Raw genomic sequence first — 288,358 nt, 5'->3', positions numbered from 1 at the left:
ACAGCATCATTCAGCATTTGATTAATGATCTCAACATATGGAGTAAAAAGCCTCAACGCAGATGACTGTGCTGCTACAAAGGTCACATGCTGGTCTCTCAACCAGAAATATCCAATGGTTGCAGGAAAGCTGCTTTTATAGAGTTCCTGAAAGTATAGGTTCCTGAGATACGTATTTGTGGGTGATGAGTCATGATTGCTATTCAATTGAATTCTGCTGTATTTTAGAAAATATAAGTAAGATTAGGGCTAGTTTTTTCTTTTTCTTTACTGAAGCAGATATTTTCTTAGAATAGGCTTATTTTTGACAGCAAACTTCTGTAAATTTGAACAGAACAAATAACATTGAATAAATAAAGTTGGAACATGTTCCACTTGATAATTTTAAAAATAAAATAATCTGCCAGACAATATATGAATATAACATACACTATCTAATGCCGTCAACATGTAGGTTAAACAACTGTCAAAACAAAACTATTCATGCAAGATTGTTTGCTTTCGCCCCAACTGCGAAAAAACCCCCCCGAATAAAGCTAAATAAAGGTTTCATCCCAGTAAGTCGTGAGTATTCCTATACCCTGTTTATATTAAAGGGGCAGAGCTCTAGAATTCTGAAGAGAACAACTGCCTCATAATGTGACCGTTTGAACACTCTTTGCGAAGAGATACTGTCAGTATTTTCTATTTATCGTCAACCGAAATGTTACTATGACAACACAGCATGAAATCCTTAACCCCATTAATTAGCTATCCGTAAATCTCTTATTTATTGCTGCTACTTTAATTGCTGTTAAATGAAGCCCTCTTTTCATGCCCTACCCTGAAGGAAATCACAAAGTGACTTTTTCTACTATTAAACATATTTTCTACCCATGAAAAAATTTAACTATTAAAACTTCAAATTAAAAATGTTTTTCATATTGGTTTAAAATTTAATATATAGCAATAAATCAAACTATTTGACTTACATTTCTAGGTGAAATTGAACGCTACTCGAAAAAAAATGTCATGCTCTTGATTGGGCCTGCTTCTTTTCAGTGGTATTCATATGCGTTCAAATTATGAATACTATCTTTCCGATGTGACTTTCCTAACGCACCCTGGACAACATCTAAATAAAAAATTTTAAGTTGAGAAATAACTTGCTAAAATAGGCCTACTGATGGAGTGCAAATTAGTGATATACTTTATAAGCTATGCTATACTTTATAACACAGAAAGCAAAAAGAGCGCCGGATTAGGTAAATGCCTACAATACACTGTATGAAATTAAATTTACAAACATCTTTTTTTCATGACAAAGCAGCTCACTGAGCTTACAGCTTGTGATTGACTGTACTGCAGGTAAAGATAACTTTTATTAATGAATGTATCAAAACCTATAGCTAAATGTACTGTAACATGAACATTATTTTTAACTTGTGCTTTGTAAATATCGTGGTACATGAATAGAGGAAACATTAAGTACTTTAATATATTCCATTCTCTTCCATTTTTTCAAGGTAATGTTAAGAAACTTAATCTAGCTGTTGAGTAAGTCATGTTCACTATATGTGAACAAAGGTTATCTAAGGTGTACAGTCAACAATTAAAAACCAATGAGGTCGCTGAGATTAGTGACACCTGACTTCTTATTTCTACTGATGACATGGCCTCATGGCAGTAACAAGGATTCTTCAGATCAGATAACCTAGTACACACACAAGAGGTGTACTCTACACTTTGATGATCAGTCTACCTCTACCGTTTCTCAGGTATGAGTCTCTTTGAAGTTCTGCAGATGAAAGTTTGAAGACAGGAGGAGCTTTTTGTTGTCTTACCTCTGGATAAATGGGAGGCAGAATGTACAAAGGCAATGTTTGTGGAGACCCAAAGTCATAAGATCTGTATTCGTAGGGAATAATATAAATGTCTCATCCTAGGTAACTTTCAAGGATTGTGCATATCAAAGCCAGCTCTTTACATCAAAGCCACTCCTTTGACATGTCTTACTAAACACTGCAGATTTGTGTGTTTTAATGTTCTGTGCTAGCGCAGATAAAATAATACGATTGATGTCACGTCACAGACACTCTTAGAAGATGTCCCCAATTTTCAAGGTAGGAAGAAAAATCATTGCACTCTGCAAATTGAAGATGTTCATTATTTGCCTAAGGATGATTTATGGAATGGTTTGCTTATTCAGCCTATGAAAAGTATAATAATAATTATTATTATAACATTCTGTATGGTATGACATAGCCTTTAAGACTGAAATTGTGACTTAGTTGTCTTAGTAGCGATTGAGGTTTTTAACAACATTGAGTTACTACATAAACTATAACAACAACAAAACTAATAATAGTAATAATAAAATAATTTAATTGCATTGTGGTATATACTGTATAGTGTACACACACTTTTTGTGTTTTTAATGTCTATTTTAATAGTTTGTACTGCACAGTGATCAACAACTGTTGTACTCATACTTATAAATACTTTTTTGACTTAATAAAAATGTATAATTATTATAAAAAAATAATGTATATATATATATATATATATATATATATATATATATATATATATATATATATATATATATATATACTGTATGTGTGTGTGTGTGTGTGTGTGTGTAACCCTGGACCACAAAACCATTGAGAAATTGAGATTTATACATAAGTTGAAAGCTGAATAAAAATGCTTTCCATTGATGTATGGTTTAACCGGAATCTGAGGGTGCAAAACAATTAAAATACTGAGAAAAGTTCTTAGCAATGCATATTACTGAGCAAAAATTAAGTATTAATATATTTAAGGTAGGAAATTTACAAAATATCTTCATGGAACATGATCTTTACTTAAAAGGATAGTTCACCCAAAAATAAAAATTATGTCATTAATAACTCACCCTCGTGCCGTTCTAAACCAGTAAGACCTCCATTTATCTTGGGAACACAGTTTAAGATATTTTAGATTTAGTCCGAGAGCTCTCTGTCCCTCCATTGAAACTGTGTGTATGGTATACTGTCGATGTCCAGAAAGGTATGTAAAACATCATCAAAGTAATCCATGTGACATCAGAGGGTCAGTATTTTGAAGCAACGAAAATACATTTTGGTCCAAAAATAGCAAAAATTACGACTTTATTCAGCATTGTCTTCTCTTCCGTGTCTGTTGTGAGAGAGTTCAAAACAAAGCAGTTTTTAGTGATGTGTTCTTTTTGAACGAATCTTTTAGGTGAACGAATCGTTCTCGTTCACGCAATCCACTGACTCATATTTCTCGTTCACTGAAGTTACTCCCTCCACATCAGTGCGGCGCTATAAGCAGTGCAGGCGCAGCTCAGTAAACCGGGAAACTGAACCATTTCATCCTGTCAAAGCATTACTCAACCTCGAGCCAATAGCCTTCGAGTATGAGATGTGACAGAGCATGTGATTTTTTGAATGTAGTGAACGAATACGCCATTCACTGAATGAGTTTCATACGAGTCTGAACGAGATCTAGAGATAGCGTTTGTGAATGAAGTGACTGAACTTATACACATGTCGTTCGCGAACGAGTTGAATGAACTGACACATATCGTTTGTGAATGAAATGACTGAACTGATACCCATGTCAATCGAGAATGAGTTGAATGAACTGACACGTGTCATTCATGAATGAAATGAACTGGTACATAGCTTATCTCGTTCGTGAACTAAATGAGTGAGAGTAAACTAGGTTAGTCTGCCATTTAGCATTTCAATCTTGCAAAATGCAAATCGCAGTTATAGGTACTGTGCACATACACTTGTTTTGATATTTAGCATACAGAACTCCACGTTTAATACCCGATTTATGAATGTTAATATATAATATCCAAACTGTCTGACCAAACATTTAAAATACTAATTAGTCAAGAAAACCTTGTGCTTTGTTCATCTGAACAACTTAATCATAATTTCCATCACTAGCAGTAGTGGTGGGCGATACTGCAAAATTTGGCATCGATCCGATACCAAATACATATAGGGTCAGTATCGCCGATACTGATACCAATACGATACTTTTTACAAAAAAAAAAAAAAAAAAAAAAATTGTCTAGGGGAGTGCAGTAGGTGTATGTCATTATTTCTGAGGTGGATTAATGATCAATTATTTAGGCAAGATTTTTTATTAATGTATTGAAGTCCACAAAATTATTAGTTATTAGGCAATGTAGAATGAATTCTTTACAGCCTTTAAAAAAAAAATAATAATAAAAAAATATCTCCCTTTTTTCTGGTTTTAAAAGCAAATGAAATAAAGTACACGCAATTATTACTGAAGAACAAACAAAGAACAAATATACCTGTGCAATTACATTCCCTGAGCCCCCCTTCTGGACTTCAATGTGCTATCAGCTACGCTCACTCTGTTCGCTGCTCCTGGGCGCGTTGTGTCAGTGAGTCACGTGACGACACAACAACGACTCACAGCAGAGCAGTAGAAGGGGGAGGAGTAACAAAGTGGGCCAGGATGTGAAAGCAGCGTTTGTTCAGGATTGTAGAGGTAGAAGACATGAGCAAAGTATAATGAACGTTGATGAGAGATATTTACATATTTACAAGATTACAATTGTATCGATCCGATACCAATACCAGTATTGGCATTGATACTATCGATATTTAGATCGACCCGCCCACCCCTAACTAGCAGGACTGGTTCGGCCAAGATGGCGACTGTGTAACATCCATGTGCTGAAGCTCTGCACTTATTTTATAGTTGACACATGTAGAAGGGAACATAATAATACTTTATTTGCTGATCTAAATCCATATTTTTTCGTTCTTTCGTCTTTCTAACTTTTTTCTAACTTTTAACAAGCATGATGGAAGAAGATAAGCCTGTTCGAGGTACCATGCATTCTTACGCGAAAAAAAAAAAAAAAATCTCTGGATGCCGCCTTCAAGGTGAAAAATCCTGTTACCTGAAACTCCTAAGCCGCCTTCCAAAAAATTCAAAAATGGTCAAGAGAGTGGAGTCGGACAATCAGATGGTCTCCAATTTACACCTGACGGAAGTTTTAGAGCGAGTAGAAAAAATGCATTTGGAATTTCTGAATCGCATGCAGTCCCTCGAGGTAACAGCTTATTACAGAGCAGGGTGGAATCACTCGAAAAGGAGAACTTTGTTCTACGTGAGAAATGCGACGAACTGGATGCTTACAAAAGGAGGTGGAACCTACGAATGACCGGTATTCAGGAGCAGCGAGGAGAAGATGTTCGGAAGATTCTAATCGACTTATTCTGTAAAGTTTCTGCTGGGATAGCAGACCAGCTCATCTACACGCTTGATGTGGCCCACAGACTGGGTCCTCGATCTGAGGGAGCACACTCGAGCCGCCGCATCATTGTACAGTTTCTTTCACGGAACGTTCAAGATCAAATCTGTGGGGATGCCAGAACCACTGCCGTCCTTATAGATTGGAAAATCTGGATGTTTGAAGACTTGACACAAAGCACCAAAGACGCCAGGAACAACCTTTGGCCTCTTGTCGAACGAGCGAGAAAGGAAGGGAAGAGAGCAGGCTTCAGAGGGCAGTTTGCATATGTGGACGGTAAAAGGATTTCTGCCAAAGATCAGTTAGGCTGAATGATGCTGTGGTGTCCTCGTCGAAGAACCAATGCAGCAGATTACTTTCTTGATACCCACGGTTAAGCACGAACTGCTCCAGGTTTTTTTTTTTTTTTCTTTTCCTACTGGATGGACAGACTGTGTAGTATTCAGCTAATTTGAGTCTGGAGCTAGAAAATGTAAAGGTACCATTACCTTTAAAATCTTTATGTGCTGGATCTTCAGTTTATATTTTTATTTTGGGTTTTAATCGTTTAGAACATTTTTCATAAAATATGGAATATTTACTTTTGAAACCATCCTTAGCTGTCAATAAGAATGAGCGCTCGTTTTTAACACACTTTAAAGTCATTATGACTGAATGATCGAAAGTGAGAAAAATCATGCCCTTATACTCATTATAATATGTCGCAGAGTCAGATTTATTGCTTTTTTTGTCTTATTCTAGTGAAGTTTCTTCTGTTCTAATTGATATCTTGTTCTATACCTAGTTCTTTAGGTTTTATATTCTTGTTTATTTGTCTTTGTCTTTGTTTTCTTTAAATGCCAGGGGTTTAAAAATAATGTTAAAAGGAAGGCCTTATTTTTGATTTCTAAGAGGCACAGAGTAGATTTCAGTTTTTTTTTCCAGGAAAGTCACTCTACAGCTAAAGACTCCAAATTCTGGAGGTCACAGTGGGGCAATGAAATATGGTTATCACACGGGTCAGAATATTCTGCTGGAGTAGGGATTATGAAGTATAATTTTAATGGTCGTATTCTGGAAACTAGTATTGATCCTTCAGGTCACTTCCTGCTAATAGTAGTAGTTATTAATCAGTTCATAGTAATTATTATCAACATCTATGGATACAACTCTGTTGGGGAAAACTGCACTTTCTTAAACACGCTAGATCATAAACTTATATCTGCATTAGGAAAATATCCTACTGCCTTTCTGATTTTAGGTGGTGACTTTAACATAAAAATGAATAACATTCTAGATAAACACCCTCCAAGGAAAGCAGCTTCTCCTAACTCAAATCTTATTGCGTTTATGGATACATTTGATTTAGTTGACATATGGAGAGAAATGTACCCGGATGTAATACAGTACACCTGGTGTAACAAAGACCGCTCGAGACAGTCTAGAATCGATTATTGGTTGATATCTAAAACAATAATATCTCTTAATATTAGTAACACTCCACTGACTGACCATACTGCCATTTATATTTAAATTAATTTATCACAAAATACTACAATTAATACTTCTAAACCGTCACTTTGGAAACTTAACAATTAGTTAAGTTAATCTAATTTTAATCCAAAGTTTATTGGGAAAGAGCTGAATTAGAAAAAGTCTTATGAACTGAATTGGGAGCTTCTAAAATATGAATTAGGTAAATTCTTATGAAAAGTTTGAAGTAATATAGCAAAACAAAACAGATCAATTGAAGATGAAGTTCTTTCACAGCTTTCTTCCTTATCAGTTGGGGAACAATTGACAGTGACTCAAAACACTGAATACTCTAATCTACAGAATAAATTAGATGACCTGTACAGATCCAAAGCTAAGGGAGCATATGTTAGATCCAGGAAAAAATGGCTGGAAGAAGGAGAAGAGAACTCAGCCTATTTCTTTAGGTTGGAAAGATCCAATGCTATGAATGTCTCTATGGATCGTCTTCAAACAAATGATAGAGTTCTTGATAAGCCTAAAGAAATAGCTACTTATTGTTCCAAATTCTAAAGTAACTTCTTGTAATGAATTCCACTTCTTAATCATCAGCAAGAAGGAGGCGGGAACCAGCGCACAATCAAAACATCATTTTTATAATTCAAAATAAACATAAAACAGCGCACCAGCCCCTCACGGAAGACTGATGCGCATAAATAAAAAGCAAAACATAAAATAAGGCCCAGGCCTGGTCCTCTCTCGTCCTTCACGGTCGTCGTTCCAGTTTTATATCCTTCCATCTCCAATGTGGGACTCGAAACAGGCGGTGGGTCGCAGGTGTAGTTCATCTCCAATCACTACACCTGGCCTCACTCCTCGTTCCCACGCCTCTCGGCCCCGCCTCACTCGTCACACTTATATTCATGAAGATATTGTAATAATTCAGCCAAATTGTTTTTTGATTCTGTCAATCAAAATAAAGTTATTTCGTCAGAAGATAAAGAAGCTTGTGACGCTGATATATCTCAATCAGAAATTGAACAGGCAATTAAGAGTTTAAAAAATAATAAAAGTCCAGGCAGTGATGGTCTAACCGCTGAGCTATATAAGATGTTTGTTAAAAATGTATCTCCTTTCTTATTAAAAGTATTTGAAGAAAGTCTTGAATTGGAAGCACTTCCACCAACCATGACACTAGGAGTTATCACCCTGATACCCAAACCCAACAAAGATAAAGAGTGTCTAGAAAATTGGAGGCCTATCACCCTCTTAAATAATGATTATAAAGTTTTTGCTTCAGTTTTAGAAAGAAGAATTAAAGACGTCCTTAACCCTATTATTGATGAATCGCAATCAGGTTTTATGGAGAAACGTCATGTTAAAAATAACATATGATTAATTTTAGATCTTCTAGATTATGAGAATCTCATTCCTAATAACAGTTTTATGCTTTTCTTAGACTTCTACAAAGCCTTTGATTCGCTTGAGCACAAATTCATATTTCGAGCTCTTGACAATTTTGGGTTTGGAGATCATTTCTGTAAAGTCATCAGGACATTACACAGAAATAATAATAGTGTTATTAAGTTAAAATTTGTTATTAAGTTAAAAAACCTCACCAAGATTCAGTTTGTCACGTGGAGTAAGACAAGGCTGTCCTATATCTCCATATTTATTCTTACTTGACCCTCTGTTTTTAGCTCTACATATATCTGCTAATAATTTGCAAGGTATCACAATTGACGATAGACAAATTATTATTAGCCAGCTGGCTGACGACACTACTTTATTTCTGAATGACATCTCCCAGATCCTTTTAGCTTTAAGTTTGATCGAGTCCTTTTCCAGAGCTTCAGGTCTCTGCTTAAATATCAACAAGTGTGAGTTAATGTCAAACAAACGCTGTGATCTTCCCTCTATTTGTAACATTCCTGTGAAAGATCAAGGTACATACTTAGGAATTTGAATTAATAAAGACCAAAAAACAAGATGCAAAATAAATTTTGACCCTTTAATAGTGAAAACCCAAAGAAAACTCAACTCGTGGCTGCAGAGAGATGTGTCAACAAGAGGAAGAATTTTATTCTCTAAAGCCGAAGGATTGTCTCGACTGACTTATGCTGCTCTTTCCTTGGAGGTTGATAAAGGAACATTGAAAAAAATTGATAGCATGTTAAACAATTTTGTTTGGAAAAATAAAACTCACTATATTATGAAATCTGTAATAATGAACCAAATTAAACAAGGGGTACTGGATTTTGTAGATTTTACCTTAAATAATACTTTTAAAAATAATTGGCTGAAGAATTTCCTTAAAAATCCCTGCTCACTTTGGAATATTATACCTTATTATATTTTCTCTAAAGTTGGTGGCCTGAATTTCCTTTTACTTTGTAATTATAATATTTTTAAATCCCTGTCAAACTTTCTAATTTCCATAAGCAGATGCTCTTGGCCTGGTCCTTAATATACAAACACAACTTTTCTCCGCAGAGATAGTATTTATGGAACAATAAAGATATTCTTTACAAGACTAAATCACTTTTCTTTGACAGCTGGTTTGAAAACAATCTTCTTTTAGTTGGACAGCTTTTTAATTCACAAGGCAGACTTTACAACTACTCAGATTTCTTACAGAAATATAATATCCCTGATGAATATGCTGTTGTTTTCAATGCCATTCCCTCTGGTGTGTCTTTTCTGTTGCAAGGTATTACATTTCCATGGCCATGTACTTACACTCTAAATTTAACTGACACAATGATCGGAAATGTTTGCTTTTCTGCAGATCAACAAAAAAAAAAAAAAAAAAACTATAAAATTAGAGCTCTCTTTCAGAGAGAGATAATAACGATTCCTTACATAATACCTTATTGGTATAGAATATACCTTGGGTGAAAGTATGGACCTTGCCTCATAGATATCTTCTTACCAACAAAGTAAAATAAATAATTTTAAGTTAATTCACAAATGTTACCCAACTAAAGCCTTTCTTAGGAAATATAAGTTAGACATTGACGTGAGTTGCTGTTTTTGTCATTCTTCTGAAGAAGACTTAATTCATTTATTTTGGCAATGCTCCAACACTAAAAATTTTTCGTCAGACTTTTTGCCGTTTATTCGGTGTTATTTTGTAAGTGACTTCTCTTTTTGTTTTCATGATGCTTTCTTTGGATTATTTGACTATTCAAAAGAGAATACTGGAAAATATTACATAATTTATGTTTCCTGTTAGCTAAATTTCACATTCATAAACAAAAGTTTACTGGCTCTAAACCTCTTTTTTCTTTACTCAAATTGGACTTAGACAAGTATATGGAAACTATCCAAAGTTCTATTAATTTGAAAGCTATGAAAACAGTCTCTTTTTATTCGTTCTTTGTGTCTTCTTGAGATGTAATTTTATTACCTCGTTTTTCTTGTTGTTACCCTGGCATAACAAACAAATCTGTATAATCTTTTTTATTTTTATTTTTTTTTTTTTTAAGTGTACTGTATTAATGTTTGTATTGCTTAATAAAAATTATAATAATAATAATAATAATAAAACAATTCCACCACTAGCAGTTTGTCATATCCTGTTCGCGAATGAAATCGAAATCGAAACCAAATCGAACTAAATCGTTTTAAACGGTTCGCGTCTCCAATACGCATTAATCCACAAATGACTTAAGCTGTTAACTTTTTTTTAATATGGCTAACACTCCCTCTGAGTTAAAACAAACCAATATCCCGGAGTAATTCATTTACTCAAACAGTACACTGACTGAACTGCTGTGAAGAGAGAACTGAAGATGAACACCGAGCCGAGCCAGATAATGAACGAAACACTGACTCGTTCACGATTCGAGAACCGAGGAGCTGATGATACTGCGCATGTGTGATTCAGTGTGAAGCAAATCGACTCACAGAGCGTCTGGAACCGAACTGATTCTTTTGGTGATTGATTCTGAACTGATTCTGTGCTAATGTTAGGAGCCCAGGTAAACCGAAAGCTTGAATCAAGGACATCAATCGAAGCAGCATTAGAGAAGGAACAGAAGAAACTTTGCTGCTTCAACATGAAGGCATCAGTGTTTTTTGTGTTTGCTGTGGTTTGTTGGTTCGCAGCACAGGCAGAGGAGTCACCAAAGATGCTAATCCTCAAAAAAGTTATGAATGAACTCGACAGGATCAGCAATGGAATGGTAAGTTGACTTCCGAAGATCTATGGATGGCACATTATTTTTTACACATTTTAAGTGAAACTTACCACTGCTTTTTCTTTCTTTTTTATTTTTATATATAAATAAATAAAGAACATAAACATAGCTTTGAAGTCACCGACCATCTATGATTTAGAGGTAAGAAATAATATTTCTTCTCTTGTTGTCCATTACATTCAGTATCCTATCTGGATGCCTTCACAACTAGGCTTGTTTCACAGCGGTTTCTGCATGACTCTGCCTGTTTCTGTTATTTACAGCCCACCTTATACAGAACAAGTTTAAGTTCAACACAACTGATTTTCAAACAAAAGTGATTTGCAAAAAAAAAAAAAAAAAAAAAAAACGTTGGTTGATTCCATACAAATTATCTCTGTTTCACTGAATCCATCAACCAATACAGAACGAATTTTAGTCATGCTTTTCTTGGCAAACACCCTCTAGTTTTGTAATTGCTCCCTTTTTTTAGATTAAAAGTAATTTTGTGCAAGTCGGTCAAGAGAAAGTATGCTTCATTTAGGAGAAATATGATGTGTAATATGAACACAGCTGACCAGGGAGGGAGAGTAGAGCTGCTGAACTGATTTGGCCTTTTCACAGTTATTATTATAATATTTGCATTTTTTGCATAATGGCTTCCCAGCAAACATGCCCCTTTGGGGCCCGCGTGGGCCCACCGCGGGCAAAAAATCTTGCCTGTGTGGGCAGCCCACTGTGGGCCTCAATACCGGTGTGAAATGTGGGGCACATGTGGGCCCCACATTGCGGGGCCCGTGTGGGGCCCGAGTGGGACAGCCCAAAAGTTTGGGTTGAGTATGGGCTGGCCCACACAAATCTGAGTGGGCCCTCAATAGGACCAATTGTGTGCCCATAACATGACCACAGGTATGTACACAGTGTGGGCTGGGTGTGGCGACAGTGTGGGCACAGTGGGGAGAGCGTGGGGACAGTGTGGGCTGGGTGTGGGCACAGTGGGAAGAGCAAGAGGACAGCGTGGGCTGGGTGTGGTCACAGTGGGGAGAGTTTGGGTACAGTGTGGGCACAGTGGGGAGAGTGTGGGGACAGTGTGGGCTGGGTGTGGGCACAGCGGGGAGAGCGTGGGGACAGTGTGGGCACAGTGGGGAAAGTGTGGGGACAGTGTGGGCTGGGTGTGGGCACAGTGGGGAGAGCGCATGGACAGTGTGGAGGGAGGGAAATGTGGACATAAACCTATGTAGGGCCATCTTAACAAATAAAACTTTGTACCTGCAGAATGCTGCAGTATTACTATTAAATCACATTCAGAATAATTATAAGATGAAAGGAGAAGTAATATATTAAAGAGTCATACATTTCAAATACTTTGATTTATTCATGGCCATGTAATAAATGCAGAAAAAACACTGTTCAGAAGTTTATGATAGGTAAGATTTGTAAATGTTTTTGAAACAAGTCTCTTATGCTCACCAAAACAACATTTATTTGATAAAAAAATACAGTTAAAGCAGTAACATTAATAAATATTAGAATTGTAAATAACGGTAAAAAAAATACTGTTTTACTATGATTTTTAATTTTCAGCAGCAATTACTCCAGTCTTCTGTGTTATACAATCCAAAATAAATTATTCAAATATTCAGTTTTTGTGCTCAAACTTTTTTTTTTTTTTTTTGCATCTCAAAAACAGTCCTGCTGCTTCATTTTTGGAAACAGTGATATATTTTTTTTCAGGTTAGTTTGAATAGAGGTTTTAAAAGAGCAGCACTTTCCAACAATGTAAAAATGTTTACTGTTGCATTTTATTAGTTTAATGCGCCCTTGCTGAATACAAGTAATATCTTAAAAAAAAAAAAGAAAAAAAAAACTTTCTGATCCCAAACTATTGAAAACTAGAATATATTAAATAGATTTATAAAACAGAATAATGACCAATTATAACTTCATTAGAACATTAAGTAGATATTATAGATAATTATAGATAAATCAATCCTCTAAGCGGCACCAGTAGAGCTCTGCCTGATTTCTGATTTTATGCTTTTTCCACCGTCCCAAGTCTCTTATGTTACAAAGCCACTTTAATAGAAGTCTCCATTTTAGATGATGTAACCTGGCTGTTTTTTATTACAGCATCTACCTGAGAAAGAAAACAACAATTAATGTAAATATGTGATTATCTAGATTAATCTCACTGTGATCTTGAAATTAATCTAGATGAATCTAGATTAAAATGGCTCATTCGAATTCTGCCGAAAGCATTCAGAATATGTGTGTTACCCAAATAAAATTGACAAACAATAAGTCTTTGAGAAGGGGTTTATCAAGCTAGGTGGTGCATTAGAAAAGGGGCTCATCTGCTGTTTCCAAAATGCATCACAAAGTGCTTGAAAAAGCTGTAAACAAATTCCACATTGCCTGTTTCACACATAAACTTGTACCAGTGGGCAATGTAAAGATAAAATATACAGTCAAACCTACATTTATTCAGACACCTTCAACATTTCTCACATCATTACAGTTTTGCTATATATATCAAAAATTATATCTGGTGTCTGAATACTTTTTGGTTTGTCTGTTAAAACTACAAAGTAATTCAGTCAAGAGCAGTGAGTGATTTTCATTTTCTTGGATTAACATTACAGCAGCCAGTAGCTAAATTAGGCGCGGTCTCTTTAAGAGACGATGAACGCATCCAATATAATACACATCCCATTTTTTTCCTCAACTATTTACTTTCACTTAAGAAATAACTGACAGTTTTATCGAGCATAATTTCCAAGGTGGATATTTTGACATATTTTGTATGTATTTGTCGGCACAAGAGCAAAAAGAAGCAGATTCGGTGTTCAAGCGTTTTGAGAAGCCTTTCTCTGCGTGAGCCCTGAACACCGGAACACCGCGAGTACTGAATTGGGCTCTTTCACATCTTTTTGTTTGTTCAAACTGCGATTTGTATTTGTTCGTTCAGGTGCAGGAGGGACTTCGAGGAGAACTTCGCAGGAGAGAGCTCGGTTCAGTGTTGCTGTCCGTGATACGCGGCTCTCGCTCTCGTGCGCACCGAACACAGTGCGCGAGTGACCAGCTGCTCTGTTCAGCTTTTTTCTTGTTTTTGGATGCTTTAATTTTTAAATCGACAAGCGGTAAGGCTTAAAAACACGTGAAAAAGATAAGCTTTCGTGACGATGCGCAGCAGTGGCCCGTCAACTGTCCTGAGCATCTTTTAAAGCTGGCCTCAGCCAGTCGGTTATATAAATTATCAAGGCGAAAGTCTTCATAGTTTGCTTAGTATAGACCCAGCTCCCAACTTAGAGAAAATATTAACGACGATATTTTTTTTATCGTCCGATAAGAGTCGGTAACGCAGCACGTTAACGACAATAACGGCCCACCACTAATATAAACCTAAACAAAGTCAAAGTTTCCTCCTCGGGAAGTCTCCCAGGGCATTTATAGTTTTTAATTTTTTTTGTGGAACATTTTTTAATGTTAATAATTTTTTACTTTTTTAACTTTTTTCCCCCCAGACCTGTTGCTTTCTGCGTTTCCACCGCGGTGTAAAGTACCGGGAAGATTAGGCAAATAGATTGCGCGCGTTTCTCAATACAAGGTACGCTGATTTTGGACGTGCATCCTCGGTAGTGCGGACTTTGTGCATTCGATTCGGGAGTGTGATGTCCGCGTTCATTAATCCGGTAATTCTGTAAACAGCAGCGTACTTGATAACTTCAGTCAGCTCGCTTTGGCTACTGCAATTTTCCTCTTTGTATATTTACAATAAAATGAAATAGGATATCAAATACCACTGCCTCCTTTCGTTTTCATTTAAACGTAATAACAGCTGCAGAAATGTACTTAGTTCAGGGATATATATATATATATATATATATATATATATATATATATATATATATATATATATATATATATATATATATATACACACAGCCATTACAATGAAACGAAATATTATATACATTTGCCTTTTGAATTGAATACAGACCAAAGAAAACCTGTTAGATTTACCAAAAACAAATTATATTTTATGTTTAACCACTAAAGAGACATCAGAGCCAGCGGCACACATCAGAAGGTCTAGCCGAGGTGAGGCTGCTCTCGGCAGATAGATGATCACTGAGCTCCCACTGGTCGCGTGGAGCTCACCGTCTACGAGATCGGCGAAACACATTTTTAAATAGGCGCTGTCTTTATAAATAAACCACAGATTTGAGTTTTAAACAACTACATTCTCGTCTGAAATACTTTTAAAATTACATTTCATAACACAATAACAGTAATATTTTGAAAATTATCAGAATAAATGGTGGTTGAACCCAAACAATGATGGGTGAATTCAACCAATCAGCATGTTTAGCGCCCAAGTCCCGCCCCAGAAAGTTCCGGAACTTCGAAAAAGTGCCACCTCGCCAGCAGGGACTTTCTGAGGGACATTTTTTTTACCCGGAACTTTATTTAGTTCCTGGTTCCTGAGGTGGAAACACACCGAGTGCCAGGCCAAAGTCCCTAGTTCCTGGGTAAAGTTCCTGCGGTTGAAACGTGACAAGAGAGTGATAAAGTGTGAATGACTAAATGAGACAACGGTGTTCGCTGGGTTTGAGACTTGACCCAAGAGGAGTCACAGATGAAAATAGCTTATTATTGTAATACAGTAAGTAATACAGGTATAAGTAAATGACAGACCTTTCATTTTTGGAAAAATTAGCGCTTTACAAATTAACTAATGTCTTTAACTTGATGCATGAATATGCAGCTTTAAATAAATTAAAGTGTACTTACATGACAAAAGATGCAGTGACCTGTTCCTAGTGACTCTTTATCTGCATCTGACACAAACTAAATGGAGAAAAAGAGGAAACATCAATGAATATCAGTGAAATATTGCATATATCAATACAAATTAAAAAGTATTTTTATTTTGACACCATTGAGAAGAGATGCAGGATGACTGCTAGGTTGATCACTTACAACAGTGATGTCATGGAGAAACAGCATCCTGCAGAGTTTATCTCCAGTCTGTCCACACACCTGTCTGAAGTGTGTGGTGATCCTGAAGACGATCAGCTTCTTCAGCAGTACATGATTGAGACTGTAGCTTAATTCTGCAATCAGGACTATATGGCAATCAATACTCAAAAGAGAGAACTAAAAATTGTCAATGGATTAAAACTAAAGTAAAAAAAAAAAAAAATATATATATATATATATATATATATATATATATATATATATATATATATATATATATATATATATATATATATATATATATGGTTTAATATCTGAGAATGGAAAAGGGAGAAAAAAGAAGTTATCACTTAAATATTTCATAGGTATGTATGAATAAATGTACATACAAATTAACTATACAGTCAAGAGAAAACATAATTACACGAATAAGTTACCTTAATATTTTCTAGGCTAAATTGTTATATTCACTGTAAATTTTCATAATTGATTGCTAAACTATTGATGTCTGATTACATCTGACAGTGTCATCATCTTTATGGATACATAGAATAAACTACGCTACTCTCTCTCTCTGTAATCACGCCAGCTCTTGTGTGAGACGCGCAACTCTTCCTAAATAAATTTAGAATCTATTATTTTTAAGTAACATTAACATGACAGAAAAATGAGTGTATCTTTGTAATAATCTTTAAGCAAATGTATATTGTTTGCGAAGCGGTCTCGTAACGTAACGTTACCTGTCAGCATGGAGTTTACAGAAATCTATCAGTTATGAACAGCCATATATTAACCTATTAGCCAGCACCCCCCATTATGGGACTCACAGCTGAAAGTGCTCTACCAAACTTATAATTGTAACAGTTTCCTACTTCAGTGTGTTACAAACATAATTTTGGTGTCTTTAGAAAGAAGACCCTTTGGACTTTTTATCAACCAGATTTGATAATGCTCAAAAATATTAAAAGTTATAGACACTGAAGTGCCTTGATTTTTTTTTTTTTTTTTTTTTTTTTACCACAGTTAAATATTTTTTTTATTTGATATAAAAATACATGAAATGAGTCCTGGAGCAATCTAGAAAAGTAATGGGTTGAAAGCCACATGTCTTATGAGTTTCTATTTCAAATCTGAATAAAATAAAAAATGAAAAATGAGACTCCTGCAAATATATATATATATATATATATATATATATATATATATATATATATATATATATATATATATATATATATATATATTTTTTTTTTTTTTTTTTTTTTTTTTTTACATATTTTCACTGGCTACAAATTGCTGCTCACATAAAATTCAAGGCATTGATGTTTGCATTAGGGCTGTCACTTTTAGTTCGAAAATTGATTGCACAATCGATCGGACCAACCAGAAAAAGTTTCGAAAATGAAAATAGGGAATCGATTTTAACCAAATATGTACACTATTAATTTTAAAAGAATGAAACAATTAAAAAATATAGATGTAATAAAACTCACAAACAAGCAGAAAAAGAAAATAAAGAATTCCTAAAGTGCAGTATGCCTTGCGAAAACTAGACAGAAAATACCAACAATTTTGCGCGCCTATAAGACCCAGTGATGTCGAAAGCGACCTCTTATGCTGCGTTCACACCAAACGCAAATAGAGCATCTGACGCGAATGATTTCAGTGTTAAGTCAATGTAAAAACGCGGTCGGAGCGCATCTTCTCAACAGCTGGACATATAGTGAATAAAAAACGCTCTGCTCTGGACCCCGAAAATGTTGATCAACTTTTTTTCCTGTCCAATAAATTTGTAATGGCTGCCTAGTGCCGCCTAGCCTAAGTGTCGGTTATGTTCAATAAAAAAAAAAACACACATTGCCTTTTTCTCAAGTCCATTTAAAGTTTCATTTTTTGAACAGTTGTTTGAAATGGATTGAATCATTATTTAAAATAATCTTGGAGATTTTTGCAATGCCTAAATCATAAATGCAGCCGGGTTGAAGCCTGCAGTGATGTTTTTCTTTTGTTATGGCAGCCGTTCCCTCTGCACATAAATTTTTTTGAGAATGTTGCACTCCTGTTGCTGTTTGTTATTCTGCATGAAACTTCATGCCAATAAATAAGAAATATTGCTGACTTGTGCGTTTCCAGTGCTCTCTTTACGTCCCTCCATTATTTTACGTTGAAAGGGTAAACGTTTTTTTTTTAGACATGGAAAATAAATTTTACAATCGATTCAATGAACACTTATGTCTTAAAAATCGAAAATGATTTTTTCACAAAAGTGACAGCCCTAGTTTGCATACCAAACCAACACTGGCTCTGCACCCCTTTACCTAAATTCATTGCTTCAGACTTATGTGCCCTCTAGAAGCTTGCGTGAACGTCGCTTGATTGTTCATCCCAAAGAAGCACAAAGTCTTTTACAGACTTTTAAATTAAAAGTTCCCTCCTGGTGAAATGACCTCCCCAACTCAATCCGAGCAGCTGAATCCTTAGCCATCTTCAAGAATCGGCTTAAAACCCATCTCTTCCATCTTTATTTGACCCTCTAACTTTAACACTCACTATTCTAATTCTATTCTTTAAAAAAAGTGCCCCATTTAGACTTATTAATTTACTTTTTTCTCAAAATAAATAAATAACACTAACTGTTCTATTCTTCTTGCATTCTATCCATTTACTTTTTATTCAATATACAATTAACAAAGCAAAAAGGCCTCTAACCCTAGCTTGCTCTATTCTACCTGTTTTCTTTTTATTATATAATAAAAAAAAAAAAAAACTTGTTACGTGTACTGTGTTAAAGCTATCTGATACTTGTTATAGCACTTATATATCATTGCTGTTTTGTTAGATTTGATTGCTTCCATTGTCCTCATTTGTGAGTCGCTTTGGATAAAAGTGTCTGCTAAACAACTAAATGGAAATGGAAATGAATACAAACACATGCATGTATATATTGAATAAAAATATGTAATGTTAATATATTAAATATATTTATATATAAAATATAAGAATGTAAATATAAAAACGTATATACACATGTAAATATATAGGCCTACAGTAAAAAAATGTATAAATATATACTGTATGTGTGTGCATTTATATATACATATTTAAAATACACACTACACATACATATATTATGTAAACAAAAATGTATATAAATGAATATATATATATATATATATATATATATATATATATATATATATAGTTAATGGCTATTAGTGCTGTCAAACAATTAATCGCTATTAATTGCATCCAAACTAAATGCTTTAGTTTACATAATATTTTCGCATTTCTTATGTATATAAATACAAACATTTATTTATATATTTAATATAAAAACATAGTTTTTTTTTCCTAAATGCATGCATGTGTGTATATTTATATATATATATAATAAATATACACTTAACACACATATATTATAAAAAAAAAAAAAAAAACAGTGTGCCCACAGAAAATCCCCATAGGGCCCCAAATGACCAAACTGCTATGGGCTCTGAATGAACTAAACCACAGGTGGCCCCAAGCGGGGTTCGCGTGGGCAAGCCCACTGTGGGCTTGCCCACAGAAAACCATCATGGGGGCCCAAAATGGCAAACCCGCTTGGGCTAACCCACATGGGGCCCACGTGGGTTTAGTATGGGTTTGTTCTGCCCACACTGTCCCACAGAAACCCCCCAGTGGGCCCCATGTCACACACACACACACATTTGTTTGTGTGAAAAGTGGGGACATCTACCTGTGTCATACCAATGTCATTATACAGAGTTGTGTCCTGATATGTCACAAAAAGTGGGGACATCCCATAATCAACACATGGCTTGGCCACACGAAACCAGCTTGGGGCCACTTGTGAGTTAGCCCATGCGGGGCCCACAGCAGTTTTGCCCACACTAATTAGTAACAGAAAAAGGCAGTTTCAAGTTTTTCTGCATGCAAAGAAAGAGTTTCCTCAGTTTCTGTGAAAACTGCATGAGCAGAAGGGAAATTTAGAGACGAGATGTATAGATTACTGCATACTGTACACACATGCACACACACACGTTTGTTTTTATAAAAAGTGGGGACATCCCATAGCCGTAATGGTTTTTATACTGTACAAACTGTATATTCTATGGCCCTACACCAACCCTACACCTAAACCTTACCTCACCCTCACAGGAAACTTTGTGCATTTTTTCTTTCTCAAAAAAACCTCATTCGGTATTATTTATAAGCATTTTGATGAGATGGAATGAGATGGAATGTTCGGATATAACAAAGAATTGTTACTGTTTCTGGATGTTCTCTGAACATTCCAATGTTTTCTTAACATCAGCAAAACATTTTAGAGCCTGTTGTTTGTTGGGTTCATTTTAAATTCTTTGTTTTGTTTCTTTACACAGGACTGCTGCATTAAATCTGCTCTGAACTGTTTTCGGTCCAAAGTGCTTTACCTGTCAGTCCCTGATGGCAGACTAAAGATGTCACAGAAGATCATCTCAAAGGATCTTCACAGAATTGTAAGTGTGTGTTTATGATGTTTCTGGGCATAGTGGATTGCATGTCAATGCATGCATGATTTTAAATACACATACACCTCAGAAATAAGAAATGCTCACTTGTTTGTTTATTTTAACAGATGAACCGTCTGTCCAATTGCAAACCCAAAGAGCTAGAGGTGAGAAACACAAAGTAGCAAAAATAACCGCTGGAAATGTATTTTGTATAAGTTGTAATAATTGAATGCTATTGCTTACAGCTCTGACCTGTGCAATGTTCTGTTTCAGAAAGCTCAGTGCAAACCATGTGATTCGTTCAAGGAGGTTGACAGCCAAATATTTGTGCGTAATTTAAAAACTCTTCTGCTAAAGATATACAGTACAGAATGATCCCGAAATATCCCTCAATTTCATTGCATTCATATATATATATATATATATATATATATATATATATATATATATATATATATATATATATATATATATATATATATATACATTGATTGATCGTATACTAAATAAAAGTTTGTGATTACATGTTATGTGTGCACTTTGTATATTTATATGCATATATAAATACACACACATATGTATATATTTATATATCAGCTACAATAGCTCATCTGTGTGATCGGACCAGACATTCTAGCCTTTGCTTCTCACCTCCATCAATGAGAATTTCATGCCCATGACCCTGATGCCAGTTCACAAGTTGCACCAATTCTACAAGTACTGACCACTGTTTACCGGGACTTGCCATTTTGTAGATGCTTTGACCAAGTTGTCAAAGTCACTCGTACCTTTTGCTTGCTCATTTTTCTTATTTCCAGCACATGAAATTGAATAACTGACTGTTCACTCGCTGCCTAATACTGTATATCCCATTCTTTGATGGGTGTAACCAAGGTGCCATCAGTGATATTCATTTTATCTCTTTGTGGTTTTAATGTTGTGGCCGAACAGTTTGTACATCAATGAGGTGAAAAGGCTATAGATATTGCACGCTTGCCACGCCAACTAGTTCGTCAGCTGTTTGCAATGTCTGAAAGGAAATGTTTTGAGGGGAGGTGGTATTATTCCAAAGTACAATAATACCAATTTAATAAAGCACATCCAGAAACACCATGCTAAGGAGCACGCTGAATTCCTGCAGCTCAACAAAACAAAAGGAGCCCAGCAACTAACTTTACAGGATGCATTTCAACAATGAGAAAAGTTTCCGATGGAAAGCTTGAAAGCATCGGCATTTACACAGAAAGTTGTGGAATTCATTGTTTTAGGTGCTCAACCAATGTCAGTTGTTGAAGATGAGGGCTTCCGTTGCTTACTGGAACACTTAGAGCTTTCAAGTAAACCCCCTACGTTGTCACAACATAACTCATGACTGACAGATAGGAAACTGATATTTGAACCAGTGTAAATTATTTTTGAACAATGAATTCATGCAACTGAGAATTTATTTTACATGTTTGTCTTTAATTAATCAGGACAGTTTCTATCTAAATGATTGTACATTTAGTCAGAAAAACGTTTTGAGTTAATTATGTTTGTAATCAGCTTGGTTATGAATGTTGAAATGAACTCAGATGAACTGAATGAACAATGCAAGTCAGGTCAATCTGAATGAAATTCAGTCAGTGTTCTGTCACGAGAAACTTGATGTGTCAACTTATATTTAATTACCAGTTGTGGACTTTGGGGAATGGTTTCTTAGTATTCACTTGGCAGTTTCTACAGTTAGAATGAAGATCTCTGTGGTTTGGTGAACATGCCTGTTGCATGAAGAGTGGAAAACAGATCAAGCTATAGCACTAAAAAGCAGCCTGTCTTTTTTTAATGACAGCATGAAAAAAGAAACCCTCCTTGAGGGTTAAAGTCACTGAGTTTCAGTGGTAACAAATTATAGGATTTCGGTAAGCTTTATCATTTAAAAAAGGATAAAAGTTTCAGCTTTGGCAAACCACCAAATGTAACAGACCTCCCACTGGGTTTTCTTCTAGGATGACTTGCACATGAGTCACATGTAAAGAGAATATATATATATATATATATATAAATGTTGTGTAATTAAAATGCAATTAAGATGCTCTAAATTAATTATTTACATTTTAAGTCCAATATAACTATTAAAATAATAGCAAATAATTGTGTAAATAACTGTAATAATTGCTTGTCTGTGCAAAACCGCCATGATTCTCGGCTGTTGTTTGTATTTGCTAGGTAAAATCCTAGGGCTGGTTGCCAGGTTATTGCCAGACTGATGATAAGGTGTTCTGGGTGGTTACCAGGGTATTACTAGGCAGCTGCAAGCATGTCCTGTGTGGTTATTAGGAAGCTGTTACTTACTACCCCAAGGCAGAGGAACCCACCCTCAAGTCTCTATGATATTAGTCCATAAATATTTTCTATGGACTAAATGAAATTCTGAGCCTTAGCAAGCATCACTAATACATGATATATTTTTTCTTGGATTATTTGATCTCTTATCAGACACCCGCTGATGTGCATCATAGAGATATCACTCTAGATTTCATCTCTTTGAAAAAGATAAAACATTGGACATTTTTTCCACATTTGTTTGTGCTTGATTTGTCTTGTCTTGTACTCTGATTATCAGCTCTGATCAAACTCCTCTCATGTCAGAACACATCATGTATTACAGGAGATAGTATCAACAAAACCATGTTTAAATTAGTATTTCCCTGGTTGCTGAAAATATCTGTAGAAATAGATGGGTTGCTGGTATTTTCATAATGCCCATCGAAAAATGTACAGTTCTTTTCCCTCAGCTCTCTGAATATTAATTTGTAAGTGGCTCCATATAAAGAAATTAGTGTGAGCCATCCTTTCATTTCATGACCCGAGGCTTACAATTATGTCTTTATTTTTATATCCAAATTATAGAGACAATTATTCGTGGCATAAAAATTCACCAAATCCACAGACATTCTTGGCTTCCCTGAAGAATTAATTTCACATGTTGAGGCAAACATTCTCTTCTGGAGTATAGCTAGCCAGTATACATTCTTGCAGGCTGTAAAGTAATGAAAATGACTTGGAAACCATATTAAAACGCTGAGATTCAGATCCAACTCTCTCTGTCTGTTACTGAGGCTATAAAGAATCCAATTTGCTGAAGGTCTTATAGAGAGCACGGCACAATGGGGTATCTATGTGTTCATTCATATCTATCAGCTGTCACTGCATCGGCCTCGCTCTGTCAAAACCAGACAAAACTGCAAAACACCCTGCTGTGCAGTATAATCCTCTGCAAATAAACACAAAACACAAACGTCTGTAATTTTCTGTGCTTAATGTCAAAGTGGCTATTTGTAATTTTATGATTTAAAAACGCTTCCTCTTATCTCTGTTTAATATTCATAAGGCCTGGTTCACACCGTGGTAAACAATGCTGAAAGAAACATCAGGATACCTATAACAGCATGCTCGTGTCACTCTGACAGTGTTTCTGCTGTGCTGCGAGTAATTATATTGAATATTTCTTTTAACAGCTACTATAAATTCTTAAATGGTTATTGTAAGTGTCCCTTCGAGAATTATTTCAAACTCGATCATGGTGGAATCAAATTTGCATGAGGAGAAATAACATATTTACTTCAAAATTTTTATTGAGCTATATGGAACTGATTTCCAATCCCCAAATGCAGTTTTAAACTGCTTAAATCATCTGGATTCTTTCACTTTGTGTGGAACCAAGTACCCCAGATGTCTTATTTCAAACAGTGAGTGGTTTGCTCCAGTGTTTTTTGCCTATATTGTGTTGATAAATAGGATTTTACTGTGTTTTCACATAGTTAAACATGTAGATGTCCATAAACAGAACTGTATATTCTGCTTTATGTCTGTGAAATACAAATTACTTTTGAAATAATTTTGATCACAAAGTCTTTGCACATTTTACAGCTTTCTCTATAAGTGCTCTCTTGCACAATGCACTTTGTCAAAGAAAAAAAAAACTGATTGATGAGCTCAAAGTGACTTTGAGCTCATCAATCAGTTTTTTTCTTCTTCAGTCATTTCAGATTCAAGTTATAGTTACAGTTAACCCCCCCCCAAAAAATATTTGCTGTTAATTTACTAACCCTCCCTTAAACAGGTGGTGTCTTTCTAAGTGGGTGGTTCTTGGCCAGGATCATCTGATATGGACCCTTCTGCATGCTCCACGTCAGAAGTCTGGCTACGTGGAATAAAATTCTGTTAATGACGTTAGGGGTGCAGAATTACCTCCTACATCCACATCATAAATGACTAGCATTTTGTGCCATCAATTTTCCAAAGTTCCAAGCTATCCATCAAACTGAATCGTGCTTTATGATCTGTTTGCGACTCACTTGTTTAGGAAATAAAGAATAGAATTGGCAGTCTGTCACACCAACCTGCAGTGGCAGCAGCTGAAGTTTTTTAAGCCGTTAATGATGTCGGCTCATCAGTCTTTGAGGAGTTGGAAGCGCTGATCCAATTGACTGATTGTAATAGGCCCTGACTAATTGTGGCCAACACAGTCATGGCGGCACAATTTATATTCCCACACGTCAGAATAGAGCTCACTCCTACAAAATACTCTGTGACCACAAATGGGCCGTGATCAAACAACCTTGCCCACATTTGGCCCTAATAGGAGTCCTTAACTGTGCCTGAATCTGGGACAATAACTTTAAATAGTTTATTTGGTCTTCTGGAAAGGACTGACGCATTGAAGCTAGAACATCCTGTCAGACTGACACTGATGAAAGGAAAGAGAAAGAAAGAATAAAGACAGTGAGAATGGGAGAGAAGATTTCTCATTCACATTTACCCAGTTTTTGCGCTTCAGAAGAATATTTAAGTGTATGGAAGATCAAAGAGACACCAAGAACTCGCCGTACCCAAGCATGTCCGAGACTAGCTCATAACAATGGAAATACTGGGGAAACTAATGCATCACAAAGGATGGAAAGATGCTTAAATAAACAAGAAGACAGAACAAAGACATTTTCTAACTCTCAAAAGTGAAATTGACTGACATTTTATTCATGAGCTACCACTGCATATATATATATATATATATATATATATATATATATATATATATATATATATATATATATATATATATATATATATATATATATATATATATATATATATATATAAAACCTGTCTTAACCAGATTTTTCATGTTCAACAGATTTACCTTTTCAAGACATTTATTCTAAAAATGACACTTGGAAGGATTGTAGTTTTAACATGGATTGTAGTTTTACTGTATTTTATTATTTTTTGAAACAAATTATTAGGAAAAATATCAGCTTCATGTCATTGACCAATATCACTAATAGTTTATTATAGTAGTCAAGTCACCTTTATTTTTATAGTGCTTTAAACAATACAGATAGTGTCAAAGCACTTTACAGTATTAAACAGAACTCCATCAATGACAGAATGGAGAAAAAACAGGGAGAAACCAGGGCCAGTGGGGGGTTGGGGGGGGGGGGTGCAGTTCTCCTCTGGCATAGATGCCATTCTTCTAACAATGTAGCATGAAAGTAGGAAGGAAGTGTTCCCGGTTCCAGTTGCCCTAATCAATGCAGCCTAAAAATCCTTTAATGAATTTGAATATTAGAAATGTGTTAGTGTGTTATGTGTAAGCCAGGTTAAAGAGATGGGTCTTTAATCTAGATTTAAACTGACAGAGTTTGTCTGCCTCCCGAACAATGTTAGGTAAGTTATTCCAAAGTTTGGCCTTCAGTGTGAAGGCGTGGCCTAATGGTTAGAGAGTTTGACTCGCAATCGAAGGATTTTTCCAGTGCCTTTCTTTCCGGAAGTGCATGACAAGCTCACCAAGTCGTGGATGGCACCTTTTACTGCCAGAAACCGGCCAGTGGTCTCCTCCTCCCTCACCACCCTCGAGGGCGGTGCAGCGAAGGGGTATTCAGGAATCCCGTCAGTGGAGCGGGCGGTAGCGATGCAAATTGTGTCCTAAGTCCGCCGCCTCCTGGCGTGGAGACCCGGTGCTCCCTTCCCGGGCCTGTAGGCACTCGTCTGGTCTGACCGGCAGTGCCTATGTGGCTTGCGGGGAAGCTGCTTCCACCTTACACGCTATGGCGTTACTGCAGGTGCACCAGGCTAAGACACTGAAAGACCTGGACGAGGGTGGTCACGATCCAGCGCTTCTGGGAGAGCTCCGAACCGCCACTGACCTTGGGCTTCGAGCGACGAAGGTCACCGCGAGTTTGCTGGGTCTTGCGATGTCCACATTAGTGGTCCAGGAGCGCCATCTGTGGCTGGGTCTGGCAGACATGAGGGACACCGACAAGGTCCGGTTTCTCAATGCCCCTGTGTCCCAGACCAGCCTCTCGGCTTCCCAGAAGCAGACTGAGGCGTTCCGACACATCCTGCCCCGGCGGATAGCTGTTGCTATCTCCACCCACCCGCCGGCTGCAGTGCCCCAGCCTGCTCGTCGCCGAGGGCAGCCCCCTGCATCCACCCCCGTCGCATCTGCAGCAGCCTCCAAGTGGTGCCGTGGAGCTGGGCGCAGGCAGGCTGCCTCTCCTGTCCTGGCCCCCGTCAAACTTAGCGGTGAGCAGAAGAGCAAGAGGCCCTGGGACGGGTGATCCAGAGAGAGGTAGCTGCTTTCTCTGGGTCCCAGGAGGGCACGGAGAGTTGCGGACGGCCAAGCACCGGACCTCACTCATCCTCCTCCTTCGCCAGATGGCAGCAGCGGGTGGTTCGAGAGCGTCAACAAAGGCCCTACTCATGCACCCTCTGCCAACCCGTGGAACCAGGTGAGCCCTGCACCCCACACTCGCACCACACTCCGGCCTGCCCACAAGCTGCCCGAGTTGGGTCCCTGTGTTCCACCTCGCTGCCCCACTGCGGGTACGGCTGTAGTTCCGCCGGTCCCGCTTGTACGGTTCTTAGGCGCCTGGTCAGCACTATCCAGCCAGACTCACTGGCTTCTGCGAACCATCAGCCTCGGCTATGCGATTCAGATCGCCCGGCTTCCCCCCAAGCTCTGCGGTGTCCGCTTCACTACAGTGAAAGCGTCCGATGCCCCTGTCTTGCAAAAAGAGATCGCAGTCCTACTGGCGAAGGCCGCGATAGAGCCGGTCCCTCCAGCCGATATGAGGACGGGGCTTTACAGCCCGTACCTCATTGTACCCAAGAAAGGCGGTGGGTTACGACCGATCTTGGATCTGCGAGTTTTGAATCGGTCCCTCCATCGGCTACAGTTCAAAATGTTGACACAGAAACGCATTTTCAGGTGCGTCTGTCCCCAAGATTGGTTTGCAGCGATCAACCTGAAAGACGTGTACTTTCATGTGTCCATACTTCCGCGCCACAGACCTGTTCTGCGGTTTGCGTTCAAAGGACTAGCATATCAGTACAAGGTCCTGCCCTTCCGGCTGTCCCGGTCTCCCCGTGTCTTCACGGAAGTCACGGAGGCAGCTCTCGTTCCTCTCATAGAGCAGAGTGTTCGCATTCTCAACTACTTAGACGATTGGCTGATACTAGTCTCGAGATCAGTTGTGCGAGCACAGGGATGTGTTGCTCTGGAACCTGAGCCTGTTGGGCCTTCAGGTCAGCTGGGAAAAGAGCAAACTCTCGCTGTTGCAGAGGATCTCTTTTCTCAGTATGGAGTTGGATTCAGTTGAACAGACAGCACGCCTCACAGAGGAACGTGCGCGGTTGGTGCTAGCCTGCTTGAATACATTCAAGAGCAGGACAGCGGTCCCACTGAAACTCTTTCAGAGGCTCCTGGGGCATATGGCAGCCGTGGCGGCACTTACACAGCTCGGCCTATTACATATGAGACCGCTCCAGCACTGGCTTTATGGCCGAGTCCCAAGATGGGCGTGGAAGTGCGGCACTCACCGGTTCCAAGTTACACCGGCCTGTCGCCAAACCCTCACTCCGTGGTCAGATCTTGCATTCCTCTGGTCAGGGGTGCCCCTAGAGCAGATCTCCAGGCATGCTGTGGTTTACACAGATGCCTCCACCACCGCCTGGGGGGCCACGTACAATGGGCAAGCAGTCTCAGGGGTTTGGACAGGCCCACAGCTGCAGTGGCATATCAATTGCCTAGAGTTGTTAGCAACGCACCTTGCCTTGAACCATCTCAAAGGTCTCTTACGAGGCAAGCCTGTGCTGATCCGATTGGAGAACACTGCGACTGTTGCGTACATCAAGTGCTAAGGTGGTCTGCGCTCTCGTCGCATGTCGCATCTCACATCTCGCAACTTGTCCGCCACCTCCTCCTTTGGAGTCAGAAGGTTCTGAGGTCACTTTGTGCCGTTCACATTCCAGGCCTGCTCAGTCGTACAGCCGACGAGCTGTCTCGAGCAATGCTCCCGGGAGAATGGCGACTCCATCCCCTGACGGTCCAGCTGATTTGGAGGCGGTTCAGAGCCGCTCAGGTAGACCTGTTTGCAGCTCCAGAGACCTCTCACTGCCAGGTTTTCTACTCCCTGACCGAGGGAACTCTCGGCACGGATGCACTGGCGCGTCCAGACCTTTGGAAACTCCATGTTTGGTCCCTGGATGGGACGCGGAGGTTCTAGGTGACCTACCCCAAGAGGTAGTGAACACCATCACTTCGGCAAGAGCACCATCTACGAGACACGCCTATGCCTTGAAGTGGAACCTTGTTCGTTGAGTGGTGTTCTTCTCACCGAGAAGACCCCCAAAGATGCCCGATTGCGGTCGTGCTATCCTTTCTGCAGCAAGGGTTGGAGCGAAGGCTGTCTCGCTCCACCCTCAAAGTCCAGGTTGCCGCTATTGCTGCGTACCATGACCCTGTGAATGGGAAGTCTTTGGGTAAGCATGACCTCATCATCAGGTTCCTTAGAGGGGCTAGGAGGTTAAATCCATCCCGGCCCCCCGTGTACCCTCTTGGGACCTGTCTCTGGTGCTTAAATCACTACAGCAGGGCCCATTCGAGCCTTTGCATTCAGTTGAGCTAAAGTTTCTTTCATTGAAAACTCTGCTCCTGCTTGCACTGGCCTCCATCAAGAGGGTAGGGGACCTGCATGCATTTTCGGTCGACGATTCATGCCTGGATTTCGGGCCGGCCGACTCCCAGGTAATCCTGAGGCCCCGGCCTGGCTACGTGCCCAAGGTTCCCACTACACCCTTCAAAGGACCTCAGACCAACTCTTTGTCTGTTATGGAGGCCGGCAGAAGGGGAATGCCGTTTCTAAGGAGAGGATGGCCCACTGGATTGTGGATGCCATAACCCTGGCTTATCAGGCTCAGGATGTGCCCTGCCAGTTCAGGTTGCGAGCTCACTCAACTAGAAGTGTTGCATCCTCCTGGGCGCTGGCTCGTGGCGCCTCGCTGACAGACATTTGTAGAGCTGCGGGCTGGGCGACCCCTAACACGTTAGCTAGGTTCTATAGCCTTCTTGTAGAGCCGGTATCCTCCTGTGTTCTCACCTCAAACAGTTTGTGGCACTGAGAGGCCCCGGTTAGTGTCGGCTTGCTAAAACCTAAGCGGTACTCGTATGTGTATAGTCCACGGTATACCCTTAGACCCCGTGTTTCCCTGGCAGACTTCTGCCTTCCCAAGAGGGTTTTAATCACCTCAAATTTCTCCTTATACTCCTAAATGGATGCTATATGTGTATTTGCCTCCGAGACCTCCTTCGGGAAGGATGGGGCTTCCGCAGCGTCCCGGCTCCAAGCGGACCAGGTACGTTTTCCCAGTGTTATCCAATCTCACCCAGTGAGGTAGTGCTTAACAACTGGGAGTGGAGCTACTTGTTCTGAGCCCCGGCCTACACCTAATAGGGGCGCAGGCGACTCGCACAGGGCACTGGAAGGGGCAGCACCCATGGCCCTTTGATAGGGATCCCATATTTGTCGGTCACCGAGGTGGCATCGAGAGTGACCGACTGAAAGGGAACGTCTCGGTTAAGTATGGTAACCCTCGTTCCCTGAAGGAGGTAATGGAGACGCCACGTCCCGTCGCCATGGTTGCTGTACCGCCGCAGGGCTGCCTGGTTCCCGGCTCGGCTCCTCAGCGAAAAATTGGTATGCATTGCACCTGCTGCCCTCTTATACTCACGCAGTGATCAGTGGCAGCTGGATTCAATAATTGCATGCCAATGTGCATTGGCTCGTTTAGTTTACACTCAAAGTAGACTGGTCTATCGAAGCGATATCCCATATTCGCCGGTCACCGACGTGGCGTCTCTGTTCCCTCCTTCAGGGAACGAGGGTTACCATACGTAACCGAGACGTTTCTCAATATAAGTGTGGGCAAGACTTTCCTCCAAGCTCTTGATGTCCACTAGTATTTCTACCACGTACGGTGTTGCCGGCTCACACACCTGGTCAGTCGTGCTCTCGAGTCCTAGCACCAGGGCGATGATTGGCCCTGTCAATTGAAATGGCACTGGCTATTTAATTACGTAAGGCTCAGGCTCTGTTAGGATTGTTAGGAGGCCATGATGTTCAGAGGCCAATGGGCGAATATAGCCAGGATGCCGAGGTCACACCTCTACTCTTTTCGTCTTGGGATTTTTACTGACCACAGAGAGTCAGGATCTCGGTTTAACGTGTCATCCGAAGGACGGTGCTTGTTGACAGTATAGTGTCTTCCAGAGGATGATCCTGCTGCTCCAGGCAATGAATGCAGCTAGAATGTGGGAAGGTCCATTCTGGGAGAAAGGAAGAACTAAACAAAAAAGAAAGAAAAAGGCTGGTACTCTTACTCACTTAGGTCCGCTATTCTGTCATGGTCTGGTGTGCAAAACAAAGAGTTGTTTTAACAATTCACAGGAGAGAATAAGCACAACCAAACACAAATTCAAAAGAATAAACATCGGACAAAGGAACATAGGGGAACACAGACTTAAGTTACAGAAACTTAATTGGGAGAGCTGAAAAAGTTGTGGAGCTAATTAATCAAAAACCATGGAAACAAACAAGGAGGAGAAAAGAAACAGAGAACGAAACCAAAGCAGATCATACATGGGATATTATGTCACAACTCAGAATAGGCACTGGTAAAGTGCTTCGGACTATGCATGTTCCTGCTGTGCCATTGATGCTGAATGATGACATTTTCGCTCTATTAACTTTCATATGCATGGGAATATGGGAGACTGGAAAATGCAAGCTCATGCAATGAGGTTTCACATTTTTTTTCATTTTTAACCTTTATTATTTGTTATACAGTATGATGATTTATAAAAATAAAAAAAAGACGCCAATAAGTCTGAAGAAATGGCTCATGCTCCAATTCTAGTGTGGCTTTAAGTTATTGCCTAAAAAGTTCTGCGGTCCATTGAACAATGCTGGCAGAAATCAAACAAATAGACTTATTATAGACCTAATTTACTGATCTGACTTAATGACATTACAATAATGGACCAACATTCATAAAATTGGTGACCCATTTAAATAACAGTGCAGCAGTCTGGAAACAACATCTGTTAGACCAAAACTCTGAACTTTTTAGTCAGAATTTCTGGACATCCGTAAATATTCTGGTCAATGTCAGACCATCCAAGAGTAATATTGATTATATCATGTAAAATAATATATATATATATATATATATATATATATATATATATATATATATATATATATATATATATGTATATGTATATATATATATATATAAAGGAATATTTAATATATGTGAGAGAAAAAATGCTCATATTTGCTAATACAAGCCTTTAAGGTGTTTAATTGCCACTTGTACCTGAACGCTTTTTTGTTGCAAGTGCAATGCTGTATCAGGTGTACTATACCAAGCAAGCCAAACATATGCAGCTGAAAATCCATTAGTTTATAAATCATGCACTGTGGCGAAGCTGTGTTGGGGTCATAATATAGATGCAAGGAACCACACAGACACACAAGTCTTTATAAATCAATAATCTGTCTTTTAAATCATAAAATGTGTGAAAGTTAAAGTTGGTGTTTTGCTGCCACTAGTATTTGTTTCAGCTAGAAAATGCAGTGAATTGTATGTATTGTTATGTTTTGAAGTTGCAAAAATAAAGTAGAGGAGCATTTTCAAAGGAGCACTGAGACATTGCAGTGCTTTGTACATTGTGTTTTTATTTTTACACACACACAGATATATATATATATATATATATATATATATATAATATATATATATATATATATATATATATATATATATATATATATATATATATATATATATATATATATATATATATATATTATAATTTCCAGGGCACTCGTAGGTTAGTAGAACATTAATGGGTAGTTTCTAGGGTGGTCTGGGTTATTGTTAAATGGTTGCTTCAAAAGAGCCCACCCACATACCTCTATTGTGGTCTGTCTCTGTGACAACTGGACCGTTATACCTTGTAAACACATTTTTTATAAAACTGATAAACACCTGCACATCCTGAATGAAGTTGTGTAGAGTTCGGCTAATCAGGATCACATGCAACCAGTGATCTCAGCAAGGTCATGGCATGTTTGCGTGTAATGTACATCAAGTCGTGTATGAACTGTCCATGCGTGTGCTGTTAAAGACAACATGGAGATAATGGCTCATGCTGTCATAACATGCTTCCTGTCATCCTTTTGCTCTTCCTGCTGTGATTTAGCACCATAATCAACACAGCATTTCAGTGTATCATGTTACTCTCATGTTTGTTGAAGGGGGTTCAAGGACCTTAAGATCTTTGAAATAAATCATGTTGAAATTTATCAGTGAGTTTCTTCATAAATATTACAGTGTTCCTTCTTCAACTATGGACACTGTGGATAAACTTGCTAAATTACACTTTTCATACTCATGAGTAAATTGTCTACTTATCATTTCTGACACTTAATACAAATGCTTTGTAAAGTATATACTTTTTAAATATTATTTATTTCATATCTATTTTCAAATAAATTGCCCGTGATATAAATGACATTTCAAACCTATTATAAAATTAAATAAAATGTATAATATATTTCAAATTCCTTAGATAAGCTAATACAAGACAGAATGCCTTTGAAAAGTAGAGAAAAGAAAAGAAAGAAAGAAAGAAAGAAAGAAAGAGAGAGAGAAAAAAATAATAATTCATGGGACATAAAAATGCAGCAGTTTCATAACAGCGGCTACATGATAGTCTTTTCTTAACTCCACTCAGCATAATGACATATTATTACTCTTAAACAGTACGTATGCTGCTCTGCTTCATACTTTATCCGGAAAGTAACTGAACAGGAATGTATTTCTTGAATGCAGACATGTGTTTTCCACTCTGTCGTGAAAAACATAATTGATGCGTTTGCATATGAAAAGTTGGACATGTTGTTTATTTATGAGAAGGGTAACACAACCCAAGGTCTAAACTCAGCATAACTCATTCTATCAGAATGTGCCCGGCGTTTTTTTACATAATTACTACCTTGGCAAAAACAAGTTCCTGAAATTTAATGAAATTTGACATGCCATCTCTAACTGCATTTCCTTCAGCTCACTTACATAATTCTTGGTTAAAAAGAGATGAACATTTCATACATTGTTAATATAAAAAAAGATAATAATAAAAAAAAAAATTACAGATTGTTTTATAATTTTTCAATTTTATTTTATTTTATTTTATTTTATTTTATTTTATTTTTTGGATGATTCTCCTTGTAATATCATTTATCCTTATTGGTCACTGACCCATTTATGGTCCTAATGAAAATTATTCATCTTAATGGTGTTCCTTGGCATTAAGAAATTTGATAGAATTGTTTTATTATTATTATTATTATTATTATTATTATTATTATTATTATTATTATTATTATTTTATAATTGGTAATGATGTCATGCTATATCATCAATATAGTCACACCTATGATTTCCATGATGTGTGTTTTAATTGAGGAGCCAGTAAGATGAAAATTCTAAGCTTCCTATCACTGTTTATAAGTCATGTACATTAGGTTTAAATCCATCCAAGGTTAAAAAACATTGTCATTTTGTTAAAATATAATTTTAAAATTACCTCAATTCTCAGAGATCCCCAAACGGTTCGCGCGAAGCTGTTCAAAAGATTCAGTTTCCTTAAACCCCACCTTTCGGTAGCATACTGTGTTCTGATTGGTCAACTAACATAGTCAGGTTTAATTGGTTGTTCCGCACACACCTCCACGGAAAACTATGCGTTAGCATCTGTTTGGGGTGAATTATGTTTTATTCCTCTCATCGCGAAGCAAACAGTAAAATAAAAAACTTGAACAGTCTCGCTGCTTTTTCTTCTGTGTGGGTGTATTCAAGCCGCGCACTTCAGTTTGAATCTGAATAGCGCTTTCAGCGCGGGGGCGTGGTCACATTGGATATAACGAATGGAGACATGAAAAACAGACATCGCGTTGTTTTCATATGGATTACTTTATCACAGAATATCTGTTTTCGGCAGCACTTGTTTAGTTTTAAAGTAGACATGTCAAGCTTTCTATAGATATCTCTCTCATGTCTCTTCGTATCTCTCTCATGTCTCTTCATGATGCTCTCACACCAAACAGAGCGTCTGTGTGGGGGGTGGGGCAGGTCAGAGTTCAGTTTCTCCCAACACGGTAGGCGGAGATTTTTATGCAAAGTGCTCCTAGTGACGTACATAGAGATGGGGAAAAGATTTGAAATCTACAACGACTCGTTTCAGCGATTCAGAGTCGACTCCTTACTTTAGAAGCCAATACCTTTATAAATCGTGTACTTTTTGGTTTAATTATTTGCACGTTGTTTACACAGATGGACAGCTACATCATACACTATAATACAGGTAATTTTTGATTTCCCATCTGTGTGGCTATTTAAAACTGGAATTGTTCAAATTTCACTTGATTACATTAAAGACGTCTTGGTTATGTATGTAACCCTCATTTGCCAGAGAGACCAATCCACTTTGATAGTAAATTAAATGAGCCAATGCACAATTACTGCATCCAGCTGCCACTGATCACTGCCTGAGTATAAGAGGCAGCAGGTGCACTGCATTGATTCATGTTTTTGCTGAGGAGCCAAGCCGGCAGCTCAGTGGTTGTACAGCATCTATGGCGACGGGATGTGAGGTCTCCGTTCCCTCCTTCAGGGAACAAAGGTTACATACGTAACCAGGACGTTCCCTTTCAGTCGGTCACTCTTAACATCAAGTCGGTGATGACTAATGAATTGGCATCCATACCAACACACCCCGCCCCCTCGATTGTCCTGTGTAGGCCTTCTGATCCTTCCTATAAGGCAGACGATAGGACCGGGCTCTACACAGAGAAGGCCGACTACAGCTGTTCCTTGCAACCCAACAGTAGGACTTGGAACACTGGGAAAGTGTGCCCTTCTATTTGGAAGAGGACACATAGTGGAGTCACCTCCTTCCAGAGGGGGTTAAGTGACATTTATTCATGTGAAGTGACCCCAAAGTGTCCTAATGCATGAACATGGAAGTTTCTGAGGTTGCTCATGACTGCATCATTTAGAGACAGCAGGACATGGTATTCCAGGGGAAACATGGCCTTTGTAACTGTACCATGGAAATACAAATATGGATCCCAACCAGGTCACTCATATGGGCATTAGCCTCACACCAGATTTCAGGAATTCATTGGCTGAAAGGCCTGACACCAGTTTCTCCGCCACATCTGGCTGCCGAAATGCTGGATGACTCGACCACCTTGCTGATGGCCCGCAGGAGCCACCGAGACAGACTGGGCAGCACCAACTAGGCTCCAAAAGACTGTGTCTTAGGAACAAACTTAGCCACTAATGTAACCACAGTGGAGCAGCATGGTGGAACACAGGGACTCGGCCCGAGGCCTGGGACAGCCTGGCCTTTGACGGCAGAGGGCGGAGTCTGGGTGTAAAGCCTTTAAAGTCTCTCTAGTCCAGAATGGCACTGGAGGGGAGCACTGAGAACCTGTGCGACCCCCACCAAGAAACAAGCCTCGAAGGATTGGGATGCAGTGGAGGATTCCACTTGAGCACAAAATTCTCGAAAAGCATAGCCGTCCTCTCTGGGTCTGGCTTGGACAACACTGCCACACCCAAAGGGGGCAGAGAGAGAGAGAGAGAGAGAGAGAGAACACTCCCTCACATTCAGTGATCGACATCCGGTCTCGAGGGGCTTGACTGTAGGAAAAGCCTCCTCCAACTTGTAGAGAGGCCATCATGCCCCTCTAGCTGGCTGCAGAGTGCTTGAGGAGTGACGACCTCCCTATGGGAAAGCCGTCATGCTGATCCTCAAATCACCTCTGACTCCACCGGACACAGCGCCGCACCAATTGCCAGGACCAACACTCGATCACAGCATAGGCAGAGGAACCCCGCCACGTTTGATGTAACAGAGTCTTTCATGCAACTCCGCGATGGTCATGTTCCTACAAAAATGACATCCACCATTCACGAAAGCTTGCTAAGAGTGCTCAACACCCAGACATGTAATACAGTGATTGTGAGTGTCCCGAGGTGCCAGAAAGCGACAGCACCCAGAAATGTACGGGTGATAAGACATCGTTAAAAAGACTTGATTTCCCGCGTTGCTCTTTTAGAGATCGCTCTAATGGTTCTGTTGCACACAGGGGAACTGGCCACTGCACACTCCAAATTTGGCTGTCTGCATGAAAGATTATGGGTTTTTTTCTCTCAGTGAGACCGTGACCACCGCTGCAACACAGTAACGCCCACACACGCAAACTCGAAAAGGAGAGCAGTAGTGATGCACCCCGGCTTGGCTCCAAAGTGAAAAGATGAATTAATGCGGTGCACCTGCTGCCTCTTATATTCATGCATTGTTCAGCGGCAGCTGGTTGCAATAATCACATGCCATTGTGCATTGGCTCTTTTAATTTACACTCGAAGTGGATTGGTATCTCTGGAGAGATCTCCAATTCATCGGTCATCACCGGCGCGACGTTGAGAGTGACCGACTGAAAGGGAACTATTAATTGAATTGGTTACAGATTTATGCATTAATTTAATTAACACAGATATCACAAAGCATAGATTCCATACAAATTAAAACAAAACATAAAGCAAAAAAAGTTTTGCAGGACACTGTATCTATATCTATATCTCTATCTATCTATCTATCTATCTATCTATCTATCTATCTATATATATATATATATATATATATATATATATATATATATATTAAATTGTTATAGTTTTATAAATGTAGTTGTTTAATTAGTTTTATGTAATTTATAGTTTAATTGTTTGATTATTAAAATTGAATTAAACTATTACAAAGAAAATCCCTTTTTTAATTGGGCACAGGGCCTGGGCGAATAATGAAGAAATATGGGATGGAGGTGACGTATTTATAAACAATCCAGAACCGTAATTACTGCGGTGGTGCTTTGGCACAAACATAGACGAGCACTTGTGCTGATTTTGGTCTGTGACATCTTTAGAATGCCCCTGGGTTTAGCAAAGGCTGCGGAAAGGGTTTTGGACCACATTCAGAGGTTTGGAGTGATTTGTAGGTTTGATGTTGGACCACATACTGAGATCAGCCATTAACTTTGAGGAAGAGTGTGTGTGTGTTTGGGCACACCAAATACAGTTGGTTACATTCTGAAATAAAACACATTTTGTGTAGATTTCTCATTCTGTCAACAGACGATGCATTTTCTGTATGCAAGAACCACAAACAAGAGGAAGTTTTAATTGGCTCTAACACACTTTTGTATTATTGAATAAAATATTTTTTTGTTCAGTGTGTGTCAATTCTGTACAGGAGCAACAATATCATTAAACTTAATTCATTCAAGTTGAAGTACCTTCATGTAAGAAATGTGTGAAAAAAGCATCAGATTAATTTTGTCACTTACACAACTTACACAGCTCAATATATTGTTTTCTGTTAGTGAGTAAACAAGATGATTTTCACATAATTTAGAAAGAAAAATTCTAGGCTACAAGCTCCAGTTCTCAAAAGTCCTAGGAACCAATGTTCTTTATGTGTTTTATTGCCTTATTCAAGTGTTTTAACATTTTTAGTTTTTCACTAACCATGCATATATATTTTTTTTTTTTCTCAAAAACACAATCATGTACATACTTGCTGCTCACATATTATTATAGCCCGGTTTGTGCTGATTACAGTGATATTAGACTTTAGCCATTTAGATGTGTATAAGCAACTGAAAAAAGCACAAATGTCAGGGCATGACAAAACTTCTCCAGGCCCCAAAAATACCATTAGACTCCTAAAGCAGTGTAGAAGAAAAATGGGAGGAAAACATTTAATTTGTGTCATTAAAAAAGTTACCTCTGGGAAGGTTTGGTGTTGGGTAGTTGTCAAAATGTACATGTTGTTAATTTATATTTAATATAAATGTCTACATGTGTATGTGTATGTATAATTTCACTGATTATTTATAAGTATTTATTATACAATTCAGATTTCAGGATGCATTTTCTAAGGCATTATTTCTTGTGTTAATGTTAATGACATAATGCCTTTGAAAATTAGGCAAAATAAAATGGGAAAGAAAGAAAGAAAGAAATAAAGAAAGAAAGAAAGAAAGAAAGAAAGAAAGAAAGAAAGAAAGAAAGAAAGAAAGAAAGAAAGAAAGAAAGTGGGACATAAAAATCATAACAGCGACTACATGATAGTCTTTTCTTAACTCCACTCAGCAAAATAGTTGTTAAGGCATTACTAGATTCTATGGAAGGATGCTAGGTAGTTACTTTATGACCAAAGAATAGCCACAAACAAGCTCAAAAATGTCAAAACTATTGAAACGTAAAAACGCAAACATTTAAAAGATGCTGATGAAGTTGACTAGACACACTTATATTTAGAAATAATAAAATATGCTTTCATAATCTCTTATTAATGATCTTCTCATAGTCGCACATGCTTTGTATCTCTGCATGTTTTTGCTTTTAATCAGAGTGTATGAGTGTCTGTGAGCCAGAAAGAGAGAAGAGAGAGTCATTGCTGTAGCTTGAACATATGGTGATGCTTATTGAATTTGAAGGCAGAGAAGTCTTAATTAGACAAATCAATGATCGTGCCTTACTTTCAAATTCATTTAGTGTTTTTTTTTTTTTTTTTTTTTTTTTTTTTATGAGCTCCATAATGTGATTGTACATAGAGGGTAAATGTACCTAAGCTCAGGAACCCAGTAAGCACACTTCCATTTTTGAGCTCAGATTATAAAAAGAAAAAAAAAATATATATTATCCTACTTGATGTCTTAACCAACTGATTTGTGTGGTACTTTAGACTGTCTGGCGGCCATTTTGAAAGCTGTGTAAAAACTTTCACCAAAAGAGGAGCCACTTAACTGTTATTTTTTCAGATATTTAAGCCTTTATGTTGGGTAAGTTTCACTACTTACTGTAAAATTAAGAGATGCATGTTCAGACTTTTACATATTATAACCAATAACGTTTATGTGGAAAATAATGACATTAGAGCCAAACGATTTAGCAACATAGCACAGATGCTACAGAACACAGTTAGTTAACTTGCTGTACTGTGATATATATATATATATATATATATATATATATATATATATATATATATATATATATATATATATATATATATCCAAGATGGCGGCGCGAACACATCGCGAGGCTCAGCGTCTCTCCAGTTTTTGCAATTTTGCAGTTTTATTCCTGCTCATCTCGGGTCTGTTCGTACTGAACAGCTTTGCTTTAACATCATACACCCGACAGGAGCTTTTGGATATCGGTGAGGACTTTACCAGCAGTTTTATCACCAATCTTCGACTCATCCCTGAGATCGCTAGAACACCCGAGGCTTCGCACTCTACCCGGCCGGGTGGAAGTGCTCGCAGGCGGCGTCGAGATCGTAAACAAAGGCGGGGGAAGCGCGGAGGTCTAAGAGCTAAGCTAAAGCTAACACCGCTCCGGCTCTCTTTACCCAGCATTTTCCTCGCTAATGTGCGGTCACTGGTGAACAAAATGGATGAGTTACGACTCCGCATCACCCACAGTAAGAGACTTCTGGACTGCAATGTCATGGTTTTCACAGAAACATGGCTACACAGCGACGTACCCAACAATGCTATTGAGCTAGCCGGACGCTACACGCTCCGGGCAGATAGAACGGCAGATGACTCCGGCAAGACAAGAGGTGGTGGATTGTGCATTTATGTCAACAAAGCTTGGTGAACGAACACTTACATTGTTGGGAGACACTGCTCAGCTAACCTAGAGTTTCTCATGGTTAAATGTAGACCTTTTTATCTGCCACGGGAGTTCACTTCCACCATAATAACCGCAGTCTATATTCCACCGGATGCTAATGCCAAGCTTGCTTTGAACGAACTTCATGCAGCCATTAGTAAACAACAGACTGCTCACCCTGAGGCTGCTTTTATTGTCACGGGTGATTTTAATCACTGCAAATTAAAAACAGTACTCCCCAAATTTCACCAGCATGTTTCCTGCCACACCAGAGGAGACAAAACTTTGGATCATGTTTATACAAACATTAATGGAGCTTACATTGCGAGCCCCCTCCCCCACCTCGGACAGTCTGATCACCTTTCTTTGTTTCTCACCCCTAAGTATTCACCCCTCATAAACCGTGTGAAGCCATCAGTGAGGACCATCAAAGTGTGGCCAACTGGAGCAGACTCTTTACTTCAAGACAGGTTTCAACACACTGACTGGAGTATGTTTGCTTCACAGGCCGCCTGTGGCTCTCACACAGACATTGATATCTACACCTCCTCTGTACTGGATCACATCAACTCCACCATTGACAGTGTAACAACAGAAAAACAGATAACAACATACCCTAATCAGAAGCCATGGATGAACAATGAGGTGCAACTTCTGCTGAAAGCCCGCAACACTGCCTTCAGGTCAGACGACGCTCAGGCCTACAGTAAATCCAGGGCTAACCTGAAAAGGGGCATCAAAAAGGCCAGGTACTGCTACAAGCTGAAGGTAGAGGAACACTTTTCCAACTCTTACCCCCGACGCATGTGGCAGGGCATCCAGATCATCAGTGACTACAAGTCTAGCAACTCCACTCCAACGGTCACGGACGTCTCCTTCCTTAATGAGCTAAATGACTTTTATGCTCGCTTCAACAGCGACAGCAAGGAGACGGCCACCAAAATCTCAGCCTCTTCAGACCACCAACCCCTTAAACTCACCTCCTCAGATGTCCACACTGCACTGAGCCGGATCAACGCACGCAAGGCTGCTGGCCCTGATGGCATTCCTGGACGTGTGCTTAGGGCATGTGCAGAGCAGCTTGCAGGGGTCTTCACAGACATTTTCAACCTGTCCCTCATCCAAGCAACTGTGCCTACATGTTTTAAGTCCACATCCATTGTGCCAGTACCGAAACACTCCTCCCCAACGTGCCTCAATGACTATCGCTCCGTAGCACTCACACCCATCATTATGAAGTGCTTCGAGCGACTGGTCCTAGCACACCTCAAAGACTGCCTCCCACCCACACTGGACCCACACCAATTTGCCTACCGCAGAAATATGAGCACAGAGGATGCACTCTGCACTCACACACCTTGACCATAACAACACGTATGTTAGGATGTTGTTTGTTGACTTCAGTTCAGCATTTAACACCGTCATTCCCTCCAAGCTGACCACAAAACTTGGAGACCTGGACATTAACACCTCCCTCTGCAACTGGATAATGGACTTTCTGACCAACAGGCCTCAGCATGTTCGGTCAGGCCACAACCACTCCACCACCATCACACTTAACACTAGCATACCACAGGGCTGTGTGCTGAGCCCATTCCTCTACTCCCTTTACACCCACGACTGCAAGCCTGTGCATGGATCCAACTCCATCATTAAGTTTGCAGATGACACCACGGTGATTGGCCTCATCAGTGACAACGATGAGACTGCCTACAGGGAAGAGATACAGCACCTGGCCACATGGTGCGCTGACAATAACCTGCTCCTTAACACCAATAAGACCAAGGAGCTCATTGTGGACTTCAGGAAGAAGAATGGAAGCACTCATGACCCCATCCACATTAACGGGCTGGCTGTTGAACGTGTCTCCAGCTTCAAGTTCCTGGGAACCACCATCTCGGAGGACCTGTCCTGGACTACATACACCACCAGCCTCGTCAAAAAGGCTCACCAGCGCCTTTTCTTCCTCAGGACACTGAAGAAGAACCAGCTGTCTTCAACCATCCTGGTGAATTTTTACCGGTGTGCGATCGAGAGCATCCTGACCAGTTGCATCACAGTCTGGTATGGGAACTGCTCAGTGGCTGACCGCAAGGCACTGCAGAGGGTGGTGAAAACTGCCCAACGAATCACAGGGACACCACTTCCTGCTCTTGAGGACATCCACAGGAAACGCTGTCTACGTCGAGCTCGCAGCATTCTCAAGGACTCCTCTCACCCTGACCACGAACTGTTTAACCTCCTCCCCTCCGGGAGGCGTTTCAGGAGCCTCCGGACAAGGACCACAAGATTCAGGAACAGCTTTTTCCCTAAAGCTGTCTCCTTGCTGATCTCTTCCCTCTGACACCCCTCAACACCCCCCACACCACACATAGACTCCTCCCCCTCTTCAACACTCTGATTTATTTATTTACTCACAACAAGCAAAAAGTAACTTGTTATTCCTTGCACTACAGCCTGTTCATCCAGGAACACTGTATAATCCATTTGCACATTGAAATATTTTTTCTATGCACTTTACTATCCATTGCAATACTGTAAATTATGTTCATAGTTCTGCCTATAGTGTACATACACTTTTACATAGCCCATCTGTATAGTATGTTCATAGTACACCTATCTGTATATCGTGCTTATAGTATTTAATATCTGTAAATTATGTCCATAATACTTACCTGTATAGTTTTTGTACATATTATAGACCTTTATTCTGTACTTACTGCTTATTGCACTTCTGGTTAGATGCTAACTGCATTTCGTTGCCTTGTACCTACATGTGCAGTGACAATAAAGTTGAATCTAATCTAATCTAATATATATATATATATATATATATATATATATATATATATATATATATATAGCTACAGTGTGACACCAATAAGAAAAAGTATAATTTCATAGATATTGTTAAAAATAGTTGTTCATATTAAAATATGTATGAACTTAAAATACATGACCTAGACTATATATTTAGCAACTATAGACTATATATTTGTCATTTTAATAAATATTACATTAAATTTATAAAAAAAAAAAAAAAAATGCTGTTCCAAGTAAGCTCATGTGTGCTCTCTTTAAGTTTTTCCACATTGAAATCTACGCAAATACTTCATAAACATAAATTTTAACAGATGCTTGTCACTTTAAGTTAATTGATTTAGTTGAATGAATAGATTCTATCAACTCAAATCTGCAGATTGAAATAAAATAAAAAAATATTGGTTTGTTTTATTAGATTTTTTAATATGTGTTGATTAGCTGTACGTGGACTACTATAGATTTTGAAATGTGCTTAAATGACACTTTATTATGAATATATAACTGACCAAAAAGAGTGCCTTGTTGTTTGATTTTAGTGCAGGTTTATTTTTATTTTTTTATTTTTTTTTGGTGTGTGATAGACATTATACCTTCAAAAAATATATATATATATTAACTATAAAATTGCCCTTAACATAAACAAGAACTTTTAATAAAACATAATGTGAGCTTAATAGGAACAGGGGTGTGCTTAAAGGGTACAAAAATATACCCATTAAGCCCAGACAGACTTTTTGAATTTAATGATGTATATCTTAATTGAAATTCTTTTGTCATTTAAAATAAAATGTAATATTTTTCTGTGAGAGAGTTTTTAATAAATAAATAATAATAATAATAATATATATATATATTTTTTTTTTTTTTTTTTTTTTTTTTTTTACTGAAACCAATATCTTGTGCACTAATAATGTCTCACGGTAGATTTTGGTGAGCTTAAAACCTGTTAACCTGCACCTGGATGCCGGAGTACTGAAAGCTCTTTATTTGCTTTGTTTGCTTTGCAATGTTTATGAATAGATTAAATGAAACGGGACAAAATTAATCTTGACAAACTATATATCATGATAAAGATTTACTGTAGAACGAGTCAGTCTATTGTTCGTTATCTGGCTCGGCTCGGTGTTCATCACAGTAGTTCAGTCATTGTACTGTTTGAGTAAATGAATTACTCCGGGATATTGGTTTGTTTGAACTCAGAGGGAGTGTCAGCCACATTACAAAAGTTAACAGCTTAAGTCATTTGTGGATTAATGCGTATTAGAGATGCGAACCGTTTAAAACGATTCAGTTCGATTTGGTGAACTGAATGATTCGTTCGCGAACCGGAAATCCAGCTGCTTTGATTTGAACTCTCTCACACACAGACACGGAAGAGAAGACAATGCTGAATAAAGTCGTCGTTTTTGCTATTTTTGGACCAAAATGTATTTTCGATGCTTCAAAAAATTCCAACGGACCCTCTGATGTCACATGGACTACTTTGATGATGTTTTTCTTACCTTTCTGGACATGGACAGTATACCGTACACACAGCTTCAATGGAGGGACTGAGAGCTCTCGGACTAAATCTAAAATATCTTAAACTGTGTTCTGAAGATAAAAGGAGGTCTTACATGTTTGGAACAGCATAAGGGTGAGTTATTAATGACATAATTTTCATTTTTGGGCGAACTAACCCTTTAAGCATCAGTTTGGATACCTAAAAATTCACAACTCCATTCTCTTCCCTTTCCACTCACACAAATCGCTCTCTCTGTGACGCTATCTCCACCGCTTTTCATGTGGAGGTCAAAGCAGTGAATGACGCTTGTGTTGAAAGGTGCATTGAAGCTCTGACGCGAATCACGGGGAAGGGCCTTAAGCGCTCTAAGAATAGATTTACAATTTTCCCTTCAATTTCAAAGCGTTTAGAACTTTGTTACTTTGAAATGAGAGTTATTTGAACTTAACAAGTTTCAGGTACCTTTCTGAAAATCTCATTAAATGTAATTTGGCTGTTAGAGTTAAGAGGAGCATTGAACAGACCTCCTATAGTCAAGAGAAACAACACGGCTCACCTGCACACCAATTAATGAAACATCAATTTATCTAATCTGAAATATGACCAAAGGGCTTCAAGGAGCTAATATTTTTAGTCTTAATATAATTAGATTAATTTAAAGCTAATATGTTAAAAGTAATTTGATATGCTGTGACACTGGAGAAATGGAATATTAATGGAACAAAAATTGGACTGTGTGTAAATCAGTCAAAATGATTAAAGGATTAGTTCACCCAAGAATGATTAACCTCACTGTATCATATTTGATACACTAATTTATAAGATCTCTGAATGATCAACATGATCAAAACTTTGCTGGAAATCCTCTTATACACAATCTACTACATGTCTTCTATCATATGGTTGGTAGTTTATTATATTAGCACGAAAACTGCCTTTTAGTATAATAAAAAAATTGTCAAAAAAAAAGTTTTCTTTTGATTTGAAATCTTTACCGATTTTTATAAAGCAAATATGACTAATGCATATTGTTAGTGATACATTATATTAAGATTAAACACTTTCTTGACTGAAGCATCTTACTTTTACTTAATTATCCATACTATTATTATTATTATTATTATTATTATTATTATAATATAAAATAAGTTATATTTATATTATATTTATGTAAGTAGCTTGTTATAAATATCATTGACAGAATTTCATTTTACTTTTTGGTCATATAAATATCAGCATCTGCACCAAATTGCATATTTTGGCTCAGTTAGGGCCTCTAAATAAAACTTTTTTCCTTCTCAAGTATATAATAGTAAGTCGGTACCAATGGCCTTGTATTTAAAATGTATTTATATAGTAATATTTAAGATTTAAATATATAGCCCCGTTTGAGAGGCCGTTAGAGAGGTGCGCACATGTTCAGATGCTGCTCACAGAGCGGGAAAGCATTGAACCAAGTTATTTTGACAATTTATAGGCCTTCAACGGTTAAATACAATTGTTTGTATCACAGTGCCCGTCTTTGCAAGTGTCCTTGTAAAAACAGTACTTTAGGTCTTAAGTGAAAGCAAACAGCTGAGCTGAGGAAACATTTGAGAAAACACATGTGTAACAGTATAGTATATTGGATCCGGGCAGATTTTAAAGTGACAGTAGCCTTTATTCCTGCTGTAATGTTGTTCCAATATCCTTTGGTGTTATTTATTTAAATGTAATTTTTATTTAAAGTCTGCATGCAATGAAAATTCACCCTATATGTTCTAAAATTAATGTGAAGGTTTTTCATTCACATGTTGCTGTTTTTTTACCTCACAGTTTTTCAAAGTGTCAAATCAGTTTTCATGTGAAATAATTAATTATTTTGTCATCTTAAAATCTGCATCTTTCTTACAATCAATTACAAACTCACATTCAGATCTGCCTCCATGCAGGGTCCCTGTCCAACATTTATTTATTTATTACTTTTTTAACTCAGATATACATTACATTAATACGAAAGAAAAGATCTGCCCCTTCTGTTTCATCCTGAATGTACTGTAACTGAACACAAAGGCATTATTTTAAAGGATATTCAAACGGCTCTTTCCATACAATGACAGCTGTAATGATGTCTCTTTTCTCACTTTTACCAAAGACAAAACATTTGGAATGACAAGTAAATGATTAAATAAATATTGATACATTTTTTTTTGGATACATTTTTAACAACATCCTTTAAAATGATGCGAGGTTATTCAAGGAGTTTCAGACATTTGCAGAGTGATCTTTTCTTCTATCAGCATCTTGTCTCAAAACATTAAGTGCAACTTAATCTGAAATCCAAACATATTTGTGGACTTGATCTTTACACTAATATGCCAAGTTCAGATTAATCCACTTTGACTCCCAGCAGTGCGAAACCGGGACTTTTATACAAATGTTTTCAAATCATTAACTGCTTAGCTGACCTGCTAAATGACTTTGACAGAGGGAGAGGCGGCTAATGTAAATGGCACAGTTTATTTACCCAGCAAACACACCACTTTACTGCAGCAGCTAATTATCAACAGCTAATGGTAAATGAGTTTGGGGTGTTTGTGTTAGCTTTCAAAGTCAACCTCACACTCACCCATGTTGATTAAGACCAAATGGATTGTGCTACATTCAGTTAATGTCTCCTCGGATGTTAATAGTTGTACTAGAAGAATTTGAGCCTGGAGGTAATGATGCTGTACTTGGAGATTCAATGCATATTTTAAGTCAGTATTTCTTTTGCTGGCAGAATGCATGTCCTACATGTTTGGGCTATGGTCATCATTTATAGACAATGCATGTTTAAAACAGGTGTGTTGTTAAGTTTTTAGTTTGATAGTGATTTGATTAATACAGGTTTTTGTGAAAACAAGATGAAAACAGGAGATTACTATATTTGCTAAATGTACATTTAATATTTTGATCCAAAACTGTATTTCAGCATCATTACTCCAGTCTTTAGTGTCACATGACCTTTTAGAAATTATTAAAATATGATGACTAGCTGCTCACAAAACATTTTTGATAACTATCAATGAAGAAAACATTGCTTCATATTTTATTTTTCGGAAAACATGATTGTTTACTTAACTTTTTTTTTTTTTTTTTTGGATGATTAGAAAGTTAAAAATAATATTTGAAATGAAGATTTTAACACCATAAATGTCTTTACTGTCACAATATTCATAATCAGGTTAATGTGACCTTGCTGAATAAGAGCATTCATTTCTGAACTTGAATCTGCTTTTATTAAATAATACCTTCTTTCTCATAGAGCTGTAGGGAATCTTGTTATTTTCACATTTGAATTGTTTCAAAGAGTTTCCGAATGTAAAAACAGCCAGCTCCTTGTGGAAAACCCAATACTGTTTACACACCATGTTCTGTTGATACTTAATGGTGTGTAAATGCTGTGTAGTCTTATCTCTGTCTGTGAACTGTCAGAATGCTCATTTATCTGCTATTGAGATGCAGTTGCAGGCAAATATTTAATTCTACTTTGACAATTTTCAGTACCATGGACAGCAGATATAACTAGTATATCTCAAAACCAAATGACATGCTTTCCACATACCAGTACATGTCTTTTAATAAGTAAATGATTCAGCAACATGTTACTAATTCACACTTATTGAGCCGTTCACATGAGAATCACCACACAGAATTACCGAAATCGATGGGCTTTTCAACTATTATTGATATATATTATTAGTTGTGATTAATTTTGTAAGCATAGTATATAATTAATTTGATTACCTTTTCAGTGACCGACTGCCTTAAGTCTTTATAATACAAAATAAACACTATTATTTCACTATTATGTCTCGTTTCAGACTTCCATTGCTGATTCTGCTGTGCTATCAAAGCATTAGAGCTCTATCTTTCCCTCAGGCTCTGGTATCTGTTCAAATGACATTGACACAATAATGCATAATCCAAACTGAGCAGCAGTTTAAAGCTGAAGGCTTTTTCAGTCTGCAATTATAGGATCTGTGACCTTTTCTACTGTTATTTAGACACAAACAAAGGCTGTGCATATCTGAAATAAAATAGTACCATTCCTATTAATTATGAGTGGGTTCAATATTTAGGTTGAAAAGCTTAACAGATCTGTGACAGTGAATGTGTGTGGTTATTAAACAGTAACATAACTTTCTGAGGATTATCTAAGATCATAAATGCAATTTACTTGTGCAATAATGTGCTATTCCTCTCGTTTCAATTTTTTTCTCTTCCACATGAAGGTATTTTGTAAATATAAAATGTGAGTGATATATGCAGGTGATGTCTCTTACAGCATCCATGACACATGGAATAAAATTGCCCTTGATCTTTGGAGATGAAAGAATACTGTGATGTACAATAAAAATGCTGTAACCTTCATACCTCAAACCTTCTTCACCAGTTCAGAATAAGAATTTGCTAAAACTAAGCTGCAAATTGACTCAATCTGAACTTGTGCTCTTCTTTCACATCACACAGATTAATACATCAGTACATGAACACTTACGTTTTCACTTCAAAGATACATTTTAGGTGTTCAGAATTTTTTTTTCTTCTAAATTTTGAATAAGAATTAAGAAAGAAAGGAACGTCCAGTAAATATCAAACTTTGTGGGGTATGTGTAGCACCTAGAGCTCTGTGTGTCGTTTTTGTAACCCATCAAAAATAAAAAAATAAAAATAAAATAATAAAATAACATAATGCCTAGTAAAACACGTGATTGCTTTGGGCAAAAATAATAAATAAATAAATAAATCCTTTACTAACACCTTTAAAAAAATGAGAATTATTCTGGCTCGGGGAGTTGAATGTGTTGAGGCAGTTCTTTCTTTTAATTCCTAATTTAATTATTTTAAACGCCACATCAGTGACTAACAAAAAGGATGTTGCTCACAGATCGGCTCCTCACCGAAAACCTGGAATACATTGCACCTGCTGCTTTCTTATACTCACACTGTGATCAGTGGCAGCTGGATGCAATAATTGGATGCCAATGTGCATTGGCTCATTTAGTTTACACTCGAATAAGATTGGTTTATCAAAGTGATATCCCATTTTCGTCGGTCACTGACATGGTGTCTCCATTCCCTCCTTCAGGGAACAAGTGTTACCATATGTAACCGAGACGTTTCTGTGTGAATTGAAAGTGATCTTGTTACTGTCTGTATGTATTTGTTTGTAAAATATCCATCAGTCGTTTTATCTCCTGTGCATGTCTGCACCATGACAACACTTTTATCACTTGCATATTTAGATTTATTACCATAATAATAGCCTAGTGCACTCTATTAGGTAAAATACTGCATTGCATTTGCAAATCCTCTCATTTCTGAATGTGTTTATGTCAGCCGTGTTACGAATATTTGCAGATGTGATTATTTGATAAATATTCAAAAGCCAAGAATGAATTGGCTACCAGCTGTGCTTGTCTAAGCCTATTTCAGATGATTTGTAAATTGTCTTTCTAAATGTCCATCATCTCCGGAGTCTGGTATTTCTGTGCAGTCATGCAGAAAACCTCTGTAAAAATGTTTGATTATCTGAACTTGTATGCATCGCATCTGCATTTGGTGATATTTGGTGAAGTGATCACTGAAAAGAACGTATCAGTGACCTCCACTCATTATCATTCTAAGGTGGAATTATATTACAGAGCTTGGTGAATCATTTAAAGTCTACATAATGTTTGTGCTGCCATTACCCAATAACATGTAAGACCTTAGTGATGTAGTACTGTTGCTACACAAAATCACATGTGCTAAATTAGTAGTCCATCTTACATTGCCACTACATGGTGTTGTGGTTAAAGCTCTGGGCTGGTTAGAGACAGATTGCAGGTTAGATGCCGGAGCTGACAACAATATTCTCTTGAGTAAGGCAATTTACCCCTGGTTGTTCCAGGAAGGTAACTTAACTTAACAGCCTGAGGCATGTTGCAGTAAATACAATGTATATACACTATAATGTGTAGCACGTGAATGCATAAAAAATTGTGAAGTGTATCATGAATAAAATAGGTTTTAAAGCAACCCGTTACAATGCGAGTGAGTCACTTGCAAATGAGACTAAATTTCATGCTCAATTTCAGTGTCATTAGCCATTAGCTAAGAAATTGTTCGATATAGGTTGAATTAGAGGTTAGCATTTTATTTTTATTTTTATTTTATTTTTTTACACGCCATTCTTTTGAGTGTTTGAAAAGTTTCACAATCTGTGTCTTTACAGTGCATTGAGTTGATATCTATTCATGTTGATATCAATGGATGCAAAGTGCTTTTGAGTCACCATAAACTCTAGTGTGTAGGCACAAAAAAAAGAAATAATGCAGCATGTAGCAAGATGGATAACCAGTCTTACATTCCATCTATAAACTGACATGCCTTCTCAACTTTTTTTGACTATATATATATATATATATATATATATATATATATATATATATATATATATATATATATATATGAAGAGTTCAGATGCAAAAGCCTCTAAATGCCGTCTGAAATTGTCTTATAAAATAAGCATTTTTATCAGGCCACTATATTTACGTTCAGTTATTTCACTTTAATTGCATAGAAAAGGGCCTATACATTGCAATTAGATTGAAATTACTGAACCTAAACATAGGAGCATGATAAAAATTCAAATTTAAGATGAAAATTTCAGATGGCATTTAGAGGGTTTTGCATCTGAACTATTCATATATATATATATATATATATATATATATATATATATATATATATATATATATATATATATATATACATACATACATACATATATCTTTTTCACAGACAAAGTGAAAGACATTTATTTTAAGCTCATACACAGGTTCCACCCTGAAAAGAAGTTTATACAAAGATTTAAATCTGACATTGATCCTACATGCACCTGTCCATCAAAAGCTCACTATCCAATCAAAGCAGATCACTAACCCCACCCCCATGAGAGGTTTGTGTCAAAACAGCAAACGAAAAACTGGGAAACATAAGCAAAATATGTGGCAATGAATTTAGAATCCAAATCCAAAATAGGGCGTGGCTTCCTCCCATAGGCCCATGACACATATGCACAATTTTTCCCCCAAACCACTTCAGTGCAAACTCTACGGTTATACCCACTTGGGCTGTAGCGGCGATGTTCTTTTATTGGTCCCTTTACAATCTGATATTTTTATTGGCTACTGAAGTGTTGTCAAAATTTGAATATCAATTCAAATTGTGGGAATACTCAGTAATGAACTATGATTTAAAAGTAACGAAGTAGATTATTTTGCTTAATTTGTACTCAAGTACAAGTAAAAGTACAGCTTTAAAAATATACTCAAAAAAGTACAAGTACCCGAAAAAACTACTTAATTACAGTAATGTGAGTAGTCGTAATTCGTTACTTCCCACCACTGCATAAAAGCATTGAGAGAAGCTTCTTGGATGGTTCAGAACCATTCTGGTATAAACCCAACACAAGCTTTGACTTCAGCGGCCGCGATCAGCTCTGGGGTCTGAGCCGTAACACACCACAGACTTGTGCAGAGTGGAGCACGAGTGAGCGCTATCATTCCTTCCTATTTACTACTAGTTTTAATGTGAATAAACATGACTTAACTTCTCATGCCTCGTGTAATTGCTCAATCAGTGTTTCAACCGCGGAAAGACATCAGTAAAACAGCGTGGAAAAATAATGTCACACGCATTTCATTTACCCCAGCAATAGTTTCTACAGCTTGTTAGTTCACCAGAGAAATGAAGTCTAGAGAGAAGCATTTAGCGAAATATTACACCATATACTCACTTTATTTAACTAAACCAGTTAGTCTTAATTATTTAATGTATGTTTAAATTAATCTGTTATGAAACATGCTATGACAGCCAGTGCGCAATTTAATATATTTAACAAATAGCCTACAAATGTTATTATTTATAATCTAATTTAAAAACTAAATTATGTGCAATTTAGATGTTTGCATAATTTTTTTTGTTTGTTTTTTTTTTTTTTTTATAGAGTGTTGATCATCTATTTAAAAATTGGTTTATGTTGTTAGGCCTAATTGTAACCTTATAATGTAAAAGGTCTCCCCATATTTTAAGCATGAGCTGAGGTAGATTTTTACCACTAAGAAAATTTAGAGTGGCCGCAATCAGTTTCAGTGGCCGTATCAGAGCCACACTGCAACGCAGACCTATGGAGTGTACATTTTCTAATCATTAAATGGTAGGTGAAGCCCCTTAAACAGGAGAGCTGCCACATATTAAGTTTTTCTTGGAGGTTATAGTTCATCGAAGAATGATCATATTACTTTTTACATATGCCATGTTACCTGTAAATGAAAAAAAATATATAATAATAATAATTTTTCCGGATATTTGGGCGTTTTTACAAAAAAAATATATATATATTAGTGAGGGAAGAAAAAAAAATAAAAAAAAAAAAAATAAAAAAAACTTCCATACTGTTTTGATTGTAACCCTATAAGATTGTAAGAGCTAATGCTGTGAATAAAACAATTTATCCAGAAATGAAATGTCTTGTAAATTACCATTTTGTTCCTAATCCATATTGCTTACAAAAACAGATTTTAGGCAGAATGATGCATCAGTCAATTCCTCTTCCATATAGTTCATTAAATGGTGAATCATAATGTTTTTATGTCTGTCATCTCATTTTCTGTGCTAAATATATGTATTTGTATTGTTAATTAAAGTATAGTAAAAAAAATAAATAAAAAAAAATCTAAAGCTTAAGTGATTACATTTGTATTTATTAGTAAGAATACAGAAAGTAAAATAAGTATTGAACATCTTACCACTTCTCTCAACAGTTGTTGATAACAACCCAAGTAATCGATGCATACAAATTAAACAAAACAAATAAGTTCATAAATTAAGTAATAAAATGGAAAGGCATAAGGAAAAACTATTGTATAAATAAAGTATGTATAACTCAACATTTTAACTGAGTTTAAAAGCTTAACAGTCTATCAAAGATGATTAATCCGTGAAATAATAGAAGATTACTAAATTACTATTTACTATTAATAGCTCTAATAATCATTAGTTTAATTTATTATCAAAATAATAGTTTATTGCAGTCCTGCAATACATTTGGCGAAACAACCCAAGGTAGATGTACTTACCCCGAAGTAGGGTTGCCAGGTCTGCAAAACAAAACCAACATAGTTGCTTATCAAATTTAATGCAATCACATTTTTCCCCTCTGATTTTCCACTATGATATGATTCAGTCCCATTTACCCAAGTCCCAGCATACATTAGGGCAAAATTATCATGGTCACTTTGTGTGACCATTTTGCACTGTTGTTGTAGTTGTTGTTTCTGTTGACAGCTTGACATTTTACTAGAATACTATACATTTATACAAGTTGGGGGGGGGGGGGAACTAACGGAAATAGCTTTTTTTTTTTTTTTTTTTTAGTGAAGGCTTGTCACTCTATCTTAAAGTGTTTAGACTTGTTTAGTAATGTTTATGTGATATTGGAACATCAAAGGAGAACAGCGTTTGCAGTCGTGGTCCTGTAACACAGCCTGATATTCCTCAGGGTGTCTTGCGACTTTGCAAAGCAAACGTCAGGCATAATGAGTCCCATGAGGTGGCTGCCAGTACCATTACAGATTCCCCACCATGATTAAAAACCTACAACAGACTTCAGTTGAAGGAATTCTGCGGCTTTCAAATGTAAACCAATCTGGATGCTAGAAATAAAGTGAAAGATGACGCATAAAACCAAGTCAAAATTGCTTTTCCTCATGGTTTAGATATCCAGGTTTTGTGCTTCCAATTTCATGTTGTGTGACATTGTGTATTTGGCCTCAATATACTGTATTAGTAGGACTCATTCACAGAATGTGGTTTGCATTTGTGTCGTTTGTGTGACTTTGTTTTAAGCATTCAACATTGCAGTAGTGTTTTTGACCAACTCAATTACAATGACCAAAATATTTAATATGACTCAATGTCACTCATTTTGTTCACATTTTGTAAATATTTCACACATTAAAAAAATTACTTAATTAATGACTTAGTAGTAAAACACAAACAAACAAACAAAAACACATAAAATATATAAAATTATGAATATTATGTCATATTTTTTATAGTGTTAAAAAGTACAAATAGTTATATTAATGATCAACATACTTATTATAAGGTAAGCAAGTAGCTTGCAATTATAAATAATTTACTGTTATTACAACAGTAAATGCATGTAATGCACAGTGTAACATGGGCACTTTAAAATAAAGTTGTAACATGTTGCATGCATTTACTATTATAAAAACTATAAATTATGCATAATTACATGCAAGTAAACCAATCGCTAATCTTAAACATACAGTAAGTACATATGGTTAATTAATATTACTCAGTACTTAAATGTGTAATTGCAGTGTAACTATTTATGTTGTACTCTATTTTAAATACAATGATTCTGTCATTGACTTTATTCAAACTCAAATGTCAGTTATTTGTTTCAAATAATATTGCCCATTGGTTCATTACTGAAATTTTTGAAAAAGGCTTAGCTGTTTATTAATTCACAGTATGAGAACATATTAATTTGTCACGATTAACCTATAAAGCACAAAAATGCTGTCTAGTTAGGTACCTATAGCGGTCATCTTCATCTTTGCGCTGATTTAACCTATAGCAGCCTTCATCTTTGATCTTATGAAATGTATAGACCTAAAGAAACAATATGAGAAATGCAATTCTTTTTCCAATTTCAACAACTTTAAATAAGTCAATTGTAAGTGAGGGTCTGGAAAGACCCTAATAAATGCAACGTGGTCAGACTTTCCCTTGCAAAAATAAATGTCAGACTTTCCATAGTAATATATGTCTGGAACATCATAAATCAAAGTAATCTTATGCAGTGGCGAGGCCACTTTGGGGGTAAATGCAAACCAGACTGGTCTCCAAAACAAAGGCACCTTGACTGGACCACTGCACAGTCCAGGGAGGACTTCATTTATATGAGCTAAAAATAGAAATGCCTTACTCCTAGTGACATCACAATATAATATTTCAGTACTTAATGGCAAGTATAAAGACTTTGAAAGAGGGTACGTATTTGACCATTCATCACAGAGCATGCATGAAAAAAAAAAAAAAAAAAATAATATATATATATATATATATATATATATATATATATATATATATATATATATATATATATATATATATATAGGTTACATTTGAAATAAGCCATGTGTCAATATCGTATTGAGAATTTCCCGACTCAGTACAGTATTGACACAGGGCTGTTTTCAGCCAACATTTCTACTTTGAATTATTCCCTTAATTGCACAAATGCAGTTTGTAAAATTTGCCTGTTTTCAGAAAAGACAAGCAATTCTGCATGCATACTGTACACAACCTGCATATGAACATCTATTCAAAAGCTTTAAAATTGTTATTAATGATGCCGATTTAACCTTGTGAGAACGGCATTGTTCCGCTTAGCCCTGTGTTTTTGTAAGATGGTTTAGTTAATGCTCCTGGAATTGTTGTGAGTCCCTTTTTAACAGTATAATTTTGAGTCATTTGTATTTCAACAGTTTTATTTTATTATTATTATTTTTTTTCCTTTATCTAAAGAACAAATTATTGCATTTAGCATGTTAAGAGCCCTATTTGAAAACTAATATTTGGGTACTTTTTATTGTTGTGATATTCTTTTCCTCTATCTGCTGCTGTGATGTTTGAAGGTGCCGGTTGATGTCAACACTACTTTTTCCCTCCTTTTTGAATCAGAGAAGGTTTCCTATGTGTTTTCTTTTAGAATCATGTAAAGGCTGCTCCGTCGTATCTTATTTAATCAAAACAGTTTAAAACAAGTGTTTCTATTGAAGTGATTCTAGTGATCTATTTCACAATACCTCTTTTATCTACATCTAACCTGCATCCGCTGCAGTAATAATGCATGTCTTTTAGGAAGATTCAGCCACAAAATGTTACACAAATACCACTAAAATTCTGCTCTGCTAATGTATTTCTATTGTTCAAAGTTTTGTTTGTCTATGACTTCTTTGACCAACATTGACATCTGCAAACCTGTTTAAATGACCTGATAGAGCAGCACATCTGTCCTGTGATCACACGTGTGATTAAAGCATGTTGGGGTATAATGACGTGACACAGCAAGTGTGATCTGTGATTTCAGATGAGTGCTGTGATGAATGACTGTAACCTTCAGTCAAAGACATAAGTTCGGCTCTCAGCTCACAGCTTTATCACTGGAGTAAACAGCCCCTGTAATTGGCTGGTAATATATGTAAGGGTCACCCCGATCAAATTACAGAGACGCAAGACATAAATATATTTATATCACATAGTAAATATTAGAATTTTATTATAATGACTACCTTTGTGATTCATCCCTTTAGTTTTTTCTACTAGAGAAGGAATTCTGTAATCTTCCAGAAACAGACTTTTGACTATCAGCATTGTCTGGTCGACTGAGCATTATTCAGTCCAACAAGTGGTCATTTTAAGTAATAGCTCACCCAAAAATGAAAAATCATGTAGTTACCCATATGTCAATGCAAACTCTTACAACTTTCTTCTGTTCCCCAAACACAGATCTATCTTTCCCATGCAATTTCGACATCATCTGTTAAATTGATCTTCAATCTATTGTAGAAAAAAAAAATATTTAAAAAATGAAATACATGTTTGCCTGTGCCCCATTTTATTCCCCCAAGCCATCCTGTTAAAACATATTTTCTTTTTCACATAAAAAAGTATCATTGCATTTTGAGACAACATTCAAACCCTTTCTGCAGCATGAATTGAGCTTTAGTCAGCCCCTATAGTAAGGTTAGGAAGTTTTGATTTTATTTTATATATGTATTTTTATTTATAAATTTTTTTATCAAATTAATACTTTTATTGAGCAAGGATGCAGCAAAAATGACAGTACATACATTTATAATATTGCAAATGATTTGTTCTTTTGAACTCTCTAAAAAGGTATCACAGATTCCAAAAAAATATGCAGAATAATAATCAGAAAAAAACATTCTGATGTGCTGAGCAAATGAGCATATCAGAATGTTTCTGAAGAATCATGTATCACTGAAGACTGGAGTAATGATGCTGAAAATTCAGCTGCGCATCACAGGAATAAATTACATTTTAAAAATACATTTTAAAAAGAGATTTTTTTTTTTACTTTAATAACTTTTTACTATATTTTAGTTTTTAAATAAATTCAAGTATGCAAACTAGATCAACAGGGTTAAAAAAATGATAACAAAAAATAAAAAGTTGCTAAATCCTCATAGAAGTTAAATCGAAAATATATTACACTTTATATTATACTTAGATTTTTTGATCAAGACTTTTGATGGTTAAGCAAGCGTCATTTTTTGTAGCCTTTTCATGGCAAGTGTCAAAAAACTTTACTGTAGGTTCTAAACTTCCTCTTGAACGTTTTACTCTGCCACTTTGCCAAACCAAACAATTAATCAATTTTGTTCCTATAAACAAAAGGCTGATTTTTTTCAATTACCTGGAGAGCAGCTGGGAGAGCTAATCAGACCAGGTGATGCATAATTCAGAGAGCTGACTCTCTCTGTCTCACACTGCAAAGATGATCTGTTGACAGGGGAACTAAAATTTACATGTCAAAGAATGTTTGTACAGGTTCTGCGTTGGCCTTCCGCCACATCCAGAGAGAGCTGTAGCTCACGTTTGAGAGGTAAGAAGCTCTGCTGCCGTGTTGCAAGTCTCATGGTGAATGTAAATGTGACAGTGCTAATTTCTGAAGAGAGTTTCAGATTATATTTAGTGACTCTCGTTTTGACAGCACAACCTTTAGATAAACAAAGTTGAAGGAATTATTCGTTTTCATCTTTAACTCAGACTTTGTCGATCCAAAACATTGGGACTTCTTCAGTACAATGCAAAAGGAGATATTCTGAAGAATGATCATGCCGCTTTTTTCCAAATTTCCTCAACAACATATAGAGAAAATCTTTATACAGTATGTTGATTACGATTAGGAAACAATAGCTGTAAATATCAAAGCTGGATTAGCCCTTGATTAGCTGATTAAGAACTAGACAGATTTTGACTTTGTAAATGATACATTTCAATATAGTCTACAAGAAACAGCTGGCATGATAGTTGTGATTGATATTTGCTCACTGCAAGCTGTTGTATTTTCCCTTTGACCTAACTATATCGCATTAACGACAGCAATCTCTTTTGTACAAACAAAACTAATGAAGCCGCAATGATCGACCAAGATGTCCTGCCTTGCTAAACCATCCGCCAGATAAGCTTTCTACATCTGACTTAATTAAATCAGATGAATGCCTTTCTGGGTGGAAACTTCAAATGTTTAAATTACACGAGTAAGTAAGCAAGATTAATTAATATGATAATCAAAAAGGTGAATGTGCCTCACTGTTTGGAGAAGTTTAGCAACTTCCCCGAAATTAAAGCAGATCTTGTGCATCTTTTTTTTCTTTTTTTTTTTTTTTTGCAACGATTGACTAATTAACTAAAGTAACGCAAGTATGGCAAATTAATTTTGCCTCCAGGACTGCAAAGGGCTTGGGGAGTATGTTTAATGTAAATGAGTAAAGAAGAACAGTAAATAGCACGTTACGCATTAACAATCATGTCGCATACCAGAAACAAAACTCCATCTCACAAAAACAAATAAGTTGCTTAAACTTTATATTTTCCTGGGTAGTTTCAAGAAACTACTCCGGCAACAGGAGGCCATCTGATATTTTTTCAGACAGGCAAACAGCAAACACACCCATTACAGAGATGTACGAGTTCAGTTCAAGAACTTTTGCAGCATTAAAAAAGAAGACAAGAAGTCTGAAAAAAAAACAAGAAGAAGAAGAAGAGGATTGCATTGAAATAGGGAGTCAATTATGTGCAGTTTGTTTGTTGTTTGCGTCCCCATATGAATGTTAATGAAAATGAATATTTAATGTGTCACTGTTGCACGAAAACAGTAATGGATCTTCTGATTAGCTGACTGGTAACTTATTTTTTATAGGTTTAAGTCAACACATTCATGCTTGGAGACTTTTGTCATGCATCATCAAAATGCATCAGTCATAAGTAGGATTTTAAACCTGAAAAAAAAAAAAATAAATAAATAAAGGTATTTGCGACAATTTATCTCACAATTCTGACTTATTTTTTCACACAACTGCGAAATTACATTATGAAATTCTGACTTTTTTTTTCTCAGATCTGTGTGATGCAAATGAAAATTTTATGAAATCAATTCAACAAATACATCAGTAAAATTTAGAGAAAGTTTGTTAATACACTTTTGAGTGATTCTGAGAATGGAACATTGATGAATCATGATAAAATTCAAACTGGCTCTAAACATTCACTGTCATAAACACTGTCTGTAAGTGATTAGAAGCTTCTGTCACCTCTCTACTACAGTCTTGGTCCATTCCTCGCATGAAAAAGATTCCAGATCACTGATAATCTTTGGTTTTCATATTGCCACTGCTTTCTTCAAATTCAACCAGATATTTGCAATGAAAATTAAGCCTGGAGACTGAACAGATCACTCAAGAACATTCCATGACTGATCCCTGAACCAAGCAGTAGTAGTAGTTTGGATGTGTACTTTGGGATGACTGTCCTGCAGGAAAGTCCATTGATCATCAGCTTCAGTCTTTGCAACAAAGGCATCACAATTCTTGTCAAAATGGCCTGAAACTTCAAAGAATCCATGATTTCCTTCATACAGTCGTGATTTCCACTTCCTGCTACAGTAAAGAAACCCCATAACAGGACTGATCCACCTCCAAGTTTGAGGATGGAGATGGTGTTCTTCTGCTTATGAGCTTTGCCTGTTTTGCAGCAGACATACCGCTGATCCATGGGTCCAAATTGTAGTTTGGTCACATCACTCCATAAAACATTCCTCAAGAGCTCCACAAGCTCCACAAGCTCCACAAGCTCCACAAAAATGTATTTTATCAAGTTCAAGTTGTCCTTTGTTCTTCTTGATCAAGAGTGGTATTCTACAAGATGTCTCAACATGAAGACCATACTTGTCTAGTGTTCTTCTTACACGCTGCATTGAAATGGCTTTCCTCCTTTCATCGGGTCATCTTACAAGTCTTTGGCTGTACATTGCAGGTTTTTCTCAGTTGCTCCGATTAAACATTTTATGATATTGTGCTTTTTCTTCAACACCCTCAAAGGTTTTCTGGTAAAACAGACTTTAAACTTAGGGAATAAGGCTGACAGCTGTGTTTCTAGGAACTAGGAACTAGGGTTTCTAGGAATATATCCTCTATTGTATTCTACAACAAAAACAATCAGAGCGCCTCGCTATCACTAGTTTCATTTTGATCTCCCGGGTCCGCTATTAGCTTTTAGCCAGTTAGCATCAGCAATCGTGGTTGCTGCTAACTGCGCTTACATTGCTAATACTCTATTCACACACATTACCACTGCTGTACTCACTGTTACTTGCTTTAATGGCGGATGAATGTCTCCACTCTGTGCAGCTCGGGCTCGAGGCCGTGGGGAAGCAGATTCGCGACCTGGAACAGAGGCAGGCCCAGCTGAGAGAGCGGAGAGCCGCGCTGGAATCATCCCGGGCTGACGCTCACAAGTCCGGGGTAAGTATACAGTGTGCTGTTAACAGTCCCACCACGTCTACTCCGTGTGTTTCTCTGCGCAGGCCCGGTGCACCCAGGACGCGATCTTCCCAGATGTCCTTCACTGCGACGCCGGGACACCACGGACCCTGGGTGCATCCACAGCGGAGGACGCGAGCCGGGTCCCGGGCTACGACTTCTCCCCCTCCTGCCTTCGAGATCTCCATCCAGAACCGCTTCGCTCCCCTCCGCGAGACAGGACGCGATGCTGTGATCATCGGAGACTCCATCGTCCGACACGTAAGTGCTACGTTAGCCGAAGTTAAAGTGCACACTCATTGTTTGCCTGGTGCTCGTGTTCTCGATGTTTCTGCGCAGATACCCGCGATCCTGAAGGACGGCGAGAGCCCCAGAGCGGTCGTGCTTCACGCCGGGGTTAACGACACCACGCTGCGGCAGACGGAGAAGCTGAAGAGGGACTTCAGGAGCCTGATCGAGACGGTTCACAGCACGACGCCCGTGGCGACGATCGTCGTGTCAGGACCACTGCCCACGTATCGACGAGGACACGAAAGGTTCAGTAGACTTTTTGCTTCAAATGAATGGTTGTTGTCAAGGTGTAAAGAACAGAAACTGCTATTTGTTAATAACTGGAATCTTTTCTGGGAGCGTCCTAGATTGTTTCGCGCTGATGGATTACACCCCAGCAGAATTGGAGCGGAGCTTCTCTCTGACAACATCTCCAGGACACTTCGCTCCATGTGACTAGTAAGACAATTCTCAAATAAGCATTATGATGAGTTTTGTTCCACCCGCTTAAATGATAAAAGTACTTGCGCTGTAAAAAACTATTAAGACTGTGTCTGTTCCCCGAATAGTGAGGTCAAAATATAAATATAAATATAATGTAGGATCTAGAAAAAAAAAAAAGAAAATCTTATCGTAATTAAACCAGAAAAATGTAAAGTAAATGAACAAAAACAATTTTTAAAGTTTGGGCTCATAAATATTAGATCTCTCACACCAAAAGCAGTTATTGTAAATGAAATGATCACAGATAATAGTTTGATTTACTCTGCTTGACTGAAACCTGGCTAAAACCAAATGATTATTTTGGTCTAAATGAGTCTACTCAACCAAACTACTGTTAAATGCATGAGCCCCGTCAGACTGGTCGTGGCGGGGGTGTTGCAACAATATATAGTGATATTCTCAATGTTACCCAGAAAACAGGATACAGGTTTAACTCTTTTGAAATACTTCTGCTAAATGTTACACTGTCAGACATGCAAAATAAATCTTATGTATCTCTTGCTCTGGCTACTGTGTATAGACCACCAGGGCCGTATACAGAATTCCTAAAATAATTTGCAGATTTCCTCCCAGACCTTCTAGTTACAGTTGATAAGGCGCTAATCATGGGAGATTTTAATATTCACGTTGATAATGCAAATGATACATTAGGACTTGCGTTTACTGACCTAATAAGCTCCTTTGGAGTCAAGCAAAATGTCACCGGGCCCACTCATCGTTTTAATCATACACTAGATTTAATTATATCGCATGGAATCGATCTTACCCCCTTTGCGTGCAAACATCGCTGACGGCCCCAGTTTATTATTGTTTCACTTTCACAGCACATTAAACATCACTGTCTTACTTCATCTGGACAAACTGTGCATCAATGGAAAGTTTAAAGACTCAAGCTTCGATATTTGACCAATATTTTGATAAAACATTGTTGCAGTGACAGATATTTAGTGATTTATGTCAGGAGTGCAAAATAATAAATCCGTATTATGCCACATTTTGAATAGAAATTCATCACTCACTCATATTCAGTCACGTCAAGAGCGGTTTATTTGTGTTCACATAGACTCACTGAACAGCGTCAATAAGGATTTTTAGACCAAAGATGCATATCTGCGGAGATATATGGATATATTTACTGATGTTTACTTCATATTTCTTCAGACAGAATCGTCATTTCTATTCATTTTCCACGGATTTACGCGATCAGATGATAAACAGCCTCTCCCAGCGATCCGTGTGTGCGTGCAGTAGTCACAGCTCGTGCGGTGTGTGACTCAGACTCTGATTGGGTCTTTCAAACGTCAATCTTAGAGTTTCATATCTGGACACCGCCCCATCGTGTCACATGCTTCCTGCACACTTCCTGGTAGTTATCTGGCCAAAACAACACTGAAACACCTCTGTACACACAAAATATCCGAATAATAAACCCGCGATTACGATAGTAAAGCTTGGTATGAGAATTTCTTGAGATCTGGGGCGTTTTTATAAAAAAAATCGAAAATGTACATCGGAAATGCTAACTTGTGCAGCGATGAAAAAGGCTACAAATAAAATATTTTTACAACAGTAAACGACCAAATTCCACCCCTGATCGCTAAAGGAAGTTATTATAAACACTCGATCGGGGTTTAAAGTGAGTTTTGAGTAAAAGTGTACTAATAATTTCATAATTGTCAGATGTAGCTTGATGCTAACGTTAGCACCAATGCTACTAATAGCAGGTGCTTTTCTTCTTCATAATGCATTTTTGTCTCAATAATTCACCTAAGGTCGTAAGAAAATGTTTTTTTGTATTTTTATAGTAAGACTTTTGATAAATAAGGGCTAAATGCAAAGAGAGACTGAAGTGAGATCGCTGCTTTGTTACTTTGTAAAGCCTGAAAAACCACAATCAAGGCTAATAAAGGTGGAATAAAAACAAAAGAATAATGATAAAAGAATAATGCGGATAATGTGTCATACCTGGCGGAGGTGTGAAAGAACCGTTTGGTGAGAACAATACAATCATGAAACGGGCAGTTTTCACAGCCAAACACACATATAAAACACACATCAGTGTTTACATGTGAGATCTTACAGAGATGACAAGGGCCATAAATCAATCTGATTAGCCTTCTCTAAAAACACACATGACATGGCCTTAGAAAATATTTAATAAAATTCACAGTTTTACAGATTCGATTATGAAATTTTTTATGAAGTCTTGGAAGACTTGTGGCCTTAGCTACACTGTGTTTTCAAACTCATTTCCTACATCAAAATTTTTTTAAATACATTTAAAACATATGTTTTTAATATTTTTATTTTTGTTTTTATGTTTGAGCTTATATATCTCTATTATCATAACAGTCTGAGTGATTCTGATTCCTGAACAGTAAACTTTAAAGTGTCAGTTTTGTGAACAAAGGTTGATTATGTATCTAGTCAGAAAGAATCATGAGCAGAAACCTTTTTATTTTGGGTATGTAATTTCGGTCTCCATGCCAAAAAGGGGGGTTACTAGTAAGGGGTTACTGCTATAGATATTGTACCTCAAAGTGATGATATTACAGACCATTTCCTTGTATCGTGCATGCTGCGTATAACTGATATTAACTATATGTCGCAGCGATACCGTCTGGGCAGAACTATTGTTCCAGCCACTAAAGAAAGATTCGCAAATAACCTGCCTGATCTATCTCAACTGCTATTTGTACCCAAAAATACACATGAATTAGACGAAATTACTGACAACATGGGCACTATTTTCTCTAATACATTAGAAGCTGTTGCCCCAATCAAATTGAAAAAAGTTAGAGAAAAACGTACTGTACCATGGTATAACAGTAATACTCACTCTCTCAAGAAAGTAACTTGTAGTCTTGAACGCAAATGGAGAAAAACTAACTTAGAAGTTTTTAGAATTGCATGGAAAAACAGTATGTCCACCTATAGACAGGCTCTAAAAACTGCTAGGGCAGAGCATATACACAAACTCATTGAAAATAAGCAAAACAATCCAAGGTTTTTATTTAGCACAGTGGCTAAGTTAACAAATTACCAGACCAAATTAAATAGTAATGACTTTATGAATTTCTTCACTGATAAAATAGATAACATTAGAAATACAATAGCGAATGTAGATTCTACAGCATCTAACACTTCATTTTCATCCATCGCACCCAAAGATAAACTGCAGTGCTTTACAACCATAGGACAGGAAGAGCTAAATAAACTTATCACTGTATCTAAACCAACAACATGTTTATTAGATCCTGTACCCACTAAATTACTGAAAGAGCTGTTACCTGTAGCCGAAGAACCGCTTCTCAATATCATAAACTCGTCGTTATCTTTAGGACACGTCCCAAAACCATTCAAGCTGGCGGTTATCAAGCCTCTTATTAAGAAACCAAAACTAGATCCTAGTGTACTGGCAAATTATAGGCCTATTTCAAATCTTCCATTTATGTCTAAAATTTTAGAAAAAGTTGTGTCTGCTCAATTGAGCACCTTCCTGCATAAAAATGATCTGTATGAAGTATTTCAGTCAGGTTTTAGGCCCCACCATAGCACATAAACTGCACTTGTTAAAATTACAAATGACCTGCTCCTTGCGTCAGATCAAGGCTGCATCTCATTTCTAGTCTTACTTGATCTTAGTGCTGCGTTCGACACCATAGATCATGACATACTCATAGATTGATTACAAAACTATACAGGTATTCAAGGGCAGGCTCTAAGATGGTTTAGATCCTACCTGTCCGATCGCTACTATTTTGTTTACTTAAATGGGGAGTCATCTCATTCATCATCAGTAAAATATGGAGTGCCCCAAGGATCTGTCCTAGGTCCCCTTCTATTTTCAATATACATGTTGCCCCTTGGTAATATTATTAGAAAATACGGAATTAGCTTCCACTGTTATGATGATGATACTCAGCTATATATCTCAACGAGACCAGATGAAACTTCCCAATTATCTAAGCTAACAGAGTGTGTTAAAAATGTAAAATATTGTATGACAAATCATTTTCTCCAATTAAATTCCGATAAGACAGAGATACTAATTATTGGACCAAAAAACACTACACAGAATCTTGTAGATTACAATCTGCAACTAGACGGATGTACTGTTACTTCCTCTACAGTCAGAAATCTGGGTGTTATATTAGACAGCAATTTGTCTTTTGAAAATCATATGTCCAATGTTACAAAAACTGCATTCTTCCATCTTAGAAACCAAGCTACGAAACATGTTATCTGTTTCTGATGCAGAAAAGCTAGTTCATGCATTCATGACCTCTAGACTGGACTATTGTAATGCACTTCTAGGTGGTTGTCCTGCTTCGTCAATAAACAAGCTACAGCTAGTCCAAAATGCAGCAGCTAGAGTCCTTACAAGGTCAAGAAAATATGATCATATAACCCCAATTTTACAGTCTCTGCACTGGCTACCTATTAAGTTCCGTATCAGTTACAAATTATCATTACTTACCTATAAGGCCCTAAATGGTTTAGCTCCAGCGTACCTAACTAGCCTTCTACCACGTTACAACCCATCACGCACCCTAAGGTCACAAAGCGCTGGACTTTTGGTTGTTCCTAGGATAGCAAAGTCCACTAAAGGAGGTAGAGCTTTCTCACATTTGGCTCCCAAACTCTGGAATAGCCTTCCTGATAATGTTCGGGGTTCAGACACACTCTCTCTGTTTAAATCTAGAATAAAAACACATCTCTTTCGCCAAGCATTCAAATAATGTATCTTTTTAATTGTGAGTGTAGTTGCATCTGATCAAAGGTGCATTTTTATTCATTAGCTTGGGTTAAACTAATTTTAATTTGTTGGATCAGCAGCTATGCTAATGATGTCTGTATTTTGTTTTTATGTTTCGCCAAGGGATTTACATCCCGTGGTCACTAGGATTTACACAAGCTCCAGTCTGGATCCAGAACACCTGAGAAGAGATGATGCTGACCCCTCAGAGGACCTCAGATGATGCTAACCCTGAATCAACAAACAGAACTAACAATTATTGCTAAATGTTTGACTGAATCATATAATAACTTAATAATATTGATAGTTCATCGTCTAGCTAACTACGTCTTGTATTATTATTATTATTTTTATTTTTATTCTAAAATCCTGTCAAATGTGCACAAACTACTAGCTACTACTAAATATTGTAGAAACATAATTTTCTGTAAAGTTGCTTTTTAACGATTTGTTTTGTAAAAAGTGCTATACAAATAAACTTGAATTGAATTGAATTGTATTGAACTTTCAATGTCTTGGAAATCTTTATATAGCCTTAGCCTTTCTAAAGTAATACAGTATTTATTCACTTTAGCTTTTGTGAGATCTCTGTTGACATTTTTGCTACTCAACTTCAGCACATGCATGGGCAAACTGTATGTGTAACAGCTCAAGCTAATACTGTTTTTACTGAGTTTCTAAAGGCTTAATTCTGTTTTGAGACTGTTTCATTCCCCACCATGCAAATAAGTGATTTAAAAAAAAAGCAATGTTGAATAGGGGTTGAATAATTATGAAATAGCAGTATTATTAAAAAATCTTATAACTCAAAAACATTACATTATATATTGGCAATATCACTTTTAATATGCCAGTGAACTGTTAAAGATGCAATTTTTATTTTATCCTGGATCTTCAGAAAGGCTTGTATTTGTAAAGTACTGCAGTCTCTGAGTGGTTGAGTAATTTTGATCACAACTGTATATTTTAGTGGTGTAACGGTACGTGTATTCGTACCGGACCGTTTCGGTACAGGGCTTTCGGTATGGTGCACGTGTGTACCGAATGACCAAATGCAATATTTTGTTTGGGGAACATAGGTACACTTTCGTGTTTCAAAACGAACATATTAAGTGGCGGAAGTCTCTGAGTTCAGGGCAAATCCCGCCCTGCAGCTAAATCTAAGTCCGGTGACACAATGGCTGCGTGGCGTGAGCGTGGCGTTTCTGCTGCGTGTCAGTTGCGTGATGGCTGCTTTGCGTTTTCTGTGTCTTTACACACCAGGATCGTGCCTGACGTGGCGCTGGCGCGCTGCTGCTACTGTAGGCGACATAGAGGGAGGCCGCCGACAGACCAGGATCTTGTCTTCATGACAACAATATCTAAACTTCATGTTGAGCATAAATATAAAGCCTACTGATAAAGAGCACCGTCAACAGTATTGAAGGCAAAATAGAATATGTTTGACAGGTGCAATATGCCAGTGTGTCACCGGCCTAAGGTTTTCAAAAGGCAACAGACGAGTGTGAACATCACTACAACTAGGGAAAAAAAAATATTGTAATTCAAACGCAGCTCCCGTTGGCATTTAAACAGACCTTTGCTCTTATATATATATATATATATATATATATATATATATATATATATATATATATATATATTGCCAGTTATAAAGTCAGAATTGTGAAACAAAAACTCGCAATTCTGAGAACAGTTTATATTCCAGTTTACATTCCACACCTTGTAATTGTGAAAAAAGTCACAATTCTGAGATAAGATCTCACAGTTACCTTTTTTATTTTTAATTCAGTAGCGGAAATGGGCTTCCATACATAGGAGATAAAATAAAATCTAAAATGAAACAAAAATCTATTTTGCTTGTTTTAATTAGTTTAGATATCCATATGGTGGCTTTTTTAGTGAATGTCAAAAGTTAGCTGTTCCATGGCTTGAGAATATTCAGAAAAGAACGGTTTGTTTGGACTCCTTTTGTGGTACTTTTATGGTTTTATATTGTTGTACAGTGCTTAGGGTTGGCTGTTGGGACTCAAAATGCACATTTAGTCTAATATATTAAAGTATATATTCAATTCAGTCATTCAAACACAAGATAATGTGAGGAAATCTAAAGCTGAAGCTTTGACAGACTCTTCAGAACTGAGTTGAAAATTACATTTTTTATATTTTGGTGGTCCAGGATAAAAGTGACTACAGCGACGTTTCTTTATAAGACTGCCCTGCAAACATAAATTCGAGTTTAGAGGATCTGAAATATACAGGGTGAAAGCTGTCTTCTGTTGTTGAGAGTTTCTGCAAAGCCTGACACATTTTTATCCAATAAGTCCCCAAAGAAAGCAAGTTTTGTCATTTAAGAAAGTTTATAGTGTTCTAAATCTACAGTTTTTCAGCATATCAGTAGAAAATGACTGAGTAAACAAAACAAAAACTCATTCAGATGTGTCTATAACCTTTAAAAGTTGTCTGAAATTGACTTCGTAGAGGCAAACTGGGATCTAAATGGAGACACACATTCCTCTGAGAATAAATAGGTTGCCCACATGCATAAAAAAGTCGCAGCTCGACGTGCCTCCCAGAAGAGCTGCTGATGAGCGCCAATATTAATGCTAATGGTTGATATTTTGTGATGATGGCACTCCATCAAAGTCGGTTCATACCGCAGACCTGAAGTGGTGCTTTAGTCTCATTTCCATGCTTCATTTATCAGTAATTAACATAATTCATGTGTGGACATTTAACCAGTCAATTATTTGCAGAATCACTTGGACATTTTCGTCAAGGGTCAGTTTATTTGAACATTTATTTATTTATTTTTGAATGTTTTTTCAGCATCCTAATCAAGCGAGTACATGATTGGAAAATGTTGCCTGCTTGCAGATATTTGAATAGCTAATTTGGTTTCATTCACATCTATTTCTTAATATCAGCATGAAATGCCATTCACAACCCATTTTACTGTGCCATATTAGCTATTCGGCTACTGGTTATCTAACCAATAGCCTACATTATAATATTAATGAAAAAGCCAAGCTGAGAACAGAGAAGGTTTGCCATATATTCCTAAACAAATCTTTTTGTTTCTCTCGTGTCACCTACAAATACTACAAATGTATAATGGATCAAAGACGCTGAACTGCAGTGGGGCACATTCTGCCTCTGTTTGTCTGCATGGTGATGAGATGGTAAGTTGCACAAACTAACTGCAGCTACACACAGTAGTCTCAGTTGTTCCATTTTCCGCCTGTCTGTAAATCTTGACATTTGAGCATATAAACTGGAAAAGAAAAAGGCCATCGCGGGTTATTGTCTACAGAGGTGTAATATAAATAACAGTGGATTTTTTAAACAGGATATTGTCAAAAGCAAATAGAAATGTCATTATGAAGTCATAGAAAGCAAAGCTTTATTGCTGTATTTTTGTTGTTTTATGGGTTTATGAGTTTTTGTGGCCAACTAATAGCGCTTTAGTAAAATTACAGGCACAGTTAATGTTGTTTTTCCCCACTGTAAGCAACAAAATGATAACTAGTGCAGTAATTGCAGGCTTAAGCTGTCCATCATGTTGGCAGTATCATAGCAATGGCAACAGATCTGTTTGAAAGCATGGAGCAGACAGCTTGTGTCCCACATGGTATGCAAATCGTTTTTGTCCATGACCAAAACGACTGTTATTACACTTGACCTTTACAGTAAATTGCTCTAGGGTTCTGTTTGGGAAAACCGTGGCTTACCATTGGCTGTGTCCTGCTCTGTTTATATGGCATGAGTGCCTCCTAAATTTGGGTGATGTCAAGGATGTGGTCTGACATCTGCAGCTTTTCTCAAAACTCATACCCACCACAGCGATAAAAGTTCACAGGTTCATAAAAAAAAAAAAAAAAAAAAAAGAAGAAAAAGTTAAAGTTAAATACATCATTTGAAACTGTTAAGGGTCTACACTCAGCGTCTGAATTCTCACTTGTTTGCATTCACTGGACTCTACTAACAGAAGTGATGTAGAGCAGGGGTGGATCTAGAAAATAGTTTTTAGGGAGGCATTGTGGTCTGTAAGGGGTTGCAAAACCAAAGCCAAGCCCCCATGCATAGTTTTTGGGGATTTATGGACTGACATACACAGTTGTGTTCACAAATATTTTATTACCATTAAGTAATCATGTATATTGTTTAAAATTTTAAATAATTAACAATGTTCCATTATCCATAATGACACCAAGTCAATACACTGGAACATAAAGCTTGGACTTCATATCTCCATCTCTCTGTCTGTCTTGGGCTGCATCTTCTCAAGATATATTGCTGGTGTCAAGGTCTGCTTGCATGGTTTTTCTTCAGGTTAGAGCTCCTTTTTTTCACCTATCATGATGAGCTTTCTGACTGGTTTTAAATCCCAGACTCTCAGTACTGATCTCAAAGCTTGTAGACATAGTGACATCATGAAGTTTTTTCTCTGGATATGTTTGTGGAAGTGAGACAGCAGGGTGATAATACATACAGTACTATGGCGTAATCACCTCAAGTATTATCATTACAGAAAACCAAGCTATTGAATAAGTTTAAATGCAAAAGTGTTTAGTTTTAATAATTGATGAGATAATATATGACATTTATACAGATAGGCTGTGTACATTTAATCAGCAAAAACATTTTATTAATTATATTTTTGTCGGTTTGTTGGTCTGACAATTGACAATACATTGATGACTTTGTTTCTTACATTGTTTACATGTGTATCTATTTTATTTTATCATTATTTTTGTTGGTTTGCTTCACTAAAAAAAAAAAAAAATTCTAAATAAAAAAAGCCCTGCCAAAAGTTGTTAATAACTGCAACGAAGTACAAAAGGTGAAAATCCCTGGGCTGTCAGACATATTTACAACTCTGTGCTTAGGAAAGCAATCAAATTATAGCTGATTAATCTCGTTCAAAACACATCCCAAACTCTAGCTTCAGGGTCCTTGCAGAGTCAGAGTCCCCTTAGCTAAGACAAACATAATAAAATGCTAATTTGTACCATGTGCTATTACCCTGCTCAATTCTAATAGGAACAAGTAGCATTTTAAACTTTATTATTATTATTATTATTATTATTATTATTATTATTATTATTATTATTTATGTTCAATGCACTACTGATGTTTTGTATTTGTCATTATCTATAGTAAAAAAAGTAATATATTTAAAATAAGTTTATTTCATACTAAGTATAGTTAGAATCTATTAACATACTGTATTTACTGACAGATATCTTGAGACTTTAAATACAAATTATAATTAAACTTTACTTGGAATACTATTGTGCACAATGCACTTTTTTAATATTAAGCCTAAAATGTATTTTAATGTAACTTTTGAAAGTGACATGACATGTGGCCAAGTATAGTGATCTGCATTTATCCCATCCAGTGTATACACACACACACACGCGAACACACACACACACACACACACACGCACACACACACACACACACACACACACACACACACACACACACACACAGAGAGCATTGGGCAGCCTTTTTTGCTGCAGTACCCGGGGAGCAGTTGGAGTTCAGTACCTTGCTCAAGGGCACCTCAGTGGTGGTATTGAAGGTGGAGAGAGCACTGTACATTCACTCCCCCCACCTACAATCCCTGCCGGTACGAAACTTAAACCAACAACCTTTCAGTTTCAATCCAACTCTCTAACCACTAGGTCATGACTTCCCTATTTATACATTTATAAGGATTGTAGGATCCTGCACAATTAAAGTTAAATACAAAAGAACAAAAAATCAGTTGTTCCCATTTAGCAGACTTTAAGTATACCAGTTTAGTATACTAAAAGTACAACTGCAGGAGATTTTATTAAGTACATAAATATGAAAATGTATTTGAAGTATACTTAGCATGAAATAAATGTTTTTCAAATACATTTAAGTATATTTATTTTTTTCACTAGGGATGCATATGACCGTAGTCCATGCTGCAGAACAACTAAACCTCAAAGGGGACAATAAAAGGCAAGTCTTTCAGCTTTAGGGTGAGGGTCCACTGCATTCCCCTTGGTCTTCATCACCCAGTCAGTCTTAAGGGAAAAGATTATCAGCGACAGGAGACACCCTTGCATGGCTCCTTTCTTGACTGTAAATTATGCAGATGTCCATGCAAAAGCTTTGGATAAAATTGATTATCTTCTGCTGCATACCATAGATTCTTAGGATTCTCCTCATTGTTGTCTTGTATACCATTTCATAAGCCTTTTTGAAGTCTATGAAGCAGATGTACAATGGTGACTGCCACTCTAGTGGCTGCTCAATGATAATATGTAGAGTTGATTTTTCGACTGTGTATGATCTTCCGGCTCAGAATCCTGCTTGCTCTCCCTTTCCTGTTTCACCCTGGTGAAGACCTTGCTGGGAAGGAACAGGTGCTGGATTCCTCTCCAGTTCTGACAGTCACTAACGTCTGCTATACCAGGAAGATTGTCCATGTATTCTGTATTCAATTCTGCTCCTCCTTCTCTTGTGCCTCTTGCAGGAAGTCCACCATGATGTCTGTTGCCAGGTGTTTTCCCATTGATTTTCCAGTCAGCTTTTTTTAAATATTTTTGTTTGGTACTGGAGCCCAGATTCACATGCAAGTCTTCAACTGGTTGGTTCCCAACGTCTAACCCATTCGGCAGAGTGCTGACATTTTGGTGAACGCTAGACAACAGTAAACTGAGATGGCATCCTTTCAACTTGGCATAGAACTTTTCATGTAATCAATTTGATCAACTAAATGAGAAGAACAAATGCTTCTGTGGTCCAAAGCGTTCAAGAATTTTAAGCTGATGAATCTGCAACCCTTGATCAGTTGGTGGTGCTATATAAGTTAGTTGGAGTGCCAGAGCCCAAAAAGTGTGCCAAATTTCAGTTAGAGTTTTCTGTTTATTTCCAAGTGAAGTTAAACAGGAAATACGTAGTATGTAAATATTTAGAGTACTTCCCTGAATTTTGAACACTCTCCCGTAGAAGCCTCTAGACACCCATTGTTTCGTTCTCAAGCCTAAATTAGTGTTGTTGTTTATCTGAAATATTGTGATAGCGCATACATCTGTTTCTCGCAAGTAACCCTGTTCCTCAGTGCGAACATAAAGCGGCTGTGATTTATTATTCATAACTGCACACTAAACCTGTTGGCCTCTTAAAATCTAAAGCCTTTGCGACATCTCAAGAGGAACTATTTTATTATCTTTACATAGCAAACTTGGAGGTCTCTGTGCAAAGAAAACTGCAGTGATTTAGCGGTGCCCCAGAACAGCCTGGAAGATGTTTCCAAGATATTTGTTCACCTCATAACAGCGAAATGTAAATTAATTCGGAAGGAGATAACAGGTTGATTTATAATTGTTCCTAACACTGGGCCACACTGGTAATTTGCTCAGCACTGGAAGATGGCATCAAAGAGATTGAAGCGACTCTACAGCATGATTATATTTTTAGACAACGAATAATCTTCGGTTAATTGTGTTCCAAGAAAAATCCTTGGGATGTGAATTATGTAAATCTGATTGGTTGTGCTTCTTCACAGCAGCCGACTGAATGTTAAAAAGTCAAAAATGTGATTTAAAACACAGTGGGCTGTGTTTTCCAAAGGCCAAGAGAGGCCAGTGTTATAAGCAGGCAGAAAGACTACAGAAAGACGCCTCACATGACTGCCTAATCCTTAACACGCACACACAAATGTGTGTTGCTCCTGAAGGCAATTATGCACATGTGTGAATGCCTGGGGCGAAATGTAGCTTTCTGCCATGCAGATGAGCCAATGAATGTAGACCAGCTTTTCTAAGATAGTAGTTTTTTTTATTTATTTTTATCTCTAGTGGTTGCTGAATAACAAACCAATAATTCTGAAATATATGAAATATGTGGAGCTTCTCCTTGACATTTATTTTGTTAGGCTTTGCTGTTTGAATATGCAGCAATAGTCATTAATATCTGAAACTTTAAGATTTGTCTAAAGACAATGCTGTTCTAAGCTTACATTGTAATTAAGAAGGGGAAAAAGGATATTTTAATAACCTTCTAAGAATCTAGCTAGGCCTTGGGGTACCAGCAGAACCAACTACCAACTTAATTCGGTACCTGGAGAGTGATTCATGTATTTTAAGTTGTGTAATGCAAACTGTCAAACAGTACTTCAGTGTTTAATGTTCTGAGAAGTGAACCGAAATCAGATTTAACATGACAAGTACAAACTTTATTAAAAGAAAGCTCCCACCTAGGTCTAAAACGCCTCATAGATATACTGTATTTTTTAGACTGAAATTACCAACCAGCAAGCTCAAAACCCAGAAAGTGCCATCCAGCCTGCTGAGAAAAATGACATCTCATGTGGAGAATATAGTTACTTAGAAACTATAAAGACTGAAGGAACTTACATGACTTTATTTGTCAGATAAGTGCAACGGGGTCACACTTGCGATGGTCAGTATGTACCTTTACCTCCTCAGCTGTTTCACTCTGTTCTGTTCTTACTCTGACAATGTGTACTTTCCTGCTGTTCTTTAGCAGCAAGACATTGTGTAAAAATATGACAATAACAAGAGAAAAGGACATTAAAAAATCTTTCAAAAGAGGTTTTTATATAGTGTTTTATTAAACTAGATACAAGCAAAAGAATTTGAGTGAGATGAGCTCAAAATAAAATTATTTTCTACATTAGGCAACTACATTTCAACTATTCCAGGTTTGTATTTAAATTTTTAGTATTATTATAATTGTTTTTCCAGTTTTCCTCAGTCCTTTTGTTTCCATTGTATTGTCCCATGGATCCCCTCCTTCACCCGGAATACCTCCTCCTCGGCTCCACCGTGGACCACTGTTGTGGCTGTGGCCTGGGTTCTGCTGTGCTCCTCCTGCTCCAGGTCCCTCCTGTCTCCTCCGGGGCACCTCTCTCCTCCATCTCATCTTTCTCAGTTGTTTAGAGTGCGAGGAAGCATCTTGCGGGAGGGGGCGTTGTGTCAGGGTTATGGTCCTGTCTGTGTGTGTTTTTGCTCCCTATGACCCAGTTTCTTCCTTCATTTTGATTGTTAATTTGATTCCAAGTTTGTCTTATTCTTCCCCAATTATCCTGAGTTTAAAAGCCCTAGTCCATTCAGTTAGTGTTTGTCGGTTTAGAAATTATTTTCCTGTGTCTCCTATATTCCCCTTGTGAGTGGATTATTAAAGACTGTAATATTCAAGAACTCCTCAAAATATCAAAAATATCTAAAACATTCTTAAATCAAGATACTTTTACTAGATAAGAAAAAATTGCATAATATATTTAATTAATTCGTATTATTCTTAAAACAAGAGAATTTTAGATACCCCACTGGCACATAATTAACTTAATGTAGTTTATTTCCTCTTGGAAACAAGATCAAATATTTTGTTATTTTGCTTATCTAGTAAAAATATCTTGATTTAAGAATTGTTTGATATTTTGACTAGAACCAAGACAAAAATACTAAGTAAAATGAACCTTTTTTCCCTTTTTTGTGTTACTATTATTTGTATACTGTATCCTGTATACTGTACAGTATACTGTAGCAACACTTTCTATTTTCCAATTTCCTTTTTTTTATCCATATGTTTTAGTCACAAGTATAATGGGCAAAATGCTTAATTTTTAGAACATAATGTGAACAATAGTGTAACCTTGTAATAATAAAAACAAAGTGCATATTGTTTCCTTGCTGAAATATAAAGCTATGGATCATATAACCCCACATTTAGCCACAAATGTCACATTTTATTTTAAAGTTTGTTAAATAACTGGCCAAAATTTTGATTACATTAATTATTCTGCTGATTACAATCATATGCACATAATGTACAATGTATTCTGTGTGAAATGTCTACTCTGGAATCTTTTGTAAAGTAATAAAAGTAACAAAATTATTGAATGTGTTTAGATCAGTTAAAATAAAGAAGAAAAACATTCCTGATATATTTATTACAAAAGAAAGGCCATGTGATTCACTCGAGTAGTAGCGAGCATATTAATGTGACCATAACGAGAATAAAACATGCATTTACACGCTCTGTCACTCAGTATTAACTCACTGTTGCCCTGTCTAGAACACATGGTTATTTGTGACTACAAAGTATGTTTGTAATGTGACACCAATTCCCATAAATAGTGCATGTATTATATTAAACTGTGAGTCTAAACTGAGAGTTGTTCAAGGTTATATATCTCATTCAAATACAGGTGACTGTACTTAATGCTAACAGGGTCTGTAGCATGAAGAATAAGTATTAATTTAAGAAAAAAGACCATTCTTAGTTCTTTATTCACATTTTCAAAAGTCTATTATATTATATTTTCAAAGTTATTGAAAACAGATAAAAGTTTAAACCCAAGGGCATTGTTTGTTATGGACCCAGAGAAAAGGAAGATGTATGACCGCTTTCAAATTTAATCAATCTTCTTATATTTCTGCATCCTCTTATCTCTTAAAGTGTTTCCCTTGAATTAAACTGAAAATGAGTTCATGGCAGTCTTACAACAGAGTACTTTCTAGGCCATGGAATGGTGTTTAAAAAGATTTGAGGTGCCAACTGTCTGCACTTAAGCCTGAATATAGACTGAAATTTCACTTCAGCTCAGTTGAACGCTTTCCCATTTTTGTAAACAAATAGCATCCAGATGGGATTTCTTTTATTCCTTTAAAAAATGGGGTTTATAAATCTCTGACCTCAATAACCATTGATGTGAAAGAGAAAAGCAACTCGAGTGAATGACTTTGCTTTTTTGACTGTATCCACAGAGCATTTTAATTAACTAATCATGCAGTTTATATGTATTAAGATAGATTTACTTTGTCAGTCGTCATGTTTCGAGGTGCCAAAACCCACAAAACTCAACATTTCAATTAATTCCAGAGCACATACAGTAGAAGTGGCCACAGATAAACCTGGCAAGAGACCAGCCTTACTTTCCCAGCCAAAAATGCTCATAACGGCCTATAACCCTACACTTAGTTTAATTGAAAAATTAGAGAGCACTCCTGTTTTTTGGGGGGGTTTTTTGGAGTTCCCCAAGAGTTCCCTTTGTATGACCACTGCTGCACACATGGTTTTACTCATAAAACATGGTTAACAGAGGATAGCACATGACTCTTATTGAGGGTTTGGTGTGACATTTAAGATGTGCATGTGTAGGATCTTGACCCTTGTCCTTGCCACCTGCAACCAAAGCATCATTGCATTAAGAGAGTTATTCAGTATGTAGCACTGAACTGAAATGTAGAACACAATCTCAATTCAATTCTCAGTGATGCACAATCCTGCTTCAAAACAATCTTGTTGTATGCAGTTATAGCTCCCAAAGTATTGACATTCATAAGACAAATTCAAGTCAAAGAACTCTGAGATTGGATTCATATGCTCTGTGAGCTGTAGGAAGGGAAGTCAGTCTGCTAATAAAAAATGTGGCTTAAGTCTTTGGTAGATCTGATCTTCAAGAGCAGTTTGTATGCATTTATCTCTCCTGCCTGTCCGCCCCCTGCTCTTATGTTGAGGTTAGGCCTGCTTTTTATCTTGGACCAAATTTTAAATATTTTCAGACACAACTCTCTTCCTTAGTCGTCTTCCTTTCAGGAGACACTTGCCACAGAATGTGTGAAGTTCAGCCATTGCAGACTTCAAGTGTATATATTTGTATTCCACTAAGCCTCTTCAAAGATAAATTCTGTCCACATTTCTTCATTGTTTGCATTGTGACACGTGACCCTCCGAGATCCTAGTTCATCCTGGGGAAAAGCGATGTGGTCTGGTTAGTGTGTCACCAATAGAAGAACAGATTCAGCTAATGTATTCCATTTATTTCAAACAGCCAAGCGTGAAGTAGTGCGCTTTTATCATGATGACAGCAAATAGGTCTGAAAATTCTCCCATTTTGGCTGTCTGAGATGAAGACATGCAATTAAAACAAATAAGAAAACCAATTAGTGAGCAGACACCTTCTGGTTGTGATGACCTTCAGAATCGTATTGAGCAGGAACGATGTAATGAAATGTTCAGCATGCATAAAAAAAAAAAAAAAAAAAAAAAGAATAAACAACAATAACAAACCATACACTTTAGCAGAATCACTGTTAGTGTTGCGTACACACCAGCTAGAATGCTCTAGAAACTGTCTAGTAATTCTTCAGCAACCACTACCCAAAAAAATCCAAGGCAATTTAGTCCCCACCCTTAAAATACAGGTACAACCAAGACCATAGCCACTATCCTTAAAGGGTTAGTTCACCCAAATATGAAAATTCTGTCATTAATTAATGTCATTTCAAAAGTAAGACTATCATTCATCTTTGGAACACAAATCAAGATATTTTCAATGGAATCTGATAGCTGTCTGACCCTGCATAACCAGCAATGCAGCTGAAATGTTCAGAAATGTAGCATGGAGATCTGTGAATTAATCGATGTGACATCAGTGGTTAATCAGCAATATAATGGAGGTACGAGAATACTTGTTGTGTGCAAAAGAAAAACAAATTACTTTATTCAACAATTTGTCTCCTCCGCATTACCCTAGTGACATTTTGGAGAATATCTGCTGGACCTATGGAAAAAAGGTCTTACCTGTATGAGACGACTTGAGGGTGAGTAATTTATGACATAATTTTCATTTCTGGTTGAACCTAACCCTAAAGAATAAGTAAAATTCTTGAAAATAAACTTAAAAAAAAAAATAATCAGAATAGTAAGGGTTAGAGCAGTTTGACCTTGATAATAATAATAATAATAATAATATATTTATTTTGTATAGCGCCTTTAAAAGTAGCTTTCTCAAAGCACTTTACATACAAGCATAACTCCAAATGAATAAACACAATGTAAGTACAAGAAAATAAACGCATAAAATCAAGTTCATGTAAAAGCAATCCTAAAATAAAATGTTTTAAGAAGAGATTTAAAAGTCACTAATGAATGTGCTTCCCTGATGTCGGCCGGGAGAGAATTCCAGAGCTTAGGAGCATAGACAGAGAATGCTCGGTCACCCCACGTATGAAGCCGTGTCTTCGGAACAACCAATAGACCACTCTGAGAGGAGCGCAGATTGCGACGTGGTGTGTAGGGGATTAATAAGTCAGTCAAATACTCAGGTGCCAGATTGTGCAGAGATTTATAGGCCAGCATAAGGATTTTAAAATCAATACGGTACCTAACAGGTAGCCAGTGCAGGGACTCCAAGACTGGAGTTATATGGTCCCTGGTCTTGACCCCAGATAGTACTCTAGCAGCTGAATTTTGAAGATATTGCAATTTATCCAGTGATGATTTAGATACCCCAGCTAGAAGACCATTGCAGTAGTCAATGCGCGAAAAGACAAAAGAGTTAATCAACTTCTCAGCTACCGAAAAGGATAACATAGGACGTAGCCGGGCTATATTTCTGAGGTGATAAAACGATGTCTTAACTGTATTCTGGACAAAAGGCTCAAATGACAGTGTGGCGTCAAATATGACACCCAAATTCTTTAATTTGGACTTAAACTCCAGTGCAACGCCATCAACAGACAGAGTAGGAGACCCAACCTTTCGCAGTTGATGTGGAGATCCAAGGAGCATGACTTCTGTTTTTGAGCCGTTTAGAGACAGAAAATTATTGGACATCCAAATCTTTATCTCAGCAATACAGTTAGAAAGATGCCCAACGTTCACTTGCTGACCCGGTCTAGTATGGATATAAATCTGTGTATCATCAGCATAAAAGTGATAGTTAAGGTTTAGAGATTGTAGTAATTGACCAAGTGGAAAGATGTACATACTAAAGAGTAGAGGACCCAAGACTGAACCTTGTGGAACACCCGTATGAACAGAACCAACCTTGGACCTATAACCACCCATAAAAACAAATTGGCTACGGTCAGTGAAATAGGACTTGAACCAGTCAAGAACAGTCTCTGACAAGCCAAATACATGTTCGAGGCGATTAAGTAGTAGGGCATGGTCAATAGTGTCGAAGGCTGAACTGAGATCCAAGAGAATGAGAATGGACGTGGAGCCGGAGTCGGAGGCAATTAGTAAGTCATTAGCGACTTTCACCAACGCAGTCTCAGTGCTGTGTAATTTTCGAAAACCTGATTGATGTTGCTCAAATAGTTTATTTTCAATTAAGTGTTTGTTTAATTGAGCTGCAACCACACCCTCCAAGATTTTAGACAGAAATGATAGATTTGAGATTGGGCGATAATTTGACAGATTTTTCACATCAGAGTTTTGCTTTTTTGAAACAGGAGTAACCGCAGCAGTTTTAAGTGCTGCTGGCACCTCCCCTGTTGACAAAGAGTCATTTATTATAGCAAGAACTGAGGGACATAAAGGACCAAAACAGGATTTAAACAGGCTACCAGGCATGGGATCAAGTATGCAAGTGGTAGCTTTCATACCAGAAACCTGGTTGCAGAGCATCTCAGGTTGTAAAAAAGTAAATTTGGATAAAGGAATGCCAGAGAACCTAGGAGTATTAACTGGTAGATCTGCAGACTGCAAGGAATGGATATTTGTGCGAATATTGTAAATTTTTTCACTGAAAGATTTGAGAAACTCATTACACAGCCCATCAGATAAAGTCATAGAACTGACACCATCTGCTTTAAGCAGACTGTTAATTGTATGAAAGAGCTTCCTGGGATTGCTTTGATTATTATCAATAATGTTTGAGAAATAGGCAGATCTTGCAGTTTCAATGGCTACTCTGTAGTTTGACAAGCAATCTTTCCATGCCTGGTGGAACACATTTAAACCAGAGTGACGCCTTGTCTTGTGTTGTTAATTGATGATTCTTCATACAACTTTACATTAGTTGTTTTTTAGTTCTTTACTGCATTCTTCCATCTTAGAAACATTGCCAAGCTACGAAACGTTAGCTGTTTCTGATGCAGAAAAGCTAGTTCATGTATTCATGTCCACACATCTCTATCGCCAAGCATTAAAATAATTTATCTCTTAAATTGTGAGTGTATTTGCATCTGATCAAATGTGCATTCTCATTCTTAAGCTTGGGTTAAACTAATTAATTTTACTTTGTTGGAAGTGGAACAGCAGCTATGCTAATGATGTCTCTATTTGTTTCTATGTTTTGCGTAACTATGATTTACACAAGCCCCAGAATAGGGATAACATGGTCCTTAAACCAGGTACTGGTAGTTTTGGCACTGTGTGCAGTTGGCAATCCTGTTGGAAAAATAAATCTGCATCTCCATAAAGTTGGTCAGCAGCTGGAAGCATGAAGTTCTATAAAACTTCCTGTTATATGGCTGTGTTGACCTTGGACCTCAGAAAACACAGTGGACAAACACCAGCAGAAGACATGGCACCCAAACCATCACTGACTGTGGAAACTTTACACTGGACCTCAAGCAACGTGGATTGTGTGCATCTCCTCTCAACCTCCAGACTCGGACACTCTGATTTCCAAAGGAAATGCAAAATTTACTTTCATCACAGAACATAACTTTGGCCCACTCAGGAGCAGTCCAGTCCTTTTAGTCTTTAGACACTTATGATGCTGTCTGTTGTTCAAGAGTGGCTTGACACAAGGAATGCGACAGCTGAAACCCATGTCTTGCATACGTCTGTGTGTAGTGGTTCTTGAAGCACTGACTCCAGCTGCAGTCCACTCTTTTTGAATCTCCCCCACATTTGTAAATGTTTTTTTTTTTTTCATAATCCTCTCCAGGGTGCGGTTATCCCTATTGCTTGTACGTTTTTTTTTTTCTAAAACATCTTTTTCTTCCCTTAGCCTCTCTATTTATGTGCTTGGACACAGAGCTCTGTGAACAGCCAGCCTCTTTTGCAATGACCTTTTGTGTCTTGCCCTCCTTGTGCAAGGTGTCAATGATCGTCTTTTTGGACAGCTGTCAAGTCAACATTTTTCCCCATGATTGTGTAGCCTACAGAACTAGACTGAGAGACCATTTAAAGGCCTTTGCAGGTGTTTTGAGTTAATTAGCTGATTAGAGTGTAGCACCAGGTATCTTCAATATTTCACAATATTCTAATTTTCTGAGATACTGAATTGGGGATTTCCCTTAGTTGTCAGTAATAATAATTAAAATGAAAAGAAATAGACATTTAAAATATATCATTCTTTGTGTAATAGATGCATATAATTTACAAGTTTCACTATTTGAATGGAATAAACTTTTTTGATGAAGTAAAAAATGTTATATTTAACTGTATACATTTTTAGTTAAACAACTTTCTTCAAAATATATTCTTTTGTTCTTAGACGAACAAAGAAATTCATGCAGATTTGCAACAACTTGAGGTTGATTGAATGATGACAGAATTTTCAGTTTTGGTTAAAGCATCCCTTGAAATTCCCAAAGGTAATAATGATGTAATTAAACACATGTGAACTAATTGTCTTTAATAAAATAGTCTTCATTAAATCCACACCAGGATAAATACAGGACAGAAAGGCAGGACCACACTTAGGTATGTAGTAGACTGGACAAAATAGACTGCACAGACTAGGGCTTAAATAGATGCGAGGACGAGAACAATTAACAGTCCCTCCAGAAAAACGGGATTATACGATCGCATGATTTCATGCATAATTAGCCAAGGGCCGCATATTTATGCGGGGGTCACATTTTTTTATATACGCCGCACTTTCGCCGCATAAATTGCCGATTTCAGGAATCAAAATATGCGGAGGTAGCATGATTTCATAATAATAATAATTTTCGTTGCAAAAAAGTCACATAAATCTTAGCAGAAAGATGAAATATTTTGCGTTTATTTCACACAAGTAAATCGCCAATATTTTCCAATGGGAACCTTATGAAGTGACGTAATTGTGTGACATGAACATCATATGTGAACCCAGCGGTGAAACCAGGGAGAAGGACGCAAATCATTCTCATCTGCCAACAAAAATAAGCGCAAAAGACAGTTACCCGGTGTGTTACATAACAGTGGGGGCAAATTATTTTGAGAGAGGGATGAGGATGGCGAATGATAGGCAGTTAGTTTTCATTTTCATAGTGGACTGTTGTAGTTTCATTCAGAAGTTGATGCACCTTTACAGTTGTAAGATTGTACTTTTTTGTTACAGAATAGTACCAAAACCTTACAGTTGTAAGTATATTAGTAGTATGTGAAATAATTTACGTTGCAGTAAGAGATTGCACTTTGCAATTCCTGTAAAACAGCATTTGTATGTGTGTGTGTGTATATTTTATTTGTATTCATTTTTACAGAAGTAGTTGAATATTCCTTTTGTAAAGCTAGAGAACTTGTTTGACACAATGTTTTGTAAGTTTGAGCCATGTGTTAATTAAGGTCTGAAATAAAACAGAATGAGAACTTAAATAGTATGTGATTTAGCATGCTTGCCTATCATAGGAAGTCATAAGAAATGAATCATTACAGTAAGGTAGTAACCTAGTGAGAACAGGGAGTTTGGGGGGGGGGGGGGGTAACCTTTTCTCTCTTTTTCATTAAACCACAGTTTTTGCAAGTTCCCGCAATTTCATCGCATAAGATTGCAAAAATATCCCGCATATTCCATCGCATTTTTTAAGAAAACCTGCAACAAAATCAAGGATTTTTGCCTGCAACAATCACAAAAATAATCCGCGTTTTTCTGGAGGGACTGAATTAACAAGACACATCTAAACCAAATGACACAATCAAACATGAGGGAAAACTAGTTCACGGAGCACATGGGGGAAGAAAACTCAACACAACAGGTCCACGTAGTGTGACAGTTCATCCCTCTCCCATAAGTTGGAGGAGGGAGCCAGGAGCCATGGTAGAGCTGTTGGGTCGAAGGCCCGAGGCGAAGTCCGGGACTCAGAGGCCGTAGGGGCGGAGACAAGAAATCATCCAGCCACAAGGGCTGAGGGTGAGCAGAGGGGCTGCCAGGAAGCAGCGGTGGCAGATCTGAGGTAGGGATTACAGGAGGAGGCAGGAGAGCGAGGGTGGGTGTGAAATCCAGACAGGTAGAGGGTTCATGGACAGTGTGTGCTGCCCCCACAAACCACATTGTGACTCCCAACACTGGGAGGACAGTGGACAAGGGGACGTCCTCCGTGGTCGTTTCAGGATAGGCAGATTGTTCAGGAAAAACATACAATTCAAGGCAGGCAGAGAGTTTGGACAAAGATGGGAGAAAAGGGTGCATGTCTGCATAAATATTCCAGTTTCCCCCTGAGCTTAGCTTTTGCTCACCCTTAGCGGTGGTGCAGTGGGTGGGGCTTTCCTCTGCGTTTCACTGTGATATCCTCCTAGGTGTACACACTCCTAGGTGATGGCTCATCGGTCATAGCAAGCTCTGGCTCTCTGTCAGCAGTGTGCTCAAAATGCAGGATGATGGCTGGCTGAGCTCAGGGTCGAATAATATTACGAAAAGGAAAACTGGCAAAATCAAAAACAAAATGCGGGGAAACACTCTTTTTCAGGTCCAGTCTTTTCTCATGCTACAGTCAGATAAATGCACAAAGAAGATAAAGATGAATGCAAAAAGTCTGTAATAAATACACACAAGGGTAAATCCAGGACAGGGAGGCAGGAGCACATGTAGGGACATAGTAGACCAGACAAAACAGACTGCACAGTTTAGGGCTTAAATACATTGGATGATGAGGAAAATTAACAAGACACACCAAAACCAAATGACACAGACAGACATGAGGTAAAACTAGCTCAGAGAGCTTGTTTTATAGGCAATTAATACAACAATCTTTGACAGTAATCAGCATATTTGAGCACGTCCTTAAACAGGACGTTTACCATAGCAGCATGCAGGAATCATTCACTGTAGAGAGAGTGTAAAATGAATGAAACCCATTGCTCCATATTCAAACAGGCTTTTTAAAAGAAACTATTTAAAAACACATTAAAAAGTGAAGCTGTATGCTCTTCAAGGTTCTTGTCATAAAAATACTGTGCTTGATTATGATTATTACAGTAATCTGCAGGCAGTAAAAATAAATAAATAAATAAATAAATAAATAAATATATATATCATATCATGCATATTATTAATGTATTGGCTTTTGATTGTAAAGCACTTATTCGTCATGCCAGTATTCTACATCTATAATCCTACCCAATACTTAAATATAACAACTACCGTACTTTATGAACTGTTAATAAGCAGGAAATAAGGCAAAATTCAGTAAAAAAAAAATATGTATGTAAAACATCTTTAAGTGCTTTTCAATAATTGCACTTATGAACATTCTTATTATCTGCTTGGAATTTAGCTTATGAAATGTCTTTTTATTATTTATTAAGATTTTCATGAATCCAGCCCCTAGTTCACATGAGTTTAAATAGGGTTGTATCTAAACTGGATTGGACACCCTTGGCCTAGTATGACCCTGCTAACAAATAAGCAGTTACTCAGAAAAACCTTACGACCACCAAACAAAACTCAAGCCACCATAAATACCATAATAACCTCATAGATACAATAACAACTGCTCCTGCAGCCACTGAGAACTGATTTTTCTGATAACCCAGAAGATCCTTCTACACCCTATCAATCATCCAGAACAATCTAGTGACCATCTAACCACACATTACCAACACGCTTTCAACTACATCCAGAACTTTACAGCTACTGTGTTGAAATTCCCGAGAAAGCAACCAGTCAATACTTGGTAGACACCTAAAAAAAAAACTTCACATTGTCTTTTTTCGTAATCTGGAAGTACTACTTTTTTTTCATATATATATATATATATATATATATATATATATATATATATATATATATATATATATATATATATATATATATATATATTTTTTTTTTTAGAAAAAGTTAAATATGTTTGATATATCACAATTTCTATTATCTGGATTTAAAAAAAAAAAAAAAAAAAAAAAAATCTGTGTAATTAACAAAAAACTTAAATGATACGTTAAGAAAGTTGTGGAATAGTTACTCTTTTTTACCTCCACTAATGAATGAATATAGTTAATTATTTTCCCCATTCTAATTGGAAACTTAATTGACGAAGGCTAAGCCATAAGAGGGAATTAATTGGCTTAGCAGACACATACAGAAGTTCTTCTGAAAGCAGTTCTGTTCAGTGTCAGCCCCTGACAAAGATTTATTTCATATTCGGTGTTAACAAGAATTTAATCTTTTACAGCAGCTTCTCGAGATGGGCTCAATGCTATTAAAAATACTCTACAAAACTTGATTATTTCCCATCACAACCGCAGCCGAATATTATCAGCAAAATGAGAGCGACCGACCATTAAAGCGAGATCAAGAGCGAGATATCACCACGTTCAGACATTTCACAAGCAACAATTTCTCTGAAATTTTCTTCAAAGGTCTTAGACTGATCTATCACATCAAAAGTGGTGTGATGTTTCACAGTGTTTCCATACATTCACATAAATGATTTGCAGATTATAAATGCATACAGTACATGTAGCACAAATGGAAAACAGACTGCCCCACCATGTGTGCATGTAGGCCACCCTTTGTGTCCCGGGACCAAAGGTTTGAAACACACATAGAGTGTCAACTAACACAGAGGCAAGTGATTACTCTGTCTAAAGTTTCATCACCAAGCCGTGGTCTGCTTGTGCTTACCACCGAGTTACATAAGTGGTTGTTTCATCTAGAGATCCACCTGAGGTGTTTGGGTGCAGCTCATTTGGGATGTTGAGTTTGGCCTGCATGTCATGTAGATACTATACGATAAAGAGACTTTTGTCAAATCCTTATTTTCCTCTATAGTTCCTTCACTGTGCAATATCATCATACAATGCCTTTATTTGTCTCATGCACAGCTCAATTTGATTGTGTAGCTTCCACATTTGGTGGTTCTTCAGTGATTTTTCACAGGTTACCTGATTCACTGAACCAATATGTAATTCAGCCGATCAGTTGGATTTCACTGGACTTTTTTAATCAGCCTATTTCACGTTCTGTAACATAGATGTGATCAGGTTGGAAAGACAGTAGACAAGTGTAGGTAATGAATGATTGAATTAATTTAAGTGATCACTAGGAAATACAGTATATTAAAGCTAAACAGAAAAATCTAAGCACAGTGTGTTATGTTCTTGAAATCTCTAATCTAAACTTTAGAGGTGACAAATGTGGGAGATCCAGAGTCTCTAGCTAAGGAGAAATATCTGAGCACAATGTGTGATGAGAAGTTTGAGAAGCAGGAGACTCAAGCAAAAATCTCCTTTCTTAAAGTAACCTAATTTATGTAGGATAAATATTTGAGATGTTAAAGAGATCTCACTTTTGATTGTTCTTTCCTACGAGTGTGTGATGTTGTATAGATCTCTTCTAAACTTTTGAGGAGACACGTGTGAGATACAGAGTCTAGCAAAGGAGAAAAATCTGAGCACAGATTGTAAAGTTGTTGAGATCTCTTTTATTGCTTTAAAAGTGCCAAGTGTTAGAGTAAAAAAAAAAAAAAAAAAAACCATAGGACACTAGTGTTACATTTGTTAAAAAAGGGTATTGCTCTTTTATTTTTTTTATTTTTTTTTTTGACTAGGCATTTGCTGATAATTGGCGAAATGGGACTCCAGAGGTTGTTGGGAACATTTGATGTGAACAAGAAAAAAAAAAAAAATCAACTTATCTGCTGCTTTCACAGCTGCATTTTGTTCATGCTCATGCTCCTGCAAACTATTCTAATTTTCCAACTTATACATTTCAAATAAAGACTGAAAGAGTGGTGACACTGAAGTGATGTGACCATGGTGTAGTAATTTTCTACCTTCAGTTTAGCTTTTTACTTTGTATTTAGGTTTCTGTATTCATAAAATTTGTGTTCATTTGTAAAGATTATATTAAATAATCGTATATGAATAATAATAATAAATCCTATTTGGTGAGGAAACCAGAGTTATACTTACTTTTCAGATTCTAGCAGACTGAGTTTCTGACCTTCTGACCTCTTCTCTGAATCTGATCAAATGGTCCTCTCTCTCAGAACATGCTGGCTTCTATTTCATTTTTTTTCCTGATTTACAGGCTTTGAAAACTCACTGAAAACTATGTTTCCATTTTCAACAATTTCAAGGTCAAAATCTTCAGTGATTAAATCTGTGTTCAGCACCTAGCTCACATCTAATATGTTCAAGCAGCAGATCTGAAGAGCTGAATTTCCACAAAAGCTGTGACCTTTGCGCCGAAGGTCAGCCGGCCCAAAGCGACATTCTGCTTTTCAGCATCATAATCTATTGACTCAATACAGCGCCTACAGTGAAGCTTTCAGGTACTCTTCAGCTTGTCTACATGACGTAATAATTTACAGATTTGGCAGCACAGCAAGTTGTATCTTTTAACAAATTGTAATCATATGTTTTAAAGCAAAAAAACAAACATAAAAAAAAACAAATTTATTAGTCCCGTTGTCATTGTATTATTGCATGTGAAGAAAATGAACTTATTTCCCAATATCATTTTAACCCAGTAAACACACACCTAGAGCAACTATGTAGATCACTGAATGGTTAACCATAGTTAATGTGTTGTATAATATATCTTGTAGTGGAAGAATAAAACTTCTCAATAAAATAACATAGTACTGACTAACTGTGTTGAGAAAGACACTCAAGGCTGTGCTACATTGTGAGACTATACTGTAGTCAAAGCTGAACAAGCTGCATATTGTGTCTAAATACATATTTCAATCTTGACAATATTTGCAATAAAGCAGATACTCTTTTCTACCATATTGCTTAAATATACTGTATTTAACCCTAACTTACCAATTCAAAGGCTGCCTTAACTGAATGCAAATGTAATGTAATATTTATTACATTGTTATTATTGCTACTTTGACCAAAAACATTCTACTTCTTAGAATTTTTCAAATAGGCTTCCACACCGTGTTTACAAAAAGCCAGCTGAATAAGTCACATATCTGAGACCTGACATTTTGCTCTCCTTTGTATGAACTGTCCTTATCTGGATAGAAAGGTCAACATTTGGATTCAAACCTGTCACGTTGTAAGCGCACTTACCTGCAAGCCAGAAAGTCAATAAATTTGCCAAAGACATTTGCATACATTAATCTTTCTCTCTCATCATCCAAGGACATGGTGCATAAACATAATTTTGAGTGATTTCCACTGGGTAAAGTATCATTGTCTCTGTCTGACATTGTATGAGTGTGGTTTCGTTGTTATTTATTGTTGCTGTTTCTCAGCTCTTCTTGGATTGAACAAGAGCAGCTTCTGTTGCATACAGAGTGTTTGGATGCCAAGCTTTTTGGTGTGTTTGGATATGAGATTTCTCCAATGACTTGCCTTTTATACTAGTGCAGAAAGGTAAAGATGCTGTCAAATGGCAAAAATTTGTTACACCCATGATTTAATCAATGCTTTTAACATGTTAAAGGATATTGCATATGCTTCCTATGTCCACTGATGCTGCTGTCAGGAATGACAGTATTGTATATCCTGAATTTTATTTGGTTGGAAATTATTTATTAATATATATTTTGATATAATTGGAAATGTATCACAGTGATTGCAAACATTTGTAGCAGCATTCTCTAGAAATCATTCTTATATGCAGAATTTGTGAATACAAAAAAAAAAAAAAAATCTCTATTGAAAACAGTGCTTGTTAAGATACACTGAAAAGAAAAATGTTAAAGGATTTTTTTAAAACAGTTTTTACTCTGATACTGCTATTCAATTTCTAAAACTGCCTCCTAATAGTTGACAAACCATTAGTCAATGAGAAGACGCTTCAGAAAAATAAAAAGTCTTATTATCTAATAATCTCCTTAAAACTTTTAAATGGCACAGAGGAACATGGTTTATGAAGCAAATTATCATGCTCAAACTGCACAATCCTAACACATTTTGGATGGTTCTGATCCACATGAAAGATATTTATATGGCATTTGATAATATTCTTCCTGTAAAAACTGCTTCAGTATCCAGCTTTGTTTAACTAGATTGGAATTTATAATGATCACTCAATTCATAGCCAGACTTTATTGAGCCGTCACCAGATGGTGCAGGGAATCAAGGTGAAGTGGCCGCATGCCCAGCCATATTCAGGCAAGTCTGTTCTAGCCTTTGGTCATAATATGGCTCACATAAAGATAAAGTTGGATAAAGTCCTGTCCATGGATGAAACCTAATCCGTGACTAAATTATGCCCTGCTATTGGTGACTATCCATTGAATATGTTTTTGTCTGGAAACAGGCCTCAGAGTAAGATGAACTGCCTCATTCTATAGATACTGGATACTAGATAAAGTTTTCATCTCAGTCCAAGGTCACCAAAAACATCCCTTTATTTAGATAAAGCTGTTTGTCCCTTTAGAATGAATTAATGCAGTGTTGCCCACACCAGTGCTACCAAGCACATCTTAATTTATGATGCATGCTTTGTTCTTTTCATATGACAGAAGAGCATACTGTCAGATTCAAGGCTGGGTAATATGTTTCCCTGTTTTCTTCATTGTTCAAAGACTAGCCAGACTTTCCGATATCTAACATAGCAACTAAACTATAGGTCTCAAACTGCCATAGATAGTTTATCACAGCCACTCATGTGTCAAGATTTATCTTTCGGCCCACAAATCATTTTATACTAAAGATCGGTTTGGTCTTTGATCATACAAAGTAGGGGTCTTCAACTCTGTGTCTCATTAAGATATGTTTTTGTGTGTTTGTGAGAGAAGTTTCTCACCAAGGCTGCATTTATTTTTAGAAGATATATTATATTGGAAGATAGAATATTATGTGTAGAATTCTGCTTTGCCTTGTTGACTCATGCCATTGACCTGCTCTGCACTGTCCTTTATCCTGCAGTTCTCGAGGAATATAACCTCAGGCGTCAGTAGTTCACTAAACATGCAGAGCAGGACACTAGTTTTGAGTTGTTCTGAAATTCTGAAAAGCCCTGTCATGCATCAGTAACTGTTTCTAGTCAAAATATATGGCTGCAAAATCCATTTGATGTAACTGAAAAAGTGCATCACCTGACTAGTAGCCCTCAGGTTAGATTTTGAGATCCTTGAACCAGACAAACCAGACTTTTAGTGGATGTTGTATTTAACATGCCGGTCTGCAGCGTCCCTGAACTACATGCAAAAAAAAAGCCATTGTTTTCTCTTGTGGTGAAGATTGTTGATGATGCAACACTGCTGAAACACCAGCGAGGGTTTGAGCATGTATTAAGGTGCACTCTATCAAAGTTGTGGATAACGGCCAAGAGTGTTTGCTGAATGATGCTCTTGTCATAACAAGCCGACAACGTGAACCGAAATGTGGTGTGATGTGCCCTGTGCGATTATACAAGGCTTTTAGGGAAAAGTTCAAAGCGTTCACCTTGACAGACACGAGCTTTGACAGACAGCACATACTATAAAAGTGACTGCTGTCAAAATGACAGTTTCATCTGAAAGTTTAGTTGCAATGTTCTTTAGTGAAGTGTCATAGTTCATTCAGTGTTGGCGGTGTCAGGTTTAGAGGAAAATAAACGTCAATGACAATACGAGAAAACAATGTCTTAAATCACAATTGAAGATCGCATGACATGACTTTGGCAAAATTGGAGCTACTTAATATTAAGAACAGAACAGCTATGCACTAACATTTAGAGACAATGGACACAATATACCCTGTAAATCCTTACATATTAAATAACAGTCAGAAAATTAAAAGACTTAACAGACAAAATAAAACAAATAAAATTGATACATCAGGCTTTTATGGCTCAAATAGTGTTATAAAGTAAAATATGGATCTCAAACTCATACAACAACAAGAACAACAAAAACTACTCTATAAGTGGAACCTCAAAATCTTTAACTGTGAGATTTTGACTTTAAAAAAAGTTGATAAAAAAATAAAAAATAATAATTGAATTCAGAAATGATTAAGTTAAAATGAATAAATTATTTATATATGCATACATAATGCCCAAAATTTTTGGGTCAGATATACTTTGACAGTGTTTCGTAACTTTCATAATTATTTATCTCATACATGGTATAATTGAATGAGGGATTTTGTCCAGAAATTCAGAAGTATGGATTACAAATTAATTTACACGTCCATTCCATATTGTGAATACTCACTGTATTAAATATGGAACAGAGTGGATTTTTTAGAAAGGGGGAACAAAATCAGTTATTAACTGATATATCAATTATAAATTAAGGAATGTAATTAATTTATAATTATGGAATACATACAAAAGTAACTGTAGTCTGATTTTGAGATTTTAAAACCTGATAAAATCTAATTACACACACACACACACACACACACACACACACATATATATATATATATATATATATATATATATATATATATATATATATATATATGAAGTCTCAGCAGTCTCAGTCTCCGGGAAGTATAAAGTCAGTTCCCCTCTGTAACAGACACGACAGGCTCCAACACCAGCCTGTCACAGCGCACACCCTCACCGGAATACTAATCACACCCACCTGCTCCTCATCCACCTGCAATCAACCCACTCCCATAAAAACCACACACACACACTCAGTCACTGTCCTGTCTCATTCACAACAAGGTCTATACCTAACCGCTTACTCTAAGGACTAACCCATTACTCGGCTTACCTCTCTCTAGCGATCTCCAGTGTCTCCCAGTCTCCACCTTTCACTGAACAATATCACTGTCAAGTTCCGCTATCCCCTTCCTCTCGTCCCTGCTGCCCTGGAACATCTCTGTGGTGCCACTGTCTTCACCAAGTTGGACCTCCGCAGTGCATACAACCTTATCCGGATGCGTGAGTGGGACTAGTGGAAGAAAGCTTTTATCACCCCTACTGGCCACTATGAATACCTCGTGATGCCGTTTGGTCTAGTCAACGCCCCTCCGTATTCCAGGACTGTATTCCACGAGGTGCTCCGGGAGTTCCTCCAAAAGTTCGTCCTTGTCTACATTGATGTCATCCTCATCTGCTCCCGGAGCTTAGCGGAACATCGTCGCCATGTTGAGGAGATCCTGCAACCCCTGAGGGCTTTCCAGATAAACCTCAAAGCAGAGAAATGCTCCGGAGTAGGAGCAGTCCTTTCCCAACAGCAGGGGAATCCCAGCCGCCTCCATCCATGTGCCTTCTTTTCCTGCAAGCTCAACCTGGTGGAGGTCAACTATGACATCGGCAACCGAGTTACTAGCTATCAAGCTGGCACGGGAGAAGTGGAGGCATTGGTTGGAGGGAGCCAAACACCCTTTCCTGGTTCTTACGGATCATAAACATCTGGAATACCTACGCTTGGCCAAGAGGTTAAACCCTAGACAGGCCTGCTTGGGCTCTATTCTTCACTCGTTTCAATTTCTCCATCTCATACCGACCAGGGGTCAAGAATATCAAAGCCGATACTTTGTCCGGTGTCACACTCCTGAGGAAAACCTAGAGGATCCAGAAACCATACTTCCAGATAAAGTATTCATCAGTCTCATCACCTCCTCCAATCCCTCCACCAACACTCCGCCGGGTTGTCCCCCGGGCTTTCAGTAAATCACCAGGACACAGCGCACTCCACTCATCCACTTAGCTCACACATCTCTTGGCACTGGCCACCCGGGGGTCAATGAAACCCTCTCACGGTTGAGGGAACGTTTCTGGTGGCCCAATATGGCATTGGACATCAGAAGGTATGTGCAAGGATGTAAGTAATGCACCATCTCGAAAAGCCCACGCCATCTACCATCTGGCAAGGTCTTCCCTCTGCCCATTCCGAACCGCCCTTGGTCAAACCTAGGGGTGGACTTCATAACAGACCTACCTCCCTCTGATATCAATACATGCATCCTCATTATTGTAGACCGGTTCTCTAAATCCTGTCGTCTTCTCCCCCTGAAAGGTCTGCCCACGGCCATGGAAACCTCCGAACTGATGTTTAACCACGTCTTCCAGAACTTTGGCATTCCCGAGGACATAGTCTCCGAGAGAGGCCCCCAGTTCATCTACCGGGTTTGGAGAGCCTTCCATTCACTCCTAGGTGTGGCTGTCAGCCTGTCCTCTGGATACCATCCCAAGTCCAACGGGCAGACGGAGAGGAAGATACAGGAGATCGGGCTCTTCCTGCGTACCTTTTGCCATGGCCACCAGGACTCTTGGAACCAGTTCCTAGGGTGGGCCGAGTACGCACAGAACTCCCTACATCATCCTTCCACCGGACTCACTCCATTCCAGTGCGTGCTCGGCTACCAGCCACCACTCTTCCCATGGTCAGGAGAGTCCTCAGACATTCCATCGGATGACTACTTGTTCCGATAGAGCGAGAGGGTCTGGGACGCGGGCCACCACCAGCTACAATGGGTCCTACATAGGCGCAGGATGACAGTCGACCTTCGCCACTCTGACTGCCCAGCATACATGTCTCACTCCTTAAACCTCAATATCCTTCTGTCTTCCTCTCCACAGAGCCTGATGTAGCCGAAGCCCCCCCTCCACTCCTCCTTGACGATGGAAGTGCCTACAAGGTTCACGACATCCTGGACTCCCGGTATCGTGGTGGACAACTTGAGTATCTAGTGGACTGGGAAGGAGACGGTCCAGAGGAATGTTCATATGTCCCACACAACGACATCCTGTATCTGAACCTACTAGACATCTTCGACTCCAATCACCCTGAAAGACCAGCTCCATGAGGAAGAGGACTTCCACCACATCGTCGGGGGCCCCGGCCCTCAGGACCAGGCCGTGGGGAGGGGGGTACTGTAACAGACACGCCAGGCTCCAACACCAGCCTATCACAGGCACTGAATTACACTACCTTAGAAACTGCATACTAATCTACTAACAACACACAAGATTAAAAATGTATTACATTTTAATGAAATGGAAATTGTATATGATTTGATTCGATTAAGAGTATAACTACCAGCATTTTTAAAGAAATAATTAGGGTCTGATTTAATTTATTTAATAAAAAAAAAAAAAAAAAAAAAAATCCCCTCAAAAGTAGTGTCCTGTTTGGTAAACACACATATTCATCATTTCCATATTGGTTGACCATTCAGATCATCTGAAACACGCCTGAGGGAATACGTCTGCGTGTGATCTTACTCCTCTCAGAAGTTCTTTGGAGTAACAAACAGCCTCAGACAGTTTTCTCTCCATTCAGTGTCCATGAACCCAAGACGATCCTCTACAGGATTTCTCACTCATATTAGCATTTGCATATCGTATATAAAATATGCTATGTTCAGACATGCATAAAAATAGCACTAATCAAACTAGCACTCTCACTCTTCATGGTGGGAAAGGAGAAAACATTCACAGCCAGTTACTTCCTGTGTGTTCAGGGTTCCTCTGGGAGCTTTTAGAAGACTAGCTTTTTAAAAAAAGTAAAAGACCGGTGGAAAGTCGGTCTGCAGATATAACCATGGTTTCATTTCTGTAACATTTTAAATTGCAATCGATAGAAAAAGGTTGAAATTATCTGCAAAACAAAGTTTGAACAGAGTATGCATGTTAAACGATTTGGATGAAACTAACCACCGAGGTTTATTATTTCGGGTTAGATGTTTACAAATAAACCTGAAACAGAATACTGGAGAAATATCAATTTAGTGCTGTTGTGCATTGTAATTACCTTCAGAGAAGTTCAGCAAGTTCTACTATCCAAATATATATATATATATATATATATATATATATATGTGTGTATATTTTAATAGTAGAACTTGGTGTAATTTCTCTGAAGGTAATTACAATGCACGGCAGCACTAAATTGATATTTCTTTTGTAATTTCTCAAAAACTTGGTATGATGAGTAAATCCTGAAAGTACAGAGCCGAGGCTGAGCGAACAAAGAACAAGTACATGAGTCACTTGTACTTAAGTGACCAGATGCGATGCAGCTTTGGCACAAGCTGCAGGGAGATAGTTTTGAAACTCATACACATTAACACGCAACAAGTGTTTGAACTAATCAGCGAGAACGCCTGTAACTTTGCACCATTAAAGTCTTTGTAGATGGAAACCTATAAGCATAACTGTAAAACTTCTTAAAGTGCTGCACCTGGTTCAGGGACTACCTTAGAAGATTATTCATGCGTGTGGTACCTTGAAATATGTTACTCTATGATTATCATGTTCATAATTTATTTATTTGCATAATTTATTTTGTGGTTGGAATATAAACGCATTTATGGTAACACTTTGGAATAGGTAACACTTGTTAACTAACTATGACATTTATCTCAATACATTCTTAATTTGTTGCTTATTAATAGTTAGTAAGGTGGCTGTTAGATTTAGGTATTTGGTAAGATTAGGGATGTAGAATAAGGTCAAGTAGAATAAGGCATTAATATGTCCTTAATTAGCACTAACAAATGGCTAATTTTATAGTAATATGCATGCTAATATGCTGACATTTTATATAAGCTGATGTCTTATTACTTGTACATTGTACATGGATAATACTGAGCAAACATCAACAGTCTGACATACACAGTTAACAAAAGTGAGTCTTCCAAAACTTTATACAATAAGTGTGAGTTGGATGATTTAAGTATTTTTTCACTGCTCCATATATATATATATATATATATATATATATATATATATATATATATATGTATAAACCCCAACCCCAATGCTCTACCAGTTGAGCTATAGGAACACAAATTGAGGCATTAATTAAAGCAAAAGGAGCCCCTACCACGTATTGAGTACATGTACAGTAAATTAGCATACTTTCCATAAGGCCAACAATTCACCAAAAAAATACAAATAAAAAAATAAATAAATTAAAATAAATAAATAAATAACATATATATTCATATATAAATTAATAAATGAACGTTTCCATGACATTCTAATTTATTGAGAAGTACCTGTATGTTAAAAGGTCTTTGTGGAGCCATAGTTGCCAATAAATAACCTTTATTTTGAAGAGTTTAACTCTTAAGTGTAAGCATGGTGGCTATAGGTTTTTGCTTGGCCAAGTGCAATTTTCTTTTAAAAGTATAAAAATGTAGTTATATTATACAATGCATAAAAGATCACAAGTTCATTTACATTTAAATAGTTTCATAAAACTTTAACTCTGAATTTTTCATACTCATCCATATATGAATATATATATATATATATATCTACTGATCTGGTATCCATTGTATAATGTTCATTAATGACTTAACGGTATTCAGTAAAAAATAAACTGACCCTATTCCTTCTCTTCTCTATGCTATTTCCATTTTGAAGCTACTGCCATCCAAAACCATTTTGACCTCTGAACCAAAAATGCCAGTCATTTCTGTAATCACTTAACAGTATCACTGTCGATCCCAGCTCATCTTGTAACTTAACAGTGTGACAGTGTGTCCCTGCAGTGCATTGTCGGTAGTCTCCCCCCTGGCTGAACGGTGAGCAGACTGATGGGAGGGCTAGTAGTGACTTTGCCTTTCTGAGGAGCAGCTCATGTTTAATGCACAGCCCTGCTGAGCTCTGAGTATTGATTTGTAAATGCACGCTACGTGTGTTTATCTGACTAAGATTCTCACCATTGTTTCAGGAGACATATTTGCATAGAAGCAAGAGCCCAGAAGAGAGAGAGAGAGAGATAGAGAGAGGAGGAGGAGGGGGCATAAAGTGGCGATGAGCTGTAGTTCAGATGTGCTTTAAAGAAAGAAAGAAAAAAAAAAGAAAAAAACGGAGAGAGACAGATAAAGGAAGAGGGGTGCAAGTTTCAGCTTTTAATTATTGTGACTGGTGAAAAGACCATTTAATAACATTTATTCATTCATACATTCATTCATTCATTACTGTGCATTGTTTATTATGTCTGTTTATTATTTATGGTGTGCATTTTCCATTAAAATTGTTTGCACCAATGTTTGGTGTGCAATTTTTATGTTTGGTATGTGTTAATTGTTGCATTCCAAGTGCATTCAAAGATTGGTTCTTATGTTGCAACTCTGCAGCATGATTTCACCATCCAGCTAGGTTCTTCTACAATTACCCCACCAACTTTGGTCAGAAATGTAATATTGGTGTAATCTTTGATGACCAGCTGAAATTCAAAGATCACAATGCATTGGGAAGTCGTGGCTTAATGGTTAGAGAGTTTGACTCCTAACCCTAATGTTCTGGGTTTCAGTTTCCGGTAATACCATGACTCAGGTGCCCACCGAACCCCCAACTGCTCTCTGGGTGCTGCAGCATAAATGGCTGCCCACTGCTCTGTGTGTGTGTGTGTGTGTGTGTTAGTTTTTTTTAAGAAAGTAAAAATGTACAAAGTTTCCTGTGAGGGTTAGGGTTAGGTGTAGGTTTGGTGCAGGGCCACAGAATATACAGTTTGTACAGTATAAAAACCATTATGCCTATGGGATGTCCCCACTTTTCACAAAAATAAACATGTGTGTGTGTGTGTGTTCACTGCTGTGTTTGTGTGCACTTTGGATGGGTTAAATGCAGAGCATGAATTCTGAGTATGGGTCACCATACTTGGCTGTTTGTCACATCACTTTTTAAACACTGATCGATCCTGCAGGTTTTTCATTACACAACATCAGAAAGACATGGCCCTTTGTAACGGAGCATGCTGCACAACTTCTTGTCCAGGCCCTTGTCATTTCTAGGCTGCACTGCTGCAATGCTCTTCTGGCTGGACTTCCATCAAACACAATCAAACCTCTACAATTATTCAGAACGAAGCGGCACGACTGGTCTTCAACGAGTCCAAACGAGTCCATGTTACACCTCTCTTTATCTTTTTGCACTGGCTACCGCTCATGGCTCGGATCAAGTTCAAGATATTGATGCTTGCATATAGAACATCCACATGCTCTTCCACTCACTATTACGAATCTGCATCCCCTTCAGAAGTCTGAGATCCGCTGGTGAGAGACACCTCATGATACCATCACAGAGAGGCTCAAAATTACTTTCAAGAACATTCTCGTTCACCATTCCTGGCTGGTAGAATGATCTTCCCATCCCTATCCAGAATGCTGAATCCATGACAATTTTCAAGTGTCAGCTGAAAACAAATCTCTTTTGCTACTTGACTTTATCCTAAAAAAAAGAAAAAAAAAAAAAACTTTTGTCTTTCTCTTTATTTATTCCTTTTCTCGCTTGTACTTATTTGAACAAATGCCTGAAACTAGGTATTATGAACACTTCCTGTGTCTGTTTGCCCATTTAAGAAGAATTACTTTATGTATTCCCCAATAGTAAGTCATTTTAGATAAAATCTTTTGGAAAATGACTAAATGTAAATGTTGAACCTGTGGTTTGTTGTTATGTTTAGTGTACTAATGTATATGCTGTTTGTTGTGCATTTTTTTGTTGTGTTTGGAGTGACTGTTTATTGTATCTTGTTTAGGGTGTTTTGTTTTTATGTTTGTTGACTGTTGCATTTTGTATGTGTTTTTTATTATGTTAAATCTGAGGTTTGTTGTTTTTATGTTTGGTGTATGATGTTTGCTGTGCATTGTTGTGTTTGGTGTGCACTGTTTATTATATTTAGCTTAATGTGTGTTGTTTGTTTTACTGTATTTGTATATGTTCTATTATTTTAGGGGACACTTTAAATGAATCCAGCAAACTATTTATCTTAACAACCCAAATACCAATTGAGAGAGTTCAGATATTGTGCATTTAAAACCACAGTGACCACAAATCAAAATGTCCCAAGAGGATAGGAATACGGCTAATGAGGTCTCTTTTGTGTCTTGATTGCTTTCCCTTGACAATAACCTTATTAAAGGCAGATTACAAATAAAAACAACAACAATAAAATAAATAAATAAATAAATAAATAAATAAAAAATGGCGATGATAGAGGTTTTGCGATTTCAGCAGTCTCAAACTGCACTCAGTCTGCAATTTATTATTAGGGCTCAAGCCCAAAGGGCGAGAGGCCTATTGTTTTCCTTAGGATTATTTTTTATTATTATTATTATTATTATTATTATTATTATTTTTTTCCAACGTCTCGGGGGCTTATGGGGCCCTTAACGTGCTTAAAAAGTCTTGAAAATTGGCACACAGATTGGAACCTGCGGCCATTAGGGCCGGGCAGAGACTGATACACGGGCGTGGCACAGGGGCTCTACAGCGCCCCCTGGAATATGGAGGGCCATATATCATACATTCTTGCTCGTAGACGTATGAAACTCGGTACACATATAAATCTCATCAATCCAAACAACTTTTGTATTGCATATCATAGGCTCCGCCCAACAGGAAGTTGGCTATTTAGGGTTTAGTATTCAAATTTTTCGTCAAAGGTGTGGGGGCTTTTGGGGTCCTTAACATACTCAAAAACTCTTGAAAATTTGCGCACACTTTGGAATCTGTGGCCTTTAGGAGCCTGCAGAGGCTGGGACCCGGGCGTGGCACAGGGGCTCTACGGCGCCCCCTGGAACACAGTCAAAAATTTTGATGTATAGCTCACACATACTTGCACATATTCATATGAAACTCAGTACACATATAGATCTCATCGTGCCGAAAAACTTTCGTATTGCATGTCATAGGCTCCACCCAACAGGAAGTCAGCTATTTAGAGTTATGTAAAAAGCGCATGCTCTGGAATTTGAAATACTTGTCATAGGATTTTTTCTCGATTGCCGCCAAACTCGGTCAACATGATCTCAAGACACTGGGGATGAAAAATTGCCAGGGGATTTTTGATATCTCGAACGGTTTGCTCGTGGCGAGGCGTTGAAATTATGGTGAGAAATGAGAAACAGGAAGTGTCTAATACCGTCCACATACATTTCCTGATTTTAATCAAACTTCATCAGATTATTCGTTGTATGATGTCAATCGCATATATGTGACTATTAGGAGTCAAAGTTATAGCGCCACCAACTGGCAGAAGGAAGTGTGTCATTTTCAAAATTATTTGAATTCAGCATCTTATTATTACTCGATTTGCTTCAAACTTCATCAGAATAATGTTAAAACACAGCCGATATAAATCTGCAAGGGGGATATTGATATCTAAAAAATTGTTGGCGTGGCAACATGTCAAACTGGAATACTTCTCAGGTGATTTTGAGGCAAATAACATACTTAGAATTTCACAAAACTCTGAACACACATCAGTATTTCTGATAGGAACTTAAATTGTGAATGGATTTTGGATAGCTTGAATGGTTTTGCCGTGGTGATTTTTTTAAATGACCTTACAAAGGGAATCATTATTGTATTTTTAAATTGCAGCTTCCAAACACGTCAAAGAATTTTTTCATACAGATGAAAAAGTCATTCTGAGGAAATATGCATAGTTTAACGACTTTACAACACTGTATGGATAACAGAAAATTAAAAAACTGTCAGACATCTCATCTCACGCTGTCCCTCTGTTTGAGTATATGTGCTTCAGACTTCCATTGTCTGAGAGAAATAGCGCCCCTACAGGTTCAATTCCCGGACTTTTACTTTCACTTTTAAATCGGTTAAAAATACAAACTAATACTTAGATTTAATTCACACTGACAAGCTAAACCAACATATCTGATTATTACCGGTTCAGGGCTCATGGATAAATTATTTCTGGCCAGAGATACGTGAGAAATAGGAGAGATGAATCACCGCTGTGATCACGAGCGTCTGGAGTAAAGAGCTCAGAGAAAACGAATTTATTCCTGTTTTAAAGCTTTTAAAAATAAATTATTACAGCGATATCACACAATCAACCAATTAGAACACACCAAGAGCTAAATTAAGATGTTTTTGAACTGTTTGTGTGAAAATGAAATATTTGCAGCTGCCTATCTGAAATCACCGCCTCCGATCAGCGCGTACAGTGTCCAGCTCAAAACAAACGAATTTATTCTGGTTTAAGAGCTTTTTAAAATAAAATATTACCACAAATGCACACAATAAACCCACTGTAACACAACAAGAGGTAAATGCAGGTGTTTGTGACCAGTTTAAGAGTGCAAGACTATTTGAAAGCGCGACTGGCAGAATAACATATATCTCTCGAGCTGCAGGATTCTGCCTTTCGTCGTACGAACGAACACATCACGGACAAGATTATTTCAAAACACATAATAGCTTGGCGAATATAAACGAAAACAGCCACGTGAACATAAACTGGATCTACTGGATTTGAAAATTAAAGTGACCACATTTACCACTTGCTTCTGTCTTCAATTTTAATCTATATAAAAAAGGAAACTCATTCGACTTGGCTGCTTTTTTAATGTGTGCGTACTTATTTATTTACCTTTTTATACATTTTGTATAATTTCATAGTATGTGTATTACAATTATAAAAACAAAAATAAATTTAGCCACTCACATAGAAATAGCTTAGGCCTTAACCTTTTTCTGACAGTTTTAGGGATTTTTAAAAATCCTAAAAAAAACTTATTTGTGCTGCAAATAATAATTTCAAACTCATTTGATACTGACTTATGACATCCTGTGACATTATATTTATTTTAACTTACATAATCTCATGGATGTAACAGTAAATCTGTTCAGCTCACTGATCAATACTAAGCTGTAATGCAAGCAGAACTTTCACAAATGCTTATGAGTCATTTAAGGATTTGATAACACTGTAAAATAATGTCTAATTTGTTAACATTAGCAAATGCATTGATAACACTTTATAATAACTGCACTCATTAGTAAATAGTCAGTTCATGCTTTATAAAGCCTTGTCCCAATATTAATAGTCAGTAGTAAGCAGTTTATAAATACAGCTATAAATAGCTTGTCCTTGGTTTATAAGCACATTTATTAAAAAGGAGAGTAAGTTATCTTCCTATGAAAAATAAAAGATAAAAATAAACAAACAACAACACAGATTGATACAGAACTCAGAAATTATATTGTGGATTTATGATAAAATCAGCCTGTAAATGAATTCATACTCCTCCTCATACTACTCCATACTCCTTTTTCAACATTATGCCAATATACTGAGATGTTAAATTGTGAATGGGTTTAGGATAGCTTAAATGGTGTTGCCATAGAGATTTATTAAAGTAACATAAAAAAATACAATAGTTATTTTACTATATCTTTACAATTTTTCATTCTAACTCTTCATATTTTTTATATAAGTAGAAGTCCTCATTTGAAGGAAGCACAGTAAGTTTCATAGCTTTATCATTTTCAAGAGCCAGCATAAAATTTAAACTATCATAACTTATAAATCAAGCTTGCAATTCTTAGTACCTATAATGGCCACCAGAGGGAGCTATAGGATTACTTTTAAATAATTATTGTAGAAACGAGTATGATTTAAATCATTTATAGAAATCTTTCAAATAAAATAATATGTATTTTAGGAATTTTACTGATAAAATGACCCTCACTTAATTAGAATAACAAGCTGAAGTATTGTGAACTGTATATTAAGAATAATTCTTTATAGGCTTTATGGACAGATACGTTTTGAGTGACTCTTGAAGGATCAGCACCACATCCTCTTTTACCACTGTTTAAAGAATTAATCTTACAGAACAGGTGTGAATGAATTTTGGATAGCTTGAATGGTTTTGTCGTGGTGATTTTTTGAAATAATAGTAAAAAAGGAACCAGTAAATGTCTTTTTATTTTTTTTAAAGTGCAGCTTCTAAACACTTCAAAAAAATTTTTACACATAAAAGACAAGTCATTCTGGGGAAATATGCATAGTTTCATGACTATACAACACTATATGGATGATAGAAAATTAAAAAACTATCATACATCTGATGTCACTCAGTCCCACTGTCACTGTGGGTAGTGTGTGTGTGTGTGTGTGTGTGTGTTAAGTGAATTAGGTGTGAAACTATCAGGGAGCATTTAGTCTCCAGCGCCAACATTTTACAGAACTGCCACTTTCCTGGAGTCTCCAGAATTACTCGGTGTCAGGTTCTGAGAAACTTAAGATTCCAAAAAATGATTTAATTAGAATACCATGAAGTATTGTGAAATACTATATATTAAGGCTTTATATATAGGCTTTATGAACTGATTAGAGTGACTCGTGAAGGACCAGCACCACCTCCTCTTGTTCGATGGTTTGAGGAATATATCTTCCAGAATCCGGGATTAAGATTTAGGAGCTCATTTTTATTCCACCTCCTTTCCTGAAAGTCTGTCTTGCAGAATTGACTAAAAATTAATCTTCACATTATTTCCTAATTATTTTGCAATTCTTTTTGTCAGTTCTTCTTGACCTGTTTTTCTCTTCCAGCTTTCCTGGACTATTGTATAGCACTCATAAATGATTAAATAAAAAATAATGGTAGTTATTAAGATTGATATGGTTTGGAATTGGTAAAATGTGCTTGGAAAAAAATCACAATAAAACAATGTTTTCATTTTTAAGTTTGGAATATTAACTGACATGAATGAATGCTATATAAATATTGTTCATGTTAACATAATGTTTATAAATGGAATCTTATTGTAAAGTGTTACTAAAGTTATATATATATATATATATATATATATATATATATATATATATATATATATATATATATATATATATATTGTTCTGTGAATGTGATTTTAAAGTCTAGATGATTCGGATTAACCCTTTAACTGCCATATCCTTTAAAACCTCACTGCCAGAGGGATATTGTGAATGCATGTGCCCGCTGGGCACAGTTTACCTGATGCCACCGGGGTGGCGATGGCACTGGTGGCTTGAGCCCGCCATCGCTGCTTGCAGCTATATTTATTTTTGTTTTCCATCAAACTGTTCCACAGACAATTTTTTGCCTTACTTTAAGACGAACATTTGAGAAAAAGCGAGCACTTAAATAAAGCATTACTAAAAACCCTGTTAAGTTATTCAGAGCTATGAAAGAGCAAACTCTGAGCAAAATGCATTTCTCTTTGGGTGGTTGCATTTTGTGTTTTTGTTAATCATGCCCTGGGTATTGCAAGCATATGTCACTGTGCGCGCGTGTGTCTCTCTGGCAGCGCACACTTCCTGCAACAGTGGCTAGGGGGTGCATGTGGACAGAGGAAGCCACACTAATATATTCCTCACTGGCTGCTGTGAGCTGGTCACATGGGGAGCCAGTGCGAGTTTAAAAGTGCTTTGGTTTCCCTTCAGCCAGTGCAGTGTGAGCCTTTGCTTGAGACGCACACACATACACACACACTACACGCCTTTGCCTACAGAACGGCAACTTTCTGTACTGGAGCTTCTCTGATCTACCCAAACACACGTACACACTTTCACATCTGTGTGCAGCTATAGAGGACAAGACACAGGCATTAAGGTGCGGAGGAAGATAAGTCAAGAGACGGAAGCAAACGCTTTCAAGTAAGTACCTTTATTCTATCTCTTCTTTATAAACTGTCAGTCATTTCTAACAGGGATGTTTAGTTGCATGCATTGCCATTTGGTTTTGTGCTTTGAGGGACATGCAAAGATGGACAGATGTCTTTTTTTTTCTTTTTTGGAGCTCCTATTTTGGAAGCTGTTGGGATCAACAAATGATTGGCAAGTGTCACCTAATGGATTATTTCCTGTTTGTTTGAGATCTCACAGTGTTCACTAGCCGCGGCGTCTCCCGGTTCTCCCCTGCCTGTTATGCACATGTTAGAAGGATGCGAGCGAGCATATTAGACAGCCGCGCACCATGCGAGAAATGTGATTCACACAGCCTCGCTCCGGGAAGAGGAGGCAAACAAAGTAGCCAGTTCGCTGGAGAGAAGAGAGACGGGGGTGAGGATCAGGGGACGGAGGAATGGGAGAGAAAGACGGTGCGACCGAGTGAAAGTGGAGAGGCTTTGAAAAGCCCTGACACTAGGCAGACAATTAGCCCCAGCTTCTGTTATCTGTGCCTTTTCTGTAGCTGCTGCCCTGAAGGCGCAGGTCAAGGGAAGAGCTGACCCAGTGTCAACACTCCTGCATGGAACCCATTATCAGGACCTGATTGATTAGTTTTAGCGGAAATCTCCTCATCTCCTCCTCCTTCTCCAGCTCGGGCTGCTGCTTTTTGTTCTTTGGCTGGGCTTGTCTCTTGCCAGTTTCCCTGCCTTTACATTCTTATCCGTCTCTTAGATTTTCGTTGTGGGTGTAAATCTCATGGTAACTTGTCACGAGTCAAATAATAATAATAATAAAAAAATAATAATAATAATAAATGTTCATGAAGAAAATATCAGATTTGACTATTATTATTATTATTATTATTATTATTATTATGACTTTTTGATCTATCGGTTTTTGTCTATTTATGGAAATTGTCATGTCACAATGCAACAAGCCTTAAAAGAAAAAAAAAACAATTTTCATTAAGCAAAGTATAATTTTCTTTTTATTGTGCATTAAAATATGACCTGGACACATTCTTGACAGGTTTCATGAGATTCAACCTTATGCATATCTATTGGTATTTTTGACTTCTTGGGATGCAGCATGCATTTATTGGTGGGCTAAAACTCTTTATCTGTAACACAGGGACATGCTGCGGGGGTAAAGCTCTTTCTCTTTGCTTTTAAAGACTCTGCCCTCCTCACATTAGCACAAAGGGGGTCAGCTTAACTCTGGGAGGATTGACACTGCCTTAATGATGCCCTGTTTCATGCCTTATTGAGAGCGGTGACTGAATGGCTGCCGGACACCTATTTTCTTTTTAAATGAGGGTCTCTGCTGTCTCTGTACAGTGTTTCAGTTCGTAAAGCTTTCACCGAAGGGGCTCTCGCTGTCATCTGAGCAGCCTGTAGCTTGGCACCTGGTTTTAGTTTGACTCCTTCCACACAAATGCAGTAAAAGAGCAACACGCGCTGGTCCGGGAGCTCGTGTGGATGTAAATAAAACGTTGCAGGCTCAATAAAAGAGCTAAAGTGTGGTGCACGTGCTATGTTAGGCTTCATTAAATTAATCCACTCCTTTCGTTAGATTAAGCAGGACATCTTTAGGTCTGGAATCACGGTAGGGATTTGTCTCGTGGGGTGTGATTCAAGACCCCATGCTCGTGTTTTTCGCTCTAATCTCTCCGTCCTGCCCCGGGGCCGTGTTTATGATTCAAACAGAAGAAAAGTAAAATAACACCAGCATAATATTTCCCTTAACATACTTACCCCTTGGATAAACATCCTTAAACAGATGTCAGAACGCAGGCTGATCACAGACAACGGGGGCTGCCGATGCTTTCTTCCCCAACATACACAAATTCTACAAATTAGAAGCTGGTGCTTGAGGAATCCGCCAGGAAAACACTTCCCACTGCTCTCATTTTCAGAGTCAGGGCCACACTGAGATGAAATAGTGTGTGATCTTTATGAACTGAGTTGTTAAAGCTGTTGTGATGTGTTGGTAATCTGCTGCTTATTCGATTAGGATTTGATTGGTTTATTTATCATTTCATTTGCGTGCGAATTTAAAGCCTGTGTATTTTATGCAGTAAACAAGATTTTTCAAGGTTAGCATATATGTTATTTTCTTGATTCTTCCAATTTAGCCCTTCACTGAGCTAACTAATGTGATGTTGCTACCGTTTGATATTGAGAATGTGAATGCCGCCAACCCGCTGCGCTTTATTAGTATTCATCAAAATGCATTCAAATGCGAGAAGTCTTTTTTTGACTTCCACGTGGGTTTTTATGTGGAAATAAATATTTATTTATAAAATATATTAATATGTATTTACATAGAATACATATATCACTTAAAAAGACAGAATGGGATAGATTTGCATTCCCTGATGGAAATACTAGCTCTTTTGCAAGACAGTGAAGCCTAGATATATATTTACCATGGCTATTTAAGAGTTTGTGTACAGTGTTTGGCACAAATTCATAATAACATTTCACGCAGTATACGTTTTTGCTCAGTTCACTTTTGCACAATTTTTTTGGTCACACTTTAGTTTGGGGACCAGTTCTCACTGTTAACTAACTATTGACTTTTGTCTTAATAAACTCCTTATTTTGGTGCTTATCAATAGTTATTAAGGCTGTTTAGGTATGTGGTAAGATTAAGGGATCTAAAATATGGTCATGCAGAATAAGGCATTAATATTTGCTTTATAAGTAAGTACTAATAAACATGTAATATGCTAGTGACGTGCATGCTAGCTAACAAACTACTGGAGATGGCAACAACAATTGACTGTAGCATTAACAAGTTTAGAAGAAAGATGCAGCTCTAGTACCGTACATAGATATCTTTATCAGTCATAATGTCTGGAGAAAAATAGCGCAGACACTAGAAAAAGATTTACATTTCTTGTGTGCATGTGTCAAGTGTCTATGTTCGTGCATGCTGTCAAGATTTTTTTAGAAAGTCTAGATCTCAGCTATACACATACGGTAAGCATTCGCACCAAAACTGAAATGTACTTTTGCCTTAAAATGTAGTGGTTACAAATTCAGCTTTGAAAAAAATAAAAACAAAAAGGCATTTCTTTGTTTCCTGTTGGCTGTTTAGAAAAATGAATTCACAACATGATGCCTTCTTTGCGATGTTAGGACCAATGGGAACACAGTATACAAATGTCACAATGATGTCATCACAGCCAGTTGCATTATAAATGCTTTCCATAAAAATATATTCCACACTTCTATGCCTGAAAGGATCTACAGCACAAAGTTTGAATTGAGTGATTAAGCAATTCAGGTATAACAATATATCATGAGTCTAGAACATAGTGCATTCAAATTTATTTTAATTATAAATGTGTCTTTGCACCTTGCTATTCTGATTGAAATCTATTGTTTCTGCCTGGGTATGGAAATGATATGCTATTTGCTGTAGATGAAGCTATCTGCATGTTCCATGGATTCCCAATGTCTCATTTTCATGTCTGTAGGTGGTCTGAATATGTATGGGGTTGTAAGTCCATCTATATATTTGTTTATCAACACATTTGGGACACCAAGTCAACTTCGGAACCCAAAGTATCCCTCCTGTTATGAACATTCAAATGCACAAACTCCACCAAACCCCGATGTTCTTTCCTCCAAAAGGAGTCTTCAAGGTTTGGCTCTGCTTAAAACAATTCATTCCCCGGGTTGCATGCAATCTATTATTCTTCCATTTAACCCTGTCCACAAAACGTTCTCTATTTCCAAATTGGCTACCTGGATCATAACTAACCTGTTTAACTCAAGCATGTGACTTAACATTGGTCCTCTCCTCGATGGCTCCATTCCTGTTCTTGAAGCATTATAATACCAGATCCAGGCCTTCCATCCCAGACTCTATTTAAAGACGCATCTTGATCCTTGACAAAGTAAACACAGAGAAGACATGGTTATTTATAAGCTAAAGGCCATAAGATCACCAGCATGCCTTCGAAAGGTCAATGAGTTGACACTTTTGCTGTTGCCTTGGAGGTAAATTTGGTTCCTGAACTTTTGCGTGTCATTTACTGACCACCTCTATCACATTTGCACCTGTAGATAAAGATTTAAGCCAGGAAAGTTGGTCCAAGGTCAGGGTACATGGGTGACCCCTATCTCTAGGCACAGTGTAGAATACAGGATGACTAGAAAATGGTAACCCAAACAATAGCCCTTGAGCAAAGAGCAACCCAGAAAAATGCTGGAGCTCTTCTCCGGCCTCGTCGCAAGCTTTTAATCTATTAACTGCTGATCCTTAAACTCTAATCAATGCAGGCTTTTATATTTCCATTAAACGAGAAAGGGAAATGAATAAATAAATCATGCCATCAGAGTGGCTAGCCTCCTTCACTTGGAAAACCATCGCAGACAGACCTCTTCTTAGCATGTGCAATGCAAATTGTGTTAGTGCTCTGGGGCAGAGTTATTTGCCCAATTTTCCTGCATCCCCTTGGCTTTTTATTGCATGTCTGCATTATTAGTGCCACAGCTTTTGATAGCAAGCACGCTCAGTTATTAAGGGAAGGGGGTTTGCAGAATTCGGACGAAGGGGGAGGCGTTGTGTTGACTGGGAAACGTTAATTGCATTAGCATTCCCCATTTGGCCTCTGATTGGAGTGGACTGGGGAACATGCCAGGGTACATTTTTCTGTTTACACCCCGGCATGGGCTACTATGAAGCCTGGCAGATATTCAAGGTTGAGGGCCCCTGGACACGCCACATTTGTGGCGCCTTAGTCCTGCACAAGTTGCCTGGTTCCTCTTCCAAATTCAACATCTTGTACCTCTTCCGTAACCTGTTTATGGCATAGTGAACTTGTGAAAATGAAACATGGGGAAATGCTAAAATAAAAGGTTATCATCTGTCAAACAAATCAAGATGAAGCTGAGATTGTTCTAAAGGAGGATCAACATGAAGCAGAGATTACACTGTTGGCAGATGTGAGTTTTTGCATTAATATAGCTTTCAGTTGATGCTTTGCATATGCCAGCTATTGTACAGTCTCTTCAATCTTTGCAAAACTTTCTTGAGCAGCAAACCAGCACATTAGAATCATTTCTGAAGGATGTGGGACTCTGAAGACTGGAGTAATGATGCTGAAAATTCAGCCTTGTATCTCAGAAATAAATAGCATTTTAACATGTATTAACATATTTCACAATATAACTGTTATTACTGCATGTTTTAAAATACATTGAAATAATCTTACCAACTTTGTATCTGATATACTGTATGAACAATAAATGTTTCCATGTATCATCAATTTGCTGTTACTGCCCAGCATTACATACAGATTTACCATGCATTACATTTAGTTTCCTCAACAACAAGGTTGCAAATTGTGTTTTTAAAATTCAGCTCAAGTACTGCCATGCATCTTCACAACGAACAACACAATTAAACAGTCTTAATGGCGAGAAAAGACTGCTTAATATTGCATAAGTCTACACTTTCGCTCAGCAGCTATTCAATCGGCAAACCCGGGTGATTAGATATTGTGAAATCCGTTTAAAATAATCTTCTCTTCTAATTCTTAACTTAACGTGCCAAGCTAACTTGTATTGTCACCTGCAAGCATGATTAGATTTAGAGTGTTTAAAAGGCTTTTAATTGAAAACGGTGGCTTTATTAACAGTGCTGTGAAGCCCTGCAGGTGGACTCGATCTGCCCTGTAATCCTAGCAGTCTGGGTGTGATACGATTGTTTTCACTAAGCATACTGAATTAGCTGTGCTCCCTGCTGCCCGCAGCTGCTACCGCCTCCATCGAGGAGCTGCTCCTTCAAGAGAAATACTTTCATCTCATTAATGTGGCTTAAAAGTTACGGCTGCTTTGGAAAATTGTGTGAATTCCTCTGAATGACCTTTTGAAAGGGACATACCATAAGGAGTCCATTTTCCCTTGATCTTTTAAGGTTACAAGTTCATTGTAGTGTGAAAAAGTGCGGTAATTTTCAAAAAAATTATAAAATAGAATAAAATCAAATAACATACTCCCTCTCATCAAAAGTAATAATTTAAAAAACTCTAGCAACTGCAGTTGGAACTTTCGATCTACAGATAAAAACTGACATTCTAATTGCTCTGAAAGCAGTGGATTTTGACTCGTCAGGCCTGAGACGAATCAATGCCATTAAAGCACAACATAAGGGTGATGTACAGTGCTGCTAATAGTGATATGTTGGTCATGTAAGTCCAGACGTCTCTGAGCGAGCCGGTGTCCAGGTGGCTTAACTGCCTACTTAATGAGCACCAAATGACTGTATCTCGTCACCAGATGGCAAATGTTAAAAGAAAGTCATTTACTTTGAGTCTGTCTTTGCTGCGTTTTTAGAAATAATTGGACTGTGATTACAGTGAAATGTCATGCTGAGCACCCTGACATCATCAGCTGACAATATTTTCAAAATGAGGACCCCCTGCCATTTGCTCATTAGGGGTTTATCTGACTAACATGGCTTCATTTGGCAAGCGTCATTTTTAAAAAAGATTAATGTGCGCATAAATTAATTGTAATATTGCATACATATTATGTATTACATAATATATGCATTATTGACAGAATGCCATGATGCATGTCGTATCTTCTTCATCAGCTATTGACACTTCACAAGGTTGTTTAAACACACTTTGAGTGTGTTTTAGTGCTTTTATATTTTGGATTCTTAGTGTTCATTCATTCACTCACTCACTCACTCACTCACACACTCACTCACTCACTCATATATTAATATAGGCATATTTGTCTTCAAAATTAATTTTGAACATTTTAGTTCAAGATTTTAGTTTAAAAGGCAGTTAAGATAAAGAAAAACAAACTCAATCAAGTGTGTTCAATCTTTATTGAATTGAAATCTGTTATCTTCAGCTGTATTCCAATAACCAATTGAAAAAAGACAGAATTTGTTTTGTTTAAAGAAAAACACAAATTGTATATCAGTTTAATGAATTAATGAATAACACTGCAAGGGGAAATAATGTAAACATTTTAAGTTTTAATGAAAACTAATATATAAAAAATTATACAAAAAATATAATTTTAATGACAAACAAAATATACTGTCCATGTAAAGTGGTTACGAAACAAAACAAAATGAATAGAACAGAAAATAATAGAATAGAAGTCTGAAAGTGAAAACACAAGTAAAGTGCAGAAAGACACATTTTGGACTCATTATTTCATATTTAATTAGTGCATCAGATGAGATCTTAAATTTTAACGCTAGATGACAATGTTAAGATAATTAAAAAGGGGTTGACACTTTATTTGTCTTTCTATTTTCTTTTTTTTTTTTTTTCTCCTTTGACCATCATCATAGGACAGGTGCAATCCAAAAACAAATATATATATATATATATATATATATATATATATATATATATATATATATATATATATATATATATATATATATATATATATATATATATATATATATATATATATATATATATATATATTTCTGCATATGGACAACAGTATTTAGGTATATTGTCTAATCTTTCCAGTCAGACTAAGCATGATCCAAGAAGTTTTTAAATGATTATATATATAGATTATCCACAACTCAAAGAAGATGCAACTACCATTGGGAAATATAAATAAATAAAAGTGACTTCAAACTCCCCTAAAGCTTTACAAATTTATTAATCAATTTCCTTGTACTCTATCTCCCTCTCTCTCTCTCTCTCCCAAAAAAAATAATACAAAATAAATAAATAAAAAAAGCAAAAAATAAATAATAATAATAATCAATAAATAAAAATTGCTGAAGTAGCTGATCAGTATTAAGATTAGTCTTCATCATCTTTTAAAATAGTTTTTTTGTCTTTCACTGTCTGTTCTGTATCGATTCTTAGCCTGAACAAAATAAACAATTATGTACAGTTTCATCTGATCTTAATCACCATAATGAAGTAGGGCAATATGACTGGAAGTAGTTAATCAGCTTAGAGAAATGGCCTCCTCTCTGTCTCTATAGTCATAATTATTCCTCCTTCGCTCCATAGAGAGGCAGTCTCCTTAAGACGGTCTCATTAATTACCACACAAACCATAAACTCCTATCTCCCAAATAGTTTCCCCACATATTCCTGCTGATTACCTATTTCCAAAATGAGCCGGTTTTGACAAATGCTCAACTCTAGGTGGAGGTGTGGATCTCGGCTGAATTTATAGCCATCTTGCAAAACCTGCGCTTGTCCTTTTTATGTCTCCCAAAATAATAAGACATCCTGATTAAGTAGCGAGTGGCCAAGATAGCGAGGAACAAATGCGCTAATGGTCGCTGAAAATAAAACAGTTGACAAGGCTGGATTAAAGCACTTGTAATTTAAGCGCTTTGACAGTTTATGTGCTGGTGTGGTGGAAAATATAACAGCGTGTCATTTACCTGAGAGAGAGTGCAGGCAAGATTTAAGCCTTGTGTGAACCGTTAAAAGTGGATTTTAACAAAAACTATCACCAGGTATTATGTGATCTGTATTTAGCTGATTTTAGACTTAAAATTGTAAGACTGTTCATGTAATAATATAATATAATATAATATAATATAATATAATATAATATAATATAATATAATATAATATAATATAATAGAATATAATAGAATAGAATATAATAGAATATAATAGAATATGTTTATTTATTTATTTATTTAGAGTGTACTGCCTCCTTAAGAGAGAGAACTTTATTTATTTATTCCAGTAAAAAGACCTGAATAAATATATTCATTTTTCATGTTTATTTGTCCATAAACCTCACTTAAACCTAATCTCTTTCTTTCCTCCTTCACCCCGTCCTCCATTTATAGTGTGAATGAAAATGTAAAATGTAAAAATTATTTATTCATATAATAATAATATAATAATCTGTTATTTTTAACTGTGATAATCAAATGCATTAATACTGGACAAACTGCATCCATTTGAATACAAAAATACAACCAGATTTGTCTTGATTTCCAGTAAAAAGCCTTACATTTTAAAATCCTTCTTTCCTTCCTTCCTACATTTCAATACAGCTCATGTTCATTCATAACATAAACATGATCTTTCCAATATAACTTGATTGCAGCAAGAGTCTGGCCATGCAGACCTAGTGTAGTGAAAAAAAAAGAACTTTGATGTGAAATTGCACACAAAAATATAAACAAGGATTCCAACTAACGTAGAGCGAATAGCTACATTTGAAAAAAAACTGTAGTAGCTTAATTGGCAAGAGCTTGATTTTCCCCACTCAACATCTTGGGCTCTCAGGTAATCAAGCGCACATTCAACACACGCAAGTTGTGATGCAAAAGTGATTAGACTAATTAAGACTAACAACTGTTCTATCAAAGATTTTTTTTTTTTTTTCTTCCAGTCCCTTGGCTGATTTGTTACGGTAATGCTCACATGTAGGCTTTGTTTCAAAACCAAGTACACTACCCATATAGGCAGCATTTGAAATCATCCTAGAAATCACAGGTCCGATCTAAAGTCTGTTTCAAAAGGTAGGCAGCAGCTTGTGTTTTTCGACAGACTTCACATCAGGAGAGAAAGTCAAAAGCGCGCATGTGGGAAGATGATGATTAGATCACTCCACAAATTACAATTAGAATGGAAGATGCATCCCACATGTTTGTTCAGTTTGCATTTCAATTTAAAATCATAAAAACGGCTGCTCTCAATCAGATTTTGAGGTTAAAAGGTGCGTTTTGCAGTTTTTAGTTTAAAGTATTAGTTTAGCCACATGCAAAACCTTACTGAATAGTGTTATGTTGCTGCCTGTGTCTCAAATCAGTCACTTAGAAGGTTCAATTAGGATGTTGTCTAAGAAGGCAATATACAACAAGGCTCACAAACAGAACCTGAATTGTACTAAGCAGTCCTGTTAATATGCATTTTGGCACTTGGATTGTCTTTGACATGTGATACACCTGTCAGATGCATTAGTCTACAGCATCAACGCTTCACTATAAAATCAGCTTAAAGCAAAGTTGAGGGCATGTAAATGCCAAGTTTGTCCTAGTTAACGTTAAGGCGGCACATTACGACACAGCGGTGCTCTTAGCATGGAGGACGAGAGACGAGGAGGTGCAGACAGGGACTTTACACTTAAGCTTGCTTCACCTCCAGGGTGCTGGAGAGACATCAGTACACTTTTGAAGATGGGATTGAGGGATTTTGTCAACCTGCTACACAGCCTTCGGAGATTTGTTTGATAGCAAATTTTAGTGCATGGTCTAATCAGAGGGATAAGACTGCAACTATTGAAAAATGATTTCCTAGCTATATAGGAGTATATTCATGAATCTTTCTAGTCACAACTTGGGATGCAAGCCTCGACAGAAAATAAGAAACACTCTGTTTCTTTTTTCTTTTTTTTTTTTTTAATAACAGGACACGAAATCTATGCATAAAAAAATAGAAACAATATTTCTGTCAACACAAATTACATCTGAGAATATATAATTATTTCAAGATCAACATTTAAATAATTAAACACTCAAGTACTCTGTCTTTTTTTTTTAAAGAAAACTCATGCGCAAAACTCAATGCCATTTTTCACAAATAGTTTTTTATTTTTTATTTCCCAGACTAATCTGTATTTTGTAACCTAAACACATGTATGTGAAACTGATTCAAATGCCTTTATACTGGACAAATCCAGTACATAATTAAGTGCCCTTGAAATACTGAATGATATATGGAACGCTTGGCAACCCTAATTACAACCTTGAACATAAAGTGTTGCTTACTTTAGGTCACCCCGACAATCCATCTAGCGTCGCTCCCAAAACCTCAATCGCCGTTTTCTCTGCTTCTGTGTCAAAGCTTTGAACTTCAATTGCGTCTAATGCAGGAACCTACGGCAAGCCAAACCTGTTTATCACTTTCCACATCACATGTGAACTCTTGAAGCAAGGATAGATGTTCTCAGCAGAGCAGGAGGCAGCGCTGACAAACTATGATAAATTAGTTGTTTACTGACATTTTATGCTGGCTGAGGATGGTGGTTAGGGAGGAGATATGTGTTAATGAGACGAGAATAAGTCATGGAGATATGCTTACATTGATAAGAGGAAGTCAAAAAATGGCGATTAGGTCGCACCACACACTGGAATATATGAGATGCATTCTATGTGATGTTTATTCATGTGATGCTAATCTTGTCCTAGATTGGATACGATTTAACAGTTAATGGTTCAATCAGTAAAACAGATGTCATTTTCAGTTATAGTAGTAAATAATAAAATAATAATAATAGTGATAAAAGACACTCAAGTCACTCCAAACCTGCATGGGCTTCTTTCTTCTGTTGAACATAAAATAAGATTTAAAAAAAAAAATATTGGTAAGCAAACACTTGGTGGTACCCATTGCCTTCCATAGTATTTACTTCCTCAAGTCAAGTCAAGTCAAGTCAAAGTCTACTGGCAAATGTTTGATTACCAATATTCATCAAAAAAATCAAATAAAATAGTGAATGATGATTTTTTTTTTTTTTGTGTGTGTGAATTATGAATTATATATATAAAAAAATATTACAAAAAATAAAATAATAACACATGTGTATATTTGATATTTAACATGGTTTTGCAATCAAATTTTTTTAATTGTCATTTGAAATGGTTGATGGTAACAATTTAGCATATTTAAAAGCCATTTTTTCTCATTTTCATGTCAAAAATGTTATTTAAAATGTCATTAATGTGAGTTTGGAGATTGCTTATGTGATTTTATTGTGTAATAAATTACACATTATCACATATAAATGGTATTAGAAATATAATGGTAACAGGGTTGATGAATAGCATTATGCCAGATAATTTTAATAATAATAATAATAATGATAAAATATAATAAAATATCATCCAATATAATATAATTATCCAATATAATTAGTATAATGTTTTGAGTTGATTAAATCATCTAAACAGACGTTTTTGTTGCAAAATTTGTCATAACTTAGCACAGAAAAGATACATATTTCATGCTCAAAAGTCATTTTGTTATACTGAGTTTTGTATTTTGTATTTTTCCCCACCTGCTTTAAAACTCCGAAGTCTGAGGTGCAAGTGTAGATTTGGAATTGCCCGATGAACACCACTTTAGAGAATGCAGTGCTAGCAGATTAAATAGCATTTTAATGCACTTTGTAATGATCTTATATGGGCACCTCCTGTGCCTACCTATTATATGCCCTTAAAATCCCCTTACTGAGCATATCCTCCACTGTCTGAGTCTTCATTTGTGCGTCAACCATAGTGGGTGGGGAATGCTTTGTCTAGATGAAGGACAATGCTGACAGCCTTATATTTTGCTGTCCTTGTAAACACTGACCAATCGAAAAACAACAGAGCATGACACCTTTATCAAGCCAGTAGCACAACTACTGTACAGAAAACCACTAAAAACTGCCATTTATGGTGGCATGTGATGGCAACGCACATATATCACTTAAAGCATACTGGCATTTAGTCAAAATGGCTATATTAAAAGAGATACAATCAGACTATTTGTCAAGGCGCCAATGTAATTAATGTGCAAGCGCCGGGATAGAGCTGTAACTGAAGATCAGTATTAGCTGTCTCATTAGCATTTTAAATAAGATTGAGATTAGTTACATTGGCAAAATAATGTGGCTACCAGCGTAAGTTTGGGGCCAATTTGGGCATTTTCCCATCTCCGTCCAATTAGATCTTTGACATTCACATTTCACCTCCATTTCACAGAGAGCAATTAAATGTTGAGTTGAAGCTTTAGAGGAGAATGAGGGAAAGAGAACTGAGCTCATTTAGCTTGCACAAAGAACGACAGATAAGTTAATGAAGAAGAGAATAAGAGGCGACAGCAATGAGCAGCTAAATTGTTTGGACTGAAAAGGTGTCACTGAATATCACTGGACAAGGCCATTAGCTTCCATTTCCAGTTATTTCCCAGATCTACTTCCTATGTTTGGAAGCAAAATTGTACAAACAGGTAAAACATGCTACCATTTATCAAAATATATTAATTTGAATCTGCAACTGACCTTTAAGATGGTTGCCGACCAATTCCACGTTATCAACTGTTGCTATCTATCACATTAAAAATTTTTCTAAAGCAATAAAGAAAAAATATAGGGGGAACTGTGGGGTTACAGCGAGGCACTTCCAATAGCTGTATATGGGGCCAATTTGTTAAAATATTCATAGATTTCAAGATATCAGCCATAAAAGACGCTAACATTATTATTATTTTCTTAAATAATTTACTAATATTTTCTAATATTTTGATAATATTTTTACAGAATTATCAATGTAAGTGTTTATGCAACAAAATAGGGTCCCACTTTATGGTAGTTGACCTTTGCTGCTATGTGTAAAAAATAAAACAAAAATAAGAATAAAAAAAAATAAACAGTGTACTTGTTCATATTTTCTTGCAAAACACTTTTGGTGCTATTTAAGACATAATCTTTTTTTTTTTTTTTTTTTTTTTTTAAACATAATTTCTTTTTAGGCTGAAATATTCCTTTAACATCCCAATATATGCCCATCTAAAATTTAACTCTGCAGTCACGAATTACAGCAGATGACTAAAAAGTTGAAAAAAAAAAATTACTGTATACAAAATCTTGTCTTATCTGGAGAAAATCATCTAGGCAACCAATATTGGCGGTGAGAAATCAATCTGGCAACATATGAGGTATATATCACAACATCAAAAACAAACTACTTTAAACTCAGGATCAAAAACAGCCAAACTTGGCATCATTTCCATCACTGGGCTTTTTGATGAAAAAAAAAAAAAAAACTTAAAACTTTAATCGGAGTCAAAAACACTACTGAGTTAACATACAGCATGGGAAAGGTCAAATGCCCCAGCATCCCTCAGTGCACAGATGTTTAGCGAAATAGCATTTTTCACCCACCGCTGCTGCATAATCTCTGCTGATCATAGACTTGGCATCTACCTGTATACTCATTAATTGATTCCCACCAGTTCGCCTCAAAAGCCGTGACCTAACTGACATTGCATCGCCCTGTAAATGGTCCTATTAAATCAGGGGATCTCGTAAACTTGCCGAGCAGGGATGTCTTGCACAGGGTAGGTCAGCATTGGCTATCAATTATGTGTCCAGATGACCTTCTGTAGCCTCACAGCGGGGCAAATGCTGACCAGACAGTCACTTGCGAGTTTATGTTTGCAGTGTTTTCCTGTTTAACACAATGGATTTATTAATCTGCTTGTGTTTAGCCTTCCACGGGTCATACATGGATCCAACTTAACCCATGATCTTTCTATTATTGATTATGTGGCCTTGGATGATGGTGTATGTCAAACCCAACATGTCAGCCTATTGCTGAGTATTAAATGTCTGTGCTACAGACATGACGAATAGATAAAATCATGCATCTTGTTGAGGGACTATTGCTTTAACCATCTAGCTACACTGTAACAACCACCTGGAGCACCCTAGGAAATGCTAGGCAACACTCATAACTGAAGCTGTCAAACGATTAATCAATATTAAAGTTGCTACAGTTAAAAAGCTGGTAGTTGGATCTCGGGAGCGGGCTGGCGGTCCGCCGCGAGGCAAGCCACCGCGTGTCCCGGACCCTGCCTCCTGGCGCCCCCCGGATGCCCTTAACTGGGTGTTCAGCCACCTCAGGGCCCGGAGCATTTACTTTTAAAATATTAGAGTGTTCAAAGCAGGCCACTTGTTGCCGATGAATACCACAACTAGGAATAATGGAATAGGACTCTGGTTCTATTTTGTGGGTTTCTGGAACCCGGGACCATGATTAATCACATCCAAAATGAAAGATTAATGATTTGACATCCCTACTCATAACACAATATAAACCACATAACAGCCCTTTAGCAACTAACTAGACCTTCAATATCACATAAGAATGCCTAGCAACCACACCCAAGAAACCACCCACAAAACACTCCAGAAACTGCTTAGCAACCACCTAGAAAAAACTGAAGCAACCACAAAATAATGCCCAAACAACTAACGTAAAAAAGACCTTACCAACTGCTTAGCAATCACCAAGAGTACCTTGTGAATCTCCTAGTCAGAGGGCAAGAACCACCCAGATCACCCAAGCAAATGTTTTATAACCACCCATTTCAACATAAAAAATGCATAGTTAACAAGCATCTACACTGTAAAAAGTGCATAATTATAGCAACCACCTACCAACACCCTACCAACTGATTAGCAACCACTCAGAGAACCCTGATAAACACCTAGTTACACCGCAAGAGCAATCTATAACAAAATATCAACCACATAGAATATCCCTAGCAACCACTTAGAACACCCTAGCACATGCATATGTTGGAAAGCCTAACAACCACCTAGCTACTCCCTGGGAACCACCCTGTGACATCAGCAATCAGATAGCAATATATCAATCTAATAACACCCTACCAACTGCTACAGCGCCTACCTACCTACAGTAGCTATACCACAAGAACCACCTAGAACAGCCTAGCAAATCCCTGGAAACCACCAAGAAAACCATATCAACCCCATGACAATCCCTTAGCAACCACCTAGAACACCCTAGCAATCACATATGAAGAAACACTGAACAAAACACTTGTATGTGACCTAGGATCCACACAGAACACTGTAGCAATGCCTCAGCAACCAATCAACCACTTAAAAATACCATACCAATCACACAACAATCCCCTAGCAACCACCCAGCACACCCTAGCAACCTAATCCAATATGTAGTTCCTGTGTGAAATGCATGGATTGGAATAATAACCCACTGCATTTTCTGCTTAGGTTGGTTCAGTAGATTGTTTTTTAAATTCTGTGGATAGCAAGGCAACACCAAACCTCAGCTGTCAGCCAGTCTCCTTGCATATTTGGCATTTATTACAGTGTAACGCTCTTGTGTATCACACAGACGCTGAGCTGTCAAAAGGCAGAGTAAAAAGTGTTTGCCAGGCAGTCCATCTGTCTGGTTCAGGTTTGAACTCTTCCGATTCAGTTTGCGCTGTTGTTTGTGTAACAGCATCTTTATCCAAAAAGCAAAAAAAGCAAATGATATTTGAAATGTTTGCAGAAGCACTCGCGCAGAAAAGCGCAGCTGGTGACACCCGCAAGGTGAGTGTCTGCTCGCATCTCAGCAGAGCTGAGTGTTCCAGAAAGCCGGACGTATCAGCGCCTCCCTCCCAGTCTTTCCGCACTAAGCACTTTCACCTGCTTTACAGTTCTATCAGCGGCAGTGACACACTGATATGTGCGGTCTAACATCCATTAAAATGTGTTTGCTTCAATGTCAAACAAAAAATATAACATGCCCGGGAAGAAATGCGCTCTGAGCTGTTTCTGTCCCTCTCTCTTGCCAAACATGAGCAGGCAGGGGCAAATGCATTTCCTGCCAGATGCTTGGTGCATACTGAATGACCGCAGCTGATCAAATAAATAAATAAATGGTATTTTGCCAGAGTAATGAGATCCTCGAAAATTCGAGATTATGTTCAGTTGGTTAAACATAGCAGACAAATAAAATGTGTTTATATGATATCTATAACATCGGTACTATATTAAATTATTGATAATGTTAATTTTATGTAGTATTATCAATAATATATAAATACTTTTTAAATAACTTAATGCTTTTACTCAGAATGGACACATAATAATAATAATAATAATAATAATAATAATAATAATAATAATAATAATAATAATAATAATTTACTTTTTTATATGCTGTTGTTTCCCTTAATATCTTCATGTCTTAGTTTTTATGGTTTTGAATTATGACTAAGAATACAATGACTGATAAAACAGTGTTATTGTACTGTAACTGATATACTATTATTTTGTAAATCATATTTTTTATTAGTTTTTATTTTATAAATATTTACATTTTATAATCTTATAATCTTTCCTTACTTTAGTAATTTTGTTGCTTTTTTTGTCATTTTTTATTATCCTGTTATTTTGAACTATATGTTACTATGCTGTTATTTTGAACTTTCTATTCATTGAGAGATACTGAAACTAAGTGGATCATAGTTTCCACAAATATATTTCAACAAGAAATGTTTCTTGGGCAGCAAATCAGCATATTAGAATAATTATTTGAAGGATCAGTGAAGACTGGAGTAATGAGGCTGAACATTCAGCACTGCTTCACAGTAATAAACTGCATTTTAAAATATAATGAAATATTAAACAGTTATTTTTAATTGTAATATATAGTATGTAAAGGTCAGTAGTAAGGTTTTAGTCATACCACCCAGCACTAGTTGCTAGGTAAGACACAATCTTAGATCTTGTTATGTCTTCTGAAACATAAGTATCCCAACATACTTCCAAAACATGTTCTCAAAATATGATGGCATTAACATAAACCGAACTCTGCCGGATCGTTTCGCTCACGGACCACCAGACAGTGTTGATATTTGCAGCTGGTGGTGAGAGGAAGATTGTCGTTACAGGGTTGTCTACAAGCCAACATCATGTGATGTCATGCTCACATTTGTTTGGCTGTGTTTCTATGTCTGTTGCCTTGGCAAGTGATGAAAGCACTTAAACAGAGTATTGCGTTTCCTGAAATGAGAGGAATGACAGTGACGGCCGGCTGCCATGAGAGCTGCTCTGTGTGCTCACTTTGTAACCAGAGCAGATCGCATGTAGCAGACACTAAACGTGTTTTCTGGGATGGGTAAGGCTTGGTGTCATTTGTACACATTTTTGAGATGGTTGTGTCGGATTCACAGTCATAGCTTGTGAGATGACGTTGGTGATTGAACATTTTAAACCAGCAGAAAGTGGTTACTCTGTAAAAAAAAAAAAAAAAAAAAAAAAAAAAAAAAAAAATTCTTAAACTATCCAACACCATCTCATAACCAACACGTAGAGTGGCTAATCTGTACACATTTGAATGATCTCACTCTGTGAGAGGTAGATTTAGGGGAGGGGTTTGGGGTGGTCATTCATACAATTCATACAACTTTGCCACAGTCTTTCTCAAAATATACAAATTCGTATGACCTGGCTTGTATGAATCATGGCCTAACCCCACCATATGAGTGAGGTCATATGAATTTGTACAATTTAGCCACCTTGTAAAATATTAGACGTTCCCTTCTATATGTTCTAGTGTGGCAGTAAAGCACAATTTTTGGCAACTGTGCATGCGTGCAAACGTGTTAGGGTGCACATAGTCAAACACAGAATAAAACAATAGAGTATTATCAACTGCATATATAGCCTACGGGAGTAAACTAGTTGCATATTGCATGTTAACGTAAAACAAATATATAAATATGATTCATAATTATGAGTATTATAATTACATATTTATGAGTCTTATATTGTTGAACAAACATGGTTCAAATGTTAGAGTTGTGTAAAATGTTAATACAAAGTTCTGTCATGAAATTCTAGATGGCGCAGACCGATAGGTTTGACATAATCTGATAGAATTATAACATTCTAGTTCCTTTTCATGTCACTGGCCAATGAGCTTGCTGCTCAGAATTAAAATACTTGGCCATTGCTTGCTCTAGCAGTTGCTAGACTTTTTCGAAACCCTCCTCCTCCCCCAGCTCCACCTGTATAAATCTGCTATGGGGTATTGTCATTTGTGTGATATATGGGGCAGATCTATTCTCCCAAGCCCAAATATATAAAAATTGTCAGTTTGACCATTCTGGGAGATGAGTTAGGACTGGTTAACTACCTTTTACTTAATTTTTAGACTAGCAATGAAGGTCAATATATTTGTGACATCAGTGATTGATTGAATATTCAAATGTTTCATTGAATCCTTTGCATATTCAAACACTGTGATGGGAAAATGGCTAGTTGTGTCAGCTGGTAACGTCTGACGGACTGTTTTTCTTTGACTCCATCTGGCTCTGTTGGTTTACGGTGTTCTAGCATGTAATCTACAACATCCCTGGCCAGATAGCCCTTCAGTCCCGAGCGCTGATACATGGTGTAATCCATCCTCCTGCTCTTGTCTCGCTCGCTTTAGCAAAACCCAGTTAAGGCACTTTCCCCGCTGCCGTGTCTAATTGTCCCGAATGCCATGGCAAAGTTCGCCGGGGGTCTTTGTAGTTGCCAGTCTACAGTCTACTGTTGGGGGACAGGAGTATAAGAGGAAGAGGTCTGTTATTGTGTCTGATGCACTCTTCAGATGTTGTGCTGCACCTCGGATAATCAAAGCTTGTTTGAGTGTATCCAGGTTTCAACTTTTTTTACTGGAAAGGTCAACGTGGAGGGAAAGAAAAATAATAATTAACAAATGACAGATAAATAACAGAGAGAAAGAGAGACAGACAGACGGGCAAACATAAACATATCTCAGACATATCATATATATATATATATATATATATATATATATATATATATATATATATATATATATATATATATATATATATATATAAAGATTAATAAAATAAATTACTGAATAAAAACCTACTGTTAACACTCACAGTTTGAATACAGAGTAGAGTTTAGGATATGCATTAAGAATGTATGAACGTGTAATGAGAAATGTTCAGTGTGGTGTGTATTGTTTTGAATATTGAGTCTCCGTTACAAAGATATATCTTATGTGCACTGCAGTCCATCACACAGAAATAAAGAGCTAAATTTACCTCCTGGAAATAATGCAAATATGGTTGGATTTTTTAAAACATAATCATCAGCCTGTGTGGTCATGCTGCGTTGACCGTTTGAGTAGTCTTTCGGACCATCTGCTCTGCAGTATGCAAACAGTTGTAAGTCTGCTGTTGTACACGCAATTGATAACGCATTGTCCCTGTCTCACGTGGAAAAGTGATCACTAATCTTCACAAGGCCACGGTCGTCTCTTGGGGTCTTTTTAGTGGGGTAAGAATCTCTCACGCCACATCAGAGCTTGTGCGATAAGCAGAAAATGTCATTGTATGATATCTGATCTATTGAACACTTGTATCAGTCATAGGGAAAGTGCATCTGAGATTCAAGCTCAAAAGTGTTTTAGGCTGAGCAGATGAGGATGGAAAATTCTAGCTGCAAGGTATATGTTCATGAAAATGTACGTTTTCTTAACAGACAGTTGCAGACTATAGAAAAGGAAGTTCTTATTGGATGAGCAGTGTTGTTTGGTCTTGTAAGATGCTGATAAACTGTCTGCACATTTACAGGCTGTTATATATGAACTGTACAAGCATAAATAGTATAGTCAAGATAATTAACTATGTGCAAACATAAATTACCTACTGCTGTCTATTGTTGTTGTTGTTGTTATTGTCTCATTTTGCTACTGCAGGTATTTCACAGAAGCAGTAAACCGGATTAGAATCTCGAAGATTCACCACAATTAATTATTTTTTTTTTTAAATTTGTATTATTATTTATTATATATTGTTTACCATATTAAAGCTAAACTGCATATTTGCCATTATTTTTGGGTATCTTGAGACCTGTGGCGTTAACCCATTTTTTCAAGAATCTGTCATAATAAGTTTATTCTCTATTTTGATTAAAAACTGTTTTCATGCTGCAGTAATGAGTTTTGGCTTTGCAGCAGTATTAGATGTTTCTTCGGCCTGGTGGAAGGCTGTGATTTTGCCGTTGCAGGCACAGCTGTGGCCCTTTAAATAACAGGTAACACATAACCTCTATCCTTAGGCAAAGCTGGTTCACGGCAGATAAACTGAATAACCAAACGCTAGTCAGACATGCCGGTCTATTTGTGCTGACAGGCTGTTTATTATTCCGCGACCAGTATTAATACTAACTGCGGTCACATTGAGAATCATCAAGGAAAATTGTAACAATTTTAAAACTCTGATTACTGAGCTGTCAGGGCCGGACCGCATCAGGACGGAGAACTGGAGACGAATATCAACGCGACAAGAATTTAAATAATAAAGCAGCGTTCAGAGGCAGGTTTCAAGGAGGCGCTTTGTCTTTCTTGTTTCCTTCCTTTGTCTGCCTCCCTCTCTTTGTCCATCTATCCCAACGATCCTGTGCTTATTATTTTGTCGGTTAATATTACAGGCGCAAGGTCAGGTCTGTTTGTAAGCACGCTCCTGCTGGAGTTGGATATTGATTTTAATCAAAGCTGCGTGGCTCATCACCTCGGCCTGCTTCAGAACGTCCTGTGTCAGGCTTCGTTTTTCACGCTTGGAAAGTTTTTTTAATTGATTGCAATTAAAACCAGTGGGATGGTGATGTTGTGTCCTGAGCCCTCGTGACTTGTCAAGGTGGAGGAGAGAGAGAATACACACCATTCCTTTTAAATAGGACATCACTTCATTTTAATTGTGCTTTGGAAATTGTATATTTAAGACACCTATATGGTATATACTGTACATACCGGAAGGAACTGATCAGCTAATGAGGATATTAGAATGATTTCGGGAATGATCATGTTACACTGACGGATGAAGCTAAAAATAGGAATAAAATAAAACAATACATAACCTATAATACTGTAATATATATATATATATATATATATATATATATATATATATATATATATATATATATATATATATATATATATATATATATATATATATATACACACCTACATATAGATGTTTTTTTTTTTTTTTTTTACTTTGATCATACAAATGGAGCCTTGGTGAGAATAACAGACTTTCAAAAAAATCTTTATTATTCTAAATTTTTGACTGGTTGTGTATACAACACACAAAATCAATAGCAATCAGTTCGCACACATACAATCTTTTTTATTACAGACGGTTTGTGAAAATAATGTGGCAGGTATAGCTGGACAGTGTGTCAGAGAACTTCCACAATGGGTACTTTACATAGACGTATAGCAACTAAAAAGAGATTGAATTTGATTTTTTTTTTTTTTTTTTTTTTTTTTTTTTTACAACCCTAAGGGTTCTTTTATTTTGTCACCGGCACTCTGCGATCAATGCGGCCGACGTCAGTAGGTCTGCTGCTCCGATGAGAAATAGAACCAGACACCAGATATGGAGCTAGAGAGAGAGAGAGAGAGAGAGAGAGAGAGAGAGAGGGAAAGAGCAAAAGCACTCACTACCATTTCCATTATCTCAGTCTACTCCTTTACACAATGATCCCATTCCCTTGATAACGGATGCTGCCAATTCCCAAGGGACGTCCGAGCAAATGAAGGATCCCCAGTGCTTCATCCATAATGTTAATAATTACATGATTGTACCATGTATATGACAGACATAATATTTTCATAAAATACTTTTTTTTTTCTTTTTGTGCAATGAAAATAAATGCTAAGCTCCCACTAAACTTAAAAAAAAAGATATTCAAGAGGAAATGTGAAAACTGTGAATTTCTATTTAATTATAATTATTTTTTTAGTGATGATGTAAAGAGATAATTTTATTGCATCTATATATATATATATAGAGAGAGAGAGAGAGAGAGAGAGAGAGAGAGAGAGAGATAGAGAGAGAGAGAGAGAGCGAGAGAGAGAGAGAGAGAGAGGGGGGGGGGGGGGTTAAGAGTAGTAAGTATAGGTTAATTCAGAATAGTTTTACCAATAATAACAATAATTACATATTGTCCAAACAATTTATTCATTTATTTTTGATTAATTTAACTTTTGATATTATGATGATCTTTTTTTGAAGACAACATTGATGACAGGTGTATTTCCGAATATGTCCTTCAGACAAATAAATATTTCAATAATAATATGTTGGTATTTTTTATTATATTTTGTTTTTCTTCAGATTTGTAAAAAAAAATACATAATATAAATGTTAGTTACAATTCTAATTTATCATATGCACATTTATTCACATTAAAATAAATACTGAATATAAATACACTACATATTTTGAGTCAATTTAATAGCGTACTACTACTGATATCAGTACAAAAAATGACTGTGCTCTGCTTTCAATAACAATACCAAAATGAAACACCTCAGAACCGTATTTTGACAATAAAACTCCATCTCTTGCTGATGATAGTGGTCTTGCTCTGTCTCAACCTCTGTCTTGCTATGATGGTATCCAGTGGAGTCTCAGCAGTCGCATGTCCTCTGGCTGTGGGGGATTTGAAACGCTTCACATTTATTGATCCGAAATGTCCCCTCTGTCCACAGGTCTAGACTACCGTCATTTTATTTCCCCTTGGGGGTGAAAAGTACATTTCAATTCAAGGACTGACAATGGTTTAAAGCTACCTAAAGTTTATTACATTGTATGTAAGTTCTACATCATTTTTGTTGGTCCTGTATTGATTCGGAGTCCCCCTTAAATTAATAGGGCAATATAGAGTAGACTTTATTAACTTAATTGCATTCTGTACAATAATACAAAAATTTGTTATTTGATGTACTGAACATTCAGTGAGTGATGTAAATATGGATATATTTAGTAGAACTAGCTTACTGACCGTTCACTTTCTGAACATGCTTCCTTTGCGCATTCTCTTTCTCTCTATGAAAGAAAAGCTGATTGTAAAGGAAATGCCAAGCGATCAACTCCTCTCCACATTCTCCTCGGAGGATGGCTAGCCTCTGCTCTCTTCCTTTCGCCCAGCACGGGACATCACAAACACCATGAGCAGCGGCAACGTGATCCTACGCATTATTTAAAAAAAATACATACCAGAGAGGAGAGCGCACAAGGAAGTCATTTACTCTGAGTGTCTGAGCTGGACTCATTGATGTCTGCTGGACCCCTCGAGTGATTTGCTTTCTCCAGTTCCTCTCCCTCTCTTTCACTCTCATTCTTTCTCTTGCTCTGTCTCCATTTCGTTTGATTCTTGCCATGTGTGAGCTCTGACACCTTCCTACATGAGAACAGCTGGAGAAAAACTGAAGCCTCCCTTTTCAGATGCTGTGATTTACAGCCGTAAGCGCTAGAAAAATCGCAAAACAACGTTCGCTCAACATGTCGTGTCAGGTGCCAATGATTGTCTGGCAGGTTCAATCTTGTCATTTTACAGTGGATCTGTAATTGAGATTATATAGTCTAGCAGTGTTAGTGGTGTTCACTGAGGAAAACATCACTTTCTTTCACTCGTACTTAGAGTAGGTATTTGAACGAAACTCCAGCCATAAGAAATTAATATTCAATCCTGCAATGTGTAACAATTATGACATGATACCTCAAACTAGATCACCAAATTTTTTTGATGAAACTAGGGGGGGGGGGGGCAGGTGCTTAGAAATAAATCAAACATTTGGAGGTGGACTGAACTCTTTTAGGTAGCAACCATCCAAACACTCTTGCAACGGTATTGCAACATGCTGAAAAACACCCATAGGACCATTGCAGTGATCTGGAAACCTCCCACAACACTCTAGCATTGTGACTTTGAAAAGGTAAGGTCCTTCATTCGCGGTTTCGAGTTGGGTCCGTGTCAACTGGCTTAGGAGGCAGGCACGTTAACAAGCACTCAAAAGTCCTCAGCCTTTAGCATTTGGCACTAATGTGCTCTTCGATGTCAGATAAGTGAGATTCACCAGCACAGCACTTCTTAGCTAGCCTCTTGTCCTCACCTCCCTAAACCTTACTCTGATCTGAATCACAATTTACCTGATACTACACCAATTTGAATGGGATTGGAGCCAGTTTCAATCGGCATAGGAGGCAGGTACAAAAACAAGGAGTCTAAAGACTAGTGCACCAATTAAAGTCAGATAAGTGAGGTTTACCTGTACAGCTCTAACTTGTTGACTCTCTGTTATTCTCACCTCCCTAAATTTTACATCCACCTAGGTCACGGCATTAATTTAACTGTGCTTATTGAGGCTTATCCCAGGTGGGATACCAATTTAACTAGTCTTTCTCAAACTGTTCCAAGTGGGATTCAACTGAAAATTCACTGTTCCCAGCGTCAACTGCGATAGGAGTCAGGTGGCTAAAAATAACTTAAATGAATGCCGTTTCTAGTGTGCCACTTGAAGCCAGAGAAGTGAGCTCTTACTAGTGTCAACTGGCATAGGAGGCAGGAATCCTGACAAGTACTTTAAAGACTGCAGCCTGGATTTGGAAGTTCAGGAGGTGAGGTAAGGTTTATCAGCACAGCCCTTAGAAGCTGACCTCTGTTATACAATCAACAATCTGTCAACAATCATGAAAGACGGGCGCACTAACAAGGACTCTAAAGACTGTAGCCACTACCATGGGGGTCTCCAACCCAGCTTCTGGAGTGCTATCAATCTGCAGATTTCAGCTCCAACCTCAATCAAATACACCTGAACCAGCTAATCAAGGTCTGCAGGTCGGTTGCTCTCCAGGAGAAGGATTAGAGACCCCTGCAATGGCCTCATTTGCTAGATCTAGTTATTTAATATTTCATGGTCTTTTTGCCACTTTTTTGAAGCTAAAAGTAGCAAGATGGCAAAAAAAAAGTTTGGGAAATGTCACTGAATTTGACATTGTGACAATCTACAAAACAACACAGCTAATGTATTGTAGCTGCTACACTCACAGAAATACACTCACAGAAATACACTCACAGAAATAAAGGTACAAAAGCTGTCACTGGAGCTGTTTTTTTTCAAAAGGTACACTTTTGTACATACTAGGTTCTAATATGTACACTTTAAGTACTAATATGTACCAAATATGTACCAAAGTGGACCCATAAGGTATAAATATGTATCTTTTGAAAAGGCACAGCCCAAGTGACAGCTTACACACCTTTATTTCTGAGAGTGTAGGCCACAGCATAATCAAGCTGTTGTGTAAGGGTATTCGAATTTGGAATAAAAGTCCTTGTGCTCATTTGCATTTTTAAATAGCATTAAGGAAAACAAATAGATAAAGTCTTATTTACTGATAACACGAATCCTTTTGGGACTGATGAGAGCAGATCTGCTTAAATCTGTCTCACTGACGTCCTTTGTTCCCTCAGGATAGTAATTGTCTGTGTTGTCCTAAGGGACTGCATTTATCTGCACTCTTAAAATTCAGTCATTGTCTGATTCTCAGTTCCACTGAAAAATGAGCTGGCATCCTAAACTGACATCGTGCCGATGGACGTTCCACCTCAATTTATCTTTAAGAGAAGGGACAATGGGAGAAGAGTCAGGGTTTCAGGCACGTCTGGCTGGAGGCTGCATCTAGCTTAGTGGCCATGCTTAAGCTGAAAATGTGAAAGAAATCCATTACGGCAAGATTTAGGAACAGTAAGGCGTGTGGCATTACAGCTGACAGTTTGAAGAGTCCCTTCAGTCTCATTTAAGAGTGTTCAAAGGCTGCAGCCAGGTGTTTCACCAAAGCTCTTGATGATAAAGACAAGGGTTAAGAGTGCTCATTAAACCTGTAACAAGAACCAATTAAATGACAAAAAGAAATGGATGATCCAGTTTTTCTTGCTGTGTGTAATTGTGGCAGTGTTCGTCTGAGAAGCCTGACCAGGTTTTGACAAGGATATTTATTTGTCTGACCAGATTAAGGGAAGTGTTCATGAGACCTGATAAAGAAAATGCATATTTTCAGCTACTAGGCTACTAGGAGTAGTAACTAGTAACATTTAGACACTTCCAAATGTTGAGGTGAATTCTTATTAAATAAAATAAAAAGTATATGTAATAACTGTATAACTACTCATTAATAAAGCATCAATAAACAATATACAATCCTAAAAAAGTCATTAACTCAAACATGAATCTATATATAAATATATCAACCAATAAAAAAAATACTCAATAACAAGCTAATAATGTCAGTTTTTAAAATACATTTAAAACATATGTTTTTAATATTTGTATTTTTGTTTTTATGTTTGAGCTTATATATCTCTATTATCATAACAGTCTGAGTGATTCCTGAACAGTAAACTTTAAAGTGTCAGCTTTGTGAACAAAGGTTGATTATATATCTAGTCAGAAAGAATCATGAGCAGAAACCTTTTTATTTTGGGTATGTAATTTCTGTCTCCATGCCAAAAAAGGGGGGGGGTACTAGTAAGGGGTTAATATTAAAAATAAACATGTTAAAAAAGGTTATTGCTTAGAAACAACAACAAAAGTGACGATTTTAGAAACTTCATGTTAGATACATTTTATCAGTGTATTGATCACAATTTGATTGTCTTAATGTGTACTGCAAGAAACAAGTGGATAATGCATATCTAGCAGATATCGTGTAAAGAATAGAAATGGTCTCCTCTTTTCTCACCTCCTTTCTGTGTGGTTTGCATGTGTGTGTGTGTGTGTTTGTGTGTGTGTGTGTGTGTGTGTGTGTGCATGACTGATGCTGGCTCTCTTGGGAGTCTCCATGCTGAACTTGAGCAATTTCAAACATTAATTACTTAAGTGCTGCTCCCTAAGGGCTGGAGTCTCACTCCACTATTTGTTTTTTGTTTGTTTTTTTTCCTTTCCAATGCACTCTCTCTGTTATTCTCTCTGTCTCTGTCTCGCTCTCTCTCTCCATGTGTGTGTGTGTGTGTGTGTCACTCAACTATTTATGATGTTTGGTGCCACCATGACCTGTGGTTTACCCACATTCCCTCGCTTTCATATAAATTAAGCACTGCTATTAGTAATTAAAAGTATTTACTATAATTTTCTAGTCACTAGTAATTTGAGGAAAACATTTACATTTTACCAAGAACAAAAAGGGTAATGCAAAAAAGGTAAATGATTGGCAAATTATTAAAATGTGATTACTTATATTAGGTAAGTTAGTTAACCCCTTCCACCCTATCCCATAAAAAGGCAGTTAAAAGGAGTAGTTCACTTAAAAAAATACCACACTGTCATCCTTTACTGACCCTCAAGCTGTACATTATGACATACTTCCTCTTTAGTACATCCATTATATGAGGCTATGTGAGGTCATAAGATGTTAAGTGCTGTATACATTGTTCAGACTACATTTCTATACTTCTTTGACATTTTTTTACAGTTTGACAGCACTGATTTACGTGCACTTTCATTATGCATACCAAATGAGCACTCAGGGAAATCAGAAAACGTACTGATGTGTTCTATGATATAAGTAGCCATAGGAGCGTGGAACACCTTCAGATATAACAACAGAGTGAGATGAAGCACTGTTATCCCATCAAGTATAACGTCACATTCTCTCCACTGAAAGACCTTTATCTTTGTGAAACACAAAGCAGTAAGATGCATTGTGAATGTGTAATAGCTTTGATCATCGCTCAGTTTTTACATGTTCTGATTCTATTTAGGTAATCATGCTGAACATTACGAAATTAGACAAATTCTAGCAAGGGCTTCAACAATATTAGGAGCCATAAAAGCAGAATATTAAAGATAATACAAAAATATGGAATTTCCCCATGACTGAATATGAAGAGTTACGGGAAATAATCTTGCGTTTGTTGCATTAATAACCCAAAATCAGGTTATGCTGACAAGCCAGTGGGCAGGGATAGTTGAATACTGATGGATTTGACCATTTCAGTCATGTGGTTAGGAGTGATTTGCAATCATTCAATTATTTTAATACATTCAATTAATCTTTGTCTTATGAAAATATGTGTGCTGTACTGCAGGAAACCACATCATGTGATATCTGAGACAACTCTGACAGCAAAGGACAAATCTCAAAGGGATTTGGAAGACAATGCATTTGAGGAGACTATAGGTTTCCATCAGCATTTTGGTTGTATCCATCATATCTGTCCAAAATGTCTTCTATTTAGAGAACTGGAATGGCAGCAGAAATAGTTGTGAATGGTTTTCTTTGAGGATATAAGAGGTCAGAAATGTGCTTGTGGAGAGAGAGACTTTCTCTGATGTCCTTTGTCTGGAAGTCTCTGATCCTCTGGCGATGTGTCCGGACATTAGTGCCATGACCCCCCTCATCCTCTCTCGATCCTGTTGCTACGCGTCATTAAACTTGAGAGGCTGCCTGCGAACTCTGCATCAAATCTGAACGCGCGTGGAAGGCATGATATAGATGGTCATTAGGACAGCTGTTTGTGTGTGTGTGCTAGAAATCTGAGTTTGTGTATGTGTGTTCATGACTTTGTGTGTTTGTCTGTGAAGCAGATAGTAACATTAGCATGATAGACATAGACTAGACAAGAGCTGGAGACTTGTTGAAGTATGGATAGGGGAAAGTGCAACATTAAACAGTGACTGTAGGGAACGCTTTTCAATTAAAAAAGTCAATCATCTTTACTACTTTAAGCTAAGTTTTTTTTTTTTTTTTTTTTAAGACGGACATAAGTTTCAGGATTTTTAAGTGTATTACTTAATGAATTATTGTGGATAACATAATTAAGACGGTTTTCTACTTAAATATTATCTATTAGTCTTTGCATCACGTAACAAAATCTTTTCTTTTTTTAACCCAGCTCTGAGGTGTTAGCTGTTACAACTGGCTCCAAGTTGCAACGTAGCAAGTAGCAAAGAACAATAGTTTATTTAACAAAACATAATGAAGGAGTTCCAACAGTCAATACTCAGTATAAATGTAGGTCAGTGATGTAAGCATGCATGATAGTAGACATTAACCTCAAGGTCTGAACTGGATGCAAACAAAATAAACAACTAAACAAAAAAAGGCCATGCACTCACTGGGACATAACATAGCACACTACCCTAAAGTCATTACCCATAACTTTCTCTCCATCTCTATCTATACACCTCATTGTGACCACCGTCTCCCCTCGCTGCTCTCGTAAGTGCGCCACCACCTCCTGAACTTCCAAATCCAGCAAACTCTGACCAGCTCAATGGATCTATTTCCTCTTCTGAGTGGCCACCTCCCATCCCAAATTCTTGTATCACTCCCCCTCTCCTCCTCCTGAGGAGAAAAAGCCTTGCTGTCAAATAAAACACAGCCAACTCTATCAATAATCGATTCCAAAGCAGTGTAAAAACTCTCTCGCCCTGCAGACATGATAGGATCTACTGTGTAGATGAGTCGATGTGGGAGAAGGAACAAGAAATAGTTGGTGTTGCATTGCAATCAGCTTTTGAGTCTGTGATACAAGTATTTACAAAGGAAAGCAGAGCCATGGATTTTTTATTTATTTATTTTTTTTCATAATTTAAGCAGCATAACCCTGAGATATCTTTGGGGAAAATAACACATCAGTCATTCTGCCAGTTGTCATTTGACATGCAGAGGAAAGTACTGATTGCTTATTTAGATTATTAAGACATCATACTAATGTTGTATGCACCCAACAAGAGCACAACAAACTACAATATGCCGCAACATAAAGTCATCCCAATGTAATGACCCCCCTCAGTTTCTGCCTTGATTTCGATTTTGTGCCTGCATGATTAAGATATCCCTCCTACCGTGCGGTCCGCAGATGCTGGATGCCTGCCTCGGCTCAACAAGATCAGCCGTTAGGATAGCTCCATGCGCCAACCAGTAAATAAGTCTGACACATACGTCCGTCAGCCAGATAGGGGACGACAGCTCCTTCAAATCGAGACCGAGCTGGCTCGTGAAAAATGCTGTGCAGTTTAACAATCCACTTTGTACATCAGCAGTTCCTTTACATCGCATTTGCATTAGGGTTGGCATGAATTAATAGTGGGGAGTTGATAATAGGAACAGGGTTAAACGAAGGAGGTTATTATACCTGGAGAAAGCCATCCATTCCCATTCACATTCATCTCGATGACAACTACTCTGGACCCACCGGAAGTACATGACCTGCTTGCTGCCATCTTTGCTTATGAGCAAATCACTCATAGGTGAATTACGACGTCAAAAGGCAGTTATCGAAGAAAAACTAACGTCCATTTCACACTTAAATTGTGCATTCAGGCTATACATTTTTTTGTTTGTTTTTTACCAGTAAGTTCCATTACTTCCATTACTTCCACATCCATTAAGTCTCCAAATAAAATGTATTGTTGCCAAAACATCTAATATAATGTAACTAAATATTAATGTACGCCTTTTAGAGAGTGTGATTATTTGTTTCTACAGTTATTAATAAGGATGTGACGAGATCTCTTGGTATGAGATCTTGCGAGATCTGATATGTACTGTGAGATCCAGCTGGTCTTGCGAGAACGTGATAGTATCCTCGCAAACAATTAGCTGCACAATTACCTTTTTTTTTTTTTTTTATAGTGTTTGTCATTGAAATATTCATTCAGGAAATTCCAGTGGTGAAACAAGTCTTTATGAATTGAGACACTGACTTCATTTTTTTTTAAACTTAATCAATGAACATTTTGTCAAAACCACTAGTACATTATGTTATTTTGTTTAGTTTTCAATTTTTTTCCTTAAGAATTGTGAGATAATCGTGATCTCCAATGCATATATATAAAATAAAATAAAAACATGATTCTCAATTTATCCAGAATCATGCAGCTCTAAATTACATGTTGTTTATTGCTGCATATAATATATATATATATATATATATATATATATATATATATATATATATATATATATATATATATATATATATATATATATATATATAATAGAAGTTTTGTGAACCCAGTCTCATGTCTCGTCCCATGGGATAAATGTCTTGTCACACCCCTAGTTATTAATATTACAAATCTAAAGTTCCAAGGGTGTAAAAAGAATGACGCTTTTATCCTCAAGAATGGTGTGCTTATGTCATCTATTGCCAATGACAATTTAGCATATATGCTAACCCACTAAACCCTCACCCCTTGGGTTAAATTAGTTTCCAATGATGTCCCAATGAAATGTTTAATATGGTAAATATGCTTAGATACCAATTCAACCAGCAGATTGATAAGAAACCTTATATCGCTGCTGGTTTAAATGTGCAATAATGATTATGCTTTATCCAGCCACCCCCTTCAAATGATTAAATCCCTGCTGGTAAAAAAAAAAAAAAAGAAAATGGCAAAATGTGAAATCAATTAAACAGCCTTTGGAACAATTCTAATTAACTGTGCCAGAGATGTTTCTTCATCCTTACAAGGTGGACCGTCCTTGAAAGTTTACATAACCTACTCAAGCACTCCACAACTGGGAATAAACAAAGATGTTTTTTTTTATTTTTTTTCTTCTTTTTTTTCAGTTAAGTTTCTTATGAAATTGAAAAGTAACCCTTGTCTCCACATTGTTCTGTTCAATTTGCCACATTTTGTGACTTGGCATTACATCCAACCAGAAATGTCACTTCTTGGCATTGTTGTAATATGCAGTATATCGGCGTAATCGCAAGAACCCAGAATGCGCGAAAGCGGTACCCTTTCCACCAGATGCCTGGTTTTAATGTGTCATGGCTCGCTCTTTTGTAAAAGGTCATCAGGCCCTTCAGCTGAATTCATTTCTGGAAAAGGTCTCGGTTAGGGCCAAACACGGTGGAGGAAATCCAAGGGATAAGGTTAGCACAAAGGCAGCCAAAAGTGGAATGACATATCCATAGCGTTATTCCTCCAGAAGTAGAACCATATTTGGAAGGGAATATAATGGAGCTTTGCTTATGAGGACATGAACCCAACCTGTCTGAGAGATCAAGCTTAATACAGCTTTGGAATATTTGTCCTCTAAACATGTGCTACTTTATTTTAAGCTGTTTACTTAAAGCAAGTATTATAAAGTTCTGACTGTGGACACTTCAGATTACCATGGAAAGTTTGGTTAAAGGTCACAATTTGTAAATGAAAGAAGTGGAGGAATCTGAATAAAATTACTAAATGCATGCACAATTATCTTGTTAGTCTCACTTGTTGAATGGGACTACATTATGGGCCAAGTTATTGCCTGGGGCCTCAAGCTACCAGGGACATCTAAATGGGGCAAATAATTTGGGTCCTTTGGCATATAAAATAAGGGCGCTTGGGCACATACAATATTAGCTTTCACCAGGCTTCAGAATTTCAGTGGTCATTTAGCTGGTTCAGTGTGTTTAATAAAGGCTGGAAGTAATCTCTACAGGAAGATTGAACACTCGTGGGCTAGATTAAAGACAAATCATTGTTTCACAGTTTTCAGAGGTACAGGTTTTATTGTTTAAGGCACTGGGCATTATTTTATCTCACGTCTGTCCACTGCCACATCAAACTACACCGGGTTCAAGGATTAGAGTTATCAGATCAACCCTCTGTGTAGAATAAATGTTCAGTATCAAGCAGAAAGAAAAAAGCCCAAAGATAAGGTGAGGTGCACTGCATCACAATCATCTTCGACTGAGAGAGCTGATGAAATTGTTCCAACTTGCATTAAGACTGGCAACTGATTTTTGGAGGGAAAAGCAGCATTTGGTTTTGGTGTCCTTGGTCGGCTTAGTACCTGACAGGCTACTTAGTCTGAGATGTACAACTCACCCACTCATCTGTAAAATAGGGCAGATTCGAGTCGACTGACGCCCAGTTTAAACTATCACACTTCAGGGACGGTAATTAAAATCACATTACCACAAACAAAACATCTGGAATCCGACTGCCTGTGAGCGCTAAGAGCCAGGATTCAGGATTGGAATTATTTCAAATTCAAAGCTTGCATTGTTGAAAGAAGCTGCCACTAACAGCACACTAACCTTAATGTTGACACTTGGAGGTTTTCATCCTTTGAAGGCAATGTTAAAGGTGTAGGTGAAGAGTTTATTTTGCAACTGGAAACAGGGTATGCTTCAAATATCCTGTCTGTTGTTTTGTGCATTGGTGTAAGTCTACCTTCAAAGCTACTGTAAAACAAGACAGCTGCATGAAAGAGGATTTTATTCTGTTTTGTACACAAATGGAGTAGTTTTATGCCATTAAGTTCAAAGGAAAGCAAGCCCAGAGAAGAGAGTGCCATCAATCAGTCTAATGCATCTGGGAGAAAATGTGTATCCAGACAATGCACAAGATTCTAAATTTGATCTGAAATGGCTGTCTTAGACTTTCGCTTTCTCTCAAGGTCTTGTGTGCATTTCATCAGCCTTACTTTTAAGTTTGTCGTAAGGGCTGAGTGTTTTTTTTTTTTTTCTATTCTAGAGTAATTCTTATTCTCAGAAACCTTGCATATGTTGTTTCCTCTTAATTTGTGCCAGCTGCATGCATGTGGCTGTTTATACTGTATCTGCAAATATCCTGTGCATCCCATTGCATAATTCAGGGTTAATGTGTCGATTGCCATGTCACGCATGCCAGGTGTGGCTTGCCAATTTCCAATTCAACTCAAGCAGTTGTTGTGGAATATTCTGCATTATCTCTGCACCATAAAATATCCCAATACATTTTAACAAGCAAGCAAATTATGGTGGTTAAACGATTGAATGATCTGAAGGCTATTGCTACACAGCGGAATAGTTTAGTCCAGATGGGTTGCTTGTGGATTCCTCTGTCATGGGGGACGAATGGATGGTTGCCTGTTTCCTGCCAAACTCGGCACTGCCATTGGTTCCATGGCTCTCCTTTCCAGAATGTTCTCTGTGACATTACTTCCTAATGAGCGTGTCAATTAGACTTAGGCGAATGCTCCAGATGGCTGTTGTATGGTCAAGACTGTGTGTTGATACAATGGCAGTCCAGATGCATGGGCTCATGGAGCAAAGTACAGGAGATGAGAGATGCCAGGACTGTAAGTTGTTTCCATCCCAGTAGATGTATATCTTCTGTGAAGTGTACCATCGTCATTATCAGCTACGATATATACATTTAGTAATTTGAAGGGTGGATAATTGAGAACAGGTTAACTGGTTCTTGAACATCTGCATTTTTCCACCGTTAAAATTAATGCTTTAGCTGAGCTGTACTTGAATGTGATGAGAGAGAAAGACTGGCTGCAGTCAAATGATGCAGAGACAACAAATAGACATCTTTCTATTGCATTGATCTATCTGGTCTCGCAGTGACCAGTAGAGTTCAATTAACTAGCAGATTCATTTTAATAAATGACTCTCAATCTAATCTGTCCGAAGCAAATCAGTCTCATCCAACAAATCTATCAGAACAGTTACTCAATTAGTTGACCCAGACTCTTGACTTGGTGTTATATCCAAATTGGCACACACACACTCTCTCTCTCACACACATACACAAACACACATCTGGTGTTTCCACCTTACAAAATAAAATAATTGTTTATTGGAATGTACTGAAAAGTTAATTTCTTTCCCTAAGGAGTAATTGAGCCATTCAGATGATGTGTTTAACCAAATAATGACTTCTCATTTAGCAAAGGGACAGTCCCTCAGGAGTGACCTGAGGTTAAGTAGCTTAATCAAGGACATCATGGCAATCCACTGATTGATCCTTCTGGAGTTTGAATCATCTACTTGTCAGTGACAAGGCCAGATATTTAGCTTCTACATATGCAGATGGAGTGTGGTCACTTTTAATTGTAGAAATTTTACTTTTTTTTTCTTATGATAATGACTTTAGGGAGTGTTAATAAGTGTTGCAGTCAGGTTGTCTTGGTAATTATGTGGTGGTAGATGCTAATGCACTATTGTGCTGTTAAGTTGGTTAATTATCTAAGCAGAGCTCAAATAGCCATCAGTGCAAACGCATGAGCAGGTTTCATCTGGCTCGTGATTTTATTCGCCTCTCTGACAGAGCGTGAAGACAATGCTCAAGGAAAAGTCATTTTGTCTCATGCCGCTTACTTTAATTTGACAAGGTATTTTTTACTCCTTTTTCTGCATTGGTATCTCAAATGACCCCAGATTAAACTGCAGAACATTGCCTCCGGTTGCCAGAAATAATACATTAGAAGACATCTGGGCTCAGTGTGTGTTGTTGTGGTTTCGATACAATTTCCCATAGCATTTAGTGAAACCAAAGAAGATAACTGAACCAAAACACACATATAAATGGAGAATATTTAGCTTTAATGGATAAAGAAATGAATGCCATTACTTGGAATGTTATAATGACCTCATGTAACAAGCTTTCAGGGACACTGGAAGATAAATATAGCATATTAGCTAAAGATGTTCTACATAAAACACTGAATAATCGAAGTAATCATTTTCACAATTGATTTTATTAATTTTTTTTCTAAAGCAGAAGCGGAGAGCTCAATACAGCTACACATGCTAGAGTTATTTTAATGTATTTAAATCAATATATTTATTAACTAGATTGTCTTTGCCATATCGTCAACTTTTTTTATTCTGCTTGGTAGAATAATGGGGATTCGGTTTGTTGGTATTAGCATGAAATACCAGTTCCCTCTCTCTCTTTTCAGACTGCTCACAAAATCTTGACATTTTTAAAGCAATCTCTCTCTCTCTCTCTCTCTCTCTCTCTCTCTCTCTCTCTCTCTCTGTCAGGCAAATCGCATTGCTTTTCAAGAACACCCCACATATTCCACTCTTGAATTGGTTGAACGGCTCTCAATCGAGTATTTTATTTATTTCCCCCCTACTTTAAACTTAATTCGTTTGGTCAAACAGTTTCCTTCTTAAGGCCTTTTTTCGCCGTTAATCCCCTGCAGTTGTTGTTCCAGACTGCTAGTCCCGTCTGAAGTTTGTGGGCTGTTCACGTCTTATATTAATACAAGTCCCCCATGTCTTTAATCCACTGCTTCCCATGCTCTTTTGTTGCATACATTTATTTAATGCCTACCATTTCCACAGGGCTGGGAACGAGCAGTCTAGCCACGGCGGCGCTTTGGTTGTTTTGTAAATCTAGAAAGTATGGCTCAGTGTGGCTGTAAACACGTTTCTCATGCTCTCCGTCACATGCTACAGTACCTTCCGTCGCAGGTCATCTTCCCTCAGCTCATCTTTTCTCCCTCCCCAGCATTAACTTAGAATGACTTGCAGAACATCGGTGCTGTAAACCTGTAATTGCTTTCCTTGTCTCTGGTCCCAAGTGGTCCTTTATGCCGAAGGATCCATCTCACTCCCATTTAAAGGAGGGTTCCCTTTCATCCGTGCCTGGGATGTGTAATGATAATATGAAACCGGATTTAGCCTCAGTCTCTCTGAGTGCTGTCTTGGCAGCGGTTGCCTCCCTTACTGTTTTTATTGATGATGCTCTCCATGTATCGCGGGTCTCATATCACCCATGGGCTGTCCTCTAATATGCCTGAGTGTAAACCAAGCCCCATGTGAGAGTAAAGGTCATAACTCAAAGGGTTATTTAATAATGCAACAAAGGGACATGCATTTACCAAGGCACAGCTATAAAAAAGAAACTTTACTGGGCCACAGTTGGGTTTTTTTCTTTGATGGGAATGAATTTTTGTCTAATCTTTAGAAATACACTTTAGCATACATCTAAAATGAGTACTTATTATAAAAATATGGTATAATAATATTACGTTTAAATTAATGGATTGTTATAAGACACTTAATTGCATGTTATTTCATTAAAAATTAAAATAAATATATGCAAAAAAAAAAAAATCCTTAATGCACATTATTGGACTTGGATCATGAATTTCCACATAATCTTTCATCGAAATAATTTCCTCCTCTTATTGCATCACTTTTTGGATGAATCTTTCTCGCTTTTCAACCTCTTCCCTCCAACCATCTGGCTCCATTCTGGTCATCCCGCCCTACATTTGTCCCATTTCATGCCTTGATTTCCCTCAGTTAAAATGGGTTACAAACAACATTTCATGTTGACTTTAAACCAAAAACCATCTTATAAACAATCAGGCTATTTCGAGGCAAGTTTCATTCATGCAAAGCGTACCGTTGCTGCACATTGAACTGATTTGTACGAATTAGACAATGACTCATGTGCCAATAACAGAAAATCATTTAGCTTTTTGACAGGCAGACATCTTCAGCTCACAGCGTCTTAATTTGGTGTACATAGTAAAGGCCATTATTGTGTCTGCTCCAATATAATCTTCCATTTAACAAAAGAAACTTTGCAAGTGGAGACCTTTCTCTGAAACTTGTCAGAATGATGAATGGTGCGCGACATGATCTGAAAAAAGATCAAGGGCTTCGTTTGTCTGAAAGGCAGAGATGCAAAAGGCAGGAGCTTGCTGTCTAATCCTTGAAAAGCCGCCATGAAATCTGGATCTCGATTGGCTTCGCCTGCCTTTATTCTAAATGCATGGAGGAAAGTTGACGGTTCCACCTTTATAATCCACTCACAGTTCACACAAGCGAGAATTTCCCTTGTCATTCATCAGATATTATTTTTGAAAGCAACAAATTAGAATTAAAATCCTTTTTTGCATAATTAGACTGTACATTAGTTGTTATATAGAAAAAAAATACTCATTTGGCTGCTTAATTAGTTGTATGCTAATCCTCCGTAGTGCATTATGGAATACCGCTGAGTAAATATAACAGGGACAGATTAATCTCAAATTGATTAAAATGTCATTTAAATTCCTCATCATTTAGGCTTACATCTGAGCCAAGTTCAATCTACTCTGCGTGAGAGATGTGTGGTTAAAACTTAATGTCATAGATAGATCTACCTGTGTTGGAAGTGATGTCATTCTTTGCCCAAAGTCCCTCAGGATGTCGGTGAAAGAGTAATTAAGGACTGAATTACCCACAAATCCCTCTTAAAGAATCTTCTTCCCCGTGTGTAATGGCTTTTTGTTTTTTTGTTTGGCATAATATATGATCTGTCACTAATTTAGTTTCTAGTGTTATTAAAGAGATATTAAATCCAGACATTTTAAGGAGGGGGAAAGCATGCTTTTAGATAAACAGACCACTGCCACAATTGCTACGGCGAATTGATTTATTATTCATAGCATTGTTCTCAATTAGCCCACAGCAATTTTTCAGAATGAACTTTGAGGAGACCTGACCATATACAATATGCACTCATGCATCAAGCATCACTGATGTGAATATACTAGTTTTAGCAAGTATATACTAGCTTTAGAATGCATCTTGTATGCATTCTGTCAAGATAGCTCTATATTTGAAGTTAGCAACATAGTCAGCACAAATGAAAAATCAACCTCTTTTTGCTTTGTTAATACACATATTTTAGTATTTTTGGGGGAACACTTTATTTTAGGTTATCAAACTAGTTGCTTATTAGCATGCATTTTACTAGAATATAAGCCATTTATTCATGTAACTCAATACCTAAACTTATCAACTACCTTACAAACTATTAATAAGCAGCAAATTAGGAATTTATTGAGGGAAATGTCATAGGTAATGGTGAATAAGTTTTCCCTATTCTAAAGTGTTACCATTATTTTTAATAATTTGAATATTTAAATATCATTTTAATTTTATCTCAAGCTTTAGTGACACTTACAGCAATTTCAGTAGGTCCCGCTATTCCAAAGGAGAGAGAGTGAAAATAATAACAATAGAACCCAATAAATTTCCCATGGATAAAATAAAGTCAGAACCTCCTTTGCACTCTTTGAATGCTCTGTTGCACTAGGAAATTTGTCATATTACTTAACTAAATTGTTTGCTCAATGCTGAATGCATGAATGGCAATATTGTGCATTTCAGCACAATGTCCTCATGAGGAAGCACAGAAAAAAAAACACACAAAAAAAAAACATAATATTTCTGTTGAATCTTTAAGCGATTATTTCCCCTCCATTTGGCATCGATCAAAGTCACACCAGGACTCAAAACGCTAACATTTCCTCCAAGACCAAACGCAATGTGCAAATGTTACAAGTCTCAACAGACAAAAATACAGTGAAAGTCAGGGTAAGAGACCTGTGCATACCTGTCTCTTTCTCTCTCTCTATTCCTAAGATCACACCTTCGGAACAATCCAGAATCCACATGACAGGAGCATTCGATCCATGTTTGAGTTCAGTGAGCACACCTTGTATCCCAGGCCTTGATTAAAACATACCAGCCTTAAAAATGAATTCAAAAATAAAAGAAGAAACACCGTCACCAACATTTTTTACTCAGTTTCAAAGACGTCATGTTTGTCAGTGAGCAGTTGTAAATTGCTAAGTGAAAAAAAAAAAAAACAATAAAGTCAATAATGATTCCACAAGTAATATCTGGGTGAGAGCATTACCTTAATATATTTCCTTTCTTAGCATATCACTTCCGATGCACTACACAGTTCACCAAAAAACTTATTGAAAATGAGCCTCAGATTTGTGCACATTTTAATCCGACTTTAGCTGCCAATAATCTTTATTGTGTCATCCTCTACAAGCCTGATTATTAACATATTGCTCTGCAAAACTGAATGCAATAACTAAATGTAATGTAAAAGCAGTAGTTATACTCAAATAAAATGCATTTTATTAGTTTTAATATTTTAAAATACAAAGCAATATTTTAAGATACCTGAAAAAAAAGACCACAATGTATAAACAGCCAATCAAATAAAAACACTCAGTTCGCTACGTAGTTTTGCACTCACAGAAATTGCAATTCTCTTCATAAAGAAATGTTTATAGTTATGCAATACAGCCAAGCAGAGTCATCGGCTCTAAGCCAAGATATGAAGCAAAATGCATGCATTCCCTCTTCCTCCCTCCCCTCTTGCTCTCTCTGTAGCTGTAAACCATGTTCGGAGGGATCGATACTCTCTTCGATAGAGCAGCTAATGCACTGTGAGCTGATTTTGCTCAACATGACAGCCGAGGCTCTGCTTGTGTGTGGTGTTTATTACTGACCAAACAGGAAGAACGAGGGGAAAAGGGTTATTCAGATATTCTTGGCTTTCTGTCAGTAATGGCTGAAATGTTAGACAATCAGGGTAAACAAATATAACAGAGCTGTTCGGTTATTATAATATTTACATACCTTGTAATCAATGTCATTTCCGCGTGGTTGGTAATTGCATCAAAAAAGACATTTAAAAAGCATTATTCAGAACTGAGTTATTGTGTGCATCGGACGTGCATGCATTTTCACAGCGAATGATATAAGTGATGCCTAATATATGTCTTTTGGAATTCTGTTTAAAGAAAGAACTACTCCTCACCTCAAACCATCAAAATGCTAATATCCTTTCTGTTTGAAATGCTAGGAGCTTTCGCTCCCTCTAATTTTCCTATTCTGAAAAAGGCCTGTCTGAGTAACATGAGAGAGCGAGAGAGATCAATAACTCACTGGAGCTCATTATTTATTAGCCTACAGACTGAAGGCGGCCGAGGAGACGCGGTGTAAGGATTAGCCAGCATGGCTATCCCTGCCGAATGTAGTCAATAGATGCACAAAAGCGGCCCCAGAAATAAACTCCATTATCCCTCCCTATTACCATGCTATTAGCAATTATAGATTTTGCTGAGTTGCATCCCTCTGGGTTGAATGCAAACATGCCATGCGCCTTGTCTAAGTTCAGTCATCATATACGTGGCAGAACGTGATCACAGAAATTAACTGAAACTCCCCGAAAGTCAACAGAGCTTTGTGGTGAAAATATCAATATTTATGATCTCTCACTTATTTACTGATGCATGTCGTCATTTTCGTTACGGTGTACCATTCTATGATATGATTGTTAATTAATGGGACTGCTCCGGGTGTGAGTTCATGGTGTGTGTGTGTTCACTGCTGTGTGTGTGTACTTGGGATGGTTAAATGCAGAGCACTAATTCCAGTATGGGTGACCATACTTGGCCACGTCACGTCACTTTAGAAACCACACCACCGGCTTGACTTTGAGAGCAGTGACAATAAGAGTCTGCGGATCAATAACCTAATTCTACGTTTTTTAGACAGGCCTTCTCCAATATGTGTGAAATGTAATTGTCAATTGCACTCTGGTGAGCCAGAGCTCAGCTGGGGTGGGCTTCCTAAGTCAAACACCTGTCACTTGGGAAAAGTTTTGTACTCAAAAAGAGGGTAGTTATTATGCAGCATGACTGCGTCAAAAGGACAGGCGGACTGCGAGACATGATCTGGGTCTCTTTTTCTCAGAGGAAGAACTGTCAGTGTCTATTGGATCAACTTGTAATATGTGCCTGTGACTGAATATAAGGTTCCCTTGAGCCAAAGTGGCCTTTACTTTCAGAATATGCCTGCACTATGGCCTCCTCTCTTTTTAGCATGCTTAAGACCCATCATTACAGCAACAGTTTCATTGATGGCAGACTCTGTAGTTCACTCTACTGTACCGTCTAACACAGCAACAAGGTTGCTGATGAATATCTTTGTGATGTCAAGTCAGGAGTCGCCCATCAAGGTGAAAAGACCCACAGCAGTTGCACTCAGTGATGCAAGAGAGTTGTCTGTCTCTCTCAGCACAAATCGATGGACTCTGTCAGAGCGAAAAGTGCACACACACCGATTTCCAGGTTGGTGGTGTAATTGCATTGAATTAGGAGGATGTTGTTTGTGATTTTGGGTCTGTGCGAAAATGAAATCTGAAATGAAACTCCAAATGGCACACATGATAGAAGACATTGTTCTATTACTGTCCACAAAGACTAAACACAGTGGCTTTTAAAACAATTTGTGTTTATTTCACATCAAGTCAAGTCAAGTCACCTTTATTTATATAGCGCTTTAAACAAAATACATTTCATCAAAGCAACTGAACAACATTCATTAGGAAAACAGTGTGTCAATAATGCAAAATGATAGTTAAAGGCAGTTCATCATTGAATTCAGTGATGTCATCTCTGTTCAGTTTAAATAGTGTCTGTGCATTTATTTGCAATCAAGTCAATGATATCGCTGTAGATGAAGTGACCCCAACTAAGCAAGCCAGAGGCGACAGCGGCAAGGAACCGAAACTCCATCGGTGAGAGAATGGAGAAAAAAACCTTGGGAGAAACCAGGCTCAGTTGGGGGGCCAGTTCTCCTCTGACCAGACGAAACCAGTAGTTCAATTCCAGGCTGCAGCAAAGTCAGATTGTGCAGAAGAATCATCTGTTTCCTGTGGCCTTGTCCACATCAGCGAACTTTGCTTCGGTTCCAAATGGTGACCACGGCTTGTGCAGTCCTCATTTGAGACCACACTGGAAAGACTTAATGTTGAATGGACTGTTGGGTCCATACAAAAGAGCATATTTTGGGTGCATCAACCAATACAGCGGTAGGTACCTTTTTGAGCCGTAAATTGCCATTTTGGACACCAAGTTGTCTTTATAAACTCATGGACCATGATGAAGATCATGAAGACCACTGAATTTCCCAACTGGCATATATTGCCCATTAAACTGTAAGTTTACATCAAGCACATCATTTTAGTCATGGCATTTATACACTAGTCTCATGTAGTCTGTTTATGCTGTGAACTTTATATATCTTGCTATACTGATATGTGCTCATCGTCACAACTGTAAACATGAGAGCTTTTTTTCTTCCATGAGGGGGTTTGATGTCATGGCATCTTTGTTTCCAGTTTGAATGTTAAGGAATGTATCCTGGAAATCTTGTATATTTCATCCAATCAGATGTCAACTTCGAAACCCCTAAATTGTTTCCGATTTTGTATGCTATATGCATCAGACGTTTAGCCAGCGGTTTGTGGACGTGACGTCTGAGCCAAAGACTTTATCTCAAAACAAATCGTCCTTCTTATATTTGATCTGTTCACCCTTTCTTTAACTCACGAAGCTCCAACTTTTTTAGAGTGCGGGAAAGTGACCAACCACATCAGTGGAACATTCTCCCACATGTGTAATTTAGGTATCTGGCAAGGAAAGATGATGTGAGTGTAGACTGGCTTTAATTGATTGTATGGCTAATGAGCACTGAGAGGAGAAGGAAGCTAGGAATAGAATCCTAATGACTCTGTCAGAGTGGTGATGAGAGGAGCACCTCACCAGGGCCCTGCCTTACAGCTCACACAAGGCCCCTGGGCAAATTTCCAATGGTTTCTGCTAGCTGTAGGACACCAGCCTCTGGGGTGTGAACATGAAGGTGTGAAAGGAGAGAGATTCTGGTACAGCCTAGTACAGATGACACCATGGTGTCCACATAGTAATCATATATTCTTAAATGTATTTAGTGACTGTAATTTTTGCCCATGAGCGCAGTGGTAGAATACTATGCAAGGCCAAAGAAAATACAACCCAGACTGCACTAAATATAGGTTTGCTTGCAATAAACATGACTTGTGCCACTATTGATGTCCAATGCAAAATCTTAGTCCTGATATAAAAACCTTTTAGTGCAACTGATTTAGCAGATAATGTCAACATAGTTAGTTCACCCCAAAATGAAAATTACCATATGATTTACTCACCCTCAAGTCTTCCTAGGTGTATATGACTTTCTTCTTCCAGAAAAATACAACAATTGGTCCTGGCTCTTCCAAGCTTTATTATGACAGTGAATAGTGGTCACGATTTTGAAGCACAAAAATTCACTGCCATTATAAAGCTTGGGAGAGCCAGGACATTGTTTTAATGCATTATATTCGTCTGAAAGATGAAAGAGAAATAAACCTAAGATAGCTTGAGGCTGAATAAATCATTGGGTAATTAGAATTTTTTGGTTAACAAATCTTTAAGGGGACAGCTCTTTTTATGTAAGCTAGGGTTACATTTCTTGATTATGGACACAAAACAGGACTTGATCTGTCAGCATTTAAGTTACCACCTCAAATACTCATGTACAATTGTTTGTATCTTTCCTTGTAAATTGTACCTACACTAACGTTTCAGTCATTGGCAGTTTCTGGCCTCTTTGGTCCCCTGTAGAAGAAAAAGAAGAAAAAAAGAAAACTACACTGCCTGAGAACTGAATAAGTGGTGAGGTTTCATGGTTGACATCTGCCCGGCCCAGGGACAGAAATTATGAGAGTAGGACAGAGCCTCTGTGGTATTTCGGTTTGAAGGACTTTTGGAGTCAAATAATTATTTTGCGAGTGGGCAAAAAAACGCCATGGCTTCAGGGCTAACCAACTGTCAGTTTCTTGATGCTCTCTTCTCCTTCTCTTATTTTTATATTTCTTTTTTTTCCCCTGACCTTCTCTTTAGAGTTCTTTTAAGAGATCCTCACATTGTGACTTTTCCACATTTCTTGCTCCATGTCTCATATCAGAATAACATCATAAACAGTTGGCTTCAGTTTCAGTAGTCTGTCTGAGGAACAGATGTTGCTTTTGCACTGGGGTGGCAGAGGCAGACCCTTGTACCACCACAGGGCATTCCACCCGCCAATTGCCAGCTGGAACCTTTGAACCCGAACTATCTGAATGGCTGACTCTGTCAAACATCTGTTTCTCTCCCAAGCACTGTTATTTTTATTTATAGACTTTGTTACATTGACAAATTAACCTTTTTCACCTGTGACCATTTGTGATGTGTTTAAGCATAAATCCCATCCAATCAGAACAATGAGGTGCCAAGGATGGGAGGAGCAATAAAAGGCATTCTACTTTTTCATTGGAGAGCCAGTTGGCTGATAATGAGCTGTGATCCATGGATCTTCCCAAAGCCTTTGGAGATTGAAAGTGCTGCCTTCGTCTGCGATTCTGTGGGGAGAAAGAGAGAAACAAAAGTGTCCTAGACCATTAGCCTGTGCCCTGTATGACAAATGTCCTCTTTAGGCCAGTAAACCGATAGAAAAGGGATAATTACATCACAAGTCACAGATCACTGAGTCACTGTCAAGAGACCTCGTACCGCTCCTTCTTAGCAAAGACTTTCTAAAGACTGATGCATTCTGGGCCCACAGACATTAGCAAGAGTAATGCCTGCAGAACTTATTCATTCCCAAAAATGAGATGGGAGTTTATGACTTCACTTGATGATATCAAAATGCTTTTTATAGCCAGTCCACTTGGTGGCCACCAAGGTACATTTTAGTCATTCAGGACCAGCTGCTATAAAGGAACGCCTAAGATTTCCAAAGGTCTATGTCTAAATGCCTAATGTCAAAATCCCCTGGCATTTTGCTTCCCGGAATACTCAGTTCACCCCTTAAAATATATTTTAAGTACTGAGTGCTAGTACCTTAACACTTGCTCTTTTGTTTATCCATTGGTTAAATTATGTAAACAACACTATCCTTATCCAGTACTTCACAAACATACACAGTAAAGTCAGTACACACACACACACATAGACCTCTTACAGAGGGTAAAAGCATCCTGTGTGCATTCCACCATAGGGTGACTGCTTATTTAGTCTCCCCATAATGTCCCATTTGGTTCAGTGTGGTTAGCACACAGGGTGGCCAGGGTAAGGACCAGGCCCAAAGCAGGAAGGGTCTATTCATGGGTGCTGCATTTCAAGGTCCTTGTGGAAAAACATGTAAATAGAGTTTTTTTAGCTCCTGGATAGTGCTCTGTTTATAGCTAGACGATTCTCTCTTTAATAACTCATTTAGAATATGAACTGCATATTTACTGCGTAGTGGGATTGTGGGTAAATACCAGGAGCACACTGTTTGCAGTGGGAATTTCTGCTTGCATTTGCACAAGGGCTGATACATGTCATGCAGATGAGTAATGGCAGAGAAAAATAGTGTAAAATCACACCTAACTATCTGTATTACAGCCCATAAACCAATTCTGTTGATGACCTGCGTATTCACATTGGATAATATAGTCATAAAGTGCTTCTTTGATGGCACTGACAGCTGAATATTCATTGCATAGGTCCATCTGCACTATTTTATCATAAAATTGTTAAAGGTGCCATATGCATGATAAACTCTTTATGCAGCATGCTTTAAAATACAGCTGTGCCAACTTGGCATGGGGAACACAATGGGTTCGTAATTAGATTGCAAAAAGAGAATTGGCCCAGCACAACTGAAAACTGCATTGCATCCAAGCTGTAAGTAGATCAGTGATAAAGAATAGTGTCCAAGATAAAAAATAAATAAATAAATAAATAAATACAAAAGTTTCAATCAAATATGCCACTTCTTGGGAATTTTATGCTTGTGTTAGTTTTGAATTTTATTTTTATTTTTTTAATACATGCACCAACCAACTAAACACTGATCCAGTATTGATCGTTGGCCTGTTTTTAAAATAGCACCAGCACAGCAAACGGCAGATCACAGCCCCCAGGCTTTGACAGGATTGACATTGCATTTTGCATGTGATTAGAGGTGATGTGACGGGTTGAAATGTCAGGGCTATTGGCTGTATGCATGCATGGCCAGGTGCCATGTGCACTGTTGCATGGGTGCTAATCTGAGATATCTCTGATACGACTGGATTAATGGAGGGAATTAGTGTCAGGAGGTGGCTTGGATGCAAGACTTTAATTACAGGATGTGACCTCAGAGTTTGTGTGCGTGTGTGTCAGTAAGAAGACTGGAGCCTTTGTAGAAAATTTATTGAGATTTTATCTTTGCATGTTCAGTCACATTTAGGGCTGAATATTGAATATTCATGATATATTTGGAATGGTTTTGCCGAAAATGCAAAATTGGGAATCATCATGAATATCACAAAGATTTGAATGCAAGCTTTTTATTTGGCCATTAACATTCTTCGAGCTGTGTCATTAGACTAGAGTCGCAATCCTTTCTCGCGTCGTGACTGTGATTAAGACAGGGATGCTTTACCGCAGCATCTGATTTGAACTTCATTAGTTAAAAGGGCATTAAGGTTGGTGAGTTCAATCTTTATTTATTAAATTTTTAATCTATGCAAATGTAACAATGCTTTTATTTTTTCCCTCATGTATCAGTAGTGATATTGCAATTCAAAAACTGATTTCCTAGTGTACTGTGTGTTAGTAAAGGTATAAGAATGTAACTGCATGCATGTAATGGTTAGCTACTTAAGCTAAATGCTTTACTGTAGGTCTCATCTTTGCAGCTCTAGGGAGACAGCATTTGCTGTAAAAAAACATTGATATGCTACTGAAGATTTTCAGAGTTCACTTTGTATTCAACATGTAGCCCAATCTCCATATCCTTAAGGCCACATTGATTCATATTGAAGAATGCCTTGGCAAGTTGAGAGATTTTTCAGGAGGGATAGTCAAAAAAAAAAAAAAAAAAAAAAAAGATAATAAAAAGTGTTTGCGATTTCCGTCCATCTGTCAGTCAAAGGTGTGGCGGGATTTTCCTGGCTGGTACTGTTTTGTGTTACTTCATACCTTCTTTGCGAGTATTCAGTTCAGGCTTTCCAATTTAAATGCAAATTTTACAGGACATCACAAGGAACCCGAGACGGGTGCAAAAAAATCATTCGGCACCAACAATGAATTATATATTTTAATTAACCAGTGAGGGAAATGCGTCTATTCAGCAGCAATGGCCATAAATAAGAAATGAATAAATAAATAAAAAGACAGAAGATAAAGACGAGCAAAATGGGTCTCATTGAGCAGCATTATTATAAAATCTGCAGTGCCATGGGATGTCATTAAGAAAAGGACCCTGAGCTGTCAGATATCAAATGTATTGTTCTCTAGTTTGATGGGCTAAATGCTACTTATGGCCGCCAGAAAGAGGAGCATTTTTGAAGAACTGACAGAGAGATACAATTTTAATTTCACTCCTGTCAGTCCATTTTTTTTTTTCTCAATTGCTGGAATAAATATGAAGTGTCAGTCAACAGACTTAAGTATTTCTCTGCTTTCCTCAAGAATCTCAACTGAATAGAGGGACGCTTTGGTTTTATGAGCGGTGATAATTAAAAAATGGAAAAAGTGCTCTTCAAAATATTGAAAGTAATTTTGGATATACTTCAAATGTGGATATGCTTATGAATTAATTTAATGTGAACGATTAACTGTACCATCTATTATGCTGTGCAACAATATTTGAGCAATATCCAGACATATTCTTGATTTCAGAGGGTATATTGTCATCTCTATGTAATTGATGACCTCATGCAATGTTTATGATGGATTTTTGATGAACGACACACAGAGACAAACAAATGCAGAGACATTATTTAGCGAGAATGTACAATATTGACTTTAGTCTATGACATTGATCAAACAAAGAAAATAGTTTTCTCTCGTCTTCACACTTGTATGTATGTGAACCTTGTGTTTAGTGAGTGACGAATGCTGAGTAAATACAGCGTGTTGATAAAAGACACCCTAAGTATGCAGACCCATGGATCAGAAGATAAGTAGCTGACAAAAGCTAAATATCCACAATATTAAACACCCACATCAATAAAATTATTGTGCAAATATTATATGCACATCACTCCCACTTACATCTACAACGCCAGCCAAGACAAGGATGTTCTTGCCAGCAAAAACAATCAAGAACTTTTGCTGCAAGTGCGAGCTAGGTTCTCCACAATTAGTAAGACGGTGTTGTGATTGCGATGTTAAATATATAAATAAAGTCTGTATACAATTCCTTTAGAAAGTTAACCTTCCTGATAATGGGGCTTGTTATAATTTCCTGTTTAACTTTAATGAATAACTACTGTTGGGATCATGGGACACAATTAAACAAGCGAGTATACAAAAAGCGAATGCTTGTATTCCATCCCAGGCTTTATGTGTGCATTCATCCAGAAGAAAGTTTTTTTTTATTATTATTATTATTCTCCAGTTATGAATATTCCCTGTCTCGCTCTGATGAATGCCTCTCTTTGTGTTTGTTTTAACTGTGGGCTCTTTTTAATGTTTTACATTCTGGTGTGCTTAGGGAGACAAATTGATTTCCTGACCCTACAATGTGTTATTTTTGGTCTGGATTTCAAATGTTTTACTCTGAAGTCTTCCCATAGGAAAGAAAATCACCAAAGGGATCCTTTTAATATCTCAATTATTTCTCCTCAACGTAAATGAGATTAAATGGAAGGCTACTCAGATGTTCCTAGATTCAGATTTCCCAGTAATCTCACAAATGTCACCATTATGGTTTTGATTTTAGCAATGTCTCAAACTGTGGTAAGATTAGCTAAGATATGAAAGTCTTTAATCAGAGATCTTATTATGAACTCAATTCACCAGTTTTTCCAAAGCCAAACTTTAGCTACACATTCTGCACCTAACAGCGGGCAAGGGAGTTTTTGAAACTCGATTGAAAATGGTAATTATTTTTGCAATTCCGTTCTGTGCCACTTGTGGTGCAGAAATGACACACAGCACATTTAACTGAAACTGGAACTCTATTAAAGTTGATGTTAGTGATTTAAGCAAATTTACAATTCTTTGCTTGCTCCAACCACATGCCCTCTCTCCAAAATGTTGCCCTCCAAAAGCAAAGTCAGCTTAATGTCTCTCAAAAACCCATGAAAACTCAAAGTGATAAACAGGCCTAGAATATTTCCGTGTGTAGGCTGTCTTGCTGTTCACAGTCTAGGGCTGTCACGGAAACAGTTGAATTGATTGATCAAGACACATATTTCAATGATATATCCAAGGTAGTTGTTTGAGTGGCCAACAACATTGACTCAATCTGTGAGTTTGAAACTAAATATCCTGTCAGGTCTTGAAATGTGTGTGTCACATACAAACGCATAGGGACCTACAATTGGAGGTACTTTAGGAACCGGGTTAGGAAACATTGTCCCAAGTTATGAAATAGCAATTGTTGTTCAAAGAAAATTTAGTTAGATAAGAGTTTAGTTTTTGACTGAAAAAGAAAGATAGAAGGCCAGATGGCGAGAGACTGTGAAGGACTTTATGATGGTCAATCCTGGATCCAAACAGTCTGGCATTGTCTTTCCTTCTTCCTATTTCTCATTTAGGTCTGTCTATCCCACAGTTGGGCAGAGAGAATATCAGTCCCTGAGGACATTGATTCCACTGATGAGATGCTATAAAGTAGGGAAGAGAGAGAGAGAGAGAGATGGGGCGGGGAATCAGGAGGCAGAGACACTGAAAGAAAGAAAACAAGCAAGTGAGAGAGAGAGAGAGAGAGAGAGAGAGAGAGGGAGGGAGGGAGGGAATGAGGAAACTGTCCTCATGCTATCTTGGCATTGGTGCCACCCAGTTTCTCTCGGGCAGGCCAGAAGCCTCACGATCTACCTCTGTGTGTGTCTCTGCAGATGGCCAACATTGTGACGTCCTTCTGCTGTGTGGTGCTTGCAGCCGTGGTGGTGGTTTATGCCCAAAGGCGCAGCCAGCAAGGTAAGTCTACACTTTGGATACTTCCTCCATCTGTTGCAGGTCTCCGTTGTATGTGTTTGTACAGTTGCAAGTCAATTTCCTAATGAGATCTGTTAGATCTTTTCTAGATTATGGATCAGTTTGTTCTTTTCTTGGTTATGTGTCCTGTCTTCTTTCTTTTTACTTGTCATTTTCTTTGTGTCCCTCCTTCAATCTGTCTGTCGGAGTGGAACAGAGAAGTCACATTGTGAGCGGAGGGTCACTATCACCTGACTGTGGGGAGGGGTGTGTGTGTGAATGCTGTTTAACGCATGGCCTGGCTGCCCGGAGACACAGAGACTAGCCTGTCACTGGGTCAAAAACTAGAGCTCCAGAACAAAGCAATCCTCGGAGTGTGTATTGAATGTGTCTAAGTTTGGACCAGACATGTTATCTTTCTGGCTGTGATAGGTTCTCTCATGCTTGGGTGAATAAGCAGCTATGTTGTTTCTGCGTTCCAATTCAGTGTCATTTTGTGAGACAGCGGGGTGGAAGTGCTATCGAGACATACTTGTTTCGCTGGAAGATATTACTTTAAAGCTATTGTCATATTTTGAATTCTTATTGTTCATATTGTGCCGTTTCAAATCCAGGTGCAACTCAAGTTTCCATCAACAAGTAATTTGTCTGTCCATGGTGAAGGCAAAACGCTACACAATCATAGCCAATCAGAATATATTTTATGGTGTTTGCACGCTGGAGAAAGTGTTTGATGGAAAGGAATGCATACATTTTAAGTGTTTGGAAAGAGTGAGAGTTTCAAATGAAGAAGGAAATGCTAATTGGATGAACTTACTTCAATTGCATTGCAGTAAAAGAGTTTGGTTGCATGACAAAGGTCATACTTTTATACAAAGGTCAGATTTTATTGTTTAGTCCTGCTCTTGGATGACCGCCTTGAACCAGAGTTTATCTACAGCTTTAGTTAAATTCACCTGAACCAGCGAATCAAGATTTTATGGATGACTTAGAAACTTACTGGCAAGTTTGTAGGAGCTAAACCCTTTATGGACATTTACCCTTTAGGATCAATATTTGGCACCCCTGCTCTATGTCCTTATGAAGCCCTATATCATTTAAAAATCAATGGATTCAAAACATTATCTGATGCAATGTGAAAAACTTGACTCTAGCTTTGGGTAAAATGAAAAAAAAAAAAGTTGGAAGAGTTGCCATAAATGCAAAACAACCTTATTTTCGGGCTGTCGATGAACATGCTTCTACTGACCCTTCAATTCAAACTTGGGATGAGAATTAGATGAGATGTAGTGGTTAAAGACCTGGTCTTGTACCGCCATTGTGACTGGTCTAGACCAGGAGTACCCAAGCGCTGCTTTTAGACAGCCAACATACTGCAGAGTTTAGTTCCAACCCTAATTAAACCCATCTGAACCAGCTAATCAAGGTCATGCAAGCAGGTGTGTTGGAGCAGGTTGAAGCTAAACTCTGTAGGTTGTTGGCCCTCTGAGAGCAGGACTGGGCACGCAGAACCTCAGAGTTTTTACAGAGGGACTAATTTGTACTATACAGTATATTGTACTTAAAGGCTACATCTACATAAATCCAGATACATTTGAAAATGGTGTTTTCATTTTAAAACCCTCTCCGTCCACACTAGTTTTTTCAAGCGTTTTCCAAAAGTATCTCATCCACACAGAAACATCAGAAAACTTTAAATTAGCTTTTTCCGCATGTGTAAAGCCTAAAAAAAGCTCACTGCAGATTATACACATGGACAATAGACATGAGATGTTTTCATTGTTTTTCTGACAGAAAATGTAATTTATTTTATTTCCGAAAATAACTCACCATTCACTGACTCATCCATGTCGCACACAGTCAAAATTGTATGTCTGATCTATAACGCAACTGCCCTCATGGGCCAAAACATAGAGAAAAAAAGATGCGTTTTTAAGCGAAAACGTATTAGTGTGCACATGACCTAAGTCAATTTTCAAAAGTACTGTCAGCTAAGTGACTACTTACTAAATAAGGATTGTTGACCTTACGCCAGGAAAAATTGCAGATGTAGCTTCATTTGGGAACACTGTTTGAAAGTGATAAAGCATCTTCTTGGATGTCTCATGCTGTTGTCATCCCCCCACGCCACTGTGGCGGCCCATGTTTTGTTGAAGTGAGGCTCTCACTAAAGCTGATTACATCGCTATAATGCCTAGTCATTGGCATGCGTTTTTCTGGCAGTTTGGCAGTTTGATACAATGACGTCATGGTGGAATGACATCACCACGCCATCCATCAGCAGTGCTGCTTATCTGCTTCTTCGTGTTTTCTGATTGGTCAGCTGATTGTCTTTAATCTAGACGGCAGTCATCACAAACACAAACCATGCAATGCCAGTCAAGCCTTTTGCATACAGACACACACTTAAAAGTAGCCAAAGCATCCTAATTCAGCTTCAGGTGGCCCTGTTCTCATGATCGTGCAAACGCAAGTAATTGCATTAAAGCTTTGTTAACCTTCCAAAGTTGGGTTAGTGTAAAACCGAGGCTGTTGCTGGCCATCACTTTTAAGTAAAGTTGAAGACCAAATGACGTTCCAAACAAAGATTTCAGGTTCATATAATCTTGCCAATCACAAAGATTAGGGTGTAAACCCTGGTTTTTGCCAAGAACGAAGTGTTCCTGTGTCAAAATATTTTGTTAGTGCCAAAAAAACATTCCAGGCAAACAAACATAGTTTTAAGTCTATCTATAACCCATGCCTTGACAATAAGTACCAACCTAAAAGAAGATTGAAATGATAGGTTAAGAATGCCATTTAAGCTCCATCACCTCCTGCATTCCATCTAAAAACGGATGCGGGATATTCCTAAAAGGTCTGACTTCCAACATTCCACTTACTGGACGCTCATGAATGGCATTCTATTGTTAGCCTTGCAGGTGTTTTAACAGAGAAGCATCCTGCCATCCTAACTGCACAAGATAAACAATTCTGTATAACGTTAGCATATGTTCCGCAGATTTACGATAATAAACATAGCGGATCATTTACAGTGTTTAACCCACCTGTCTCTGCAAACATTTGCTAAGTATGTTTAATAATCACACCATGCAGGTGCTTATTGATTCGTACTGTACACCCACATATCGCACAATAGATTCATTTTAAGTGGTTTTCTATTTTATTCTTTAAGGAAAGTTCCTACTGAACTGAATAGAACTCAGCATAAGCCTAAAACTTATCTGATTAATTGACCCAAGATGTTGATCAAAGACTATTTACAGTAAACCAATGTTTTCCATGTGCTGTTACATCTTAGTGTAAATCAAACTGTATATGAAGGAGATATCAAAATAGTTATTTTAATTATCCACAGGAGAGAACGTCTCGGTTACGTATGGTAACCCTCGTTCCCTGAAGGAGGGAACGGAGACGCCACGTCGGATGACCGACGAATATGGGATATCGCTTCGATAGACCAATCTACTTCGAGTGTAAACTAAACGAGCCAATGCACATTGGCATGCAATTATTGCATCCAGCTGCCGCTGATCACTGCGTGAGTATAAGAGGGCAGCAGGTGCAATGCATACCAGTTTTTCGCTGAGGAGCCGAGCCGGGAACCCGGCAGCTCAGCGGCGGTACAGCAACCATGGCGACGGGACGTGGCGTCTCCGTTCCCTCCTTCAGGGAACGAGGGTTACCATACGTAACCGAGACGTTCCCTTTCAGTCGGTCACTCTCGACGCCACGTCGGATGACCGACGAATATGGGATCCCTATCAAAGCGCCATGGGTGCTGCCCCTTCCAGTGCCCTGTGCGAGCCGCCTGCGCCCCTATTAGGTGTAGGCCGGGGCTCAGAACAAGTAGCTCCACTCACCATTGTCAAAGCACTACCTCACTGGGTGAGATTGGATAACACTGGGAAAACGTACCCGGTCCGCTTGGAGCCGGGACGCTGCGGAAGCCCCATCCTTCCCGAAGGAGGTCTCGGAGGCAAATACACATATAGCATCCGTTTAGGAGTATACGGAGAAATTTGAGGTGATTAAAACCCTCTTGGGAAGGCAGAAGTCTGCCGGGAAAACACGGGCTCTAAGGCTATACCGTGGACTATACACATACGAGTACCGCTTAGGTCTCAATATGAAGCCCAGCCTTCCATGGTTCTCACGGATTCATCATGAAGGCCTGGCGCCGGACGTTCCGCCGCGTCCAGCTGCCTAGGGTGATGGAGGAACTCAACAGGGTCTACAGTTCGGACACTCTGGAGCAGTTTTAGCAAGCCGACACTAACCGGGGCCTCTCAGTGCCACTACCCGTTTGAGGTGAGAACACAGGAGGATACCGGCTCTACACGAAGGCTATAGAACCTAGCGAACGTGTTAGGGGTCGCCCAGCCCGCAGCTCTACAAATATCTGTCAGCGAGGCGCCACGAGCCAGCGCCCAGGAGGATGCAACACTTCTAGTTGAGTGAGCTCGAAGCCTGAACGGGCAGGGCACATCCTGAGCCTGATAAGCCAGGGTTATGGCATCCACAATCCAGTGGGCCATCCTCTGCTTAGAGACGGCATTCCCCTTCTGCCGGCCTCCGTAACAGACAAAGAGCTGGTCTGAGGTCTTGAAGCTTTGCGTCCGGTCCACGTAGCACCTTAATGCTCGAACAGGACAAAGCAAAGCCAGGGCTGGGTCTGCCTCCTCCAGGGGCAGCGCTTGCAGGTTCACCACTTGGTCTTTGAAGGGTGTAGTGGGAACCTTGGGCACGTAGCCAGGCCGGGGCCTCAGGATTACCTGGGAGTCAGCCGGCCCGAACTCTAGGCACGAATCGTTGACCGAAAATGCATGCAGGTCCCCTACCCTCTTGATGGAGGCCAGTGCAAGCAGGAGCACAGTTTTCAATGAAAGAAACTTTAGCTCAACTGAATGCAAAGGCTCGAATGGGCCCTGCTGTAGTGATTTAAGCACTAGAGACAGGTCCCAAGAGGGTATACAGGGGGGCCGGGATGGATTTAACCTCCTGGCCCCTCTAAGGAACCTGATGATGAGGTCATGCTTACCCAAAGACTTCCCATTCACAGGGTCATGGTACGCAGCAATAGCGGCAACCTGGACTTTGAGGGTGGAGGGAGACAGCCTTCGCTCCAACCCTTGCTGCAAAAAGGATAGCACGGCCGCAATCGGGCATCTTCGGGGGTCTTCTCGGCGAGAAGAACACCACTCAACGAACAGGTTCCACTTCAAGGCATAGGCGTGTCTCGTAGACGGTGCTCTTGCCGAAGTGATGGTGTTAACTACCTCTTGGGGTAGGTCACCTAGAACCTCCGCGTCCCGTCCAGGGACCAAACATGGAGTTTCCAAAGGTCTGGACGCGGGTGCCAAATGGTGCCCCGTCTCTGAGTCAGTAAATCCCTCCTCAGAGGAACCAGCCAAGGAGGGGCTGTCGAGAGGAGCACTAGTTCGGGGAACCAGGTCCGAGTAGGCCAATATGGCGCTACTAGTAAGACTTGCTCCTCGTCCTCCTGGACTTTGCACAACGTCTGTGCGAGAAGGCTCACTGGGGGAAACGCATACTTGCGTAGGTCCCGCGGCCAGCTGTGTGCCAGTGCGTCCGTGCCGAGAGTTCCCTCGGTCAGGGAGTAGAAAGCCTGGCAGTGAGAGGTCTCTGGAGCAGCAAACAGGTCTACCTGAGCGGCTCTGAACCGCCTCCAAATCAGCTGGACCGTCAGGGGATGGAGTCGCCATTCTCCCGGGAGCATTGCTCAAGACAGCTCGTCGGCTGTACGACTGAGCAGGCCTGGAATGTGAACAGCACGAAGTGACCTCAGAACCTTCTGACTCCAAAGGAGGAGGTGGCGGGCGAGTTGCAAGATGCGACGAGAGCGCAGACCACCTTGGTGGTTGATGTACGCAACAGTCGCAGTGTTGTCCAATCGGACCAGCACAGGCTTGCCTCGTAAGAGACCTTTGAGACGGTTCAAGGCAAGGTGCGTTGATAACAACTCTAGGCAATTGATGTGCCACTGCAGCTGTGGGCCCGTCCAAACCCCTGAGACTGCATGCCCGTTGTACGTGCCCCCCCCGGCGGTGGTGGAGGCATGCGTGTAAACCACAGCATGCCTGGAGATCTGCTCTAGGGGCACCCCTGCCCATAGGAATGCCAGATCTGACCACGGAGTGAGGGTTTGGCGACAGGCCGGTGTAACTTGGACCCGTTGAGTGCCGCGCTTCCACGCCCACCTCGGGACTCGGCCATAAAGCCAGTGCCGGAGCGGTCTCATATGTGATAGGCCGAGCGGTGTAAGTGCCGCTGTGGCCACCATATGCCCCAGGAGCCTCTGAAAGAGTTTCAGTGGGACCGCCGTCCTGCTCTTGGACGTATTCAAGCAGGCTAGCACCGACCGCGCACGTTCCTCTGTGAGGCGTGCTGTCTGTTCGACCGAATCCAACTCCATACCGAGAAAAGAGATCCTCTGCAATGGTGAGAGTTTGCTCTTTTCCCAGCTGACCTGAAGGCCCAACAGGCTCAGGTGCCGGAGCACCACATCCCTGTGCTCGCACAACTGATCTCGAGACTGTGCTAGTATCAGCCAATTGAGAATGCGAACACTCTGCTCTCTGAGAGGAACGAGAGCTGCCTCCGTGACTTCCGTGAAGACACAGGGAGACTGGGACAGCCGGAAGGGCAGGACCTTGTACTGATATGCTAGTCCTTCGAACGCAAGCCGCAGAAAAGGTCTGTGGCGCGGAAGTATGGACACATGAAAGTACACGTCCTTCAGGTCGATCGCTGCAAACCAATCTTGGGGACGGACGCACCTGAAAATGCGTTTCTGTGTCAACATTTTGAACTGTAGCCGATAGAGGGCCCGATTCAAAACTCGCAGATCCAAGACCGGTCGTAACCCACCGCTTTTCTTGGGTACAATGAGGTACGGGCTGTAAAGCCCCTTCCTCATATCGGCTGGAGGGACCGGCTCTATCGCGGCCTTCGCCAGTAGGACTGCGATCTCTTTCCGCAAGACAGGGGCATCGGACGCTTCCACTGTAGTGAAGCGGACACCGCAGAGCTTGGGGGGAAGCCGGGCGATCTGAATCGCATAGCCGAGGCTGATGGTTCGCAGAAGCCAGCGAGACGGGCTGGGTAGCGCTGACCAGGCGCCTAAGAACCGTACAAGCGGGACCAGCAGAACCACAGCCGTACCCGCAGTGGGGCAGCGAGGTGGAACACAGGGGCCCAACTCGGGCGGCTTGTGAGTAGGCCGGAGTGTGGTGCGAGTGTGGGGTGCAGGGCTCACCTGGTTCCACGGGTTGGCAGAGGGTGCGTGAGTAGGGCCTTTGTTGACGCTCTCGAACCGCCCGCAGCTGCCATCTGGCGAAGGAGGAGGATGAGTGAGGTCCGGTGCTTGGCCGTCCGCAACTCTCCGTGCCCTCCTGGGACCCAGAGAGGGAGGAAACTACTCTCCTGTCGAGATTTCCAAATTCTCCGCCTGGCCCTCCTCCAGGGGAGGGAGAGGTGCCTACACCATCCCCCAGAAAGCAGCTACCTCTCTCTGGGTCACCCGTCCCAGGGCCTCTTGCTCTTCTGCTTACCGTCAGGTTTGACGGGGGCCAGGACGGGAGGGGCAGCCTGCCTGTGCCCAGCTCAACGGCACCACTTGGAGGCTGCTGCAGATGCGACGCGTGAGCAGGGGCGGATGCAGGGGGCTGCCCTCGGCGACGAGCAGGCTGGGGCACTGCAGCCGGCGGGTGGGTGGAGATAGCAGCAGCTGCCCGCCGGGGCAGGATGTGTCGGATCGCCTCAGTCTGCTTCTGGGCAGCCGAGAATTGCTGGGCCAAAATCTCGACTGCGTCGCCAAAGAGGCCGGTCTGGGACACAGGGGCATTGAGAAACCGGACCTTGTCGGTGTCCCTCATGTCTGCCAGACCCAGCCACAGATGGCGCTCCTGGACCACTAATGTGGACATCGCACGACCCAGCGAACTCGCGGTGACCTTCGTCGCTCGAAGCGCAAGGTCAGTGGCGGTTCGGAGCTCTTCCAGAAGCGCTGGATCGTGACCACCCTCGTGCAGGTCTTTCAGTGCCTTAGCCTTGTGCACCTGCAGTAACGCCATTTTAACGTCTTTACAAAGACGCACCCGTGAAGCTCTTTTAGAGAGAATTTGCTCTTTTAGGAAATGCTCTTTCAGTGCTGAGGCGCACAGGGGGGATGGCCGCTTGCAACACGACAGGGGTAGTGCAACCTGAAGTGTGCAAATCCACTCGACACAGGAACGACCGCCGCTGAAGCGCCGTCTCGCCAACACACGAAGCTTCCGAGAGCGTGCTGAACTCGTAGTTCACAGCAGACACAGTTGAGCAGAGCGATACTAACGCTCGGCTCCGAAGCGAAAAGCTGGTATGCATTGCACCTGCTGCCCTCTTATACTCACGCAGTGATCAGCGGCAGCTGGATGCAATAATTGCATGCCAATGTGCATTGGCTCGTTTAGTTTACACTCGAAGTAGATTGGTCTATCGAAGCGATATCCCATATTCGTCGGTCATCCGACGTGGCGTCGAGAGTGACCGACTGAAAGGGAACAGACACAACCAAATACAAATCATCAAACATTAATAGCAGATAAAGCAGAAATGGAGAACACAGATTTTTAAATACTGGGAAGGTAATCAGTGGGAAACAGAAACAGGTGAGGGGCTAATTAATTAACTAAACAAGAAAAGGAACATGACCAAATAAAGAAACTGAGTAAGAACAGAAGTCCATAACTGTGACAGTTTAGACATTTAGGTCATGTATATTTTGAGTATATTCAAATATATTTAGTAGTTAAATCACAATGAAGTACATTCTTACTTGAAAGCAATTTTGAAGAACGTAATTTTTTAATTGTACACTACAAAAGTAGTTTTAATTTCTATATGAAAAATAAAAATTTGGTTATTTTTCTATAATGGGTTGAACATGATAAAATGTGTTATTTTTAATATCTGATTTGAGTGAGAAAGCCATTTGGCTGCCTACATTATATTCAATGTTTGTTCTAATTAAACACAAGATTTCAATGTTTTACACATAACATAAATATAAATAAACGGTAGAAATATAAACTGTATTCTTTTGAACAAAAATGATGACAAGGTCTTGAGACATTTTCTTAACTAGAACTAAGAACACAACCCAACCCCATCCCTCCATCTGAAAAAGACAGACAAAGCCTTGCTTTATGTCATCAGTCAGTGAGATTGAGTCCAGACAAGCCCATCTCTGACAGTTTAATTATTCATGAGACCCTAAGTGAGAATGAGAGCAAATATATTTCAGAGCATCCATTGTCCTGGTCACTTCCAATCCGGCTCACTGTGGAGAGGCTGTTGAATTTAATCTATCACATGTTTGTCTCTAGTGGCCTAAAGGGCCCCATAATACACAAGTGCCCCGTTTGATGACGGATCTTGATCGAGTATAGCAATGTGGAATAAATAATGCTGATGACTGATGTGTCTCATGTCCAGACTTGCTGGATTATGAAGCTGGCAGACAAATCTAAGGCAAATGGATGATTTTCAGATATTTGCATTTCAAATGCGTCATTTTAAAACCAGGATTAAGACGTTGTCTTTGGTTGGTAATCTCTGATTACGGATCAGGCAAATGGATGAATAATTTGGAAGCTGTCTACTAGCTGTCCTCCTTAAATATAGCAAACCAGACTCCCTTTGGGATACAAGTGTGAATTTCATCAACAACTTTGGCTTTGTTAGAGAGGTGTGAGAGTGTGTGAGAATTGCCTCCCTAGAGAATTTGCATGGATTTTGTGGCACTATTGCACATTTATGTTTACTTCAGAAGTGTGAACCATCTCACATGCTCATACCTTGAATTGGCAGGGGGTGAAGAGACAATAAAAGCAAATGCAGTGGCGATTTTCAAGCACAAAAGATGCTTGTGAAAGAAGCCAGGTGCATGAACTTTCGAGAGTACATATCTCTTTCACTACCATTTTTAAGGTGCCACTTAAAGATTTAAAACTAAACACAGCTTACATTGGGTGTCAGACGAGGAAACGAGCTTTAGCATTTCAACATTTGCTTGTTGAACGTCTAAAGGACTGTTTACCTCGGAAGATGTGCAAAAATAAACCTTTCACAACAGTGTTAAATCATTCAAACTTTCCCCTGTCAATAACGTTCCTTTTCCCAGCATCAATCAATGCTTAAGATGTTCTCCTTGGAAATCCCAACACGGAAAGCATAAAACTGGCATGGCTACACACGGCGCTGAGGAAACAGCTGTTTTGTGTGAAGCTACAGATGTAGGCTGTGTACTTCCCTTCCGTAGTTGCACTGCTATCCTCATTTAATTAAACTGTGGAAATGAGGCAATAAAAGGGGAATCTTTCGAATCCTGTCAAGGGCAGTCCAGAAACAAAGTATGCTTTTAATAAGTAAAAATGCAGATTTATTCATCCAATTTTAGGGTGAAATATGAGTGTGGAAATATGCAGCTGAGAAGGCCATTCTTTGTGTTCTTTTTGAAGAATATTCGGAGTCTGATGAAATCGGTATAAATACTGCGAATTACGCTCAATGTTACTATCACTGCCCTCGCCATCCAGAATAAAAGAGAATATCCCAATCGAGTGAAGGGATCTGTGGAAACTGTGGGTCCTAATTATTGTGTTCCAGCATTTGCCTCGCATTTCAGGTGAAGGATAATCCACTTCTTCCCTCTGAGACTGGGTTATGATCTATATGACCTTATTATTCTCATTAGGTTTATCATTATCGCTGTTCACTGTTGTTGTGCTATGTTATTGTATTATTATATAATAAGAGGAGTTTAGAAAAGCTTATGAAAGGGTCACTCCACAACACAATAGCAAAAAAAAAAAAAAAAAAAAATATATATATATATATATATATATATATATATATATATATATATATATATATATATATATATATATATATATATATATATCTGTGTGTGTGTGTGTGTGTGTGTGTGTTTATTTTTTATGTTTTTTGAGTATTTTTTAAATGTTACATTAATCAGTGTCTAGCAAGGAAAGTATATGGACCAGAAGACATTGAAAAAGACTTAAAGAAGTTCCAGATTTATACCTGTGCTCTTATTATTTCATTTATTTTGCCTTTGATGTAAATAAACACTTGTAGACAATATACTTGTGAATTTATTTTGATGTTAATTGCATTGTGTGCGCTGTCTCTTTAATACCGCGTGGTTTATATACATGTTGCTGCTGATTGGGCTGACATCTTTGACCCGTCAAAACCCCTTTGCAGAACGTTTCCAGGAAAAATGTCATTCAAACCATAAACCGGAGCACAACGTTGTGTACCGATTTGAACGTGAACTTGCGCCAGTTCTTGCTCTTCATCTAGTGTCTGTAAGTATGAGGCCATATATTGATTTTTAATTATAATTTTCTTAAAAAAAAAAAAAAATAAATAACATTTAGATATTAAAGTTTAAAACAGCATACTAATTTGAAATGAATAACATTTCAAGTTAGCAGGTTGCTAAAAAAATAATAATAATAATAATAATTCTCGTTGAATAGTTGTCTGGGATAGTTGTACATTGCAAACAATGCTATTTTACAATTTGGCCAAAATTAGGCTGTTAGGCTAAAATTATGCCCCCTACTATTTTTCTTTTTGTCTGGAGCATGTCTAAAATGCCTTAAAATACTGTTTTGGTAGGCCGGTCACTAGGTTTTGGAACAGAGCTTAAGTGTCCATTCCCTTGGTCATGAGCCAAATAGCATAGCCATTCTAGGATTTTGTGAGCTTGCTAATGGGGAATGTTTACTCATGGAGGTCAGCGCAGTTCTTAATATGTATTTGGGCACTGAGTTGGAAGTTTTAATAGAGCTGCACAATGCATTGCAGTCTCAGCACTCTGCTGTGTCTAAATTCATCTAATTGGCGAGGCAGAGCTGAACTGCGGATCAGACTGCTGGATTTGTGAGGGTTCATGCGTAGTGTCCTTGTTCAGTACAGTGAACACCGCTTGACAAGAGAGAGAGTCTAGTATTATTTCTCCTTAGTGAGATCCAGAGAGTTTCGAAGAGATGAGCAGCATTCAGTTTGCAGTATTCTGTAAATGATCTTGCATAAACTTAAAATCCCTAAGTGTATCTCCTAGTCATACTGCTTGTTAGTAGTAGCGCTGAAAAAAACAGCACTATAATATCAATTAAAGAGGTTATTTTATTTAGCTATTTATTATTATTATTATTATATTTTTTATATCATGCATAGTATATCTGAGAGAAATCAATCAAGTAATCAATCTATGTATATAAAAAATACATTAATAAAATAAAATAATATTGAAGACCAAGACAAGACATCAGTCATATATTCAAACCAGGCTGCTAAAAGTTTTTTGGCCTTCCAAGGACATCTTTGTGTTACATATTCTCCATGTGGGTGTAGCCTTACAAATTTATTCAAAATGTAGAATTCCCTGTGCTAAGACCATCTAACTGTCCAATGATTGTGCAGGGAGAATAAATGATACATTACAACCGTGCCTAGCCATGACTTGATTAGACTATGCAATGAACTACTCAGTTTTTCCAAGACCAAAAATAATTATCTTCCAACTTGTGTATTATTTCTTTAGATGGAGTTTATTAACTCTATTCTCTTGTTCATTATTCCTTTACTCCCAATAAACTCTTGGCAGCTTCCTTCGGCGAGTCTCTATGCAATGCTGCACATCTTGGCATTAAAAATTTTGCCCATTCCTTTTGGCAGATTTGCTTGGCAGCCATCAAGACAGTTTGTGAACGGCAGTTTTTGAGTCATTTCACACATGCTTAATTGGACTGAAGTCTGTACTTTCACTGGTTTTAAGTCACACCACAGCAGGTTTTGCCCAATGTTTCGGGTCATGACCCTGTTGGAAAATGTATCGCCCGCCTTTCATCCCCAAGAGCTGATCTGCTGATAGCGACACTTCCTTACTGGATTTTTCCATCGTTAGCTTCATCCAGTTTTCCTTGTCTTTATAAGTTTTCCCATTCCTGATGTTGAGAAGGATCACAAAAGAACAAAGCTCCCACCACAGCACTGTGGAGTTTTCCAAGTGTGACGTGCTCTGTTCGGTTTGTAACACTGAGGTCTGAAAGTTCTTATTTGGCTCTCAAGTAAGCCTGGAAACCTGTATTCTTTGAGACAAATCTTTGAATCACAAATAACCAACCTAAACTAAACTAAAATCTAAATACAAATATAGTTACATTATAAAATTCAATTTCATTTGGAATTCATTTGCAACCTAACACAAGCAACCTGGCTGCAATAAAATTAAATAATAAACATATAAATATAGTTAAAGGTACAGGCTGGATGACCTGCCACTAGAGGGCGCTCTACCAAAACAATAACAATCGCATGGTTTGATGATGCGAAGAAGGAGCGTGGAATGATGGGATTTGTTGTCTTCTAGCCAACCGCTGACGGCCATCAATCAGACAGAAAGTTAAATCATGGATTTAACGTGAGTTCAACGATTTGCGCGAGTAGATTAAATACAAAGTCAATGCAAAGATGCGATCAGACTATGGATCAGACCGGTCTTTGGGTGGGTCTAGAAATGCGATTCCCCACGTTTGGCGTGTATTCCCCATAATACTAATCTTGTCGATCATCTTGTTGATAATAGCATACGTTTTCTGTAAAGATACGAATCAAAACAACTCACCTGCCGAGTAAAACACAAGTGAGATTGGCAAGCTACTTCCGTATTTGTTCACGAAAATGTCATCACATGGTTTCTACGTCAGTACAGGCGGTAACAGGCGACTGCACTGCCCCGTGTCACTGTTTAGAATGGGAATTTTCTCATGATTTACAAGTAGTTCAAAACATTATAGATATTGTTAGTAATCAGCTGGACAAAATATATAACACCAGCCTAGTGGTTTTTGGATATTTCACTGCAAATATCTTACAAATTGTACCTTTAAATGTTATAACTATTTATAACAAAACATAAAATATATAAAATCACTTTTAAATTGTGTACTGAAACTGAAGTAGTCTGCCTTAAATCGAATAAACATACATACAAACAAACAAATAAATAAATGTGAATGTTTTGAGCTAGGTAAAATTAAGCTCAAACTGTGTGATTCTCTCTCTCATTTAAAACAGTGTCTATAGCAGCACATCAGTGCATCCCCCATGGCTACTTCACGGACTATCCAGACAGCTGTTAAATCACCCACACTTCCACACAGATGTTTTTGTTTGTAAATGGAAACGAATGTGGAGGACATGAGCAATGCATTTCTGTTGTGGACGGTGTGTTATTTCCCTGTTGCCAGTTAACTGTGGATGCACCTTTAGTGGGAAATGAAATGCTGACAACAGATGCAAAGAGGGAAATAAAATCTGGGGTCTGTATTGCGTAAGTAAAAAGGGGTGTGAAGGTGCACAGGCAGTGTTTAAATTGTTTCCATTTACTATACTGGGACAATAAATAATAATGAATAATCGCCTTCTATTTACTAATTTGTATGTTCAGATAAATAGGTGTGTGTGGCCTTGCTTTGTCTTTTGATGTCTAACCTGTTTTAAATCTAAAATAATCTTCTTTTTTTTCACAAACTGTATTTTTAACAATGCATTTAATAGTGTTGCATTTTAGGGTTAAAGGAAATGTCTGTAAACTCAATGGATAATGTCCTGGCAGAAAAAGACTTTTATGTTCTTCTCCAGATTTTTTTTTTTTTTTTTTTTTCGTACAGTGCATTTGATAGAGCCAGACGTCGACTAGTCAGACCGCTCAAATAAACAGAGTAATGTTTTGAAAGTTTGTCAGTGTTTACACTCTTTGGGGAAATCAGCGTATGAATGGCTTACTCATAGTTGTCTCTGCACATTACACAGAGAGAGGAGAAAGTATTTTAATACCGAAAATATTACACACTTCACCTCTAAGGTACAAATCCGCCTAAACCTTTTGATCCCTTATTGTTAAAGTGCATTACTGCTTCACTGCATGCACACATACCCAAACAAAACATTTATAAGCAGGTCCCCGGATGCCAAAAAGCGAGTATTAGAAAGGATTTTTGAAATTTAATCCCCAGTGTCTTGAATAATCTACCAGGTATGTTTCAACCTCCGGCAACGCAGACATTCTCCATATGTGTTTTCGTAATTGCATGATTAACTTTCCTTTGCCCTGCTTGAATTTGAGTGTTTTTCCAGCTGTTGTTCTCAGAGCACCACTTTAAAAAATGTAGATGAACTACCTGTCAGATGTCAGGTGGTATTACAGAAATGATATATTTTTGCAGCACAGGGCCACATTTACTGTATTGTACTATAAATCTTAAAAGATGCAATTCCAGTGCATTATGTGCATGGTATGAATGAAGAGACAGACTGGAACTTGAACCCGAGCCATATAAAAAAATAGAAATCCTGCATAGCACTGGGAGCTCCTTCACAAGGAGTGGAGCTCTTTAAGATTTGCTGCAATTGATTTGCTATGATATTCTCTGTCCTCTCAGTTAGCTATCAGAGTAAGAAAAACACCCCCACGCTCTGTCTGTAACCTTTTCAGCCAAACTGGCAAAAGTGATTCAAGCTAGGAAATTGGTTCAAAGGAAGGTGGAATTGGATTTCCAAACTACAGCTACCCTGGATGGATACTGCCACCTTAAACATGCTGGTTGGGCTAAAGAGATTTCTGAGACACTCAGACAGGACCTCTAGCAGGAGAAGAAAGCTCAGCTCAGACACTAAGCATTTCAACAATAAGCTATCTGCTATCAGCGCAGCTAAACCGAAATATTATAGTGACATTTAACCAGCAAGACTTTCCAAGAGACTAAGCGCTGGTCAACCAGCCTCAGTATTTCTTTTGAACAGCATTGCTAGGCTAGTCCCAGGCCTCAATAATAAGGTCGCCCCATTGGCCTGAGACCAGCATGAGAGAATTTAGGACCATTTGATGGAACAGTGATTTTGGGCCGGTGCTTAATTGTTAGCAAATCTTACATTTAATGATCTTGCTACTATGGTTCAAAACCTTGGGGTCAGTAATGTTTTTTTATTTTTATTTTTTTTTATTATTATTATTATTATTTTTCAGTCAGCAAGGAAAGTAACAGTAAAGGCATATATGATGTTATAATAGATTTAAGTTTCTATTTCTAGCATGACAACTCTTAGAAGATTTTAGCTTGGTAATGGATATGACATTGTTAATGGTCTTGTCAGAATAGATCTGCTATGCTGCTGCTGGTTATTGCTGTTGTTGTAGAATATCGCTGCTGCAAGCAAGCAAGTACAGGAACATGCCACTGCCAATACTTATGCCAGTATGGTGCTGTGAGTATTTAAGACATACCGCTGCTGCAAAAATAGCATCTATGATAACTGTAGCATTCTATACAAGTGGAGGGTTTTACAGTAACTCTGAAAGAGAGCTGTGGAATGCTCTAATGAATGCAAACCAACCGTTTAAATGTAAAGCAGAAAGCTAGTTTGCCTGTGTATGCAACGTGAACCAATCAGCTTGTGCCAAGTAGTTTAATGCTGTGAATATCATCAGTTTACATCAAGGTGCATCACCCCGCACCATCTGGAGATCCATGGCAGAACTTGGCCTTTCTATATAACAAAATGATAATAAGTAGCAAATCAGTATATTATAATTATTTCTGAAGGATCATGTGACACTGAAGACTGGATTAATGTTGCATCAAAAAAAAAAAAAAAAAAAAAAAAAAAACAACAACAACCTTATTCCAATATATTTAAATAGAATCCTGCTATTTTATATGGTAATAATATTTCACAATATTTCAATATTTTACTGTGTTTTTGATCCATTAATTGAGAAGAATAGACTTCCTTCAAAAACACCAACACCAACAATCTTATCAACCTTAAACTTGTGAATGATAATGCACCTATATTTAATGCCTTGCATGTAGTTTTCATGTAGTTTTTTAGTAATTCTGATAGCCTTGGACAAAAATAAATAACTAAAATTACGTGAGACATGTCATTTATGCCATCAGTTTCCAGCAAAATTGTATATGCCTCTGCAATATATTAAAATTACATTCCTTTAAAGTATAAAGTTTGTTGTGATATAATGAAAAAAAAAAAAGAAATAATTACACATCTGAACTAGTGTTTTAAAAAATATATATTGTTAATTATTGATGACTCTTATGGACCTCAACTGGACCAAGGATTCCCAATATATTTAAAATCCTGCTACATCAATTGTGAGAAGCTCTACTAAGTGAAATCTAGCTTGTTCAGCATTCATAGTGTTCAGGTAACTTTCTCTGTTTGGGAATAAGGATTCCACCCATTATTTATTTATTTATTTATTTATTTATTTATTTATTTATTTATTTATTTATTTATTTTTATAATAGGGAATGATAACTAATATAGTGCTGTATTTCCCATCCACTGGGCAGTCTTGAGGTGTGCTCAGCACATTGTTGGGTACATCATGTTTTAGTTTGCTTTGCTTAACTGCTGTGATGATTGGACACTGGTCTGCCCTGTTCTGGTGACTTCAGGACCGCAAAAAGATATGTATTAGCTCATCATAACAATATATGGGGGTTTGATTACCTGGGAACTCATGATATTTAAACATTTATAGCCTGAATGCACAGTAAGTTGCTTTGGATAAAAGCGTATGCTAAAATGTATAAATTGTATGTGTATATATATATATATATATATATATATATATATATATATATATATATATATATATATATATATATATATATATATATATATATTAGTGCTGTCAATCGATTAAAAAAAATTAACTAATTAATCGCACAATTTTTTTAAATTAATCGCGATTAATCGCGATTAATCGCAATTAAAAGACTGAAACTTTTTGGATATGTAAATGTAAAATGTAAATAATTAATGTAAACTCAAGACAAAGAAACTATTTAAATTCAAAATATGTATATATATATATATATATATATATATATATATATATATATATATATATATATATATATATATATTAGTGCTGTCAATCGATTAAAAAAAATTAACTAATTAATCGCACAATTTTTTTAAATTAATCGCGATTAATCGCGATTAATCGCAATTAAAAGACTGAAACTTTTTGGATATGTAAATGTAAAATGTAAATAATTAATGTAAACTCAAGACAAAGAAACTATTTAAATTCAAAATATGATTGTTTATTGGAATTTTTGTTTAACTTGTAACACAGATTTTCTCATGTAAACAACATACCTGCAATAAACCATCAATATCCTCCAAATTAACTGTTGGCTTGAAAGCCATATTTATTACAGAAATAAAAACACAGGCATGTAAGTACCATTTGAATTTCAAAACAATCAATGCATATAAAAAACAAAAATGATTTCCATGTTGAATTCTAAGCGGACTGCAAAAAAATGCCAAAGTATAGTCATTGCCAGTGCTTTAAGTGGGCCAGTATGCACCGGTACTCAGTACCGCCACTTCCAAATATAGCTCTTGAGCGTACCGCCACCTCTCCGTGCGCCCAGAACGTGCTTGTAGCGTACCGGTACGCTCATTTGGACATCTGTTTTAATAGAGGTTTTAATCTTTTACCTGCACTGCCGATTTTCAGAGCGCCCTTCACAATGCAAGCTTCCTAATTCATCCCACCCAGAGCAGAAACTACATTACCCATTCACCCTTAAGTTATACAAGTGAATAGCGCATGTGTCTCTGTCCCACTGTTAAGTGTCAACAACTCAACTTGGCCGGATAAGGTGTGTGAAACTCGTTGTGAGTTATACTAAAGCAAAATCTTGAGTATTTATTGTCTGATAAACATTAAAAACTGTCTGCGGAGGTTCAGTCGTCCTGCAGCCCCCGCTGGCTGCTCATTGGCTGCAGCATCTTTTTTCTAAGTTCTAAACAAATACCGTAGACGGCAAGGCACACATTTAGATATTCATTTATCTAATTAATCTATAGCCTATGCACAAAGACAATATGATCTTTTTGTCCCCTTTTTGTTTTAAAGCTTGATGAAGAGAGAGAGCGCAAGTTGCTGCAGCTGAGGAGGACAGTGATGCACGCGCACAGGAGTGATTGACAGTTCGCGGCACTGTGTACAAAAAATACTCCGCTGCACAATTATTTCGTTATTTTCGTTTAAGCTTATTAACGTTAGCGTTACAGAAAGGTCTGATTTGCGCACTGTTACAGTTTTTTTTTTTTTTTTTAAACAATGACATTTGAGTTCATGATTTTAATGTTGCTGTTTCTTGTGGCAGACTAAATGAAGAGTAATGTTTCTTGTGGCAGACTGAAGAGTAATCCGGGTTTTATACTGAAACTTTCCGTCTAAAAGTCCTTCCTTGGTCTTATCCATATTTCTTTGCACGTTGAACACACATAGGCCACAACTGGAAATAAAAAAAACTGCAACCGCGTTAATTGCGTTATTTTTTTTTTTACGCGTTAAATATTTCAAATTAATCGAATGCGTTAACGCGCTAATTTTGACAGCACTAATATATATATATATATATATATATATATATATATATATATATATATATATATATATATATATATATTTATAATTGACTAGTTAATTAATGTCTCAAGGGACTGCTTAGGGAGTCCATTCAATCACCAGACTGTGATTTCTACCCCTGGGACACATGCCACTTCAGAATCCTCCTGACCTCTCCAGCTCACTTCTAGACGGCTTGACCTGTCTTCAACTCGTCACCCATCTCCTCAAGCTCTCTGTCCGTGCTTTATAGAACGGGACCTCTTAACTCCTGCACACACCTCCAGCTGTGCTACGTCTTCTTGGTCTGTTTGGGACTGTTGCTATTCCAAGACCTTAATGACTTAAAGGTTAATGACATGTCCATCTTTCTGCCAGAGCAGAGGCGCATTTCCTTCAGCAGCCTCTGCTTGTGGATTCATCCTCTTTTGTGATTTTTCTTCCTTTCTTTTGTTTTTCCTTCCAAGGATTGTCTCATATCCTAAAACAGTTTTGTCATATATGTTGCCCTTGGCCTGCCCTTAAAGGTTTAAGCCCTAGGCTTTCTTGAAAACATTGACACCATTGTTAAAAGGATTGAATTAAAGTAAGATAAATGTTGTACTGTACTGTACTGTGCTCTTTAAGATGAAGTCCTTAAAAATCTAAACCAAAAATAATATATATATATATATATATATATATATATATATATATATATGAATACATGGTATGGGTCAAAACATTGATTTTTATTTTATGCCAAAAATAATTAGGATATTAAGTAAAGATCATGTTCCATGAAGATATTTTGTAAATTTCCTATGATTACTTGCATCTTCATAGAAAAGCCTCTATTTGCACAATATTTAGTGCTATTCCTTACTTTGAAAAACTCTTTCCCTTGGTTAAGACTCAAATACAAAAGAAGTATTTCCTGAGAACATGACAACACGAGCAAACCAGACACAACACCAGCAACCCGAAGGTTTAAGGGCCCTGACAGGAATACGTCTTGACGTCTGGCGTAATACGAGCCCAGGATGAGTTGAGTGTGGAGTGCACAGACTCCTGAAGTCCTGAGTGGATCTCATGTTCAGTGTTTCAGTGTTTGATTTCAGGTGATGGGGACTTATTATCTGAAACAGTGCAGGTTGGCTGCTTAACCTCTGGGGTGTATCGATCCAGCAAACTCTCTGGGACAGCTAGACCATTCTATTCTTACTGATGCATTTACTCTATCTCCCTCTCTTCCTCCAGCCCGCGCGTTCTGCCTTTGTGCTTTCTTCATCCTCTGGAGCATTATGTTACCAACATTGACTGTGGAAACCAGCAGTGACAGCTCTTACTGTCAAGTCCTGGAGAACAATGCATACATCACACTTTCGTTTAAGAATGTCTTATTTTCTGAATCTGTTTTTTTATTTATTTATTTTTTATTCATGTGTTATTATAAATAGGGATTAATTAATTACATGATATGCTGATTAATTATTATATTAGTGAGCTGAGAAATGTAAGATAATTCAAGAGCACCTGCTGCCTGTTCTTGGTAAAAGGGTTGCGCTGACTGCTGATTGGAAAAAACAAGAACGTTTCTTATTTCAGAATGTTCATGCATACCTTTTTAATTATCACTTTAATTTAATTGCCAAAATTATACATAAATGTTGGAACCGAGATATCATGCTGGCAAACATGAAAAAGGGGAAATGGGCCGATACTCTTTACCCCTGCTAATGCATTCCTTGCACTTTAACTGGAACTAGCGGCAAAACACGTGTAACTTAGATTCATTAGCTAGCTAACTACATCCCACTTAGCATAACATTTTCATATCTCATATGAAAAATGAACTGCTTCTTAAAAATGCCCCGGTGTAAATTGTGCTTAATTCATTACAGTTTCATGCTGTGAGCGGCTTAGCTGATAATAATTCTATTAAACTCAATAACAAAAATAACAAAAAGACAGTAGAAAGTAGAGTAAATGAAAATCATTAAATCAAATCTAGTTAGATACTCTATATAAACTAAACTAAACGTATTTATTCGTTTTTTATTTTATTTGTATTATTATATTATTGTTGGTTAATGGTTTAGATTTTTGTTCTGCTTGTATGACTACCTTTTTTCTTTCTTCAGTTGACATATATACAATAGTATATCACTGCAGTAAGCAAAAACAAGTTATACATTTTTAGTTCAAGATTTATTAACTATTTTATTGACTTAAACTTTACAGAGAAGTTATAATTCAGTATTTTTTTAAACGTCATAAGAACAAAAGAAAAGAAAACCTGCTTTACAGATTGATCAGATTTGACCAGATCGATTATGTATACTCATTTATGTATTAGCTTTCTTTTTTTCTAAGTGGAAAACATGTCTAGATTTTTACTGTATTTTACTTCTTGTGTTAAACATTTTAAATATATGATGCAATTATTTGGTGAAAAAAATAACCTGGAATTAGCACTTTGTTGACGATAGAGAGCAAATAGAGCATCATCTAAAAGTGAAATATCAGTTCTTAGCTCACAAAGCCATTGATAATGAGACGTTTTACTGTTATGTATTTCTCATGGCGACTGATCTCAGGGATTGTCTTTGGTGCGCATAGCTCACATTCTTCACATTTCTCCGAATGTTTCCACATCCGACTGATGCGAGTGCCATTGTGTGTGTGTAGGTCAGAAAAGCAAAGTGACAAAAACATGAATAAGACAGTGCAGATGGCATCATCTCCTTCTGAATTGTTACTTCCGTGCAGTGGTGTACAGCTGACTCTATTCATGACGGTCCTCATGATGATGATGCAAACGTGCTGTAAAGACAGAAACAAACAATCAAACCAAGTGCGAAAATAGCTGAAGCTACCCTGTGAGTGCTTCTGTTTTTCACACGTTTTCATTGCTTCCGTCTCTGCTGTTGACTCTCTATGAGCTCATTAAGCCCAACACATTAAATGAAGCATTTGTGATCCGTCTGGTGATACTTTCTATTTCTGCCCTTCATTAATCCTTCAAAAGATGTTGACGGTGACAAAAACATTCCCCAAACGACTTTGAGCTTTGCGCTCTGTTCCCCAAGTATATCATCGGATTAGTTATGCGAGACAGGCGTAACTCGATGCTGAACTTGATGAAAGTGCTAGACATCCATTGTCTTATGATGCATTATTAAGAAAAAAAAAATGCTTCTTGTGGTCCGTTGAGGATAAAAGCTGCTGACAAGTAAACTCATTGGTGAATAAAACGAGGCTTGCAATTTGCCAATTGTGCACGGGGTGTAAACGTGAGCATTCTTGCAGAGTTGATTCTCAAAGTGTATGCAGGTGGGCTAATGTGTCAATGACACAATGCATTGTTTTGCCTTAATTGCCTCAATGTATTAAAAAGTGCATACATGAATACTGAATAAACGTTTTCTATTAAGAGCATGTTTTAATTTAGAGTGGCTGTTTACACTAAGTACACCAATGTTTGATTAGGGTAGTCAATATTACAAAAGCCAATAGTTTAACAAAAGCTCCAGTGGCGCTGATGAGAAAATGCATGACATTTTCTTATTGACGCAATCGAACCAGATTTGTATCTGCCTTTTGCCAAACTTTTTTTTCTTCTCCCTTTTCAAGTCTTTCAATAAAAGTTTTCAATTTTCAATAAAAATGAAGGGAATAATTGAAAAGTTGAAAATAAATGATTGGGTATGGCTGGGGTAGGTGTAGGGACAGTCTCACCCAAGACATCACGCACACAGACCGTTGGCTAAACATCTGATGCATGTGGGACACAGAAGTGGAAACACTTCAGGAGTCTCGAAGTCATCATCGGATTGTTGAATTGTACAGGATTTCCGTGAGACTTGTGTGTCATGTTCTTTAACGTTCCTCCTGGAAACTAAGCTAACGTGGCGCCAAACCCCCTCACGAAAGAAGAAAGCTGTCGTGTTTGCAGCTGTGACGGCTAGCTCTTATCAGGATAAACTAAATGCTGGATTCTCAAAAGTATGTGAAATATTTAAAGTTCACGGCATAGAATCTTTAAAATATGTCAGAGAGTTTTACACTGGTCTGTTATTTTGGCGGCATTTCCACACCTCGAAACATGATGATGAATGAAACGAACTGTGATCGGTCAAATGGCCTCTTGGCCAATGAAATCTGACATGAATTCCAGACCTTCAGTCTGAAGGTCTGGCTATGCGAGACTAGTGTAGGGAGGGCTTTATTGTCCCAATAAGGTGGAATCCATTTAATTATTTTTATTAAAATTATAATTTACACTGAGTAAGTTATTATTGCGTGTAGTTTTATAAAGTTATTACAGTAGTGAGGTGCAAATAATTGCCAGTGGGTATTAAAAATAGCAGAAAATAATGCAATTAAAATCTATAGCTATTTGTGTAGCGTAAATAGCATCTTGTGCTAAGACTATACTGCCTTTTTTACTTAGTGTGAATATAATCAATTGCTATTTGCACTTAGTGTAAATAGCCTTTAATTTCACCCTAATGTTGTGATATTTGTTAAAAAAATAAAAAATAAATAAATACTTATCTTGGGAAATATATATATATATATATATATATATATATATATATATATATATATATATATATATATATATATATATATATATATATATATATATAATTATTATAATTTGCAATACACATATTCTAAGTGACATATTTAAAACTTTTACTCTCTCTATATATATATATATATATATATATAGAGAGAGAGAGAGAGAGAGAGAGAGAGAGAGTCATTATTTTTTAACTTCTCTTCAATATTTATTAATCTATTGATTTATTTATTGTATTATTTTTCTTTTTCATGGACCACCAAACTTTTTGAAGAGTGTTTCAAGTGACTCTTTCAGCAGGGCAAGCCTGACCATATGCTGTAAACTTTCAACTTATTTGTTTATTTATTTATCTATAATCAAACTCCTAAAATTTGTTTCCTCAAGGTTCTGAGTTTTCGCAGATTCGGTTTGTTTGTTTATGTATTTATTTATTTGTTTGGATTTTGTGTTTGTTTTATTTTATTGTATTGTCTATGTATCAAACTCCTGAAGTTGGTCTCCTCAAGGTTTTGAGTTTTCTCCAATTCCAGTTTGTTGTTGTTGTTGTTTTTAAAAAGCCAGATATTATTTCTCTATCCAACGGAGTCCATCTACTTTTTCAGCATTAGCTGCCTCTGTACCAGTCACTAAGGCATTCCAACTGAACCCACTGACCCAAATAATGACATCCAAAGTATGCATGCCATCTGTGTCAGACTCCATTTGATGTATCCTGCCCCATTCACTACACCCACAAGCATAGAAACCCAGAGTAGCTAATCAGAAGCTGTGTTGATAGTTGAACAATACACCCTCACTGACTTTGTAACTCACTTTTCTCACCATTTGGAGTTATAGGTGTGTTCTCCTCTAAAGAGCAGTCCCCTTACCTCAGTGTTTGTTTTTCATTTCCATCTAGCCATATCCTAATTCATCAAAGTGAAGCTAGCATTGTGTTTGTGTGAGGCCTAGCTTGAAAAGAGGGTATTGGCGTACACGGAGCAACAGAGAACCCACATATGTCAAACGGCAAAGTCTGGGCATTAATCTTCACGCTTCCATCTGCACATACTCTCGGAGAGGTGTGTGTTTGAGCAATTGGGTCAGGAAACTCACAGTTGTTAGTATTAACCTTAGTTATCAGCTCTCGCCAGTCTTACAACTTAGAGTTGCCAATATACAACTAATAGCTTTTTCAGTGCAATGATAGCATTGCAAAGCTTGTTTTACAATGCACACTGCAATAGAAAAGCACAACTTTAGAGGTCAATAGCTGTCCTCCAGGCTGATAGATGACATGGCTTTTGCTAAGTATACACAATTAGCAGCTTCTAAATGAGCCTTCGAAGGTCACATTCCATTCCGAGTGCATATTAATATATTTGATGTTGTATTTATGAATGTCATCGCAATTAAAGAACATTACTAGAATTATGCTCATCAGGAAAAAAAAAAAAAAATAGACAAAAAAACTAAACAAAAAAAAACATATGTGTTGTTTAAACATGCTGTCATTCTGAGCCTCCGCTTTTTGAGCTGGAGGTAAAATATACTTTGTGATAAATTGTGCAAAGATAATTGTTTTTTAATATCACCATAAATGCCACGACTGTATATGTAGTCATAATATTAGTGCAATTACTGTACTTGATCTAACGTCTCTGTTCGCATGTGTGGCAGTGGCGGTAAATCTGCTGATAGATTGCCCTCTTAGATTCCCAGCTTCAGTGTGTGTGTGTGTGTGTGTGTGTGTGTGCTCGAGTTGTGCATGAAGAAGCAAATATTAGAGTGAAATGGTTGTTTAAAAAAAACAAAAAAGCTAATGCTTGCAATAAGTTTTAATTTCCTGTGTAGTTTAGCAGCTGTCGGGTGGCCCTTAAAACAGAAGCTCAAAACGAAACTTAAAATGTAGTGATTACCCAAAAGAAGAGAGAAGTCAACTTAGACATTGCTGAAAATGTGTAGAACATTTCCCCACATAAGCTTCTGATGCCCTGGTGCATATCATAAAATGTGTTGCATAATGCCAGTGGTGTTCATTCCTGCTTCTCGATTGTAGTGTTCATTTTGTCAACCATTTCTAATTTAGTCTTAGCCTTAGTCTTTTAAATCAGTCTTAGACCTGTGTCAAATTTACTTTTTAAGACATCATATTTATCCAGTTTTTGTTTAGACAAGTATTAGTCAATCTAAATATCTGCACTCATGAAATTGCATAGCAGTGGCATGTACAGCAGTCCACTTTAATATTTTGTCTGAAAGAGATTTTGATATAGTTTTTATTTTTGAAAATACATTTATGTGTCATATTTTATTGTAAATGATATTGTATGTTGATATAATGACAGTTATCATTTATTGACCTCACTGTCATCTTGTAATTGTCTCGTTTTAGTCATGGGGAAAAAGCTTGAAAAAACATTTTTATCACAGTTTTCTTTCATAATGAAATGAACACAAGTTGAGGTCCATTGTCCTTTAGAATTAGGCCCAACCCCACATTTGAACCATGCAGCCAATCAATGATTATTAGAATTAAAAAATAAGGTCCCACTTTATATTAGGTGGCCTTAACTACTATGTACTTACATCAAAAAATAAGTACAATGTACTTATTGTGTTCATATTATAATGTAAAACACTTTTGCTGCTATTGAGGTGGGATAGGGGTAAGGTTAGGGAGAGGGTTGGAGGTATGGGTAAGTTTAGGGGTGGGTTAGGGTGCAAAGTATGGGTCAACAGTGTAATTATAAATGTAATTACAGAAATTAAATACAGATGTAATTACATGTTATTTTTTTAAGTACAATGTAAAAACATGTATGTACACAATAAGTACATTGTACTAAATTATTAATTAAAATATAAGTACATAGTAGTTAAGGCCACTTAATATAAAGTGGGTCCAAAAATAATTAATGCACTTTGTTGAATTTCTAAAGTTGTACCATACAACACTTCTAAATATTAGTAAGAAACTTCCAGACAAGCATGTTAGGGAAAGTTGTAACTAAACTCTGCAGGACGTTGGTCCTTCAGGTCCAAGATTGGTCACCGTATCACTTGGTTGTCCTTGAATTCCCTCCATTCATGACACAGAGAAAAGGCAATGTAGAGACTGTAATGTCCTCACATTCAGAACCCATCGAGATCAGAATGGAAACATGAGGAACTCAAAGATCAGGGGAGCTAGTCGTGTTACTGTTAATGTGGTCTGACTTGCTGCAAAGGTGGCTACAAGATTATGGGAGGTAGCATCTAACACCAATGGAAAGTCAGCACAATCCATCACACATTCTGCCTCTACGACATGAGTGTCAAACTCAGTTCCTGGAAGGTCACAGCCCTGCAGAGTTTAGATTCAACCCATATTATCAAATGCACCTGATCTATCTAATTAAGTCCTTCAGGCTTATTTGAAAACGACATGGTATGTGTGTTGGAACAGGGTTGGAACTAGACTCTTCAGGGCTGTGGGTTTGCCACCTGCTCTACAAGGGCCATACACCCCTGGAAACACTCTCTGGAGTTATGTCCCTTGTGGCTGGAGGAACCACCCAAATGTTCTTTTCTTTAAACGGACCTGTTATTCCAGTGACACTCACGAACAGACCCTCCCTTTCCGGACAGATTATCCTAGAGTGTTATCCAAACAAGACTCGCACGTTGTTTTCCTCGCAAGTGGCAGTGTCTGGTGAGTAGCGTGCCACCTGTTGGGAGCAAGAAGGGCCACAAAGCGAGGCAATCATGCTGGGATTACCCTGAGGTAACAAGAGAATTTGGATGAAGTCACGGCAGCTTTTGGTTGCCTTGCAATGAGAGGCTCCGACCCAGGGAGGGAGTTTAGGAAGTGCTGTTAAGAGAAAAGAATGAGAGAGATGGATAAAACAGAGGAAAAGTAGATGGGAAAGGAGGTAGAACAGATAAGGAAGAAGCATAAGATGGTGTTATGAGATGTTTTCTCATGGGGAATAATAGTTTATAATACAAAGCAGGCTTGCCAGAAAAGATCCTTTTGGCCTACTTGAACGCTTACTCGTCCTAAACGAGAATTTGGTTATATTGCCCATTCACTTTCTTTTCACTAAAATGTTCTTTTCACACTCTTCTAAAGGAATACATCGGATAGGTGTTTAATAAACATCACCCTCATTAAACAGGTTTTCCTTAAGACTGACTTGTGAAGTAGCTGTTCACACAACTTACAGACTAATCAGCTTTGAAAATGTTTAGTTCAGCCATCCCCTGTTCTTCCTTGTTTTATGGGAATATGCTGGAATATTCTTGATTGCAGTTCACCAGAGGCCATTTTGTCCTCTTGTAAACCACAGTCAGAGTGATTTTTCTCATCGGAAGACTGATTTATCTTTCTTTCGGAGACATGCCTAGGCTTGACATGATGAATGATCTAAAAGTGCTACTCATGGCCGAGACCCTGGCATCCACTCAGAAATGCTTTGTGTTTGATTCAGCATAGCAACATTCTCAAACCGAAGTACATGCTTTGCACCAATCATCAAATTCCCGTCGCAAGAATTTTCCCTTTCGACATAAACACATCAGCATCTCAAAAGAGGCTTTGCATCGGGATTGATTGGGGGAAACGATAACAACGGCTGAGCAAATGGAGACAAATTACGGCAAGCATTGTTGGTGCTCTGAGTGGCTGTCAAAACAGACGTAAAAAATGAACGTCAGGATTCTTTCTGACCCCTACCAGAGCTCGTTCCTTTCCTCTCCCTCCTGCTGCCACCCTGCGAGGGGAATGGGAACAGGGAAGGAGCGATTGTTGGTTTTAGGCCTCAGTGTACTTCCTGTAAACGATGGGAGTGCTTTGTAATGACATCCAGGTATGTTTGCTGTTCATTTTGCACAGCTCATCTGTGATCAGTGCTGGAGGACATGTGTGCCGGTGGAGATGTAGTAAGACAGGGAGGCATAGAGCAGGCAGATTTCCATTCCTCCTTCTGATGAGGATAGGGGGCCGCAGACACAGGCCTGCCAGGGGATGTTTACATTCCACCAGCAAGGCCACGCAATTCCTTTATTCAAAGCAGAGCTGAGGTAGAGCGGCGGAGTAAATGTGCAAGTAATCTGGGTATAACGGCATGTTTTCTCCAAGGGCCTGGGGCCAATGCAGTAGGTTCACGCCATTTACTTTATACTAAGAATGAATTAGAAAATAATTGCAGAGTCACCAGGCAGCAAAGTGCTCTTGAAACTTGATTTTACAATCAGTTTATTTCTGCCACACTTTATTTTTTTTCAGCCACTTCAGTTATTAGTCCAAGTATACAAATATTTATAAGCTAGAGGACTTTATAGCAAGCTTGCAAGAATGCCTCAGTGAACTACCTGGAGATTCCAGAACACTGTCAGTTGATTTTTTTATGTTTTTTTTTTCTGATTTGTTACCAGTGAACATTGCACTCTGGAAAATCTTGGCCCATGGTCATCCTTCAAATATGAATGAAACCAGGTTTGGGAACATATATATTTTATATATATGTGCTTATTTAGTTGGATGGGATAATTTCTGGTTTGCAGGAAAACCCATCACTTTGAAATCTTAGCTACTCTGCAGTGTTCAACACATTTATGTTTTTTCTTCTTATTCCAAAAGGTCAAGCCATGATCTTTACAGATGTTATATTGGAGTTCCCTGATACAAAGCAATGTAATGAAGCGACAAGAAATTAATAACATTTTTCAAGCTACATCTGCAACAAACAGAATTTGCCATCTGCTTGCTTTTAGCGAGTTGCTTCAAGGCCTCATTGGTCCAAAATCCCAACAAAGACAGCCATGGAAAGACAGCATTTTTTACTTCCCACTTGGAAAAATATGAAAGAACCTCACTTAACCCCTTCTCAAGCAACGCTCTATTTTGGATTTTTGGAAATGGATTGGGAAATTCATACATCCATTGGTCTTTTTTTAAGTTTGTAAAACTATGTAAATTCAATGTTTATTTGAGTTTGGTTGCTTCCAACACATTCTAAACTGGAAGAGTGGTAACTCAAATTCCATCACATCAATGATGATCAGAAGTTGGGCATCATAACATAGCGACATCCTGGTAGACACAAGTAATGATAAGCATACACTTTTTAGCAAACCAAATATATCCCACAGGGTTTTTAGCTAAATATTTGCAGATACAGGTGTGTAAAAAAACACCAAATGTAGAATAAATGCTGGTTAGTTAATGGAACATGTAAAATTGTATAAGCTAACAGTAGCTTTGATATAGTGTGTTTCCTTGCACACACACACACACACACACACAAACATTAGCACCTCCATCAGTCACTAGAATGCCTCTATGATTGGAAGTAGGTGAGGAAAGATATCCCACATCAAACTTTGTATGAAACGCAACATTAAACATTAAGTATGTTCTAATTGGCTTTTGCATAAAAGCATAAATACCTGACACTGGAAACACCCGGTTGGTTGGGACACTGTGAAAGATTAAACCAGCGCCCTGCATACTTCGCAATCACCATAATCACAGCATATCACCACCACCATGGTAACATTCTGTATGGACTAGTGGCTGGAATACTCTGATGCCGCCTTACAGTGTAGCTGAGATCCTGAGATACACAACCTTCACACTTGATAGGCCATCTTACAATACTTCCGTGATTCACGAAATTGTACCAAATCAATGACACGAGCCCAGTGAGCCCAGGTCCATACATCAACACAGCCTGTCAGCAGCAGCTCCACATGTGGAATGCAAAGGATGTATGTTACGGTGTATTAGTAAATGAAGAGAGAGGGGTGCCATTGCTTTGGAGTGCATTTCTGAAATTAGGATCCAGTTCAATCAGGGTTGCCTTTGTGTATTAGGGCTCTGGGTGGGAGTGGGATGGGGTGCTTTAATCTCCTCTGGTGCCAATTTGCATTGGAGCGTTGCCTCATGCTGCTCTCCATCACAAGGGACTGTTGAGTTGTACATCCTGTTTCATCTCCTCTGGCAGGCTCCTCATGTGTCTGGGGAAACAAGTTTTATCAAAAGTTCCATTGTGCAATGAACTGGGAAAATAATAAGGCATTATTTAAAAAGAAACCATAGAATGATGCACGGAATCTGGTAATGTGGCTATTTTAATGGTATGAATCATTTTTCTATAAACCTACACCTGCACAGGGCAGTATATTGCCCACATCATTATATCCTACTCAGTTTTCCTTCGGACTATTACATTTATTATATAAATGTTATATAAAGATATATTATGTAAACCTAACAGATAAATCAGAATTGCACAGAACTGAATCCCTGGATGAGATAATATGATTTAGCTGCAGTTGAAGGACATTGTTAGACATGACACTAAGCAGATATATTGTGACCAATGGTCAAGAAGTAACTATAATAATAGACAGATTTCTTTCCCAAATTGCTTTGACTTCACTAAAATATGAGAATCCAATGTTTCAGGAGTTTAGGACACAGAATAGGACACGTGCTTAATAGATTACTGATTTATTGCGTATTTTAGGTTTATGCATATACCTTTTATTTTAGATTAACAGTTGTGTTGTTGTTGTTGTTTCAATGCATTCTTAGATGTCAGTGTTTCATAGTCATGCAAAGATTTGATTTCAGAAACAGTATCACAGCTATTAAACGGTTTCTTGTTACGATTTTAAATCTGCAATTACGTCAGAATGATCTCGAAGTAAAAACAAATGCTAAAGTCTGATTTTGTGGTCGCTGTGCTTTAAAATAAAATTATTACAAGCTTAATTCAAGTGATGAAGGATTTTGAAAGTCCGACAGTAATCAGTGTCGAGTACTACTGTAAGGTTAACCCTGCCTGCTTTAAATGTTTGAAAATGATTAACAGCTGAAAACATCTGTTAAAAATTTAGAAAAGTAAACAAAGAGCAATCGAATGTAATCAGTTACATTGCTTTAATAAAGTAATTGAAATAGTTACACTACTTATTACATTTTAAATAGGGAAACTTGTAATCAGTAGCCTAAAACTGTACATTTCCAAAGTCACCTTCCCAGCACTGATTATAGGCAATTCCTATAGTTTTATACTGCATTAACACATTAACAACCCTGTATGCATGCATAATAATATTCTTTGTGGGCTGTTTATGATTTGTTCTCAAGAAATGCAACCATCAAAGATCATTTTATGATCTTGGTATTAAAATCAACTAGTGGGTGTAAAGCATGGACTAGCAATAATTCTGTAAATTGTGGGAAAGGATCGAACACTAACTTTGAACATGGTTTGAGTAATCCATCTCTAAATATAAATTGGATAATAATTTATTGTAGTTGGCATGCTAAGCTTACACCCATTAAGGGTTTCCTTAGGTCACAAGCTAAAGCAAAACTTGTAGAAAGTGTGTTGGTCTTCAGCTAAAGTCTGTTGTGCATCACGGGAGGTCTGGGAGGAGAGAGAACGAGGAACAGCGCCAGCGGCTACGAGTAAGCAAGCTCTCCCACTGACAAGTGTAAAAAAATAAACCAAGTAGCCGAATACACATTCCCAATGTAGAGCGTCTAAGCCCAGGAGCTTGATGATGAAGCTGTCTGATCCATGTAGCATCAATCTGATGCTTTCTAATCCTATTGACCTTTCTAGGCTATGTAGCATTTCGTGACCTTTGTTTGTGTGAAAATCCCTCTTTGTTGCAATACAATATCAGCCAGAGAGGGAAAACTTCCATATGCCCCAGTTCTGCCCAACCCCACCCACAACCAGGAGGCATGGCTACTGTGCGATGAGTCCTTGTAAACTCTGGCAGCTCTGAGCGCATGCTATTGCCATGAAATCAAGGATGGAGCCAAATATGAATAATTGGGGGAACAACATTTTAAGAATCAGTCACTGAAAAACCTTTACTAATTGAACTTAAAAATTGTGGTGTTAAGACTATTAACCAGTACCCAGTATCCCAAACATGACAGTATTGCTACCATAGGGTTTTCTGCAGGCAATGTCTGGCATCAAAGGTGTGATTCCACTGTGCATTTTTACAAAGCAATTTTCTGAGATTGTGAGTAATAAATTGCTAGCTCCATTCATTGCTGTAGGGTTTGAAAATTAGTGAAATCTGAGGTGGAGTTAAAACTTGTGCTGTAATAATCCCTACAGATACAACTCATTAAACACTTTAGAAGAGAAAGACTTTTACAGTAGATGTTTTGGAGGGAGAGACATAAACGTATAGACATAAATTATATAGAAATAAATTATACCATATTTATTGCATCAAAATGTGTTAAGGATTTACATGGGTTAGGGGTTGATCATTTTATCAGTTAGGTATTATTCATGCAACAATGCATGTACCTGGTATAGTTTTTATTGAGAACCATTGCTATATAGGTGATAACATTCAGGTGTAGTGCTCTTATGAATGTTTTTAGTATGCCTTTGTGAACATTTAAACTACTATACTGAATGAAATAGCATTCATTACGTTCATTAGTGGTGGGCCGTTATCGGCGTTAAAGTGCTGCGTTAACATGAGACTCTTATCGGGCGAAAAAAAAAATGGTTGGGAGCTGGGTCTATACTAAGCAAGCTATGACGACTTTCACCTTGATATTTTAGATAACTGACTGGGCCTTACTGAGGCCAGCCTAAAAGAGGCTCAGGACAGTTGACGGGCCACTGCTGCTCATCGTCACGAAAGCTTATCTTTTTCACGTGTTTTTAAGCCTTGCCTCTTGTCGATTTAAAAATGAAAGCATCCAAAAACAAACGCGGAAAAGCTGAACTGAGTAGCTGGTTACTTGCGCGCTGTTGTTCGGTGCGCACACGGAGAGAGAGCCGCGTATCAAGGACTGCGACACTAAACCGAGCTCTCTCCTGCGAAGTTCTCCTCGAAGTCCCTCCTGTTGAATGAACAAATACAAATCGCAGTTTGAACAAACAAAAAGATGTGAAAGAGCACAATTCAGTACTCGCGGTGTTCTGGTGTTCAGGGCTCACGCAGAGAAAGGCTTCTCAAAACATTTGAACATCGAATTTGCTTATTTTTGCTCTTGTGCCGACAAATACATACAAAATATGTCAAAATATCCTCCTTGGAAATTATGCTCGAAAAAACTGTAGGTTTATTTCTTAAGTGAAATTAAACAGTTGAGGTAAAAAATGGGATGTGTATTATATTGGATGCGTTCATCGTCTCTTAAAGTGACCGCGCCTAATTTAGCGACTGGCTGCTGTAATGTTAATCCAAGAAAATGAAAATCACTCACTGCTCTTGACTGAATTACTTTGTAGTTTTAACAATCAAACCAAAAATTATTCAGACACCAGATATAATTTTTGATATATATATATTGCAAAACTGTAATAATGTGAGAAATTTTATAGGTGTCTGAATAAATGTAGGTTTGATTGTATATTTCATTTTTACATTGAAGACTATCCAGTGCTATTTTACATTTAATTATTTGGTTTCTGTACCTTGACACCTACAAACTTGAAAAAAAACTTAAACATTGTGTAAATACAAATTCAACAATTTCAAACAGGGTCCACTGGTACAATCTTCACCGGGTCCCGCTGACCCCAGCTACGGTCCTGCTCACGCCTGTTTCACACATACTCCGTCTGCAGTGCGTATGCAGTCCATGTGCCTTACTTATGTGGTGCAGCACGGACTCGATTTGCTTTCACACAGGACGCGTTTGCAGTTCGCTACTTAGTACGTAAACGATCGCTGCACTGCTGCAGAAGCAACGCTCCTGGAAGGCAACTGGAATCTGTTAACATGGGTGCGTAAAAGAATATGCAACGCATACGCACTGCAATGTGGAATTAGTTTACAGCTTTTTCAAGCACTTTGTGATGCATTTTGGAAACAGGAGATAAGCCCCTTTTCTAATGCACCACCTGGCTTGATAAACCCCTCCAAAGACTTACTGTTTGTCAGTTTTATTTGGGTAACACACATATTCTGAATGCCTTCGGCAGAATTCGAATGAGCCATTTTAATCTAGATTAATTTCAAGATCACAGTGAGATTAATCTAGATTAAAACAAAATATCTATGCCCACCACTAATATATATATATATATATATATATATATATATATATATATATATATATATATATATATATATATATATATGGAGAAAGAGAGAGAGAGAGCGAAAGAGAGAAAGAATTTATTTAAAAAAATGTATGCATTCACCTTACCAAATGTAGTATCAAGTTAGCAATAACCTATCCATGGGCTTTGTTTTTTCTTTATTGCTGTCAGTTTAAGTAACGGCTATTTCTCACTTTAATAACTTGTTAAAGTGTCGAATTATGTGGAATATTAGCAGCATTTGGCAACACAGCAGAGGATGTGCCCTTGCTCTCACTCATAACTATATATATCATGAAGGGCCATTTCTCAGAAAGTTTGAAAACAAAGGACACTCAATTACACAGACAGCTTCTGTTTGCACAGCCAATTAACTGCTTTGTGCTTTTGCCGCATTTTTCAGAAGGACAGCTGTTCCTCATCTAGCCAGGACTGCTAGTTCTAGTCCATCCGGTCCTCTGTTGGCCGGTCTAGAATTCCCTCCACAAGCAACACTGCATATGTCCTGCTCATAAACCTTTAGCACTTCCATGTGGGTGTAAAGTCCCTCTCCTCTCATCCCTACATGACGCCTCCACTAACCTCTGCAGCCAGTTTACATCTACATTATCAAGTGTCAGTTTGACTACTTCTTTAAACTCAAACCATATTTTCCTTCCGTCAAATTCCTAATGGGAATTTGAACTCATTGCCCTTGAAACTCTACGTACCCCATGTTAATAGCACATTTGCATGCACTGTAAGGTTTTTGGCCTGTGGAATCAAAGATGATACCCTAATTCCCTGTCCTAAAGATTATATTGAGTTGCAGAGTATTAGCTATGCCACCATGTGGTAACACTTGGAAAGAAAGCAAACCTAAAATCTGATATGGCCCTAAAAGTAGTACCTGCTAATTACATAATGGGAATTAGGTATTCTGAGATATCGAAAGGTAACAGATACGAGCAATTGTTCCTGGGCTTTGGTGTGTTGTTCCAATGCGCCACCTTTTATGCGCCCTATCACCGTCTGCCCAGCGCCTCAACAGATAAGCATGTGGGAAACAAGAAATGGATTTATTTGATGCTCCGTAACAACACAGTCTGGCAAAAGTGGGCCGACAAGTGAGAGACAACCCCTTAATGAGAATCCTCAAAGGGAACAAGGCAGAGGGCAAAGCAATGACTCCCGTGCCAGAGTTATTTGGAGAGGAGATATTTCACAGGCTTACACAACTGAGATTCCCTACAAAGAACTGTCTTTAGAGGGTTTCTCAAAAAAAAAGAGCTTTTGAGAAGTTCAGCCTGAATTCAGGCGTTTAACCTCCTTGCAATTATTATTATTTTTTATTTATTTCTAACATGTGTTTGAGAATGATAATTATGTATGGTCAATGGACACAATTAAATTGGTTCAAAGAAATGATAGTGTGTAGGGGGAGTTGTGTTGAATACAAAACAGTATGGTTGCAGGCAATGCATCACACGTTAGTTTAAAGCAAAGAGAATATAATTACCCTTAATTTTAAAGTAGTGAAGAATCTATAGAATGATAATCAGGATGATGAAATCAACAGACATTCAAGTTAGTTCACAGTACAAGGTGACCTAAGATTTTTCTTTGAGCTAAAACGAACACCGAACTTATTCAAAAAGATATTTTATTCCCATTCTTTAATTTCAAAATGATAGATCACATTATAATAATATCCCGTTTGGATTCCAAGGCACAAGTTTTTGGTTGCTTAGCGGGCATTAAATTGACTTAGTTTCCCTGTTTCAACACTAGCGCTATGTTCTTATCTCAAAGATATTAATATCATTTTTTTATTATTATTTTGACATCACTTATAAGATTATAGGTTGTTATCTGAAAATATATAAACATGTTTGTTTTAAGCAGAAAATGTGCAGCCAAATTTATAACTGCATGTCATGTTATCTGAACTGAACCAGTCCTAATGGGCATTTATTTGACATTCGCCACTGTCACCATCCTCCTCTTTTGAACGCAACAGCCTTTCGCTTTCTATTCTACTGAACACAGTGGTATCATAGGCTTTGACATCAGAGTAAATGTAAAATTCATGGATTTGGTTTGCCCAGAGCATATGGATTAAGCTACAGGGGTAGTTAGTCAGGTCAGCGGAAGAAAGAGAAATTGCTTTTTCCGAACTTTGTGCATTATGGGAGTCACAACGGCATAACGAAAGTCAAAGAAGAGCATTGATGTGTTCTCCAAATTTTGTTTGTTTGCCTGATTATGCATTCTGAACCTACATTTTTCTTGTGTTTCTTTCATTGTTGCAGCTGTTCGCATGACAGTGGACATCTATAGGGCATTGCTCATAGTTGCGACATGAAGAAATATATTTTTGTTTGATGTCAAAGCCTATAACAACACGCCTTGGGGTGTAAAAAAAGATTCTGTAAGAAAACAACCACATACTCCTTGTTCCTGTGAAAAAGTAATGACTGAACTGATTGTAAGTAGAAAAAATAAATAGCCCTGCTATTTTCTCATCACAGAAAGCCTTTTGTATTCGATATTTGACGTGATATTCATAGCCAATTCATTTATAGATTTTTCCCCTCACACAACCTCATATGACAAATGTGACAGAAACAAGCTTGTTCTCTTCACATTCTATCACACGCACGAAGTCACGAAGAAATGAGCATGGTTGAGATTTGCGCACAAGTACACCACCAAAATGTCCTAAATACCAGTGGGAATTCACACTGGATTATCTTTGAGCCCAGGGTTTTATAGGAGTGGGAGACGATTGAATAAATCGTTAGTGCCCATAAAACAGGGCTTGAGACATTATCTTGAACACCACATTCTTTTTTGTGTCATGTGCAAAACACAGCAAAAGATGCGACACGCAAACACTTAGGTCAAAGACATTCGTGTAAAACATGTTTATATACCAAAAATAAATATAAAAAATAAAATGGAAAACAAAAAATGCAATCTGTATTGGTTTTATAAAGAATGTTGCACAGCTCGACAGTGTGAGCATTTCACTCAAATTTACAAATAATACGGTCTATAAAAAGTTTTGATTGGACTTAAATAGTCTAAAAAGTTTCTAACATTACATTGTAAATTTGGGTTAGATGAAAAGGAATCATGAAACAGCCTATAATGTGGCTTAAAAAAGGAGCCCGGTCTCGTGAAAATGCATATCAGCAGCACCATTTTTTGGGTTATTTTTTATTTTTTTAAACTTACTATGTGTTCCACATAGCTGTTAATGTACATATAATATGCATTTTGGCATACATATAATACACACCTACCTCACACTCCTAAATCTACCAATTGCGTATCATGTGCACATTTCTGTGTCTATCTGAGTATAGTACACCAAATAGAAACAGAAAACCATGTCACTAAAATGCACTTTTATGAGATCGGGTTACGATTTAGAGCATTTATGATGATTAAGTTGTGTGAGTAGTGCATTTTCTTCTTTTTTTTTTTCTCCCTGGTGTTTTAGAATGAGCAGCCAGCAATTGTGAAGCATAGCAATTTCAAAATAAGAGTCCCTTTGTTTTTCATGCTTGTTCTAATTAAAAGTCCCATATTATGTCTCTCTCTCTCTCTCTCTCGCTCTCTCTCTCTCTCCTGGTTATTATTGGTATTTCAGTTACACAATAAATCAACAAAACTATCTTCTGTCCTGGCCAGTAATGTCTTATTGTATGCTTTAGGAAAGACAGAAACACATTATCTGATACTGCACTTTTCACTGCACTTTTTCAGCTTAAGTGTTGTAATTTAATTCGACCATCTGTTGTGTTTCCTCAGGTGCCAGGATTCAGTATGAAAGGATTGGAAGTGATGTCACTATGCAGTGCGGCTCGCTGGACAACGACGCCTCGGCTACATGGAAGGTGAACGGTACAGACGTGAAGGCCCGCCGACGGGAAGAAGGACCGCGGCTCATCCTGATGGAAGTGAACATGAGTAGCAACGGCCTGTACAGCTGCTTCCAGAACCCCGACGGCCAGCGGCGTGACCAGATCAATCTCCGCGTTGGACGTAAGTAGTGTCTGTTTATCCTGCTTTCCTCTTCCTCATATTCACTACATCCTTCCAAGAACTCGGAATAACCCTGCACAGTGTTTACCAAGACACTTATTTTTTCTAAACAAGCACTGCGCTCGTTTCCACCACTTGCTGCACGGTTATCTCTTACAGGCCGGTAACCTCTTGTTTGGATGTCTCCTTTGTGATTTGAAGAGTCTAAATATTAACAACAAACGTCATTGTTTGACCCGAGCGCTCCTCGGTTCTCCTCCGGCCCCTGATCCCAAGCCTTGTCTTCTCCATCAAACAGCTGCTTCTATCTGTGTGGGAGTCACTGGGTGCAAGTTTTATGTCTTATCTGTTTGTCAACTGGATTAATTTGTCATGCTAGATCTTTTTTATGAGGACACACAACACGATGGGAGAGCTGATGGGAGATGTCTAGATGTGCGCAATACGACAGCCTCCCCCTGGCTTCTGAGTGGCCCCCCAAAAAACAATTCAGTCACAAAAAACATGAGCATTCAAAATAAGTCAATTGTAAATCAGATAGACAATTTAATATAATAAATAAATATGTGATGTAGCTGCATGTTAAACATATAATGTCTTTGGATAGGCCGAGCACTTCATAAACATGCATAACAAAGGTGGTCGACGTGGTTTATGCGATCTTACCCTTAAATCCTTTACCTCAACTCTTATATAACCCCAAGGCTAAATTATGAACTGCCATGCTGCAAAGCACCATAATCAATATTATGTGACAAGATGCTACCCGTAACGCCACCTGACAGCAATTTCATTGCCTAATCAAATTAGACGAATGAAGAGGGGAAAAGTGGAGATGAGTCCTCTTATGAGAACATGACGAGGAATGTGCTTCATCACCCGCCTCTGCATGCTTCCACTGCTCCTGAAAATAACTTGTACAAAATGTAAGCGAGATCACATGATTGCTAAAAATGGTCTAATTCATCTAAAGGAAATTCATTTTACAAGCTTTAAAAATGCATGGTTTCAAGAGCATGCAGATTTTATTGGCAAAAACTACAGCACATTTCCACTTTGTTTCTTTTATTCTGTCTCTGCAAGCTAAATGTCTTGATTGTCTATCTCGATTGTTTCTCGTAAGATAAAATAGAGAACAAATTCAAGGGATGGGGTAGTCGCTTCAAGCCCAAATCACTTTCATACAGGGTTGGAAAGATGCGATGGTGAGTGAATGATGACAGAATTTACATTAATCCTACATGTCTCCTCTGTTTACTTCTGGAATTAACATCTGTTCCAGTTGATCTAAACACAAGCGATCAGTCGAGACAGATTGCCATTTACACCTAAATGCATCTCTTGTGACCTCAGATTTGTAACCACATACTTCACCTGCTACATCAGCGTGTTACTGCATGTGGATGAAGCACAAAAAGTTTTAAAAAGTCCGCACAGTTTAGCAGATGGTCCCGTTTTAGAATCTTTTAACCGAGCGAAGGTGAGAACAGTATTTCATTGTGTGACTTTACAGCACATAAAACCGATTGTGAGCTTAGCCTGACGGGCTGGTGGCCCTGGGGCCGCAGTTCCTCTCTCACAGCGGCTGGGTCACGGGCAAGCCGGCTCAGCTAACAAGATAAGTTCTGCATCTAAGTGCCTGAATGAAAATGGCATGGTCCCAATCCCACAGACAGGGAGAGGCCCCTCCGCAAGTACGTCAAACGCTCTGCCTATCTGTGACAGGAGCGCTCGCCAGGAATTAGAGGGGAAGAACCGGGCCTGGCCATTTACAGGGATTCCTGTAGTTCCTCTAAACAGTCTTTAGTGGTCATTCAACCAAAACAGCTTGTAGGTCAACTTTCACAAACAAACCATAGGAAATGAGTTATGGTTTCCTTGATAATTATGATGGTTTTGTTTGTGCCCACGGATGATTCAAGCTAGCAGGATCCAGTTGCAGTGAACGTTTTTGTTTCTTTCTAGTATTTCTTAAGCATTGTACTAGCTAGCCTCACCCCCAGTGAAATCCTAATGGTTCCAAGTCTGTAAATGCCAACTACTGTATGTTCTCAATGTCCATGCATTTCTGGTTTAAGTTTGGACTGGTAGCTAGAAACAGGAAATTTGAAGAAATTCTACGAAGAGGGAAGAGGAGTCGAATCCGTTAGCATCTCAAACTGGACTCAAACCTATTTTACCCACACGACACGAGCACCATGGCACAACATCTCAAGCATATTTCCATTAACTATTGCACCACAACTCAGAATAGTCGCAACATATTTGAGTTCCCAAAAGGCCCCCGGGTTCATCTTTGTGGGTATCTTACTCACATATAGTAAGCTTAATAAAGTTAGTTAAAGTCGTGTAGAAATGTGAATAGCAACAAATCTTTACGTCTGTTTTATGATTCCAAATTACATGACAAAAATGGTAGTTAGTAACCCAATATGTTACATTATACAGTTTATGTTATATACCTCTTAGATATATATAAAACTGCGGTGTACATCCTGTATGTTTTGTTTAAAAATGAGACTATTTAAGCAATTTGGTTAAAATAAAATATTGCTAATGCTAGATGATGGATGATAATCCTCAAGGAGTATTTTATTTTATTTTATTTTTATTTTTATTCCTTCCCTGCAAATAGCGTCAGTAAATTTAGTGAACAATCTTCAAGAATTCAACCTTTAACAAGACCCACAACTAAACTGCTTAAATGTGACTGAATTTTCTTGAGGTTACAGTATATTGCATAGTGTCTTAGATTCTAACTTTTTTTAATCACTGGGTGCTTGCAACCCCATGATTTTGGGATAAATAATGACCTCATCTATCATAGTTTCATAACGCTGTCTTGAAACACTCAGTAAGATTAATACGGCCCTCTGTACCATTATTGGTTGGCAGGAAATATGATGCATAAGCATAGAAAAGTTTACTAATAATTCTTACCTCGTGTGAGCGCTGTTTGCTACTTAAATGTTGGACTTTCATTTATTCTTTCTGAAAGTTACCTATCCCAAATATTTCCCGTGCACTAGATGTGTCCATGGATTGGAATCGATGACAGGTCATATCCTGCACAAAAATGATGACTACCTGCCAAAGAGTTGTCTTTTAAAAGGTGAAGAAACATTGGCCTTAAGTGCCATGCCAAGATAACAACTAAAGCATAAAAAGAGCTCACTGAAAGTAATGCCAGACTGAAAATAAGTCTATAAGAAGTATAAGGACACAATAAAAATATATTCACGAGCAAGTTACCTCTTGTAAAGTTCAAAACTTGTCCCATCGTTTTCACTGCTATGACTTTTCTGTTGCTTGTGGTCTGTCTCCATTTAGCTGTGAGAAACAAGAGAAAGCCATTAAAGTGGCATGTTTTGTCTGCCCTGGGATAAAGCTGCTTTTCTGCAGGACAAAGTGCTGGGTCTACAGTAAGCAATGCTGAGGGTTCCGGCAGGACCACAAAGTATGCGAGGAGAAGCGAGCAGAGGCGTTGTCAGAGATAGCAAGCTCGTGTTGGGCTGCTTTTGCGGTGGTTGTCACGGAGGACGTTGGAGAGAAGACATATGTCGAGGTCATCATCGCTTTACTTGAGTTCACATGATGCCGTAACAATTAAACATTTATTACCCTAATACAGGCAAAGACAAACCAAACCTTAACCTTCAGTTATCATCCTCGTTTCCACTGTGAAACCCAAAAGGGGATACTTTGAGGAATGCCTGAGCTGCTCTTTTCCATAAAGTGAAAGCATATTGTGTTTTTAAGCTTTCAGGTCTAGAAGATAAAGAAAATGCATCAAGGACGATAACTGTAATGGTAACTATACAGCATAGCTATAATGATTACGGCACATAATTAAATTGTTCACAGACAAAACTAAAGCTGAAAAAGGGTAAAAACAATCCCAGACAATCAAAATACACAGTCCACTGATGTGGCGTTAATATTGTTTTCTCTATAGTTACAATAATGTGTTGGGTACAACTCACACACTATATTCTAAGACATACGATGGAATTGTGTAAGAAATGGACCAAAAATGCAGTTTAACTGAAACAATTTCTGTCACAATTAATGCATTTCAGTAACGTGGAAATACGTGTAAGTAGTCCAATGCACAGTCAACATTTTTCATATGCTCATATGCTCAATTAATTTTTAGCAAAATATGAAACATGGTTTTGCTCCTCCCCCCATGGGACTGGAAAGGAAACTTGCTTTCAACTACACGCTCTATTAAAAAGTCTGAACTTTTGATCATTGCTTTGGTCAAACCATTTTTTGGTTCATTTCTATGGGAGATGGCCCAAGTTCTTGTTTGTATTTTCTTAAGGCTGAGCTCCTTTCCACTGCTAGCTTTATTGTCTGTGATTGATATTTTGTTTATCATTGGTATCCCCTGGGATTGTGGTGAACGGGTCGGCCAAATGTAGAATACATTTATTACATCAGAGCTGCAGAGAAAAGCTCTGTGAGACGAACCTAGACAAGACTCGCCAGCATAAGAGGCAAAGATTTACTTCTGTTTTAAAGATTTTGCTTATCTCCAATTCTCTCTGCAGACCTTTCTCAGTAAAAAGAAACTTGTTTTACCAAGAGCATTTGAAAACTGTGTCTATTATGTTCAGATAAAACTTGCATTATTATTAATAGATAGTTATTTTGGGATTGTAGATATTGTAAAATATCTAGATATATTTTACTAAAAGATAGTAATTTACAAATACAGAAGACGGGCAAAACATTTTGTAACATTTTGCCAATAATTCAATGATTCCTTTATAAATAATAATAACAATAATTATATATATATATATATATATATATATATATATATATATATATATATATATATATATATATATATATATATATATATATATATATATATATATACAAAATATGACTCTAAATCAAAGTTTCTGGGTAAATGGAGAACATTTCATTATCAGATCTGCGGCTGAAATTTTCTATGCTGATCAATTATACTGCGCAGGAGTGAGAGGAAAAGGAACGAGAATTATAGAGACGTGACATGCTGAAGTTCTCTGCAGAAGATTTATGCCGTTTAGCAGCTTGTCTCATCCTTTGGGAGGAAGGATTGCTGAACTTTAGCTGTAATTTACAAGCTTTCTCAAGGATTTCCTCTCTAATCAAATTTTCCCCATTCTTTCCATACTGTCTGCGTGTTCTCAAAGAGAAAGACAGATGCAGGAAGAAAAGGGAAACAGAACACATTGCTAAATACTTATCCATTCCAGACCATCAGTAATTTCTAGCAAAGCTTTTCTATGTTATTCAGCTTGAATATGGTTACTGTCAAACATATTTTCAATCCTAAGATGGATGTGGGTCTGAAAAGCAAGAGAATCAATAAGTAATTTACATTTTTTTGTGGTTCATTTCCTCAGGCATAACCTTATTCCCTAGTAACTTAATAGCATTGTTATTTATAGCTGAAGTAGACAATGTCAATACAGACCAAACATGGCCGTGGCATCTGGAGATTTCTCTATACCTTGAAATTCAGAATCTATGTTTTTAATCAGACTTTTGATTGTACTGGGGAACTGCGGCAGAAAGTCTGAGGATATTCATAGAATAATGCGTCGCTAAAGACATAGCTGGCATTAAGTGACAAAAAGAATTCGACAACCATCTGCAAGCCCTCCACCAAAACATCTGCATCCACTCAACCCATCAGAACATTTTCAGGACTGGTTTGAAAACAGTAGCTGAGCTTTAAACATTACATAACGCACCCCGTGTACCACCAAGATGAGCCATGTCGGATTAGCAACCGCTTTAAGAGGGTCTGCGTAATCTCAACGGAGAAACAATGGGAGCCGTTGGACTTATACCCTCTTTCTCTCCAAACAAACACCAAGAACTCGGCCTCTCAGAACCCACGCAGAAGTTCTCCAGCGAGATGAAATAAATCAAACGTGACAAAACACAAGATCGGCTTCTTTCCGATGAGCCTGTTTTATTGCGGAATAACACACCACTATTGATCTTGGCTCGATTGGAATCCTAAGTGGTGGGTGCTCGCTTTTATCCATCCACCGTCAGCACGGAGTGTGTCCCACGTTGAGTTAGCTCATCACGCTGAAGACCTGCTGAAGCTGTTTATCTGTGAAGGCTTAACTTCAAAAGACAGCCCACACATGTGCATGCAAACACACTCAGGTTGGGGTTATATGTGTATGTGTGTGTGTTTATGTGTAGTGGAAGCCTCAGATACCTTAGGCACCTGTCACAGCTGAACATCCAGGACATGTAAATAAACATAATACAGCTCGCTCATGTCAGTGAAAAGCAAAGCTGACAAGGGTCTTTTGGGAAAATCTTGATTTCTTAAAATCAATGACATTATCAAGCCAGAATTTTTGGATTGTGTCTTGACTCAAAACTATTTAAGTTTTATCTTACTCAGGACAGTCTTAATTAAAACAATAGCATGCATTTAGTATGATCTCTCTTAAACGTTTGAATCACAGATTGTGCAAGGGGTTCCCAAACCTCTGCATGCCACTGTATACACTCTAAACTCCACGTTTTACCATCCCTATTGATTCACCCACCTAGCAACCCTACATACCCTTACCTATTCCAATCCCCACTCCACCTATCCCAAAATCTACCTACCCTACCACACACACTTAACTTCCAGCCATGCAATCACACACCCACCTATCTGCCCTACACTACCACCCACCTTCCCATCTACTCTATACCTCTCCCACTTCTTCTATCTCTAACCCACCAATCTAACCTATCTACCGTCCTAACTTAAGTTAACCATCACCCTTACCAGCCATCTAACTGTATGCACCAACGCCTCTATCTACCCAACCTACCCTACCAAACACCCAAACTACTCAATGTCCTCACCCACCCACCCAAACTATACTTACTTTCTCTAAAATGTTATTTGTTCCTTAGTTGAGAAAAGCCATTGTGCAATTGCTTCAAATTGCAGCTTATTCAGCCGTGACAAATGGGCACAGGATAACCTTTCTCACACCCAGCAGAACCTTAAGCCAAATAACTCAAAAGACCTTTTATTTTTCAGCCGCCTGTAACTCAATCATATGTTCTTTGAGATTGTCGCTTGTCAACATTTTTGCTCTGATTAATTAAACATTTCAGAAAGAGCCTGAACACACACCACCTGCTTGTATCTAAATTGACAACAGAATGCGGCCTCTACAGAGGAAACAACTCACTCTGAGCAAGATGCGAGTGCCAACACTCATTTCCTGTTCCCTGCAGTATGGCACATGCCTTGGGTGTGCCCTCTGCTCAAATTGGGAATTAAACGGCTGTAAAGCGTGTGAGGAGTAAGTTTGATAATAAGATATGGAAGGACTAACAACTCCCACGCTGTGAAAGACTTTTGAAATTCTTTTGAAGTTCAACTAGATAAAAGCAAGCTGTGTGAACTGTTTTCTCTGCATAGGATTTTTTTTTTTCAACTGAAATCTTTAAAGACCCCATGAAATGCCTCAGTGAACAATGAGCCAATAAACAACAATAATATATATTTTTTCCGGTTATGATGTCAGTTTTATTAAGGCAGTTGGGGCAGATGCCATTGATGCACCTGAATGGTCAGTTAAATCATCAATACGTTTGGTTTATTTTCCTGTTTTAGCTTTATTAGCGTTTAGCCATATACCATCATATAGATGCCCTTAAGGCGGTTCAGAGGTTCTCTGTTTGCAAAAAATACCAAAATGACTTTCTCTTTTACCAAAATGAACTATTCTCTTATGAATAATTCAATTACTAGAGCTGCCCACCAAAAAAAAAAAAAAAAGAAATTACAGGTCTGGCAGCTAAGACTCTTAGTGTCATTGCGTTTCCAAAAGGAAAAATGATTACAGAGCATTTCCACTGGGAATCTCTCTCGTCTTGCCTCACCGCCTCATCAGAGATGGAATAATGGAATGCAGAGTCACACTCCGGCGATTCACAATACAACACCTCATTCACACACACACACACACACACACACACACACACACACACACACACACACACACACACACACACACATAATATGCTGAATACTAAACTGTTGAACATAATCTATACAAACCCTAAATCTGGATTTAAGCCACTTCCAAGGGCCATCATAGTAATTATAACCTAGTTATAACTGCACTCTCTAGCAATTCAAATGCTGTTTGAGTTTTGAGGGCATTATTTTCATCCTGATAAAAGGGGCCTTCATTTAGAGATGAAAAATAAACGCTGTTCAATATGATTAGGATCTTAGCCAAGTGTATAAATAATGTAGGAATAATGCTGTACAGTCTATCGCTGCTCCCCCTAAAGGTCCTTCACCTCCGTTGAAATGAGGGCAGTGCTGGCCTCATATTGTGAATTATTAAAACCCTGAGCAATTATAAAAATTACACTACATGCCATAGAATGGCTATTAACATAAGCTGTGTTGGCTCTGATTGTGTTTGAGATGTGCTGAGGTTGGGTCATTTCTGCATTTAAAGTGGATTCCCGGTTAACTTTTGATTTCTTAGCATTAATTATTCTTGTTTACTGAATGGTGGACTTACGAACTCATGGATTTTGAACATTCTCTATTCTTGCTAATCATGTCATATGAGAGACACACGTTAATTTGAAGCTCCATTTTGGTTGAAGGTGGTTCATGGATTTGGAATGGCATTGTATATACTGTATGCATCTGTGCAACAATTTAAGTGAACAAAGAGTTTGATGTTTGTTCCAATGGTTGCCATTTTCCAATTTGAAGACTTCCATGGCTAGCAGCTAGATTTGCACATTCTGTGGTTTGACCTAACAGGTCTGGGTTACTTTGTTGGAGTTGGATTTCCAATGAAATTCTTGGTAGAGGCTTGCAAAATGAGGAAAGAATGTGTCTCTAATTTGTGTACAGTAACGGCATGAGGTTAGACTTCCCTCTCTTCTGACACACAGACGTACACAAGCTCACTTTATATGGTTGCAGAAAGCTTTAACGCAAGATTGGCAATTTTGATGAGTTGCTTCTACTCGATGCCCAAAATGAGGGCTCAGAATTGGCTGAGCTCTTAAAACACAGAGTTCAAAGTACATACACCCTCTTCAACTTTCAAGAGAATTACCCCAACATCCCACTCTGTAGTTAAACGTCTTCAGCTTGTTATTTTTCATGCTAAACACCAGTATGCAGCTCCGAACAAGCAGTAATAAGTAGTTAGACGTTTCCTGCGTCTGTCTGGCTCCATGTGATCCAACCTCATAAACCAGCATGGAAGTCAAATCAGGTCTGGATGAAAGATGATAAACGCAGAGCAGTGCATGACTGGGCCAACGTGTAAGTGATCTATCTGAAATCACGGCATGTCCACAAAGTGTATGCAAAAATCCACCACCATACAAGAGCTGTCAGTTTTTTTTTTTTTGTTTTTTTTTTATTTATTTTTTTTATTAAGGGATTGGTTGCAAATAAAAAGTAATATGTTCCTGATTTAACTAAAAACAAGTGAATAAAATGTATTTATTATTATTAATATTAATATTAATATTAATATTAATATTAATATTAATATTAATATTAATATTAATATTAATATTAATTACTTGAATGTTTTATTTATTTATTTATATATTTTATTTTATTTATTTTATTTTTTGTTGTTGGTTGGTTGATTGTTCCCAAAAATAACTTTTTAAAGTGCCTATTTGTTTTGTTGTTGTTGTTGTTGTTTTTTTGTGTTTATTTTTCTTACTTCTGTAACATAACTCCAGCTTCAATATTGCGACTGATCTCATTTGGTCTCTCAACATTTTATGTGTATCAGATATATATATATATATATATATATATATATATATATATATATATATATATATATGAAAAATCTTTGGAAAACTACCTATACAAGGTTATATATTCTCTCATGCGTGTCTCGTCATATTTATTTTATACTTCCTGCACAAGCACACTCTACTTCATGATATTCACAAGTGACTCAGTAGGACATTTGATTAATTGCCATCAATAAATCCATCAATGCATGGCTGTGTGCTAAAGTTCAGTGTGCAAGTAAAGCACACACAGGGCAGTGACGGTTCAGTGTTATCTGTGACTGTGCTGTGTGTGTGCTTTTAATTACTCAAAAGTTTGGTTTGTATATTCATACAGCTAACTGTAAATTAGATCTATGAGGTTACACGATACAAATTGGCTCAGTCTAAACAAACAGCACTGGCAGGTTTGATTGGCAGCTGAGAAAATAATTATGTGAAGGGGAAAAAACGGAAGAGCAGTCAGCTGTCCTCTGCACACGAGCAATTCAATTAGTGGCCTGAAGACAATCCTAGAGTGTGAAGCTGTAAATGAATATTCATTATGTGAAAGTTCATTACGAATACAATTATGAGGCAAGGACCTAGAAATAGAGTCTTTGTTAACCCAAAAGATCAAATATACTGTACTTGATATAAACAGTAAATCCTGTTAGTGTAAGCGGAAGCCAGTTTAGTTTACATGTTATATTGCAGAAAAATGCAGAAATAAGCATCTGTTTTGAATGCATGAGAACTTAATGTGCCATGCATTTTGATATTGACGGACAGAGTAATTGATGAGACCGACCAGTCAATGCAATGTTGTCGGCAGTTGGAGACAATTTAGAGAGTCGGTCAAATCGACTGGAAGTTCATTGAGATTTTATTTCTTCTACAGACCTTGGTTTGATCCTAATTTATTTCTGTGATTTTAAGGAGTCTTGGTTTAACTGAACTCTTAGATAAAGGTTGACTTCATTTTAAAGTTTCTAGGCTAAAAAGATTGTTTGACATGTTAAGTAAATGACAAGGTTAGAAATAAAAGATTGAGTTTCTCAGACTGTAAAGACTGAATTGTTAGGCACCGTATATAAAAGAGTTTTAATGTCGCTCAAATTCCCTGTTTAAGTAATATTATACTTGAAGTTCTGTAGTGCATTGAGAACTAGGAATAGAGCATAATTTAAAGGAATAGATTATTCAGAAAATGACTATTTCTCATGATTTACTCACCCTTATACTTGTTAGCATTATTGTGGCATTAAAAAGGCTAGAACATTCTGCCTAAACATAAAGTTTTATCAAGAAAAAAACAAGCAGGAGAAAATGTTAAAGGGGGCATATGATGCGATTTCAATTTTTCCTTTATCTTCTGAGTGTTACAAGCTCTTGGTGCACAAAGAAGATCTGTAACGCTGCAAAGACTAAAGTCTCAAATCCAAAGAGATATTCTTTATAATAGTTAAGACTCTGCCATGCCACCCCTAAAACGGCTTGTTCTAACATGCCCCCACGTCTACGTCACTATGTGGTCGTTTTTGTGTAATGCTGCCAAAAATGTTGACGCAAAGAAAGAAGCCGTGGTTTCAGTAACACAGTTTCAGTACACAGTCATGTCAGGGAGATGTGTGTGTATCTAGGTGAAAGCAAAAGCACTTTATTTGGCCTTTCTAAAGTAGATGAATTTAAGAATCTTTAAGATTACTTACAACAGAACAGCAACATATTTTATGGACGACCGTTTCGTGAACCTAGGAGAGGACGTTGCTACAGCAATATGGCGCTTCTGAATCAGCCGCTGTAAGTATGTTTTGATATTAGTTTAAGTATTTGCTAATGAATGATCAAATGCAGAGTTTTGCACATCGCATATGTGTATGAGGGAGAGAGAGAGAAAGAGAGAAAGAGAGAGAAGGGGTCACAGTAGGGTAGCACTTTGTTTTACTTTCCTATGTACATACTATGTACTTATTATAGTAATTACAATAACTATGTAATAACTAGGTACTTACCCTAAACCTACCCCTAAACCTAATCCTACCCCATGAAGCTACCTTGTATTACCAGAGCTTTCTTAGATAAGTACACTATAAGTACTTGTAAGTACACGTACTGAAAAATAAAATGCAACCCACAGTTTAGTCAGCTGTCTTAACCGTCCGTGGCTTGTGTACTGAAACACATACGAGCTTCATCACTGTGTCTGTCACGAGACTCTGTTCCTCTTTCAGCTTGAACTGATGGGAAAACTAAGGACAGTATTAATTTGCTTGCGGTGATCGACCAATCATAATGCACTGGGTCAGTTGGCCAATCAGAGTAGACTGTGCTTGTCAGAAGGAGGGACTTTGTAGAAAACAATGCGTTTGAGAGAGGCGGGGCATAGAGGACCTACAATCATGTACAGTATTTGAAAAATAATGTGTTTTTTTGGAACATTAAAGCATGTCAACATATTCAGTTACACCAAATACACAAAATAATGATCTTTTGAAAAAAGGCATCATATGACCCCTTTAACAAAATGTAATTATGCGTGGAATATTCATTTAAAATCTGTTTCTATCTCTGTTTAGGAGGAAGTTTTAATATTATTCCTTTATTTTTATACAAGACAAACATTGCTTCTGTTTAGATGCGGTTTCCACTGAACCTCTGCACTTTTAGGATAAATTGTGGAGAGGTTATCTAGTTGTACCACTTTTGCGATTAAATAATTTTGATTAGTAAATCAGCTCTCTGGGACGCACTGACATACTAACCATATCCAATTCAAAAACACATGGCCATTAAATAAGCAAATATTTCTCAGTTTAACCTAATTACAAATCCTATTGCTCAGACTAATGTTCATTCAGATGCAACCCCTCACTATTGGGTATATTCTGTTTCTCATTAGGGTTTGGCAGTGATCTAGCAGAGGAGTGATGATTATGTGGTCAGATTGTTTTCTCAATAGATCCTTGATGGTGCTTTAATGGGGAAATTGTTCGTTGTGCTCATAATGTCTGTGATTAGGGAAATGGCAATAGACCCTTGACAATGGAGGAGGGAGGAAGCCATTCAAGTATTGATCATGCTGATGACATCATCATGCAAAACACAAAGCACACACGCATGCAAACATTCGTCTGTCAGTGACCTTGGTACATGCTGTTTAGCAAATGCTGTTTGTTGGGAGTGACAGTATCATCTATCACAGAATGTTTCCTGGGGTTAAGTGGCGGCTCGATGGTAATAAAGCAGAATTGCGATTTCAATAATTGTTCGCTGAATCACGGGATTGTCGATAAACTCAAAACTGTTGTGTTGGCAGTGACGATCTAAAACGATTAGCTCTCAACCTCCCCTTGACCTTTGGACAATAGCAAAAACAACCTTCCACACATGATTATCATTTTGATATATTGACGTATTTGTATCATTTTATATTTTTCTCTATACATATAATGCAAATTAATGAATTGTTTTCTTTAAAATTAATCATTTAATATATTATAGTTTTTGAAAACAAGTCTTGATAGTTGATGGTGCTCAAGGAATTTTGTCTTGTTTTATCTAATAATCTTGCTATCTTGTTTATGTTGCAATACAAGACAAAATATTATATATTGTTATAGTTTTGCCAATCTAACTGTATTAAACTTTTTTACATGCACATCATTACATTATGTGTTTATGCATCTGGCCTCAAAGGCTTTATTGGGTGTTTAACTAAATATTTTATATTTTTTTTTTAACAAATATCACAGAAATGAGTGGATTGCATGCTTAAAAATGAATATTAATTTATTATAATGTTATATTCTCTAAAATTAAGCCTTTATATCTAATGCTGTATTACAAGACACAAATATTGATTATTTGTCAGGAGTCTTTATCAAACTTTATTGCATGCACTTCTGCATATTTTGATATCTATATATGTGTGTGTGTGTGTGTGTGTGTATATATATATATATATGTATTAGGGGGTTTAGCAAAATGTCTTGTACTTTTTACATTCTCTTTATATTGTATGCTGCTCAAGTGATTTTATCATGGCTTAAGAATATCTGATGTTATACAAGACAATTCTTTAAAGACTTGGGTGTTTTGCTAAGTATTTTATATAGTTTTTACATAAAATATATATTTTTTAAAATGTCATGCTTTAAAAAAATGAACCTTAATTTATTAATTTTTTACATTCTCTTAACATATTTTTTTTATTTATATTTTATGCTGTTTTGTTGCTCTTTTAATTTAATTTTATTTAAAACAAGACTGAATACAGTATATATTCAAAGCCTTTACTGGTGTGTTTAGCAAAATGTGCATACAGTGTGGAAGACATATCATCATGCAAATGCATGAATGATTAATATTTTATTTAAAAAATAAAAATAAAAACTCACAAGCAATGCCCCAGAAGAAGACGTTCATGGTCATTGTAGCCAACTATATGGCAGAACCTGTCCTTTTAGACTCAATGCTTGGACAAATCATGGCGATTCCTGGCTGTAGCACATATTCATCTCTTTTGATTATTCTCCACAAAGGCATGGTGATGTGTGCTGAAAGGCTTCAGTCAGTGGCTGTCTTTTAGTGTCAGATGAAAAGAAGAGCAACCAGAGGAGCCACAGCGTGGAAGAGCAGCGAGTGAATAAATGTGGCTCTGCAGGACAGCATTCATGACTCCATCCCAACAGATCAGTACTCTTCATGTCGAGGTTCTCCAACATGTTGGTGATCATCTCCCTCTGCTCTTGTACCTCATTTTCTTTCTGTCTGCAGCTCTTTGAATATATGGCGCCATTGATGTGGTTCTTTCAGCCTTCTCACTGTATCTTTCTGTACATTCCAGCTGTGAAGCCTTCAAAAAACTTTTGTTTCTTTCAGAGAACTATTTTGGTCGCCTTTTCTCTTGCTGTTTCTTTTGCTTAATATCAAACCCAGCCTCACTGGAAAAACAGGCATAAACTGCTATTTTAATACAAATCAAGTATATATTTTTACTGTTTTTAATTTATTTTCGTTTTACGTTTTATTGGACTAACCCCAACAATAATCACGATTATTATCTGAAACATATTCGTATTTTATGTTTGACATTACTTAATACCTTTGCTTTACAAACAAAGAAAAAGTGTCCATTGAAAGGAATGTGGGAGGGATTTTCACACAAGACAGGAAAAAGAAAAAAACAATCGTCCATTATCAGGTGGAATTGTGGTTTGTGTAGCTTTGCACGCAATAATTAGCATTGTCACATTCCATCGCTATCCACAAACCAGAGCGGTGTCTTTTGATTCCTCCTTCACCCTCCCTCCGTTCCCTGGCTGAAATTAGAATAGTAACACACATTGAGAAGTTGCTTTTATGTGTGTGGAAAAGTAACAGAAGAAATGTGGTGAGGTAATCCCCTTTGTGCCTCATTCATTTAAGAGATGTCCGGCTACATTTAGTGCTTTCAGACAGACTTTTTCCTCCCTTTCTCTGTCTGTTAGCATGCTAGTGCATAACACTACAGCAAACTGGCTTTTTCATGGCTGCATTTATTTTTTGTCGTCCTTGATTTATTTTTAACATATTCTCTGGGGTTTACATTTGAGAGCTCTCTGCATTAATTAAAAACCGTCAGTAATAGCAGAAGTGTTTCTTTCAGTGTCCCAAGATATGTTAGTATGGGACATTATTCATTGGGTAGACCTTTAACCATTAGCCTACCACAATGCACAAATAAATGTTTTAGTGTTTGCAGTATACACTACCATTCATTGGGGTATGTAAGATATTGAATGCTTATGAAAGACGTATCTTATTCTTATCAAGGGTTAATTTACAGTATGTCACCAATAAAAGACAAACATAAAGTATATATTTTGAAAATACTTGCATGTAATGTATATATTTATATTCTCATAGTTTACATTATGTAAACATATAATAATTTGTTTTTGTAGCTCAAGTGGTAGAGCATTGCGATAGCAAGTGCAAGGTTGAGGATTCAAATCCCAGGGAACACATGTTAGGAGAAAATTGCTAGCCTGAATGCAATGTAAGTCACTAAAACGTCTGCTAAGTGCATACATTTTATTTAATTTAACAATAATATATTTAATATATAAGCATAACATATTTTTCGTGCATGCATGTGTTTGCATTTATACATTTGTTTGTATTAAATAAATACAGCCATCTATAGAATTTACTATATTAAATACAAATTTGGTCTTTTCAAGAAACACACACACACACACATGACCATATAAAACTAGTAATCTCAGTAACTTCCACATGATTTATGCAAGACATTTTTAGTAGGAGGAAAGATATAAAGAAATACCTTCGCTGATGAATAAGCGGAAGTTCCTTCTGCCTAAAACTGAACATTTAGCTATTTTAGAAGTTCACAGCTCAAATATTTCACATTTTAAATAAGAGGTCTGGTGCTTCAGTTATCTCTGCTAATTGACTTTATGCCACGAGTACTGTCGATAGAGCTTAACTCATATTAAACCCTGAACATCCATTTCAAATAGTACAGAGTGGGTTTCCAGATGATCCACTCGTCTTGAACGTGTCTTAGATGCTGGTTATTACAAGCTTCCCTTATTGCCTCTGTCCAAGATATTTGAAACGTCTTCTATCGTATTGAAAATCAATGCTTTCTGAGTAGCTGATTAACTGCTGCATTAATAAAACACAATCTGCCCCAATACCACTGATCTTTTACCATCTGATGTGTAATTACTGCTCTTACAATGACTCCATGTGTTTTTCCAGTAAGATATCGTAAAATCATATATATATATAATAAAAAAAAAAACTCTTGCATCTGAAGGAACTCTTGCATCTGAACACACACACACACACACACACACACACACACACACACACACACACACACACACATATATATATATATATATATATATATATATGTGTGTGTGTGTGTGTGTGTGTGTGTGTGTGTGTGTGTGTGTGTGTGTGTGTGTGTGTGTGTGTGTGTGTGTTCAGATGCAAGAGTTCCTTGCATCTGAAGACTGGCGCTTGTTGCCCAGAATAAGACATTGCTGTGACACATGGGCACACAGTGCTGAGATCATGCCATCAGATAAGTGTAGAGATAGTGCAGGCGGTACAGCCCTGGGCACAGATTGGAAAAAAACCACTATGTAATCTTCTAATCCCATTAATTATTACACACAGTCATTATGGGGAGCAACGTAATCCCCCCGCAAGATCCCGTCCGTTCAGAGACACTGAACAACGCTGGAAAAGAAGCCAGCCTGTCCTTCTTTGCTTATTGTGATCTTGTGCAAAAACAAATACTAGACGGTTTTTCTGAGGTGTTCCACTTCTCTGAAGCTGTTTCTAGATGTTTAGTTCAAGAATCAACATCGACTTGAAAAACAGCTCTGTTTTTGTTTGTCTGACCTTTTATGGACCGCAGAAGTCCAATAAAGATCAATGAACTAATGTACATAGCCTGAAGGCAACATAACTAGAAATTGTAGCAGTTGTAGTGAGTGTGCTTAAAATTAAAGAACTGGTTTGATGGGAGATGTAAAGTTAAGGTGTTAAAATTTTAAAGGCATTCCTGTTGTATTTTTGACTGTAATTACTTTGATTAATTTTTTTAATGAATGGCTTCTTGAATTAAATGTATATATCTAACTCTCTATGACAGTTTTATGACAGTTCTTTTTTTTCTTTTTTCTTTTTTTGTATGAACCACAAGTCATATTGGCAAATACTGGGAAAATCTGTAAAGCTTAAATTATGATGTTACGGATGGTTTAGTCCTCTCTCCAGAGCCTGATTAATTTAGAACTTTATGGTCCAGCTTTATGTGAAGGCTGTTTTTATTTACTCTCAGATTAAAAGCAGCTCTTCGAGAAGAAAAAAAAAAAAGTATTGTCACATGGTGAAATAGCAATGCAGCATTTAATAAAAGAAGCAACATTTTTCTCAAAATAACAATATTGTATTTTATAGATTGTTTCCTACTGTCTTCCTCTCTTGTTTCTGGTAAACTGTATTAATTATGGGCCAGACACACAAGAGTGCAGTGGGCAATTTGGTTTGATTCCTGCAGAACCTTCAGTCTATGCAGATTTTTTTTTTTTTTTTTGTTCCTTAAATTGCATTTTTCAATTTGTAAATAGACCAGATGTCTGCAAGTGAATCTGTCCGACTCTCTGGAGATGGAGAAGCCGACTGTCTGGAGAACTCAGGTGATTTGTTCTCATTGCGGACATCGCTGCCATTAATTGAGAGAGAGGACTGTGTGTCTGGCTAGCCCATAACTCCAGACCCTAATGAGAATTGCATATTTTGTCCAAATCACATGCCGCCTTGTTGATCCATACAGTCCTGAGCTTTGTGCAGGGTGAGGCAACCTCCAGTGTGAAATTTGTTGGAGCATGTATACAGATAATGAGCTGTTGGTTGAAGCCTTTAATGCCAGTGATAGTGCTTGTATATATCAGTTTGACCTCATTTTTCATATTGCCGAATGGAATGGATATAGTATTGTGTTTAATCTATAGCATTCTAAATGAAATATATAAACTAATATGCACTATGATATACAAATATCAGTATATAGCAAATTGCACTAATGCATAGATTGAACAGAAAAAAAATGTGTCGACTAAAAATTGTAACTTTTCTAAAACATCCTCTCCTCCTTAAGATCTCCGGCAACCTCTTGGTCTCATCAGGATAAGAATGCCTGTATTTGTGAGGATAACATGCCTCGAGTACAAATACAAGATGCCATAATCCATTTTTAATGTCTTAAGCATGTTTCATACATTTTATGTTCAGCTTAGGAACGTCACTGCTCGGAGTCTGCTTTGCTTCCTCTCGCATTCAAAAATAGTTTTTAACCCCCTCTGAAATTACAAGATTTTCAATCATTTTTGTGGTTATGTCAGTTTGCGGCTATTACTTAAAAGCATTTCCGTTTGCATCAGTCTTACAAAATGCAATTTTCCTGCAAAAGCAGGGACAAGGGACAAGGTGCATGGAAGAAAGAGTGTTTGGCTCAAAGGGAAGTTTGGGTGCAAGGAGGCTGTGGTGGGGGTAAAAATACTCTGAAGTCCATTCATGGTCCAGTGAATCAATGGAATTCCTTCTTTCTTATGTCTGGAGCACTCAGAGCAACCCTGAGCAACACATTCCCAAATGGCCACTGTCTCCCGGCTAAGTGTGTGATTTGTCATTTGGGACAAACCCCGGAGTTCTTTGCAATCGGGAATGTAGACTAAGCTCAGCGTCCTACGCTTTTGGGCCTTTGTGGGAGATAATGTTTACATTGGGTTGAAACTGGCTTGAAAACCTTTACTTAACTTTATATCCTTTTTACAGAAATTACAGACATCTGTTGAACTGTGACTAATTTTCACTTGGCCAGAGTGTGTTCCAAAGTTACAACAGAGTCTTGATATCTAATTATAAGCAGAGGGATCATTTATGCTGTCGTTGCGGTGTAGAAATTAAGTCCCCAATGCGATTCCTGCAGGGATTCTTGGCTTACCGATCAGAAATGTTAATCTGCCTGATATTTTCACAAGAACACCGGGGAGGAAAATGTCAGGAGAAACGGTAAATATTAAGGCGAACCATTCAACTTAACCTGTCATTTTCCTCTCAAAGAAAATTAGACTGAAATTAGAGAGCATTTTGTGCTCCTGCTGCCCCCATTAGAACTATTTCCACCCATTTTTTAACCCTTGAATTACTTTTCATCTGGCAAGTGTTTCTCGGTTGAAGCCATTTTTCTTAGGCAAGCCACAACTCTACGGTTGCCTTGGAGTAATATAATCTTTATCCCACAGGTCAAAAGCCCAAGAGCAGTCAGGCCTATTAAAATTCTAGGTGAAATCAAGGCATTCCACCTTTGGGGAGCAGTGTTCAGCTAACAGATTGATTAATTAAGCTGTCAGCCAATGCTTGTGTGAGGAATCTGCCTGACAACTGAACTTGCCAACATTGGTAAGAACCACCCACCCAAAACTGATTGCCAGAAATGACACCTTTCTGGCTTTCCCTTTCCACAATGAGATAAACACTGCCATGCATTTAAAGCCTTGAATCTATTCCTGAAACCCATACCGGTATTTTGGACTAATCCTCTCACCAGGACTTCTAATCCTTGGTTTAAACTTTAAACTTTAACAGTCACTAATTAAACACTGAGTGCTAAATCCTGAGACCAACTTTGTGCAAGGATTAAATTTGCCAGACAGGAACTGAGCTGTCTACAAATACCAATGTGTCATTTTTTGGCCAAATGACTTTCCTGACTCGCGTATTAGAGGTCATTACTTCACCTCACCTCACTGAAGATACATCTTAGCTTCCTTCTCCATTATCTAGCTGGCTGATGGACCAGAACAGGATGAAAACAATCCTGCATACCCATGGGCTCCTGAAACACCCATGTGGCGTTAAATTCCAATTGCGTTTGGGCCTGTCAGAGTAAATTACTGTAGTATTTTAAGCTGATTCACTCTTATACCTGCTCGACCCACATGGCTTTAGATTGTCTTGGCGTACCAATTTTCAGCTCAATTGCTCAGTCTAGTCGCACAATAAGAAGGCATCAGCCACACTGTACATATATGCAGGTGTCTACTGCAGACCTAGGTGGCTAAAAATCTGTGGGTTCGTTGCCCTAAGACCAGAGTGAGTCAAAGAAAAAATCTTTGCTGTCATTTCCAATGGATCAAACTCAATGGTCTGCGCTTACCACCAGTCCCCAGCTTACATATTGAACTGTCTTCCTCTTTTTCAGTCAAAGAGGGCTTTGCATGAGCAAATTCCTGACTGATCAGAAACAATGGTGATCAGCAGGGGTAGAGTGAATGTGGGCCAGCGTTCGAGCTTAGTGGTCTCAGGCAGAAACCCACCATCCTCCCCCTGACAACACCCGCTTTTCTCAGCCTTTAACCCCCCACCCACTGCCCCTCCTTAATCAAACCCTAATAGCTGGGAAGTCTGTATGACAAAGGGAACAAACAGGCATGTAATACTGCCCGTTCCTTGCGGATGACACGGGGGACAGGAATGTGAAGGGGCTGGAGGTGGGGAGGGGGGGGGGGGGCGTCAGGAAAAGCCAAGGAGCAAAGAGCCGACAGCCGGAGCCCACTGTCAGATTAAAGCCATTAGCATGACTGTGGAATGACAGGGAGCTCCATTCACACAATGAACACCATTTATCCCCTGCCTTTCTGTAGAATATTAGACTGGCTGTCCACCGCCCCACACCCTACTGTAGATGGGACCAAATGTCCCAGCTGTTCAGAGACATTCATAAAAAAAACACCATTCTGAGAGATTTAGATGGAATATTGGATTGTTGAATAGCTTGATATTTCATTGATGCCTGCCCATCCTCACCGCTAGTTAATCCTTGACTAATTGGAGAGCTGTGAGACATTGGAGATGATATGGTCTGTGAGGTACAACCCTTTGCTTTCCTCTCTTCCTCCTTGAAAAAAAGCATTTGCTCCTCCAGCCTGGTTGATTCGTTAGGCTGTTTTGATGGGTAATTGACAATTGCTTGGCAGGCCAATCAGCAAAACCAGTTGAATAATACCTTAGCTAGGCTGGGAGTGGACCTAGATTGGTTAGTTTAAAAGACCAACCAAACCATCTGGAAACAAGATTGACAATGCTGGGACACCAAAGAAAATGTGGTGGTTTAAGTTAAATGTATTCATCTAATGGGAATGTGTTAAATGCACATGTAGTATTTATATAATTGCACCAGTGACTCTAGTGTTAAAGAGCCCCTTTACACCACATGGAGAATGTTAGAGCTTCTCATTAGAGTTAACTTTCATGCTTTCGCATAATATGCAATACTTTGTTTTTTGGCACAGAGACATCAAAGTTGGGCATTTGACTTGCTAATAAATGTGTCTAAGTGCAAACACATTGCCCAGTGTTATCAATTAATAACTCCCCTGTCAAGGCCCATCTTTTTGGAATACAGACACTTTCATTTCCTAGTAAAACATACATAATAATGGTTGAACTCTACAAAATATAGACACACACACTAATTTATATATACAGTAAAAGACAATTCTCTTTGACGTTTAGGGTATTGTTAAGGTAGAGCAAAGGAATGCTCCCAGAAAGAAACATTTTTCTCATGGGTGTCCACAGTGGCTCTAAGACCACCCAAACACAGGTCAGGCTTTACTTCATCCATGCTGTTGTCTACAAGGGCAGTCCATTTACCTCTCCCACCCCTCCTTCGACCATTAGCCCCTCCCTCTTTGTTTTACAACCACATACTCAGCAGTCATCAGTCTTCATCCCTTCATTCTGTCAAATTAGCCCCTCATGATGGCCCACTTCAGAGGCTAACTCCCCCTGTTGACTTACCCCCACCCCCTCCCTGTTTCCATCAGATAATTTTTCTGAAGCATAGTGTTCTTTGTGATTTCATTTCAACTTTGTGACTGAATGGGTGGAAAAGACTTTACCGTTCTAGTTCTGTGAATCTCAGGGGATGGAAACCTTCAAGTTTAAGAAAACAGAATCACCATAAATATCATAAAGAGTAGTTAAAATAGCTTGTGTTCTATAATATAGTAACTTTTTTAAACAAAAAAGTAAGTTATTACTCACTGAGAGTCTTCCCATTTACTTGGCTATTAAACTTTAACTGGATCAATTCAGTGAGTTGATCTTGAGAAACTGTCTGGTTCATGATCAAATCATTCAGACTGCTTCTCTGAAAATATTGGATCAACTGTTTTATTGAAAAGACTTGTTTTAAAAGAACAGTTCTCACATAAACTCGGCAAGCAGAGCTCGAGTGAATGCCACATTTTTTAGTGCATGATATCTTACATTTCTGTGTGTCCCTGACAAAAGCAATCAGATGGTTATAAAAAATTCATGTATCACTATATATATATATATATATATATATATATATATATATATATATATATATATATATATATATATATATATATATATAGAAAGAAAGAAAGTTACATTTACAGGACAAGGGTCTATTTAAGCAGGGATGTCCGGTCCTGTTCCCAAAAGCCACCTTCCAGCAGAGTTTTGCTCTAATCCTAATTAAACACACCTGATCCAGCTAATCAAATTTTCCGGGTTCACTGAAGATCAACTCTGTAGGAAAGGTACCTTTATTAGCTGAACTGAACTTCCCTGCCTTTAAAGGTCCCATTTTTTGTGGTTTTTTGAAACTTTGATTGTGTTTACAGAGTCCAATATAACATGTGTTCATGTTTCGCGGGTAAAAAAACACAGTATTTTTCACACAATTCACCTATTTGTATACCGCTGTTTTCACTGTCATAAAAACGGGCTGATGACTTCCTTGTTTTATAAAGTACCTCCTTCAGAAATACGTAATGATTTCTGATTGGGCCAGCAGTTCCTGTGTTGTGATTCGACACCAGCTGAGCGTACGCGGCCCTCCTGGAAACGGGATTGGGCTAGTTTTGGAGTAGTTTTAAGAAGCAAGAGAGCAGGATTTGTTTTGAAAACCTGCCAATCCTGATCTGAATGCACGTGCTGGAGATGTATTTATAATCACAGGAGCGTTTTTACTGATGAGATGCGCATGAAAATCGCATTTGATTTTTTGCACAGCCATAACATCTAGTTAACAAAGCTAAACAGCGTTGCCCTTTGTGTAATAAGTTACAGAAACTGTTAAACGCACCAACTTAAATAATAAAATACACTTACCAGTTGTGGTCCATAAACAACACCTTCTCCAGACAAAGAGGGAACTGCTCCATCTTTCAAGAATAATCTTTGTTCGAATCCAGCTTTAAATTGATTGAGATTGAGGAAGCTGTCCTCAGAAAAATGTGCTGCACATAGTTTTACATGTGGATTATAATTTTCGGGGACCAAGTTAAACATAAATTGTAACCATTGATCTCTAAGTACACCATACCTGGGAAGGCCAAACAAAGATGATTGGACTCCGAGATGAAAATAACAGCGTTTCAACGACATGGCGACAAACACAAATGCATCTCTTCCTCTTTTCCGTTAGAGCACAACAAGACCACGCCCCCTTTTTTGTGTATTCATGTGGGCGGAGGTTAGTCAAAAAACTGTTTTAGTGATGTCATTACTGCAGGAACTAGAGGGCTGTAGTCCAAACGGGTCGTTCGTTGTAGTCGAATTCTGTTAAATAAAATATCTTGCTTGGCTTTTAACTTTGAGCTTTAGAATTTTACAGATATTATTTATACTCTAACAACAACATTACACACTAACTAAAGTTTAAAACATGAGATCACAAAGAACGGGACCTTTAAGGAAGACACAGATTCCATAATGCATTTTGAATAATCTACCCAGAAGGCTGTAAACCATGATTCCAGGTGTTTATGTCTAAAATGTTGACTGGTAAAATTGTAATGTTTTGTGTTCATGACTTGCAAATGCAAAGATTCAGTCACAGGATAGACTATAGTCTACTTTGTCAACTCAGACTTGTGTCCATTTTCCAATACTATGTTGTGAATTATTCCTAAATCCCAAGATGGAATTCACTCTAGAGCTGGGTCACAGAACCAAACCCTATCCGAGGAATTCCCTCGGGAGTGACTAGAACTTTTAACATCCTCAAATTCTATCAAACATCCCTTTGTCTCGATGCTAATCGGATGGTTAAGGGACAGCGCAGGAGAGGGCCTTTGGAAACAGAACTGCTATTTTTTTTCCACCGCACGCTAATGGCTTCAATATAAAATTACTGCCTTGAGGTTTTCAGTCTCGGAGTATTATTCATGTATTCCGCCCCTCTACAGATGGTCCCTGCTCTTGTCACTGCATATGTACAACTTGTGTCGCTACCTTTGAGTTCACCTCAGAGAATTTTTAGTGAAGTGGATATAATCTTATACTGGCTGGATTGGTCACAGATGGTTAAAGGGGATGACTGATGATAATGTAGACCCAGATGTGATGTGGATTTTCTGGGAGTTCTCTGATTGGTCTGAAAAGGTTGTAGCAACATTACACAGCTCAGCTGTTAACAAGAGACAATTATAGAAACCTGTTTGAAAAGCTGGGGGGAATGTTACATATTAAACTAATTGCTTGTTGTTCTACATTTAACCCATAGCAACTTTATTACTAATTACTACATTTAACCTTTAAAGGGATGGAAACATGTCATGCTAAATTATTTTCATAGTTAAGAAAATGGTATAAATCTAGAGATCTGAAGCTGTCGAGAGCTGGTTTACCTTACTAGACCACCCTGACCGAACACATATTGAATGAAACAACAGCACCTACCCTGTCAAAGCCATTGAGACCAGGGTTTTTAAAACAAAGTATGTCCCTTGTTTTTTTGTTTTGTTTGTTTTTTCTACAGCCTTCACTGTTAACGCCATGGTCTGTTAACGCTGCACACTATATTACTCTTAGATTTATTGTCACAATACAGCAATGGATTTCACTCTTGCAACGCTTTGAAATTGTTTTGTTAAAGATCACTGACTGGCTTTTTCCCGTCCCATTTGCTCAGCTCGACCTATCTCAACAGTTTGCTGAAACATATGGTTTAGAGGAGAAATGTTTTACTGATAAAACACAGCGTGAGTAAAGTGCCGCAATTTGTGTACACGATAGGGGGAACTGGACAGAGTCTGCAGCTAGCGCTTAGTTTCTGTACATCCATGATGCAATACATACTCAGAGGAGATTGATGATTTATTGGCGCTCGTAAGAATACAATTCATTTAGCTGGTCTATAGCAGTGGTCTTCTATAGGCCAGAATCACCCTCACTCCAATTCATGCACCCCTGTCGAGGATTTATGGGGCTTTTTTTTATATTGGACTTTTGATTAGGATCCGAGGCATAAGATGAATTTGCATGCATGCACAGACGGAGCAAAGCTGCTCCTTGAAAAGATGCCAACCAGGCACTTTCTGCACAGGACAAGCACTGTGACTAATTTATGATGATGGTTTTGCCTGTTTGAAGACCGTACCCCCATACCCTCGTCTTCTAGACAAGGTGCAATAATAAAAGCATAATTTGGGGCAACCAAATAATAGAAACAAAAATGGATTTTGTAGTTAAGAGTGAGAATATTTTAAAAACCTTAAAAGCTAATAATATTAAAAAATGGGGAAATATAGCAGTTTAAAAGTTGTCTTTGTTAAACAGCAATGTTGGGATGGTTACTTTTGAAATGTTATAGGCTACAGGTTACAAGTTACCCTATTTAAAATGTAATAAGTAGTGTAACTATTTCAATTACTTCATGAAAGTAATGTAACTGATTACATTTGATTACTTTTCTAAATTTTACTGAATGTTTTCAGCTGTTAATCATTTTCAAACATTTAAAGCAGGCAGGGTTAACCTTACAGTAGTACTTCATCACTTGAATTAAGTAAACTGTAAACTGCAATTTACTTACACCTTTTCTCATCAGCTGTAACAGATTGCATTTGTTTTGTAATTAAATGTAACTAGTTACTCCCCAACACTGTTAAACACTGTAGTGTAACATGCATAAAGAAACAACAAATGTGGTAATAAATGCTTTATAACACTGTAATAATACAGTAATATAATGCACAAATAAAATTATATGATTGATTTAGATTTTACTGCCCAGTTCACCAGAATGTATTTAAAATCTTCAGAATCAGAATGAGTTTATTGCCAGCAAAAATAATATTAAAAAAGAATGCCATACAAATACGCAAAATAGACAATGCGCAAAATAGCAAAACCACAATATGCAAAACAGACAATTTAGTATGTACATGTATGTTAGGTGCAAATTGGAAATGTAAGTAAGTATGTGTTTGTTTGTTTGTTTGTTTGTTTATTTATTTATTAAATGTTTAATAGTGTTTAAATGTTTAAAAGTCTCCGTGAGATGGATTGCCTGAGGGAGAAAACTTTTCCTGTGTCTGGTCATTCTGGTGCTCAGTGCTGTGTGTCGTCTAGGAGGGAGTGTGCTGGATGTGAGGGGTCCAGAGGGATTTTGTTAGCCCTTTTGCTCACTCTGGACGAGTGCAGTTCTTGGAGAGTAGGGAGGGTTGTACCAATGATTTTCAAAGCAGTCCTAACTATCTTGCATGCATCATATTGATTTCACAGTTCAGGTGTTGTATAGAGCACCTTATGTTTAAAAATGACGTGTGATCACTGCAAAAGCAGCTGCATTAGACCACACGTCTTTGATTCAAGGCATTGTATTCAAATTAAATAATTATGGCTGTGCATGTTTTCAAGCACCCACAGCATGCTTCCAGATTAAGAACAGTTGTCAGCTGCATCAAAAGGCACATTATCTGCTGGTCCAGACAATATTAGGTGTTTCCTGCAACTGATCTCCACTTTTTCTGCAGGTAGAGGCCTTGCATGCAACTTGACCCCCGTTTCCCTCGCCGTGCTGCTTCCAATTGCAGAGCACATAGTCCACATTCCAGACGAGTCGTGGAGGGGGGCTCCAACCCAACTTTGACAGATCAGCAGTTAGTGATGAGAGTGGTGGTCGCCTGGGATTCGCTTGCTCGCCTTTCATGTGACCCGGCGGCTTGACGTTTGCCAACTGACCCCTGAAACCACGTCTTTCATTGTGCTGGCCTTTTAATGGCCTCAGATTAGGGAGCAGACAGCCGGCAACTCAGGGGAGCCAATAGTGCAGCCTTATCTTTTTGTGTTTTGTATGACCAGCTGGATGTGTTGAACGTGTGAAAAGAGTTTACCTGATGCCTCTGGGGTCGTAGGCTCTGTCAGAATCACACTTGATGTTTTCAGCACCTTGAGTGACACATAGGATTCAGATTTAAAGTGGGGAAAAAAAGCAGCCAAAGTCAAGGCATATGTTTTTGTATGTTTCTTTTAAATTGCATCAGTATAGAAAAACAGGACTGCGGAAGGCTGAGAAGGACTGTTGTTGTTGTTTTTTTCACTGGTAAGTATACTTCGTCTGACAGCTAAATTGCACCTCTTCATTGACATCTGCAATTATCAGCTTTTATTACAAATAGTATACTGAAGTTTCTCTTTTTCTACCAGGAGTTTGGAAGGTATTATTTGCTAGGCCTGCATATGATATGACAGCACTCACTGAAGGGGTATAACCACGTCAAGTGAGGTCTTGCTGGTCATTTTGAAATCACAGATGTTGGGACATTTTTTGAGCTAGAATCTTAGTCATTTTTTTTTTCTTTTCTTGACATTCTTGTAATCAAGTGCAATGCAAATGCAATCATACTAGATCAGTCAATGAATCCACAGTTTATTATTGCTGAAGATGATTACTGATCACTTTTTTGAATTTTATTATAATGAGGCAAACAGTGTTAACTTTACATAAAGCAGAATTAGTTTTAGTGTGTTGCTTTAAGGTGTGAGAACTTAATGTGTGTGGCAAATGAGAGAGAGAGAAAAAAGAGTGAACCTCATGAAAATCGTCAGGAAAAGAGCCAGGTCATAATCAATCACAAAATCAGGAGAGAGAAATTAGAAATAATGTTTTGCATAAAGAGCATAAATCCCATCTTTTGATATCAGTGTTATATGATGACCTTGATGATAAATATTGAATAATGTTAAGTCAAATTGTTAATAATTCATCATGTCAGTACTGTTTTTTTGGATGTAATTTATTCTGGTTTATTTATTCTTAAATTAATTTATTCACCTGTTTATTCATAAACCACGGCTAAATAAAATAAAATTAAATTAAATTAAACCTATGACACAGATATTCTTTTGTGGGATTCACAGTCCTAACTAAGCAGTTTGAATAACTTTCCCATCCGTTTCGTTCAAGGCTAGTGTGATCAAAATGGCTTAAGTGACACTTTTGTTTAGCTTGTCCACATCTCCGGCTAACGCTGTTCCTTTGGCACCAGAATCTTAGATGAAATCACTCGTAAGGAAGAACGCTGAGATATTTCTTTTGTCACTTCAACAACATTTTGTCCTACAAAAAGGGGGGAGGGGTGAGAAAAAACCATAAAGGAAACAATAGAGGTGTTGCTAGGTTGCAAATTCTCTCCGAAAAGCAACCTTCTTTTGTTTTGCCGCTTTTGCTTCTTTGGAGAATGTCTTTGAGATCTTCCACTGTGAGGATGGCCATGCACTTTCCTTGGGGAAGGGTGGGGAAGTGAAAAGGGAGGGTTCGGGTGTTGGGGATGAGGGTCTGTGAGCTGTCAGTGTGCCCATTTGGCCTGAGGGTGAGGAAGGCCTCCTGCAGGCCCAACTCTATGGAGGAATGCACCTCCTGAGGAGAAACTGTCTAAGCTCTGAGCTCGCGGCTCATGGATGGAATGTCAGGTCAAACGCATTACTCTCTGGACTCCTCCTCTCCTCTAACAAGTCTTCTCCTATCTCCTGAGTTCATGTTTTGGTCTAGCAATGAAGTCTGCAACATCAGTCTGTTCATGTGTGGTTTGCAGTTTATATCAGTATTCTAGTTTATTTCCTAACAGAAGAGTAAAACTCCATTGGATTGGTAATTGATTCTTCATTGCTGAGTAATGAATTAAGCAAGATGTTTACCTAAAGTAACAGCAGGGTGATTTAAAAAAATAATAATAAAAAAATAAAAATAAAAAAAAAGTACAGCGTTTTCACAGCATTTTACTACTGTAAAATAAAATTATATTAAATGAAATTAATTTATTATATTTAAAAATTTGGACATGTCAGTTGAGAGGTTATTGAAGGAGGGATTATTAGATAATATTTGCTTCTACACTTCAGAAAATAATATTATTTATAGTAATATATATATATATATATATATATATATATATATATATATATATATATATATATATATATATATATATAATAGAAAATTATTAGAAATTATTCTAGAATCATCTGGAATGCAAGTTTATTTTTTTATTTTTTGTAGAACTGATATATTTTTTTTTATTTGTCATTTGTTTGTTCATAAACCGCTGTAAAATAAAATAAAATAAGAATTTAAGTAAAAATGTTTAAAAATGAGAGGCCATTTGAGAGGTTTTTGAAGGAAAGGTTATTAGATTATATTTTTTTACAGTTCAGAAAATAATATTATTTTTAGTAAAATATTTTTTTATATATAATATATTTGTTATATAAACATATGTATTTAGTTGCCAGGGTATTCAGGGTGGTGGCTAATTGGTCAACAATTTATTCTGTATATTTGGCTGTATAAATGACTTTTTTTTTTTATTGTCCACCAAGTTGATTGTCTAAAGTAACAGTACATCATTTGTGGTATTATTTATGTCAGTTTACACAAAAATGGAGAAAGTTTCACAAAGGTTAGTGTTTTTTTTTTTTTTTTTTTTTTAATAGTAATGGTGTTTACCATCTACTCTTTAATGTTTTAAGTGTTCTTTAGTCTGTACTTTTTATACCAAGGCCTTAAGAGCATCGCAAGTTCTCACAAGTTCACAGATACTTTGGTGAAATTTCCATCAAAAATCTCAAAGCCTATTTCATCGCAATCACGTAAGGAAAGAGCGTGTGTAAGCTGGCTGTTTAGCGCAATCAGAGCTCAAAAGGAAGCCCAGAGGTGAGCTTCTGAAGCGTAGTTGTTTCTTGCGGGCTCTAGTTTGTTAGGCCCCCGGGGGCCGATGGAGATGAGGAGGGAGAAGGCGGCACTCAGCAGCCAACAGAGCTTAAATCACTCTCCATTTCACACACAGGAACACATGGGAAGGAGTAATATTATGCGTAACCCTGGCAACCGGTCCAAGTCATCAGTTTCAATTCTGGCAGCGGTAGGCATGGTCCAGTGGCGCTGTAAGAAAGGACCCTAATCTGGAAGGAGGGCATGGGCGGTTATTACATTTCCTTTCCCACTTGATGCCTGGAATGGGGAGGTTCAAGGGGTTACGTGGCCACGGAAGCAGGGGATAACGTTAAAAAAAAGTCTCCTGGGACTTGTATTTTGGGCCACTGATGGATTTCCAAAGGTGTTGTTGCTGACAAAGTACTTACATTGCCACCCTTCTGCTTTCTTCACAGTTCCTCCGAAGGAACCGCAGGTGACGTGTCGATCAAACACCTATCCCAAGGGCTTCTACTGCAGTTGGCACCTTCAGCATCCCACGTACATCCCTACGGACTTCGAAGTCGATGTCCAGTAAGATGTTTACTTTTCTGCTTTTCTCTTTATTTGCAACTCCATCTGTCAAGTTTCGCTTCCCGCTCTTCCTTCTGCTCTCCTCTCCTCTCCTCTCGCTCCGTCTGTCATGCCATGCCCTCTCGTGTTCGGCGGAGGCTTTGAGACACACTGAGCTCATCTGAATCAGTGATCTGTGTGGTCAGACGCTGTCTGCTGAGAGCTGATTAGGCCGGTCTGACTCTGAGTGCTGGAACTCAAGGCAATATAAGTGGACTCTCAGTCGAAAGCCCCTGCGGAGCAACCCTGCACACACTAGAGCTCCATCTCTCCATCTCTCCATCTCTCCATCTCTCTCTCTCTCTTTCTCTCTCTCTCTCTCATCTGTCCACATCTGTCTGGACAACCGTAGAGTGGCTTTATCCTCGTCACTCACCAAATAGAAGTGCGCTAGTACTTACAAACACTAACGCGATCACACTCAAAGCTGAATGTTAAATAGCTCAAGACTTTAATTCAATAAATAAATGGAAATTCGGAGCCCATGAAATGTGATATCGTAGTATATGAACATATAGCTCATCTGAATCGCACGTATGAAGTAGTGATGTCAAACGATTAATCGCGATTAATCACATCCAAAACTTGACTTTAATAAAACAGCATTGACTTTGATTAACCCCTATTCTTCAAAAAATTTGAAGAATTAATAATCCATTAGGTTTTGTACATTGTGCAGTTTAGGCCATTATACGTAATTATGCAAGAGCATAATGTCAGGAATAGACATTATCTACATGACAAGTGATTTATGGATGAAAATGTGCCGCCAGGTGCTTGAAGTATAACCCCAATATAACTTCATCAAAACCTAATAAATGATTTTGCAGTGCATGCGCAGGGCTGATATCAGGAGGTTTACAGGTCAGCTACAAGACCTCGGTCCATGGACCTTAGAGGCGAGGGAATGGCAGCCCCTAATTTAACATATCTGCTGTTCTCATGCCACTGCAGAACATCATTTATTAACGTTTGCTTCTTCAAGAAATGAAATACATTTATTTTAGATTACTTAGATTAATTACTAATTGTAATGACTAAATGTATATTCCAAATTACATGACAATTTAATTTTAGTTAGTAACGTATTACTTTAAATTAAACATTTTGGGTAATATGATCAGACCACTTTTTTATTGCTTTTAGATTATTTTGACTTCACTTGTCAACTCATTGATTTCAATGGGATAATCTTGTACCATATTAATATACAAATACAAAGATAAAGAAAACATGGTAACACTTATATAGTATATAGGGACCAGTTCTCACTATTAACTAGTTGCTTGTTAGCATGCCTATTATTAACATATAGTCTGTTACTTTTAAAGCAGATGTTCTGAATGACCGTATTCTACATCCCTAATCATACACAATACTTAACAACTTAACAAAACTTAACAACAACTACCTAACTAACTATTAATAAGCAGAACATTTGATAGTTTACCTTAAAATAAAGTTTGACCGAAAACATTTTTTGTTGTTAACATCATGAAGTGCATTAAACAGTATATGTCAAGGTTTCCCAAACTGGAACTCCAGGGGGTTTGTGAGTTTAAAGGAAAGCTAATAATCAATTAAATAATGAAAATGTAAAATTAAAATAAATAATTGTAAACATTTGATCATTTAAATAGCATAAATGAAAAAAAAAAAAGGGGGGGGAGGTTTAATTTGTTTACCTGCATGTGCATGTGACCATTAACCAAAATGTAAAAATGCAAAGACTTTCTGAATATACGTAAGTGGTAGCTATTTAAGAAAGGAAAATTTAAAAAATGAAGGAAAAAAAAGAAATAAAAGAAAAAGAAAAAATAAGAATCCGTGAGAATCAATCAAGTCTGACAGATTTTTTAGCTATTTTGTAAATATGTAGTCATGTAATCAATTTTACAATTAGTAGTACAATTTAATTTTACTTTTTAATTTTGTGATCTGATTACGGGTATTTTAAAATGTTATATTATCTAATTACAAGCACTTAATTTTTGGTATCTGATTACTAAATCCAGATTACATGTATCCAGTTAAAGTACTCCCCAGCTCTGACAATAACTTAGTGTCACCGTATAAGGACTTCCTCCAAGAGTTCATCCAAGAATTTAAAATCTGTCGTCTTTTACTTTTTATAGAATTTATTTCATTTAAAAATTAAACTACAAATGTCATGATGCTTCAGAAAACAGTTTTAGATCTTGTTTCTTCATTTTTCTTCAGACACAACCAGAGGCCCTTAGAGGTGACGAGGGATGAAGTCCATAAGAACAGATGTCATGTGAAGTTTCCAGAACTTTTCACCAGCTTTCCTTACCGGGTCAACGTCACGGCAGTGAACTCGCTGGGTCGAGCTTCCAGCGCCATCAGCTTCGAGGAGTCTTCAATAGGTACAGTGTTATACTACACTATAAAAGCATTTGGAAAATGCATTCACTCCTAAATTGCTATTAAATTTCACAAATAATAACAAAAAAAAAAACAAGTGATGTCAAACGATTAATCGCGATTAATCCCATCCAAAATAACATTTTGTTTACATAATATATATGTGTGTATATAGCATGTATATATAAATACAAACAAATGAAGTGAAGTGAAGTGACATTCAGCCAAGTATGGTGACCCATACTCAGAATTTGTGCTCTGCATTTAACCCATCCGAAGTGCACACACACACAGAGCAGTGAACACACACACCCGGAGCAGTGGGCAGCCATTTATGCTGCGGCGCCCGGGGAGCAGTTGGGGGTTCAATGCCTTGCTCAAGGGCACCTAAGTCGTGGTATTGAAGGTGGAGAGAGAATTGTACATGCACTCCCACCCACAATTCCTGCCGGCCCGGGACTCGAACTCAGAACCTTTCGATTGGGAGTCGGACTCTCTAACCATTAGGCCACGACTTCCCCTTGCATTTATGCATTTACATGCATTTATGTATTTAAGTAAAAATATGCTGTTTATATATTAAATATATTTATATATAATATAAAATATAGGAATAAACATATAAACATGTAAATATTTTCATAATATATACTGTATGTGTATGTATTTATAAAATAACATTTACAAGTCATTTTGATGTGAACACATTGAATTGCTTAAAAAAAAGTTATTTAAAAATTCCTATTCATTATTAACCTTGTATGATATACTGGGGTTGAGCAAATAGACCTTGCAAAAAAAAATCTAGCTCATATTTGCCAGACACTTGTAATTTATAATCATCTCCTTTTTTTATTGTTCGTTTTTTGTTGTTGAAAGAACAAAATCCATGCTGGCAAACAGAAGTGAAGAAAATATCTCCAATATATCGTCTGGCTGATGGTGGTGTGGTGTTGAAGTGGCTTCTGGCAACTAAATAAGATGCTTACATGCATGGCTACATGTGTGCTTGATAGTAATAAAAATGCTAATGTAGTCTGGATCACTGGAATGACAACGAAAATATTTTCCCTCTGGTTCTAGTGTATATTTTATAGAAAATGGACTCTTAAAAAAAAAAGCATTTCATATGTTACAGCTATTTGATTGCATTTGAAAAAAAACAAGAGCATTTTAGTGACAAGTAGGAAACATATCGATGAAAGTTATAATGGAACTAAAGCATGCAGACTATTACATTTTGACCAGAACTTCAAGATACATGGGAAATAAATATACTAAATGAAAAAAAGCTACACAGCACAAATAATTTTCCTCATCAGATTATTTTTTTTTTTTTGTGCTGTCAAATGATTAATCATGATTAATCGCATCAAAAATAAAAGTTTTTGTTTGCATAATATATAAATTATATGAATATAAAAATATAATTGTAAATACATGTAAACATTTCAATATATATATATATATATATATATATATATATATATATATATATATATATATATATATATATATGTATATATATATATATATATATATATATATATACTGTATGTGTGTATATATACATAATAAATACTCACAAAACACACACACACATATATATTATGCAAACAAAAACTTTTATGTCGGATGCGATTAATCACAATTAATCGTTTGACAGCACTAATAAAAGTATTGAAATGCATGACACTTATTTTTCTTACTTCTCTTTCCCCCTTGTTTTAAGCAGAAATCGAATCAAATTTAGAGAGGTTTATGCTTAAACAAGGTCAAAACTATTTTCCAATGAGGTATAAAAAAAGGTTTTTAAAGTGAGCAAATGATCTTGTCTACAGGATGTTTAGATGTCTCTTAAATATCTTTTTTGTTTGTTTTTTAGTCCAGTTCTTCCTCTCAGCATGCTCAGACATAAAAATCTGCATCCGAATAGCCGACATCTAAACAAGATCAACAGTGTTTGAAAGTCGTAAAGAGTGTTTCGCTCAAGCCAGGTCAAGGCCTGAGCTATAAATCCTGAAGCCACTATGTGTCTGCTATGAATAGTAAAGGGAACGGGGCTCAGAAACATCTCTTTGTCCTCGTGTGTATGTGTTTGTGTGCGAGTGAAGCTAAAACCGCAGAGCAAACAGAATGATCCTTGGACACCGCATCTCCAGAAGAAGAGAAAGGCCACTCTGTTGCTCTCTGCTTATTTCCCATAAACCTTAGCTCCAAACAGCTTTCCTAATATTCAGGAGACGCCGCTGCTCAAAAGACATCTCGAGAAATGTCACAGTGTGGCTTCTTTAGGAGACGTGTATGTTGTGTCAAACTGATTTTCTGCTCAGAGGGACGAGCTGTGGATCATAAAGAGGAGATCTCAGCACTATTCATCATTCATCTCTTTTTCCATTATAGTCTTTTGCTAGTGGCATTTGTCATGAGTGATTCTTTCTGCGTAGCCACTAAAACTGTGTTCTTTTTATTCTGAGCCTTGTCACAGCTCAAATACCATTAGCATTTCATTAGTATTTTCACACTTCCTAGCTATGTTTTCTGAGAAAAACTAAATGAGAAATTTAGAAGAATGTTCAAGCTAGTCTATTCCATGTGGTGAAAGCAAGTTTCAAATGACAGCAAGCTTCAAGGTTTAAAAAGACAAAGTGCCTTAAAGATAACCCACAAGTCTTTCCAATCCTAAAAGCTTTTGTTTTTCCATGCACTTCTCAAATCTTAACTTTTGAGATTTTGCACTATTTTGCTTCACTAACATGGCGTCTTGTGGATTAGTTGAAACAAAACATCCATATATATATATAATTATTATTTATTTATTTATTTATTTATTTGCATATTCAAATATACCAGAAACATCCTACAGAAATGCCATTTGGTGTCAATTATGCCAAACCTGGCGAGATGCGTTTTTGGCGTGACCCATTTGAATATGGCCATGTGTGGATACGAGTTGAGGACTTTTCTCCCATTTGTTTTCCACAGAAGAAATCAATGAAATTCTGATGACAGATTTAATTATGGGGGATTGATTTCTTTGAATATGATACCTGAGATTGGTCATGGGCTTACATCGAGGTCTCTTTGGTCCAACAGTGAAACCTGACCCCCCTGAGAAGGTGGTGGCCAAACCTGTAGCCAACAATGCACGGAGACTAGAGGTGACCTGGAACAGTCCCAGTACGTGGCCCGATGTGGAGACCTTCCCGCTGAAGTACTTCCTGCGCTACCGGCCGCTCATCCGAGACATGTGGCAGCACGTAAGTGGGGAACACCGCTTTTTAGCTTCTTGTCATCTTTAACGTTTATATAAAGAGCACATGCTATGTGGCCTCAAACTATTAATGACATATTCTGGTAACCAACTATATACGTCTTTTCTGCATGGTTTAAAATAGTGTTTCAACCACGTCTCGTTTTGTAGAAGAATACAGGGGCCAACGTGGGCGACTGTGATTTGGTTCCATTGTCAGCTCTCCACATGAGTCTAATTGTGTCCCTCAGCTCTAACAGAGCCATGAGAGCAGATATGTTTTTTTTTTGGAAACTGATTTGCTCACCAATATGTCAATCAGTGTTTTGGACAATTGAAAACAGGTGATTTATGTCCCATATTCTCGGCTCATATAGGTTGCTATACTACTGAATGACAGCACCAGCCAGTCAGTCAGAGAAGATTTCTTAAGAAGCCTATTGGGCTTATTGAATTTATTCCTCTTACATATCAAGGCTGAAAGTAGATGTTGTGTCATGCTTATTTCCATTAAGCTCCTTAAGTAGATGAGCACATCTCACTCCATAATCTAGTTACTGCCTGGCACTAAGAATATTAAGTGTTTCAGAAATATTTCAAATCTGTTCGGGAATTTTGAAATTAGACCACCTGCTCTGGATGAATGCAGTATAGATCTGTTTTGCCATGATACTGGAACTTCTTACTTCGATGTAATGCCTTATACAGAGTAAATGAGTTCAAAATGAGTATTAAAGCTGTTTCAGAAATTCATTGATAGGTATCAAAGAGTCAGTAGTTTTAGGGGGAAAAAATTTTACGTAAAAATTCAACATTGAAGTTGCAATGAAATCGAGCTAGCAACTAGTGTTGTCAAAAGTACCAACTTCTGTACCAGTCGGTTTCCATTTCCCGCTAACATTTGAGCGAATTCTTAAACTGCGGTTTAGTGATTGTGTTCATGTGTTCAACAGTTATGACTGTGATTGGCTTCACTGATCATCGCTTCATTCTCTTGACCGAGCGCTCACACAGAAATACTCTGGAGGTTTGAGAGCTGCATCTATCAGCCAATCACAGTCATATCTGTTGAGTGCATGAACACAATGCCAGTCAGCTGTGTTTAAGAATTCGCTCAACAGTGCTCAAATGTCAGCGGAAAACGGACAATTAAAAAAATTCAGTAAACGCTGGAATTCAGTACTTTTGACAACACTACTAGCAACAGGTCTCTCAAATTGTGATATACAACAGTTTAACAAATTATCGGAAAAAAGAAAAGAAATAAATACAGGGCGGGGACTTTGTTTTATCTGCTGGTTGTTGATTGGTTTTTGAGATGTGGGTGTGACATTACAAATCCGTGTGAACTTGCAGTCATTGTAGAGAGGGCGGGGTTTAAGTGGACTAAATGATTATAATAAAATTTTTGCGTGCGTTACTAAAGAGAAATCTGTTGGGAGATTATGTTACAATAATTTGATACAGTGTTGATTAAGAAAAATCGTATATGAATTGTTTGCAGTGACATCTAAAAAAAAGTAATTTACAGCACAAAAGAAATTTTGATTTCATGCCAACGTTAACTGCACCAGGATAATACTGTAACAATAGGTTTTCTGAATACGTTGCATTTTACAATAAGGCTTATTTGCATAAAAAGGCATGTGTGCACTGAAAAGAATGTATTTCTAGTAAAGCAACTAAATGTAAAGTTGTCAATCAATCTACGTGCAAACACCAATGTTATGTAGCTGAAGTCATGATGCCATACTCCACTACAGAGCGCATCTTATCCCTCCTTAGAAAGAATACAACAACATTTTCAAAACAACTATTACTCAGTGCCATATGAATCCTATTTGAGTTCTGTGAGACCACTACTCCTCTGAAACAAACCATATCAGCCCGAACACAAGCTCATATCAGCTTGCAGCAAAGACCATATTGAGCTGCATCACGATAAGGTGGAAACCTCATCAGTCTTCGGCAGGGCCGCATTTCAGCTGCGCCTCACATGTGCACTCACGTAGTGCATCACGGCGAGAGGGCTTCAGAGAGATGAAAGAGCCAGCTCGGCACAGGGAGCGTGGTGTAGGGAAGCCATTCATTCTGCTGAGGAATGAGGGGATGGCAGCTGGAACAGTCCTCGCTGAGCGATGGATGCCTCAAAGCTGCCTGGGATCATACGGCAAAATGTGGCATGGAAACAATCAAGCGCTCGCGGCTAGCCGATGGTGTCCCTTGGTTTAAGATGTGGACATGTTTTATATTTGCTTTTTTAATATTAAAAACATCAATTCCAGTTGAATTGAGGTGCGGGTTTGCAAACATGGCTCAGATTTTAGAACCTCCGATTTCTGTTGCCAGAACTGTCTAAACAGACACGCTTTTTCTGTTCTGTGCAGTGCACTTCTTTTTTCTTTTTTTCCTTTAAGATATATAATTATAACACAAAAATACAATTCGACAGAAATGATAGAGGCCTTTCGTCATGGAGGAATCGGTAGACAGATCGATAGGGAGTCAGACAGACAGTACCACATGTATCCAAAAGTATGCATTTGCATGGAAAAGCATAAGTTAATTCTGGATCCATAGTCTGGAAACTAGGACTTTGAATTTTTTTTTTTTTTTTTTTTTTTTTTTTTACTGTCAGCCATCTGTTTGGAAATCATACATTTAAAGAACACAGTGAATCTGTAAAATTATGACTGATTTTAAGACTCATTTAAGAATCATCCGCAACTGTTTTACACAAATAATGAAATCTTTCACAAATGATTACTGGAAAGATTTATTAATTTAAGATGACAGTTTACCCTCAAATTCTGTCATCATTTATTAACCTTCAAGTTTTTCCAAACCTGTATGACTTTCTTCTGTGGAACACAAAAGAAGATGTTTTGAAGGATGTTTAAATGGTTTTATACATATAATGTAAGTCAATGGGGTCCAAAACAACATTGTATGGACAAAACCACTTTTTGGTTACACTTTGTATCGATAGTCCACTTTTAAGAATTCTACTAACTATAATTAACTTTGCAACTGCATGTCAACAAGCAATCATTTGGGTATTTGTCGACTAAATAACTGACACGTAGTTGCAAAGTTACTTATTCTGTAGTTAGAAGAACATCTAAAGTGGACTAAAGTATAAACCACGTGCATGCAGGTTTGGAATGACATCACAATTTTAAGGCGAACTTTCCATTTAATATATCAAAGGCATATTTCAAAATCAGAAAACAAACGTTAAATGTTTACCATAACTAACAGTACATTCTTAAATTACTATTGAAATCTAAAATTAGAAATAACTTGGTCAAAAGCAAAATGTGTGGCCTCACATTGACATATACTTGACTATATAGTAGGAATGTTGTTTTTGTTGAGCGGCTCAGATAAATGAGAGGACTGAGATAGTCAATGGATCGATGTTTCTGCTCAGTTGTAATTGATGGAGCTGAGCTGAAGAAACATATGGTGCAGCAGAGCTTTAAAAAGCACTGACATTTAAAAGATGACTCTAAGAGCAACGGAAGTGTGGAGTAATTATAAGAAAGATATGCATACAGTACATTCACACCCGCTGAGTGATGAACTTTGAAACTTTTTATTCACTCAAAGGTGTGAAGAAGAGATTATTAGACGTCTATTTGTAGTGGGAATATATTTGCTGAAAAATATCAGTATTCTGAGTGCCAAATTCACTAACAATAAATAGGGCCACTGTTATTAAATAGCAGTGTTTTGTCTGAATTGTTTTAGATTTGCCTGTGATATTTTTTTATGAGGAAAATTACAGACTATTCATGATGTTCTTTCTCTTTGGATAAAAGCATTGCTGTACCGATGTGTCAAACTAATCGATGGTGTCAATTATGTAAATGCATCATTTTGCATTGATTGGATGAATACATCCAACTTTTTATGTTCGTCCCAATGATGGCTCTTGGGCATGATGGACATTTTCAGTACTCACAACTGCATTCTCAGCAAATTGAAACTGTTTGAGTGAAACATGGATAGATGAATGGCAGAAGTTTTTTTTTTTTATTATTATTATTATTGTTTGGTAAGTTGAACAAAGAACTAACGGAATAATTAGAAAATAATCATTAGATTGACTGATTAATCTAAAAAAAAAATATTGAAATATTAATTGATAAAAAATTACAGTTAAACAAATGACTAATGGACTAATCAGAAAAGATATATATATAAAAAAAAATCGATTAATCGACTAATCTGAAAAAAATCTAAAGATTAAAGGGGGGGTGAAATGCTCATTTTCACTCAATATCCTGTTAATCTTGAGTAAATATAGAGTAGTACTGCATCCTTCATAACTCCAAAAAGTCTTTAGTTTTATTATATTCATAAGAGAAAGATAGTCTGTACCAATTTTTCCCGGAAAAACACGACCGGCTGGAGGCGTGACGTGTGGGCGGAGCTAAAGAATCAGGCTTTTGCGTTGAGAGCATGTGGAAGCTGTGACATTACCGTGAGGGAAAAACCATCATCTAAAACAAACCATGGCTTACAGTCAGATTCAGCCGTTTATTTATGATCCAGAATCAGATCCCGAGGCTGAAACTGAACGAGAGCAGCAGCAGCAACGACTCGCTCCGAGCGGGGCTCGAACCCGGGTCTCCGATGGGAGGGGACGCACTAACAAGGAGGCAGAGATATTTGAAGCAGTTTTACTCACCGCCTGCGGTTCCTACACACGATCGTGACCCTTTTTCGTTGGGATTGCATCATCCTTAAGAAATAAACGATACGCAAATCCGGCGTCAAACTGGGCCTTGTTCGTAAAACAAGCATCTTCGAAATGCAGGGAACAAACACAAACACTTGCACAACTCCGTTGATGCTCTGTAAAAATAAACTCCATCCACTGGTCCCTTAATGCTGTTTCTCTTTTGGTAATCTGTGCAGGGTTGTCTTGCCCTGGCAACCAAAATCACACTTCTTTTGTGACATTTCGCGACGCTCTCGTTTTGATCAGTGAATGTCTGTGCTCTCTCTGCTCTGCTATACGGGAGCGCGCTCTCTTCCGGCAGAAGTGCCCTCAGGACCCATATAAGGAAATTCCGCTCCATCTAACGTCACACAGAGCCATACTCGAAAAAAACTTTCCGAAACTTGTGACAAACCGGAAGGAGTATTTTGGGAACAAAAACAACATCTACCAGCAGGGGTTGAAGGCCGATGCTACGCAGCAAAACTTTGACCATGTTAAATCGGTGCATTTAGTGCCTGGTTTGCTGGTTAATGTATAAAGGGCAGATTTTATGTGTGCAAATACCACAGACTAAAAAGTGCAGATGTTTTCATGTACCCTTTGGGTTAAACATTTTAAAAAAAAATACATAGTTGCGATATTAAGGTTGTACATGCATTTCATTAGCACATGCATTTAAAGAACAGGTGAAATCCTGTTCATCGCAAGTTATTCTGGAGAGAGATGTGAATGATGGATTGAAATAGATGGGAGCGGCAAAAAGACACGAGACAGCTGTGAAATGACTGCATATGTTTCACGCTCTGTCTTTTGTCCAGGAAAGCAGCAGCATGGAGTCTGAAAAAAAGAAAGGAGGCTGGGGGTGCGGTGAAAACAATGTTTTTTTTTTCTCTTCTTCGCCTCTTTCATTCCCAGAAACAATGTATTTAAACTCAAGCTTTAACAAGCCGCTGTGGTGCCACTCAGCCAAATGAGAAAGAATCTGCTCTTGACCAGCGGGGGCTTCTGGGAGTCACTGCTCAGAATGAATGTGCTGTGTTAGAGGCCAGGCTTCACAGAGCTCTGTCCAGTTTCAGGTGACTGATATGTGACTGCAGATCTAATGGGGTTCGCCTCACCGTCGCTTCAGGTAATCACAATGATGGACAAAATTAAAGCTACAGAAGGAGTGCACTATTCCAAAATGGAGGAGTTTTAAAAGAGTAATGGAATTTGAATAAGATCTAGAATGTTTTTTTGAAATTGTGTAGTATAGCAAACATTTGGAGTGTTAACATAAAGTCTGGTCCACACTGTAGATCATTCTCGACAAGTGTTGCTTGTTTTGTTGGTTAGCATGGCCTTGTTAAAACCTCTGCTAGTAGATGCCTGGTTCCCTTTAGTCAGTTACTCTCAACAGAGACCCCAATTCAACGGTCACCGACGTGACGTCTCTGCTCCCACCTTCAGGGAACGAGGGTTACCGTACATAACTGAGACATTTTTTTTGAATGCAACAAAGAAAGTTGTAAAGATATATATTGGTGGCAGGGAAAAAATATATTTAGCAGATATTTAACATCTGTATTTTTGGAGGCCCCTTATAGTGTAAAATGTTAAATAGATATTTTCGTATTTTTATCTTTATACTGACACCTGTTGGTGTGGGTGTAGCATTAGTGTTTTGGTTATTGTTTTTAAAAACACGAAGTGATGCGCAGATGTTGTTTATTTTTCTTCAGTGCTTTCAAACGATTAATTGTTAAGTTTTTATTTACATATTATATATGTGTGTACTGTTTATTATGCAGATATAAATGCAAACACATGCATGTATATATTTAAGAAAAATACGTTATGTTTGTATATTAAATATATTTATATAAAACATAAAATATAAATATAAATGTATAAATGCATATGCATGTAAATATTTTCACAATATATACTGTATGTGTGTGTATTTATATGCATAACGAATAAACACAGTACACACATTATGTAAACAAAAATGTTTATTTTGAATGCGATTAACCACTTTGACATCGATTTTTTTTTAATTATTATTTTAGGTTTCATTTTTTATGCTTCACAAATTGTATTGCGCAATGATTCAGTAATATCTAAAGTAAAGACATTTCTAATGCTACAAAATAATTGAGTTTTCACTTTTCAAACCTTCTATTCATCAAAGAATTGATGTCCATTCATAATTAATAATGTACTATTATTGTGTAGGTTTTGCTTACCTGCTACTAAACCAAAATGGTTGAAACACTCGTCGTATCAGCCCGGTTTCGAAACATTGTTTGGTTTCACACTGCAATATTCATATGTCCTTGAATAGTGCAAATAACACACATTTTATATCTTCCCGTTTATTTCACAAGTTTTAGTTTATGTTTATGAATAAACTGCAGTTTTGCAGCCTTTTCTTTAATATCTAATTTCATGATGAAACTGCAAGCAAACACAACAGCGTAGACCAATAATTGCCTTGTCCTTAGTTTTCCTTTGTTGTTCTTTCTTTTTAATGGAGAGACAGGTTCAAATAACAGTGCACTTATGCTGATTTATTGACTACTAGACTGAGTTTCATAGGACCCATTAGCCATTAGCGTGTGATGTCAGTTAGCAGTCACAGTTATGATATCATCCACGGCTGTCCGTGCTGCAGATATCAAACAGCAGTGAACCGGGGGGAATCAGATGCCTGCTTGGTTGTTTTGCTCGTTTGGGTGTGTGTATGTGTGTGTGTGAGCCATTATGAGCTTCCAAAACGCCTCACTATAGCTAACAGTGGCTCGGGACTCGATTAATAACTGCACAGAGGCGGATTACAGCAAATTAACCAGCAGCATGGAGGGGGAAATAAAGGTCATTTATACAAAACTCTGAGATGTGTGAGTCTTATGAAAGTATGCTCAGTCACGCTGCGGTGTAGTTTTTTATTTGAAAGCCATCATGACCTGTCCCTCCTCACGGTCCTGTCGGCCGCAGCCTCCATTCCTCTTATTTATGGATCTCATCAGAATTCAGGGTTTGAAGATGCTCCCTAGAAGACACACAGACAATTCTTGCACTGAGCTTATTTATATATATATATATATATATATATATATATATATATATATATATATATATATATATATATATATTATTATTATTATTATTTTATTTAATTTCAAGCAGAATCAAAAGAAGACTGTAAAAAATATATATTTAAAAGACATTTTGGGGACCATTAAGAACTTACTAAGTATCAATAAGCAGCAAATTAGGAGTTCATTGAGAGAAAAAAATAAATAAAAAACAATTAACAGTTCACCTTAAAGTGTGTTTTCATGTCAATTATGCACTTTTCTCATTACTGTAAAATGTATATACATTGTTTGCAATACTGTTTAAAAGGTATCTTTTGCTTACCAAGGTTGCATTTATTTGATTAAAATACAATGATATGGTAATTGTGAAATATTAATGCAATTTAAATGAACTGTTTCCTATTTCGATAATGTGTAAAATGTAATTTGTTGATGTGATCACAATATATAAAAAGAAAAAAAAAAAAAAAAACATATTAGCCCGTTACACTGTTGAAAACAGGTACATTTTCATTATATTTTTTTAAATTAATAGAATGTTCAAAACATGCATATATATATATATATATATACAGTATTGTTCAAAATAATAGCAGTAGAATGTGACTAACCAGAATAATCAAGGTTTTTTGTATATTTTTTTATTGCTACGTGGCAAACAAGTTACCAGTAGATTCAGTAGATTCTCAGAAAACAAATGAGACCCAGCATTCATGATATGCACGCTCTTAAGGCTGTGCAATTGGGCAATTAGTTGAATTAGTTGAAAGGGGTGTGTTCAAAAAAATAGCAGTGTGGCATTCAATCACTGAGGTCATCAATTTTGTGAAGAAACAGGTGTGAATCAGGTGGCCCCTATTTAAGGATGAAGCCAACACTTGTTGAACATGCATTTGAAAGCTGAGGAAAATGGGTCGTTCAAGACATTGTTCAGAAGAACAGCGTACTTTGATTAAAAAGTTGATTAGAGAGGGGAAAACCTATAAAGAGGTGCAAAAAATGATAGGCTGTTCAGCTAAAATGATCTCCAATGCCTTAAAATGGAGAGCAAAACCAGAGAGACGTGGAAGAAAACGGAAGACAACCATCAAAATGGATAGAAGAATAACCAGAATGGCAAAGGCTCAGCCAATGATCACCTCCAGGATGATCAAAGACAGTCTGGAGTTACCTGTAAGTACTGTGACAGTTAGAAGACGTCTGTGTGAAGCTAATCTATTTTCAAGAATCCCCCGCAAAGTCCCTCTGTTAAAAAAAAGGCATGTGCAGAAGAGGTTACAATTTGCCAAAGAACACATCAACTGGCCTAAAGAGAAATGGAGGAACATTTTGTGGACTGATGAGAGTAAAATTGTTCTTTTTGGGTCCAAGGGCCACAGGCAGTTTGTGAGACGACCCCCAAACTCTGAATTCAAGCCACAGTACACAGTGAAGACAGTGAAGCATGGAGGTGCAAGCATCATGATATGGGCATGTTTCTCCTACTATGGTGTTGGGCCTATTTATCGCATACCAGGGATCATGGATCAGTTTGCATATGTTAAAATACTTGAAGAGGTCATGTTGCCCTATGCTGAAGAGGACATGCCCTTGAAATGGTTGTTTCAACAAGACAATGACCCAAAACACACTAGTAAACGGGCAAAGTCTTGGTTCCAAACCAACAAAATTAATGTTATGGAGTGGCCAGCCCAATCTCCAGACCTTAATCCAATTGAGAACTTGTGGGGTGATATCAAAAATGCTGTTTCTGAAGCAAAACCAAGAAATGTGAATGAATTGTGGAATGTTGTTAAAGAATCATGGAGTGGAATAACAGCTGAGAGGTGCCACAAGTTGGTTGACTCCATGCCACACAGATGTCAAGCAGTTTTAAAAAACTGTGGTCATACAACTAAATATTAGTTTAGTGATTCACAGGATTGCTAAATCCCAGAAAAAAAAAATGTTTGTACAAAATAGTTTTGAGTTTGTACAGTCAAAGGTAGACACTGCTATTTTTTTGAACACACCCCTTTCAACTAATTGCCCAATTGCACAGCCTTAAGAGCGTGCATATCATGAATGCTGGGACTTGTTTGTTTTCTGAGAATCTACTGAACCTACTGGTAACTTGTTTGCCACGTAGCAATAAAAAATATACTAAAAACCTTGATTATTCTGGTTAGTCACATTGTACTGCTATTATTTTGAACAATACTGTATATATATATATATATATATATATATATGTGTGTGTGTGTGTGTGTGTGTGTATTTACAGTATGTAAGTCCTAATTTTAAATCACATATTTTTACTGTTCATTCTGAATGAATCATTCAAAAAAAAAAAAAAAAAAAAAAAACATGCAATTATCTGGTAAAAACAGCACGCTCGAGGCCAAGATTAGAAATGAATAACAAGCTTCAGTCTGTTTTTGACACAAATCTATCATATGACTTCAGAAAACTTTCTGTTATGCACAAGTCACATTTATGAGACTTTCATTTTACTTTTGTGTCCAGTCTTCAGATTTTTTATTTAATTTTGATTTATGCTTATTTTTTTATGTTCCACTGAAGAAAGCCCGGAGTATGGATTCAGAACAACATCAGGGAGAGTAAATGATAACTGTATTTAATTGTTTTGTGTCAACTAAGTTTCTGTTCACTTCTCGATTGTCAGATTTACCAGCCGTAATCGTCGTCTCGCTTACCATGTGCTAATTTACCCACAATTCTCTTCTTTGATTCAGCCGTTGATTTGTCTCCCCGGCTGCCCCGTGTTTAATGGCCTTTTGTGCATCTGCCAGCAGAGCCTCTCATCCTCCAGCTGCACTTAGATTAATCAATACTGCCGGCCATAAGCATGGTAAAGGACATTAGAGAGAGAGAAGAAGGGGGAGAGGGGTATTCAGCCATCTTTGGTGAACGTCCTGTGCTCCACCCCAGCCGGTCCCCTTCTGCTCCACACACACACACACACACACACACTCCACACGCTGCTGCTCTTTTTGTGCAACAAGACTAGAACACTTCTGATGTAATACACTCGGCTACATCACAAGTGTACAGGTAATGAGGGCAATTCACCTGCTTTTATTGTTCACGGGTGATACTTCTGCTGGATGTCCTAATAATAACTGAACATCGGACCCATAGAAACAAACAGATGAAATCACCAAATGAAGAAACCATTTTTTTTTTCTTTTTCTTTTGGCATTGTATGCCTTTATTTCAGTAGGAAAATAGGTGAACAGGAGCAAACTGAAAGACAGAGAAGCACGGAGAGGATCAGCACTCGAACTTGGGATGCCTAAAGTGCAACGGTGAAACCATTTAAGTTAACTTTTTTTTTTTTTTCTGCTGAAGCTAATAATTGCAACAGTGCAACATAAAATACTGTCTTGAAATAAATTAATTAATAAAATGAATTACAATAATTTCAAAATAAAAATAAAAATAAAAAGTCACCTAGTGTAAAATTCTCAATGAACTCAAATATGAAAGGTGACGATTCAGACTGAGGTCTCCACTCAACAACAAATTAAACAGTGATTCAAACGGAATTCAAAAAAGTTAATAAACTGTCTGGACAAGAAATATATTTTATTATATTTACTAAATAATATGAAATATATTAAATATATGTATAAATTAAATGTACCGTATACCTGTCACAAACACAGCCTCTGTGGCTCTCTCCGATCACCACCAGAGGGAACCGTCACCTGAGTATTAACCTCCTTCAAACTACATTTCCCATACACCCCGTACCTGGGGCTGATTACCTGCACAGGTGTCGCTCATCTTCTTCCCCTATTTAAGGAACTCACCCTGTTCACTCAAACGCGAAGTCTTGTTTTGCCCATGCAGACATTACCGAGCGGTTTCCCCCTGTTGGATCTTCCGTGTATGACCTGGACTGTTCATTGGACTCTGATTCTCTGCCGCCTGCCTTATCGACCTCTGCCTTGTTCTCTCGCCTCTGCCTGCCAGCCGCCAGCCCTGATTCTATGCTCTGTCAAGGTTTATGATTGTGATCTGTCTACATTGTATCTAACGCCCCTGATTGACCTGTTTCTGTTTACTCTGTGGATTATTGAAATAAAGCTGCTTATGGATCATAACGTCTCCGACTCAGCGTTACAATACCCTCCCATATATATATATATATATATATATATATATATATATATATATATATATATATATATACACACATAAACATTCACATAGTTACATACATAGATAGATGCACAAACAATATATATATATATTGTTTATTTAGGTAGATTTTTTATATATTATTACTATTATTAATAAGGGTTTTCCTTTTGTCTTTTTTTTTTTTTTTTTGTAACACTCTGACAGGCCATACCAATCTCATGGCATTTCATAAAATAAAAAAAATATATATTTTTTGGAAAGTGGCAGGCATTTGTACTTTGTTTTCATATCTCTTTTTTCTAATGTGTTTATGATTCTCTAAGGCTTAGGTTTAAGGGTGGAACTTCATGCATAATTTATTTTATTTTTTTTTGGTAAAAAAAAGTACCAATTACAAGTAGTAGTCTGGCTATTTTTCAGAAATATCTTCTGGAATTCCACAAGAGTGTGAAGAACTTCAAAATCCAATTCTGAAATTCCGCTAACATGACCATTGAACACTGTTCTGTCTGCAATCCAGTTCACTGTAAACACACCTCAGAAACTGACCTTTAGCACATGCCCTTCATTACGTTTGGTCTTTCTCTGGTGTATTTAGTGTAATCCTCACAGGTCTGCTTCAGTGAACGCTGTGGATGCTCTCAGTGTAGATGGATTGTGTGTCACAGATCCTCTGCTGGACAGATGCTCTTCTCTGTGCCTGTAATTGCCCCATTGCAGGCCTGTCATCAGAGATGCTGGACTTCTGTTTATTTCAGAGACAAGTGATATTACGCATCATTATCTGTCATCAGGATGGTGATGCTCCTAGCGTGCAAATGGACACACATTCATGTACACACACTAGTAAGTGCTGATGGATCTCAATGCAGAGTTTAATACATTTGTGCTGAAAACCATTATTCCCTCTCCACAAATATCCCGGCCTTGTACCTTCCCCCCCTCTATCAGAGAGACCATGAAATTACTACTTCAAAGAATTGTCTAAATATTGTATTACTTTATTTACATCATTCACTGGTTAAAAACTGGTTAAGAGCCTGAAAACAAAGAAATAATAATATTTATAATAAGAAATACTTGTAACAACAGCAAATAATGATGTTCAAAGTTTTTATTATTATTAGTATTATTATTATTATTATTATTATTATTATTATTATTATTATTATTATCATGTTTAATTTTGAAAAATAAAATGATGCAAGTAAAAGATAATGTGTATTCAGTTGAAATGTGAACATTCTGAAGTTGAAATTGTTATTGCAGCCTATTTGTAGATTATCTTATGTTAAAAATTTATACATAACATCTGATAATTTCTACAGTATGCTATTATTATTTGTTTTTGTCGTTGTTGATGATGAATGTGCTGATGGTGATGATTATGATGGTAACATGCTACAATAATACATTTGGCTAATAATAATTATTATAAAAAACAAACAAAAAAAAATATTTGAACAATTATTTGCTGTTGTTGATATAACAATTTCTAATAGTTATTTTTAATTATGTTTATTATTATTTTTATTTATTTGTTTTGAGGCTCTTAACCAGCTCTTTCAGTCAAACTATTTTTAAAAAAGTATTCTTCACACGATTTGTAGAAAAGTAATCGCACAACTGATTGTTGCAGGTTTGACTCACTATTTATGTCCATACCACAAATTGTGCAGAAAATGTATGAGCGATGGAGGGAGAGAGGCTTGACGGTTTCTCTTTATTCTTCATTCATCTAATCTCTCTCCAGGAGAAAAACTTGAGATATTAAAGAGATTTCACTTAAGGTATTAGGTGCAGGCCTTAGGTTAAGAAACCAATTTGATAATAACCAAAAGCCCTGAATGTCTCCTAACCAGGATTTTACAGTGTTACCTTCATTACAGATTGATCAAATGCTTGCATGTCAACGATTCACACGCATGCATGAGCCAATGGCAGAATCAGAGCTCTTCAGTCATCTCTCCTACTGCATTATACGGCATTAACATTAACATCCACCTCTGACAGCTTCAACAGTTTGATGAAGTAGTTTGTTCAGCTCTAAGGTTATTTTTCCTCGGGGTACTGTAAGCTATTTCTTGACGCTCAGTGCGTAGAGATTGAAAAATGCTCCTTGGCTCCGTCTCTGCCGCCCATATTGATTCTGGGATCAGCAGGGGCATCCTTGAGATGTCGATGTATAAAGGTTTGTGTATTCACACACCTTATTCAGTGTCACAACCCCCTAAGGGCTGCTGTCTTCTGATCTGACTCTGCACAGCGAGGGGAGCATCTGTCTGGAGCTCTGGATCAGTGTGTGTGTGTGTGTGTGTGTGTGCGGGCGCATCAATGAAATGTGTTCGACAGCAATTGAAAAGATAAAAACACGTCTTTTATCCTTTTATTTGTAATTTGTATAATTTATTAATACTAGGGTTCTAACTGTAATTAAATAATTTACAATAGATTATTAAAGATAACATCACTAGTCGCTGATCTAATAAAAATTATATTTAGTCATTTTAATTCTAGTTAACATTTTAGGGTTAACTTGTTTATGTATTTTTTAATATGTCTTTGTATGTCTATTTCTTATTTATTTATTTTAGTACCAGTTTGGTAACTTTTTTATATACTGTATATATATCTATCTATCTATCTATCTATCTATCTTTATATATATATATATATATATATATATATATATATATATATATATATATATATATATATATATATATATATATATATTTGTTAATATAATGTAATGTAATTTAATCAAAAATAATATAATAAAATTGTATAAATTTAATATAGTAACTTAGTAATAACTTAGTAATTAAATAATTATTATCGTTGTGTGTTTTTACAAAAAAAAATGTATATATGTAAAAATGAATTTTTGTGCTCTCTAGGACAGTAATATTAATGTTCTAATAAATAGAAATAAATTTTCTGTAATATTTATTCAATATTTCAGTCTGCAGTCTTTATCGTAAACATCCAATGCCTTATCTTATCGTAGATTATCACAATAATGTAGTGTCTTTAGTTCATTGGGATTAATTTGATTAATTAACCAGCATATCATTGTTTATCACAAGTTAATTAGGTAATATTTTGCTACCATATATTTTTTTACCATTTAACAATGCAAAGTGATTTAGGGCCCTATAATACACCCGGTCCAATGCGACACAAGTGTCTTTGCTAGTTTCAGTTCAGACCAAAAGTTTGGACACACCTTCTCATTCAAAGAGTTTTCTTTATTTTCATGACTATGAAAATTGTAGATTCACACTGAAGGCTATGAATTAAAACTATGAATTAACACATGTGGAATTATATATGGAATTATATACATAACAAAAAAAGGGTGAAACAACTGAAAATATGTCACATTGTAGCTTCTTCAAAGGTTCCACCTTTTGCTTTGATTACTGCTTTGCACACTCTTGGCATTCTCTTGATGAGTTTCAAGAGGTAGTCACCTGAAATGGTCTTCCAACAGTCTTGAAGGAGTTCCCCGAGAGATGCTTAGCACTTGTTGGCCCTTTTTCCTTCTGTCTGCGGTCCAGCTCACCCCTAAACCATCTGGATTGGGTTCAGGTCCGGTGACTGTGGAGGCCAGGTCATCTGGCGCAGCACCCCATCACTCTCCTTCTTGCTCAAATAGCCCTTGATGCCTTCAGTGTGACTTGACAATTTTCATAGTCATGAAAATAAAGAAAACTCTTTGAATGAGAAGGTGTGTCCAAACTTTTGGTCTGTACTGTATATATATATATATATATATATATATATATACACCTGCACCGTGCACTTTACACTTTGCATTTAGATTGTTAAAATAAGGGCCCTTAATCTTTAAATACATTTTGATACATAAATAATCAATGAATAATAAAATGAACTGACACTTACTTTTACACAATTATTAACATAGCTTAAAGTGTAATAATTGCAACTAGAATTAAAAGTTAGTGAACTAACTTTGATGTTGGCTTGGCCATCTTGGCCATGGGGCAAAAGAGCCACAGTACTTGTGTGCCCAACATTCTTTAGTTGCCCCGCTGCAAAAAATAAAAAAATAATAATACCATAAAAAATACACCTGCAACAGTCTTTTTCCATGGTCCCTTGCTGTTTTCTTTTTTAATAAAAAGCCTAGGCTATGATAACAGCTACGACAGGGTTGTCTAGCTGAATGCGAAATAAGTCATGCAAAAACCATAATCAATTTTAATAGTACTGACAACATATTTTAAGTTATCACACTACTGAAAAATTAAAGAAGGGACACTATATATAGTATACTTCGGTGATTCAAGAGCTAAACAAAAAGTCCTGTTTCATTACAAAATACTGTAACTTTTATAAACGTTATACTATCACCACAAAATTTTAATTAATATTTATTAAAAAATAAATATTTCATAAAACTGAAACTTAAATATATTATTTCTATAGGCTATACAAAACAGAAAAGAAAAAAGACTAAATAATAAGGCTGAATAAGCTGATCTATAGCATGTTAAATGGTGGTTGCCTGTCTATGAATGGTACACCCCAACCACTAAGCTCACAGAAGTGGTTTGACCCAAGTCCTCAGCAGCCAATGACATTGACCTCTTCAAACTGATTTTTAAGGTGTACTTCAGTGTATTTCACGTGAAATACATGTTAAATACCTGCTGATTTTTCACTTGTAAACAACACTATTTAACACGTTAAATAATATTGGATATAACATTGGAGTAATATAGTATTTTAAGTAGCTCTTAAAATTTTTTATAAATGACTTTACCATGTTGTGCAGCGCCGATAAATAAATAATATTAAATACGTGTTGTCTACGCATGAAATACACGTATTTAACGTGTTGTTGACGCGTTAAAATTCACGTGTATTTGACCCTCTTGGCCTTCCATACACATTAGATATAATGAAAGGAGACGTGAAAAAAGGACATCGCTTTGTTTTGATATGGATTACTTTATCACTGAATATTTGTTCAGGAGCACTTGTTTAGTTTAAAAGTAGACATGTCAAGCTTTCTATAGATATATCTCTCATGTCTCTTCGTTGAGTATTCATGGAGTTATAGTTCATTTTAATGACGTGTTTGTAAATGAAGATCAGTGCAGACCAAGGCTGCAGACAGCACACCTTGTTTGTTATCTTTATTTTATAAGTGCCCAAAGTTTTGTTGTTATTATGTTTGTATCCAAAAAAAGTAGACCCTTCACAGAGACACGTTAAAATTCACGTGTATTTGACCCTCTTGGCCTTCCACACATTAGACGTGAAAAAAGGACATTGCGTTGTTTTGATATGGATTACTTTATCACAGAATATTTGTTCGGCAGCACTTGTTTGGTTTAAAAGTAGACATGTCAAGCTTTCTATAGATATATCTCTGTCTCTTCGTTGAGTATTCATGGAGTTACAGTTACTTTTTTCCCCTCGATGTCAAATGATATTTCGTTTTGCACGGCTCAACAAACACCTGGATTTTGCTCTTGTTTTGTTCTAATGAGTGGATTGTGTGCATTAATATCTTAAGAAGCTCTTAAAAATATATATAAATGACTTTATCATGTTGTGACGATGGATAGCAATTGATGTGACGTTCAGAACTTCAGCCTGACAGATAAAATCTCACAATCACATATAAACACTCATTTTCATGTGTATAATATATTCTTCTAATTGTTTTGTGCCGTTTCGCTGCAGTGTTTTAATGTGAAAGGCTGTGAATTCTCTATTTAGACTTGTTCAGAGAAATACATCGCGAGCTCGCGGGCAGTTGCGCTGCCACGAATATATCATGTTATTACTTTAAACAGTTCAGAAACATCTGAATTCAGCTATTGGTGTGTTCTAACGTGTGGATTGCGTGCAATCGCCGATATAATTTAATTATAAAAGGTCTTAAATAAGCTCGTTGTGAGCTCCGTGGAGACAGCCTGAGCTGAGCAGCCGTGATTCTTCTCTCGTCTTTCTGACTTCTCTCTGCCCAGACATCAAGTATTCATAAGCTGTATCACGCTGTCAAATTATATTTCATTTTGCCCACATAAACAGTTAAAAAACACCTGAATTCTGCTATTGTTGTGTTCTAATGGGTGGATTAGTGCAATTCGCTGTGATATTATTTTTGGAAGCGCTTAAATAATGCTGATGACGCGCTCATTTCTCTCTCGTCTTTCTCGCTGTTCTTTGGCCAGAGACATAATTTATAAATGAGATCTGACCCGGTAATAATAACATATGTTGGTTTAGCTTGTCAGTGTGAATGAAATGTGTAGCCTATTATTATTTGTCCGATCTCGCCCCGAAACGCGGCTGTCATGTGGACTTCAAGTGTTCAGAGAAATACATCGCGAGCTCGCGGACATTTGGCTGCCGCGAATATATCATGTTATTACTTTAAACAGTTCAGAAACATCTGAATTTAGCTCTTGGTGTGTTCTAACGTGTGGATTGCGTGCAATCGCCGTTTTAAAAGGTCTTAAATAAGAATGAATTCGCTTGTTGTGAGCTCCGTGGAGACAGCCTGAGATGAGCAGCCGTGATTCTTCTCTCGACTGCTCTCTGCCCAGAAATCAATTATTAATGAGCCCTAACCCCTGTAATAATCAGATATGTTGGTTTAGCTTGTCAGTTTGAGGGAAATTGTATTATTTACTTGGTATTTTTAACCGGTTTAAAAGTTAAACAAAACCCGACTCCTCCCTTTAATCTCGGTTATTGCAACTAGGGGCGCAATTTTTCTCAGACAATGTAAGTCTATGGGTAATGTATTTTGACATTTAAAAATTAATAAAAAAAAAACTTTAAGTCTGATCAGTCTGAAAAGATATAGCAACCAGCACCGCTCTATCCCGCAGGTGTCTGCCGAGTTTGGGGCTTGTGGCTTTAAAGCCCTAGGAGGAGTAGCGTTTAGAATTTCTGTCAGAAAAATAATAATAAGAAAAAGAAGAAGTTTAAATAGCATAACAGTATGTTGGCTTGTTGCCAAGCCAACATAATAATACAATAGCATATTTAGTCTAACATTTATTTATAACTATTTCCTGCTCAATTTTGTTTTGTTTTGTTTTGTTTTGTTTTAGCTCAAATGTAAAAATCCCAAACAAGTGTAATGATGCTTTCAAAAACTGAGATGAAACTGTTATTCAAGCAGTAGACAAAACCCAGCTCCTTGGTAGGCTTTCGGGTTAGTATTACTTCTGACTAAATGTTCTGACCAAAACTGTTAATTTAATATGTAATCTGACTGATTCCACTGAAAAATGATGTACATGTTAATATTTAATATAACATTTGTTAATTTTTTCATCCATATTTTTTTTTTTTTTTTTTTTTTTTTTTTATGTGATACTTTGATGTGACACTACATCCAGTGCCTCTTTGAGGAATCTGTTTACGTGTATGTATTTTTCTAAGGCATTGTTGATATTCAACCCATTAATGAGACACATCTCATTAGTGCCAGCTTGCATGGGTTCCTCTTAAATAGCATAAGACGGTTCATGCACTCAACACAGGAGCGCTGAATGATTTCCTGTAGTTTCACATAGTCAGTTCTCTGTGATAAGCGTTAAGGTGTTCCCACTACCTTTCATATTAATTGCACCGATGTTGGCTGGGAATCAAAGGGGGTCTGGAACCATGAACAATTATCTATTAAACCTGTTGGTCAGCAGTAGTGATCTCACAGAAGGGGGGCTGAGGGAATAGCTCTCATTAGCTTGAGTGACAGAACCTGCGTCGGCATGCTACTTTTATCCCGTCAGTAGAAAGTCAAATGTGAATTTAGAAAGTGGCACTTAATTGCTTTTTCTCTCCACAACAGTAGACATGCTCTCCAACTGGGCGTGTTTATATTCCCTACTGGGAGGACGAGGAGGAGTAACGGCGCTATATACTCAAATGAGTTTTCTTATCTGCTGTAGCCTTAAGTATGCTAATTGTCCTGTGCATGTGCATGTGACTCGTGTTTGACTAAAGAAGGGCTTCTCAAGTGGTTATGCTTCAGGACCTGGATTTTTTTTTTTTTTTTTTTTTTTATCAAGTGGCAACCATTAATTATGCAAAATTATTAACATGACATACACTGTGTTGGGAAATTGAAGACATGGAAAGTATTTTCTATGAAAGTCCACTTTGTGCCAATTGCAAGTTTATTTCTCGGTATACAATTATTTCTTCTCAATTGTGACTACTTTCTCACAGTGTGAATTTATGTCTTGCACTGATTTTATATTTGGCAGTTTGATTTCTCATAGTGTGACTTCATATCTCTTAATATTATTTAATATCTCACAATGTGATTTCTTGCCATGTGACTGCACTGTGATTTTATATTCTACAATATGACTTAATACCTCGTAACTGTGACTTCATATCCTACAATGTATCAGTTTGTGTGGTGTGGTTTTATATCTCAAAATTTTGATTTTTTTTTTTTTAATCTACCAATGTGACTCAGTCACATAGTCAATATATCAGTCAAACTACAATAAATCACATTATGAGATATAAAGTCACATTGTATGATATAAAGTCGCATTTATGAGATATAAAGAACTACAATAACTTAAATTAAAGTCAGTTATGTACGGTCCCCGTAAGGTGACTTGTTCGGTTTACTTAGTTTTTTCTTGGCCATTAAATAATAACTCGTGGGAACATCATAATATGTCGTGGCCACAAGATCATTTTGTCGAGTTTAATGCGTAAACAAACCTGCGTGACCTTAGCAACCCAGGATTATCTGAGAATTATCGGGAATCATTAATATTTTATTTTGAATTAAGTAATTATTAAATTAAGGACGTCGTTACCTCGACAAAATTATCTTGTGGCCACGACATAATATTACATTCCCACGAGTTATTATGTCTTCGCCACGACAAAACTAAGTATACCGAACAATTCATCTTACGGGCACCGTAGTTATGCAATATAAAGTCATACTACACATAATTGTGACTTAGTATCTCATAACTGTGACTTTATATCCTACTCTGTGAAATTATATTTTATAATTGAAACTTCATATAATACACTGTGACTTTATATCTCATAACTGCGACTTAATTTCCTACAATGTGACTTTATATCATACAGTGTATATACTACACTGGGGCTGTGCAATTAATCTTAAAAACATTTTCAAGTTTTATTTTGACCCCGAACGAATATGAAAATACAATAATCAAGATAAAATGATTATTACGCCCCATTCCGCCCACTTTTGCATGCGCTGTGCTCCATAAAAGCCCAGTTTCTCGTGCAAATCAGTGAAATTATGTAACATGACATTTGCAAAACGGGACGTGCTTGATTTATCAAAGTATATTTATTCATGTTTTTAAAAGCATGAAAGAGCACTTGCGCTGCTCCTCAGGAAGAGATATGTGTTCAGAGATGGAACAGAACATGGACATGTAAAGTTATCTTTTATCTCAAAGAGCATGCCTAAACGCTCAAATACACGCAAAAATGTGTCAGAATACTGTGCATGCAAAGCACAGTTTGTCTCATTTGTATCTTTTTATTTTATAGTATCTGTCCTTTGCTTTTTTTATTACTGACAGTTTAATATTTTTAGTGATTACAATATTGACTAAAATAATTATGATTATGATTTTTGCCATAATCGAGCAGCCCTATCCTACACTGTGACCATATGCCTCGTAATTGTGACTTAATTTCCTACAATGTCACTTTATGTCTCATATTTGTGACTTCACATCCTACAATGTGTTTTTTATCTCATAATTGTGAATTATATCCTACATTGTGACTTTATATCTCATAATTGCAACTTCATATCCTATAATGCGATTTATATCTTATAATGTTATCCTACCATGTAACTTTATAAGTCACACTACCAGAAATCAGATTATGAGATATAAAGTCACACTGTAGGATATAAAGTCACAGTTGTGAGATATACAGCCACAATTCAAGAAATCACATAATATCTCATAACTGTGACTTGTATACTACAAGGTGACTTCATCTTATCATCCCGACTTTATATCCTACAGTGTGACTTGATATCTTCTATCATAACTGTATATGTGACTTTATATCTCATAATGTGATTTCTTGTAGTATGATTTTAAATCTAAGAACCTCAACTTCATATCCTACTGTTTGAATTTATATATCATGACTGTGACTTTATAACCTACGATGCAACTTTATGTCTTATAATTATACAGTGTGACTTTATGTATTGTATTTATGACTTTATATCCAACAATATGACTTTGTATCTCATAATGTGATTTCTTGTAGTGTGACTTTAACTCTCATAATTGCAACTTTAAGTCCTACAATGTCATTCTGTATTTTGTGTTTGCAACTTTATATCCTACGGTGTGACTTTAAATCCTACAATGTGACTTTATTTTTCAATGTGATTTTATATATAAAAATATGAATTTTTCATAATTGTGACAACTCACAATGTTTTTGTTGTTGTTGTTTTGTTTTTTGCAGTCTAACTTTATATAACACAGTTGTACCTTTATATCTCACTATGCGACTTTAAATCTCACAATATTAATTTATGTCTCGCTATTTATCTCAGCTGCAAATTTGTAAAAACTGTTAAAAACACAATTACATTTTTATTTTTATAAATAAATAATAATATAGGCTTCCATTAGTTTCTCCTATCTTCTTTAGAAGTTGATAAATCAATGCAATGTGCAATCATATCAATGCACAATTGTATTATTTGTCATTAGTTGCCTTTCATTATTTAGCTTTAGCATTAGTTTTCCCTCTGCTGTTTTTGACCCTATCAGAACAGTCTTGCAACGTTCTTTATAGATTTGACCCATTTGAGAACCATTGGTCCTAAATATAAAAAAAAATAAAAAATAAAAGTTGCCTTCCTTCTTGCTAGGATACTTATATTGAATTTTCCTTGGATACACAACGGCAAGTAAAAAGCCCAAGAATTTAATGCCCCGATAAAAGAATCCACATCCCTTAAAGCCATGATTTCCATACCAAAAGCCTTAAGTCAGGAAAGGGTGCTATAGTTAAATGGGACAGGATACTGGGGGGAGAAAGGGGTCACCATGCCCTCCCTTATGTAATCTCTCAAGAATGTAGAAATCTCCTATTCTTCCAGGCCTCCCCTCCGCTCGCGGTGTAGGCAAAGCTGTTTTCAACACTCATCTTTGATGCTAAGATGAAAATACAGACTGTAGATGTAATACACAATGAGCGGCAGATCTGAGCGCCGCTGCTTTGAGCACCTTTTTGCACCTTTTAGAAATGGGATGAATTTATAATGTCCCCGCTGATATAGCTCAACAGATGAGGAAGGTGCTATTGTGTAGCTTTCAATGCCGAGGGGAACTTAAAAGCTGGAGCTATCACATGCAATTAATAGATCAAGAGATTATGTTATACTCTGTGAATTATCAGTTGCAGGCTTTATCCAGGCTTGAAGAGTAACAGAATACCTGTAAATGTAACAAGGCTGTCAGTTTAAAGTCACGGGGGCCAGATTCTGGCATCATTTGCTCATCCTTATGTTGTTCCAAACATATATTGATTTTATATATTCTTTTGTGTTCCACAGAAGACAGAACGTCATATGGAATCAGTGTGTACAATACTGAAAGACAATTTTAAATGACCTTTCCATCTGCTTATAGCTATGCTGTATACAGTAGCTGCAGATGCGAGATCTGATTTATAGCATATCTTTCAAGTGCGTTTATTTATAAAGATACAATCATTTTAATTAAGCTTATAGTAAAAATCTTTTAGAACAAACATACATGAACACAGTAGCATTGGATAACAAAGCCGTGGGAGCATATTTTATTTGGGAGATGCTGGGGGCGGGGCCATGGTGGGCGATTTTTTATCAAATCCTAATATTTGCCCAAACTCAAAACAAAAATGAACATACAAATGAACACAGAGTTATATACATATACACATACATATACATATACATATACATATACATATACATATACATACATATATATATATATATGTGTGTGATTTGTGATTTTAGCTCAGTATTTTTTTCTTTAATATTTCTATTATTTAATGGGATTTTACTAAATATTATCAACGCTGATGAGCAAAAGTTTTCGTCAGTTCACTTTGGCGAATTCTCTCAGAAACAAGGTGTAGATGTACATGCGATGCAAATATGAGAATAATTCATCATACACTGCAGACAACATCACTGATTATAACAAAGCTTTTTTAGAGTGCTTACACTCATGCTAGACTGAATTCAGAGATATTCTTTGATAATGTACATGTTCTTTGCTCGCTGTATAATTTGTTCATTGTTTGAATAATCAAGTTTTTTAAAACATGATCAGACTGAAAGACTGAATACAAATTCAGTCTTTACGAGGATGCTAACTTTAAACCATTACTTCCTCCTTAAAGTCCATTATCCATAATAGAGTTAGTTGGTAATTATTATTAAATATGCTTATTATTCAAATATTATATACTTGGGATAGTATTATGAGCCACAGTACACATGGAAAAATAAATAAATCACTAAACAAATTGTCTTTCAGCATATTTTATACCTTATGTTGCCTAAGACACTGAGACTACGCTGACATATGTTGGTATAAAGCTCTCATAAGCGATTCCAACAAAGATACAGAAAATAACTCAAGATTTCTGACTTGCATGTCGGCAACTGAGCAGCAAATGGAGCTGCCAGACTCCCAGCAGTCACTGTTGGCTGATTACTGTCACCATGCTGTGATATTTTCTAAATTCTGCTCACCTCCCCACATTCATGCCTCCAGCCCAGCTGTGCTTAAAGCTGACGGCAGTGGAGTGCGGCTCACCCCACCTGATGCCTGCTTGACCAAACATGAAAGACTGTAAACAGCTTCTGTTGATAATATAGCCGTGAAAGCGGACTAGGCCAAACAGGTATAAGCAGGATTTTGCATTGTTTTCTTTCAAAGTGACTTTCAGTACATCGTGAACACGGAATGGAAATGAGTTGTGTGCACTGGACATACAGTAGGTCAGGGTGGGAACTCTCTTTTATCTCTCATGCATGTTTTGCTGTGATTTCATCAGTTATTTATTTCCAGCTGGGTTACTGACATCTGAAACCCTGACGCTGCAGAATGTGTGAGACATTACATTAGTATGCACTCAAAATATTTAGACCTAAATTTCAGATGCACATTTTTGAAATTCATATAAAATGTCTGTACATCACATCGCACACAGTTGATGCATATTTGTCAGTTATACATAAATGGAACAAATACGATCTCTTTTGGGTTTCATAACCAAGTTTGCATATTGATCATCAACATTGCTAAATGGAATTGAATATTGCGTGTTCCACAGATAGCCCAACGATATCTCACGACCAATTCATATGTATTTTACGAAGTGGCTTATTCGTACGAATTTGTACGACCTCACTCGTACGATTGTATACGATTTGTCTAAACCCCAGTGACGATTAGGTTTAGGGGCGGGGTTAGGTGTAGGTAATTCGTACAAATTCATACGAATTGTGCAACTCGTAAACTGTTTATTTCATTTTATTTACTGACAGATTTGTAGTTCTGTAGTTCTGTGTTATTTATTTGTTAGTTTACTTATTTATTTATGGTATGTTCTTGTAAGTACACTGCAGCTGATTCTCTTTCCTATAACTTGGAAATTGTCTCAACTCAAAAAAATGCATACAGTAAAGTGGTTCTAATAATATTAATAATAAGTATTGGATGTATGTGGCCCAAAATATGAATGTACGTAGTGCCAGATGTAAGTCTTTAAAGTCCATAAGTGGCCTTTTTGATGTGATACAAGTGTGTAACAAGTTCACATTCACAAAAATATGCTCTCAAACATGCAATGCTAAACTTCATAGCACCTGAAAAAAATAAAAAATAAATAAATAAAAATCAGTTCCATTTCCTGAACCAAATCCAAAACCTAGTGTGCTGTGACTCATTACTGCACTCTTATTCAGCTTTTTATCTTCAAAGGCTGAACTCTGGCTGTATCTGGACACTTGAGCTTTACATTTGCAGGACTAATTTCATTTGCACTTAGCACTAACAACTTCCCTCATTTTGTCAGTTTGCCTTTCGTTTTTCTTGATGTGTCCGTTCCTTTCACTCGAGAAAGTCTAGCAGAACAGGAAGTGCTCAAATTAGCATCACAGATCATTGACGACTAATTCCAGCTGATGGTTTACAGCTCCCATGTCCATCTTCTGCAAACGACGAGAGTGCAAACAAACACAGATAATTCTCAAAGCAACTGATTTAGAACTTGTGGTTCGCCAAGTATGCGTATTAACCTGAACGGCCTGGAATGATGGTTTCAAATACACACCGAGGGAAGTGTTTGTTTTGTTCCAAGAATACACATGGGTGCGTTCTGCATTTTAGAGGAACAGATGGGAATAAACTAAGTAGCTGTTTAAAGGCATTCTATAAAAGGTTTTTTTTTTTTTTTTTTTACTAGATCTGAACACAAAAACTATGCAGCTTTCTATAAAGGATGTAATCCATAAACAAAGAATAAGCATTACGAATTAAGGGATGGCAAGTGAAAAGCAAAAAAAAAAAAAAAAAAAAAAAAAAAAACGTAAGATTAGCTGAATAAAAGAAGTGCTAATGTGGTCCAATTCAGTTTAATCCCTGAGTAAACACAAGTTTTACTCCAGGGTTCAAATCCACAGTTCCAAGTTGCAAAATACCAGCGCAGAGACCCATTTGTCTGTATGCGACAAGAACGCTAATGAAATATGCACGAGATCTGAATAGCAACTCAAAAAATACATAATTGATATCATCCCCTGAATGGGCAGATGAAGAGAGAACAAACAAAAAAAAGAGAGTTTGTTTAATAGATTCTAATGTCTGTTTACTTTGTGTCTAGTTTCATTATGCAGTGCAATTTTTTACATTTTAACTCATTATAAGCTCAGTTAAAATCATTTTAAATAAATGTGAATTAATGCGCTAGAAAGGCCGCTTGGTAAATGTTATAATCTGTTCCCTTATTTGTAATAGCTAAAAGGAAATGGGAAGGATATTTTACATTTGTATTCCAGTATAAAGGACTAATTGTTTGGAAATTGTGCTAAATTGAACGAAAACTGAAAATTTGCTGATGATGTATTAACCTCCATGCTATCCAATATCTAGATGAGTTTGTTTCTTCATCAGAAATCTATCGTATTATTACATCACTTGCTCACCAATGTAAAATAATTTTGTAAATAATGTTCAATTTTCACTTCAAAATATCTTTAGGAGCCACATGTATTGATTTTGTGTGGCATGATAAGGGTGTTGTTGTTGTTGTTGTTTTTAACTCTTAAAGGGCCAGTAGCCATTGATTTGAATTTCAGCAAAAAAATCTTCTACATTTTGGATGGCTATATGCAGATGGGTTTTGGACCTATAAAATGTCAGTATGGATGTAAAACTACAGAAATAGAAACCAATCAACTGTTTGGGACAAAAGCTTAGATTTACATGGAAAACACAGCTTTTATCTTGTCTCATGAGGACCCAGTGATATTGTGTGCAGCCGATTCATTGTTTCATTCACTGCAATATGTGATTTAGGACAGAAATCCTCTCCTCGCTCTTCCAATGACATGACTTACACCTTATCTTATTTATGGGCTTTGGCCGCACTGAGCGAAGCCCAGGATGCAGCGAGGCGCCTGGGATTGTCGAGGCGTAGCCGTGTATGAGGGTCAGAGCGTGTTTGGTACATAATGATACGGCTATATAAATAGCTCTTTCTAATAGTACACCTCATGCATACTGTCTTGTTTGTCTCGATTCTTTCTATCTCTCTTGCTCTCTGTCTCTCTCTGCACTGTGCGATGTTACCTGATCCAGCAGCAGACAACAGGAAGCTAAAGATCAAATTTCTAGCTTTAAAGGCTCATCTTTGGCTAGTGGTTTCCACCAGCTAGTTATTTTTTGACTGATGTTAGTGTTTTATTTGAGGGTTTACAGTATGTAACCTAAAATGCCAGGGCTTACGAAGGACATTTTGACTCCCACTACCAGTTCTGGTGCTGACAGCTTTCACATAAGGATAGAAAGCGGGAAATGCTTTGTGGAAGAGAATCGCTGGTGGAACAAAACATTAAATGTTCATTGAAATTTCTCCAAATGGCTACAGCAAATCGGATTCAGTCCATCCATCTCCTTATTATTTCAAAACAGCCTTGTAAAAATAATCATTTATGTAACCGAACAAAGTAAATTGCAAAAATAATGACTGTTACCGGACACCTTTCCATCCCAGGCTCGTTGGAAATGTGTGCTTGTGGTTATTTTTTGCAGCACCGATATTATGTACCTTGTAAAAGTGAAATATCCAGTGAGTAATGCTAAAACACATGTTAAATGCGTGACTGTGGCCACACTTTTTTATGTTGCTTAAGGCACATTTTATGTCAGAGGAGTGTCACTTACCGTATTTTCCGGACTATAAGTCACACTTTTTTTCATAGTTTGGCTGGTCCTGAGACTTATAGTCAGGTGCGACTTATTTATCAATATTAATTTGACATGAACCAAGAGAAATGAACCAAGAGACATGAACCAAGAGAAACATTACCGTCTCCAGCAACCAGAGGGCGCTCTACACTGAAGACACAGAGCGCCCTCTTGCGGCTGTAGACGGTAATGTTTTCTCTTGGTTCTTGGTTCTAAATAAATGTGACTTATAGTCCAGTGCGACTTATATATGTTTTTTTCCTCATCATGACCTATTTTTGGATTGATGCGACTTATACTCAGGTGCGACTTATATTCCGAAAAATACGGTAAGTTTTTTTTTTTTGTGTGTGCTGGAAAATAACACCAAACCCGATCCTAAACCTACCCGATAGTGTTAACGAATGCAAAAGTGATATCAAAACACACTGGCTGATGAAACGCTGCTAATTTATTTTCATTCTACACAGGTTTGGGCTGTTTGGTCGAACTGTAGTTTTCATCTATCGAGCTATCGAGCAAACCTACTGTATTAGGAAACCCATATTGTATATGACGCTAATATTCAAAAGTATTGGTTCTCAAATATCACAGCATGTTAAAATAGTTTTGAAATCATAACATTATAATGTTAAATCACCACAAACCGCAAACCCTAAAAAAAACGATAGGTGCTTAGGAAAGCTAGTCCAGTAAAACTGTGAAAAATATAAAAAAGATGCAATACCGCACACTATTTACCAAAATGTACCGAAACAAACTTCTACAGTTAGCAAGTATATATAGCGTATGTGATTGCATCTTTTTAAGAACATAATAATGTGCAAAGAGTTTAGGCTTTCTTAATTTAAACTACTTTTGCTGCATCTTCTATGCATTTCAACTGGAAACTGCAGTGATTTGATATGTATAGGTAGTTTTTTTTTTTCAGTTTTGAGTTTTGCAGGCATGTATTAGTAGAGCCATGTATTTCCAATGAGCCTGGGTAGAAAATTTCACAAATGCTCCCCATCTGCCATTGTTTAGTTAAATGAATGCCATTGGTTGAGGGTTCAGCGGGTCAATGCCATATCTATACCGTTCTTTGTCCAATAACATCCATTCAGAAATAGCCACGCCAACTGAGAAACTGTCACTGATGTGAATGGGATTTTGAGAATGAATAGCACACATTTACAATTCAAAGCCATTTTAGTTTATTTCAGCTCGAAATATAGTACAATAGATGTACAACACATTGCAGTTTGATAATAATCGAATCAAACACTTGACAGCCCCAGGTGCCCAGTGGCCACTGTGGGGAAAGCGCGGAGAACGTGGTTTAATCTGAAATGAAAAGGATGCAGCTTTTGTTTTGTGGGTTTTGAGGAGCGCTGGGGAAATGAGCAATGCTCTCTTTCCCAATTATGAAAGATAAAGTTCAATTAAAATGTAAATGTGGAGACTAAAAGCCACACATGCTGCGTTTGTCTGCGCACACTAGATGGAAATGGACTTGCAGACACTGCTAGTGGAAATTCACAGTAGAAAAAAACTCTTTTGGTCTTTGTTGTGAGCAGCTCAGGTGCAGATGAGGTATTCTCTGAGTCTCACAGAAAACACACTCCAATTTTCCCGCTCACTTTTTCTCTGTGTTGTGCAGCTGTACTTAGGAGACCTGGGAGCCGATGAAGTAATAGTAAATTCTTCAGAAAATATGCTTTGCACTTTGTATACTGCACTGGGATCTCACTTTGTGGGCGAAGTAATACCAGGCATGAGGTCTGTGCACCATTCAGAACTGAACTGTAATGCCACTTTACAATAATGTTAGCTTTTTTGTGTACAGTATGTTGCATTGCTCTGTGGATAAAAATGAATTGCTTCGACAACAATTAAACTACTAAGCCTTACCACTTCAGAAAAATTCAATTCAATTCAATTCAATTCAGTTCAAGTTTATTTGTATAGCGCTTTTTACAAAACAAAACATTACAGAGCAACTTCACAGAAAATTATGTTTCTACAATATTTAGTAGTAGCTAGTAGTTTGTGCACATTTGACAGGATTTAAGAAATAATAATAATAATAATAATAATAATAATAATAATAATAATAATAATAATACAAGACGTAGTCAGCTAGACGATGAATTATCAATATTATTAATTAAGATATTATATGATGCAGTCACACATTTAGTAATAATTGTTAGTTCTGTTTGTTGATTCAGGGTTATCATCATCTGTCCTCTGAGGGTCAGCATCATCTCTTCTCAGGTGTTCGTAAATGAAATGTTTACGTTTAAATGGCATAATTAGTCAAAATAAATAATGAAAGCTAGTCACATTCTGTCAAAAAAAAAAAAAAGAACACTCATGCAACTCTTACATGTACACCTTACATTTAAATTAAGTAAAAAAAAATACATATATCTTCCTGTCATTCCAGTTCAACATTATGTGGTCAATGTCAATTAAATTCACATTGCAACTCATAAATTGAAAAAGAAAGCTCAGAATTTCCCGCAGTCCTGCTGTGCGACAGATAAAGAGCGAAAAAACACAGATTAAGCAACTGCAACTGAGCGCCACACATGATTTTGAGTTCCAGACCGGAGCTTCAGCAGTGCAGGACAGGCCAGTGATGGATGCACGGGATGAGTCATAGACGCTGGGACGTCTCTACCATCACTCATCTCCCTTCACAGGCCTCAGCTGCAGTGCATTAGTCAAATGTCCCCCTCCTCAAAGCAGCCAAGACATGGGACTTCCCAGCGTCTTTGTGCTCTACTCTGTTGTGGTCAAGTGACCCTCATTACCCACAGGCACCAAAGCGTCCACAGGTGGTCTTCAGGTGTGTGCAAATCCACTGCAGCACACAAACAGGAAGCAGACTATCAACAGACTTGATGACTCAGACATGTTGTTTGGTCATATTGCATTTTCTATGAGATTTTGTATGAGAATGAGTAAGTTATTTTTATTTTAACTGAAATATTGATGTAATTATAAAGTGCCATAATTCAAATGCAAGTGCAAATGCAAATCTAGTTGTAAGAAACAATAATAATAATAATAATAATAATAATAATAATAATAATATTATTATTATTATTTGAAGTCAATTCATTCAATTTTTTTTTAAATGCAATTAATAATAATAATAATAATAATAATATATTTAGCACTCACTATTATAATTCTATTCTTAAATATATATATATATAACTACCTTTCTAAACTTTTTTGTATTCTATCTATTTTCTTTTCATTTATTATAAAATTATAAAAAAGACCTCTAACACTAGTTTGCTGTATTCTTTTTTGTATTCTATCTGTTTTCTTTTTATTTATTATATTATTTAAAAGCCCTTGCTACGTGTACTGTGTTTAAGCTAACTAAGACTTGTTATAGCACTTCTGTTTCATTTGCTCTTCTGTTGTTTTTGATTGCTTCCACTGTCCTCATTTGTAAGTCACTTTGGATAAAAGCATCTGCTAAATGACTAAATGTAAATGTAAAATAAAATAATAATGAAAAAATATTAATATAAATCTCTGATAATCCCAGGTTGCTATGGTCATGCAGGATTGTTTATGGATTAATCTCATGGCCACAAGAAAAACATGTTGTTCGCTCAACATAAGAAGTCGTGGCCACGAGAAATTAATGTCGTTCACTCAGCATAATCTTGAACCCACGAAATAAGGATGTCGTTACCTCGACAAAATGATCTCGTGGCCACGACATAATATCACATTCCCACAAGCTAATATGACGTTCCCTCAAATGAATATCTCGTGGCCATGACAAAACTTAGTGAACCGACCATGTCACCTTACGGGCACCTTAATAATTGTAATATTATTATAACTTAAATATTATTTAAATAGATTTTTGCTGTACTGATAATTTTATAGAAATGTGAAAATATAATTTATTTTTTTTACTTACTATTAAATAGTTATTTATTTATTAGTTTGTTTGATTTAATTATTTATTTTTAATACCAGATTAATGTTTGCATTTACGTAATCTAAACTCCATTTATTGAAAATCCATTTTGTTTGTTTGAAGATGCATATTCAAATCCAGCCTGCATCATGATCTAAACCCACCCCTGCACCTATAATTTCCTGTTTGCTTTGGCAAGAAGCCCCCCTCACCCACCCAAAAGCCACTGATCAACCCTTTCCCACAAACTCCTCTAATGATACATTCTTCATGGTGTGCATCTCGTATGTAATCCTCTCAACAGCTCGCATCATTCCCATAAGTTCCATATCCCTGATTGGCTCTTGTTATTGATTGACAGGTGGAGCTCTCTGACAGCACCTCCCACACCATTACCGACGCCTACGCAGGGAAAGAGTACATCATCCAACTGGCAGCCAAGGACATGGAGATCGGCACTTGGAGCGACTGGAGCGTGGCGGTCCATGCCACCCCCTGGATGGAGGAACCCAAGCCCATCACCTCCACCACTGAGAGCGACATTATCCCAGGTATGCATGAGTTGCCAGCCATACGCACACTACTCTCATATTCATTGTAATGGTGGGCCCGTCTGCCCCCCATGATCTCTGTCCTCCCACAGAACAATAAAAGTGGCTGATAATGAGGAGACGATGTCTGTAGCCCTGCATCTCAAAGTCACGGTGCCCTCTGCTGTCAGAGAGCTTCACCAACAAATGAATAGTTGATGCTCTCTGAGTTTCATGAGGAATTGACATCAGGTTCCGTTAAGTTTAAGGATGAACATTATAAGGAGATGCCATATTTAATTTTGACACCTGAAAATAGCCATGTGGTGTCCATTCAGCCAGTGTGAACTCAAATCAACCCTGTTTACCTCCTCAGCACATGCTCCTGGTCAAATTGTGTTCAGTTCTTCAGTCCATTTATCCAAAAGAAAACAGACCGGGATTCTTTTGGTAGTTTAGCCTTCGGCTTCCAGTCACAAAGCCTTCTCAGAACTGAGAGTTGTCCTTCACAGTCCGCTGCAAAGGTCTGGATTCAGCCCTGACTCCATTCTACAGACACTTTTCACCACCCAATCAGTTCCTGGAATAAAATTACTATCACAGAATCCTCCAAATTCACATCTCTTCAGTTTAACGATCAATGTGCACATTCTCGAATATACAGCATATTGTATGGACTGTACCGCTACCCATTCATTCACATTACAGGGGTGTCGCAATATCATTTCATTAAGCATGTACTCTGAGTTCTGCACTCTTGCAAATTCTTTCATAAACAGTGCAGATACAATGTATCTTTAATTATTTTATTAGTATTCATTATTATGATCTAATTATTATGCTGTGTAGGAAATGTCACCGATTATAATGTGAGTTTTGCAGGAGTGTTTAACTTAGGCTAGACTGAAATCATGGCCCACTTCAGTGATGAGGAACGTTCTTTGCGTGGGTTTAGTATATAATAAGAATTAAAAAATAAACATTTTGTTTTTCATCGTGGTAAGACTATTATTCTATAGTAGTATTAGTCAACCCAGTGTGCAGTAAGTCATTTCTGTATGCTTTGTATAGTTATGGTTACAAACTCTCTTTGTACATGTATTTTTAGCGATTTAATGCCCAAAAAGAGAAACCATTAAATAAGAAGTTCTGATGGCCTACATGCAATATTAGTTTCATTGCATCCCAGTTTGGGATTTACGAGTTCTGATACTGTGGTCCTTTCGGGATGGACAAAGAGAATCTTGACTTGAAAACCCTAGTGATAGCCTATGTACATTTTGTTTTATAAATAGCACTGACAACTTGATGACTGTTATTAGAAGTAATATCTAGTGACGGCTGCCCCGCTCGGTTTGATCCAGCAGACAGTATTGAGTTTCCACCCCTCCATGCACTCAGCGTATTTAATCCACACTATACTTGGAACGGAGGAAAGAAAGAGAAAGTCAGCAGAATTGCATGTAGTTTTGTGAGTTGTGTGTCAAAACACTCTCTCTAAAAGCTTTTCTTTCTTTTCTCCTGGGTAAAACAGAACGTCCTTGAACTAATTCCTCTTTTGCCTGTTATTTCAGCATTTTATATGCTTAATTTGAGATGAGAGTCATTGCGCGAGACGGCTCTTTCAACTTTATCTGCAGTGTTTTTCAAGGAGTCATTTCACACATTGTCACACTGCACAAAATAAAACAATAAAAAAGCGATATAAAAACAATAACTAATATCTACTTGCAGTTGTGAAGTCAATTGAATTGAAAATTGCACAGCAGAAAAATGATCAGATGGCATTGGAGCAGTTGTTTAGTTAACTCAAAATGCTGTTTTAATGGTAGTGTATTATGAGTTACAGATATAAACTTTATTTTATTATAATGAATGTCTCATGCAACCAGACTTTTGACTCCAAGACCCACTCACTTACACAGGAAGAGACTGTCAAACTGATGGGAAAAGTGACCAGTCACATTTCATTTAGTTTTTTGTTTTTTGTTTTTTGTTTAGTTTTTTTTCCTCTACTGTTAAAGGGATAGTTCACTTTCAAAAATGAAATTACATTTTGGTGTGTTTTAGCTTACCTCAAGGACATCCAAGATGTAGGTTTCTTTGTTTCCACAGTATTTCCAATTTTGATATTTTTAGGTCAAACCGTTCTTGTCTGTGACTCATATAATGGAGGTCTATGGTCACCACCTCAAAGAGCATGCACAGAGGAGTCCAAATTAAACAATTCCCCATCGTAAGTACACATTGATGACCTAAGACACGAAACGAGCGGTTTGTGTAAGAAAACGAACAGTATTTATATTGTTTTTACCTCTTGTACACAACCAAGTCCAACTGATCTGAGTGCGCGAGTGCTTCCTGATGTGACGTGCGCGCTCTGGCTTAGTCTGCGCAAGCGCGGAAAGCGCCGGAAGTGATCTCTCGTGCGTGTACCTCACTCATTGTTTACTCTTTACCACACGATACGCCACCAATCTGCACTGTCTGAAATATAATACAGTACTTGTAATTAATTAATTCATTTGTTTATAATGCACCCTATAATCGTTGCGATTATAATAAAAATACAACACATTACTCACTCTATTGACAGCATGCCATTGGGTCCCTCTGGCATTGGACATCGCTCCCAGTTTATACGTGGCAAACTAAACACAACGTGTAAAACGCTGCGACTAAAAAAATTAAACGTTGTCTATGAATATATTGAAATCGTCTTCCATTGCAATTTCCTGTACATCTAAATATGTTTAAATCTTCACAGTGAAAGGTAACACTTCCGAAATCTGTGTTTACTATAGACAGTAAGTGTAAACAATGAGTGCAGACACGCACGAGAGATCACTTACGGCACTTTCCGCGCTTGCGCAGACTAAGCCAGAGCGCGCGCACACGTCACATCAGGAGGAAGCACTCGCGCACTCAGATCAGTTGGACGTGTTTGTGTACAAGAGGTAAAAACAATATAAATACTGTTTGTTTTCTTACACAAACCACTCGTTTCGTGTCTTAGGTCATCAATGTGTACTTACGCTGGGGAAGTGTTTAATTTGGACTCCTCTGTGCATGCTCTTTGAAGTGGTGGCCATAGACCTCCATTATATGAGTCACAGACAAGAACGGTTTGACCTAAAATGATCAAAATCGGAAATAATGCGGAAACAAAGAAACCTACATCTTTGATGAAGTCATTGAATTTATTGCTTTTTATTGTATTGATTAAGGAATTAACAAATGAATTAAATGTCATTTTGTATCATTCATCCATATTTTGTACTGTACATGAACCATGGATTTAAACACCATTTCCTGTTAAAATACTTAGAAATAATGACCATTTTCTTCTCCCCTGGCAGAAACCACCCCCGGACCGCCTTCAGCCGCACCACGAGTGGGTGAACCCACAGCGGCCTGCTCCACCCTTCTCTGGTCAACCCACCTCCTCCTAGCCTGCGTCCTGCTGTCCATCATGTGGTGCGTGACCTCACTGCAATGCGAACAAAAAAATCATAAGAGGCTTACCACATTATTTATGCAGCTGGACAACAATTTTCCTAATTATGTACAATACAAGCTCACAATACACTTGAGACACAGATAACTAACTAATAGTCAGAACATTTGCACATAGTTTATTAAAGAGATACTGTAACTCAGTGAGTAACCAAAGCTGTGTCATGTTTGTTTCCCTCATTATCAGAGTTGGAGTCTTGATTTTGTGGTTTTGGTCTTTAGACCTCTATATGACACATAACATATACCTTGGTCTGGGTCTCGTTGATCAGTGTATTGGTTTGGGTCTTCAAAACATGAAGTACTTAACTGAAAGTTCACCAAACTTATAAATGTTCAATTCGTCTTAGGTCATGGTCACATTAAGGAACTGTTGGCTAAATTTGGCTAATTGTCAGTAGTGTAGTGAGACAGGAAGCACAGCTCACACAAAAATCCTGCAAGCAGGTTTCTTTTGGTCAACATGGCGAATCCACATTATCATCTTGAACCTGTAATGAAATCTACATGGGAAAACCTTTTGCCTTCATGCAAAATCCCCAATCGTTTTGATTCCAATTGAAATGACTAAAGTTTATAAAGGTAATTGTGACCACATATCTAGTCAAGGTCTGGGTCTTAAACAAGACACAGTTATCTATTTCCAAGGTCAATCTAATTAAGTCAACTACTAGTTGAATTAAGAAGAATGGCTAAGCATCCCATTTACCAAATGTCTTTATATTAGTAAATGAGTAAGCAATGTTTTTCAAAATGCCTTGCTTTCAAACAAATTAGCAAAAACAACTACAAAAAAGCTGTATTGTGCATTCCAGGCCAGTAGTTGGCGATGTAAAGAAACATTGTGTGCATAAATGCATTTTACGCATTCCTATTTATTGATAACCTAATAGGCATGCACATGTCAAAATTGTTATCATAAATTCATGATTTTATAGTTTAAACTGAGACGATAAGGTATCCTTTGAGCCTGTCCTCCAACAAAAAACGACCATATAGGTTGTTTGTGCAAGCACCTTATTATGACCTATATTTGCGTTTGAAAGTTAAGTGGCCTCTAGTGGGCGTAAAAATGATGACAGTATTGCATTGAATCTGTCGTCATGAAATGACGCATAACTTCATTACCAATCAAAACGCATGTTTATTTAAATGCAAAGTGTGGGCTTTTTACATCGATCTCACAGTATTTCCTACAGATTTTTTTAGGTGGCTTATTTGTTCGAATGACCACACCTAACCCCGCCCCGAAACCTAACCCTCACAGAAATCATGATAAATTATGATTTATTGAGCATATACATTTTACGTGCATGTCCGTTCTCTGGGTTCGAACCCATGATAGCATGATTACATATCAAGGTATAACACAATAATGTACTAAATAAAAGAGTACAAAATATTAATATGAAAACGACCTTTTGTCGTTAGGGGCGCAATTGTAGTATACGCTCTGATAGGTCGTATTTCAGTGATTTGGACAAAAGACCTATACAAGTGTATTGGTTGGAGGACAGGTTGTATCCTTTGCAAAAACGTGCACTTTGAAAGCTGTTTACGCTGTCAGGCCCCCAAAGTGCCGTTGTCATGTAAATGGACAATAAAAATGTATACAATTCTTTAGTTGAAAACGGTGTTGTTTAAGTGTTCCTTAGTCTGGATGCATGGCTTGAGAGGTCTAGTCTTAGTGTAGATCTGGATCTTAGTGGTTCTGGTGTTGATCTGGATCTTAGTGGTTCTGGTATTTGTCTAGGTTTGGATCTTAGGGTTCTGGTTTTCATCTGGATCACAGTGCGCTGGGATTGCTTTACTGCTTAAAGCTTCATTTCGTAGACGATTCTTTTCAAAGGCTCAAATGACTTCCACATGTGCTGTTGTCTCTACACAAGTCCACGCAGACACAAAAAATAGGACGTGTGTGCAGACATCAACAGACAGTACTGATGACAAAAAAATTTGTCATGCAAACAGTCCGTGAGCCCAGGGAAGTATATTTTCAGCTTTAGTGGTTCTGCTATTGATCTGGATCTTAGGAGGTCTGGTCTGGGTAATTGGGGGTGTGCTAGTGATGTAGGTATTAAAGTGGTCTGGTATTGTTCTGGGTCTTAAGGAGACTGGTATTGATTGTAGTCTCATGGGTCTGGTATTGATCTTGGTCTCAGGGGGTCTGGTTTTGATTTAGGTCTTAGTGGATCTGGGTTTGAGTCTAGAAAGTGGTAGTCTTAACTCTACTCAGACTTATTCATTTTCCAAGTACTCACAGTACTTCCATTTTGTATCGCTTGCTCTTGACAGTCATAAGTACTACACCTAATGGACTAGATATCGGCAGACTACTGGAAGCGTTTCCCTCTCAAAACAAAGACTATTGTGCTTTTTGGTAATTATGTAAAATTAACATTCTTAGACACCATTACAGGGTGGCTTCCATCCTGAAAAACTGTAGCAATACAATACAGGACCCAGTCAGGGACCATCGGCTCATTAGACTGGCAAAATCAACCCAAATCGCCTGAGAAACTGAGGGATGGACCCAGTTACTGGTGCTTACAGCCACATATCCCTCTTCAATCCCCTGCACGAGTCAGAAAGCAGGAGGAGATATTCGAGAAACAAGCCTGAGATTCATTAACACTCGGACCATATGTTTACAGCATGCCTGTTATCTCCAACTCAGCAACACGGCATAACGAGCCTATCTCTAATTAAAACAAGCTCATGCATGGAGCTGGAAGGCAGGAGGAAGTGTATGATAGCGCCTCAGGGGTAGGATGTGTTCGCCCTCCCGAGACAGCCACTCACACCCAGAAATACCTTCGCCTTATACCTCCGCATCCAGCCATTTTGAGCGAGATTTAATTGGTCAGCCCGTAACAGGCCAAGACAAAATTAAAGGCAACATCACGGGTGGCTGCCCACCAATTACATCTTCCCACTGGCATGAAGTGGGAGCCATTTGGATATTGCTCTCATTGGCCCCTGTTTGTTCTCATTTGCAATACTGTCTTGGCAATTTAAACTCTAGTAGGCTGACCGCTGTATAAAAGTACTCAGTTGGGGAATGTCTTCAGATTTGTTTAAGGAGTTGACTATGGCATTTATGTGAAGTTTATTTGAAGACTAGCATGGTGACTAAATCTAGCAGCCATTCAAATGTTCAGAAGTTATGTATCGTGCAAAATCTGTGAAGTTCATGTCGTATTTCACACCAAACGGGAAATTATTTTGTGTGAAGCCTACTTTAGAGACATTCTATTATTTCTGTTATTTCCATGACAATTAAGCAAATATTTTTCTACTCCACTTTTTATTATAGCTACAACATAAATGTAATTGTGCTAACATGAAAAATGGTGCATTGTTTAAACTGTCAATTATTTCTACATCATGTTTGTTGTATAGTGAGCATAATTTCTGCATAAACAAATAAATAAATATTGCTATGTAAAATTACTTTGATAGTGAGAATTACCTCTGGGGAAAAAATAAAGATGAATGAATGCACAAAGCTAACATGTATTTTCTTTTCTTCATTTTTCCAGATGTGTAAGCTTCATTCCTGTGGAAAAAAAAATGAGGAGTCTTCTATTTCTATTTTGCACATGTTAATAGATATCGTGCATTGATAATTTAATTCAATTTCTTATTCTCACGAAATAAAAAAGACCTAGGAAGATTAATAAACGCTGACAATTACAAAAGGAAGACAAAAGGACAATGAAACATCTCAACATCTCTGATGATGACATACCAGACGCAGACACAGGAACCGAACCCCAGGGGAGCAAAAGATTTGGGGACACGAGACTCACCTGCCTGGCAGCACAAGAAGAAAACAAACAAAACGAAATGCATCCACCTCATTTTCGTTTGTCAAAACATTGTTTAGCCCATTTCGATTCTTCAAACTGTTCCGAGGACAGAACGCTCATTTTGTGTAACATCGATTTCCATGACATACAGCTAACTCATCATGCCAAAGACTTGGACTGTTTTTCTTTTTTCATGATCCCTAGCTTCCCCAAGCCTGTGTCTGTAAGGGATTGAAACTGGCAGTACAAAATCTTCACGAGCTTCGAAGACTGAAGAGTAACACATTTATTTTGAAGGCCATCATTTAATATCTGTTGTATTCCTTTTGTTTACCGCTTTTTCTTTTATCATTTGTTGGCCCCTGAACACAGAGAAGTTGGAACTGTAAATAACAAATTGGTTAGGACTGTTCTGGACCACCTTTTGTAACAGGAAGAACAACGTGTCGTGTCAGACCTTCTGAAGATGAAGCACCGTTCGGAAACATCTTTTCATTCTTTGCCTTTTTGCCTTTCACCATCTGTTTTTGCAGACTTTTCTAGTCAATATCACAGTTTAATACTGCTTTCTTCAAGAAATATCATTTCGTTTTGTTTTGGTTATCATTGAATAAAATATAATTTTAGAACCTTAGAACCTTTTTGTTTAATTTCTTTGTGGTCTGCTTTTTTCTTCGCCCTCTTTCTTTTCAAACCTTCATAATTGCTTAATTCTCCTTGATCATATTTTGTAAACTATGATATGTATCTTTAACATGAGAAAAGTTTATTATTTAATAATGTATGTATTAGCTTTAGATTCTTGTAACCTGTATCTGGGTTCTTTTTATAGATGTATATAAAATGAGAAGTTGTTCATTAAATGTGACCATTTCACAATGAGTAGAAGCTATCAGTCTTTTTGTTCGTGTCCATCGTTGATCGTGTTGTATTTCTCAACTGGTTTAATATTGGCGATCCAACATAATACCAAAATTCTTTACAAAACAGTCCCTCAAACCTGTATTTAACGAACATAGATTGGTTTGTGTTTTTAGAGGATGTTGGCCATTATCTAATTTTTATCAAGGGACAAATTATTTTATTTTTTCACCTGCAACCCTAAAACATAACTATTTTATAAAGTATTGATTTCATATGGATTCAGTCTTTTGAATAACAGTAAGCATGAAGTTCCAGTCCGAAACCCAACTATAAGTAGATGTCAGCAAACATATGAAAATGTTTGAGTAATGCCCCGAAAACCTAAACGATAACTATAAAGATAACGATATTAGCATCCACACCAGTGAACGATATTGTCTGTTTATTTTAAGCGCATTTGTGTCTGTCGCTTTAAATTCTCGAGCTCGTTATGGCAGGATTGATGCTGATTGGCTGTCAATGTTTGTATCATTCATCAGCCTGAAAAAAATAGTTCTGAAAATTATTCCAACTATATCATTTCTCTCTGGACTCTGCTATTCTTAAATATTGAGAATTATTTTTAGAACTATATTTTTTATCGTTATCTTGGTTGCACTTTATTTTACAGTACGTGTACTAACATGTACTTATAGTGTACTTATTTATATAAGAAAGTTCTGGTAATACAAGGTAACTACATGGGGTAGGGTTAGGTTTAGGGGTAGGTTCAGGGTTAGTACCTAGTTATTACGTAGTTACTGTTATTACTATAATAAGTACATAGTATGTACATGAGGAACAGGACTGAAAAATAAAGTGCTACCGTTATCTTTATAGTTATCGTGCTTGGTGTGAACGGGCCTTGAGGCTATACAAATTTGCAACCAATTTGCCAAAATGTGAAATATTAAACTGTCATACATGTTTTGAAAAGAACTGACTACTGAACCAATTTTGGGTCACGACCCACCAGTTGAGAAGCACTATTCTGACTCTTACAGAGTGTGGATAAAGTCTCTTGACAAATGTTTTTCTTTGACTGTGAGCTAACACTGGAAGATGAGGTTGAAGAAGATTACAGATGTTGGCATTTGAAACGTACAATTAAAGCATCCTGTGTCTCTGCAAAACATCCATGAAACCATAAAACGCTCTGCAGTAATTTATATAATTGGTTCATGGTACTTTTTTTCTTTATATCTTTTTTGTAGGCTGTAATTTGTGTTTATGCACACTTGCAAATACCATTCTGTTAAAGTAGTAGTTTAGCACACACACACAGACACACACAATCGTTTACTAACCATTTCAAACCCATGACCTTTCTTCTAATGAAACTAGAGCACCATTAGGTAAGTAAAATAAACGTTTTGCGCTATATTCCAGGTCCTCTGAAGCCATACAAGAGATTTTTGTAAGGAGACGAATATCTCCTGTCGGCTATGAATTGAGCTATAAGCTACATTCAGACTGTCAGTGTTTGGGATTGACGACCACATTTACTTACAGGTGAGTATTGAAATGTCCTGTTCACAAGAAGTATAGAGCCTTACTATCACATGTAACCATAGAGACAGTTTACTAAAGTAATATCAGAAATGGTCGACCCCCATTGAACCGTAATGTCTCATCACATTTCAAGTCCATTTCAAGTGTACAGTTGAGATGTGAGTTCATTTGTCAAAATTTGACCGTAAGCAGCTTTTATATTACATTAGATATCCAATCACAAAACTGACAGAAGCAGGTCCAGTGGAAACAGTGACTGCATGCAGCTCGATTCTACAAAGAAAGAAGGAAAGAACAAATAATAACAATAATAGTTGTGATTTTGAGTTAACATTTTACTATGCTGCTTTGTTTTCCCCAGGATTGTAGGTATATCACACAATTTAGACTTTTTAAAAACTGAGTTTATAATAGTTTTAACTTTATTTCTTGCAGTTTTGAGTAAATGTCTCACCAATTTAAGTAAAAATTTGAAAGAGAACACATTTGTGACTTTAGGAGATATAGTAGTTTATATCTCTCTGTCCAATTTTGGAATAATTATGGAAGCCCATTTCTGCCACTGAATAAAAACTAAAAATGTAATTGCGACGTTTTTATCTCACAATTCTGAATTTTTTTCTCATAACTGCGTGATAAAGAACTTAAAATTGTGACTTTTTTCCTCATAATTGCGTGATACTTGCAATTCTGAAATTTTTCTCAGGATTGCGTGATATAAACTTGCAATTGCAAAACATAAAGTCACAATTCTGAGAAATAAAGTAAGAACTGTGACACATAAGCTAAAAATTCTGACTTTTTTGTCAGAATTGCGAGTTTATATCTCACATTTTTGTAAAAAAAAAAAAAAAAAAAAAAAAAAAAATATATATATATATATATATATATATATATATATATATATATATATATATATATATATATATAAACCAGAATTATGAGATATAAAGTTGCAATAACCTTTTTTTTTTTGTGTGTGTGTGTGGCAGAAATGGGCATCCATACTCTCCTGCACTGTATGACGTAACAGACTGTCTGGTTCTGTTCACACCACAGGACTTCACTGAAAATACGGTTACGGGCCCTGAACATTTATGGGTGTGAGCTGGAAGAATGCGGTCATTACTCTCATAAAATGTGTGAATTTAACCATATTTTGAACTTAACAGTACTGATGGCCATATACTGCTCTGTGAACAGAGCCAACAAAGAACCAAGCAGCACTGATTCCAACATGCCTCAGCATTGCAATGGTGCCATATATTGGGAAGTTGTGGCCTAGTGGTTAGAGAGTTTGACTCCTAACCCTAGGGTTGTGGGTTCGAATCTCAGGCTGGCAATAACATGACTTAGGTGCTCTTGAGCAAGGCATTGAACCCCCAACTGCTCCCCGGGCACCATAGCATAAATGGCTGCCCACTGCTCTGGGTGTGTGTTTACAGTGTGTGTGTGTGTTCACAGTGTGTGCGTTTGCACTTCGGATGGGTTAAATGCAGAGCATGAAATCTGAGTATGGGTCACCATACTTGGCTGAATGTCACGTCACTTTAGATATTTGGGGGAAGATATTTTACCTTTTAACTTCGTGTTCCAAAGAAGAAATGAGATCCTGCCGGTTTGGAACAGCAAACGACAATTTCAAGTGAATGATAACAGAAGTTTCATTTTGGGTGAACTATTCCGTTAAGAGAAAATAACATGTCCATATTGGATTTTCTTTTACATTTCCTTCAAGTTTTTCCACAAACAACTGAGATGTGAGTTACTGCAGTATGTGAGAACCTTAACTCTCCTTCAAGCATCAATCTTTCTGTCTGTACACCTGGGGACACACTGTTGACTTACCCTTCACTTAAAGTCTTCTGAAGTCCAAACTCAAGAACTCTTATTAGCTGGTGAGGGAGAGGAGAAACTTACAGGAAAATCAATGGCTCGCAGGCTCGCGCTCCCCAACAGCGGTCTAGCCAGGCATTACGAAGAGTGATTGGCCATGCAAGCCCTGTAGCGTTCAGGGGAAGCGGGAGAGGCTGGGTTAGTTATGGGGGCTAGATTTGAGTTCTCTGATGGACAGCTGCCAGCCTGGGATATTAGGGAGCTTTGGGTTCGCACAGAAGCATGTCTTTGACACAGCTGGTGCTCGTGGGGCTCGCTATTGGCATCTTGATTGGCAGATGAAATAGCACTTATTTGTTGTAAACGAGTTGAATCAAGATGTCTGCGAAGTGAATAGAAATGATTTATATTTTTAGAGAGAGGTTGCACAGAGGCAGTGCACAAAACTTTGCAATTTTAACAATGTTTTCGCTCTACACAAAGATACATTTTCATCATCAAAAACCTGCCTGGTTCAGTTTTAATATAAAACCTGCATCGGCCTTTAGGTTTTCATCAATTTTGCAACTGAATTCCAACAAGGCATCTATTTGCAAGTTATTCCTACATCGTTACATATAATTGTAATAGGTTAATGATTATTTATTCATGTTAACTCAAAACGCACAGCTGATGTTATACAGTACATGGCATTATTATCTGTTAACATGAAACTGAATTCTCAAACAGTCTTTGAATTTGGATATCTAATGGGAGAAAAGAATAGTGCGGGACTTTATTTTATTTATCTGCAATTGACTAGATTGTGAAAAATTGATGTTGGAAGCTGAAGCTGAAGATCACTCTTGAGAACAAGGAAACCAAGCAAAGATGTTTCGATGGCAAAGTTCGATCAAACTGAATTTTTGATGAAAGATATTAAAACACCTTTTTATTTGAAAGAACTTTCACTTAAAAGCACAACCGTGTGTGTGTGTCTGTGTGTGCCTGTGTATGTGTGTGTGTATACTATATATATATATATATATATATATATATATATATATATATATATATATATATATATATATATATATATATATATATATATATATTATAAGATGTTATATGCTGTTAAAGTTATTTGAGGACACACGACTGATCAATCTTCTGATGCATTAAATATTACATTGCAAAGGAAAGAAATACACTGCATTGTTCTTTTTTATATCAAAACCAGAATGCATTCAAGTATATAATCTCAACAGAAGAATTATACTTCAAGTTCATTTTATTCAGCATACTTAAGTGAAGTTTCAGAACATTTTTCCAAGAATACTTTACTAAGTTTACAATTTTGTATAAATGTAAAATTCTTGGGATTAAATTGGCCCACTTTTTAGTTCATAAATGTATACATTTCAGTGTTCAAATCGCTACATTTATTTGTCGGTTAATGCCATATTATAATGCATTACTTTCTCCAATACTGCTTACAGGTATACAGTTAGTTTACAAGTACTTTTCTATACCCCAACCAACTTATTAGTTTATGAAAGTATACACTGAAGTGAACTCTCAGCCAAATACTGGTATGGAAATTGTTGACTAAAGTCATTATTTTTGTTTTCTTTGGGCACAAAAAGTTTTATTGCAGCTTCATAAACTTACAGTTGAACTGATATCACGTGGATTGATTTCTGATGTCCTAACTACCTTTCTGGGCCTTGAATGTTCCAGTTGCATTGCTGTCTATAAAGGGTCAGAAAGCTCTCAGATTTCATTAAAATATCTTTTTTTTTTTTTCAAATATGGACAAAGGTCTTGCAGGGTTGGAACGACATTAGGGTGAGTAATTAATGACAGAATTTTCATTTTTGGGTGAACCAAACCTTTGGAGCATGACACATGGTGCTGTTTTGTTGTTGCCAGTCACTTCAATAGACACCGTGCATCACATGGTTAAGGTAGAAGCATTATGGGTGTACTCTGTCTACGCCATTATATAAATGTACACAAAACATAATAAGTTGCCTTTAAATGCAATATCATGATCACAATGCTGTATCTTCTCCTTAAATTACCACATATTTCAATCAGTCTTTCCTGTGTCAGATGCTGAAAGTATTCAAACCAGTCTGCTATTATGACATCCTTTGTCAGACCTAAAGTTTAAGCCTCTGACAGTGCACTGGAGAAAATCAATAGACCATTGCATGCCTGTCTACACCTCAGCCCGTCTAATAACAACCTCGACCTTTCAGAGGCACTAACTATATGGATGACACCTAATAACTGCAGGGCAAATTCAGTTTGGCCCCTCCCTCTGTTTCCAGTAGGTTTGGGAATCCTGACGCAGATACAATCTCAATCTCCCAGCTGATCTTTAATATTTCCTGCTCAGTACTGCATGGCGTATCTACTCCTGGAATAGATATAATATTTACTAAGAGTAAATGTTAAATAAATCTCTATTTTAATATGTTTTGGATGAGTTCAGTAGGTTTTTGTAGGCAGCAAAGGTTGAGATTTAGACATTTAGTTTGAACCCACTAAAACGTCAGTTAGTGGCTCTTTAATCAAACTTCAATCACTTTGTGCTCAATCTCTTTTATTTCTAAAACTCTGGAAATATAACTGACAAAAAATATTGCTAATATTGTATCAAGACAAATGGATGGAAACTATTTGTTTTCTTTTACAATTTAAGAATAATGTTTGAACAATTATTGTTGCAAAATATGCAGATTTTACATACTGTGTGTATATTATATACACACAGTATGTAAAATCTGCATATTTATTCTAAAAAAAATACTAAATTATATATATATATATATGTGTGTGTGTGTGTGTGTGTGTATATATATATATATATATATATATATATACATACATAATTTAGTTATTTTTTAAGCCAATGCTCAAAAAAAATAATAAAATCAATTGTCTTTTTTATATATATTATTATTATTATTATAATAATTTTTTTACTAATTTAGCAAATGCTTTTTAAGGTGACCTCAAATTAATAAGAATGTGTGTAGCAAAACCACAGACAAGTTTTTTTAAGCAGTAAAAGCAATAACATTTATTATCGACTGCATACAATTCATGGTTATTGACTACATTCAATTTTTTTTTTTTATATATTTGAAAGCTAAATGTCAAATGGATTAGATTATAGAAATATCAAAATAAGATTTGTTGTGCTGCTTCTCTAAAACTGGAAATGTTCCCCACTTTTTAAAACGTAACAGGCTTGTTAGAAATGTAGTGGATTTTGCATAAATTATTGCCCGAAGTGGGCCACAAACAAACTCTAATGAAGACCTTTATGTGACTTTGTCATTGTTGCAAAGACTAGTTTGTGGATCCTTGAATGCCTGACTGCTGGAGACTTTCCTCTGGCAGATGACGGAGCAGCAGGTACACCCTCATAAACGCTGTGCCCGTCTGAAATCTCTTTTTCATGCAGAGCCAACTGTTGGATATACAGTATTTCTCTTTCAGTGCTGGGTGTTTAGTGGGGGTGTGATTCTTCTAATTGTAGATCTTCATTTGACAGATTTTGTGGCACATTTCATGTTTTTTTTTTTTTTTTTTTTTTTTTTTTTAATCTTTAGAAAACTGTGTGGAGTTTGCAGCTGTCATAACCCAGAAGGCTTTAAGTGGCTCGCAGGAACCTTAATAAGATGGCTCATATGCACCGGCCTAAAAGATGATTACAACACGTTTAGAAAACCTCTGTGGCATTACGTAATGAAATATCAAACACGGTATTATCTTCAACAAATGATAACAGCTATTTTCTCAGTTCTAACTGTCCTATGCGTGCCAGTTTCATATATAGTGATATTTAAATATAATGAATCTTGTCATCTGTTAAGCATTAAATAATGTTTGTCAGTGACTTATTAATATAAGTTATTTTAATGACGACAGAATGCACAAGAGTTTTATGTTAATTTGGTGCATGCATAACAATAAATGCATAAAATACAAATATTGTGTAAAATAGCATAGACAACTTTGTCAATTCATCTAGATATTCAATCAAAACCAAATTTCTTTCTTTTTTCTTTTCTTTTTTTTTCTTTTTTTCTTTTTTTTCTGGGAATGATGAAACATAATGATTGTCTACTGTATAATTCACTTACCTTAGGAGACTCAGCAAATGTAGCATATCTCATATTTTTGTCATAATTATGTGCAATTAAGTAATTTTCATTGAAGAAAAAAATTTTTTTGTATAATAAATTTCTTGTCAAAATAGGTAGCCTTTCATCACTTACACCACAAAACAAAGAGCAAAGAATGCACATAAGATGCGTAATTGCTGTTTTACTTGTAGTTTCCCATGTAGCCACAGGGAATGATGGGACATGTAGTTTTATCACACAAACCTGTTGTCTCATAAACATTTACATTTTAATATGTGCATTATGCATTAGAAAGATTTTTCTCTGATTCGAAACCAGCTAAATTAGAATAAAGTGCAAACCCATCCTACAGCCCATTTCATTGCTCAACCCAATCATTTAGTCATCTGTGAAGGAACTTCATGGATCCAGTTAATAAAAATAATGGATGAATATGATTGCAACAAACAATAACACTATGGGGACATACCAGCACTTTACTAAGATCAATGTGTGTGTGTTTGTGTGTGTGTGTGTATCTATACAAACATATGCTAATCGGTTAATTAGTTCATTACAGTTCCATTTAATTATATATCAAATTTAAAAACAACCATGGTTGACCAAAGTGCTTAACAACATCAGGATACACACACAAACAAAACAAAGAAAGCAGAACAAGTTACAATGTCCAAACTTAACTCAAAATGAAAGCTAAGGAATACAGGTGTGTCTTAAGAAACAACCTAAATTCCAACAGTCCAAGCAGTTCTTATGTGAATAGGGTCAACTCAAAATGAAAAGGCTCAGTCAGGAGCATCTGGTTGGATGACCTCAGTGCTTTAACAGAAGTGTGGACATGTAAAAGCTATGATAAATAAAAAGACACTAACTGATTTAAAATCTTAAAAACAGACAATAAAATCTTAAAATCAATCCTCAAATGGATGGGAAGCCAGTGGAGTGAAGCTAAAACTGGGTCCCAATTAGTAGCTGAACTGTAGCGTTGAAGAGATGACTGATCCAATCCAACATATAAAGAGTTACAGATCCAACCATGTTTTAAATCTCTCAGGCAATTAAGTAATGACAGATAAATATTTTTTTGCATTTTTGACACACTGTTTTCCTAATGAATGTTGTTCAGTTGCTTTGACGCAATGTATTTTGTTTAAAGCGCTATATAAATAAAGGTGACTTGACTTGACAGAAAGAATCTGTCATTAGTTTTGACAGCCAAAATGAATTTATACATCATCCGCATAACAATAGAAGGTCATATTGTGTTTCTAAAAACATATATGAAGAAAACAACATGGGGCCCAATATGAACCCTTGGGGGATGCCACAAAGAAAAAAAAACTTAACCAAGCTGAACAGAAAAAATTATGTTACATTTGAGGGCTATGTCCTTAATGCTGACACAAAGTTCAGTAATAAGTTAAGCTAGTTGAAATGGTAAGTTGCAATAGCAGAGTAAATTACCTTAATATGCCAAACCACTTCACTCTTTAAAACAAAGGTCCTTCACGATGCCAAAGAAGAACCTTTTTGTCTGAATGGTTCAATAAAAACCTTTAACATCTGAAGAACCTTTCTGTTTCCCAAAGGTTCTTTGTGGTGAAAGAAGGTTCTTCGGAAAAAGTTAGGAAAGAGATGATTCTTCAAAGAACATTTGACTGAATGGTTCTTCGAGGAACCAAAAATGGTTCTTCTACAGCAAGCTTTATGGCTATTCTTCATCTGTCCCCACCACTATTCTTTGATTGACACATTACAAACTCATACTCTGGAATAAAGAAAATCCACATTTCCCACTTGTAAATATGTCATATTTATGTGCAATCATCTTCTAAACATAATCACTTGGACATGACTTAAACCCAGTATGTTCTGCATTGGTCGAGCTCTCTCAATTGTCCACATAGAGCACATCTGATACACATCAAGTGTGAATCTTGCTGTGTGATCAGCAGCAGAGAGAGGAGAACCCCATGACCGCCCTGACAGATGATCCTGGCCCCAGCAGACGTCCCGGGACAGCTGAGAAGGGCCCTGTTCATCTTCCTCCAACTCCCGCACCTCCCAACGGCAGAAGCGGAGCTTGATGAATTGGTTCGGATGAAGGCGGCCCCTCTTTTATGGCTGGTGTTGAGCGCCAAGTCTGGGCTGAGGAAGGAGGGGGCCCGGGTTAAGGTGGGAAGGCGCTAATTAATTTCAGTCTTGGCCAGGTGACCGGCTGGATTCCAGCTTCGCCAGCCAGAGGCAGACGTGAGCAGTGGCAAAGCACTCCGGGGTCATGAGGTTAGCGGGGGAAATGGGCCAGACAACTAACTAGAAAAGGCCAGTTTCCTCCCTTTCGTCTTCCTGAGACTGATTTACGGTCCACTCCATCAGCATGAACCACGTTTGGCATTCCCAGTCCTGTCAGAGCGGACCGACTCATGGCTGTGATGTTTGTATCTGGTACCAGAGCGGAGACGGCGCTCAAGGGGCCGTGGTGAAGCCCGACACTTCACAGGCGGGGAGGGCCGCAGGGTGTCCCGTGACAGTCTTCAAAGACTCCCCACCGGCCAGGCGCACCATGACTGGCACTTTTATGACTTGGCAAAAAAAGAGCCGCTGTCAGGGGAGGATATAGCACTCTTCTGTAAAGTTTAAGGTGTGCCTGATTCACGGTCACTGTCAAGGGCCAAGACACAAATACCAGCAGCCACACTCAAACCCCAAACTGCACGTGTTGGCAGAAAACAGAAAACACACCGTTACGTTACTGAAGTGACAGGCGTACAACCGCTATTCTGTTAAGTACATCAACCTGGAATCTGCAGGAACTGTTCATCCAAACGATCCGAATTATTGCAGTATTTCCACCCTCATCTTTTTCCAAACAGGAACTTAGATGTTTGAAGCAGTTCTGGTTTTACATTTCAGTGGAGGCTGCTAATATTTATCAAACCATATTTTATATATTCAAATTATTAAATATTTCATTGGCCGGGCACAAAACTATAATTAAAACTGTAAAATATTTAAAGTTTATTTATTTATTTATTCATTCGTTCATTTATATGATTAAAACTGGTCTGGGATTTTTTCTTCTTTTTTATATATTTTTGAGAAGGCTCCGTCTCCCTTGTCTCATTTGATGCACCAGCATTATGTTAAAGAATCGTCATAAAGTTTTATTCTTCCATGCGATGACCGTTCACGTCTGTTGAGTGCTGAAGTACGGAGAAAGTACGGTGAAAACACTGTTGTCAAAACCAAATATAAAATGCAACCATATGGAAAATAAAATTAGCATATGGGTCTGGCATGACATGGAGGAGAGTAAATAATTACAGAATATCATTTTTAGGTGAGCTTTTCCTGAGAAAGTCCAGTAAGACTGACCGCAGATGGAGTGAACTGTTCATGCATCTGTCAGCAGCATTAGATGATGCCTCAAAATGGATAATATGCTGTGCAATTATATGACAGACGAGGCAGCGTGCTTGATTAACTTTGATTGCTGGCCCATTATCCAGCAAATAACAGCTGATGTGGCCATTAGAGAAGTTAGTGAGACACAGCTTTTCACCTTTTAAATTAAGACATTTAAATCACATATCGTAGACACCCCATAATTACTGCTCAACATATCAGAACTTAAAATGCACTGGCTCAAAGCTATATATATATATATATATATATATATATATATATATATATATATATATATATATATATATATATATATATATATATATATATATATATATATAATGAATTATGAATTATATATGTAACACTGTAATATAATTTTTACAAACAAAAAAATAAATAAATAACAGTTCATAAATTCATACAGAACTTCTTAATATTTGGTATATTGCTTTGCTTTAATGGCATCAGCACTGAATGCTCCGTGAATCCGAGAATGTTTTAAAGAGCATTTTCAGATCTGAACCCTAGTGTCACTAAAGTCACTATAATTTCACGGTTGGTCTGATTCAACAAAATAAATCTCTAATAAACTACTGTTCTTTTTGCATTGTTAGAATGTTTTTGTCTTTGACGTTGGTCTTCGGGCATGGCTTATTGCTCTTTATTAGTTGTGTGTTTTACTCTACTTGTCTGCCCCCGCATAAAAGTGTGCCACTCATCTGAAGCAGCCACCATAAAATTTTACTGTCACAGTTACACTGTCTCCTCTATCCAAACATGTCTTAGTTAGTACCTAATAAAAGCTGCTTCATCCCATTCTTTAGGTGGAGACTGACACCTGCTGGACACACACTGAAAATGCCTTATCTTGGAACATTTATCTCCTATACAATGTATGGCATCAACAGCATAGAGTTAGGTCCATATATATATTGACACTGATAATTTTCATAATTTTGGCTCTGTGTGCCACAAGAATAGAATTAAAATGAAACAATCACGATGAAATTGAAGTGCAGACTTTAAGCTTCAATATTCAATTCAAAAATATAACATAAAATTCTTAGGAATTACACTAATTTTTATACACAGTCCCCCCATTTGCAGGGACTTACATGTAATTGAAAAAAAAAAATCATAAATCAAACGTTTACTGCCAACTGCCTTAAGTCTGGATCTCATGGACATCAGCAAAGACTGGGTTTCCTTTATTGTGATGCTTTTCCAGGCCTTTACTGCAGCTGGCTTCACTTGTTGTTTGTTTGTGGCTCTTTCTGCCTTCAGTGAGTGAAATGCAGATTGATCGGGTTGAGATCAGGAGATTGACTTTCCACTTTATTTGGATTGATATTCCACTTTTTTTTTTTTTTATCTTCAAAAATTCCTGGATTCCTTTTGCTGTATGTTTTGCTTTTGGGTCATGGTCTATTTGTACTATGAAGCACCACCTAATCAACTTTGCTGCATTTGACTGAATTTGGACAGACAGTATATCACTAGAGTTCATCCGGCTGCTTCTGTCCTCAGTCATCATCACTAAACACCAGTGACCGACTGCCACTAGAAGCCATGCATGCTCATGCACCACACTGCTCCATGTTTCACAGATGATGATGTATGCTTTGGATCATGAGCTATTCCAAGCCTTTTCCATATTTCATCTTCCCATCATTCTGGTACAGGTTGATCTTAATTTCAGCTGTCCAAGGATGCTTTTCCTGAATTGGTTTGACTTTTTTTGATGCCTTGTTTGCAGCTTGTGGTGAAGCCTCTGTATTTGCGCTGGTGAAGTCTTCTCTTGATTGCAAACTTTGACAGTGACGCATCTGTCTCTTGGAGAGTGTTATTCTCTTGGCTGGATGTTGTGAAAGGGTTTTTCTTTACCATGGAGAGGAGGAATCTCAATCATCCATCCCTGTTGTTCTCGTGGATGTCCAGGCTTTTTATGTTGCTGAGTTCACCAGTGCGTTCCTTTTTCTCAGAATGTACCAGCTGTTGATTTGGCCAATCCCAATGTTCCTGCTCTCTGATGGATTTGATTTGATTTTAAAGCCTAATAATTGTGTTTAACTTGTATGGAGAACTAATTTGGCCACATGATTCAAAACGAAAATGGCACACTTAGGATCAGCTCAAGATCTTTTACCTGCTTAAATGATGAAGAAACAATGAAGTAATAGTCCACATCTGACCTGCTACCCTCAAATTAAAGCTCAGAATGTGCACTTTAAGCCCATATTCATTATATAACTCAGGGCTCAAAATTAACTTGTTTACTTGGTAGAACTGGTGCTCCCAACTTCATAAAGTTAGGAACACCAGCAAAATTTTAGGAGCACTAACCAAAGACGTCCCAAGGTTACAAATGTAACCCTAGTTCCTCGAAGGAATGAAACACTGCGTCGAACGCTTTGGGGAACGCCTTTGGCGAGACAGACTCTGAATATCTTGTGCAATCTGTCCAGTTGAAGGGCGTGCGTCCCGCAGCGTACCATCCCGCAGCGTTGCAGATGTCCAAGATGGACACACCTGCTGACAAGGCCTTAGAGGCCCCCATACCACGAGTAGAGTGAGCCTTGACCAATCCCAGAGGAGCTGGATGAACTAGAGAGAACCAGAGGGGGCACTGCATGTCTCCTGAGTCGCAAAGAGGTCCACCTGAGCTTTGCCAAACACTTTCAATATCTGCTTCACCACCTCAGGGTGAAGCCTCCATTCCCGGGCCTTGGCCCCTGTCTCGAAAGTATGTCTGCTCCAACATTCAATCTATTAGGAATATGCACTGCTCTGAGCAAGAGGAGTTTGCCCTGGGACCACAGAAGGATCTGTGCCAACTTGTACAAGGGGCGTGAACGTGATTGATATAAGAGACCACCGATGTGTTGTCGGTGCGCACCAACACATGGTGACCTCTCAGGTCTGGGAGGAAATGTTTTAATGCTCGATACACCGCTAGCATCTCTAGACAATTGATATGCCATGTCAGATGGTGACCTCTCCACAGACCGCGGGCAGGGTTGCCACTCATGACCGCACCCCAACTTGTGAGGGATGCATCTGTCACTAGCGTTACATGGCGACAAAGAGCTCCCAGCACCGGGCCCTGATTCAAGAACCACGGTCTCTTCCACATGTCTAAGGTGACCGTGATAACTCAAAGTGAATTCCCCCTCTGGGAAAAGCCCTTGGACTTGAGCCACCACTGTAGGGGTCTCATGTACAGCAGGCCAAAAGGTATCACGTTGGATACACAATAGGGTATTCACTTCTCGTTCCATAACCAGAGCCTGCTGGGGGCCCCCGAAGGGGCGACGAGTGCCTCAGCTCTGCTACGCTCACGGGTGGAAATAACTGAGAACTGCGCTCGCTGGAAGCCGCTGCTCCC

General features: G+C 37.4%; 2 protein-coding genes across 2 annotated transcripts; both read left to right on the top strand.

Moving 5' to 3' along the window:
• The first annotated feature begins 61,273 nt into the window (after nucleotides 1-61,273).
• On the top strand, nucleotides 61,274-62,307 carry LOC127966857 (uncharacterized). The gene is made up of 2 exons (XM_052568176.1): nucleotides 61,274-62,076; nucleotides 62,179-62,307. The coding sequence occupies exons 1-2, from the start codon at nucleotides 61,379-61,381 to the stop codon at nucleotides 62,264-62,266; spliced, it is 786 nt and encodes a 261-aa protein (XP_052424136.1). The 5' UTR covers nucleotides 61,274-61,378; the 3' UTR covers nucleotides 62,267-62,307.
• A 43,772-nt stretch (nucleotides 62,308-106,079) lies between these two features.
• cntfr (ciliary neurotrophic factor receptor) lies at nucleotides 106,080-275,242 on the top strand. Its single transcript, XM_052568029.1, has 9 exons — nucleotides 106,080-106,299; nucleotides 156,954-157,035; nucleotides 196,028-196,261; nucleotides 227,099-227,216; nucleotides 229,476-229,642; nucleotides 232,737-232,900; nucleotides 265,676-265,865; nucleotides 269,204-269,321; nucleotides 272,903-275,242. Coding segments are annotated over exons 2-9 (1,074 nt in total). The 5' UTR covers nucleotides 106,080-106,299; the 3' UTR covers nucleotides 272,904-275,242.
• Nucleotides 275,243-288,358: the final 13,116 nt, after the last annotated feature.

The sequence above is a fragment of the Carassius gibelio genome, chromosome B10 (assembly GCF_023724105.1).
Source record: "Carassius gibelio isolate Cgi1373 ecotype wild population from Czech Republic chromosome B10, carGib1.2-hapl.c, whole genome shotgun sequence".
Classification (NCBI taxonomy): domain Eukaryota; kingdom Metazoa; phylum Chordata; class Actinopteri; order Cypriniformes; family Cyprinidae; genus Carassius; species Carassius gibelio.
The sequence above is the reverse complement of the archived record's forward strand: the minus strand, read 5'-3'. Positions and strand labels throughout refer to the sequence as shown.

Excerpts from the sequence above, each read along its gene's own strand:
- LOC127966857 (XM_052568176.1), top strand. The coding sequence starts at position 61,379 with ATGGCGGATGAATGTCTCCACTCTGTGCAGCTCGGGCTCGAGGCCGTG. Across the intron at positions 62,077-62,178 it reads TATCGACGAGGACACGAAAG|ATTGTTTCGCGCTGATGGAT; the intron begins GTTCAGTAGACT and ends GGAGCGTCCTAG.
- cntfr (XM_052568029.1), top strand. The coding sequence starts at position 156,954 with ATGGCCAACATTGTGACGTCCTTCTGCTGTGTGGTGCTTGCAGCCGTG. Across the intron at positions 196,262-227,098 it reads GATCAATCTCCGCGTTGGAC|TTCCTCCGAAGGAACCGCAG; the intron begins GTAAGTAGTGTC and ends CTTTCTTCACAG. Across the intron at positions 229,643-232,736 it reads CTTCGAGGAGTCTTCAATAG|TGAAACCTGACCCCCCTGAG; the intron begins GTACAGTGTTAT and ends TTGGTCCAACAG.